Source organism: Leopardus geoffroyi, chromosome D3 (assembly GCF_018350155.1).
Source record: "Leopardus geoffroyi isolate Oge1 chromosome D3, O.geoffroyi_Oge1_pat1.0, whole genome shotgun sequence".
NCBI lineage: Eukaryota > Metazoa > Chordata > Mammalia > Carnivora > Felidae > Leopardus > Leopardus geoffroyi.
The window spans coordinates 42,203,065-42,491,422 of NC_059339.1; the positions used below are offsets into that span (position 1 = coordinate 42,203,065).

Sequence of the window (288,358 nt, forward strand, 5' to 3'; positions counted from 1 at the left end):
CCTTGTCTCTTCACTGCTCACACAAATTCATTTATTAATATTGTATTCTTTGGGGCGCCTGGGTGGCTCAGTCAGTTAAGCGTCTGATTCAGCTCAGGTCATGATCTCACAGTTTGCGGGTTCAAGCCCCGCATCAGGCTCTGTGCAAACAGCTCGGAGCCTGGAGCCTGCTTCTTCAATTCTGTGTCTCCCTCTCTCTCTGCCCTTCCCCTGCTTGTGCTCTGTCTCTCTCTGTCTCAAAAATAAACATTAAAAATTAAAAAAAATACTGTATTCTTTATGAAACAATGTTTCTAAGCCAATTTAGTTTTAATTAGAGAGAGGGAGCACTTCTGTGAAGCAAATGCCCTCTTTTCCTGCCGAAGTATATTACAGAGAAAGAGCATGAAAATATAATGTTTAACAACATAATACCTGAAACTAGATGTCAAAGCAAAGTTTTTATTTTTGATGGGAAGCCATGTCTTTGTTAAAACTCAAAACTCTTCACAGATAAATCAGATTGACGGGAATTACAGGTTACAAGACAGAAACCAAAGGCCGATTATGAAAGGAATATAACATTTGCTGTTATCAAAGACCAGATTGTATTCTCACTATTCTTTCAGCATAAAATAAAAGTATAATTGGAAGCATTATTTATTGAAACATTTAACTATTTTTCCTAATAACTAATGTAGAGGCACATGATATAGGACTGGTGAATTCATAATCTGACTGTAAATGTTAGATGCCATAGGAAATAAAAGTTAATCATGTATCTAAATCTTTCAAAGGCTTGTTCATGGCAATTCATGGAAATGTATACTTGGCAATTCACGTCATGCTAGTCTTGCATCTTCTGAGTTTCTCCTCTTTGGCTTCCTTACTAAAGTCTACAGACTTCTTGAAAGCCAGCCACTGCTACCTTTTGATTGTTACATTTAGACCACTGACATTCAAAGTGTTGACTGATACATGGTTGGATTAATGTTTACCATGTATATTACTATTTTCTATTTGCTGCTATTGTTCTTTGTTCCTAATTTTGTCTTCCACTCCTTTTCTGCCTTTTAAGTGGTTTTACTGAGCATTTTACACAATTGCATTTTCTCTCGTTTCTTAGCCTGTCAGTTATACTTCTTATTTTACTTCTTTTAGTTGTTGCCATAGACTTTGTAATATACATTTACAACTAATCCAAATCCACTTTCTAATAGCACTGCTACCTTTTTGACACTGAACCCACAAACCTCAGTCTTCTCCCACTCTCCAAGTTTTACCCTACAAAACCCTGGTACTCCTTCAGCTACACGAATTCACACCTGTCTTCAAAAAAAGGCTTATAGTGGGGCACCTGATAGTCGGTTGAGTGTCCAAGTTCAGCTCAGGTCATGACCTCATGGTTTGTGAGTTCGATCCCCGCGTGGGGATCTGTGCTGACAGCTCAGACAGAGCCTGAAGCCTGCTTCAGACTCTGTGTCTCCATCTCTCTCTCTGCCCCTCCCCCACTCATGTTCTGTCTCTCTCTCTCTCTCAAAAATAAACATTAAAAAAATTAAAAGCAAAAAAAAGGCTGATAGAAAAATTTTAGCATAAACTCTTTTCCTGATGGAGATCTAGGGTTAGAGTTCTACAGGGAATACCAAGGCCATCATTTCCTAAATACCTTTGGTGCAAGAGAAGAAACATATTGTAAAATATGGGCCCAAGAGTCCATTAAGCTTTAGAAAATCTGCAAATCATAATCTATACTGAGATTTACAAGGCCCTTTAGTATACGAAGGGCTCCTAGAAGTGCTGGAGTAATGAAATACACTGTTTACCAAACTTATCCAAACATCACATTTTTTTTTTATAACTATTTAATGACATTTGGAGACTCAACAGCCTATACAACAAATTAACCACAGAACTGGCTCTGGTGGTTCAAGGAATTATTTAGTTGTTGGAATATAAGTTTGTCTTTGAATTACCTTGTACTACTTCATCTATGCTGTGCACAAACCTGTTGTGCTTTGGAATGGTGGGCAGATGTCCTTCTTGGCTCCAGAGGTACCTGTGTGCCATAAAAGAGGATGGTTTTGCTCTGGCAGTAAGCAGTCCCAGGAGCTGGCTTATCTGAGTGGAAAATTAGCCACTTTCTTCTCTCTGCTAAAGATATTCAACTGGAGGTACCCAAGCAAAGGGCTGCTGACAGGCAAGTTACCATCTCTTTATGGAAACTTTTGTTTCTTATTTCTGGCAAAAACAAATTAAAACCTAAGGCAATGATCCCCATAGGGAATAATCATATACTCGGCAAAACATGTTTACAACTTACTGTCTTTATCTGCCTCCTACTGATTTAATAATGCTTATTATACGGCTCAAGATTTTTTTAAAAAAATGTTTTAGAAAATATAGAAATTAAATGTACCATAATTCCACACCCAGGGACAATTACTACCAACAAATTTAGTGCAGTTCCTTATTAAATGTAAGTTCTTTTAAACATTTGCCTTACACTGTATAATTTCACATTTTGCAAATTTCATTTAACATATCATTAGTACTTTCCCAGATCATTCAGTAGTTTTTGAAATTGTTGGTTTTAATGGCTATATAATATTCCATCCTAGCAAAACATCTCCCCTGTTATTAGTCATATAAGTAATTTCCATGTTTTCATTATTATTAAAACTTGAAGTGAACATACTTACAAATAAATAGTTGTATGATTTTCTTAGGATACATTCCAGCAAAGAAAAAAAATTGTGTGTCAAAGATTATGACTGGCTCTTGATATATAAATTTACAGATTTCCAAAATGATTTAAAAATAATACACACACACACACACACACACACACACACACACACACACACAAATACACATTACTTGTATAACTGCTCTGCACCCTAAATAGCATTTGCTCAGTCATCAAATACTTGCCTAGCTTGTTTAAAAACATTTTAAGTTTATTTATTTTGAGAGAGAGAGAGAGAGAGAGAGAGAGAGAGAGAGGGAGAGAGGAGAGAGAAAGCGCAAACAGGGAAAGTGCAGAGAGTGAGACAGAATTCCAAGAAGGATCCACGCCATCAGCACAGAACCCAATGTGGGGCTTGAACTTGTGAACTGTGAGATCATGACCTGAGCTGGGATCAAGTGTTGGACACCCGACAAACTGCCACCCAGGTGCCCCTACTCACCTAGCTTTGATGTCTGTCTGTGTGTTGGTTCACCATCTGGATTGGCCTGGAGCCCCCAAATAGCCTTCAGCCACCATCACTCTTGTTGCCTGGAACCTCTGCCTTGGACTGGAGCCTCCCACTACCCTTTCCTGCAGCTCAGTCTCTCTTGGTTAGGGGCCCAGAGAATTCCTGTCGATAGACCTCCCTACCTAGGACATAGGCCAGAGAGAGCTGAGGCTGGGGCTGAGAAAGCCACATTGAACAACACACTCAAGGCCTCTACCTTAACAAAGCCTAAGGTCTACCTGTGAAAGTACTTATTAAATAAAGGTGCATATTAAACAAAGAATAAATTATAATGAAGATATACTTAGGAAGTTAATGAGTTGTTATTAGTGTCATTTGCCAAATTCCCTAGACCAAAATGTCAAAACAATATTAGTTTTTCATGTGGTTTATCTTTGATTACTTTTACAGCTAATATTAAGTTTCACATATTTATTTTTTTAATCTGTCCTATGATTTTTTGTTCAGATCTTTTGACCATTTTCTATTAACAGAATTTTTATTGACTAAAAAATGTTCTTTATAAATTAATGACGATTGTTACAATTTAGCTTGCCAATTTATATTTTTTGATTATCACATTTACAACTATTTTGTGTGGCTTTTATTTTTATATATTCAAATATCTAAGTTAAATATTTCAAAATTTCTCTATTATTATCCTATGTTTAGTAAGTCCTTATTCATTTTATAATAATTTAAATGATGTTTTCACACCTATGGTTTCCCAAACAATTCTTTCTAGTCAGAAGTGTTTGTTGAAAAGTATACTAATGTTATCAATATGAAAATAGCTAATATTAATTGAGAACATCCTCTGTGCATTGTATCACTTAATTCTCTCAACAAGGTAGTATTATTATCTGCATATTACAGATAGTAAAAATGAGCACAGAGAATTTAGAGTTTGGCTCAGGATCAGATACTGAGGTTGGTTTTGAATCCTTGCAGTTTTTCTCCAGATTTAACTACAGAATGTTGTTATTGGCTATTCATATTTCCATCTGTTTAACTGTATGCCACCTTTTCTTTCTGGGATATTTTTTTGACCTGCTCATTTTTTATTTATTCTACTCATTTTCTTCTTTATTCTAAGATCTCAAGATGATGTGGTTTGATGGATGTCTTTCATTCACTGATTATAGCAAACAACCCTTTAAATCTGAATAATTCCCTCCCTCAATTATGGAACAGTTTATTAGTTATTAAATAAACAGTTCATTTAAAATTGCATGATCTTCAATTTTTGTATTCTCTCCTTATGGAACTCCTATTTTGAGGCTGCTGGACATTCTGGAGAAATATTTATTTAAAAAAATCTTTTTCTTCCTGTTATTCCTTTGTTTTTGTGCTAATTTCAGGAGACTTATTTTGAAAATCTTTTGATACTTCTATTGATTTGTTTTTCTTTTTTAATTTAGACTATCAGGACTGCCTGCATGGCTCAGTTGGTTAGGTGTCTGACTCTTGATTTGGGTTCAGGTCATGATCTGCACTGTTAGTGCACAGCCTGCTTGGTATTCTCTCTCTCTCTCTCTCTCTCTCTCTCTCTCTCTCTCTCCCCCCCCCCACTCACTCTCTCTCTGTCTCGAATTAAATAAATAAACTTTAAAAAAACTTAAAATTTGACAATCACAATTTTTAAAAAAGTTTTTTTAATGTTTATTCATTTTTGAGAGACAGAGACAGAGCACAAGCGGGGGAGGAGCAGAGAGGGAGGGAGACACAGAATCTGGAGCAGGCTCCAGGCTCTGAGCTGTCGGCACAGAGTGCAGGGTTCAAATTCGCAAGCTGTGAGATCATGACCTGAGCTGAAGTCAGGTCACTTATCTAACTGAGCCACCCAAGCACTCCTTGACTATTATAATTTTAATTTCCATGAGTGCTTTTTTGATTTCCACATTTTATTTGCACTATTCTCATTTATTCTCATTTCATAGATGCAACTATTCATTTTTATCAAAGTAAGCATATTAATAATAGTTTTATAAAGTTTGCTTTTGTCTATCTTGAGTTATCTTCTTGCTCCAAGTCAGTTTTTCTTGATTATTTTTGGCTTTGACCTTGATTTTAGAAGTTTCACGGGTTTTTTTTTTTTTTTTGAAATATTTGTAACCCTTGCCTTTAAATTCTCATTCCAGTGAGGCAGTAAAGGTCCTATGGGAGTTCCAAGTGCAAGGCGGGCAGGACTTTTTAATGGATAAACAGCATTGTAAAGTGATCTAGCAGAGAGACCTCTTCCTTAGGTGACCCCAAATGTCAGAAGATCTCAAAAGTGAGTCATCTCTTTTTCTAGAGCAGTCTCTCCAGAAACTAATCTTTTATTTTTTTTGCTTTGATGACAGGAAGGGCATATTCCTTTTGGCCTCTGTTCTTGGAGCAGGAAGGAATGAAGAATGATTGTGTGAGTCTCATGATTGCTATGCAGATTTTCACTTAATCCCTATATCTTCAGTAAGTCTGACCCCAACATCCCAAGCATCTTGAGTTCAGTTTCTAAAGAAAATAGATATCTCTTACCTGCTGGGGATGGGCAGGGAAGGAGAGTCAACTGGCTGCTTGGTTGAGGAGGAGATCTAAGGTTTCATCTCTACTATAAATAATCAACCCTCATCTGAGTTTCAGATTCAAGACTCAAACCCCATCACATGTCTGAATCCCTCTAGAGTAAATCAGGGTTTTAATATTATCTCTTTCTGAAGCACTTACATCTTATTTAGCTTTCTCTGCTTTGCTATTTAAAAAAAGTTATTAAAATATGGAGTTACTATATATTTTTTTCGAATAGTTGGAGAAAGAAGCCAAAGTTATCTTTCTAAAAATAATTTACATTCTGAACCACAGAAAAACTTTGCCCCAAGGTTCATAGGGATTTCTACTGATTGTTGTATGTGCTAGTTGCTAAGGCAACCCCACCCACTCTATTGATCACCTTTTGACCAGGTAAACTTTTTTTTTAAGTTAAATTTAGATTTTACACTCTGGCAAGAATTAGCATTCCCATAATTTTATGGTTAAAGAAGAGAAATCTGAAGAATGAAGATTGATACAGGAAAGATATAAATGATACGAAATTCTATTTTTCATGGTTCTGCACAGTGTCTTTTCATAGCTGGGTGCACAGCTGGCCCTTAACTATGCTGTGAATTGGTCAAACATTATTCAACAAGAAAATCTATTTTTTCTTTGCTTTTTTCCAGACCTACTCTTAAAGCAGGCACTAAAGACTATCAAAGCCCAGAGTTTGTCCTGACCAACATGTAAATAAATTTCTTAAGAGGCAGTCAACAAATCTATCAAGACACTGAGACCTCTTATAAGTGGGATAGTGAATTCATCTTTATATTACCATCAAAATCATTGCTACGTGTCTGTGTTGCAATGCTTTGCAGGCCAAGCATGGTATATAACAGCATGTCTTTGACAATACACTACATTAGCTTCATATCGCCTATAAAGAACATAGGTTTTGGAGGCATAAAACTGTATAAGTAACCAAATTCTATTGCCACCTAAAAGCCCTGTGATTCTGAATAAAGGAACATTTCTGGGCTTCAGCTTACCTCAACATGGTAAATGAGGATAGTAACAATTTGCCCTGTGTCCTCTAAAATTCTTCTCCATGACTAGCACATTCCCTTATATCCCCAGTCTTTTTTTCTGAAAGTTCCTTCTGCCACCTTGCTCCAACGGAATGCTGGCCATCCCCTGAGAATGCTTGCTATCAAGTAGAATGTGTTTATTTCACATATACTTTTTTTTATGTTTATTTTATTTTTTGAGAAATCGAGAGTAGGAACAGGGGAGGAACACAAAGAAGAAGAGAGAGAGAACCCCAAGCAGGCTCCATTCTGTCAGTGCAGAGCTGGATGTGGGGCTCGATCCCATGAGCCACGAGATCATGACCTGAGCTGAAATAAGAGTCAGACTCTCAACAAACTGAGCCACCCAGGCAACCGTACTTCACATACTCTTTAAACTCACACCTGCATATTGGAGTAAGCAGCTTCTTCCTTTCCAGACACACTAACATATCCTTACTTCCTTTCCTTACTCTCACAGAAGCTCTTACTACTTTGAGGTCTAATGATGCGCTTAGCATTTGAGACTTTGCTACCATCATCACTGGCTTCCACTGACCTCTTTTCCAATTCTCTTTCCTTACTGATGTCTTTTGAGGACCTGGATGACAATCTTCTCAACACACCTTTCCTGACAGGATTTTAATTGTAATATTTGTAAGAGCAGCTCTCTAAAACCCTGACTTCTCAGTTCCTTGAACACTTGGTCTTACTCCAACCTCATTTTGATTAATCTCTCAGGATACTTTTAATTGTTCTTGTGCCTCAGCCAGTAAAAAGACTAGAGCTTGGGAAAACAAGGTTGGAAGCCAATGACAGTTACTGCTTTGTGCCAAAATTTCATGTGTTAAATGCATAGGAAAAATAAAGTAACTTCCAGTCAAGATTACTTTGCTGAACTACAACTATTCTGTTTTTCATAGACCTTACAATCTGGAAGCAAGTTCAAGAACTGAATGCGCAAAAACTCTGACCTGTGAAACAGAAGCAGTGTCTTTCTGTGGGTAGAAAACATTTTGTGAAGTTTTAAATAGAGTCATATTTGTCTCTTGATATTCTCATGGAATACAACTATACAGAACATTATGGCTTTTAACCAAAAATGTGTACACTCTCTTGTGCATTTCTCAAAACAGAATTCAATTCAAGGCTGCTGTTAAATCAAATAAAGATATATAATAGAAAATAAGCACAGTATTCTCTTTTTATCTATAAAATTAATGCCTCTTCTCAAGCAACCTGCATGGTCTATGATGCATAGTAACTTGCAAGATGGGTAATGAAACCTACCTTATAGAACTGTTATCATAATTAAATGCAATTATAAATTTGAAGAGAGTTGACAAATTCAAATTTTGACCATGTAAGGCTACTGGTACAGAAGTGGTGTCTTGGGTTTGAATGAGCTGAGATCACAAAAAACCACCACTCAAACATTATTGCTCAAGAACCTAACAATTTGACATTCTACTTCCTAAATATTCCCTGAATACAACCTCTTTTGCTTACCTCTGCCATAGCTGTACTCTCACATAGGGTAGAACCTTTAACTCTTGCCTGTGTAGTACAGAAGCTTCTGAGCAGGTCTCTTCCTTTGACCACAAAAGGTCTACTTTCCAGATAGTAGCCCTAGTGATCTATTTACAAATGTAAATCTGATCATGTCTTCCCGACCCTGACACAACACATACACAAGCCTCTCAAAATCTGCCAGTGACAACCCACCACACTAAGGAAAAAAATCAAACCTTTCATTATGACTGATGAGGTCTTCTATCTGAACAGGCCTCTAGATTCCTCTCCTTCTTCAATCCCTGTCATTTGTCACACTTGCACTTCATTATATATATGTTTTGGTTTGTCATCTCTTTTATCCACTAGAATGTAAAATCTACTGGTGCAGGGAGTTTTTGTCTGTCTTGTTTACTGCTATAAACCTGTAGCATAAAACAGTACATGACACACAGGAAGCACTGAAAACATATTTGTTGAATGAATGAATAACGGGACTTTCATTGTAATATTAAAGTATCCATTTCCTTCACTGCACATCAGCCATAGTTACATCCTTGGTTTCACTCCCTCCAGAAACCATCTTAACTCAAAACACAAATGTCCTATTGTTACTGCTTGTTTTATCTAATAGTCTCATGGAAACAATGCTTCAACCTCTTTTAAACCCTCAAACCAGTGGCTTTACCAGTTACTCTAGACCTCACATCTTCTTACTCCAGCTTTAATTTAAAGATCAATCAATATAAGCACTCATTGCATCTACTTGCAAACCTTTTATTCTTCTATTACACTCATCCAGAAATTCCACAAGCTGCAATTTAAACATTTATCTTCCTTGTGTATAGACTCCTGCAGTAAAGTTTTGCAAGAAAAATCTTGAAACTGGCCAGATTGGGTTTTCTACAAATTCATGATCTTGAATTGCAAGTTGGTTCTCAATACTGGAAAACCTATGCTGTTTCTTCAAGTAAGGGTATTATCCTACTGTCAGCAAAAAAATAGTTCCACCTCTTCCTTCCTTCCTAATCTCCTGCCGTTTATAGTCCTTTTTCCATTTTTTAGTTGCATCATATTCAACTGAAATATTAAAGCCCTCATAAAGAAATACGCTATATATTCTCATGGCCAAATCTATAAACATAACCTAAATTTGCTCCCATCTTCTACCTCCTCTTCTTTCAAAGGAGAAATGCCCTGGCAAAGGTTGATGCCTTCACATGTTCCCTCTGTCATACTCTAGCTCACCTTTTTGAGGGCTTTACCCTCCTGGTTATCTCCTCTCCTGCATTACCACTCTGTCTCTATTGGACAATTGCAATAAGTGCAGAAACCTACTCTAGAATTGCCCATGTTTAAATACAGCTTCCTTGCCTCCGTATCTTTTTCCAGCTACTTCACCATTTCTCTACTTTTCTTCCTGAAGTTTTGGAATAACTTTCTACAAATGATTTTTCTACTGCCTCACAGCCCAATTACTCCCATACACACCAATGAAAAGTTAGTCCTCACCAAGCAATTAAAGTTGCTCTGGTCAATATCACATCTACCACTCTATTACTAATTCAAATGAGTGCTTTCCAGTAGTCATCGTCTTAAAAACTCTTGTTTGGTCTCTCATACTTCCCCCTAACTCTTGTATTCTGTGAGACTTTCTTTTCTCATTTTTCACCTGCTACATTTCACTTTTTCTACCTATTTTTTTAATTATGCTTCTCCCCTGTTACTAGAACTGTAAGGGTCAGACTCTTCCAGGAATTACACTGTGCCTCCATTTCTTTCCAATGTCTCCTTCAATTTACCTTTAGAATTTTAATTTCACTTTTCACTGTGACTTTCAATGTTATCTGTATGCTGACAATTAAAACTCTGTAACTCCAGCCTAGACCTCCCCATGAAGTGTTGGTTTTAACTACTACTTAGTTGATATCTGCAACTGACAGGTTTCTCAAAATTAACATGTTCAAAACAAAAGATGAATCTGTGTCTTCATGAATCCTCCTTATTTCTGTAAATGACAACACTGTCTTCCCAAATTTTTGTTTAAGCCAAAACTCCAGGAGTCATTTTTCAATTGATTTCATTCCTTACTCTCTACAAATAATCAAGTGCTGTCTACTTTGCCTTTAACATTTATCTAGGTTTTCAATGTTAGCTGGTCTCCACTACATTCACTCTAATCCGATTATAATCATCTTTTTCACATACAACTCCCCACAGCTTCTTGTGGCCCCTTCTCTGCATCATAGTCAAAGTGACCCTTCCAAAATGCAGATGGAATGATATGGCACCTCCTTTAAAAAGCCCTCTAACGGCATTCTGTTGTGCTTACAACTTTGTCCACCCAAGCTCACCACCCTCATCTTAGTTGACCTTATTCTGTGCTCACTGTGCTCTGGCCACATCTTAACTTCTTTCTGTTTTTTAATAATTATGCTCATTCCAGCCTTAGAATGTTTGCCCTTGCTATCTCTCTGCTAGGAATACTCTGACCCAAACTCTAACATGACTGCTTTGTTCTCACCATTCAGATAACAATTCAAATATCAACTTCCTTGGAGACTATTCCCTGACCACCTCAATTTCTTCAGTATGGAATCCTGAGTTTATCAGTACAACATCAGGGTCATCATTTGCTTTTTACATACATAATTTGAAGTTCAGTTACTGGCTTATAGTATAAACTTTCATCCACAACATAATAGAAACAGAAACTTGCTCAAATAGTTGAAAATTCCAGTTCTAAAATAGTTCAGGTTATAATTGCCATTTTTTGTTTTACCAGTGAAGCATAATTGAATCTTGACATGATTGTAATCAAAGAATATACGCAAGTTCACCTAATCGATGTGGCTGAGCTTCCAGATGATCTCATTCAAGAGATATTGACGGAAAAGTACACCAGGTTCCACTGCACTTCTGCCAACGTTAAGCAAGTGCAAATTAGATGTCTTTTTTGTCATTCTTTTGAGCAGCTTGGTTCCAGTTGTGTTAAGAGTGATCATTGATCACCTGAAGAGCCATGGTAGATTGGTAAATTAGTTTCAGCCTGAAGTTATTTTACATATAAACAGACTAATGTGTAAAACCTTAGGCATCATAGATTGTGCATGGTGTAGTAGACTAGCTTAATTACTTTTAACTGATCAGTGAGAAACCCAAACTAATATGAGAATATTGGGAAAATAAGAACTACAATGATAGCAATTATGAAGTAACAGTGAATTTGGCTATCCTAAGCCTGTTCAACAAACAAGAGTGGTTTAAGGGAGGATGGCAAGCAAAATAACAATACATAAAGAACAGTAGACACAATAAAAAATGTTTCACTGACTGAGGTATTAATTGCAGAAGAACTCTATATAAGCTATATAATGTGGAGTCAGGCCATAGGAAGATGCTGTGAAATATATGTGAAGACTTATTGGCCAGTGGCTTATTATTGGTAAGTTAAAAAGGGTATCGTTGAATCCCTTGCTCATCCATATTTGAATCGTCCTTCTAAAGAAGCATTAAAAAAACTTCAATGTTACTAATTCAAGAAACACATATTAAAGCTATAATAAAGTGTGACTTTACTCCTATCACATTGGGACAAAAATTGAGAATAGCAATTGAAATTGAAGATATAGTGATATGATCACTCTCCTATCTCATACAGTCTTATACACACTAAGTTGGATTGTATATTCATTAAGCCTTCAAAACTTCAGACTTCAGAATTAAAACACACATGTAAATACACACACACACGCACACACAAACAGAAACATTGCCACTTCTAAATACCCATCATTATAAATTCATTCACATGTGCACAAAGACATCTATTCATCACAGTGCTGAGGTGATAGCACAAAGCTGGAATAGAAATGTCTATCTGAAAAACAATAGTTGAAAATATGATACATACTCAGTGGAATCCTATATTCTGAATTAAAAATGACATGATTGATAAGTGGGGAAAAACAGGCACAGAATAATCCTTATAGTAATATCCAATTTATGTAAAAAATAAAGACCAAAAGAGATAAATAGGCATTTATGTACATTTGTATAAAACATAATAATTATGTAAATACACAGAACAACACAAGAAGGTTGGCCATGAATCCATTGGTGTGGTTACAACTGGGGAAAGAATGGAGAAAAGGAACTTTCACATTTTTCTCTATAATAAAATTATACACATGTATTACTTGTGTTAATTTAAAAATATTAACAAATAAAAATGTATGAACCTGTTTTCAAATTAAAATAAGACTAGGTATGCAACAAGAGATAGAATATTAAATTAGAGTAAAATCTTAGCTAGGAGTCTTGAGACATGGTTCACATAACTGGCCAGATAAACTCATGGGTCTCAGTTATTGTGGTAGGCTGAATAATGGCCACCTAAACAGGTCAAGGCTCTCATCCTGGGAACATGTAAATATGTTCCCTTATGTTCAAAAGGGATTTTGCAGATCTTGAGATGGGAATATTATTCTGTAGGCTGGATATAATCACAATGATATTTACAAGAGGAAGCAGGAAGATCAAAGACAGAGAGAGAGAGACAGAAATAGAGACAAAGACAAAGATTAAGATTGAAAGATGCTACACTTCTGGCTTTGAAGATGGAGGAAGAGACCACCAATCAAGAAATGCAATTGCCCTCCAGAAGGTAGAAAAGGCAAGGAAACTGTTTCTCCCCTAGAGCCTAAAGAAGAAACCAGCCCTGATGACACCTTAACTTTAGACCAGTCAGACTGAATTTGGACTTTTGAGCTCCAGAACTGTAAAAGAAAACAATCTGTGTTGTTATAAGGTGATTTGAGGTAATTTGTTATAGTAGTACTAGGAAATTAACACAGTAACCTAGTCTATAAACTAATAAAGTAGAATTGGATTATCAATAAAAATAATTTTATTAATAATTAAAATAGCAGACATTTATAAATATGTTCTATGTGTTAGAAACTATGCTGCGGGCTTTACATGCAATCCTCATAACAGCCCTCCGTGTAGGCACTATTCACATATTCCACTCCATACATGAGGAGCCAATGCTTAAAGAGATTTAGTAACTTCGCAATGAGTAACAGAACCCCAAAACAAATTGAGATCTGCTTGACTCCACAGCCTTCTTGTGGTAGTGACTGCAAGAGACACTGTTGCTACCCTAAATGTGGCAAGGCTATGATGCCATTCTTCTATATGGCTTTTTAGAGCCATTTTCATATAAATGTGGTAACTTTGTTACAGGTAATTAAGCTCTACGTTCCCTGTGGGATCATTCATAGACTTTGAATGCGCATATGCAGTGAGAAAAACAATGTTAAGAATCCAGCACATGCTCTGTGTCCTAACTTATTGAAACAGGCTCTTATTTTCCATGATTAGATATAAAACATGTGGATCTGTGTGATAACAGGATACATTTTAAAAAGGAATTGATCTTGGGGCGCCTGGGTGGCTTGGTCGGTTAAGCATCCGACTTCGGCTCAGGTCATGATCTCACGGTCCGTGAGTTCGAGCCCCGTGTCGGGCTCTGTGCTGACAGCTCAGAGCCTGGAGCCTGTTTCAGATTCTGTGTCTCTCTGTCTCTCTCTGCTCCTCCCCTGTTCATGCTCTGTCTCTCTGTGTCTCAAAAATAAATAAACGTTAAAAAATTAAAAAAAAAAAAGGAATTGATCTCATAGGTGGACACCAAGGTGTAGAGAGGTTAGATGGCCTTCGTCTTCGCTTGGGTCAAGGAACACAGATTATGTGGTTTGATGATACACATGGTGGCCTGATGTTTCATTGTAAGGTGTGTTAGGACAGAACACAGCTAACAAATTTCTGAAGCAGTTTTGGCTTAGTGCTGGAACATCTGGAGCAATAGGCCCAAGGATATGAGGGGGAATACTAAAGAGCTGAAGCTTCAAGACCCTTCTGAGCTACACTTCTCTGATCAGTTTTTCATGGGGTTTTGCATAGGATTTCTTTGGTAGGTGGAGGAAGGAGGAAAGTACAAGTTTTGGGATGGCTCATGTAGAGTTCTGAGAAAATACAGGAAACCTGAGATTCCAGAGCCAGCCCTAGGGGAGTCTACTTTCAAACTAATCATGTTGTCAATTCTACAATTTAACTGTATTTCAGGACTTCTGGTAAGGACTCTATACCATAGCTCAGGGATTCTAGATTGGGGCTGCTGTGGGCTAACAGGTCCCCTTCCAGCTCTACTCTATGCTGAGAGACATTCTGGGCTGCCCCTACGTTGACTCCAGGTTAAGCAGGTGAGACCAGGTGAGGTTGCCTCCTTCATTTCTGCACATTTGCCATCAGCACTGAAGAGCCATAGTTAGAGAAGTTTGTTAATGATACAGAGAAAAGAGTCAGTTGAACAGTTCTCTTAAATCACAAAAGAATGTTGGTTTTGTGTTAATTAGCTGTTATTAAGTGAGGATTATTTTGTTCAATTGGGAGTGGAAATTCTCAATAAACATGCCCAAGAGCAACCACTGCCTCTCCATGTAAAATAAGTAAACAGTCTCATCAGAAAGAGAAGTCGGTGGCATCTGGTTGCTAGGAATAAATAAAATCTCCCATCTGGTGAAAGGCTTTTGAGAATCCCACTTCTTATTCAGATTGTCACTGTAACTGCAGCTGGATGACAATACCTTGAGTATTACAAGCAACCCGCCCCGATCAGTTGAGGGAAGCCACCTCATTCAGTTTTGCTGATTAAAAATGATATTTTCTTCTATGCTAATGGAAATCTAACAATCCTTATTTCACAAAGTTATGATGGATCATAGAGAAGCTGGATAAATAAAAACAGTCTGGGTATGGACAAGGCATAATCAACTTGCCCTTTCTAAAACTTAGTCTATCTTAGTTATTCACTATTTACCCTTCCATTTAATAATAGTGGCAATTTGGGTGGTAACAAAAACTCTTCCTAAATGCTTAATACAGTGTGAAAGTGCTCTAAGATACAACTGGGTTTTTAAAGAAAAAGTGACACTTTTTCCAGGGTAGCTTCGTTAATTAATCCATTTTATCTACCTTTAGTCTAATGAATTGCCATCTCTCTGACTTCAGAGATGTTTTCCTTGGTCTAAGCACCTCCTTAGAAGATCGTGCATCCTAAGAGAGTCATTGGGAAATAGGAGCACCATTCCCCCCGTAAAAAAAATAAATGGAAACTTGCAGGTGTGTCCTTCCATTGAACCAAAGGTTAATCAAGTTTGAGGGACAGTTGCACTAATTGGTGACACACTCTATTTTACTGTTTTTCAAGAACTGACTCATTTGAGAAGTAAACAGATTTAAATGACTGAGCAATAGTGAGATTCATGCAACTACAAAAAGTTCTCCATATATATTTAATTGAATTGACCTTAAGCCATCCTGTAATGTTTATTTCAACAAATAGCTCACTGCGTGATCACTTCTGGAATATTTGTATGACTTGAAGCATCTTTTAGGTATAATCAGCATTCAAAACATCATTAAACTTTACCGTTTGTGTATCATTAGTGTCTATAAAATATATTACATTGGGCAAATGATAGCAAAGAGATACATTTCATTTATGTGGTTGCCATATCCCATTGCCAATTACCAACAGACTGCATGAATTATTTATTGTCTCATGTTGGCTTTATATCAGATATTTTGCCACTTATATATATTAAAGATAGAAAGAGTAATTCTTTTATTTTCTCCCTTTCATAGGAGAAAATATTTGGAGAATGCTGACAAACTTCTTAATTAAATACAAAGCAAAACTGAGATAGAAGGAAATCTTCCCCCAAAGGAGATTATTTGATTAGAACTATTTTATGAAATGATAGTGGGCATTTCAGTCCAAATGTTGAAGATTCCATGGTTTTATACACAATTAACTGAATAAAAATTTAGGTTTTGTGTAGTTCCAGGAAGTGCTTGTTTCACTTTAATATATAATTTGAAAAAATCAATGTAATCAAATGGGGATGAATTAGCTGGAACTAACTTTGGCTTCAGGAATTTTTAATGGAATACATGGAACTGTAATAGAAAATGGACATGACAGTATCCCATTTATTTCTTTTAACGTTTATTTATTTTTGAGAAAGAGAGACAGACAGAACATGAGCAGGGGAGGGGCAGGGAGAGGGGGAGATACAGAATCTGAAGCAGGCTCCAGGCTCCGAGCTGTCAGCACAGAGCTGGATGCAGGGCTCAAACTCACCACAAGTGTAGCTACCATCTGTCGCCATACAGTGCTATTACATCATTGACTATAATCCCTATGCTGTGCCTTTTATTCCTATTATTTATTCACTCCATAACTGGAGCCTGTACCTCCCACTCCCCTTCACCCATTTTGCCCACCTCTACCCTCTTGCAACCATCAGTTTATTCTCTATTCATAGGTCTGATTCTGATTTGTTTATCCATTTGTTTTATAAATTCCACATATAAATGAAACCATATGGTATTTTTCTTTCTCAAACTATCAGTTTTGATTAAATTTAGAAACCAGGAGATACCACATGCTCAATTATGGATTTTTGAATTTTATTCAAATTTTGTTTAAAGCAGTTTAGTGGGATCCAGATTGATACTATTGATTAAAATTTGGCATAAGGGAATATTGTAAACCCAAAAAAGCCATTAAAATCAAATTTTGTAAAAACAAAACAGAATTTACTCTACATTTTATATATGCAGTGGGCAAATTGATGTACATGCACTAAGGAAAAAATAGAGAGATAATTAGCATTCTTACATCATTTATTTGCTTTAAGAAATACACTCTCATCAAACAGTTCACTTTCCAAAATAGAGGCTCAAGGAAAAACATTTTAATTTTTATTTTTAAGACCTTGGAATCCATTATAGAAACTTACAGGAAGATTACTCATGTTTGTTATTTTCAGGAACAAAGAGATTTTTCCAAAGGTTAGTCCAAGCTAACAAATAAACAAAAACTCTCACGAATGAACTTATATGTGGACTAGGTGTTTCTAGTTAAGAAAAAAAAGACTAGAGAAAATATCCATTAAGTATTACTAGAAGATGGAAAAAGTTGTAGTCCTAAGCTTTAAGATGAATTTTCAAGTGTACCCCCAGCATCGGGAAGACATGTCAATAGGAAAGACAATCTGCAAGATGCAAATATATGGTTAACTTTCCAATTGTGCTAGAACAAACCCTGCCTGGTCTGTCATCCAATACTCCAACTTCTTCCCCTTAATTCCTGATTTCTCCTGTTATAGCCACATTACATCCTGACTTTATCTCATATGACTAACCTATAATACCCAAAGTCTTAATAACTTGCTGTAAAAAAAAAAAAAAAAGAAAAAAAAAAGAGTCAATCCAGTCATTTGGCATCAACTGAATCACAGATTAGGTCATTTTTCCTGAATGTGATTTTCTTTTTTCTGAAATCAACCAAAACATATGATCAACGTTAATACACTGGTTAATTAATTGCTTGATATCATGTGAGCTAGCTAAGTATAATAATTATTCTATTTCTCTACTGATAAAAATATCTACCATGTAAACCTTGAAATTTTCAGAAGAATATAAATAATTAAAACAATAATAAACATTTGTTTTGTACTTTTTACATGCCAGTCACTGTATTAAGCATGAGTTAATTCTAAACCTCAGAATGCCATGAAGTGAATATCATTTTTATGTCCATTTTGCAGATGAAGAGAGAAAAGCACAGATGAAGACTGTGACTTGTCCAATGTCTATTAGTACGTGGCAAAAGCAGATTTGAAAACACCTATTTTTAACTCCATCACCTATACTCTCAACTACTCTGCCCACTACTCTGGTGCAATTTCTCATGAAACAGCTCACCATGGAGTCTTCCGTCTAATAAAATCTCCTGCAAACGAGTTAAGAAGAGAAGAGACTGATAATCTACTGTTATCTGTGTCGGGAAACAATGCAGACCCAATTATGTAATTCACTAAAGCTTTGAAAATGGAAAAGTCTATGTGCTTAAAGTAAAAACTGCATAATAATCTGCAAGAGCTGTAAATAGGGCTCTTGAGGAGATTCGTTTGTGCCCTGATTTCCTGTGCTGACATTAGACTGGCACTGCTAACAGTGTCAACGCAGTCTGCACAAATGATTACACAGACTGCTTGGAAAAGAATCAAAATGAATAATTTCATAGTTACTCCAAAGCACTGTCATGGTGCCTACATCAGATACAGTGATGAAGGTGACACCTCATACATACGCATATCTGGGGTGGGCAGGGATGGATTTTGATCCAAATACATGAGTGGGAGTGGGTGGGCAGGGATAAGGGGAATTGATTCTTTTAATTACAAAATGATGCAAATTCTTTTTAATGAAAAAATATCTCAAGATAGTAATTAGACTCTGATTACATGTACATATATATGTACACATACACCAGTGTTTTTCCCCCAGAGTAAGATAAATACAAGTTAATATTCTCTTAACAATGTAAGGGTCTTGCTTAACATTAATCATTGCATCATCTATAACACAGTGATAGTCTTTGTAAGTACTAAGGCATTAATTCTTTCATTATATATGTCATATAAGACTTAGGTCTTGCTTTCAAAGAACTCACAGATATTTGGAATAGACAGAAAACTGGCTACATGTTCTAAGAACTATGTTTATTCATTCAACATACATACATTCATTAAAGAATTATTATACACTAGGCAATATAAAAGACATTAGGAAGACAAAGGTGATCCAGGCACAACCCCTGTATTCAAGTAGCTCACAAGGAAGTAGAAGGCCCAAGGGGCCCTGGGAACAGAGCAGGTAACTCAGCTTACCTGAGAACAGATTCAAAAACAATAAGCAACTTTCCAATGGGGTGAAAGAGAAGACTATTAGACAAAAAAGGATTTGATGTTTTGAAGTGTGACAGTTCTAGTAAGGATAACACAGACTCCCTGTGGCTCAGTGGCAGGACATATTACTGGAGCCGGAGCCTTAAATGTCAATGCCCTTTTAATGGTAAAGTATACAATTAATCCTTCTAACCAACAGAAACTGGTGGTCATGTCTTCTGTATGTAAAGCTACTCAGAGTGTGGTCTTCCAGCATTATTGGAAAACTGGTTAGAAATGTAGAAACACAGAATTACACAATCTCAGGCCCTACCCCAGACCTACTGAGTCAGAATTTACATGTTAACAAAAGATTCCCAGGTGCTTCCCTCACATTCAAGTTTGAATGGTACTCCTTTAAGCCAGTGATCCTAAACCTTGGCTATACCCTGGAATCATCTGTAGCACTCCAAAAAAAAAAAACCACTCATGCTCTCCCCACCCCACGGACTCTGATTTGTGTACTTTTTTCCTGGGGTCAGAACATATTCATACGTTTAAAGTTCCACAGGTGGGGTGCCTGGATGGCTCAGTTGGTTACATGTCCCACTCTTGTTTTTGGTTCAGGTCATGACCTCACGATTTGTGATTTTGAGCCCCCCATCAGGCTTTGCACTGACAGAGCCTGCTTGGGATTCTCTCTCCCTCTCTCTCTCTTGCCCCTCCCTCCCTCACTCTCTCTCTCTCTCTCTCTCAAAATAAATAAATAAAAAGCTAAAAAAATATATTTAAAGCTCCACAGGTAATTCTAATGCACAAATAGAGTTCAGAAGCACTGACCAAGAACAGTATATTCTAAAGTTGGCAAAATGTCAGAACCACCCAAGAGATGCCCTGTCCCAGACATAGTACATCACAGTTTCTGAATATGGATGTTGACAATTTCTGGGTGTATGTGAGTGTGGGTGTGGGTCCACATAAGTGAGTTTTTGTGTAAGATTTGGTTGCACAGCTATGTTTATGAACAAAAGATCAAAGAAGAAAGGCATAAACCACAACCCACTATCTACAAAATCTTGGCACGGGATGAAGACCGGGAGTTTTTAAAGCAATGATATCCTGCTCTATTTTACTTATTGAGTTGTTTGAGAATTATTGGATTATACATTTGAAAAATCTGTGTAAATTATAGAAATATAATAGAATTAACAATTTGGACCTAATAAATTACTATGGAAAGTTGCCAAATTCAATTGAATGGCCTTGTTTTTTGTTTATTGAACTTGCTTAATGGAAAATAGCAAAGATTCCTCAAGTGTTCCTCTTTCTACCACTCTGGGAGCCTCTATGTACACTCCATAGCCTGGGTAGACACCATCCACAAATATGCTGTTGGTAAGTACACATTATCACAAGGCACAGCATGAGTACAATATGCTTACTGCCTGGTGTGTTTTGGGCCATCATCGGAAGCATGTGTGGCAGAGGCAGGAGAGAGTATGTGAATGTAAATTTAGCAGGTACGGTATGTGCAAATTTTCCAAAAGAAGCTGGACATTGGTTGCATATGCGAGTATGAAATGCTATAGAAACCCTCAATAGAAAGGAGAAAGAATCAAGGCCATGCTACTGACAGTCATTCTCAGTGTTTAAGATGTTTAAGGTGATCTTATTGTGTCTTATTGTTTAAGATGATCTTATTATGTCTAAGTATAAAGGTGATGAGAGGTTTTAATCTGAGTTCAGTGGTAACACTTGAGAAGTTTGAACTATTTTTGCTTCTGAAGCATGTATGTCATCGCCAATGTTTTTTTTTTTTTATTTTTAAAGAAAGACAATGCTTGTATACACTATAAAGAGACGTCTGTCTCTGTGTTTCATATTATCTCCTTCAAAGTTAAACCCTGTGTTAACTGCATCTTTTAATTGTGTTTATCCTGAAGAAACTCATGAAGTCTCTTAAAAGAGAGGGTTTTCACTAAAATAGATTTGCCTGGAAAAGTTTGCAGTTTCTCATCCTTGTAAACAGATACATTTTCCTATAAATGCTTTAAACTTTAAATTGATTAAAGGAATTAAGGTCACTAGAGGAAGACAAAAAAAGGAACTAAAATATACTAGAACCACGTAGCCAGAAGAGAGCTCCAGGGATCTAGCCTTTTATTTATTAAAAGGATTGAAACTAAGGAGTTACCTTAACCTTAAAAGCATCTCTCAAGAAATAGCCATCCTAGGCCCATTTAGTAAGGGACTCCTGGAAGGTTATTCTAAACTAAAACCCTTCCTGCTAAAATTCTCATTGCATTTATCTCCTTTCTACTTGTATTTATGGAAATATACATGTTTGCTTACAAATGACATCTCTTCAGAGACCTGAAATCTGTTACCTCAGTTCCCCAACCCTGAATTCAATTTGGCTTCATGTCAAGTGACCCAGATTTCTTTAGCTTTTCCTTTATTCTCAATCTTTTAATCACTCACTTATACTCCTTGCACATAATAGAAAATTGATAAATACTTAACTACATCAAATTGACTCAGCTGATTTCCTCTAGATTTCTGATTAGAACACATCTTATTTCAGTTATGAAGTCCTAACATAGAGGCAGCTACACTCAAAGGAGAATATAAATAACGCTGAGTAGAATAATTTGTGGTTTTATATATATATATGTATGTATATACCCATACACCTATACACACTGTGCGTGCATGTGCGCACATACTCTCTCTCTCTCTCTCTCTCTCTCTCTCTCACACACACACACACACACACACACACACACTCCTTTCATTGCCACCCAGCTTTTCTACCAGTCCTGTTCTGTGGAATTTACTTTTGACCTGAATTAGGTTACTTTTAAGGCCGCTAATACTTTAGGAGGTCATTCCTTTCTTCAATAACCTGAGACTCTAAGAACATTGGTGTATCTGCCTGGTAAATCATTATCAAGCATGTGCTAAGCGATTGACAACTGATTATGGGCAAATATTACTGGTCTAAGAATCTGGATGAACTGTTTTCACAAACTTCTCTCTTTTAGTTATTTTATTTATCCAAGTTGAGACTATAATTTCTGAGTACATATAATGTACCGAGCACTACTGGGAATAAAATGTAAAGGAATGCAACCCCTGTTTTAAAGGAACTAAAAATCTATTTGAGGGACACATGTATACTGTAATCATAATTCAAATTTGTAAATACAAACACAGAGGTTTCAGAAGGTATTGTGAGAATACAGGGGAAGTATGTATAGTGGAAGGCTCAGCTGGGAGAACACATGTCAGGCCAGAATTGTTTAGAGAATGCACAATCACAGCAAATGGAGTTAAACATTGTCAAGGAATCCTTTCCTCTAGGCAACAACCTATGGATTTTCTCCTGGCCACTCCGGAGATATTCCTGGCACATAAGCATGACAAGAAAAGGGGTAAAAAAGGAAATAAAAGAAGGGGTAGGAGAGAAGAAGAGAAGAGGAAGAAAGCAAAGGAATGGAGAAGGAAGGGAAATGGCAAGGACCATCTTGCTTGGAAAGCTCCTGAAACAACTCGCCAGTACTCTTATTTCTAACATGTAGCTCTACAACCCCTCTCCTTCCTAGTTCTTCATGGTAATGTTATATTCACAAAAGTTTTAGGAGTTTTTACGTGATTGGATATTGGGTCTTAGTTGAAGCACTTTGTAACCAAGCAAAGTGGCAGTGGCTGACTCGTCTTCCTTTGATTCCAACAGTATTTGCCAATACTGTCCTTTGCACTAGGATTCCACTGCAAACTCACAGGAGACAGGGACAGATTCCCACTCATCCCTACAGAACCTATTACACAGCTGAGGGATCTTTAAATTGGTTGCCTCCTGAGACTGCTTCTAGAAAGAATGACCAGTTCTGATTTTAAGCCCGTATTGTAATTTTGTCATCCTCACAGACAAAATCACATTTTGGCCTTTATTTGATTTTACATTCTAATTGCTCATGTTCCACCTGGGTCTCTTTTCTTTAGACTCTGTAGAGAATAGTATTTATACATGCACTCCCCTATCTCTATTATATTTAAACCTGTTTCTAACTGCCCAATTTTCACCAAATCTCATAGCCACAGCAAATAGTCTTAACCCTGTGAAAAGCATTTCTCAAAATGTGTCCCGTAAAATAACAGTTCTTTGAGATGCTTAAAGAAGAAAGCTTATACTCAAGTAAGAAAAAATTATGCAAAGTGTCTGCACAACCATATGGTTTAGAAAAAGTTCTAACATCTCTCAAGGTTAGTATTCTAAAGATCATAGTAACCTGGATACATTTTAAAATTACAGATCCATGGGGCCCAACTTCCTTCCAATATTCCTTAATGAGAATATTTTGTAGTAAGTCTGAAAAATCTTTATTTTTTGTAACTCCCCTAAGTATCCATGATGTCACCATCCTGATCTGGATTCCAAAGCCAACATTTGAAGGTCTCTATTCTTCAAAACTCTTCAACACCCTTTTATTGATCATCTGAAAGCATTCCTTTACCACTCTATTAATCAACTAACAATTATCCACAATCCTTTCTGATAACATTCATTGCATTCTTAAGAAAAGTCTGTAACTATTTGGAATATTTATAAACATGATGCAAATAGGGAAGTAGCTATTTCAGATTTTAACTATGGAATGCTCCCACCCTTCTAATTTTTTCTTCTCTCCCAAGCCAAACTTCCCCCAACTTAATGTTGGTATGTGTCCATGATTTTCAGAACATTTACATGCTTCGTGTATTAATGGGAAATGGGTTAATCACTATGGACTTCAATGTTAGTGATCTTTGCATGTGGCAATAAATTATTATAACTTTCTTAGCAGATTCACAAAAATAGATTTTATACTACTTTAGCTAATTTTTCAAAAAATGTGGAACTTAAGTTTTTATTTTAGAACTGTTTGGAGTTTTCATCTTAATTTTCACTTACAAAAATAGTTAGAAACTGGTAAAAACTCAAGTAAGCCTAAAGTGTGCAATAAGCGATCAAATGTGAGTTATAAGTTGAGGTCTAGTGTACAATGAACAGCACAAAAATAACTGGGGACTGATTGTCTACAGTATAGAAAGTTAATGAGAAAGAACTAGTATATAATAAAGACTAATTTTTAACTGAACATAACACTTGCATTGAATCTCAAGTGTACCCTTAGAAATTATCAGATATACAAGGTGATGGAAAGGTTTTCTGAGCTATTTAAAAAATTATTTGCTTCCTCCTTTATAAATTTACCCTCAAGATTAATGAGAAACAGCATTTGATCTTATTTTTTTCTGACTCTTAACTTCCATCTTTTTAACAAAAGACATTGTATTTTGACTTGTAAAATATATGTTTTACTACCACATGAGCCAAAATTAATGTTTAAAATTCAGCATGTCAGCAATGTTAAGTAAGATATAATACCAATCAAGATATTTGATGCTATTTTTGGATCATGTCAAAATCCGATTCTGTTCTTCATCTTATTTCACAGAGGACAGACAGTAAGCACTTACAACTTTTTCCAAAATCTGGCAATACTTGCAATAAAGACTAAGACTTCATTATAGTTATATATAATTGGCATTTATTTTCTGGCAGCTATCCTCTGCCAAAAAATAGAAAACTCTGAATGATCATATTCCTCAGTTTAGGAACCAAGGATTCTTTCCGAATGAGGGAGACTTTGAGGCTAGAAATTCAGCCTTGATACATGGTTTCTTTATGACTGAAGCCTCCCCAAATCCTAATGAAAAATGACTCAGGATACAGTGGCTACAACCCATGATAGTGGCTAACACCTCTGCAACAGAACTAAAACACATGGGTGTATCGTGTAGCAGTATAAACATCATTGAAGTTAGTAATGCAGTGTGCATGCACATTCGTGTGTGTGTGTGTGTGTGTGTGTGTGTGTTCAACTTTTGCCAGACTGATAGGAGAAAAGAACACATAATTGTTTACTGGTATACTCCTGAGCTTGTAGAACTTTGTCACATATTTATTGGCTACTTGTATTTCTTCTTTCACCTAAATCATATAATGTATATACTTTTTTTATCAGTTTCTTGTTTGGTTGTTCTCTTTTTTTAATTGCCTTTCATTTGTTTCATGCAGTATTGATACTAAAAGTTGCTGTCCAATATATGCTGCAAATATTTTGTCTTTACCTCTTACAAGGAACCAATGAAAAGTATATTCTGTTTATTCATTCTAGCTCCTGAAATACCCTCTGAGTTTGCTATAATTTTTCTTTTTCTTATTATTATTTTTTATAGTAGAGAGAAACCTGTCTTCCTGCATGGAGAAAGGAAGAGAAGAGATCTATAAATCAATGTTAACTATCCGAACTACTTATATTCTTCCCACAGGTGAGCTCAATTACACGAGCAACTACTGAAGCTGAAGGGGTTTTTTTCCCCCAAGTATATCATGCTAGTAGCAATCTTCATCCAACAAGTTACCTCTTGTTTTTGACGTCTATCAGATCAGCTTCTTTATCAGTGTGTAAGGCATCATTGGGATAGGTTGGCTCCCGGTTCCCTGGAGATAATTTTGAACTAAAAATATAGTAATCTTTCCCTGAAAAGAGCTATAATAATTCTCTTTATAAGATCTTTCAAGTCAGGAACTAAATCCCACTCATCCCAAAACACAAAAAATAAGTAATATTACATGAAGAAAGTATTCGAATATTTGCTTAGAATAATTCTAGAATTATTTAAGATTTTTTTTCTTTTGGTCAAGTCCTCAAAATATAGATTTAAATATTTTCTTTTTTAACAGCTTTATTTAGATTTAATTTATATACAATAAACTGCATATATTAAAATGTGCAATTTAATACATTTTTATAAATGCAAATCTCTTGAAATCACTACTATAATTGCTAATAAACATATTCATCACCCCCAAAAGTTTCTTCTTGACTATGTATAATTTCCACACCATGCCTAGGCAACCATTGATGGTTACTAAAGGGTCTATTCAATTTTTTTACCCAGTTTTTTATAAGCTTGTATGATTTCTTATTAAGTTTTAAGAGTTCTTTACAGATTCTGAATACAAGTCCTTTATCATATATATGCTTTACAAATATTTTCTATGAGTCTGTGGCTTATCTTTTCATTCTCTTAAGAGAATCTTTTGAAAAGTAGAAACTTTTAATTTTTAATGAAATCCAACGTATCTTTTTTCTCTTATGTGTATGTTTGTCTTGCCATATATGAGAATTCTTTGCTAACCCAAAGTCACAAAAGTTTTCCTATCTTTTTTTCTATGAGTTTTATAGTTTTCACTTTGTATTTAGGCCAATGATTCATTTTGAGTTCATTATAAGATATGATGTAGATTATGAATCAATGTTTGTTTTGCTTTGGTTTGGGTTATTTTGCCTATGGTTAGTCAACTGAGCATCATTTGATGAATGCTGTTCTTTCTCCACTAAATTGACTTTGCACCTTTTCAAAAACTATTTGTTCATATATGCATGTATCTGTTTCTGGACTTTCTATCCTGTTCCTTTTACCTATTTATCTATCTTTGTCAGTACCAAAACTGTATGGTTAAAATAGCTTTATAGTGTCTTGACATTAGATAGTATTTGTTCTTCAACTTTATTCTTCTTTTTTACACATTTATTTTGTCTAATTTAGGTACTTTGCATTACCCCATTAATTTTAAGTTTGCCTGAAAATTAATTATTAATTATTAATTTTAGTTTGTCTAGTCTCACAAAGATTCCTGTTGGGATTTGATTGGAATTGTGTTAAATCTTTACATCAATTTGGGGTGAATTTACATGTCAACAATATTGAGTCTTCCAATCTGTAAATGGTACACCTCTCCATTTACTTAGATATTTACTTTCTTTAAATAGTGCTTTATATTTTTCGGTATGCGAGTCTTTAATACCTTTTGTCAGACTTAGTCATACATATTTCATATGTTTGATGCTATTATGAATAGGACTTTAAAAGTTTTTATATATGATCTGGTATAAAAATATAAGTGATTAATGTATTTTGAGTTTGTATGTTGCCCCCTTGCCAAACCTATTATTATTAGACACTACTACCCCAGATTTTGGGGGTATATTTCCTTGGGTTTTCGGTTTTTGTTTTTTTTTTAAGACAGGGAGAGACAGAGCATGAACAGGGGAGGGTCAGAGAGAGGGAGACACAGAATCTGAAACAGGCTCCAGGCTCTGAGCTGTCAGCACAGAGCCCGACACGGGGCTCGAACTCACGGACCGCAAGATGATGACCTGAGCCGAAGACAGCCGCCCAACCGACTGAGCCACCCAGGGGCCCCAATTTCCTTGGGTTTTCTACATAATCATATCATCTGTGAATAAAGACAGTGTTACCACTTTCTTTCCACTCTAAATAAACATATTGTCTCTTTTGGTTTGATTTGATTTATCCTCCAATACTTTTGTATTCTGGGAGAAAAATAATGTCATGTGAGATTTTAAAGTAAAAGACAAGATTCTGAATGCTGACTCTACAGTTTGCTGTTCATATACCTAGCCAAGTTATTTAAATGTACTAATGCATTTCTTCAGTTATGAAATGGGTTTCATAATAGTTCCTCTCTCAAAAAGTTGTTGGAAAAAACAAATGAAAGTTGAAGCTAATGCCAAAGTTAGTTATTATTATCTTCAGGAAATATGATCATGAATGAGGCAGGAGTCCCAATATTGAAGAAAAAAAAAAAGATACACAATTAAGGAGATAAATAGAACCAAAAATTAGTTCAGTCTTTATACAAAGAGAATTCAAAGCCTTGAACACTTACAGGCCAGAAGGATACAGATTAGGATAGAAAGTTGTATTTATTACCTTTATTCTCATTTTTTCCTGGGTGAGCCCAAGATGTATGATGTTTTTAGGACAATTATGCTATGTCATAGATGGACATATGTATTGCATAACAATCACAGACTACTATAGTTTATATAGAATTCAGTATTCTCAGAATTCCAAAAAAAGAGCATAAAGAAAAATAAGCAAACAAACAAAAACAAAACTGAGTAAGCATATACCAAACCACCCAAAAACCTGACCTCTGGATTGATACATGATTGTGTAGTAAGAATCAAGAGTGTCAGCAGAGGCATTGATTATGATAACAGTGATCATGTGAGTATGAATGGAGTGAGGAACCAACAAGCAGCATTATTGAAGCAGATAGTGGCTACCCTTAAAAAGAACAAATCCTTGACCTAAGGTTGAAAGATGGTGGGGTAGGAGGACACTGGGCTCACCACGTCCTGCTAATCACTTAGATTCCACCCACATCTGCCTAATTTACCCAGAAAACCACCAGAAGACAAGCAGAACAGACTCTCTGGGGCCAAGCATAGATGAGAGGCCCACGGAAGAGGGTAGGAAGGGCGGAGAAGCGGTGCATGCTACATGGACTGGCGGGAGGGAGCCAGTGCGGTGGACGGGCAGCCAGCCCACCTGGCAAGGCAGAGCCCCCAAGTCTGGCTTGCAAAAGCAGAGGGGCCAGATGGAGTGTGTTCTGACAGCCAGCGGGACTTATTATCCAGAATGTTACAAGTCAACAGCTCTGCTCCGAGAGTGGGAGGGCTAAAGGACAATGGGAGGGAGAATTATTGAGCCCTGAGGACAGAGCTCAGCTTGGCAGGGAACAAAGGCACAGGAAGCGCCATCTCCCTCACCCCATCCCCCAGCCAAAATCCCAAAGGGAACCAGTTCCCTTCACGAACTTGCTTGCACCGCACAAACACCCAATGCTGTGCTTCTGTGGTTCCATTCCTCCAAAGGGTCTGCCTCCCTCCCGGTGCCACAGGGCCCCTCCCGAAATGGACCACCAAAAGCAAAGCGAGCTGAGCCTGCCCCTCCTGCCCCTGTGCACCTTGCAGATCCACCCCAGCTAATACGCCAGACCCCATCGAAGCAGCACCACAAGCCTGGCAGTGTGCAAGTAACCCAGACAGAGGCCACACCACTCCACAGTGAGTCCTGCCCCTGGGAGAGGGGAAGATAAGCTACACACCGGTCTGACTGTGGCCCCAATGGTGGGCTGGGGGCACACATCAGGTCTGACTGTGGCCCTGCCCACCAATGCAAGTTACTCCAGACAACACAGAGGAAGAGCCCTGTAATCCCCCGCCATTCCAGGGACTATCCAAAATGACAAAATGGAAGAATTCTCCTCAAAAGAAACTCCAGGAAGTAGCAACAGCTAACTAACTGATCAAAAACGATTTAAGCAATATAGCAGAAAATGAATTTAAAATAACAGTCATAAAATTAATCGCTGGGCTTGAAAAAGTACAGACGACAGCAGAGATTCTATTACTACAGAGATCAAGGCACTAAGAAACAGGAGGAGCTAAAAAATGCTATAACTGAGCTGCAAAATAAAATGGAGGCGACCACACCTCGGATTGAAGAGGCAGAGGAGAGAATAGGTGAATTAGAAGATAAAATTATGGAAAAAGAAGCTGAGAAAAAGAGAGGTAAAAAAATTCCAGGAGTATGAGGGGAGACTTAGAGAACTAAGTGACATAATTAAACAAAATAACATATGCATAATTAGGATTCCAGAGGAGGAAGAAAGAGGGAAAGGTGCTGAAAGTATACTTGAAGAAATCATAGTTGAGAACTTTCCGGATCTGGGGAAGGAAAAGGCATTGAAATCCAAGAGACACAGAGAACCCCCTTCAGACGTAACTTGAATCAATCTTCTGCATGACATATCATAGTGAAACTGGCAAAATACAAGGATAAAGAGAGAATTCTGAAAGCAGCTAGGTATAAACATGCTCTAACATATAAAGGGAGACCAATAAGACTCATGACAGATCTGTCTACTGAAACTTGGCAGGCCAGAAAGGAGTGGCAGGAAATCGTCAATGTGATGAACAGAAAAAAATATGCAGCCGAGAATCCTTTATCCAGCAAGCCTATCATTTAGAATAGAAGGAGAGATAAAGGTCTTCCCAAACAAACAAAAACTAAAGGAATTCGTCACCACCAAACCAGCCATACAAGAGATCCTAAGGAGGATCCTGTGAGACAAAGTACCAGAGACATCGCTACAAGCATAAAACCTACGGACATCACAATGACTCTAAACCCATATCTTTCTATAATAACACTGAATGTAAATGGACTAAATGCGCCAACCAAAAGACATAGGTATCAGAATGGATAAAAAAACAAGACCCATCTATTTGCTGTCTACAAGAGACTCATTTTAGACCTGAGGATACTTTCAGATTGAAAGTGAGGGGATGGAGAACTATTTATCATGCCACTGAAAGTCAAAAGAAAGCTGGAGTAGCCATATTATATCACACAAAGTAGACTTTAAATTAAAGGCTGTAACAAGAGATGAAGAAGGGCATTATATAATAATCATAGGGTCTATCCATCAGGAAGAGCTAACAATTATAAATGTCTATGCGCCGAATACGGGAGCCCCCAAATATATAAAACAATTATGCACGAACATAAGCAACCTTATTGATAAGAATGTGGTAATTGCAGGGGACTTTAATACCCCACTTACAACATTGGATAGATCATCTAGACACACAGTCAATAAAGAACAAGGGCCCTGGATGATACATTGGATCAGATGGACTTGACAGATATATTTAGAACTCTGCATCCCAAAGCAACAGAATATACTTTCTTCTCGAGTGCACATGGAACCTTCTCCAAGATAGACCACATACTGGGTCACACAACAGCCCTTCATAAGTATACAAGAATTGAGATCATACCATGCATACTTTCAGACCGCAATGTGATAAAGCTTGAAATTGACCACAAGAAAAAGTCTGGAAAACCTCCAAAAGCATGGAGGCTAAAGAACACCCTACTAAAGAATGAATGGGTCAACCAGGCAATTAGAGAAGATATTAAGAAATATATGGAAACAAATGAAAATGTAAATACAACAATCCAAACGCTTTGGGATGCAGCGAAGGCAGTCCTGAGAGGGAAATACATTGCAATCCAGGCCTATCTCAAGAACCAAGAAACTCCCCAATACAAAATCTAACAGCACACCTAAAGGAAATAGAATCAGAGCAGCAAAGACACACGAAACCCAGCAGAAGAAGAGAAATAATAAAGATCAGAGCAGAAATAAACAATATAGAATCTAAAAAAACTGTAGAGCAGATCAATGAAACCAAGAGTTGGTTTTTTGAAAAAATAAATAAAATTGATAAATCCCTAGCCAAGCTTCTCAAAAAGAAAAGGGAGATGATCCAAATAGATAAAATCATGAATGAAAATGGAATTATTACAACCAATCCCTCAAAAATACAAGCAATTGGGGCGCCTGGGTGGTGCAGTCGGTTAAGCGTCCGACTTCAGCCAGGTCACGATCTCGCGGTCCGTGAGTTCGAGCCCCGCGTCGGGCTCTGTGCTGGCAGCTCAGAGCCTGGAGCCTGCTTCCGATTCTGTGTCTCCCTCTCTCTGACCCTCCCCTGTTCATGCTCTATCTCTCTCTGTCCCAAAAATAAATAAACGTTGAAAAAAAAATTAAAAAAAAAATACAAACAATTATCAGGGAATACTATGAAAAATTATATGCCAACAAACTGGACAACCTGGAAGAAATGGACAAATTCCTACACACCCACACACTTCCAAAACTCAAACAGGAAGAAATAGAAAGCTTGAACAGACCCATAACCAGGGAAGAAATTGAATCAGTTATCAAAAATATTCCAACAAATAAGAGTCCAGGACTACATGGCTTCCCAGGGGAATTCTACCAGACATTTAAAGCAGAGATAATACCTATCCTTCTCAAGCTATTGCAAAAAATAGAAAGGGAAGGAAAACTTCCAGACTCATTCCACAAAGCCAGCATTACTTTGATTCCTAAACCAGAGACCCAGTAAAAAAAGAGAACTACAGGCCAATATCCCTGATGAATATGGATGCAAAATTTCTCAATAAGATACTAGCAAATCGAATTCAACAACATATAAAAAGAATTATTCACCATGATCAAGTGGGATTCATTCCTGGGATGCAGGGCTGGTTCAACATTCGCGAATCAATCAACGTGATACATCACATTAATAAAAGAAAAAAAAAAAGGACCACATGATCCTGTCAATTGATGCAGAAAAAGCATTTGACAAAATTCAGCACACTTTCTTAATAAAAAGCCTCGAGAAAGTCGGGATAGAAGGAACATACTTAAACATCATGAAAGCCCTCAGCTAATATCATACTGAATGGGGAAAAACTGAGAGCTTTTTCCCTGAGATCAGGAACACGACAGAGATGTCCACTCTTACCGATGCTGTTTAACATAGTGTTGGAAGTCCTAGCATCGGCAATCAGACAACACAAGGAAATCAAAGGCATCAAAATTGGCAAAGAGGAAGTCAAGCTTTCGCTTTTTGCAGATGACATGATATTATACATGGAAAATCTGAAAGACTCCACCAAAAGTCTGCTAGAACTGATACATGAATTCAGCAAAGTTGCAGGATACAAAATCAATGTACAGAAATCAGTTGCATTCTTATACACTAATAATGAAGCAACAGAAAGACAAAGAAACTGATCCCGTTCACAATTGCACCAAGAAGCATAAAATACCTAGGAATAAACCTAACCAAAGATGTAAAAGATCTGTATGCTGAAAACTATGGAAAGCTTATGAAGGAAATTGAAGAAGATACAAAGAAATGGAAAAACATTCCGTGCTCATGGATTGGAAGAATAAATATTGTTAAAATGTCAATACTACCCAAAGCTATCTACACATTCAATTCAATCCCAATCAAAATTACATCAGCATTCTTCTCAAAGCTAGAACAAGCAATCCTAAAATTTGTATGAAACTACAAAAGGCCCCGAATAGCCAAAGGAATTTTGAAGAAGAAGACCAAAGCAGGAGGCATCACAATCCCAGACTTTAGCCTCTACTACAAAGCTGTCATCATCAAGACAGCATGGTATTGGCACAAAAACAGACACATAGACCAATGGAATAGAATAGAAACGCCAGAACTAGACCCACCAAAGTATGGCCAACTAATCTTTGACAAAGCAGGAAAGAACATCCAATGGAAAAAAGACAGTCTCTTTAACAAATAGTGCTGGGAGAACTGGACAGCAACATGCAGAAGGATGAAACTAGACCAGTTTCTTACATCAATCACAAAAATAAACTCAAAATGGATAAAGGACCTGAATGTGAGACAGGAAACCATCAAAACCCTAGAAGAGAATGCAGGAAAAAAAAAAACTCTCTGACCTCAGCCACAGCAATTTCTTACTTGACACATCCCCAAAGGCAAGGAAATTAAAAGCAAAAATGAACTATTGGGACCTCATGAAGATAAAAAGCTTCTGCACAGCAAAGGAAACAACCAACAAAACTAAAAGACAACCAACGGAATGGGAAAAGATATTTGCAAATGACATATCGGACAAAGGGCCAGTATCCAAAATCTACAAAGAGCTCACCAAACTCCACACCCGAAAAACAAATAATCCAGTGAAGAAATGGGCAGAAAACATGAATAGACACTTCTCTAAAGAAGACATCCAGGGGCGCCTGGGTGGCGCAGTCGGTTAAGCGTCCGACTTCAGCCAGGTCACGATCTCGCGGTCCGTGATTTCGAGCCCCGCGTCGGGCTATAGGCTGATGGCTCAGAGCCTGGAGCCTGTTTCTGATTCTGTGTCTCCCTCTCTCTCTGCCCCTCCCCCGTTCATGCTCTGTCTCTCTCTGTCCCAAAAATAAATAAACGTTGAAAAAAAAAATTAAAAAAAAAAAAAAAAGAAGACATCCAGATGGCCAACAGGCACATGAAAAGATGCTCAACGTCGCTCCTCATCAGGGAAATACAAATCAAAACCACACTGAGATATCACCTCATGCCAGTCAGAGTGGCCAAAATGAACAAATCAGGAGACTATAGATGCTGGAGAGGATGGGGAGAAACAGGAACCCTCTTGCACGGTTGGTGGGAATGCAAACTGGTGCAGCCGCTCTGGAAAACAGTGTGGAGGTTCCTCAAAAAATTAGAAACAGATCCACCCTATGACCCAGCAGTAGCACTGCTAGGAATTTTCCCAAGGGATACAGGAGTACTGATGCATAGGGGCACTTGTACCCCAATGTTTATAGCAGCACTCTCAACAATAGCTAAATTATGGAAAGAGTCTAAATGTCCATCAACTGACGAATGGATGAAGAAATTATGGTTTACGTACACAATGGAATACTACATGGCAATGAGAAAGAATGAAATATGGCCTTTTGTAGCAATGTGGATGGAACTGGAGAGTGTTATGCTAAGTGAAATAAGTCATACAGAGAAGGACAGATTCCATATGTTTTCACTCCTATGTGGATCCTAAGAAATTTAACAGAAGAACACGGGGGAGGGGAAGGAAAAAACAATGGTTAGAGAGGGAGGGAGCCAAAACATAAGAGACTCCTAAAAATGTACAGAGAGAACAAACTGAGGGTTTATGGGGGAAGGGTGGGAGGGAGGGGTGGGTGGGTGATGGATATTGAGGAGGGCACCTGTTGGGATGAGCACTGGGTGTTGTATGGAAACCAATTTGACAATAAATTTCAGATAAAAAAAAAACAAATCCTTGAAAGTACAGATTGTCTTAAGAACTGTGATCATGTGATATTTGGAGAGGAAAGAGAATAGTGTGTGATGCAACCAGTTTTCAATAATGGAGGCCATTTGAGTCTGTGGCCATACTCACTGAAAGGGTGATTTCAAAAAAAACTAGCATGTGAAAAAAACAAAGACTCAAATTTGCCTTAGACTAGGCTCTAAATGGAAACGATTTCCATTAAAAATTTGAAAATATAAGATACATCACCTGAATTTGGACTTCACATTTAAATTACTTATTTGGACTGAATGTGTGCCAAGAAAATAATATAGAAAATACTCCTACAAGAATATGTTCTCTGGAACACCAGCCAAATTGTGTTCTGCTACAGAACTTTTTCAGAGAAACACACTTGTTAAAAAAAATATATTAATGCTTCCCACCAGGAGAATGGTAGATAAAGGATACCCCCAAAATCCATTCCTTTATAAAAGCAATGAACAATTGTCAAAATAAACTTTTTTCTATTTCTGGAAATTAAGCAAAGGCTTGCAACAATCTGAGGTGTGTTCATACAAGAAAAATCACTTAATAACAACACAGCTTTGCAGCATTTCAACTTGTTTTGTTCCCTTCCTCTTCTCCCCACTCCACAGTAGCCTTAAAAAAACATCAGGTTTGCAAGCATGGTAGCTATAAGATCAGCAGCCTGAAGGCACTAGTGGGTCCATAACAGGATTGGACCTCCACAAAAGCCCCATTCCAGAGAATGGAGACCTGCCTGACAGTTGTCTGGAAAAATCTCCATTCCCAGGGCTTATATTTATTTGAACTCAGATTTTCCTCATTAGGAAAATCCTCATCCCCAGGTTATTTATCAAACAGTATCAGCAACAATTACTTAACACGATAGCTTCCTGCAGTGGTGATACTAGTTTTGGCAAACCTGAGACTGGCCAAGAAACTTAAAAGGAAAATCTGGAAATGAGATGCCCATACAGGACTTTGAAAAGCTCCAACATATTCCTGAGCATTTACAATTTCACATACAAACACAAAGTTGTTTTCATGTTCAGGAAAAACAAAAAACAAAAAAACAAAAGACAAAAAAACCCTACACCCTAATCTCTCAACTGAAACACTGAGGCTCTACACAAGAAGGAAGTGAAGCCTTAGGGAAAGCTTTAAACTACCAGAATATTAAAGGCACATCCAAACATAAACACAGAGTCCCTCAGAAAGGGTGGGAGACATCGGTACAAAGTATTTAGTGAAATATCTGCTCAATCATTGGCTGACCACAAGGATAATCAAGTCATGACTTCAGTAACTGCACAGATTAAAGAATACAGACTGCAGAATTACTTCAGGAAAGTTACCAAACAAACCACAGCAATAGAAGCAACAACAACATAAACAGCAGCAACAACAAAACCTGCCACATAATATTATTTAAAACTTCTAGTTTTCAGGGCGCCTGGGTGGCTGAGTCGGTTAAACGTCTGATTCTTGGTTTCGGTTCAGGTCATGATCTCAGGGTTCATGAGTTCAAGCCCCACATTAGGCTCTTCACTGACAATGTGGCATCTGCTTTGGATTCTCTGTCTCCCTCTCCCTCTTCCTGCCCCTCTCCTGCTTGCTCGCTTTCTCTCTCAAAAATAAATAGATATTTATTATGTTTTAAGTCATACTTTTTTTTTTTTGATGTTTAGTTTTGAGAGAGAGACAGAGCACAAGCAGGAGAGGGGAAGAGAGAGAGGGAGACAGAATCTGAAGGAAGCTCCAGGCTCTGAGCTGTCAGCACAGAGCCCAACATGGGGCTTGAACCCACGAATGGTGAGATCATCACCTGAGCAGAATTCAGACACTTAACTGACTGAACTATCCAGGAACCCCAAAAATAAATAGATATTTTTAAAAAAACTTTTAATGTTTATTCATTTTTGAGAGACTGAGAACAAGTGTGGGGGGGGCGGCAGAGAGAGAGGGAGACACAGAATCCAAAGCAGGCTCCAGGCTCTGAGCTGTCAGCACAGAGCCCGATGCCAGGCTTGAACGCACTGACCGTGAGATCATGACCTCAGCTGAAGTCAGAGGATTAACCAACTGAGCCATCCAGGTTCCCCTTAAAAATTTTTTTTAATTCTACTTTTCAACTATAAAATTCTAGTTTTAAAAGTATTATGAGACATGAAAGAAACACACAAGCATGACCTATACACAAAGGTTAAAAGGCAGTCATTAGAAACAGTACCCAAGGAATCCCCTACATTGTACTCATTAGAAAAACATTTTAAAGCAGTCATTATAAATACGTTTAACTAATGAAAAATTATATCTAACATATTAAAGAGAAGCATAAGAACAATTGCCAACCAAATACGAATATCAATAGAGGGAAGTTGTTAAAAAGAACCACATGGGGCACCTGGGTGGCTCAATTGGTTAAGTGTCTGACTTTTGGTTTTGGCTAAGGTCATGATCTCATGGTTTGTGATTTCAAGCCCCATGTCAGGCTCTGCTCTGGCAGCATGGAGACTGTTTGGGATTCATTCTCTCTCTCTCCCTCTCCCTCTCCCTCTCCCTCTCCCTCTCACTCTCTCTCTCTCTTTCAAGAATAAATAAATATTCTTTTTTTAAAAAACAGAAAATCCCAAGTTAAAAGGAAAATAATAATAATGAAAAATTCACCAGAGGGACTTAGCCATGATTTGAGCTGGCAAAACAAAGAATCAGAACATTTGACAATACATCAATAGAAGTCATCAACTCTGAGATGAAAGAAAAAGGAAAAAGGAAAAATGAATAGTTTCAGAAGCCTGTGGGACACCATCAAGACAATAATAAATGCATAAAGGGAGTCGCAGAGAAGACAACAGAAAGACAGAAAGTACATTTGAAGAAATAATGGTCTAAACTTCCTATATTTAATAAAAATCAATTTACACATTCAAGAAGTTCAACAAATTCCAAACAGGATAAGCTCAAAGAGATACTGAATTAGATATGTTAGAGTCTAATTCTCAAAAATCGAGAGAGATACTTGAAAGCAGAAAGATGAAAAAAAGATTCCTATAAGGGATGCTCAATAAAATGAACAACTGACTCTGAATAGAACAGAGTGGGGTGACATCTTCAAGACACTGAAAGACAAGGCTATTAACCAAGAATTCTATGCCCAGAAAAAACTATCCTTCAAAAATTTGGAAGACATGACATTCCAAACAAACAACAACAAAAAAAGCAGAGAACATTTCACTAGCATACTTTCCCTATAAGAAATAAAAAAGAGTCCTTTAGTCTGTTATGAAAGCATAGTAGAGAGTAGTTCAAATCCACATAAAGAAATGAAGAACAGTGCTAATAGAACCTACGTAGGTAAATGTAAATAACAACATAATCATTTTTGTAACACTTTCTTCTTTTGAAACACAGTGAAATGAAGTAATTATAAAAACTGTGTTGATGGGTTTATAAAGTACAAGTCTGTAATTTATATGACCATAATATTACAAAGGAGGAAAAGGAAACAGAACTATATTAGAAGAAAACTTTTGTATGCTATTGAAATGAAACTGGTATTAATCCAATCTAGATTATTTTAAACTAAAATTTTATTTTAATACCCAGAGCAACCACTAAAGAAAAAAAAATCTAAAAATATCTTTTAAAAAAGGGGGGATATAGAACCAGAAACCACATAAGATATATATATATATATATATATATATATATATATATATATGTAAAACAACTAAAACAACAGATTCAAATGCCACATTACCAGAAAGTACTTCATTTTTTTTTAATGTTTACTTATTTTTGAGGGAGAAAGAGACAGAATGCGAGCAGGGGAGGGACAGAGCGAGAGGGAGACACAGAATGTGAAGAAAGCTCCAAGCTCTGAGTGGTCAGCATAGAGCCCCATTCAGGGTTCAAACGCATGAACTGTGAGAATGTGACCTGAGCCAAAGTGAGACGCTCAATTGACTGAGCCACCCAGGTGCCCCACCAGTAAGTACGTTGAATGTAAATAGATGAAACAGTCTAATCAAAAGGCAAAAATTACCAGACTAGGTTATAAAACAAGACACAACTGTATGTTCTTTATAGGAAGATTAAAAGATACAATAGATTTAATATAATGGGATAGAAAAGATAGATAATGCAAATAAAAACCACAAGAAATCTTGAGTGATTATACTAATATCAAACAAAATATCCAAAAAAAAAAAAAGTTACTAGAGGGGTGCCTGGTGGCTCAGTTGGTTGAGCTACTGATTCTTAATTTCACCTCAGGTCATGATCAGGGTTTGTGAGTTCCAGCCCTGTGCTGGGCTCTGCTGACAGAGTGGAGCCGGCTTGGTATTCTCTCTCTCCCTTTCTCTCTATGCCCCTCCCTGACTTGCACAATCTCTCTTAAAAATAAATACACAAGAGACACCTGGGTGGCTCAGTTGGTTGAAAGCCTCACTTCAGCTCAGGTCATGATTTCATGGTTGATGAGATCGAGCCCCACATCAGACTCACTACTGTCAGCTTGTCAGCTCATAGCCCACTTCGGATCCTTTGTCCCCCTCTCTCTGCCCCTCCCCTGCTTATGCTCTCTTAAAAATAAACAAACATTAAACAAGAAAAATAAATAAATACACTTAAAAAAACCCAGTATGTTCTTGTATGCCAGACAGAAATTAAAAATTCAATGAAAATGACATCATTCAAAAAGGCAAAAAATATAAGACACAGGAATAAATCTAACAAAATATGTTGGGAGCCTATACCAAAAATATCATAGAGCCACACAAAAACGCTTTCAGTTATGAGTATTTATTGGGAGCACAGTAACAGAGAATATTGATTCACTGGTAATACACGCAGGCCACCTAGAGAATGGGGCTCTCATTCTGTGTCCCAGTAACTACAGTAATGATAGCAGTAACTCTACTGACATTCTTCCTGGTCTAGTGACTGCTATGCTATTGCAGTTCCGTTCTTCTACAACTATTTCATACTGCTGTTTCTTTCCTTACTACACATAAACTTTCTGATGAAGAATCATATTCATTCAATTCACACCTATTCGGGGTATGGTCCCTATTGGACAGAAATCTCTAAGAGATAGTAAAAATAATGATTGTTTATCATTGAATTCTTACTAAGGCCCAGATGCTTTTTGTATATTGTTTCATTTAAACTTAATAAAAACCATATGAAACAAGTACAATTCAGATCCCTTTTTACAAATAGGGAAACTGATGCTTAAAATGGCTAAGTAAATATGCCAAAGTAATCCAGCTAGTAAGTGGTGGAGTGGATGAGTACAGGGTCCATGCTCTCAAACAATGTACACATGATCTAAATTATTGCCTCACTGGTTCAGTCTCAACAGTGTTACATTTCAGTAGAGTGTAAATTCTTGTTCTAATAACTGTGGCTATATATATCATAAAGCATTACAATCTCTTCACAAAAACTTGTTGCCAATTTTTAAAAAGGCAATAGAGATGGAAAATTCTTGTGTTATTACTCAGCTATAAAAGCACACCAATTCCTGTTTAGTATTTGGTGCCATTAAATAAAACTGGTAGTATAATTTATTTTAAGAACTACTACCCTGATACAGTAGATTTAATTTGCATTTTAAAAAATACCAACATCTTATTTTTTTAAGGCACAGATTAAACACTTTTATATCCAAAGGTGATACTTATCTTTGTGCTTTTTCTCTAACTTTTGCTCTATCAGAGGAATTCCAGACCCAAGAGTGAATGGCCCTATAATTAAAATGACAATGACTCTATATGAATATACTCCAGAATTCAGTGGGAGAGGAGCAGCAAAAGGGAGGTGATCAATCTCCATGGCTAACTGCTATAATATGGACAATAAAGTATCTAACACTTTCTATTATATTTCAGATTTCTTGGCAGTAGTCACAGAACCTAGCATTATGCTTTGAATTTAATAGGTACTCAAGAAGTTTGCATGGGGAATGAAAAGTGAATATACATTTTTCTTAAGATCCATAGCCTGTTTGTATTGACTTGTTGCAAACGAAAAACAGTACAAGTAGTAAGAAATATTTTCCCTAGACTGGGAAGTGGGGTTAAATCAATATTGCAAAGTCAGTTTCACATATATTTAGGGTGAATGACAACTGCACTGAAGCATCAACAGGTCAATTCAGGGCTGCAACAAGGGAGTAGGTGAGTTGAGTAAAATTGCAGCTTTTTAAAAACTCAACTACTGAATACACAGTGCCCGTAAAATACTTCCCAGGACCCAGGAACTCCAGGCCCAGCTAACAAAGAAGAATTCAGTGTCCATAGGCATTTTACATCATCTATAAATGCAGAGTCAGTAGTAGCAGAAAGAGTGTCTAGAAAACCATATAAATTTACTAAAGCCTTTGATACAGTACAAAGAAGCAGTTCTTATAAAAAAGGTAAAAACCAGAGACCATGAATCCCTAGCAGAGGAAAAGAAAAAAACCCAAGAAAACAATATGGTACTGATGTGCCCAGCTCCAAAAAAAAGGGATCTAGACACGTGTGCAGGTGTCAACAAAATGGCGCTTTCCACTGCCCTTGAATGATGGAAAACCTCCATGAATAAAATTCCACAAAACACAGTAACCTTAGCTGTAATCCAATACATTCCAGGAACTTCTGAATCATACACACTTAAGTGAAAGAAAGATCAAGAATATAAAATTTTAAAGTATGACTGATTCAGACCCAAGTAAAGCTGTATCTTTAAAATATGGATACTATAAATTGATGTATCAATTGATCCAGATATTTAAATATTGATATTAAAATAAGTGACTTTTCATAAATAAAAATGATAGAGCTTCTCTAACAAAAAATAAGTCTGTGAATAGTATTTGACTATTTGAGAATTTCAGGAAGTGTTTCATTCTTACTACTAATATTAAAAAGAGAATACATTTATGTCAAAAATAATAGACTCATTATAACTAGGCATTAATATCTAAATCTGTACCATTATCAGAAACATGAAATAGGGATAACACAGAAAGCATGAACCACTATTTTTTAAGAACAAGGGATATATATATAAAAAAACTCAGTTGCAATTTGCTTTATGCCATTCTGTAAGGTTAACAAACTTGCTAAAAGTATACTAATCCTGTTGCTAAGCCACTAAATTTTCTGTGCACCTCCAAAACAAGAATTCCAAATTATTAAACTTTTAGAGGCTAATTCAGGAGTGGTGTATTGTTGTAAGAAAAGAGGAGAACCAAATAGTTTCATGAAAGTCACTGTCACCTTGATGTTGTCTTAAATAATCTAATCACATTACTAAAATGTATAATAGACAATGAAGAAACTGCTGCCCCTGGGATGATGACCTGGAGTTGAATAAGCTACCAACTTGGTATAAACAACACTTTGGCTGATAAATGAAAGATGTCTGAACACTTGGATTGAATGGTTGATTTTCTTTTGCATTACCTAAAACTCTATTCTAGCAACAGAAATGAAGCCATGATATTAAATAACAGTTGAAATAGACAATGTGAGAGGGAGCCAAGATGGCAGAACAGCATGAGTTTTTTGTGTGTCTCGCATCCAGGAAATACAGCCAGACCAACACTAAACCATCCCGCACACCTAGAAAACTGATCTGAGGATTAACACAACAATCTTCACAACCTAAACCATAGAATCAAGCAGGTACATGGCACAGAGAGGTGAACTTGGGGAGAAAGATGCCGTGGAGAGGAGAAAGCCGCTTTTGCTTGCAGAGAAAGGATGGGGACGCCGGGGGAGGGTGAATACAGGAAAAGCACGCCCCAAAAGCAGCTGGAGAGAAAGTGAAAAAGTGGAAACAGCCACATGAACTGAACTAAAAAGGGAGAAAGGAGAAAGGAGAGGGTTTAAATTACATTAAGACTATAAACAGGGAACTAAAAGCAAAAGTGAATTACTGGGACCTTATGAAGCTTCTGCACAGCAAAGGAAACAACCAACAAAACTAAAAGGCAACCAACGGAATGGGAAAAGATATTTGCAAATGACATATCGGACAAAGGGCTAGTATCCAAAATCTATAAAGAGCTCACCAAACTCCACACCCGAAAAACAAATAACCCAGTGAAGAAATGGGCAGAAAACATGAATAGACACTTCTCTAAAGAAGACATCCGGATGGCCAACAGGCACATGAAAAGATGTTCAGCGTCGCTCCTTATCAGGGAAATACAAATCAAAACCACACTCAGGTATCACCTCACGCCAGTCAGAGTGGCCAAAATGAACAAATCAGGAGACTATAGATGCTGGAGAGGATGTGGAGAAACGGGAACCCTCTTGCACTGTTGGTGGGAATGCAAACTGGTGCAGCCGCTCTGGAAAGCAGTGTGGAGGTTCCTCAGAAAATTAAAAATAGACCTACCCTATGACCCAGCAATAGCACTGCTAGGAATTTATCCAAGGGATACAGGAGTACTGATGCATAGGGGCACTTGTACCCCAATGTTCATAGCAGCACTCTCAACAATAGCCAAATTATGGAAAGAGCCTAAATGTCCATCAACTGATGAATGGATAAAGAAATTGTGGTTTATATACACAATGGAATACTACGTGGCAATGAGAAAAAATGAAATATGGCCTTTTGTAGCAACGTGGATGGAACTGGAGAGTGTGATGCTAAGTGAAATAAGCCATACAGAGAAAGACAGATACCATATGGTTTCACTCTTATGTGGATCCTGAGAAACTTAACAGGAACCCATGGGGGAGGGGGAGGAAAAAAGAAAAAAAAAAAAAAAAGAGTTTAGAGTGGGAGAGAGCCAAAGCATAAGAGACTGTTAAAAACTGAGAACAAACTGAGGGTTGATGGGGGGTGGGAGGGAGGTGAGGGTGGGTGATGGGTATTGAGGAGGGCACCTTTTGGGATGAGCACTGGGTGTTGTATGGAAACCAATTTGACAATAAATTTCATAAAAAAAAAAAAAAGACTATAAACAGGGGGAGTGCAGAGTCTGACCTGGCGGTGCTCTGGTGAGAAGGGTGAATCCTCAGGAGTGGAGTGGGGTCCAGGGTTCTTCAGGCCACACGGGAGAGGTGATACCCCTGCTGGGAGGGCACCTGGTAGAGGTTGTGTGACTCCCTCCCAAAGGCAAGGCTACAGTGGACCTGGGAGAACAACCACATTTGCTGGTGCTGGAACAAGGTCATTAAGGGTGAACCTGGTACCAGATGTGTATTGTGATTTTCCATAATCCCTGAAACACTGCGGCTACACGATCTCACGTACTTTTTCTGGGGCGGGCTGGCACCCGGCTGCTGTCTCTGGGCACTGGCAGAAGCATGGTCCTGCAAACATTCCTGGGTGTGGCCAGCACCTGGCCATTGCTCAGTGAGACACTCCTGCAGAGGGGCAGAAAAGGTCAAACAGCAGTGCCTCAGAAGTAAGGGGTCAGGAAAAACAGCCGCATCTGGGACAAAGTTCAGAAGGGAGGTACTGACTGGGGCTTGGTCACGGACTGTGTAAAAGCAGGGAGTGGACAGAAGTTGAAGACAAAGACCAGGTGTGCAATTGCTGATAGGGGAGAAGAGAGTTCTGATACTAGAGACTGGGTACCTGGGTGATGCCATTTTCCCCACTCCTGCACATGTGCATACACACCTACAAGTGCCACAACAATCCAAACCAGTAAACTAAGCAGAGCCATCTAATGGAAAATGGAGTCATTACAATAAGCCCCGCACAACTGGGCCAACCTTGCTCTTCAGGAACACAAGTCTCTCTGCCTGCTTAGTTTATGGACTATAAAGCACTTCATAGTTTGACTTCTAGGGGAAAACTAAGTAATTTCAGTCTATTCACCAGTCCATCTATTCAATTTTCTTTTTCTTTCTTTCTTTCTTTCTTTCTTTCTTTCTTTCTTTCTTTCTTTCTTCCTTTCCTTTCCTTTCCTTTTTCTTTTTTCTCATTTTCGTTTCTTTTCTTTTTCTTGAATACAGAGAGAAAAAATTCATGTTTATTTTCAATTTTTATGAAAAATATTTTTAACTATTTTCTGCTATATTTTTACTGTTGTGTAAATTTTTTTTCAAATTTTATTTTACTTCCATCATTTTATTTTAGTCTACTTCGGTGTATTCATTTTTTCAAAATTTCAAATGATTTTTTTTTTCTTTCCTCTTTTCTCTCTAATCTATCAATCCCCTTTCAACAACAAGACAAAAACACACCTAGGATCGAGCATCATTTATTTGATTTTGTGTATGTGTGTGTTTCCTTTTAATATTTTAATTTAAATTTTTTTTATTTTAATTTTTTTATTTTAATTTTTTTACCTCATTAATTCCTTTTCTCCCTTCAAAATGATGAAATGAAGGAATTCACCCCAAAAGAAAGAACAGGAAGAAACGACAGCCAAGGACTTAACAACACAAATACAAGCAAGATGTCTTAACCAGAATTTAGAAACGTGATAATAAGAATACTAGCTGCAGTTGAAAATAGATTAGAATGACTTTCTGCAGAGATAAAGAAGTAATGGCTAGCCAGGATGAAATAAAAAATGGTACAATTGAGCTACAATTGGAAAGGATGCCAGGGGGGCAAGGATGGATGAGGCAGAACAGAGAATCAGTGATACAGAGGACAAACTTATGGAGAATAATGAAGCATTAAAAAAGAGGGAGATTAAGGCAAAAGAATACAATTTCAGAGTTAGAGAAATCAGTGACTCATTAAAAAGGAACAACATCAGAATAATAGCAGTCCCAGAAGAGAAAGAGAGAGATATAGGAGTAGTAGGGTTATGTGAGCAAATCATAGCAGAAAACTTACCTGGGGAAAGACACAGATATCAAAACCCAGGAAGCTCAGATAACCTCCATTTGATTCAACAAAAACCGACCATCAACAAGGCATATGGTAGTCAAATTCACAAAATACTCAGGCAAGGAGAGAATCATGAAAGCAGCAAGGGAAAAAAAGTCTTTAACCTACAAGGGAAGACAGATCAGGTTTGCAGCAGACCTATCCACAGAAACTTGGCAGGCCAGAAAGGAATGACAGTCCTGAGAGGAAAATACATTCCTATTGCAATCCAGCCCTATCTCAAGAAACAAGAAAAATCCCAAACACAAAATCTAACAGCACACCTAAAGGAAATAGAAGCAGAACAGCAAAGACAGCCTAAATCCAGCAGAAGAAGAGAAATAATAAAGATCAGAGCAGAAATAAACAATATAGAATCTAAAAAAAACTGTAGAGCAGATCAACGAAACCAAGAGTTGGTTTTTTGAAAAAATAAACAACATTGGTAAACCACTAGCCAGGGTTCTCAAAAAGAAAAGGGAGATGACCCAAATAGATAAAATCATGAATGAAAATGGAATTATTACAACCAATCCCTCAGAGATAAAAGCAATTATCAGGGAATACTATGAAAAATTATATGCCAACAAACTGGACAACCTGGAAGAAATGGACAAATTCCTAAACACCCACACTCTTCCAAAACTCAATCAGGAGGAAACAGAAAGCTTGAACAGACCCATAACCAGCGAAGAAATTAATCAATCATCAAAAATCTCCCAACAAATAAGAGTTCAGGACCACATGGCTTCCCAGGGGAGTTCTACCAGATGTTTAAAGCAGAGATAATACCTATCCTTCTCAAGCTATTCCAAAAAATAGAAAGGGAGGAAAACTTCCAGACTCATTCTATGAAGCCAGTATTACTTTGATTCCTAAACCAGACAGAGACCCAGTAGAAAAAAGAGAACTACAGGCCAATATCCCTGATGAACATGGATGCAAAATTTCTCAATAAGATACTAGCAAATCGAATTCAACAGCTTATAAAAAGAATTATTCACCATGATCAAGTGGGATTCATTCCTGGGATGCAGGGCTGGTTCAACATTTGCAGATCAATCAACGTGATACATCACATTAATAAAAGAAAAGATAGGAACCATATGATTCTGTCAATTGATGCGGAAAAGCCCTCTGACAAAATTCAGCAACGTTTCTTAATAAAAACCCTCGAGAAAGTCGGGATAGAAGGAACATACTTAAAGATCATAAAAGCCATTTATGAAAAGCCCACAGCTAACATCATCCTCAATGGGGAAAAACTGAGAACTTTTTCCCTGAGATCAGGAACACGACAGGGATGTCCACTGTCACCACTGTTGTTTAACATAGTGTTGGAAGTCCTAGCATCATCAATCAGAAAACAAAAGGAAATCAAAGGCATCAAAAGTGGCAAAGATGAAGTTAACTTTCACTTTTTGCAGATGACATGATATTATACATGGAAAATCCGATAGACTCCACCAGAAGTCTGCTAGAACTGATACATAAATTCAGCAAAGTTGCAGGATACAAAATCAATATACAGAAATCAGTTGCATTCTTATACACTAATAATGAAGCAACAGAAAGACAAATAAAGAAACTGATCCCATTCACAATTCCACCAAGAAGCATAAAATACCTAGTAATAAATCTAACCAAAGATGTAAAAGATCTGTATGCTGAAAACTATAGAAAGCTCATGAAGGAAATTGAAGAAGATATAAAGAAATGGAAAAGCATTCCGTGCTCATGGATTGGAAGAATAAATATTGCCAAAATGTCAATACTACCCAAAGCTATCTACACATTCAATGCAATCCCAATCAAAATTGCACCAGCATTCTTCTCGAAACTAGAACAAGCAATCCTAAAATTCATATGGAACCACAAATGACCCTGAAGAGCCAAAGTAATTTTGAAGAAGACCAAAGCAGGAGGCATCACAATCCCAAACTTTAGCCTCTACTACTTGTCATCATCAAGACAGCATGGTATTGGCACAAAAGCAGACACATAGATCAATGGAATAGAATAGAAACCCCAGAACTAGACCCACAAATGTATGGCCAACTCATCTTTGACAAAGCAGGAAAGAACATCCAATGGAAAAAAGACAGTCTCTTTAACAAATAGTGCTGGGAGAACTGGACAGCAACATGCAGAAGAACCAACTAGACCACTTTCTCACACCATTCACAAAAATAAACTCAAAATGGATAAAGGACCTGAATGTGAGACAGGAAACCATCCAAACCCTAGAGGAGGAAGCAGGAAAAGACCTCTCTGACCTCAGCCGTAGCAATCTCTTACTTGACACATCCCCAAAGGCAAGGGAATTAAAAGCAAAAATGAACTACTGGGACCTTATGAAGATAAAAAGCTGCACAGCAAAGGAAACAACCAACAAAACTAAAAGGCAACCAACAGAATGGGAAAAGATATTTGCAAATGACATATCAGACAAAGGGCTAGTATCCAAAACCTATAAAGAGCTCACCAAACTCCACACCCCCCCAAAAAAATAATCCAGTGAAGAAATGGGCAGAAAACATGAATAGGAGAATATAGATGTTTGAGAGGATGTGGAGAAACGGGAACCCTCTTGCACTGTTGGTGGGAATGCAAATTGGTGCAGCCACTCTGGAAAACAGTGTGGAGGTTCCACACAAAATTAAAAATAGACTTACCCTATGACCCAGCAGTAGCACTGCTAGGAATTTACCCAAGGGATACAGGAGTACTGATGCATAGGGGCACTTGTACCCCAATGTTTATAGCAGCACTCTCAACAATAGCCAAATTATGGAAAGAACCTAAATGTCCATCAACTGATGAATGGATAAAAAAATTGTGGTTTATATACACAATGGAGTACTACATGGCAATGAGAAAGAGTGAAATATGGCCCTTTGTAGCAACATGGATGGAACTGGAGTGTGATGCTAAGTGAAATAAGCCATACAGAGAAAGACAGATACTATATGTTTTCACTCTTATGTGGATCCTGAGAAACTTAACAGAAACCCATGGGGCGGGGAAGGAAAAAAAAAAAAAAGAGGTTAGAGTGGAAGAGAGCCAGAGCATAAGAGACTCTTAAAAACTGAGAACAAACTGAGGGTTGATGGGGGGTGGGAGGAAGGAGAGGGAGGGGGATGGGTATTGAGGAGGGCACCTTTTGGTATGAGCACTGGGTGTTGTATGGAAACCAACTTGACAATAAATTTCATATATTGAAAAATAAATAAATAAATAAATAAATAAATGTCAATGGAATAAATGCTCCAATCAAAAGACATAGGGTAACAGAATGCATAAGGAAACAAGATCCATCTATATGCTGTTTACAGGAGACTCATTTTAGACCTAAAGACACCTTCAAATTGAAAGTAAGAGGATGGAGAACCATCTCTCATGCTAATGGTCTCCAAAAGAAAGAGTAGCCATACTTATGTCAGAAAATTTAGACTTTAAAATGAAGACTGTAACAAGAAATGAAGAAGGGCAATATATCATAATTAACGGGTCTATTCAACAAGAGGATGGAACAGTTGTAAACATTTATGCCCCCAACATAATTAAACCAAATATATGAATCAATAATCATGAACATAAAGAAACTCATTGATAATAAAATAATAATAGGGGACTTCAACACCACACTTACAACAATGAAGAGATTATCTAAGCAGAAATCAACAAGGAAACAATGACTCTGAAGGACACACTGGACCAGATGGACTTAACAGATATATTCAGGACATTTCATCCTAAAGCAATGGAATACACATTCTTCTCAAGTGCACATGTAAGATTCTCCAGAATACATCACATACTGGGACACAAATCAGCCCTAAACGAGTACAAAAAGATGGAGATCATACCGTGCATATTTTCAGACCACAATGTTATGAAACTCGAAATCAATTGCAAGAAAAATTTCTTCGTTTCTTTGTTGAAAGACAATGAATACTTGGAGATTAAAGAACATCCTACTAAAGAATGAATGGGCTAAACAAGAAGTTAAATAGCAAATTAAAAACTACATGTAAGCCAATGAAAATTATAACATGACAGCCCAAAATCTCTGGGATGCAGCAAAGGCTGTCATAAGAGGGAAGTATATAGCAATCCAGGACTTCCTAAAGAAGGAAAAAAGGTGTCAGATACATGACCTAATCTTACACCTTAAAGGGAAGGAAAAAGAACAGCAAATAACACCCCAAACCAGCAGAAGATAAGAAATAATATTAGAGCAAAAATCAACACTATTGAAAACAAAACAAAACAAACAAACAAACAAACAAAAACAGAACAGATCAATGAAATCAGAAGCTGGTTTCGAAAGAATTAAAAATATTGTTAAACCCCTAGCCAGTTTGATCAAAATGAAATAAGAAAGGACCCAAATAAATAAAATCAAGAATGAAAGAGGAGAGATCACAAGCAACGTTGCAGAAATATAAACAATAATAAGAATATTATGAGCAACTGTATGCCAATAAGTTGGGCAATCTGAAAGATATGAACAAGTTCCTAGAATATATAGGGTACCAAAACTGAAACAGGAAGAAATAGAAAATTTGAAGAAACCCCTAGCTGATAAAGAAATTGAATCAATAATCAAAAACATCCCTAAAACCAGACTCCAGGGCTAGATGGCTTTCCAGGGGAGTTCTACCAGACATTTAAAAATGAGTTAACACATATTCTTTTGAAGTTGTTCCAAAAAATAGGAATGGAAGGAAAACTTCCATACTCAGTCTACAAAGCCAGCATTACCTTGATTCCAAAACAAAATACCCCACTAAAAGGGAAACTATGGACCAATTTCGCTGATGAACATGGATACAAAAATTCTCAACAATAGCCAACCATATCCAACAATAAAGAATTATTCACCATGACCAAGTAGGACTCAGACCCTGAATGCAAGGCTGGTTCAATATCCACAAATCAATCAATATGATACATTACATTAATAAAACGAAAGACAAGAACCACATGATCCTCTCAACAGATGCAGAGAAAACATTTGACAAAATACAACATCCTTTCTTGATAAAAACCCTCAAGAAAGTAGGGATAGAAGGACCATACCTCGAGATCATAAAAGCCATATATGAAAGACTCACTGCATCCTCAATGGGGAAAAATGGAGAGCTTTCCCCCATAAGGTCAGGACTGACAGGGATACTCACTGTCACCACTATTATTCACCATAGCATTAGAAGTCCTAGCCTCAACAATCAGACAACACAAAGAAATAAAAGGCATCCAAACTGGCAACGAGGAAGTCAAACTTTCACTCTTCACAGATAACATGATAGTCTGTATGGAAAACCCAAAACATTCCACCAAAAAACTGCTAGAACTGATACGTGAATTCAGCAAAGTTGCAGTGTATAAAATCAATGCTCAGGAATTGGTTGCATTTCTATACACCGATGATGAAGCAGCAGAAAGAGAATTCAAGGAATTGATCCCATTTACAATTGTACCGAAACCCATAAAATACCTAGGAATAAACCTAACCAAAAAGGTGAAAAAAATCTATACAGTGAAAACTATAGAAACTTTATAAAAGAAATTCAAGAAGACACAAAAAATTGGAAAAATATTCCAGGTTCATGGATTGGAAGAACAAATATTGTTAGAAGGTCAATAGTACCCAAAGCAATCTACATATTCAATGCAATCTCTATGAAAATAACACCAGCATTCTTCAAAGAGCCAGAACAAACGATCCTAAAATTTTTATGGAACCAGAAAAGACCCTGAATAGCCAAAGAAATCCTGAAAAAGAAAATAAAGCTGGAGCCATCATAATTCTAGACTTCAGATGTATTAGAAATCTGTAAATCATCAATACAGTATGATACTGGTACAAAAAAACAGACACATAGATCAATGGAACAGAATAGAGAACCCAGAAATGGATCCACAAATGTATGGCCAACTAATATTCGACAAAGCAGGAATGAATATCCAATGAAATAAAAACAGTCTCTTTAGCAAATGGTTTTGGGAAAACCAGACAACGACATGCAAAAGCATGTACCTGGACCACTTTCTTATACCATTACAAAAATAAACTCAAAATGGATGAAAGACCTAAACATAAGACAAGAAGCCATCAAAATCCTAGAGAAGCAAGCAAGCAAAAGCCTCTTTGACCTTGGTCATAGCAACTTCTTACTCAACGTGTCTCTGGAGGCAAGGGAAACAAAAGCAAAAATGAACTACTGGGACTTCATCAAAATAAAAAGCTTCTGCACAGCGAAGGAAAAAAATCAGCAAAACTAAAAGGCAACCGACAGGATGGAAGATATTTGCAAACGACATATCAGATAAAGCATTACTATCCAAAATCTATAGAGCACTTTTCAAACCCAACATGCAAAAAACAAATAATCCAGTAAAAAAATGGACAAACGACATGAATAGACACTTTTCCAAAGAAGGCATCCAGATGGTTTAAAAGATACTCGACATCACATAAAAAACCAACACATAAAAAAGATGCTCGACATCACTCATCATCAGTGAAATACAAATCAAAACCACCTCAGACCTTTCAAAATTGTTAAAATTAACAACACAGGAAACAGCAGATGTTGGTGAGGATGTGGAGAAAGAGGAACGCTTTTCACTGCTGGTGGGAATGCAAATGGTGCAGCCACTCTGGAAAACAGTGTGGAGGTTCCTCAAAAAACTAAAAAAAGAACTACCCTATGACTCAGCAATTGCACTACTAGAAATTTATCCATGGGATACAGGTGTGCTGTTTTGAAGGGGCACACGCACCTTAGGTGTTTACAGCAGCACTTTCAACAATAGCCAAGGAATGAAAAGAACCCAAATGCCCATCGACAGATAAATGAATAAAGATGTGGTATGTATATACAATGGAGTACTACTTGGCAAACAAAAAGAATGAAATTTTGCCATTTGCAACCACATGAATGGAACTAGTGTGTATTATGCTAAGCAAAATTAATCAGGAAAAGACAAATATCATATGACTTCACTCATATGTGGAATTTAAGACACAAAACAGATAAACATAAAGGAAGGGAAGCAAAAATAATAGAAAAACAAGGAGGGGGACAAAGCATAAGAGACTCTTAAATATGGAGAACAAACTGAGGGTTGCTGGAGGGATTCTGGGTGGGAGGAAGTGCCAAATGGGGAAGGGGCATTAAGGAGGGCACTTTTTGGGATCAGCACTGGGTGTTATATGTAGGGGATGAATCACTGGATTCTACTCCTGAAATCATTATTGCACTGTATGCTAACTAACTTGGATATAAATTTAAAACATACATAAATAAATAAAATAAAACCAATCTATCAATCAATAACATATTTAGAGCATAATCCAACTAAAGTAAATGAAGGCATGGACTGGTCTTTTTTGCTCTATGTATACTCTATAGTACCTTCTCCATAATCAAGAAATAATATTAACTGATTGACCAAAAGATCATTCATATGCTTTTTTGTCATTATGAATGACACCATGGGTAGACTGTTCATATGGCAGATTGACATCTAGGTAGATTGTTCAGGAAAAGCAGAACACCCATATTTCCCCTCATCCTTTTTCTAAAATAGCATATCCTTGATTTTCTTTATGAATCCTTAAAAAGAGAATAGGATTTGGAATGGGAATAACCTGAATTGGAGTGCTCAGACATACTTATAAGTTTACATGGTGTGGAATTTTAAGATGGTGGAGTAGTAGGGGGACTTATTCTTGCCTCATCCCTCAAACACAGTTAGATAAATGTCAAATAATTCTGAGTATCCAAGAAACTGATCCGAGGACTGGCAGAACAAACTGCACAACTAGAGGTACAGAAGAGGCCGCCTTGTGGAAGGCAGAAGATACAGATACATGGTTTGGGGGAGAAATGGATTGTGGGTAATGCAGAAAGGAGGGAGCCCAGTAACACAGAGAGGTGAGAGAGAGATGGAGAAAGAAGAGCACACAGGGGATCATACAAGGAAAACATTACCCCAAAACCACTGACTGGGAAAAGGAGAGGGACTGATTATCGTGAATTTTTACAACCACCAAAGCCTAAAGTCTGAAGTTTTAGAGGTCTGCACTGTGGCCAGTGTGGAGCCTGGCTATAACAGTGTTCCTGCAGAGAAGGAGGGCAGAGGCCTGGGACAGACAGTGTGGCCTGAGGATCCCTTGGGTCACACAAGGAGAGACAATTCTCCCTTCTTGGAGCACATATGGAAGAGGTGCAACATGCAAAGAATGAAACTGGACCACTTTCTTACACCATACACAAAAATAAATTCAAAAGCGATGAACACCTTAAATGTGAGACAGGAAACCATCAAAATCCTAGAGGAGAACACAGGCAGCCATCTTTTTGACCTCAGCCATATCAACTTCTTTCTAGACACATCTCTGAAGGCAAAGGAAACAAAAGCAAAAATGATCTATTGGGACCTCATCAAAATAAAAAGCTTCTGCACAGCAAAGGAAACAATCAACAAAACTAAAAGCAACCTACCAAATGGGTGAAGATATTTGCAAATGACATATCAGATAAAGGGTTAGTATCCAAAATCTATAAAGAACTTATCAAACTCAACACACAAAAAACAAATAACACAGTTAAAAAATGGGCAGAAGACATGAATAGACATTTTTCCAAGAACACATCCAGATGGCTAGCAGACACATGAAAAGATGTTCAACATCACTCATCATCAGGGAAATACAAATCGAAACCACATCACACCTGTCGGAATTGTTAAAACTAACAACATAGGAAACAGTAGATGTTGGCAAGCATGTAGAGAAAGGGGAACCTTCTTACACTGTTGGTAGGAATGCAAACTGGTACAACCACTCTGGAAAACAATATGGAGGTTCCTAAAAAAGTTAAAAATAGAGCTACCCTATGATCTAGCAATTGCACTATTAGGTATTTACCCAAAAGATACAAAAATACTGACTCGAAGGCGCACATATACCTGATGTTTACAGCAGCACTATCAGCAATAGCCAAATTATGAAAAGAGCCCAAATGTCTATTGACTGAAGAATTGATAAAGAAGATGTGGGGTGTGTATGTGTATATGTATGTGTGTGTGTGTGTGTGCGTGTGCGTGTATCACTCATCCATAAAAAAGAAAGAAATCTTGCCATTTGAAATGACATGGATTGAGCTACAGTGTGCTATGCTAAGCAAAACAAATCAGTTAAAGAAAGTCAAATACCATATGATTTCACTTATTTGTGGAATTTAAGAAACAGAATGGATGGACATAGGGAAAGGAAAAAAAAAGAGAGAGAGGCAGGCAAACCATAAGAGACTTTTAACTATAGAGAATGAACTGAGGTTTGCTGGAGGGGAGGTGGGCAGGGGATGGGCTAAATGGGTGATGGGTATTAATGAGGGCACTTGTAATGAGCACTGGGTATTATATATAAGTGACAAATCACTAAATTCTACTCCTGAAACCAATATTACACTGTATGCTTACTAACTGGAGTTTAAATAAAACCTTGAAACATAAAAAATGGCATACCAAGAACATAACTAATAAAATAAAACATGTACAATTCTTTTTTAAAAAGTATGTATGGTGTTTGCTTTATTTATCTTAATTTTCTTATGTATTAAATGAAAATAATAAATGTGCCATCTTACCTTCTGTGAATCAAGGGCTATGAGACCTTTGCCTGATTCCAGAAGTGGCCACACAATTCAAGCCTATTAAATTGGAATCAGTTTTGGGTATTTTCTAGAACTATCAGGAAAGGAATTTCTATTTCCACAAAGAATACTGAATCAGTGTATTAAAAGCCTCTAAGTTGCTGGAAGACATAATTTTCATAAGGCATTGAAAAGAAAGCAGAAAGAGAGACAGAGAGATTTAAACCTCTCTGAGGTTTAGCCACGCATAAAATCCACTATAGCTGTATTCCTGAGTCTCATAAATCAGTTAAGTCCACCTAAGATTTTTTCTTTTTGTCACATACAACACAGAAAATCCTGACCAATATAATCTTTCACTTGACTGTTTTGTGGATTTAATTATTATATAATGAAACTTTCTGTCAGCAAATACCATTGAATAGATTTTAGTTCTGATTTTTTCGTTTTACTATGTTTTCCCGCCTTAAACTGGCTTTATTTTCACATTTAAACTGCCTCAGAAGTAAGGTAGATAAAGATATTATTCAGATATTATGGAAGTCAGGATACTATATTAGGACCTAACCCAATTTTCTCTCACATGAAAAATAATATAAGCCACCTGACTACTGTGATTGGTACTTTGTCAAAATAATGCTTTCCTCAAATCAAAAGGTTTCCTTAAATTATTTACAACTAAGTTTGTAGAAAGAATTTATATATTATATAAACATATATATAAATTACATATATATAAATATATATAACATATATAAATATATATGTTACATATATATATATAAATATATATTACATATATATAAATATAAATGCCTATTTTTCTAATTTTTATAAAAGAAGTTAAGAGAGGTACTAGAAAGTTAATGCATTATAATTGAGGTATTGAACACATATTGTAAAACATTATATAAATAATTCTACTGGGTTTTTAAAAAATATATGAGTGAGACAGTGAGGTCAAAGGAGGTCTAATAAGCTTAGAAGGAATGAAGCATGAAATTCTTGAAGGCTTTATACAGATTCTTTGAAATTTAAACAAAACCAGGAATATCCAAAATTTAAAATGTTAGCTCCATTGTATAGACAATAATCACCTAACAGGGGATTTAGGTACTTGGAAAAATAAAGAAAAATTATTGTTCTTTATATAATTTATCACATTATCCAGGAAGGGTGTGTTTAAAAACATTTCTGAAGAGATAATGTATCTGTGCCTATGTCTCTGAAGATTTAAAGAAAGAAAATACCTTGTCCTGCTAGCATAAAACAAAACACTATTTTTCTGAGTAACCAGTATAATTTAACACATCACAAAAATGTTATTGAACTCAATAGTGGCTACCAGTTTTATAACTTGAATTCAAGCAAAATTGATTCAGAAGTTTCTCTAGAATTTATAAATATGACTAAGGTTGAAATCAATATTTAGTCATGGACTCATTACTTATTTATTGTTTTCACAACCATCTGGTAGAGCAGTGCCAATGACACTGGACTGGAGAATCACAGAATTATTTATCTAAAATGTCCCTAGAAATCATATGGTACAAATCCTTACCTTCACAGATAAGGACACTGAAGTCTGCAGAAGTGTTAAGATGTTCCTTTGGTCCAAATGAATTAGTAGAAGGACTGTAAAGAAAAGTGGACATTTCTGCTATCCTACCCAGTTCCTCTCTATTGAGTATAGAAATATGTCACCCTAAAACATATATTTAAATCCTAACTCTAGTTACCCAGGAATGTGACCTTATTGGAAAAAGGGCCTTTGCAGATGTAATGAACTTAAAATGAGGTCATACTGGATGAGGGTGGGCCCTAAGTCAATATCTGATGTTCTTAGAAGATAGATATTTGGGCACAACAAAACACACAGAAAGAAGATGTGAAAACACACAGGGAGAACACCAAACAAAGATATAGGCATATACTGGAGTGATAGATCTACAAACCAAGGAATGCAAAGGACTTTCGGCCACCACCAGGGGCCAGGATAAAGGCAAGGTCCAGATCCTGTCTTAGAGCCTCCAAAAGAAACCAACCCTGTCGGGCTTCCAGCCACCAGACGTCTTTTAAGCCATCCAGTTTGTGGGAATTGGTAAAAGTCTATTTCTGTCTGTTCAGATTGAGGAAATTCTATTCATCTGTCACCTCATTGCTTCTAACTTCTGTCATCTCTACTTTACTATTGAGCCTATTGAACAAGTTTTCTTTTTTTTAAATTTCAGTTATTGTATTTTTCAGTTCTATAATTTCTAGTTACTTTATAACTTTTATTTCTTTGCTGAGGCTTTTTATTTTTTCATCTGTTTCAAAGGAATTTGTAATTACCCTTTGAAACAATTTTATGGTGGCTGCTTAAAATCTTTGTCCAATTGTTCCAGTATCTGATTCATCTCTGTATTGATGTCATTTGGTTTTTTCTCTTTAAAGTTAGTTTTCTTGGTTCTTGACATGACAAGTGATGTTTTATTATATCCTGAACATTTTTTTCTAGTCTAGTTTTATGGGCTGTAGTCCAATGACCATTTACTTTTCTGAGGCCTTACAATGTTTTGTTCTGCTTCATTTTTCTGGTTCTGAGTGAGCACCTGTTAGAGCCCCACTAGTACTATGCATGGAAGTGGAAAGCTTTCTTAAGCCATCCAGTTATCATTCAGTGTCAGGTGGAATATGTTCAATTTCTTGTGCCCTGATCTCTGGCCCAGTGCTCGTTGGTTTCCCATTACATCTATATTGTGTGCCAGAGAAAAGGAAAGTGCCCTATACTTCTAGGTAGAGGGTCAGAAGCACCAGGGTCTGAGTCACTGTCTGGTCCTCAGTTACTGATCTGGAGAACCTGGACTTGGTTTGCCTTCTATGACTAAATGGAGGACCTGGAGATATCAGGCTTGCTGGTGCTGCTACTTCTGACAAATTGGGTGCTGCCAGCATGTACTGGGTAGGGGGTGGGTTAGCTCACGCAGGTGGATTCCCACAATTGCAAGTGCATGGGCAGATTGAACTTGCCACTGCTTTTGGGCACAGGTGTCCCTACTAAGTTTCTCCTGGGATCTTCTTTTCCAAGCCTTTTAGCCAGAGATGGCAGATCTTGTTCTTGTTATAGTTTTCCTAAACCTCTTGGCGGTTTTGGGATGCAGACTTCTCTGCTGCCTAGTGTTGCTAAATTGATGTTCCCAGAATTCACACTTTTTTGACTGTTTTAAACTACAAATTAAAGAACACAAATAAATATGTAGATGTTTTATAAAATGTTAAGAAAGGTAATTTTGAGTTTTATGTCTAAAATGGAGAATTATTAAGAGTTTTGCGATATTATTTAGCTGCCTGGAAAAAGAAACATGTTTTGCAAAATGTTTTTCTCTGCTACTTTCCATGCCAACATATGTACAATATTAACAATTGTGTTATGTTGAAAACTAAGTGGCTGTCAGCAAATGTTTATTGTACAGATTAATGATGTAAGTCTTGTTCAGATAACCTGTAAAACCAGGTGTTTCTTGAGTTATCCCATTTCAGTTGAAGCATTCTCTATGAAACTGAGAAGTCATTCCTTTTTTACCTATACTCTGTGTCTAACTCCAGGTCCAACTGCAGTCATGTTATAATTTTTTTCTCACAATTAGTAGGTAACCAAGGTCTTTCTTACTGTTTTCACTATCTAGAGAAAATGTATTTTTCTTCTTATGTATAATCCAACACCACCCACTTTTAGAACTTCTCCAAATGCCAATGAGAATAAGAATACATCCACCAATATTTTGTCTAACACTTAGGTTATTAGGATAGTTATTCTCATGCCAATCTCTTTCTCTAAACTCCATCAGTCTACTAGAAATAAAATGTGAACCACACATGTAATTTGAAATTCTCCTATAACTACACTTAAGGTAAAATAATTTAAATAACACATTTCATTTAATATAAATCTCCAAATATCTTTTATCATTTCAATGTTATCAGTACTCAAATTATTATGGGGCGATTTTGTGTCCTTTTGATTTTTCTTACATTAAGTTCCTTCAAACCCCAGTGTGCATTTTATACTTATAACACATTTCATTTTGGACCAGTCACATTTCAGATGCTCAGTACTCTCATATGGCTACCCTATTGGAAATTACAAATCTACACTATGAATTGCTTGATTTCATGCACTGAGACTTATCTATACATTTATCTACTTTCTTATCTATGCCCTTTATCTCTTTACTTTGAAGAAAATATAAATAACTTGGACCTATCTATTCTCATCCCAGTCTTCACACTTATATTTCATACTCTTTATTTAATGGCCAAATACCATTTTCATCCTGGCTTCTCACTGAAATATATCTTCAGGGGTCTCCACTGTCAGCATTGTTATTACTGAATGAATCATTTACTGATACTTTATGTGTAAAGCACAACACTAACTTTTTATTATACAATACGTAGCAGTTAATTCTCCCAAATACTATAATTTATATGTTATAATCCCACTTTTAAGTTGAAGGTATCTCAGACTCAAGAGATTGGATAATTTCAACCCAATTATTAACTGGTCAAGCTGTGATTCAACCCCAACCCATGTTCTTCTGCAGTATACACTAGCATATCAAGGAGCAACATGTAAGACTGACTAGATCCTCTGTTGTAATATCTTCCAGAAAGTGACTATAAAAGAGTGTGGATATAAAGTTGTTTTGTAAGTGGTGACAGAGAAATAAAAAGATGATAAGAAATAGAGGCATCCAAAGTAACATTAAAAACAGCCTTTCCAGATGGGATAAAGCCACTGTTAGCTTCCAGAAAGGTTTTCTTTTCCTTTTAAAATTCTCCTTCATAATGTTAAATAATAAACTAAATTCTCCACTGAAACTCTGCATTTTTTTCTAGGCCTGGATTATTAGGTATCAAAATAACTCCATAGTTCTTTAAATAAACACAATCTAACTAGTGAAATAAACATGTTTTTGTGTGTGATCTATGTAAATTAATGAATACACATTTGCATGATCTCCGATTATATTTGAACTGAAAATGAGATCAAATGCAAACATTTGCCAAGATGTAGGTTGTTTGTTGTAGGTGTTGTTGTAGTCTGTTAGTTCATTAGTTTTTGCTAGATTTTGTCATATTAACAAGTAACTGATTTTCAACTACACTGTCAGAAAGACTAAAGGGGAATATCTATATACATCTGCTAAAAAAATTAATACCTGCCTTATAATCTTTTTCACAGAAGTTGCCATTCTAATTAAAATTAGATAATTTATTTTCATTCTCATTGCTTCCTGATGAGACTCAAAGTTGGTAATGAAAGCACATTTATGAATTTAGCCACATAGGCACAGATCAAAGATCATGAGATCATAGGTTTTCATAGGGCTGGATGTTCAAATGTTCTGTAGTAGTTTAAACTTTCTGTTATTTAAAAAAAAAACTTTGATGTATCACTAATTGGCCTTAACACTATTGAAGAGGTGCTGAAACCAGTAGGCAAGAAATTTCTAGCAGTAGGTAGAAAAATGATAACTTTGAGAATCATCATATGCTTTCAGAAATTTAAGCATTAAAACACGAGTCCAAAAAAGAAGTCAGAACTCAAATTTTCTATTATTTTTAAAGCACAACCTCATTACAAATGCTATTAACGTTATTGAAAATATGCTTGCTAATTCTAAAAAACTTAAGTTGCTACCTCACAGTTTTTATTTTCATAGATACAACTCCTTACCTGACTACTTGTTATATAAAATGCATTCTGACACCAAATGTGTAGTGAAAGATATAATAACAAATAATTTTTCTGTGATGATTTGTGCACACTTGAGTAGATATATCTGTATCAAAAACTATCATACTCATGAAATAAGGAATCAGATCAGAAAATTGTCCTAGAGGACAGAAGGTGTTGAATTGGGTTGTTTGACTTTAATACCTCAGTACATGTGTTCTAAAATCATGTTTCCTAAATTGATCAGTATAATCAACTCATAGAAAAAATACACAATTTCACTTTTCCTACTAGAAACTAGAAATAACTTTATCTACTATAATTGACCATTTTTTACTACAAGAGGTAATTCTTTTCTTGACATTCTGAGAACTTACTTGTAGTAAATAGGACATATACTTAATGCTTCCCCAGTTATAGTGACATTTTACATTCAGACAAACACATCCATTCTTACTCCACTTGGTGACTACTAGATGCATTCATATATTAAGAGTACAGCCTATTATTCTGGAACTGACCTACTGCCTCATCCTCATTCACACTATGTTCATAAAAAACTATGTTAATTGACCCATTTATGGTGTCTCATAATCAGAAATTCTACTTTAAGCACAAAATTCCCATCCCTTCCTCTTCCTCTTCCTCTGTAAGTAAGAAAATTCAAGTTCTTCATACAGGTTTAACAGGAAGGTTTTTCTATTTTCATGAAAATTCTATGTGTGGTCATATTTAATATCAGTGTATTTAGTCACCGGAGTATAGCCTTGGTAACATTCTAAATTTGGGTCCAAAATGATACCATCCGTTTCTCATCATACAAATTAGTAATATCACTGCAATCCCTTGTATACATACCCATCCAAATATTTATAATTTACCCTTTTTAATGTTTTGTTTCTTCTTTTCCATTAACATTGTTAGCATTTCAAGCCATTTCACCTAGTATCCACATCATCTCTTATAAAATGTATGCATCCACTTTCTCCTCCTAACCATTCTTCTTAACACCTGTCATTGAAGTAATCCTCCTAAACCAACGATGACTCATACATTCCTTCCTAGTACTAAATCCAGGCAGTTCTTAGGAACTATCTTATGCTCCATGTTGAGAAGAATTTCAAGAATCTTCAGGGGAAGGAGAAGAAAAGTAAGAGAAATAGAATAAAAGACAAAGCAAAAGGGGAGGTTAAAAAGATGAAAACATTTTTGAAAATATCAATAAAAATATGAGAACAGAAATTATTTTACCTAGTATGGTGGTTATATTGTTTTGAAATCATTTCCAAACCATCCTTCATAGGACATAAGGACCAATACATAATGCTAAATTGGCTTTCTTTGTTCCAAGTGCATTATTTGAGAGACTTTGGACTCTCATAACCTCAATTTGTTTATTTAATAAATATTTTTGAACACTGACAGCATTACAGGAACTTAAATATGCATCAGAAAAGATGAATTTACTTATTTTTAACTGAAATTACTCATTTAGCTCTTTCACACAGACTTTTATTTATAAAAGATATTCATTAAAATTTAAGATATGAAGAAATCCTCTTCCCAAACTATAATTCTAATACAAAGGAGGATCATGCATTCTATTTATGCTGTTGATCAACGTCTACTACTGCACTTTTGAGTAAAATTTTTCTATTTTTGAAAATAGATTTATTGATGTGTAATTCAAATATTATACAATTCACATATTTAAAGTATATCATTCAAATGTTTTCTAGCATATTTACAGAATTGTGTAACCATCACCACAGTCTAATATGAGAACATTTTAATCACACTAAAAAAAAAATCCCACATACATTAGCAGTCATTTCCTATTCCCTTCCATTTCCTACCCATCACCTCTAGGCAACCACTAATACACTTTCTATAAACTTTATTACATGTATGGCATTTCTCTTATTTTCAAAGATTTTTTAGGACAGTGAGGAAGAGAGACACACATAAATAATTGTCAATAACCCTGTGAATTTTACCCTAGATTTTCTGAATATGGCAGAAAGCAACAGGGACTGAAATAAAAGATTTATTCAATCACATAAATGAATTCTGAGGTAGAATATCAAGGGGTAGTTTGCTAAATTCATCATTTCATTACTCCACCTCTTCTGTTTTTCCTTTCTACAAGCTTTCTCTTCTATGTTTACTTTATGCTTCAACATGAAAACACCAGGGGCACCTGGGTGGCTCAGTATGACTTTGGCTCAAGTCATGATCTCCTGGTTGGTGGGTTCCAGATCCGCATTGGGCTCTGTGCTGACAGCTTGAAGTCTGGAGCCTGCTTTGGATTCTGTGCCTCCCTCTTTTTCTGCCCCTCCCCTGCTCATGCTCTTTCTCTCTCTGTCTCTCAAAAATAAATAAAAATGTTAAAAAGAGCATGAAAACACCAGAATTTGGGGAAGAAAAAGAATATATAATGTAGGAATGATAATGTGTACCTTTCTCAACTGAGTCTATTTGCTTTAGGCAATCCTCCATTTATATCTGGACAGCATTTAGTCACAAATCCAGGTGGAGAGGAAGCATTGTATGAAACATTTATGATTAGATGCATTTCAAACCTGAGTTAAAACTAGGATTCTTGACCCGAGGGGAAAAGAGAATAATTGAAGTAAATGTTTAACGTTAGAAACTGAGTACAAATAAGAGAGAATGAAAAAAAAAAAAAAAAACCTTCCATGAGAGTTCAAAAGCTAAAGATATTACTTCCAGTGAGGTTGATGAGGCAAAGACATAATGAAGGCTTGAAGACTAAGAAAGATATTCAGAGATGGGGAGGTAAAGTATCAAATCAGAAGAAGCAGCAATAACAATTGTAGCCCTAGAAGAGCTCAGACCCTACATGGGTATCAGCTCAGAAAATGTTCCAATTTCCCTGATTCTCCATGGTCTTTTGGCTTATGTAGTTTCTGACACTAAATGTACTATATATAGAAGCAACTTCTAGAATGACACAGTAAGTTGCTCAGAAAACCTCCTACCCTGAAAAACAATGATTTAACTGGTAAAAATTATTTTTAAGAAATAATTTAAAATCTCTAGAAATTTTCCTAAAAGCATATAGCAAACAGACAAATATTTATTCACAAAAATCTACTAAATCTTCACAGGCACAGTGGTCTATGCAGTGAAATGCTTACCACTCTCCCAACTCCACATTGTAAAAGCTCTGCTCTAGGACTCTGCCATCAAAAATATGGGGTCTCTCTCTTCCCAATTCCCAAACTTGTACTAGAGTTTCATTGAAGGAAAGGAAGTTGCTGCCATTTCTCACCTCTTCAGCCATGGTGTTCAGAAGCCCTATTCGAGGTATGCAGGAGAGAGGGCCATTATCTCTTCCCCCATCATTCTCCTGCTTATAGGGTGAAAACTCCAGTCCAGGCATGGGAGTCTGAGAATAGAGGGGCCCTGACAGTCCTCACCACAATATAGAGGTTTCACAGGGGGAAAAGAAAGCTGAGAAGATCAGAAGTTCCACACCTCTCCCCAGAAGACCATTTGCAAAATGAGGGTGTGAGTCCAGAAAGAGTGGGTTCCAATCCCAAGCTCTGGTACAGTGACACAGTGTTTCTTCCTAGAAGAAAAACCGTGCCATAAGAACAAAGAACTCTGACTTTATTTGGAAGAGAGACTGTAGTACTTAATGCCTAAGGATACTGTGGGAAACTATGAGGATCTTGGTAGAGATCTGGTTCTTTGTATGTCTAATAATTTTTGTTGGACCTTGGACATTATTATATTTTACTTTGTTGAATTCTGGATTTTGATGTATTCTTTTAAAGTGTAACCTTCTTTCAGGCCATTAAGTAACTTATAGATTAGTCTGATATCATTAATAGTTTTTAAAACTTTTTTTTAAAGGTTTGTGTAGAGTACTCTCTATTATAGGACTAGTTCAGCTCCCATTTCAAAGACTTAACTCTTTTGGTGTGTCTATTAAATTTCTTATGCTTTTAATGATGTCTCTCCATTCTAGTTAGAAGGAATCCAAAGAATTTCTAAATTTTGTGTGCTCAGAGAATTTTTCAGGTCATAGTTCCTCAGTAATTGTTCATTATGAGGGAGTTTTCCTTGTCCAACTTTGAGGGGTTTCACTCTCTAAATCCATAGATGGATATTTAGCCAAAACCTCATTGAGACCCCTATCCTAATTTCTGGATCTCTTTTTTTTTTAATGCAGCTCCCTCTTTGTGGTATTCTGTTTTGCAAATCCAAGACATTTTGGCCTCCCTACACTCTGATCCTATATCCTCTCTTTATCAGGTTTTGTAGGTTCTGTTTCTATTTTCCCTCTTTTATCCATTTTCCAAGATACAGAAAGCCTCAGAGATGGTAGGGCACATCAAAATTACTTCGCTTTCTTCAGGTATAGTTGTTTTTGTTTCCAGTTGTTTATTGTCTGAAAATTGCTGGTTCCTCTAGTTTATCTTTCTAGTTTATTTTATTTTATCATGGCAAAAAAAGATTATTCAACCAACTTATTCATTTAAGACTAGGAGCAGATTTCCTGATAAATTATGTAAAAAGCAGGATGATTAAAATTGTCATTTCTTTCTAATAAAAAATAGTGAAGTTCAGATGGTAATAGAATGATTTTTAAGTCAATTCAGAATTTGATACCCAGTGAAACCATTCTTCAAAGAAGAAATGTTTTCTGATACATTGAAACCTTAAGAATTAATTTCCAGCATAACACTGTTACTATTGATGCTAACATAAGTTTTTCTGGATGAATGTAAATGATATTAGATAGTAACTTGAATCTATATGACAAACTTATAGATTTAATATATATTAATGTATTTTTATTTCTTTAAAATAAATACTGCTGTCTAAGTAAAATATTTATAGCAGCATAATGTGACATTTATAAGATGCATATGTATATAATACCACAATAGAATAATTAGTAAATAGAACTAAATCATTCAAATTTTCTCATACTTTACATAAAGTGGCACAATATTAAGTTCATTTTCTAATTTAACGATGCATATTGTAAACCCTATAACAATCATTAAAAATTGCAAAGTGATATAGCTAAAAGTGATAGAATAAATAGATAAATAAATAAATAAATAGGTAGAAAACATGTTTAACAGAAAAGGAAGAGAAAAAAATTGATAATACAAATAAGAGACATATAAAAAATAATTACATTAAGTGAAAGAAGATTCAATACTCTAAAGTCAGAGATTGATCACATATATAAACAAGGCACAACTATATGTTATCTACAAAAGGAATATTTTAGTTATAAAGACACAAATAGGTTGCCAAAAAAAAAAGGATAGAAAAACTATACTATGCAAGCTTGAATAATAAAATATTGAAGAGGGTATATTAATATAAGACAAAATGTATTTCAACAAAAGATACACTATCAGATATAGACAGGGTTTTTTTCTTAATTTTTTAATGTTTTTAATTATTTTTGAGAGACAGAGTGCCCACAGGGGAGAGGCAGAGAGAGAAGGAGACACAGAATCCAAAGCAGGCTCCAGGTTCTGAGCTGTCAGCACAGAGCCCAACGCAGAGCTCGGGCCCACGGACCATGAGATCATGACCTGAGCCAAAGTCGGACACCCAACCAACTCCAACCAGGCACCCCACGCAGGGTTATTTTAATAATGATAAAATGATCAATTTGTTAAAAAGATACAACAATATAAGGTGCATATATCTCATATCTGAGCTCCAAAGCACATGAAGCAAAACTTGAAGAAACAAATAGGAGATATAACTAATGCACAGTCATTGAAAAATTAGATATTTTTCTTTGAATAATTGAAAGATTAGGAAAAATAATCAACATATAGATGATCTGAATGAACTTATAAACCACTTTGACTTCATTAACATTTATGTTTTTAAAACAAGACTTAATAACTGTTGAATAAACACTTTTTTCAAGTACACATGGAATGTTCATCAAGATAGACTATACTATGGTCTAAACTCATACATCATCATTTTCAAAGATTAAAATCTTATAGAGTATATTCTTTGGCCATACAATCACTTTGAAGAATAATTATACATTAAAATTAAAAATAATATTTAGGATAGTTCAAGAAAACAAAGAATGACAAAGAAAATAAACAACATTTTAAATGAATAATAAGGAAAAAACCAGAAACAACATGTATGAATTGAACTAAAGCAGTGCTTGGAGGCAAATTTAAAACCTTGCATGTTTATTTTGCAAAGAAAGAAAAACTACAAATAAATTATTTAACCATTTACTGCAACAAGGTAAAAGCAGAAAAACAAATAAGTTTAGAAAGAAATCAATGAACTAGGTAAACAGTAGAGAAGAACATAAACATAAAGAAATTTAGCAAAACCAAAAGTTGGTTCTTTGAAAAGATTACCAAATTAATGAATTCTTAACAAAACTAATCAAAGGAAAAGAGAAAAACAAATTATTGGTATGAGAATTTAAAGAGAATAATACTACATATTTTACAGACATCTGCAGTAAACAAGGAAGTATTTTCTACAACATTATACCAATAATCTTGACAAGTTAGAAGAAATAAATATAGGCCTTACAAAATATCATCAAAGTAGATTTAAGAAGAAAGAGGAAACTTGAATATTCTTTTATCAATTATTGAAATTAAATTCAAAATTTAACGCCCTCTCCCACCACACACACACAAAAACCCACCATAGGTCAAGATAGTTTTACTGGTAAATTCTTTCAAATATAAAAGGAAAAAATTATCAACTCATACAAAATCTTTTTAAAAATCAAGGAAAAAAGAATACTTTGAACTCTGATTTGTAAGAATTCTTACAACAAAATCTGAAAAGATATAAAAGAAGAGTGTAAATTAACACTCTAATGAACATAGAAAAAAGTGTTTACCAAATTATGATATATATAATATATACATTAAATATATTAATTATATATTTTATATAATTATGAAATTATGTATAAAATATTTCCTTTCTATCTAGATCTCTACTTATATATACATGTATACATATATCATCTATAATGCTTCATCATGTGTAACTTATCCTAGTAATATGCAGTAATATGCAGTTAAAAAATCAATCAAGAAGAAATATCCACTTGCATAACTATGAAAATAGACCATTGTTGAGGAACAAAAATTTTCCTCTGCTCTTCAAGGTTTCTCTCAGCTTGTCTAAAGATTAAATTGACATGAGACAGATTAGCAAGAGAAAATAAATTTAATCATGTGCATGTAAGGAATCCACATGAGAGACTCCAAAGATAGTCAGGAAAAATAAGGTATATATGTCATTCTGACCTAAGAAGAAGAGGGTAGGGATGTGCAGCTTCAAAGAGAAGAAAGGCAATTCACAGGAAGAATGAAAAGAGTAAATGTTTGATAAACAAATGTTTGCTGAGCCAACCAGAACCAGTGAGACACAGAGAGGACTTTGTTCAAACAGGTTAGCTAGGCTGTTCCCTGCCTACTATACCTATTTCATATTATACAATGGTTACTTATGATGATAGCTCCCTTTGCAGTCCTGTGTCTAAATTCTTTTAGGCAGTAAGAGGGGAGGCAAACAAGAACAATTTTTTGAGTCTTCTGTTTCTTAAAAATAATCAGCCTAAAATAATCCACATGTCAAAGAGACACATTTTGTGGTGACAATTTTACTCTCCTATGCCATGCAGAAAAAGTAATTAAAAATATGTCATAAACCCTAATATAGGAGTAAAAATGATAAAACTCTAAAAAAAATAGCACTGAATCTTCATGACTTTGAGTTAGGCAAAGATTCTATAAACATGATACCAAAAACAAAAGTGATGGTAGGAAAAATTTGCAAGTTGGACTTTATCAAAATTAAATACTTTGCCTTTCAGAAGATACCATTATATGAAAGACAGAACACACACTGGTAGAAAGTATTTACAAATTATATAGCTTATGAGACACTACAAAACATTGCAGGGTGAAATTTAAACCTAAATTAATGCTCATGGATAAATAATGTCAAGATGAGAATACTTCCCATACTAATTTATGGATTCAACATACCAACCTTACACTTAATAAGCTTTTTTAATGGAAATTGACAAATTTAAAAATAATGTATATAAGCATAGCCAAAACAATCTAGAGAAAGTATAACATTAGAGGACATACACTGTGAGTCTCATTATTTGGGATTATCAGAATAACTATTTGATATAACTAATTTTTAAACTATTTTAACATTACACTTCATAATAATGGTTTAGTGTGCTTTGAGATTCTAGCTAATGACATTTTTAATAAGTTGATCATATACCTCAGTTTGCCTAAAACAGTATAGATTTATGTCTGATGTTCCATCTATTTTTTTGTTTTATCTCTATTTTTTAAATAGACTCTATTATTTTTTGTACAGTTTTCAATTTATAGGAAAATTGAGAAGATAGCTTGGCGATTTACCATAAACTATGCACTTAGCTTCCCCTATTATGAACAACCTACAGTAGTATGGTGCATTTTTTAAATAATTAATTAACCAATATTGAAACATTATTATAAATTTAAGTCACCATTTGAGTTTTATTTATTTTATTTTATCTTATTTTATTAATTTTTTAAAGTTTATTCATTTATTTTGTTAGAGACACTGAAAGCGAGAGCACAAGTGGGGTAGGGGCAGAGAGAGGGAGAGAGAATTCCAAGCAGGCTTCATGCTGCAGCACAGAGTCCAATGTGGGGCTCGAACTCAAGAACCATGAGATCATGACCTGAGCTGAGATCAAGAGTTGGAGGCTTAACCAACTGAGCCACCCGGGCACCCTGAGTTTTCTTTATTTTTTACCCAATGTCCTTCTTCTGTTCCAGGAGTCCATCCACAATACCATGTTACATGTAGTTATCATGTTTCCTTAGGTACCTCTTAGCTGTGAGAGTTCCTTAGACTTTCCTTGTTTTGGAGGCCTTGACAGTTTTGAGAAGTACCAATCAGGTTATTTTGTAGGAAACCTTGTATTAGAATATGTCTGATGTTTTTCTTATCATTAGTCTAGAGGAGTGTGTTCCAGGGAGGAGATCACAGAGGCAAATTGTCACTGTCAGCACATCATATCAAGTGTAAATACAATCAACATGATTTATGACTGTTGAAGTTGACCTTGATCACCTGGCTGTGTTAGTGTTTGATAAGCTTCTCAACTGTAGACTTATTACTTTTTTTTCCCTGCATACAGTCTCTTAGGAAGGAAACAACAATGTGCTTAAGTACTGGGAGGTATGGTCTCTTCTTTGAGAAGAAAGGATCTATATAAATTATTTAGAATTATTTGGCACAGGAGATTTGTCTTTCTCCCTATTTATTAATTTATTTAGTCATTTATTTCTATCAGTATGGATATTTATGTTATATTTGGGTTATAATCCTATACTACCTTATTGATTTTTCTGCTCAAATTGTTTCAGTTGTAGACCTCGGGTAATTTTAAGTTGGTTTCTGTGCTCTTTGACATACCTTCATCATGTCATCATTTTTTTTGTTTATTTTTTAGCACTTCTTTGCTCTCTGGCACTAAAATTTGTTCCACACTCACATTGTATATTACCTGGTCCAGTCTTAGGATCAACTATTTCTCCAAGGAGTCCCCATTCCTTTTATTAAAGAAGAGCATTAAAACCCAAACTGGGTTTACTTGTCACTGAGGTGTTATTACTTTTAGGCTGGGCAGCTAACAGAGCAAGGAAATATTTATGTATACCAGTGCAGGCATACACACAAGTCTATCAATATTTCTATAGTTTTACATAGAAATTGTATCTATATTTAGCTATACTTGAGCTACTGATGTTTCTGATTCTCATCAATTACCACATAAATCATTCTAATTTCCTTCCCTTGCTTATCTGTAAAGTCCTACTCTAACAGTGAGAAAGTAGGCTCCCAACATCTGCAATCTATTTATTTAATTGTTTAATTCTGGTATACAGGTATAGCAATATCATAATAATTAAACTGATACAAGGAAAATTAATAGGAGAAAAACAAACATAAGTTTAACAAGATGTATACCTCTTATACACAGGGGAGAGATCCAGGAAAACAGAGTAACTCCCCAAAACGACCAAAGCCATCACCTTAACTACCATCTTCAGCTAAACAAAAGATGTTGGAAGTGGAAGTTGGTTATGCCTCAGCCTTTATCTGCAGTTTCTTAAAAATAACCAGCTTAAGGGGGCTCTTGGGTGGCTCAGTTGGTTAAGGGTCCAATCTTGGTTCTGGCTCAGTTCATGGTCTCCCACTTCGTGAGATCAAGCCCTGCACCAGGCTCTATGCTGACAGTGTGAAGCCTACTTGGGATTCTTTCTCTCTCCTTCTCTCTCTCTGCTCCTCTCCAGCTCATGCAAGGGCTGTGACCTCTAAACAAACAAACAAACTTAAAAATAACCAGCTTAATATAATCAACATACCAAAGGGGCACAATTTAGGGTGGCAAATTTTGCTCCCCTATAAGAGCTAATGAGGGTAATGATGAAGAAAATGTGGATTAAGGGTCTTGAAATCTGAGTAATCCTTAAATTAATAATGATTTTGCTTGGGAACAGTTGCTGAAATCAAACCTTCACCGAACTAGTTTTCTTCTTAAACACTCTTATTTAGAACAAGTTACATGGCCATTACCCATTTGGTAGAATCAACAGACAGCACCTTTTAAAGAAATTCTATTGATCTGTGACCCAGGAAAACAGACCAAGAGCTATTACATATATCTTCGAAAAGCCAGGAAGTACTCATTGCCACTTTGCCTTGACTGTACATTCTGCAAGGTCACTTGCCACCTCATCCATGGATTTCATAATGAGTAAAATAAATATGACTTCTTGCTTTTTTGCTGAGGGATGAATAAAGGAATTAGGTAAGCAGCCCACTAGGGCAGCTTTGTTATTTACATTCTATCCAGTGATTCACAGGATCATTAAGTTGCAAGGACAGAAAAAAAGCTGCAACTGAAAGCATACATCCTGGTTACTTAACATGACAATACTTAAAAATGTCCCATGAACCCAATAAACATTCCCCAGTCTTTCACATCATATATATTCTAGCCTAATATCAAGACACAGAGGACCTGAATATTGTTACCTAGTGCTATCCTGTACAATTTTTTGAAATAAGTTCAATGTATTGTGGGTATTGCAAGTTTTCATCATCCTTAGAGTCCAATAAGGAATCAAATTTTATTTTTTCAATCTGAATGCTTATCAAATTGTGTTATTAAAAAAATATGTCATAAATGTATCCACCACTGAAGTGAACTGCAAAGGACTAATAAGGTTAACAGTGTAGTATAATAATTCCTACAGGCATTTCTATTTTAACATGCCTGAAAGTCTTAAAGAACAGGAAAAATTATTTATAATATGTAGAAAGGTAGTCATCAAATCAATCATAATTCCAGAGGTATTCTTGGGCACTAATATTTTTCTGTAGTTTTTGAAACTACATATAGTTACGACTATGTTTTCACGACATTCATGAAGTACAGAGCAATGAACTAAGTGCCAGTCATGTATCAGCTATCCAATTTATTCATTACACTCACAAGCTCAAGACCTCACACTACTGCAGAACCTGGAGAGCTAAAAATAAAGTCTAGATCTCCAGTTGTAGAAGATGGCAGCATAGGAGGACGCTGGCTTACCTCATCCTGCTGATCACTTAGATTCTACCCACATCTGCCAAAATAACCCAGAAAACCACCAGAAGACTAGCAGAATGGACTCTCTGGAGCAACCATAGACAAGAGGCCCACGGAAGAGGGTAGGAAGGGCAGAGAGGTGGTGTGTGCTACACGAACTGGCGGGAGGGAGACAGGGTGGTAGAAGGGCAGCCCACCAGGCAAGGCAGAGCCCCCGAAGTCTGGCTTGCAAAAACAGAGGGGCCAAACTCTGTGAGCTCTGACAGCAAGTGGGACTTAACATCTAGAATGTTAAAAGTCAACAGTACTGCTCTCAGAGAGTGGAGAGGGCGAGAGGATACTGGGAGGGAAAGTTGGGAAGCCCTGGGAAGCCCTGGAAGGTCAGAGCTCAACAGGGGAACAAAGGCGCTGGAAAGCACCATTTCCCTCTCCCATCCCCCAGCCAAGATTCCAAAGGTAACAGTTCCCGTCACCAAACTTGCTTGCACCGTGCAAATGCCCAATGCTGTGCTTCTGTGGATGCAACCCTCCTAAGGGCCTGCTTCCCTCCTGCTGCTGCAAGGCCCCTCCTGCAGAGGACCACCAATGGCAAAGCTAGCTAAGCTGACCCCTCCCACCCCTGCGCACATTGCAGATCCACCCCATCTAATACACCCTTGGCCAGATCCTATCGAAGCAGCACCACAAGCCTGGCAGTGTGTAAGCAGCCCAGACAGGGGCCAACCACTCCTCACTGAGTCCTGCCCCTGGGAGAGGACTACCAGCTCTACAAGATATCCTAAGGGGGATTCTGTGAGTGAAATGTTGCAAGGACCACTCCACAGTGAGGCCTACCCCTGGGAGACACTCAGGTACACACCAGTCTGACTATGACCCCAAGATGGGCAGGGGCATACATCAGGTGACTGTGGGCCTGCCCACTGACATATGTTTCTCTAGACAGCACAGGGGAAGTGCCCTGCATTCTGGAGCTACCACAGGGATTACTCAAAATGATGAAACAGAAGAATTCTCCTCAAAAGAAACTCCAGGAAGTAGCAACAGCTAACGAACTGATCAAAACCGATTTAAGCAATATAAAGGAACAATAATTTAGAATAATAGTCATAAAATTAATTGCTGGGCTTGAAAAAATCATAGAGGACAGGAGAGAATCTATTGCTATAGAGATCAAGGGACTAAAAAATAGTCATGAGGGACTAAAAAATGCTATAAATGAGGTGCAAAATAAAATGGAGGTGGCCATAGCACAGAATGAAGAGGCAGAGGAGAATAGGTAAATTAGAAGATAAAATTATGGAAAAGAGGAAGCTGTGAAAAAGATTTTAAAAATCCAGGAGTATGAGGGGAGAATTAGAGAACTAATTGATGCAATCAAATGGAACAATATCCATATCATAGGAATTCCAGAAGAAGAGAGAGAGAAAGGAGCTGAAAGGGTACATGAGCAAATCATAGCTGAGAACTTCCCTGATCTGGGGAAGAAAAAAGACATTGAAATCCTAGAAGCAAAGAGAACTCCCTTCAGATGTAACTTGAATCAGTCTTCTGCATGACATATCATAGTGAAACTGGCAAAATACAAGGATAAGAGAGAATTCTGAAAGCAGCTAGGAATAAACACACTCTAACATATAAATGGAGACCCATAAGACTAGTGGCAGACTTATCTACTGAAACTTGGCAGGCCAGAAAGGAATGGCAGGAAATCATCAATGTGATGAACAGAAAAAATATGCAGCTGAGAATTCTTTATCCAGCAAGTCTGTCATTCAGAATAGAAGGAGAGATAAAGGTCTTCCCAAACAAAAACTGAAGGAATTCATCACCACTAAACCAGCCCTACAAGAGAACCTAATGGGAACTCTGTCAGTGAAATGTTTCAAGGACCACAAAGTACCAGAGACATCACTACAAGCATGAAACCTACAGACATCACAATGACTCTAAACCCCTATCTTTCCATCATAACACTGAATGTAAATGGACCAAATGCTCCAACCGAAAGACATAGTGTATCAGAATGGATAAAAAAAACAAGACCCATCTATTTGCTAACTACAAGAGACTCATTTTAGGCCTGAGGACACCTCCAGATTGAAAGTGAGGGGATGGGGAACTATCTATCATGCTACTGGAAGCCAAAAGAAAGCTGGAGTAGCCATACTTATATCAGACAAACTAGACTTTAAATTAAAGGCTGTAACAAGAGATGAAGAAGGGCATTATGTAATAATTACAGGGCCTATCCTTCAGGAAGAGCTAACAATTATAAATGTCTATGTGCCGAATATGGGAGCCCCCAAATATATAAAACAATTAATCACAAACATAAGCAACCTTATTGATAAGAATGAGGTAACTGCAGGGGACTTTAATATGCCACTTACAACAACGGATAGATCATCTAGACACAGGATCAATAAAGAAACAAGAACCCTGAATGATACATTGGATCAGATGGACTTGACAAATATATTTAGAACTCTGCATCCCAAAGCAACAGAATATACTTTCTTCTAGACGGCACAGGGAACATTCTCCAAGATAGATCACATATTGAGTCACAAAACAGCCCTTCATAAGTATACAAGAATTGAGATCATACCATGCATACTTTCAGAACACAATGCTATGAAACTTGAAATCAACCACAGGAAAAAGTCTGGAAAACCTCCAAAAGCATGGAGGTTAAAGAACACCCTACTAAAGAATGAATTGATCAACCAGGCAATTAGAGAAGAAATTTAAAAAATATATGGAAACAAATGAAAATAAAAATGAAAATGCAAGAATCCAAATGCTTTGGGATGCAGCGAAGGCAGTCCTGAGAGGAAAATACATTGCAATCCAGGCCTATCTCAAGAAACAAGAAAAATCCCAAATACAAAATCTAACAGCACACCTAAACGAAATAGAAGCAGAATAGCAAAGACACCCCAAACCCAGCAGAAGAAGAGAAATAATGAAGATCAGAGCAGAAATAAACAATATAGAATCTAAAAAAAACTATAGGGCGGATCAATGAAACCAAGAGTTGGTTTTTTGAAAAAATAAATAAAATTGATAAACCTCTACCCAGGGTTCTCAAAAAGAAAAGGAACATGACCCAAATATATTAAAATCATGAATGAAAATGGAATTATTATAACCATTCCATCAGAAATACAAGCAATTATCAGGGAATACTATGAAAAATTATATGCCAACAAACTGGACAACCTGGAAGAAATGGACAAATTCTTAAGCACCCACACACTTCCAAAACTCAAACAGGAAGAAATAGAAAACTTGAAAAGACCCATAACCAGCAAAGAAATTGAATCAGTTATCAAAAATCTCCCAACAAATAAGAGTCCAGGACCAGATGGCTTCCCTGGGGAATTCTACCAGACATTAAAGCAAAGATAATACCTCTCCTTCTCAAGCTGTTCCAAAAAATAGAAAGGGAAGGAAAACTTCCAGACTCATTCCACAAAGCCAGCATTACTTTGATTCCCAAACCAGACAGAGACCCAGCAAAAAAAAAAAAAAAAAAAAAAAAAAAAGAACCACAGGCAAATATCCCTGGTGAATATGGATGCAAAAATTCTCAACAAGTACTAGCAAATCGAATTCAACAGCATATAAAAAGAATTATTCACCATGATCAAGTGGGATTCATTCCTGGGCTGCAGCACTGGTTCAATATTCGCAAATCAATCAATGTGATACATCACATTAATAAAAGAAAAGAACCATATGATCCTGTCAATCAATGCAGAAAAAGCATTTGACAAAATTCAGCACGCTTTCTTAATAAAAACCCTCGAGAAGGCAGGATAGAAGGATCATACTTAAGCATCATAAAAAGCAGTTATGAAAAGCCCACAGCTAACATCATCTTCAATGGGGAAAAACTGAGAGCTTTCCCCCTGAGATCAGGAACATGACAGGGATGTCCACTCTCAACGAAGTTGTTTAACATAGTGTTGGAAGTCCTAGCATCAGCAATCAGACAACACAAGGAAATCAAAGGCATCAAAATTGGCAAAGAGGAAGTCAAGCTTTCACTTTTTGCAGATGACATGATATTATACATGGAGAACCCTATAGACTCCACCAAAAGTCTGCTAGAACTGATACATGAATTCAGCAAAGTTGCAGGATACAAAATCAATGTACAGAAATCAATTGCATTCTTATACACTAATAATGAAGCAACAGAAAGACAAATAAAGAAACTGATCCCATTCACAATTGCACCTAGAAGCATACAATACCTAGGAATAAACCTAACCAAAGATGTAAAAGATCTGTATGCTGAAAACTATGGAAAGCTTATGAAGGAAATTGAAGAAGATATAAAGAAATAGAAAAACATTCCGTGCTCATGGATTGGAAGAAGAAATATTGTTAAAATGTCAATACTACCCAAAGCAATCTACACATTCAATTCATCCCAATCAAAATTGCACAAGCACTCTTCTCGAAGCTAGAACAAGCAATCCTAAAATTTATATGGAACCACAAAAGACCCCGAAGTAATTTTGAAGTCAAAAGTAATTTTGAAGAAGACCAAAGCAGGAGTCATCACAATCCCAGACTTTAGCCTCTACTACAAAGCTGTCATCATCAAGACAGCATGGTATTGGCACAAAAACAGACACATAGACCAATGGAACAGAATAGAAACCCCAGAACTAGACCCACTAAAGTATGGCCAACTAATCTTTGACAAAGCAGGAAAGAATATCCAACGGAAAAAAGACAGTCTCTTTAACAAATGGTGCTGAGAGAACTGGACACCGACATGCAGAAGAACAAAACTAGACCACTTTCTTACACCATTCACAAAAATAAACTCAAAATGGATAAAGGACCTGAATGTGAGACAGGAAACCATCAAAACCCTAGAGGAGAAAGCAGGAAAAAACCTCTCTGACCTCAGCCGCAGCAATTTCTTACTTGACATATCCCTGAAGGCAAGGGAATTAAAAGCAAAAATGAACTATTGGGACCTCATGATGATAAAAACTTTCTGCACTGCAAAGGAAACAAACAACAAAACTAAAAGGCAACCAACGGAATGGGAAAAGAGATTTGCAAATGACGTATCGGACAAATGGCTAGTATCCAAAATCTATAAAGACCTCATAAAACTCCACACCCCCCCCCAAAAAATAATCCAGTCAAGAAATGGGCAGAAAACATGAATAGGAGACTATAGATGCTGGAGAGCATGGGGAGAAACGGGAACCCTCTTGCACTGCTGGTGGCAATGCAAACTGGTGCAGCCACTCTGGAAAACAGTGTGGAGGTTCCTCAAAAAATTAAAAATAGATCTCCCCTATGACCCAGCAATAGCACTGCTAGGAATTTACCCAAGGGATACAGGAGTGTTGATGCATAAGGGCACCTGTACCCCAATGTTTATAGCAGCACTTTCAACAATAGCCAAATTATGGAAAGAGCCTAAATGTCCATCAACTGATGAATGGATGAAGAAATTGTGATTTATGTACACAATGGAATACTACGTGGCAATGAGAAAGAATGAAATATGGTCTTTTGTAGCAATGTGGATGGAATAGGAGAGCATTATGCTAAGTGAAATAAGCCATAAAGAGAAAGACAGATACCATATGTTTTCACCCTTATGTGGATCCTGAGAAACTTAACAGAAGACCATGGGGGAGGGGAAGGGGAAAAAAAGAAGTTAGAGAGGGAGGGAGGCAAACCATAAGAGACTCTTAAAAACTGAGAACAAACTGAGGGTTGATGGGGGGGGTGGGTGATGGGTATTGAGGAGGGCACCTGTTGGGATATTGGGATGAGCACTATGTGTTGTATGGAAACCAATTTGACAATAAATTTCATATTTAAAAAAATGTACAAAAAAATAAAATTTAATGTTTTCACCTCAAAGAAATTTTTATCTTTTTATCTCTAAAGCACTTCAGATTATATTTACATAAAATATAAATTCTATGAATCCCAACTTATTTATATAAAATTTCAAAGACAGAGTACTACAAAAACACTGTTAAGAGTTTTTGACTTTGCTATACTCCTAAGAGTAACAAAATTGAATTCTTTAAAAAAAATTTATACCATAATGTATTAATTCTAAGCAATAGAATATGGAAGTTTCTCAATTTAATTAGAAAATCAGACTGTATTAATTCTAACTGATAGAATATGGAGATTGTTGTATGTAATACCATGATCACATGCAAACTCTAATTAACAAGTATGTATTACAGATTTACTCATACTTACTGACATTTCCTTAGCTTCTTATAGGGCATTTACACACCATTTACACATAGATCTTCCACAGACAAATATTAGAAATCTGAATTCATTTTCATTATTCCTAGGAAAACAGAGTGAGAAATTTTTTCTCAGAATAACTCAAAATATAAAATATTATTGCTTGCATATGGCAAGTAACAAATTAGGAAAATATACATGACTTCTAAGAGACACACAATGAAACTTAAGGTTAAAATCTCTGACAAGACTTCTTATTTTAGTACAAAAAGCATCATTAAAAGTGTGATTACTCATAGCAACTCTTCTCTGTGATGTATTTGAAGTCATGCATGGTGGAAAATGATATTACTGAACTTCAAGTCCTTATTCTGTTTTCCTTATTAGCTGCACAGCCAGTAGCCTTCAGATCTCTACATTCTCCCAACTGTCTTGTGAGACCTTTTATCCGCTATAAAAAACAGATAATGTAGAAGAAAAAAACATTTCTGTAGGCTTTAACTGAAAAAACCATAGTTTAAGAAGAGAAGTGAGAGTGGTTCTTTTCAATTGAACCCACTTTCTTTTTTTTTAAAGGTTTATTTTTCAGAGAGCCTGGGGAGGGGCGGGGGGTGAGGGGAAGAGGATCTGAAGCGGGCTGTGCACTGTTAGCAGCAAGCACAATGTAGGATTTGAATTCACAAACCATGAGATCATGACCTGAGTTGAAGTCAGACACTCAACCAACTGAGTCACCCAGACACACCCAATGGAATCCACTTTCTTTACTAGTTTGTAAGTAACTTTTCTTCACCAACCCTCTCCCAAAGCCATATCTGCCAACTTGAAATTTTCAATACTTTGATGTAACAATGAAAATTTACTTTTAAACAATTATCTTCATTGAAATGAAGACTCATTTACTTGTTGAATTGCATATTAACGAATCAAAAATGCATATTTTGGTTATGATACAAGAGCCAACTGAAAACTCTTCCTTGCCTGTCCTCCCTCCAGTGCCCCATGATCCTCTCCCACTTATGGTTCCAGAATGAAGTGCCTTCTGGATTTTTTTTTCCCATGGAGCAATATCCTCAAACAGTTGGTATTTCCAATTCTTAAAATGCAACAGTGTCTTATTAATTGCTCAGTGACAGCTAATTAATTTGTAAAAATAGTTGATGTTCACAAGTAACAATCAACAGTGCTTTCAAGTACACCCTTCTACAAAACAAATATAATTTTATTGCGTGGTATTTGACATAAAATTACAATCCAATGAACTGAATAATGGGAAAACTAACAAGCATTAGAGCAGATGAGCTGGCATTTCGTTTAATAGTTCTCTTAGAGTATACAACCCAGATGGCTAACTTAGCCATTTCATCACAGTACTGGTATATTAATAATCTCTTGAACAATTTTTTCTATTGTAGAATAAGCCCAATATTACTTATTCGATTTACTTACTTATGAGGACATAATTGAATCACGAATATTTGTTTGCTACAAATTTATAGGAAGAAGAAAGAACACTCCAAGGTGAAGAAAAACCATGAGCAAAGAAATCATCACTACAGGGAGAGCTTAGCATTATGAAATAATAGTAAAGTTACCTTGGTTAAAATATAGAAATATGCCAAAACTTGGCCCAGAAATGAATGCTGGGTCATGTTATAAAAAACTTTGAATGCTCTGCTAAAGATATTTAAACTGATCAAATAAGAATGTGAGAGCCATTGATGGTTTTCACACATGCAAATAACATCATCAGATTTAAATTTAGAGAGTTAACTGCAGGAGCATTAAGAAAAAAAGATTGGCTTTCTGAAAGACTATTATGGCCTCTTCACATTGATCATATGGGCAGTAAATCAATCATTCAATTAACATTTCTGTCTTGCATTCTAAAATCTAACAATTTTCATGTTTACCATTCCATTAGGACTTAATCAGATTATGTAACCTCGATATTTCTAAGTAGGGATGTCTGTAATATCATCTAATTGAATGTACATTAATTGTTTTTAAAAACTTAATCATTATAAACAAATCATTTTTGATAGTCCACATGACCTATAAGAGAGTCTTAGAAGATAAAAATGAGAATGTAAATATTGACCTAATTGGCTGGCTAACACTATTGCATACAATCATTAAACTGTACAAGTTATAGCAGGGATTGGCAAACAATATCCCATATCTTGTTTTTGTATAACTTGTGAGTCAAGAATAGTTTTTGAATTTTTAAGGAACTGTAAAAAACACTGAAAAGAATATGCAACAGAAACAGTAGTGATCATCAAACTTTAAAATGTATATTGTCTGGGGGTGCCTGGGTGACTCAGTTGGTTAAGCAACCAACTCTTGATTTTGGCTCAGGTCATGATCTCACAGTTTGTGGGTTCAAGCCCCTTATTGGGCTCTGCACTGGCAATGCGGAGCCTGCTTGGGATTCTTCTTCTCTCCCTTTCTCCCTCTCTCTCTCTGCCCCTCCTCCACTTGCACTCTTTCCCTAAATTTATTTATTTATATATTTATTTAGTCTGGCCCTTTACAGAAAAAGTCATTGACCCTTGTTACACAGTGAAAAATGTGAAAGAGAGCTTGAGGGATATTTGTTTCCACTTAATTCCTCCTTCTATAAACTGCTAAAAAGTAATGGATGGGAGTAGCCTCATTCAATTTACACTTCATACCTGAGAGAGTTTCTTAATCTAGGTGGTGAGAATATTTTACCAATTATAGTCTGGTACCACAGAGTTATGATTTGCAAGTATGATCCTCTAGATACGGTCTCAATCACACAACTAATTTTTCCAATTACATCCTGACTAAAAGGAAAGCGCCTTGTTATAGAACCTATGCAAATAATGTGTTATATGACAAGGAAGGGAACTGGATAAAATTATTTGTTTTTGAATTCTGGATCTGAGGGGAGATGTTAATGAGAATTAGATATCATTAAAATTGTTGCCTTTTATTTTGCAAAAACAGAATGTAGTAAGTTAAAGGTCAGAGATAGCTTAAGAAAGCCTTAATAAATAAATCACTGGAAGTCATAACAACACTATTCTGAACAAATAACCACAATAAAGTTACTATCTGTTCATTTAGCTCAGTTTAATTAATTCTTATTCTGCCCAATCTTGAGTCAGAAGTCTCCTTTCATTTAGCATGTCTGCTTTCGGACTGAAAAGGGCCCAGAATTTCTGACTTGATCCACTAATAACAATCAGGAAGTTGCTTAAATGATGTCAGTTGGGAGGCTGGTACTCAAGAACCATTCATACACATATGAGTAGTTCAGAGTAGTTGGCACAGTCCTGTTATGAGGCTTTTAGATTCTGTATCTTTGTTGAAGACAAAAATTCTAGCTTGTCATTTATGGAAGCCTTCAGCAAGCTTCAGAGAGAAGCAGAAACCTCTTTGAGAATGGGACTGAATGCTTGTAGATAATTTATTAATTGATCCATTGTATCAGAATGGAAGAAATTAGAATTCCTTATTGGGATTCAGGAAAGAATTATTTCCTAAGGTTTTAAGCACTAGTTTCCTAAGGGTAGATAATTACAGTCACCAAGGTCATTGACAAATGTCCATAGCCTTTCCAAAAAACCATTTATTTGTATGAATAATATTTTATATGGAGGTGGATTTAATTTTTAGCTGGTTTTCTCTCTTGATCTCTCTTGATCTCTGACAATACCTAGATATCTGACATTTTTTCTTTACCTTGGGGTAGAGTTTTAAGGTTCCAAACTCCTCCAGCAACCCCCAGAGTTAGTTTCTTTACTGATGGTTTTCAACTGGCCTGAATGGCTTGACAAACTAGCTTCACTACTTTAAAAGTCACTAAGAGTTTTTCAGTGAGCCTACTAAAACCTAGATTCCTCACACAGATCTTAGCAGTGCAAATCAGAGCCTTGGCCTGGCCCCATTTGCTCACAGAATGTGCCCCCAGGAATTTCTGAGATGTAGAATGAGGACTCTTGGACCTCTGATCGTTGCCTACATCCATTTTCTCTCACTGCACCTCTGCACCATACCTCTGTTATAAACCTCATGGGAGTATATTCATGACATATTTTCAAATATTCAGACTGGAGAAAATAATACATTCTGTGTAATACTATATCTACACAATCTTATCCTACAAAAGGTTGACTATTTCTTCTGATTTGGCTACTGTTCATATAAAAGTATTACAATAATGTTAAACTAACTACAAAATTTGAACCATACCCAGCACTCTTCATTGTTTTTAGCATCCTGCCTTTAAAAAATGAGATCAATATGATTTTCCAGGGAACCTTTAAGAAATATCAGATATTTTAGGTGTGAAAGACATTCTGAATATTTTTTTTCCAGTATTAGGGACTAATCTTGGGAATTCAAAAGAATTACCAAATGAGATTTGGTTACTTAATTACAATAAGTTCAATAGTGGTTACTTACTTAATCAAAGTGTTATTTGAAAATAAAATGTATAAGAAGGTGCCTGGTGGCTCAGTTGGTTAAGCATCTGACTTTGGCTCAGGTCATGATCTCACAGTTCATGACTTTGAGCCCCACATAAGGTTCTCTGCTGTCAGCCCAGAGCCTGCTTCAGATCCTCTGTCTCCCTTGCTCTCTTCCCCTCCCCTGCATGTGGTATCTCTCTCTCTCTAAAGAATAAACATTTTAAAATAAATAAATAAATAAATAAATAAAAATACAAATAACATGTATAATACCATTATGAGATTGTAAAGAAATTTTGCTCTTTTACAACTGAAGAACAATATTTTAAAATAATAAAAACATTTTGAACTTAATTCAAAGCAAAGAAAATTATTCTAGTGATATATGGAAACTTTTTCTATACAGATTATAAAGTGAAAGAATAATTAGTTACTACCTTTGTTAGCAGCCTTAAAACCAATTCCTCATTTCAATAAAGAGGAAAAAATTCTAGTTTTTTATCAATATTTGGTAGTAAAGGCTTCAGGAGACTCTCTCTACTAACTTAAAATGGAATAATTATCTGAGAATATGTCCATCAAACCAAAAAAAATGTTGCCAAGTTTTTAGCATATTTCTTAGTTTCCTTTTTTAATTTTGGGTATAAACCAAGGAAAATCCCATTTCCTTTCTTCATATGCTTTAAAACTTGGACCAGATAGTCACATTTTGTCCTTCACTTTGATCTTTCATATTCTAGAACAACAAACGTACTCTCTGATTCCCTGAAAAACAAAATCTCATCTGCCTATCTGAGAATGTGATCGTAATGTTCTGTTAACATTACTTTTAGTCTCAAATACCCATATGAATTATAAATTTTAACAAAGGTATTCTTTCACAAAAATTAGGAGGATGATAATTAAAAACTTTCATACATAAGAGTTTTTAGAAGACTAGCAAAACTTGTAATTTTCTAGAGCCACAGGCATTGCTTTCCAAAAATGAACACATTTGGTAACATGTTCCAATAGTTTACTTATATATTAAAAAGGAGCAAATGTATATAAGCATTATTATGCTCGGGGCGCCTGGGTGGCCCAGTCATTGAGCGTCCTACTTCGGCTCAGGTCATGATCTCATGGTCCATGGGTTCAAGCCCCACGTTGGGCTCTGTGCTGACACCTCAGAGCCTGGAGCCTGCTTTGGATTCTGTCTCTCCCTCTCTCTCTGACCCTCCCTTGCTCTCTCTCTCTCTTTCTCTCAAAAATAAATAAACATTAAAAATTTTTTTAAAAAGCATTATTATGCTCAGGAATCAGTGTTTCTATTCAGAAACATTACTTAGAAACTATCTAGGTATCAAATGATTAGTTATTAATTAACTCAATATTATTTTATGATATCTAATGGTTTTTGGAAATGATGTTCAAACTGATAAATAGAAAACATAATTACTTTTGTTATAAGAATTTGTCAAAATTATCACTCAATTTAGTTTAGCACAGATTTATATTTTTCTAGTTTTAAATATTATGTAAGATTACTGTTAACTTATTTCATCAGTAAGCCAGTGTAAGTAATTGAGGAAATTCAAATGAACTAGTTTCTTTTTTAAAAAATAAATAAAAATTTTATTTTAAATATAATAATATGTGTTTTTATTTAGCATTTTCTACTGATAAAAATCAAGGAAAAGACCTAATTATTATTTTAACTAAAATTATTAAGTTGTACTATTTATCCACAGATTTATCTTAACTTTATAAACTTGGCTTCTCATATTAAAACATTCTTGAGCTAGTAGTTTCTGTAAGAACGTTTTAAATCTAAAACTTATGAATTACTATTTTTATGGACTTTATGGGTATTAGACTTATATAAGTAACTATCACTACCAAAAACAGAACAGAGCACTTTTAATTTGAGAGGGATTTATTAATCAATATCCTCCAGAGACAGGTATATTAGTTATCCACTACTGCTTAACAAATTACTCCAAAACTAGGCATCTCAAGACAACAAATATTTATTACATCTCACAGTTTCTGAAGGTCAGGAATGCACAAACATCTGGTAGAATCTCTGATAAGATTGCAGTCGAGCTGCTACCCAGGGCCAAGTAAACTTCCACCTCAACTGAGGCTTCCAAAGCACCCATGGGGAAGCCTATGGTCCTTCCTGACTGAAACTAGCTTCAGTTTCCCACCAAATGGGTCTTTTCACAGCACTTCTTGCAACATGACAGTTTTCTTTTCCAGAGCAAATGGTTCAAGAGAAAGAGAGCAGGAATGCATGCTCAAGATGGTAGTCTGAGAACTTACTAAGTATCACATCTGCCATAAGCTCTTGGACACCCAGACCATTTGTGGCATAGTGTGGGAGAAAACTACAGAGGACTGTGCATACCAGGAGCAGGGATGATTGGGGTCACTTTGGAGGCTAGGTATTATGGAAAGAACATATACTCAGTGAGACGTCGGCATTCTTTTTAATTTTTTTTAATGTTTATTTTTTTGACAGAGAGAGAGAGAGAGTGTGTGTGTGTGTGAGAGAGAGAAAGAGTGAGCAGGGGAGGGACAGAGAGCGAGGGAGACACAGAATACGAGGCAAGCTTTAGGCTCTGAGCTGTCAGCACAGAGACCAATGGGGGGCTGAACTTGTGAACCGCGAGATCATGACCCGAGTTGAAGCCAGACACTTAACAGACTGAGCCCCACAGGCCCCCCAGGACATTCCCAATTATAAACATAGATTCATGGAAGTCTTATGCATTCAGTTCTACAACTCCAGCCATAGGGCAAAGTAAGCACAGAAACTCATTAGTCTGGATTCCAAGGGGCTGCTATGAATGAAACTCTTAACTGACTGAAGGTCACAAACAGAGAAACAAACAAAAAGACCAAGTTACCAGATTCTCTGTTATCTCTCACCAAAGGGAGAATAGATTTTTATGATCTGCCTAACAGAGTTACCTACTGATTGGGAAAAAAGCAAAATTCTGGACCACTGCTGCCAACAATGGGAAATAATACACTGGTTATGCATGAGCCAGCAGCCAAATAAAGAGTAAAATCAACAAGGAAGGGGAAAAAAACTAGAGAAACAGAGAGTTGCAAATTTAAATTTGTTTTGCTATTTGGGATTTACTCTGGGCCAAGGTTAAGCAGCTCATGAGAGCTACTTCTCAAGAAATGTAGCTTTATTAGCTCTCAAATAGATTAGTTTACTTAAACATCTCAAAAAATATCCTCCAAAGCTGCTTAAGTATAATTTTCTAAAAGTCCAAAAAACATGACTCATAAGAATATAAAGTGTACACACATCACATATTGCATTCAACTAAGCATTTATAAGAAATTTAATAAAGGAAAGTTAGGATAAAGTTGCTGCATTAGATACAAAACTGATTAATGTCTACAGGGAAATAAACTGTACCCTTGGATATAGCTACATATCTGTCTACTCCTTGTTAAGACTAACAATAGAAAATCCTGACAAAGCTATATGGAAATTTCTCTAACGTTAAATAAAAGTAACATTGTCACAGAGTAACTAAAATGACATATGGAGCAGAGCAATATTTAATCATGTTTAAGCAAGAAGTTAGAGACAACAATTGTTACTTCATAAATCTTCCTTAAACTCTAACATTCTGTGTTAATATTCTTAATATCAGAGGTACTGATTTTACTTTTAGAAAGGACAATAAAACAAAGAGAAAAGGATCATACGCATTAAAAAATGGTAGAACATCACCACTTAAAGGAGATACGTTTTTCACATCATGTAATGCTAAGTTTTCTCAACCAATGAACAAATAAAGTTTGAGAAATGGATAGGCAAGCCAATCTCAAAGAAAAAGATAGTAGAATGAGGTTATAAATAACCAGATACCATTTTCCCCTGTAAGAATGAGAAGAGTTTATGGCAAGTGCCAAAAGAAATAAAAAGCCAACCCCCAAGCTGAGAGCTAACCACTAAAGGAAACAATCTGAAAACCAAGCACATGAAAGACCCTAAGAAGTAAGAATTATGTTCTTAATTTTGGAAGCTGGATCAGGATATAAAACTGAAGAAATACTTATATAACAAGACAATTTAAAGAGAAAAGACAAAAAGGCCTAAAGTAGAGAAATAAATGCATAGTAGGCTCAAAATCAAGTTTTAATATGCAAACTCTGTTCTTTTAATAAAAAGAATCTTTCAATGGACTATGAATACATTTTTCTTCTTCCTCCAATGTCACCAGATGTATTTCTGTTCCTTTATGGCGAAAGAAAATATACAGTGAAAATCAGGCCACATAGTCTAATGGAAAAACACCTTGATTCACACAACCTCTTATTTCCATATCTGACCTTTCCTTTTAACTACAGATATCTATATTTGATACTATATTCAACATCTGTTCTTGAGTAACACAAAAGTATCAAAACGAAACCTTCATAGCTAGTCCTTTTACAGGGTTTTTCTACATCAGCTAATTTTACTACTATCCATTCCATTCTGCAAATTGAAAACCTGGAACTCATCTCTGATAATTAATTTCCTCTAATTAACCTCTGTGTTCACCCATCAACAATGTCTGGACTGAAGAACATCCTACTAAAGAATGAATGGGCTAACCAAGAAGTTAAAGAGGAAATTAAAAAGTATATGGAAACCAATGAAAAAGGTAATAGCATAAACCAAAACCTCTGGGACGAGCAAAGATGGTCTTAAGATGAAAGTATATAGCAATCCAGGCCTTACTAAAGAAGGAAGAAATTCTCATATACACAGCCTAATCTTACACCTTAAAGAGCTGGAAAAAGAACAGCAAATAAAACCCAAATCAGCACAAGACAGGAAATAATAAAGATTAGAGCAAAAATTAATGCTATGGAAACCAGAAAAACAGTACAACACATCAATGAAACCAGAAGCTGGTTCTTTGAAAGAATTAACAAAATTGATAAAACACTAGCCAGTTTGTTCAAAAAGAAAAAGAAAAAGACCCAAATAAATGAAATCAAGAATGAAAGAGGAGAGATCACAACCAACATAGCAGAAATAAAAACAATAATAAGATAATATTATGAGCAATTATATGCCAGTAAAATTGGCAATCTGGAAGAAATGGACAAATTCCTAGAAACATATATTCTGCCAAAACTAAAACAGGAAGAAATAGAAAATTTGAACAGACCCATAACCAGGAAGGAAATCGAATTAGTAATCAAAAATCTCCCAAAAAACAAGACTCCAGGGTCAGATGGCGTTCCAGGGGAATTCTATGAAACAATTAACGAAGTGTTAACACCTATTCTCTTGAAGCTGTTCCAAAAAATAAAAATGAAAGGAAAACTTCCAAACTCTTTCTATGAAGACAGTATTACCTTGATTCCAAAACCAGACAGAGACCCTGCTAAAAAGGAGAACTATAGACTAATTTCCCTCATAAACATGGATGCAAAAATTCTCAACAAGATACTAGCCAACTGGATCCAACAAAACATTAAAAAAAATTATTGACAACAACCAAGTGGGATTTATACCTGGGTTGCAGGGCTGGTTCAATATCTGCAAAAGCAATTAACGTGATTCATCACATCAATAAAAGAAAGGACAAGAACCATATGATCCTCTCAATGGATGCAGAGAAAGCATTTGACAAAAGACAGCATCCTTTCTTGATAAAAACCCTCAAGAAAGTAGGGATAAGAAAGAGCATACCTCGAGATCATAAAAGCGCTACATGAAAGACCCAACGTTAATATCATCTTCAATGGGGAAAAACTGACAGCTTTCCCCTGAATGGCAGGAACAAGACAGGGATGTCCACTCTTGCCACTGTTATCCACATAGTATTGGAAGTCTTAGCCTCTGCAATCAGACAACACAAAGAAATAAAAGGCATCCAAATCGGCCAGGAGGAGGTCAAACTTCCACTCTTCACTGGTGACATGATACTCTATATGGAAAACCCAAAAGATTCCACCAAAAAACCACTAGAACTGATTCATGAATTTAGCAAAGTTGCAAGATATAAAGTCAATGCACAGAAATCAGTTGCATCCCTATACACCAACAATGAAGCAACAGAAAGGAAATCAAGAAATCAATTTTTCATTTTTATAATTGCACAAAAACCATAAAATACCTAGGAATTAATCTAAACAAAGAGGTGAAAAATCTATACACTGTAAACTACAGAAAGCTTACGAAATAAATTGAGAAAGACACAAAAAAATGGAAAAAGACTCCATGCTCCTGGATAGGAAGAATATTGTTAAAATGTCGATACTACCCAAAGCAATCTATATATTCAATGCAATCCCTATCAAAATAACACCAGCACTCTTCACAGAGCTAGAACAAACAATCCTAAAATTTGTATGGAACTAGAAAAGATCCCGAATAGCAAAGCAATCTTGAAAAAGAAAACCAAAGCTGGAGGCATCACAATCCCGGACTTCAGGCTATACTATAAAGCTGTAATCAACAAGACAGATGGTACTGGCACAAAAACAGATACCCAGATCAATGGAACAGAATAGAGAACCCAAAAATGGACCCATAAACGTATGGCCAACAAATATTTGACAAAGTAGGAAAGAATATCCAATGGAATAAAGACAGTCTCTTCAGCAAGTGGTGCTGGGAAAACTGGACAGTGATATGCAGAACAATGAACCTGGACCACTTTCTTACACCATACACAAAAATAAACTCAAAATTAATGAAAGACCTAAATGTAAGGCAGGAAACCATCAAAATCCTTGAGGAGAATTCAGGCAAAAACCTCTGTGATCTTGGCCACAGCAACTTCTTTCTCAACACGTCTCCAGAGGCAAGGGAAACAAAAGCAAAAATGAACTACTGGGACCTCATCAAAATAAAAAGCTTCTGTCCAGGAAGGAAACAGTCAGCAAAACTAAAAGGCAACCAACAGAATGGGGGAATATATTTGCAAATGACATATCAGATAAGGGGTTAGGATCCAAAATCTAGAAAGAATTATCAAACTCAACACCCAAAAAAACAAATAATCCAGTGACGAAATGGGCAAAAGACATGAATAGACACTTCTCCAAAGAAGACATCCAGATGGCCAACCGACACATGAAAAAATGCTCAACTTCACTCATCATCAGGGAAATACAAATCAAAACCACAATGAGATACCAACTCACACCTGTCAGAATGGCTAACATTAACAACCCAAGCAACATGAGATGTTGGCGAGGATGCGGAGAAAAATAATCTCTTTTGCTTTGTTGGTGGGAATGGAAGCTGGTGCAGCCACTCTAGAAAACAGTATGGAGGTTCCTCAAAAAACTAAAAATAGAACTACACTGTGATGCAGCAATTGCACTACTAGGTATTTATCCAAGGGACACAGGTGTGTGTTTCAAAGGGACACATGCACCCCCATGTCTATAGCAGCACTATGAACAATAACCAAAGTATGGAAAGAGCCCAAATGTCCATTGATGGGGGAATGGATAAAAAAGATGTCGTATATATATACAATGGAGTATTACTTGGCAATCCAAAAGAATGAAATCTTCCCATTTGCAACTACATGGATGGAATTGGAGGGTATTATGCTAAGTGAAATTAGTCAGAGAAAGGCAAATATCATTGACTTCACTCATATGAGAACTTTAATAGACAAAACAGATGAACATATGGAAGGGAAACAAAAATAATATAAAAACAGGGAGGGACACAAAACTTAAGAGACTCATAAATATGGCGAACAAACTGAGGGTTACTGGAGGGGTTGTGGGGGGGGATGGACTAAATGGGTAATGGGCACTAAGGAATCTACTCCTGAAATCATCGTTGCACTATATGCTAACTAACTTGGATGTAAATTCTAAAAAATAAAAAATAAAATTAAAAAATAAAAGTTTCAAACTAAATTATAAGAAATATAAAATTACATAGAAGTAGAGAATTATGAAACTTATGTTCAGACAGTTGTAAGCAGACTTAGCAAAATTATTTGACAGAATATGAGAACATATTTCCCCCTAGAGGGAAAGAGTGTCCTTGGCAAAGTAGAAGGTCCAGACATTGAGCTCAATTGTGGGGGCTATATGCAGTACTTTTTAACTTTATTTAAATCCAAGTTAGTTAACATATAGTGTAGTAATTGTTTCATGAGTAGAATTTAGTGATTCATCACTTATATATAACACCCAGTGCTCATCCCAGCAAGTGCCCTCCTTAACACCCATTTAACACATCCCCCCCCCACCCAACACTTCTCCAGCAACCCTCACTTTGCTCTTGGCATTTAATAGTCTCTTACAGTTTCCCTCTCTCTCTGTTTATATCTTTTTTTCCCTTCCCTTCCCATATGTTTGTTTTGTTTCTTAAATTCCACATAGGAGTGAAGTCATTGATTTGTCTTTCTTTGACTTATTTCACTTAGCAGAATACATTCTAGTTTCATCCACGTTGTTACAAATGGCAAGATTTCATTCTTTTTGATGACTGAGTAATATTCCAGAGTGTGTGTGTGTGTGTGTGTGTGTGTGTGTGTGTGTGTGTGCGCATGCGTGCTTGCGTGTGTGTGTGTACACCATATCTTCTTTATCCATTCTTCAGTCGATGAACATTTGTGCTCTTTACATACTTTGACTATTGTTGATAGTGCTACTATAAACATTGGGGTGCATGTGCCCCTTCAAAGCAGCATTTTTATATCCGTTGGATAAATCCCTATTAGTGCAATTCTGGATTGTAGGGTAGTCATATTTTTAATTTTTTGAGGAACCTCCATACTATTCTCTAGAATAGCTGCACCAGTTTTCATCCACACCAGCAGTAATATTAGTAGTTTTAAATACTTGCTACTAAGTGTTGGTGCCAGAGTTGTTAATTTTAGCCCTTCTGACAGGTGTGAGGTGATAACTCATTGTGGTTTTGATTTGTATTTCCCTGATGATGAGTGATGTTGAGCATTTTTTCATGTGTCTGTTAGCCATCTGGATGTCTTCTTTTGAAATGTGTCTGTTTATGTCTTTTGCCCATTTCTTCACTGAATTATTTGTCTTTCAGGTGTTGACTTTGATAAGTGCTTTATAGATTTTGTATACTAACCCTTTATCAGATATGTCATTTGCAAATATCTTCTCCCATTAGGTAGGCTGCCTTTTAGTTTTGTTGGTTGTTTCCTTTGCTGTGAAGAATTTTTTATCTTGATGAAGTCCCAACAGTTCATAGTTCATTTTTGCTTTTGTTTCTCTTGCCTCCACAGACATGCCTAGTAAGAAGTTGCTGTGGCTGAGATCAAAGAGGTTGTTGCCTTTTTCTCCTCCATGATTTTGATGGTTTCCTGTCTTACATTTCAGTATTTCATCCATTTTGAGCTTATTTTTGTGTATGGTGTAAGAAAGTGGTCCAGGTTCATATTTCTGCATGCCACTCTCCAGTTTTCCCAGCACCACTTGCTGAAGAGACTGTCTTTATTCCATCAGATATTCTTTCCTGCTTGTCAAAGATTAGTTGGCCATACGTTTATGGGTCCATTTCTGGGTTCTCTATTCTGTTCCATTGATCTGTGTGTCTGTTCTTGTGCCAGTACCATACTATCTTGTTGATTACAGCTTTGTAATACAGCTTGAAGTCTGGAATTGTGATGTCTCCAGCTTTGGTTTTCTTTTTCAACATTACTTTGCCTATTTGGGGTCTTTTCTGATTCCATACAAATTTTAGCATTATTTGTTCTAGCTCTGTAAAGAATGCTGCTGTTATTTTGATAGGGATTGCACTGAATGTGTACATTGCTTTGGGCAGTATCGACATTTTAACGTTTTTTCTTCCGATCTATGAGCATGGAATGTTTTTTCATTTCTTCGTGTTTCCTTCAATTTCTTTCATAAGTTTTCTATTGTTTTCAGCATACAGATCTTTTACCTCATTGGTTAGTTTTATTCCTAGGTATTTTATGGTGTTTGGTGCAATTGTAAAAATGAAAAATCAATTCCTTGATTTCTTTTTCTGCTGCTTCATTATTGGTGTATAGAAATGCAACTGATTTCTGGACATCGATCTTATATCCTGGGACTTTCCTGAATTCATGTATCAGTTCTAGCAGTTTTGGGTTGAGTTTGCAGTATTTTAATTTAAAAAACCAAGTTTATGCAAGACAGTTTACTTATGTTACCCAAAATAACATGGAATTACAAAAATATGGGTATCTTACATACATTTCGTTGCAATTACATTTTGCATTTTGTTGGAAAATAATTCAGTAGAGCTTCAGTAATAGTCCCCCTCTGCTACCTACTCTGAGAATCAGTGCACCCTTTGTTCTTAAAAGCCCCATGAGACAAACAGCCAATATTCCTTATTATCATTCTTCTACCTCCAGGAGCCACATTTCAGGAATGAATAGATGTTAAAAATGGTAAATAGCACAGAAAGTCATTATGAATGAAGCTTAAAGTCCAACGTAAAGCAGGGATCACAATTTAATGTTTTGTGAGTTATCACATTCTGTCATGAGATTTTCTATAACATTGTAAGTTGTTTTGTATCAAAATTTCTTCTGATCTTTTGTGGCACTGAAGAAGGAAAGTGTATCTCCATGACAATATGGATATTTACAAGGCTGTATGAGAAAATTTTAGATGAAAGATAAGCTTATGGTTTAATAGTGAATAATACCCATTAAAATGCAGAAGTATAGAGTCATTTTAGGTTCACTTCCACTCATCCAGGCAGCAGATACCAGACTTTAAAGGAAAAAAGTAAAAAGATTTTGAAAAGAAAAGGAAACACAATGAGGACAATATATACAAATACAATTAAGTTTGAGAAATATTCCATGCACAAGATAAATTGAAGAAAAAAAATGTAAAATGAATTGAATTCATCTGATAGATTTGTTCTCAGTAAATTGGCAGTATTACAGAAAGCAATAAAAGAGCATTTGGAAGTAATGGTGATGTTTAAAGCTAAAACACAGAAATGCTGTCATTTTTTGTTGCATAAATGTGCATTAGACAACAATTAATTACACTTTGCCCTCTTAGTTCAAATATTCGGTTCTGCCACATTTTTGTTTTTTTATTACCTATCAATAAAAACTGAGAGTTTTTTGGAGGTCTCTTGCCATAAAAATGGAATAAATAAAAGCAAAAGAAAATGTTTTGGAGACATCAAAAGATCACCCATATTTTACTTTCTCCATGCATAAAATAGTTGATCTGTTTTCAGATTACCTATAAAATGTCATAATGCTACTTTACAGTCATCAGCAGACAGGGTGGAGAATGAATAAAGTGAAGAATGACTAATGATATGTTAGAGGGAGAAAAGTCAAAATTCACACAAGAGTTGAATAACAAAATAGTTCTGAATTACAGGGCTGAGGCAAATTATTATGCCCCATGGTCTTTGATGAATATCTTTAAGAATGTATGTGTATTATTTTGGCCTCCTTGGAAAGGGCTTTCTTATTATTTGAATATAATTAGAAAATCCAGTAATGAGAAGAGAAAACCTTAATTAAAAATTACATTTAAGGCATATAAAGTTCTAAATGTCATCCCTAGTTCAATCTGTGTCAATCTATCTGAAATATCAGAATTATAATATTCTGCTCTTAAATAGAAGTCCTATTAACTATTTTGGTTATAGAAGGATATGAACTGCAAAAGATAATTAAAGTCTGAAAGCAATAGTGATGGAATCAAATGACATACATATTAAGAAGTACAAATCTTAAGACATGTAATCATTTCAAAGTTAAATGTATGTGGAGCATTTAAGAAGTATTCACTTTAAAACAACTTTATAATAATGTTCATAATTATTTAGCATTGTTTATGCCATTAGAAGAATTCTATTATGACTCCTAAAAGCAATACATCCTCAGAAATATTCATAATCTTTCAAAGAATTTTCACACAAGGACCATTATGCAAATTTCAGGTCAAAAAATTACAAATGAATAAGAAACACACTTATATTTCATATGGAAAATAAGAAATGCCAAAATTGATATATGGTCTATCTCATCAAATAAAGAGAATTATTTTTCTTCTGGATTACAGAAGAAAAGTTCATATTCAAAAATACAATGTCTGGAATTTAAACTCCTAATAATATTATTAGAATTTCTTCCTCAGTTTTCATTTTGTTTAAACATCTACCAATCACATTTTTCAGATTTACATGAGGTCAGTATCAGTATAGCAAAAAGCTTTCACATTCTGAATTAAGGTTTGATGCACTGCCACCTTGTGATTATATGAAGAAAGTTCAAGCCTTTGGGGAAATGTATTTCTGTTGAGCTGAGAGCTCAAGATCACATTTACTTGAATGTTGGGCATGAAACTAGCACTCATTAATTTACCTTAGTAAGAAGTAAGCTGGTTAAAGGTAAGACATAATAGTACAGGGCAGTTTAAATCTCAGCTGCACTTACATTGGGGCCTGAGAATGTTACTTAGTATTTCTGAGCCTCAGTTTACATGTCTATAAAGTAGACATAATGATATGATGACTTCAAAAGGTTGTCTCAATAAATGAATATGATAAGATATATGGTTGATCATAGTCTATGGCATATCACAAACCCTGTAAGTAATCATAAAATTATTTTGAAAAGCCAATTTTCAAGTGATTTCATAACCAAGGCCAATGCTACTTTCTCTGTAACACTGCTGAAGGTATTAGTACTTCTATAGCAAAAAGAAAAATTGAATGGTTTATAGTAGGACTAGTGACATTTATAGCTGCTACTTCAAAAGTGGAAAGAATACATCAGAATTCTAGTTTTGAATTTTCTTTCCATCATTTTAGAATGCAATCATAACATAGTGCTGCGTTCAATTTCTATGTGTATTTCCCACTGAACTAGCAGCTATGGTATTGTCTAATACTCTCTTTCACACATCAAGTACATACCTCTCACATAGTACATGTTCAACAATTATTTTTGTAAGATCTGAATAGCATGTTGCCAACATGCTAGATTTAGTTTAATAAGCACTTTGTCCCTATTACAATTCAGTCATTGAAATAGTTGGTTATAAGCAAATGAATGAAACTTAGTTCCAAATTATTCAAGAACTATGAACACAACTAACAGAATAAGTTAGGAGTATATGAAAATTGCCACAGATTTATAAACAAAAGAAGAAACAAAGTGTACAGAGGAGGTAAACTAGAAAAACAAAAAATAAAGAGAAGCGTTCCATTTCTCTGCTAGACACTTTCTCCTTATAGCTACCAGCAATTTTTTTAATGTTTATTTATTTTTGAGAGAAAGCATGAACCAGGGAGGGGCAGAGGGAGGGGAACAGAGGATCTGAAACAGGCTACGCGCTGACAGCAGTGAACCCGATGCAGAGTTTGAACTCATGAATCCTGAGATCATGACCTGAGCCAAAGTCAGACACTCAACCAACTAAGCCACCCAGGTGCCCCAGCCACTGGCAATTTTTAATGGTTCATTTGGCAAAAATAGGGATGAATAAAGTGAATTTGCACAAGCAGAATTAATGACTTCTTAAAAGGTCAGTACAGATGAAATTACATTCGAGTAGATGACCATTTCCAGAACAAGCCTCTAAAGTGGAAAACTATTTGGAAAATTTTCACGGTAAAATTGTACCCCATTCCTGTACATCTTTTTAAAAAGAATTATTTAAATCTTAGGTGGTCAAGAGAAGATTCATTTTGATCAAAGAGCAGGAAACCTGCTTTTGCATCATCATGCCTAGCAACATAAAAGAAACATGCAAGAGGCAGCCTGAAAACCTCTTCTTTTTCTACCATATTTATGAAGAGTCTGGCGTCCCTGAGTCTACAGATCTAACTATAACTGGATTTTGATAGTGGGAAGAGGAAAACGGACAAGGAGACAGATGAACAAAGAGTCTAAAGACGTTGGTGAAATTCTCACCAGAGCCAAAAAATATCAAGTAGCTGTCAGAGTGCATGTTATTGATGTTATTAAAACCTAGTTGGAGCAATAAATATTGCTTCGAGGTCACAGTGTGGCTCCCACTTCTACTCTTGCACTCAGTGTGCTGTGAATCATATTTAAGTTGAACTTTACTAATTCTTCACAGACATCCTATGAAACATGGTGCAAAAGTGCTCCTGGAGGGGAGACACCAACAAGGAGCATTTTCAGCAGTGCCTGCCACAGGCAGAGGGGAGTAGGCAATAATCCATCATATACTCTAGAAAACATCCTTTTGTCAACAATTCAAATTAGTGATTAACAAAAAATGGCTAATTCAGTAGAAGATACATATAAGAAGTATCCACTATATACATATATATATATATATATATATATATATATATATATATATATATATATATATATGTGTGTGTGTGTGTGTGTGTGTGTGTGTGTGTGTGTATAATACACAAAATTGTTGTGGGAGCTAAAACATATAAAATATATTAAGTCTGCATATATCACAACTTCTGTTTACTTTCTTTAAAAAAATTTTTTAATGTTTATTTATTTTTGAGACAGGAAGAGAGACAGCATGGGAGCAGGACAGGGGCAAAGACACAGAATCCAAAGCAGGCTCCAGGCTCTGAGCTGTCAGCACAGAAGCTGACACAGGGCTCAAACCCGGGAACCATGAAATCATGACCTGAGCCAAAGTCAGATGTTTAACCACCTGAGCAACCCAGGTGCCCCTGCTTACTTTCTTGAAGAGAAAGAAAATGAAGCAGAGGACAATGGATAGTACAATAAAGGAAAAGCAAAGAGAAAGTACTAGCCAAGACTTTTCCTGCATTCTGGAGAAGATCATTCCCAAGGAGCAGCAGAATGAACAATGAAAGGAGATAAGATTCATGCTTTACACATTCATTCATTTAACAAATGAAGGAGCTTACCTTCTAAAGAGAATAAACACTAAAGAAGCATGGGAAAGATAATTTCACAAAATGAGAGGCAAGAAGAAAAAAAAGAAATGCAGTGATGTAATCAACTGTGCTGGGAGGAAGGACTACCTATACTGTAGAATCAGGGAAGTCTTTTCTAAGGTGTTGAAATTATTTGTATTGAGGCCTTGATGATAGATGGAACCAGACCTGTGAAAATCTGAGGAAAGGGTGTATCAAACAGAGAAAAGCAGCTGGTGGAAAGTCATTGCTGCAGCAACTCACTGCTTTCCAGAGCTTGATGATGGAACCGAACCATATGTGTTGTGAAATTGGGTCTGAGACAGAAGTTAGATTAGGTCATATCTTCAAAGTCATGTCAAGAACTTTGGATTTTTTTAATCTATTTTTTTGACTTATTTATTTTGTGAGATAGAGAGTGGGCAGAGGAGGGGCAGAGAGAGAGGGGGAGAGAGAATCCCAAGCAGGCTCCATGCTGTCAGCCCAGAGCCCAATGCAGGGCTTGATCCCATGGACCTTGAAATTATGACCTGAGCTGAGATCAAGAGCTGGATGCTTAACAGAATGAGCCACCCAGGTGCCCCTCAAGGACTTTGGAGTTTAGTCTACGTAAAATGAAAAACCATTAGAAGTTTTCAATAAAGGGAATGAAGTAATCAGTTAAAAAAAATTGAAGAATAATTCTGGAAATGGATTAGAGAGGGTCTAAAATGACAAGTTAAAAGATTTAGGACTTACTTTTGAATAATGAGTGTATAAGGGGAGAACAAATGGTTTTCCAACTGGAACCTTAGGAAAATGGATGGGATACAGAGATAAAGCTGGAAAACTATGTATTTTTAAAGTCCCTTATTTGGTCTATATTGTACCTCTGATAAATGAAGGCCTTCATTATTTGACTCCAGCCTAACCTTAAGTGCCATCTGTAACATTCATCCAACATCTTACCTGTATTTCTTTTTTTTTAATTTTTTTAATGTTTATTTATTTTTGAGAGACAGAGTGTGAGTGGGGGAGGGGCAGAGAGAGAGAAGGAGACACTAAACTCAAAGCAGGCTCCAGGCTCCGTGCTGTCAACACATATCCTGACGCAGGGCTGGAACTCACAAACCACGAGATCATGATCTGAACTGAAGTTGGATGCTTAACCAATTGAGCCAGCCAGGTGCCCCTTTACTCTTAACTCTTAATGAAATCCTTCCCCTAACCTCAAATCCCCATGAATGCTCTTGTTCCCATAGGGACTTTTGCTTATCTTTCAAGACTGAGCTCAAATGTGACCTGCATGTGAAATATTTACTTGTTACTTAACACTGTAGGGATTTGATGAAGTGAGAGGTTTTAGTAAAATTAAGATTAAGAAGCTCCATGACATGAGGGATCCATTGCATATTTTCCCCTCCAAAGCATCATTTGGCAAGGGACAAAATGACCTGCATTTGAAGGAATGACCTTTTTAAAATTAATTCATATTTTTATTCTTCTTGTCTTCTCACCTACCTCTCGAATTTTATTTTTCTCCTTGTTAAAAAAGAGTAAGGATTATTTCTGGACACCATGCTCATCTAGTTAACATAATTAGACACAGTAGAGTTTCTTTTCCCAGGAACATTAACTTTTTATGACTCAGATCTCTTAGGTACCCCTTCCACTAGGCAGAAGACTAGCACCTTTAGGTAAGGAGGTGAGGGTTTCCTGGAGTTCTAAATAATCTTCCTAAGTAATCCTTCTTCCCATCACAGTGAAGTTCCACATTTTCAACATGCCTTTAGTTAATTTCAAATGAACCAAGGTAACAGGTACCACACCTTACTACCTTAGTAACTGGGTATACCCTGAAGTACCTCCTCTCATTTGTTTGACCCTATTTTATTTTTTCATATTCATTACCATTAGATCTATTGTTGTACAGATTTTTAAATTCTTTCTTTGATCAAGAGAAATGTTTCAGTCTTCTTCCTATCCTCTGCTCTGTTTCTATGTGGAACAGAATAATTGCTCAATAAGTATTTGTTAAAGGAATACATAAATACTTAATAAAATATTAACACAGTTTACAGGACCCCTACAATCCCACAGTTAAGAATAGTTCTTAGCAGCAATCAATCAAGCATATTTGCCAATATGCCAAATCCTTCTCCAGAGTGACTCTTGGATATCTGGCTCTTGGATATCTGGCTAATAGTGTCCCAGACAATTACTATATGTATTTTACACCGCATAACTTCTCACTAACAACATTTGGTATAAACCAGGCAATATATTCATAGACAGGGCATTCTCTAATGGCAGTTCCATGATAATGACAGCTTAATCCACTTCTCCATTCTTTTCATATATATCTATGACTATAGATTGCTTACAGAGAATCTTCTCTGACAATAGTTAGTCCCTCATAGCTTTCCAGATCAAAAGAGATCTTCACTGGGTTTTCGCACTCTAGTTTAGGTCTCAAACATCAAGGGAAGCTCTTTTTAACACTGATTTAGAGGGCATTTCATTTAGTGCTGGTATATTCAGGAAGTTCTTTGTAGATTCCTCATCCTTGTAGCAGAATGGTACTCCAGTGATTAACTGTACTGTTTATTAAGATCAAACCCCCCACCCAATACCCTAGTTTTCACACATGAGTTCCTGATCTTGCCTTCATGATGAGATCCTAGGTGTGCATCTTACTTGCTCTGAGAATAAAATATTTGAGTCTTTTCTCTCTTTTTTATATTTGTTCTAAGAAGAGCAGATCTTTCCTAAAACCTCATTGTTAGAATTTCATTCCATGCCACATAAACATAAGCTATGAAGCCAAAGATCACATTGTAATATTAATATTAGGCTAGCATCATGAAAAAAGTAAACTGTGGCTAAGACTAACTGGAAAAATTGTGATTTTGGCTCATAATTCTGAACCTCCCCTTGCCCAACCATGTTTATGGCCATTGGTCACCAACTTGAGCCTTACCTAATGGATAGTAACTCAGCAGCAGAAATACACATTTTTAATAGGGAGTTTATTATTATGGCCCAACCCCTGGTTGTCAAGATCCAGTTAATACAGTTGGTCCACAAATACCAGAGCAGTGATGCAGACTCAGAAAATAACTGGAGAGTAAAAAAGGGAATCGAGGTAAGACCCCAGTTAAATTGACTTGGAATAAACACCCTGGGTAAGATGATAGCTTTGTGGTTGAATTACCAAGAACCTTGGGAGTTAACATAGAGTAGGCCAAGAACCAAGCTAAGGATAGCAGAGTAATCCCCTACTCACCAAAAAGTTGTGATGGGTATCCTAATAAACCACCAGATTTAGTTCTCATCAAAACATGGCCTGGAGAGTCAGAACTCAAACCCATTCTCCTGACCCACAAAGTTTTATTTTAATATGCCATATAATTAGCAGGTATAGGAAGAACACTCATTCTTTGCACATATACTGAAGATAGTTCCCTGATAGGCACTGGTTTTGAGTACCAATACACAAAGACAAGAAAAACAAACCTACACCAAAATTCACAGGCTTTTGAAAAAGACAGAAAATTAAACAATTACAATACAATGTAATAATATGTGCAAAAAGTACTGTGCAAACCCAAAGGAAAATAATACTTATATAAATGTTTGAACAAAGGAGGTAACACAAAATGACACTTGAAGCATTATTGGGAATTCAATAAAAGGACAATATAGTCATTTATTATATAAAAAGTCATAGCTCTCTCCCCGGTATCTCACCGCTGCGTCAGTGCAGTTAGGCATCAGCAAATTAATGAGAGGAGAGAGGAGGCCCCTGCTCTTGGGCACCCGCAGGAACTTACTCCAGCTCCAGACACACCGTAAACACTTTCATCTAATGGAAGATAAGCTGTGAAATCGGATTTCTGAACCACAAGACACCTGTGTAAAAACTGCATTCCATGCCAGGCCTGAAATGTTCCAAAGCTCAGTTCGAAATTATTTTGGCGAGGAGAGAGGGAAGATGGCGGCGTAGGAGGACGCTGGGCTCACCGCGCGTCCTGCTGATCACTTAGATTCCACCTACACCTGCCTAAATAACCCAGAAAACCGCCAGAGGATTAGCAGAACAGAGTCTCCGGAGCCAAGCGCAGACGAGAGGCCCACGGAAGAGGGTAGGAAGGACGGCGAGGCGGTGCGCGCTCCACGGACTGGCAGGAGGGAGCCGGGGCGGAGGGGCGGCTCGCCTGCCAAGCAGAGCCCCCGAGTCTGCCTGGCAAAAGCGGAGGGGCCTGACGGACTGTGTTCCGACAGCAAGCGCGACTTAGCATCTGGGAGGTCATAAGTTAACAGCTCTGCTCAGAAAGCGGGAAGGCTGGAGGACAAAGGGAGGGAGAGCTGCTGAGCCCCGGACGACAGAGCTCAGTTTGGTGGGGAACAAAGGCGCTCGCCAACGCCATCTCCCCCGCCCATCCCCCAGCCAAAATCCCAAAGGGAACCAGTTCCTGCCAGGGAACTTGCTCGCTCCGCGCAAACACCCAACTCTGTGCTTCTGCGGAGCCAAACCTCCGACAGCGGATCTGACTCCCTCCCGCTGCCACAGGGCCCCTCCTGAAGTGGATCACCTAAGGAGACGCGAGCTAAGCCTACCCCTCCTGCCCCCGTGCACCTTGCCTACCCACCCCAGCTAATACGCCAGATCCCCAGCATCACAAGCCTGGCAGGGTGCAAGTAGCCCAGACGGGCCACGCCACCCCACAGTGAATCCCGCCCCTAGGAGAGGGGAAGAGAAGGCACACACCAGTCTGACTGTGGCCCCAGCGGTGGGCTGGGGGCAGACATCAGGTAGGACTGCGGCCCCGCCCACCAACTCCAGTTATACACCACAGCACAGGGGAAGTGCCCTGCAGGTCTGCACCACTCCAGGGACTATCCAAAATGACCAAACGGAAGAATTCCCCTCAGAAGAATCTCCAGGAAATAACAACAGGTAATGAACTGATCAAAAAGGATTTAAATAATATAACAGAAAGTGAATTTAGAATAATAGTCATAAAATTAATCACTGGGCTTGAAAAGAGTATAGAGGACAGCAGAGAATCTCTTGCTACAGAGATCAAGGGACTAAGGAACAGTCACGAGGAGCTGAAAAGCGCTTTAAACGAAATGCAAAACAAAATGGAAACGACGACAGCTCGGATTGAAGAGGCAGAGGAGAGAATAGGTGAACTAGAAGATAAAGTTATGGAAAAAGAGGAAGCTGAGAGAAAGAGAGATAAAAAGTCATAGCTTATACTATAAAAAATTTTCTTATTTTGATAAAGAATATCTACTCAAAAACTACAGCAAGTATCATCCTTTGGTCAAACCCAGGTAGATAGGATGATCATTACTGCAAACTATATAACATTTTTCTAGAGGATATGACAAGTAAAAAAAACAAAAAAAAATAAAAAAATAAAAAAAAACATAGACTTTAAAAGGAAGAACAAAATTCTCAATATTAGATCATATAATTTTCATATCAGAAAACTGGTGGGGTGAATGAGCCAGTAAGATGGACAAAAACACATAAGTGATAAATTTACGAGTCTGACAAAGATGGATTTAAGAGTCAGGAGAAAGAAAAGAATCCAGAAAGACCCTATGTTTTCTATCGTAGAGGTGATATCAACCTACAAAAATGGTACTGGATCAAAAATACATTTGGGATGGGTGGAAGGCAGAGATAAAAGAGAATGAATCTGATTTTGAATATAATGTGTTCAAGGTGACTAAGGCATTCCAGTGGAGAATTAATGTATTAATAAGAATAAATTATGTATTACTAATTTATGTATTAATAAGAATGGATTAGGCTATAGGATAGTAATAGATATTCCCCCAAATCTTGGTATCTTGTATGAAACAAGATTTATTTCCCACTCTCACAAAATCTAGTTTAAGTTGGAAAGGTAGAAACCTATCTCATCATGCAGCTCTGCTATCTAGGAGAGCAAGGGAAGAAGAAATTGGCTGGTGGTATGACATGCTTTTAAGGACAAGGTCTGTATAGATCTCATATCACTTTCATCCACAATACATTGACCAAAACTGAGTCATATGACCCAACTTAATGGTAAGAAAAGTTAGAAAATGCACTCCTTCTGTGTTCCATGGAAGAACAACTTCTCTGACAAAAGAGAACTGAGAAATTGAAATTTGAGTTTGGGGATGAGATTTTCATTACATGTTTGCTGAGTAGTTAATGAATTTCTAAATCAGAACTCCAATTTCTTCATATGGAAAGAAAGTATAATATTTACATTATCTATTTTATAAGGCTGCTATAATAAAATCAAATTATTATGTGGAAGAACTAAATTCTAAAACAATACATAAAACAAACAATTTTATTTAATGTAATATTGACTCTAGAAATATCAGTATAACCAGAAGGGACTTTACTTACTCTCTGCTCTTACTTGACACTTACTTCTTGTGCAGTAAAGTGAAAGTGTGCATATATGTTTATATGTGTGTGGTAGTTGGTTATCTATTCACAACTGAGAGCAGCAAAGAGTACCAGATAATTTGTCTCTTCCACTCATTTAGCCCTAACATTGGCAAACTTTTTCTGTAAGAGGTTGGTAGCACATATTTTAGGCTTTGTGGGCTATGATATCATGGCATATTACCACCATGACTACTAAATTCTGCCATTGTAGCAAGCAAGCAGTCACTAACAGTCAAAAAAAAACACACCATTATCTCTAAAATATAGGTGGCATACTTAAGACCACTGATTTAGCCAAAAGAGCCTCTTCTTCATTTATAAAAAAAAAAAATACTTAGATCAAAAAGTTACAAATAGAACTACCCTATGATCAATCACTTGTACTACTTGGTATTTACCCAAATAATACAAAAATACTATTTCAAAGGGATACATGCCCCCTGATGTTTATAATAGCTTTATAGCTTTATCAACAATAGCCAAATTATGGAAACAACCCCAGTGTCCATTGGCTGATAAATGGATAAGAAAGAGGATATATATATATATATATGGCTAGACAGCATTCGGGTAAGTGAAATAAGTCAGTCAGAGAAAGACAAATACCATATGATTCCACCCATATGTGGAATTTAAGATACAAAACAAATGAGCTAAGGGGGAAAAAGAAAGGCAAACTAAGAAATAGACCCTTAAGTATAGAACAATCTGATGGTTACCAGAGGGGAGGTTGATCAGAGGATGGGTTAAATAGGTGATAGGGATTAAGGGGTCTACTTGTGATGAGCACTGGGTGTTGTATAAGTGTTGAATCACTGTATTGTACACCTGAAACTTATATTACACTGTATGTTAAATAACTGGAATTTAAATAAAAACTTTTTTAAGGTACTTAGATATTGGATAGAATTTGATATGGAAGTATGGTGCTAAAGGCATTTTTAAAACCCCTCAACATCTTTGTTTTTAGCCCCTAAAATAATCAATATCTATCAGTAGTGTTGAATGAGCAAAAAAAGTTTCTCTTGCTCCAGGATAGGCACTAGTATATATCAATAAACTTACATAGAGAATAATGAAATATTTTTAATAGAGAAATCTTCATGGATATTATTAAACAGTAAAGACAAAGTAGAAAAAGATTAAGTGTCCATAAAACGTAAACAATGGAGGCCAAGAAACTAGAAATGTCAGGCCCTTGAGTGAAGTTTGGGGAAATCAATCAATCAGTTATGATAAAATTATCCGTTCTCACTACGATTATTTTTAGTTGAGAAATCGTTATGTACTACTAGCCTTTCTTGGATAAAGAAACACATTAATTAAAATAGACAAATAAAGCAATACTATTCATAATTTGTGATGCTGAGGAACTTATAAACAGACTGGTTGCCAATAGCCTCATCTGTACTTTTCTTCATCCTGTAAAATACCCAACTATCAAAATATTTACTTATGAAGGGACTTCATAGCTACCATATCTGTTATTAATGTTTTTCTTTCCACTTTTATGTTTTACATCACACATTTACACAATCCTCTGTTGCTTTTAGAATGATATAGTAGTTTTCAAAATAGTAAATTCTCTACCAGTTACAATATGTAAGAACATAAAACTTAACCTCAGCAGGAAAGAAAAATGGATATTGTCATGAGATGCCTCTATTACCTTTACAACAGCTACTAAAAGAAGGTCTTGCTCCTAAGACATTGTTATTGGGTTGGGAAAAAAAAATCTCTGTATTCACAGTAGTATATGCTTGTACTTTCTAACAGGTTAACACAATGGAAGCCAATTATTCTGTTGGGTCAGAGGCCATTTACAGTAAAAAGACAGCCTGTTACAGAGGAGAAACCTCTTTTCACCTCTGCCCATAGGTTGCTGAATGATATCAGCTCAAACACTCTGATTATATTATGACAATTATATCAAAAAATGGCTTTCTACTTCTTTAGCATTATCAATAATACAATTGGACATAGGAGTGAAGCTTTGTATATACTTTCTCATTTTCTCACCTTTGATTATTCTCTCCTTCATGCAGCTGCTTATTGATCTTATACTCAACCCCTTGACAACTGGATGTCTAAAATCTAACTTGCTAATTACATTTGCTGTGGTTCCAAAACAGACTCATGTCAGTGAGGCACCTGCAAATTTTATTTAATGGGCATATTATGTATTTAGAAACCCCCTTATTCCTGCCTTCATTTGCAACTTTCTTACAAAATTTAAGTAGAAAATTTCCTATAACCCAGTCTATACAAACATTGCACTCTGAAATTTAATGTAAAACTATGTTATTGTGGTCTTATATTTGTTATATTTAATATGTTATTATAAATATATTTTTATAGATATAAATCCAATACTTTCAATCAGTATTTATTGATTACCATTTTGTGGAAGACATTGTTCAAAGGACAGTGGCAGATACAATGAGATGAACTATAAGTAACTATTGTGATCAGAGCTACACAATAAATCATGGATGATAAGAGTATGGCTGAGCTTTAAACAAATTCTGTGATAGTGTCAAAGAATGAAAATCAATGAGTTAATTCAATTATTAATCTGGAAAATAAATAAAACTCAAGAATATCTTTCCTAACAAATGTTCTTGCTACTGTTGTCTTACATTTTGCTATTATCATCACAATCCACTCAGTTATCCAGTTCTGAAGCTAGGAGTTGTCTTTTGCAAGGACTTAAAATGTGAAGACATGAGTTCAAACTGTGCCTTCCTAAATCACTAGCTGTGTAACGTTAGGCAAGTTGTATAATCTTTCTAAGTCTCAATTTCCTCATGAACATGGTGGATAACTACTTGTACTTCTCTCATGGGCTTATGGCTGAGGATCAAATAAGATAATATGAATCAAGGTTTGATTTATGTAAACCACCTAACTCTTGACAAATGTGAGATGTTTCTTTTTATCTTTCATTTCCCCAATATTTATACTACTTAGAGCATACAATCATTATTCTTTTAATCCCGCCAGTTTTTATAATTGAAGACCACAAAGAATGGGGACAAGTAAAGAGCAGAGTTATCATCAGTCTCTGAATCATCTATGAACAAGGCCATCACATAAAAATATTTTCCTTCAAAATTGGAACATTAGAAGAGGAGGGAGATTATAGTTGCCATCAATACAGACTTGCTCAGTGGATGGTAATAAGTGTAGGAAAGGGAGGGAGTGTGTGGGCTCTTTCACTTTTTTCAAGAATTTCAGCCAAGATTCTGTCTTATTAAAGCTCTGAAAAGTTAGATTAGTAATGTAACTCTTACTTGGGGACTCAATTATATCAAATGTTTCAATAATATTTTTATAGCAACATTTATCCCTCTAGTAAAGGATCTAGTCCAGGATCACTCAATGAATTTACAAAACTTGTCTCTTGAATTTCCTTTAATTTGGAATCATTTCTCAACTTTTATATTGTATAACATTGAAAAATTTAAAGAACACAGGCATTATAAAATGCCATTTAATTAATTTGTCTGATATCTCTCTTGATGTGGCATAATAAATGCCACAGTTCCTAACTTCACAGCCAAAATTGAATAAAGGATCAAAAGAAGGAATTAAGGAGGCATACATAGAAATTCTCAAACTTTGCCTAGTAAGCTTTTTTTTCTTAATAGCCTCAAACTGGAAACAAAAATAACAATAGTAGAAAAGATAAAACATTTTCATACAATGGAAAACTACACACCAATAAAGGAAAATAAACTCCTGATGCAAGCTACAAATATAGAAACATAATGTTGAGTGAAAGCAACCACAAATTAAAGAGCACCCAGTGAATTTCTCTATTCATACATATTTCAAGAACAAGCCAAACTAATCAATCTTACAGGTATGAAAATATGCCTAATCCTGTTGGCGGTGGGGGGAACCACAAAGAAATTTCTAGGTAGCTAGAAGTGTTTTCTCTCTTTATCTGAGAGGAATGCTTGCACTATAAAATCATAAAAAGTTACAAATTGTATACTTAAAATTTATGCATTTTTCTGTGTTAATTATAATTCAGCCATACAAATACATGCAATATATATGTATAACATATTTAAGAATAAAAATATATAAAAAGAATATATAATTTACTTAATAACTTAGCTTGCCATTGCCCTGAAGAACTGCCCTGAAAAATAACATGAGGTATTGAGGTATTGTAAGAGAGGTATTATAACATTAACTCTCATATGAGGCAGAAAAGTTTACAAATTGGTATAATTTACTATGTTTACTTTTTAAAACCCTTATGCTCTTCTATCCAGTGGATGCATGTGCAGTGGTGAGTAGACATATGTCAAACTCTCTTCATATACTGGAAGGATATTTCCCCAGTATTTGTGCTATTTTAATGTAGTAGCCAAACATACAATATATTTAAATTTAATTTGCTTTTTTAACATTTTTTCATCACTTGTTTAGACAATAAAATTAACAAAAAATAAAATAATATAGACAATAAAAATAAAATAAGTAAAAACAATAAATCAAGTACCCATTTGTTGGGTTTGCCAGTTTTCAATGTCTAAATCCTCCCACTAAGGTCAATTTCAAGCTACTGCCATGACGTCACTAAACATGGAGTTGAGAATAGGTGGGTAGTAGCAATACGATTACGTAGTACTTCCACCAGACAGGTATAGTATATCTAAATAACCTCAAGAGCATATAAATAAAATGTAGTCAAATAGCTAGGAAGTGATGGGTTGTGAGAAATTATTTTCTTTATTTCCAACATAGTTTATTTAATAGTCAGCTTATATACTTTAATGTTTAATATTGACTGTATTTAGCAAATTTGGTTCTCAAAATTCCTAAAAAAATTAACAATCAGTTCTTGCAAACCAGTTTGAGATGGTTCCAGCTAAACACTATTTCTGCCAGTCTGTAGGCTTAATACACTACAATAAAAAATCTTCTCAAATCTTATAGTCAGGTCCCCACAGTTCTTTTTATACAGCATAGTTTCCCCCTCTACAATTTGATATTGTGTATCAACACTTTTTTGTGGCAGGATATATATTCATGCACTGTTCCTTCACTAGTCTGCAAGCTCCTTGATGACAGTTACTCTGTCTCTGGAATCTACCTATAGGCTCTTAGAACACAGAATAGCAGTGGGTATAAGAAGACATTCAATAAAGGGGCGCCTGGGTGGCGCAGTCGGTTAAGCGTCCGACTTCAGCCAGGTCACGATCTCGCGGTCCGTGAGTTCGAGCCCCGCGTCGGGCTCTGGGCTGATGGCTCAGAGCCTGGAGCCTGTTTCCGATTCTGTGTCTCCCTCTCTCTCTGCCCCTCCCCCGCTCATGCTCTGTCTCTCTCTGTCCCAAAAATAAATAAACGTTGAAAAAAAAAATTAAAAAAAAAAAAAGACATTCAATAAATACAGAAATACGTTTATTCTAAACACATTAATCTTCCACTCTTAGCAATCTGTTTGACCAATACCAAATTATTAGTCATGATTACTGTCAATCCAAAGAATTGAAGTCCAACTCAAAATACCTCAAGCAAAAATGATCATTCTTGGCACATGTAATTGGGAAGGATGCTAGGTGGCTCAACTCAAAATCAAAGAAAGAAATGTAGGAAAGCTGTGAATTCAGGACAAACATTTTCATAATTTCCTTGGTCCATCTCTGATTTCTGCTTGTCTCATTATCAACAATGCATCCTCAAAAAAATTTATTTATTTATTTATTTATTTATTTACTTACTTACTTACTTACACCAGTCTTACTGACTCATTCAACAAATATTTACTATCTGCTACCTGTGTGGTACTGTGCTTGATATTGCAAATAGCATGCTGTAGAAGACAGACACATTTCTTGTTCTAATAGATAGCTCTCCAATGATGAAGAAACCAATACATAATTGTAATACAATTGGAAATGCTTTATGTAAAATGATTTCTTGAGATCTAATGGGCATATAGGAAAGACAACAAATTAGCCTTGCAAGTCAGAAAATGATTCCAGGAGAAATACTGTCCAATCTAAGATCAAAATATGATTAAGAGTTAGGTGGGTCAATTTTATAAAGACTAATTGTTTTATTGAATCCAATGTTATGTTCTTCATTCTGGAAATACATTTCTCATATTTTTAATGTTTCCTATGAAACTCCAAAAAGGAGAGAGTTAAGCTACAAATGTGACTAAAGCTAAAAATTTTTAGACTTTTATTAGCAGCAAGTCAAGGAACTGAATTCACCATTCTTTTCTAAGAATAGGGAAAATGTTTTCAACTTATCTGCCATGATGAGAAAAAATAATAATAAGCACAGTGAAAAGGTCTAAGCAAGCGCATAATATTCCTCATCCTCCTGAACATAAAATCAATTTAAAAGAGATTAAGTTGGTAACATTGAAACATAAATTAGTTTAACAGGCTCATCCTATACACCATGTTGTTGGAGAAAGCCCAATTAGTGTTAAAATACTTTCCAAAAACTAAAATATCTTATATTTTTATTTAAAATCACGTTTGAAGAAAAGGATATTTCTGAGAATCTCAACCTGTGGGGAAAACATCTTTTATTTCCTTAGGAACTAAATGCATAGATTTTTGCTCTACCAAATTAAGTAATTCATTTATTCTCTTTTCACAGCATTCCCAACTTCTAGGTCAGAAAGGGGTTGAAATGTGAGAGAAAACAATTCTCAGAGAGAGACTTGGAATTGAATAAGCACTAACTTATTCACTCCAGCCAAGGGAAGATTAGAAATTTGACAGACTTCGTTCATGACTAGAATGAAAACCCCACACAGAGGATTAACTTGATAAAACAGCAGTTTCATCAAACCAAGTATAAACCACTTGTGTGAAAAAAGCAAAAACCCAACTGCAATCTAACAAACGGAGAAAAGAAGATGGATGTTATATATTGAAACCATGAGAAACAGCCACCTTCCCTCCTAATTAATGACATTAGACCAGCACCAAGTGCATTCATTGTATAATGCAGTCTGCTAAATCTGTGAACTAATGACATAAATTGGCTACTATATGTCAAGTATGGTGCTAGCTTAGTCATTAAAATAATTATATGAGAAATATTATTATCTCCATTTTTACAATTAGATTATTAATAGTGATACAGAAATAACTTGTTTTACAAAAGAGTTAGCATCTCTGATAGGATTCAATCCCATTTCTACATCTAAAGCCTTTTTCATGTTCTCTGACATATGTGCAATAAAATAATAAAAGAGATTAACAAATACATCATGTTTTAAATAATATTTTTCTATGAAGCACCTCTTCCTAAAAGTATTTTTTGTGAATATGTATGTAATATGTTTCATGGCATTTTGACAGGTGGATGAGAGGTCCTTTCCTAACATTCCTAAGAATGCCTAAATTATATGACTCCCACTATCACAGTAAGTATATATATTTGATATAAATCAGTATATGACATATATACATAGTACAAATTACTTCTTTTGTAGACAATTATTATTCCTGGGTCACCCCACTTTGAATGAGCTGCTTACCTCATCACAATTATTAGCTAACATTCTGCACCCAATTAGTCTATATATTAACCATAAGATTACTTACCCCTTATGGTATTACCCCTCACGCATAGGGGTAATACATCTATAGATTCCCGATTGGCCTGAAATTCTACCATACTTGCACTAGACTTGTCTTTCCTCCCTCTGCAAACCCACAAATGATGCATATTCATCAGGATCTGCTGCAAACCCCTTTCTCAGAGATGCAACTCTTGCTCTAGAAAACCTCACATGTAATTTTTAATGTTGGCAGAAAACCCCCTTCAATCCAATCCTAAAAAAGCTATTATTTCTCTGACAACTTCAGGGAGATTTACTTGTTGCTAGCTGCCTAGCCTTACATCTCAACCTTAGAAAACACATTACCAAAATGTGGGTGACAGGAGAAAAGAGTTAATTTTATTTCTCTGAAATACTTGGTCTCCATATTTTATAGTTTCTTCTACCCCTCCCAGATATCATCATCCCCAAGCATTTTTTCTCCCCCATACTGTCATTTTAATCTCTTTGGAGGCTCTTTTCATTTCTTAGCCAGCCCTTCAATGCCTACCTTCTTGCTCTCCTACATGTTGACATATTATTTTTGAAAATAAAAGGAGAAAAAAAGCAGTTTTTTTCACACAAACATACCTCTACACACATTACACACAAATTTGATAAATGAGCTTAACAACATAATATCTATGACCAGAAAGACGTGGTGAACTTGAAGACAGTATAATAGAAATTATTCAATCTGAAGAACACAAAGAAAGGTTTTTTGTTTTGTTTTTTTTTTAATAAAAAAAAAGCTTTGGGAACCTAAGTGACAATATCAAGTTGTGTCATGTATGTTCAATTTAAGTTTCTGAAGGATACAAGAGAGAGAATAGTATAGAAAAACTGTTTGAAATAGAGTGGTTAAAGTATTTTCCCCAAGTATGAGGGAAAATATTAATTTGCAGAATCAAGAAAATAGTGAATTACAGGAAGTATGTGGAAAAAATATGCATAAGCACAGGACAGTAAAACAGCTGGAAAACAAAAATATATAGAAAACCTTGAAAGCAGTCAGAGAAAAACAATATGTTATATACAAATAATGATGGAAATGTACAGTGACTTCTAATCAGAAACTATGAAGTCCAGATCATGACAGAAAAATATCCTTAAAATACAATAAGAATAAAACAGACAAAAAAACAAACCCTTTAAGTCCCTAATTACGTATCAAAAAAATTACTTAAGAAAAAAATTAAAAATAAAGACATTTGCAAATAAATGAATATTAAGAAACTTTACCAGTAGATCTTGGCTAAAAAATACCTTTAAAGATTTCGTCAAGTTGAAAGAAAAATTCCTAGAAAATCATTGAAAATGCTAAATATCATGAAACTACATAGACCCATTTAAATAAAATATTATATAATTGCCTTATGAGTTATAAATAAATGTAATGCATGTGACACAATAATATAATTTATAGCACCATAAATGGATCAACATATTGCAAGATTTCCTCATTTTCTGTGAAGTATAATAATAAATCTAAGTAAACTGTTAAAATTCATGACATATATTTTATATCCCCAGGGAAGCCACTAAGTATCATTATAGAGATATAGTTAAAAACCCAATAGATAAATTTAAATTTACCTCTTTAAATACTTCAAATTATCCAAAAGATGTTAGAAAGGAAGATTCAGAGCAACAGAAAGCAGAGAGCAAAAAATAAAATGTTAGACCTAAATTATAGCATTTCAATAATTATTTTAAATAGTAATATACTAAAGAGTCAAAATAAAGGGCAGAGATTTTTCACAAGGGAAAAAAAGGGGAGCCAAATTCTATACTATCTACAAGAAACACATTTTAAATATAAAGACATAGACACCTTGAAAGTAAATTGATCAAAAAATATGTAAACCATGCAAATAGTAAACTTCAGAAGTAGTATAGACTATATTAATATCAGATAAAATAGAATCCAAAACAAAAAGTATTAAGTTTATTTATTTGTTTTTGAGAGACAAAAAGCATGACCAGGAGAGGAGAAGAGAGAGAGAGAGAGAGAGGGAGACAGAGAATCCCAAGCAGGTTCTGCGCTGTCAGCAGAGTCCAACATAGGGCTCAAAGTCTCAAATTATGAGATCATGACCTGAGCCAAAATCAAGAGTCAGCCACTTAACTAACTGAGCCACAGCTGCCCCCAAAACAAAGAGTATTAATAGAGACAAATGCAGACATTTCATAATGAAAAATGGTCAACTTATCGGTAATACATAAATATCATAAATGTATTTTCAAGAAAGAAACTGTGAAGGTGGAAGATTTTACCCTATTTCAAAGCTAGTAAGTTAGCATGTCACAGATAACAGCAGAAAAGGCAAGTCTTCTGGCTCAGAGACAAATGACACTATTTCTTACAGGAGTAGCAATAGCTGGAGTGACATTCTGTGCCATTTTCCTGAGCTCCAAGTCCCATGAAATGAGGTGATGAGGACCAAGTGTTGCCCATGCAGCTAGAATGAATTATAGGAGAGAAATCCCAATATTAGGCAACCTGGTCTATTGTGCTCATTCTCCCTTCCAGAAAATGGCACTATCTTTATTTCCATGTTATAGAAATAAATCAAGTCCAGAGAGGGGAGGGAGACATCCTATCTTTAATTTCTAATTGTAAATAAGTCTGCTCTGGGGAGGGAGACTATCTGTCTGTCTGTCTGTCTGTCTATCTATCTATCCATCTATCTATATCTTTATTCCCTGGATTGTAAGAGACATCACTATCTTTCCAATGCTGTCAGTTTACATAAACATTCTTGTAAAGACAGTCTAGAGCAAATTGGCTGTTAATGCCTATGTGTGTAGAAATGAGAGATGCTGGAAGATTGTCTCTCAACAATTTCACTTTTGGTTTCTATAGTCTTGGCCTCTAGAAAATTTTCTATTGTGCACACTTCTCTGTTGGTCACTCTGATGAATCTCACTGATAAAGACTGAGATTATATCTATACAATTTGTTTCATGCAGCATTTAATTAAAACTATTATCAACAAGATTCCAGGTAGCACCATGTGGCCAACCTGCAGTACTAACCCAAGCTAGAGACTCTAGTGTCTCAGTTCTAGATAGCTGAAGAGATCCAATAAATAATCATGATCTACCTTAGAAATCCAGGTGGATTTCTCCTTAAAATTCTCTAAAGATTCTTACATCTGCCCACTACCATTGACCATTTATTGCAGGATATATTACCAACTAAAGACTCCACACAGGCCCACAAAGGAGAAGGGAGATTTTGTCAGCAATATCAACCTTGACCAGGGAGTTGAGACTGAGTTGAATAACTTCCAGGGCCAAGATGCTGCCATTGATTACTTGAGCCGTCAAAGACAAATTCTATACTACCTTTTCTAATTAAATGACTCTTATGGGTAAAACTGACCACCAAGTGTGCATGAATAACTAATTTATTATCCCTCTGGAAATCACTCAAGTAATTTAGGATTACCTCATTTATAGACAGGTCTGTAGTCAACTCAGAGCTACATCACCTTCTAGTAATGTTTCCTTAAGTATTTGAAATTCTCTCATGATCATCCCTAAAGAACCAGTCACCATGTTTTCATAAGAATGACATGTTCATGGGGCCCTGGAGTCGCTCAGTTGGTTAAGCATCTGACTCTTGATTTTGGCTCGGGTCATGATCTCATGGTTTTTGAGTTCAAGTCCTGCATTGGGCTCTGCACTGACACACAGAGCCTGCTTGGGATTCTCTAACTCTCCCTCTCTCTCTGCCTCTCCCCACTCTCTCTCTTCCTGTCTCAAAATAAATAAATAAACATTAAAAAAAATTACATGTTTGTGTATGGTTTGCACACAAGAAGTAAAACCCCAGGGGTGTACATGGTACCCCTAAAAAATGTGGTTTACAATATTCAGGGCTCCCAAGGGAGGCATCCATTCATTGAGGGTCGCCAGTTGACAGTGCCTTCTACATAGTCTGAACATTGCCCCCTCCTGTGCATTCAAGCACAAAGAGAAAAATCAAAAGGAAAAGTTAATTCAAGCATGCTTCTATCAGAGGAGAAATGACTAGAGATAAGTATCAAATACTATTTTGAAAAAATATGAGAGAAGTAAATACAATGATAAACTCCAAAATGTGAAAAAACACTGATGCCTATAAGCCAAAATAATTTAGTATTTTAAAAATTGAATGTAAAAAAGAAAGGGGGAACAAAACACCTTAGGATTAATGTTACTATTTTAATTACTAGATTTTGATACTATATTAAATTTGTAGAAATCTAAAAAGTGAGAGGAAAAAAGCTGAGAATAGGAAGAACTACATTACTACATTAATTTTTTTCCATACGTTAGTATCACGTTAATATCTTAATCTTTATGGAACATGATTTTTGACTTAAACTATAACAAAATTCCCACTGAAATTAAAAATTGGATGTGTTGGGTTTATTTTGGAAAATTATGAGCATGAGAGTGAAAAAGTTAAAACATTTAATGGTGGGGGAAAAAAGAAAAACAATCTGTGTATTTTTCAAATCATGCAGAAGATGAAAGGTTTTGCATAAAACCTGATCTATATCACAAAAGAACAAATAGAAAAGGAACCAAAATGAATACAAAAGGAAAAAAGAAAACTACAAGACACAGAAGTCATAATAAGCACAATACTTTAAAAAATAAATGAACACAAGATTTTTTTTAATTTTAAGAGTTTTACTTTGAATTCAACATAATAAATTGATATGTATACCAAATAAAATAAAGGAAAAAAATAAAGGAAGAAAGGGGCACTTGGGTGGCTTAGTCGATTGAGTGTCCTGCTCTTGATTTCAGCTCAGGTCATGATCTCACCATTCATGGGATCAAGCCTCCTGTTGGGCTCTGTGCTGACAACGTGGAGGCTGCTCGGGATTCTCTCTCCCTCTCTCTCTCTCTCTCTCTCTCTCTCTCCCTCTCCCTCTCTCTCCCTCCCTCCCCCACTCATGCATGTTCATGCTCTCTCTCTCTCTTTCTCTCAAAATAAATAAATAAACACTTTTTAAAAAGCTGCATTGGTAATATTAAGACCAGAGCATAGAATTAAGAGAAATAAATCAGTAGAACAAGAATAGCTGTATTAACATTAAAAATGTAAAAGTTTGGGGCACGTGGGTGGCTCAGTCGGTTGTGTCTCATTCTTGATTTCAGCTCACAGAATGATCTCATGGTTAATGAGTTGAAGCCCTCCATAGGGCTTTGCATGGAGTCTGCTTGCAATTCTCTCTCTCCCTCTCTCTCTCTCTGCCCCTCCCCTGGTCGCACACTCTCTCTCTTTCAAAAAATAAATAAGTAAACTTTTAAAAAATGTTTCATTCAAGTGTACACAGAACATTCTCCAGAATGTTAGGCCATAAAACAGGTCCCAATATATACAAAATATCTAAATCAGACCATGAATCTTTTATGACCACAACACTATGAGACTAAAAATCAACCACAAGAAAAAAACCTAGAAACACCACAAATATATGGAGGTTAAATAACATCCTACTAAACACTGAATGGATCAACCAAGGGATCAAAGAAGAAATTAAAAATTACATAAAAAATAAATGAAAATCAGAACACAACCACTCAAAACCTTTGCCTACCTTTGGGAGGCAGCAAAAGTAGTTCTAAGAGTAATATAGGCCTATCTCAAAAAGCAGGAAAAATCTCAGGTAAATAAACTAACCGTACATCTAACGAAGCTAGAAAATATAGAACAAACAAAACCCAAACCAGCAAAAGGAAGGAAATAATAAAGATTAGAGCAGGAATACACGATATAGAAACTAAACAAAACAAAATCAACAATAGAACAGGTTAATGAAACAAGAAACTGGTTCTTTGAGAAGATCAACAAAATTGATATATTTCTAGAAAGACTCTAAAAAGAGAGAGAGGACAAAATTACTTATGAAAAAGGAGAAATAACAACCAACACTATAGAAATACAACCAATTGTAACAGAATATTATGTAAACCTATATGCCAACAAATTGGACAACTTAGAAGAAATAAATTCCTAGAAACATATAACCTACCAAAAATAAAGCCAGAAGAAATAGAAAATCTAAACAGACCAATAACAAGCAATGAAATTGAATCAGTAATAAAAAACCAACCAATCAAACAAACAAGAAGCCCTCCAAAAACACAAGTCCTGGGGCTCCTGAGTGGCTCAGTTAAGTGACTTCAGCTCAGGTCATGATCTCACAGTTTGTGAGTTTGAGCTTCGCGTCAGGCTCTGTGCTGACAGCTCAGAGCCTGGAGCCTGCTTCGGATTCTGTATCTCCCTCTCTCTCTCTCTGCCCCTCCCCTGCTCATGCTCTGTCTCTCTCACTCTCTCTCAAAAATAAATAAACATTACACACACACACAAGTCGAAACCAGATGGCTTCACAGGCAAATTCTACCAAACATGTAAAGAAAAGTTAATATCCATTTTTCTTAAACTATTCCAAAAAATGCAAGAGGAAAGAAAACTTAATTCATTCTGTGAGATCACCATTACCCCAATACCCAAATCAGAAAAAAACACTAAAAACAGATAAAACCACCACAAAAAAAGGGAAAAACAAGAAACTAAAAGAAAAAGACAGACCAGTGTCTCTCATGAATATAGATGCAAAATCCTCAAGAAAATATTAGCAAATTGAATCCGACAATATATTTTAAAATTCATACACTATGATCAAGTGGGGTTTATTCTCAGGATGCAAGGGTGATTTAATATTCACAAAATAATCAACATGATACATTACATCAATAAGAGAAAGAATAAGAACCATATGATCATTTCAATAGATGCAGAAAAAGCATTTGACAAAATACAACATCCATTCATGATAAAAACCCTCTGCAAAGTAGGTCTAGTGGGAACATATCTGAATATAATGAAAGCCTATATGAAAAACCCATATTTAACATCATATTCAATGATGAAAACCTGAGAACTTTTCCCCTAAGGTTAGGAACAACACAAGGGTGTTCACTCTCACCACTATTAGTTAACATAATACTGGAAGTCCTAGGCACAGCAATCAGACAAGAGGAAAGAATAAAAGGCATAAAATTTGGTAAGGAAGAAGTAAAACTTCCATTATTTGCATATGACATGATACTGTATATAGAAAATGCTAAAGACTTCACCAAAAAACTACTAGAACTGATATAGGAATTCTGTAAGTTTGCAGCATACAAAATCAACATACAGAAACCTATTGCATCTTTACACACTAATAATGAAGCAACAGAAAGAGAAATTAAGAAAACAATCCTGGGGCACCTGGGTGGTTCAGTGGTTAAGCATCCAACTCTTGGTTTTGCCCCAGGTCATGATCTTACAGTTTTGTGGTTTGGAGCCCTGCATTGGACTCTGTGCTGGTAGCATGCAACCTGCTTAGGATTCCCTCTATCTCTCTCTCTTTCTCTCTCTCTCTGTCTCTGTGTCTCTCTCTCACCATGCCCCTCCCTCACTCACATTGTCTCTGACTTTCTAAAAATAAATAAATAAACTTAAAAAAACTTAAAAAGAAAACAATCCCATTTACACTTGTACTAGAAACAATAAGATATCTAGGAATAAACTTAACTGAAGAGGTGAAAGACCTGTACTCTGAAAACTATAAAACATTGATGTAATAAATGGAAAGACATTCCATGCCCATGAGTTGGAAGAATAAATATTTTTAAATGTCCATACTACCCAAAGCAATGTACAGATATAATTCAATCCCTATGAAATATCTAAAACATTTTTCACAGAACTGGAATATGCAATCCTAAAATTTGTATGGAACCACAAAAGACCTCAAATAACCAAAGCAATCTTGAAAGGAAAAACAAAACTGAAGGTGTCGCAATTCCAGATTTCACATTATATTACAGAGTGGTAGTAATTAAAACAGTATGGTACTGGCATAAAAATAGACACATAGATCAATGAAATAAAACAGAAAACCCAGAAATAAACCCACAAACATATGGTTGATTAATTTTTGACAAAGGAGAAAAGAATGGAAAAGTCTCCTCAACAAATGGTTTTGGGAAAACTGGGCAGCAATATGCAATAGAATGAAATTGGACCACTTTCTTCCACCATACACAAAAATAAACTCAAAATGGAGTAAAGACGTAAATGTGAGACCTGAAACTATAAAAATCCTAGAAAAGAGCATAGGCAGTAATCTCTCCGACATTGGCCATAGCAACATAATTTTTAGATATGTCTCCTGAGGCAAGGGAAATAAAAGCAAAAATAAACTACTAGGTCTACATTAAAATAAAAAGCTTATGCACTGTGAAGGAAACAATCAACGAAACTAAAATGCAACCTACAGAATGGGAGAAGATATTTGCAAATGACATATTCATTAAAGGATTAGTTTCCAAAGCATACAAAGAACTGATACAACTAAATACCCAGAAAATAAATAATCCAATGAAAACATGGGCAGAAGATATGAACACTCATTTCTCCAAAGAAGACACAGATGGTCAACAGACATAAAAGGTGCTCAACATCACCCATCATCAGGGAAATGCAACTTAAAAGTACAATGTGTTATCACCTCATACCTGTCAGAATGGCTGAAATCAAAAATATAAGAAACAACAAGTGTTGGTGGATACAAAGGAACCCTCTTGCACCATTAGTGAGAATGAAAATTGGTTCAGTCATTGTGGAAAACAGTATGGATGTTCCTCAAAAAATTAAAAACAGAGATACCTTATAATCCAGTAATCACACCACTGGGTATTTACCTAAACAATACAAAAATACTAATTCAAAGGGATACATGCACTCCTATGTTTATAGCAGCATTATCTACAATAGCCAAGAGACAAAAGCAGCCCAAATGTCCACTGATAGATGAATGGATAAAGAAGACCCAGTATATATGGGGCACCTGAGTGGTTCAGTTGGTTAAGAGTCTGACTTTTCATCTTGGCTCTGGTCATGATCTCATGGTTCATGAGATTAAGTCTCGTGTTGGGCTCTGTGCTGACAGTATGGAGCCTGCTTGGGATTCTCTCTCTCCCTCTTGCTCTCTGACCCTCCCCCTATTGCTCTCTCTCTCTCTCAAAATAAACAAACAAAAAGAAGATGCAGTATATATATTCAATGGAATATTATTCAGCCATTAAAAAAGAATGAAATCTTGCCATTTGCAATGATATGGATAGAGCTAAAGAGTATACTGCTAAGCAAAATAAGTCAGTCAGAGAAAGACAAATACCATTATGATCTTACTTATGTGTGTAATTTAAAAAACAAAACAGGGGCGCCTGGGTGGCTCAGTCGGTTAAGCGTCCGACTTCGGCTCAGGTCACGATCTCACGGTCCATGAGTTGGAGCCCCGCGTTGGGCTCTGTGCCGACAGCTCAGAGCCTGGAGCCTGCTTCCGATTCTGTGTCTCCCTCTCTCTCTGACCCTCCCCCATTCATGCTCTTTCTCTCTCTGTCTCAAAAATAAATAAACATTAAAAAAAAATTTTTTTTTAAAACAAAACAAATGAGTAAATGAAGAAAATGAGAAACAAACCAAGAAATACACTCTAAACTATAGAGAACAAAATAAGTTGTTTTCAAAGAAGAGGTGGGTGGGAGGATGGGGGAAATAGGACATGGGGATTAAAGAGTACACTCATCATAATGGAAAAAAATTAAACGAAAAAAATCCCAAAAAGTTTGAAAACATAATGGCATAGAATAAGTAGATGTGTATTCAATTTTGAATACTTTCTTTATAAATTTCCTGAGAATATTTACTAAAATTGAGAATAGAAAACACCACAAAATATATTTAAGTAACACTCAATAAATTGTTCATTGCTCAAGCTACGTTTTTCTAAAAAATAAAGATTTGAAATTAACATTTTTAAAATCCCAATTATATTTAATGTTAAATAGTTTTTTTTAATAATTTTTTAGGTCAAAGAAGATTTTAAGAATTTATTTAAAAGCCAATAATAACATCAGATTGAATTCCAGGAGTAATTCATGTCTGAAAATTCTAGAAGGAAATGAAATAGAAGACTTTTGATAATATTAAAAGGACAACTCTTTTTTAATACTCTTAAAAAATCTGTCTTAAGTGCAGAGTACATAAAAGTGCACAAATCAAAATGTACAAGCCAATGAATTTCACAAAGTAAACATAAGTCAGCACCTACCAAATCAGATGATGAAGCAAAACATAATCAGCAGCCCGGATTTCCACCTCATACTCCACTGTCACTACTTATAAAAGGTAACAACTATCTCAGATATTCATTTCTATCCATCTGTTTCACTCAGCAATGTTTTTATGATTCCATGTAACATCTATGATATAACAGATATAATAACAGTAATGTGTTCATTTTTGTAGCTCTAGAGTATCCCATTCTATGAATATATCAAAAATCACTTTCCATTCTGTTAGTAGTTTCACTTCAGATTTTACTAACACAAATAATAGTACTATGAAAATTATAAATACATACAGACTCCTACACCTACACACATACACATGTTCTTTAATTCGCATATGTAGCTATTTTGGCAGAGATGGCATATCCCAGTAGCAGAATTGATGGTTCATAGGATATATGGATTGTTTAGCTTCAGTAATAATTACCAAGAGCTGACTGTGATTACTTAGACACTATTTCATTTCAAACTTTGGGGTATTTTCTTGATATTCATTTTTAGCTTTACTCCACTGAGGTCAGAGAACATATCTTGTACAATTTCACTGCTTTGAAATTTGTTGAAAGTTGACCATTGTGTAGTCAATTACAGTAAATCCTAGGTGTATTTGAAATTAATGTGTATTCTGTACTCAATAGGCACAGTATTCTATATATGCCACTTAGGTCTATTTTACTAATCATGTCCTTAAATATTTATCTTTATTTTTTGTCTACTTGTCCTGTCAGTTTTTGACAAAAGTGTGTTCAAATCTCCCACCAATGTTATTCTTTTGCTAGGTTTGTAGACAACGTTTTCACTCTTGTATTTCAGTTTCCTAATTAAAAGTTTTTGTGTCTGTTTAATTTCCTATGAGCCTTTATGACTAAACCTGTTTCTCCTTATCTTTCTATGATCAAAGAGTATCTAACAAAGAGTAGGCATCAATTAAATGATAGTCTATGGTAAATGAACAAAAAGGATGGCCATATTCTCCATCCCTGCTCCCTTTTTCCCCAGGCAACTTGACACACAGTTGCTTTTTTGGAGAACAAAGGGTATCTCAGTAGAAAATTTAAAAGTTTGTTAGAAGGTCTAGCAAGAGAAGTACGTATCTTTAGCAACTCTATAGAAATTCCACCTACATATAGTCACACAGGATTTGAATGTAGGTCATATACTGTAAGACTTAGTTTACACTTAAATTTGAGAAATTAGTATCTGATTTTTCCTTCACATCTGGTAACAATGATATTCCCACCAATCTCAGACAGAAACTAAAACCTGAGCACTCACAGAGCTCAGCTAGCTAATACATGAGAGAGAAGAAAAGCAAGCTTCCTAGTTTAAGACAGAAGCCCTAGGAATTATTTTTAATTGATCTTTTAGGAGACTAAAGTGACCTTACTTTGCTGATGGGTTACCCACACTTTAGAAAAAGGTGGGAAAATAAAAGACTTCATGTACAAACAAGGGAAAGCTCTGGTATATGCAGGTTTCTGTGATCTTTAGACCACTCAAAAATATCTCTCAGTAACTGTATCCAGGGAATACCAGATTCTGAAAATGTAATCTTTCATAAGGAAAACTCTGGGGCATGATTTTTCCCACTTTGCCAATTTTTCTATGGCCTTACCACAAGTGGGCAATTTAAACTGGTTTTCAACTATAAAGCAGTTCTCAAATTTCAACATCTCAGAACAAAGAGGTTGATTTGGGAAAGGTTAGATTTGGTAGATTTATAAACTCTGTTCAAGTTTTCAGCTCTCCCACAGTATCATGAGCTGTACATGATACAAAGACAAAAATGATTTTTTTTTTTTTACCACTGGGAACTTGGGTAATAAAAATGCCAGTGCCAAAAAAAAAAAAATCAGGTACTTGATGAGACTTAAAACTGGAGAAGATAAAAATCCCTCAGACAATCTTGAGTGGTAATAAAGGTAGGACTGACCTTATAGTTAGCTGTACATGGACCACAAAATAAATGGAGCCCAAATACACAAGCCTGACTAGAAGTGGAGGCACAATCCAAGAAGCAAGCATGAAAATGAGAAATGTAAAGATTCTGAAGTAAATACAATTCTTCAGAACCAAAAAGAGAATGATGAAGAGAAAGAGGAAGAAAATAGTGTCATATAAGGAATTAAATATACAGTAGAGAGAAATTCGGGAGACACTTTTAGAATGGCAGGGACCAGCTTTTCTTTCTCAAGGTAGCTGATTATCTCATTCAGAATAAATATATAACCTTGACCTGTTGCTTATATGGGATAGCTGAATGCTTCTTTTTGTCACATACTTAGAAAATTCTTATGTGTAAGACATTGAGCTGAGATCTTTGAGCTGGTCAATTATGCAAAGACTATTCATACATAAATCCTATCATCACCATAAATCTAATGGTAAAATGGGTTAAATAAAAGCTTTATTTTATTAATAACTTCAGAGACTAGTCTCTGACAAAAGTATTTCTCAAATACGGTTGACTAAACTCATTTTTCTAAAACTCATAATTGATTATATTATTTGTTTTTAGTTTCTCATATGGATGACATTCTTGATGGGTGACTTTTTCTCCTTGTGGGAAATCCATCATGCCTCACTAAGGACAGCATTTCGGCAGCTTCACTATCATTTTAATACAGTTGTGGAAAAATATATGAGATATAAAGGTATAATTCATTGGCAGGACACAGGAAGAAGAGATTCTTTCCCGGTAGAGGAATCAGAAAAATCTTCATGGTAGCTTAACTCATGCCTGTAGGGAGCAGGTTCAGAGCAAGCAAAGATGGACAAGAGGTGTTCAGAGCACAGAGAAGAGTGCTTCAGCCAAGAGAATGACACACATAGCAGTCCTGCAGTAGAAGAGGCATGGCCAGCATGAAGATCTGATGGAGGCCCATGTGTCTGGAATGCAGTAACAGAGCTTAGCTCACGATGAGGCTGAAGGAGTAGGCAGGTGTCACAACATGCCTGGCCTCACAGAACGATAAAAAATAGCCCCACTGTGGTCTGAGACCAGTGGGAAAACATTCATTTTTTTTAATCAAGAAATTCATGGCTTTTTAAGGAAGGGTTGGGGACCTGTCCATATTTGTGTTTTGATAATATCACGCAATGTAGAAATGTCATCGTAACATAGAAAACAGAGAGGAATTTAGAATGAACTACTGCTGGGAAAAGCAAAGTAAATTCTATGCACAATGTAATTGGGCATGAATTACTTTAATGTATACCATTATATGTATATGTATACATTATACACTCAATGCTAAGTGCTAACAGAGTTATACAGTTATAAAAGAAAGGATAAAACATTACAAACGGATAAAAGTTATAAAAGATGGGTTATATATACTTATATACATAAACGTGTATATTTGTATTTGTATACATACTTACACATATATATATAATGTAAAAACAAAGGAAATAATCTACACAAAGGAAATCTTTAAAATGATATTTTAAGAGTTAAATATCTATTTTAAATGTTAATATCAATAATATTTAAAGCTTAGATTTTAAAAATAATACAAATGCTTAAATATATCCAACATCTTTTTTTTTAACTTATTTTGAAAGAGAGAGAGGTAGAGAGTGCACGCATGCCCAGGAACACAAGCAGGGGAGTGGCAGAGGGAAAGGAAGAGAGAATCCCAAGCAGGCTCCATACTATTAGCAGGGAGCCCAGTGTGGGACTCAAACTCACAAACCATGAGATCATGACTTGAGCAGAAATCAAGCCTGTCCCTTAACCAACAGTGCCACCCAGGTGCCCTCCCAATGTCTGTTTTGGATTAAATAACATAAAGAGTAATATAGACCATAAAAGTTATGAAATAAAATAAAAGAGAACATTAGAATGTGCTGAAGTATGTGGGCAATGATTTATCAGAGAGGTGAAATCTAAGAATGAACATCAAAAGATTTGCAAATATTCCAGTTATCTATTGCTGGGTAGCAAGCCAACTTCAGAACACATAAATCATTTCTATTGCTCATGATTCTGCAATTTTAACATGGCTCAAGGAGACAGGTTTATCTTTGGAGTATCAGTGGGGGAGGGCCCACTGGGACTGGAAAATCAACCTCCATAGTTTAATCACAATGCTGGCAAGTTGGCACTCACTGTCAGCTGGGATCTCAGCTAGGATACTAACCAGCGGTTTGGTTCCTCCACTCATGGGACTACCCATGAGGTTGTTTGGGCTTCTACACAGTATGTTGACTTCAGAATATATGATCTTTTTTCATGGTGGCTCAGGAATTCAAGTTTAAGTATCTTAAGTATCCTGGTCCCTTAAGGCTGATCTAGAAATTGGTGTGCCATCATTTCTGCCATATTCTATTGATCCAGCCACAGAACCCATATCCAATCCAAAGGGTAGAAATAAATCACCACCTCTCAACAGGAGTAGCAAGGAGTTTGTAGCTAGCTATTATCCGTCACAGAAAAATACAGACAGACAAGGTGTAGTGCAAAATCTATTCAAGGACGGGCACAGAAGGTGATTGCCCTAATTAATAATAATGACAAAAACTGAGATCCACTGAACAATTAATATGTGCCAGTCACAGTAAAATTTGCTTTGTAGGAATTATACAAGTTATTACTCACAAAAATCTTATGAATTATCATACTCATTTTACAGATAGAGAAACTCAGCCTAGAGAGAAAGGTGAGCTTATCCAGTGCCACAGATCTGGTAAGGAGCATAAGCACTGTTTGAAATCAAAGTCTGATTTAGAATTTTGCTGAGTTAGCTACTACAACACACTACCAATTGGTTAAAACAGAACAAAAGTTTGAAATCTTTTGTGAGACAGGCAAATATTTTTATCTATCAATTATGCACTTATATTGAAATCATGCATTTGTCAGAATAACTCTTTTCTAAATGTAGAAAGAGCCTCTGATAATTTCCCTTTTCACTATGAAGAATCTTACTGATTTTGAATGCCCAGTTCATCAAATTGTAAATATACGTTTATAACCAGCATCGCCATCTCAATAATTCTATTATAAATCCACATTTTAATTTCATATTTGAATTAAAACAATGGACTGTTAAGCTCAACTAGAGCTAGATTTAACATTGGTTGTACATGTAGTTCTAGCTCTGTCTGATTACAAACTACACATGACACAGAAGAAATAATTGTCTTCTAACTCTTCCTCATTGATAATTTGACAAATCCAGTAGCTTCCATAAAAATAGTACATTTTCATAGGGTTTTTCAACTTAATTATGGGTAAGTATAAAAACATAAATAAAAAGAGGAATAAGAAAATATTATTAAAATACATTTTATTGTGTTTGAATTATATATTTTTAACATAATAAGCATTCTTTAATTTTTGATCAAATACGACATGGAAGTTAAAAATATTTCTATTGATGATCACAACTAACCTTTTTGTTGTGTCAACCATTCTGGCTTATCTGAGGAACCCTAAGAAATTTAATCTGCAATAGATTTATACCATTTTAGACTAAGGTCTGTATTCTATTGAATTTGTTAATACTAAAGCACCCTCTGATTCAGTTTAGAGGACAGTAATATTTTTATGGGAAATTCATTCAGCATGGTTCTTAGCCTCACTATGTACTTAATCTGCCTGGTGATATTAATATTTTGTAATAAAGAGGCATTTCTAACACTGAGAAAAATCATATTATCCAGCTAATCCTCAGAACATTAATCGGAACCATCTTGCTAAGAAGTATGAGCTTTCTATTTCTACAAGAAAAAACAGAGAATTTAAGCTATTGAACAAAGACGGTGACTAATATCTGTTCTTTTCTTAGGGCAACAAATGAACTATTCCAAGGGTTAGGAAAAGGAACCTTCAGGATGGTTTCAGGACCAAGTTTTATAAGGCAAAATTGAGACTCTATGTAGAGCCACCTTCAGGTGGCTGAAGTTGAAGCATTCATACAAAGTCCATCTTGAGGGCTCACTGCCCAAGTGAGAACCTGGAAGTTACTAGTGGTTCGGGAAGAATATTTTGACCAGCAGTCATTCTAACATATAGCCTTTGGCAAAAATGGGCTCCTTTCCATTTACTTCATTTTCTTAAAGACCCAACATTTGAACTGAAATCAAAATAAGAAAAGAAGCTCTCTTCCTATGAAACCTACAGGCTCTAACACAAAGCAGCTATCTGGGCAGCTATCACTGCAGTGGCCTTGCTGAGACTGATAGGGGCCACAATAGAGATCACAGCACAAAGTCACACCTCAAGTGAGAATAGGGACTTAGCCCTATGCCAGGCTAGAAAGTCCTTAGAAGAATTATCAATAATAATGTCTATACAAATATGAACACAGATGCAGCACTGTTGCAGCTTCATACAACCTTGATCACAGTGGAACCTTTGCACTTGCTGTTTCAGTTAGTTCAATATGAGAGGAAAGTAGTGTAATTAGCGGTAGGAACCTCTCTATTGTTGTTGGGTACTCCCCCACCTCCCCAAATCACAAAGAATATGGAGTCATCTTGGACAACCTACATTCTTCCAAATTCTTCTGTAACCCATTTACTGCTAAAGGGGAGCTAGTCTAACTGCAACTCAGATGACTTAGAAAGGGAAACAAAAGCCAGGCTGCAACCAGGAGCTGATAAACAAGATCACAAAAGAGAAACCAGATGATAACAAAACATATGGATGTTCATGCAAAGCGATGCATAGGAACAATAAATCAACCAGCCTTTTATGGAGTACTAGAAGGTATAGATGCTTTGGATTTAACCATTCATTCATTCATTCATTCATTCATTCACAATGCAAAAGCCATGGTGTGTCCTGAATTACACATGCATGACCTTTAGCTTTCATAAGTGAAAAAAAACAAGTAAAGGAACTCTTGTCCCAGGAAATGTTTGTATATTGTTGTCTGCTTAAGTTCATGTTGATCTCAGAGACTCCAGGGGAGAAAGCAGAGAAATGGAAGAAGGATAAATAACATCTGAGAAGGTCTTTGCCCTTGTGGAAGATGAGGATCCAAAGGCACTGGAGCAAAGGGGATGTGACCCTGAGTTGAAAACAAGAAGACATTATAGAGGTGGACTTTCCTATTTTTTTTTCCTTTTTCCCATCTGATAAACCTAAATTTCCAACTCTTTTACCTCTTTTGATCCTCCACAGAGCTTACCACAGTGCCACAGCCATACAGGTACAGCACTTGCAATACACACTAAGATGCGTAGGGCATTCAGTTTCATAAGAAGTCACCATTTTGTAGGTTTCAACTAAAAAAAAACACTATGTTTTAACCCTATGTCTCTTATGTCATATCTTATACTTTTATTTTATGGAGAAAAATTCTCTTCCCCAACGCTTTCTGGTTTTATGACTTAATGCAACCCATTCCCTTCGCTAAACATAGCAGCTTCCTCTCAAGTTGAAAACACATCTCTAATGGCAATGGAATATATCCTCCCAAAGCCCTTTAAATAGTAAAAAAAGAGGAGGGGGGAATCCTTCTGCCATGCTCTTGAGGAAACTGGAAATTTTTTAAAAAGTTTAGAGGAAAGTACAGCATTTATTTGGTGAACTCTGGAAAGTCTCCATTATCTGCTCTGTTTTAAGATTGAAAGAATGCTTCACCTAAAGTTCCATTACGATTAGAATTTGCCTGCCTGAAAGCACTAAAGTTTCTCTGGACTCAGCGTCCTTGTATACCAAATAGGGACAGAATGCAGAGCTGATTACAAATCCTGTATCTGAAGGACAGAGGATAATGGAACATGGTAACCATTCAATAGATTACTGTGGATGTCTTTATTTTATTTTGTATTACTTAATCACAATTTTATCAGGAAAATGGAAGAAACATAATTTTTCCTACCTGCAGCTCTGTGTTTGTTCTACTCAATGATTTTGCATGTATGTGTTTGTATGTGTGTAACAGGTCCCTCCACCATAATGAATACCACCCACCATGCCCATACACACCTCTTTTCAAAAATTAGTATTCAAAGAACAGTAGATTCATTCAACAAGAACAACAGCTCACACTCCACATAAATAGAGGAGTAAAGGACTCAGAGGAAAAGAGAAGGGATGGCTGACAATCTATCTACCATGAGTAATAAAACTTCTTATGTTAAAAAAAAACACAAAATACAACATCTACTATGTCATGTTATCAGAAAGATCTAATTATATCATTTTTGTAAATGAATGTATCTCTCATCTCTGTGGAGAAAATATCCACATTTTTATATAAAATTAAGCCATTAGTAAAGCACACTAAATATACTGCTATTGGTATTAGTCAAGATCCCTGGCCTTGGATCCTTTAAACTACTGGAAAAAAAATGTTTTTGAGTAATAGTCAAGTACTTTCCCAGATGTCTGCCAAAAGGTTTTGTATCAAATTCTCCCAATTAAGTAACTGAGATTTTTGTCTTAACTTTGCTGCTTTATTGCCCAGGCTATAAATCTGACTAAATTTATAGTATCAAATAGAATCATTTATTTCATGTTGGGAAAAGCACATGAAAAAATTATATGGTTCTTTTTTTTAAATGCTTCCACTTATTGATTTACTATATATTTGCTTTGATTTACTCTATATTTGCTTTCCATGTGTTTGTAGAAAATATTTTTTATTATGTATATGGTTTTCTGACAAAGTTCACTATCATTTTTCTTTCAGTTTAGATAGGTTGTATGATTTTTATTCCCCCATTAAGTAGACTAGTGTCCTCCCACTCAGATATCCATGATTTATTACTGACTGAAGCAGCTTAGCTTAGTACATTCACAAGCTGGTTCTCTTTAATACCCTATTGTGCATGCCATCTGGGCCTGCTGTTTTCAGTGCATCCCAGTTTTTCAAATATCCCCTCACCTTTTTTGTTTTTTTAAAGATATGCTACTATTTTGGTAAGTTCTATATTAAACTCTGATTTTTATTTTTCTATTTTCCTTTTATAATATATAAAGTATAAAATAATAACTGAGCCTAAATCAATGTCCTAGACATTATCAAGAGTACCTCGTTTCATTGGTCCATATTTTGGGGGACTATTTTATTCCCCTCCATGGAACTTTGATGAAGTATATGAAAGTTGCCTTTCTACTGTCATTCTCTAACACAATTTGAAATAACAAATACATGGTAATTCCTATATTTTATGTGTAACACAAACTACTTTTTGTTTATTGATAAGGGACACAGTATTCAGCTCTCTTTTTTTTTTTAAGTTTATTTGTTTGTTCTGAGAGAGAGAGAGAGAGTAGGGGAGGGGCAGAGAGAGAGAGGGAGAGGGAGGGAGGGATGGGGAGAGGGAGAGGGAGAGGGAGAGGGAGAGAGAGAGAGAGAGAGAGAGAGAAAGAGAGAGAGAGAGAGAGAATCCCACGCAGGCTCCACACTGTCAGTGCAGACTCCAACGTGGGGCTCGATCTCAGGATCATGAGATCATGACCTGAGCCAAAATCAAGAGTCAGACACTCAATCGTCTGAGCTACCCAGACACCTAGTATTTAGCTCTCGAGTCAAAAGATAATACTCCCATTTTCTCTCACCCTTTCTTCATTATAAACAGTGACTAGTCTGTGTTTCTCACATGAAAACTGTATTTGTTTGTAAAATGCCTCACAGCTAACTTTTCTTTCCATGGCAGCAGAACATTTTGATTCTTCTGCTGCTATTTTGTAATACCTATGAAACTTTTACCCATTTAGTGCATTCTGAGGTCAGTATCAAATTTGAAGAATCACAGGCCCCTAGAAAATTTGAGATTTATTTTTATATTACTATGTAGATGTTCCACAGAAGCTCATGTTAAAAATTACCTGACCTTTTGATTATCTATTACCTTACAGTCTGTAGAAGAATCTCACCTTGATTTCTTGAGAAGAATTGATTTCCTCAGTCATAGTATTCTGTTGCACAATTTGCATCCTTAATTTCCTCTCTCCTCTGGACTGTAGCTTCTTACCTAATAATACCCGCAAAACTTCACACTCCCTTCTCTTCTACATCAGGTGATATATCTAGTTCACCTTTAATTCTGATTAATTATTTCAGAGTTTTATAAAAACTCAGTTCCCTCTACTCTTTGTGTCATCAGACAATGGGTGAAGAGAAAGAAGCTAAAGAGACAATTCCAGAACATTCCATGTCAGGTTGGAGTATGGAAAAACTATTAAGCTTCACACATAAATAATGTTTGTTCTCTTATGTACATAAAATAATTTAAGGGCTCTCATAGGTCCCTGGACATATACCCAATTTCCTTCAAGGGCAGTCAGAAGGGGCTGTAATAGTTTTTAAGTCTACAAATATATTCATTTCATAAACACATAAGGAGAAAAATCAAAAGAAAGCATAATGTTTGATGAGTTACACTAGATCCAGAGTTTACTTACTAAACTGAATGACTGACTTATTGCCTCAAGACTTTCAGGCATCAAATAAGGGACAAAATATGTACAACACTTGGAAAAACTTGAATTGCGTGTTGACAGTCACCCATAATGTCTACCCCAGGGACCGTCTGCACATTTTCCCTTCTTCAGACACATCTGTATGTTTGGGTGTATATGATCTCAGACATTCTTTAAAGAAACAAATGGGTTATAAAAAGATAACCTAAAAGGTATGCCTGGGTGGCTCAGTAGGTTGAGCGGCTGACTTAGTTTCAGGTCATGATCTCGCGGTCCATGAGTTCAAGCCCCGTGTCAGGCTCTGTGCTGACAGCTCGGAGCCTGGAGCCTGCTGTGGATTCTGTGTCTCCCTCTCTCTCTGCTCCTATCCTGCTTGTGCTCTATCTCTCTCTGTCTCTCAAAAATAAATAAATTTTTTTAAAAAATTAAAAAAAAAGATATCCTGACAGAGGTATACTAGAACTGAAGGAGGACAACCCAATATGTTTACCTCACTAAAGGGGTAAGTTATCAGCTAACTGTATGCTCTTTTTTTTTTTTTTCCAACGTTTATTTATTTTTGGGACAGAGAGAGAGCATGAACGGGGGAGGGGCAGAGAGAGAGGGAGACACAGAATTGGAAACAGGCTCCAGGCTCTGAGCCATCGCCCAGAGCCCGACGCGGGGCTCGAACTCACGGACCGCCAGATCGTGACCTGGCTGAAGTCGGACGCTTAACCGGCTGCGCCACCCATGGTGGGGTCATCTTCTTTGTTGCAGTTTCTTACAGGTGCTTCCCTAAATCATCCCCAGATGTTAGACCACAGAGTCAAGCATGAAGTGAAGTAAACAATTCCATATACTCAAGTTCTGAGTATTTTAAGCCACTTAGTCACTAATTGAAAAGTATTTCTTGGGTGCCAACTGTGTGCCAGCTACTCTTATACATAGGCACTAGGAATATAGCAGTGAATAAAACAGACAAAGCTTCTGTGAATTGTGCTCCCTTCTCTATTTCATATATTGAAACTCTAACCTCAATGCAACTGTATTTAGAAATAGGGTCCTTAGGACATAATTAAGGTCACATGAGGTCATCAGATTAGGGCCCTAATTTGACGGAGTCTATCCTTACACAAAGAGACACCAGAGAGCTCTCTTTATGCACACACACTGAGGAACATCGTTTTCCAAACTACACTCACTACTGGTTGTTCTTCCTAACTCCTTTTTCTCAATATTTTTTCTTCATAAAATTCATAACTTCTACTATGCTATAATATAGACAATAAACAAAATAGATAAGAAGATATTATAGTATAGTAGAAGTTATGAATTTTATGAAGAAAAAATATTGAGGAAAGGAGGATAGGAAGTACCAGTGGCCAGAGTGGTTTGAAAGACCTCACGGAGAAGGTGACGTTTGATCAAAAAGCTGACACAGGTGAAGGAGAAGGCTAGGTGGCTCTCTGGAAGAAGAGTTTCCAGGTGCCTCAGCCCATGAAAAGCCATTAAGGCAGAAACATGCCTGACATATTCAAGGAAAGCAAGGAGCAGAGAAGGGAGAAGGAGGCAGGGGTTGGGGTGGGGTGGAGTGGTAGCCAGGGATAGTGGGGGGGTGGTAAGGGGGGTGAGCATCATTTCCTGATGCCCCTGTGCCTGGTGAGAAACAGAGGAGCCTTTAGCTTGGATATCAGGGCAGAGGAAGTGCAATTAGGAAGTCTGCCTTGAGGGACAGACAACCTGAAAAATAGAAACATTCTCTGATAATGAGCTTAATGAAGTGAGGCCTATAATATGTTGGTTTCTGATTTAAACTTTATTTTCAAAATTAGTAAAAAAAATTTAACAGGATACAAATCAAAATGATGTCAGAGGTTTTAGTCTTTTTTTTTTTTACCACCCATCTTCATATCCACTGCATACTAGAAAGTATCATTGTTAGTTTTCAAATTAGCCAAGAAATTTTAAATTTGTGAAGAAATTTAAACTATACTACTTAAGAGTTCTGTGTGATGTGCCAAGTTATCTGCTCCTTTTTTTCTTTTCAAGTTATCTGCTTCTAAAGTTGGGTAATGATGGTCTTTTTTTATTTTGTCAAAAAACAAATTTAAGGAATATGTCTTTCAATTAACTCCACTGATCTTTTATCCCCGAAATCTTATTTTTACGTCTCTACTATCAACAATATCTGCTCACAAGATCTAGCAGATAAAATATGAATTAATAAGTAACAAATTAACATCAATATAAATCCAGAAACAGTTTATTATGCTAAGATGCTCAATCTTTTCCTGGACATACGTACTTATGAATATGATTTAAAGTAATATACATTAAATGCAAATATAGTTATGCCATCAAATTTGTTCTGGTTCATTTATCAAAATTAAATAAATTAATAATAAAAATGAACTTGCAGAAACTCTAGTTCCATAGTTTATCCCTTAGTTTCAGCTCTCACATAGGATCAATTCTTCACTGAATCAACTTCATCACACATACTTAAGACAAAAGTAGCTCTAAATAGGATATATAGGAAGAGGCTGTTGGAAATCAGAGACCCAGACCCCAAACTGGACCCAAGGACCCCTGTCTGCATGGAATCTCTATGGGTGGCTGTGGAAACCACTCTAGATTACGGAGAGAAGATTGAAACCAACTCAATGAGACACCCTAGGCAGTAATGATAATCAGTAACCACAATGTGTTGATGCCCAATGGGACATATGACGTGAGCAAAGCTTCAGTGCTTTAGGAGCTCATTTCCCAAATAGTGAAATAGATGATCCAGAGCACCTTGGTGAAAAACCAAAGTCTAAATAATAGCAATTTGAAATCAGAGAGATGAGTTGTTTTGGCTTCCGTGCAGTCGTCAATAAGTTGGGATAATTATATCTTCTGTGCCAATATCAAAGTGTTATCATAAAGATGAAATAAACAATTAATTTGGAAATTTGTATATTAGTGTTTATCAAAGTAATATTAATATGATTACTTAATAAAGAAGAGTAATTAAACTAGAGAAGTGAGCAGGAGATGCTGTATAAGAGCATTACTAATTAATTACCTATTGAATATTCATGTTTGTGTCCCTACTCCTAAGGTTATTCTAGGAATAGCTGTCTCCGGCCTCCTGGGCTATATTTCAATGGGCAAGGGTACTTAGGAGTATGATGTGTTACCTCCACACATAACCAATAGAATTTGAAAGAAATATTTAAAGGATTTCATTTTCCTCTAATAGTAAGTAAAGGATATTTAACTCTGAAATAAGTCTGTGGGAGAAAAGAGGAGAAACAAAAATGTTTAATATGAGCAATATGAAAAATAAAAAGAAAACAGTGCTGTGTAAGAAGAGAAAAAGAGATAGTAATAATTTACTCAATTTTGTTTGGCTTAATAAAAAATGTCCAAACATCAAATCAAAGTAGTGTTTTTAAAATCCAACCTCACTTTATATGCTTAAAATAATTAATAGGCCAGGAGAGGGACATTTATGAATTGCATGGATTATTTAAAAGGCAAAATATTTCCTGTTTGCTTTCCTTTAAAAAACAAGGCCATTTTTTATCTTTAGTCAAAAGGAAAGGGAAAGAGTGGTAGATAATATTATAAGGAGCAAATTATAAAACAAAAACAAAACATTAAACTCGGTTATTACAGGATATTTATACCAACAAAAGCTCTTAAAGTGATCTAACTTCCTCTTTGCTATTATGAAAATTATGGAGCCTACCTTTGTCTGACAGCCCATCAGCTGGATAAACATATGTCTTCTGGACTAGTTTTCATAGAAGAAAATCCAGAAGTTTGTAATATGCATCTTCTGGGTCATACCCTCAGCCTACTATTCTCTTACCACAATAATACTACTTGTGGAATTTTAAAAAGAAAACAAGATCACAGTTTGTTTCAGTTGGTATGATTTTTTATCTACCAGGAAGCTGTATGTAGAAAAGAGTCTGAATTTAAACTATAATTAAACCATTTGTTATTCTCATGAACTTGGAAATTTTCTTAAAATCTCTGACCTTCATTTCCACACCTGTAAAGTTGCCATAAGACTTAGAAATTGCATATTCAAGGAGCACCTGGGTGGCTCAGTCAGTTGAGCATCTAACTCCTGATTTTGGTGCAGGTCATGATCTCATGGTCTTCAGATCAAGCCTCATGTCAGGCTCTGAACTGGGCATGGAGCCTGCTTAAGATTCTTGCCCTATCCCTCTGACCATTCCCCTCTTGCTCGTACATGTGCATTCTCTCTCTCTCTCTCTCTCAAAGAAAGAAAGAAAGAAAGAAAGAAAGAAAGAAAGAAAGAAAGAAAGAAGGCATATTTAAATTGCTTTATACAATGCCTGGCATATATTAGGTATAAAACAAATAGCACTGTTATATTTTATTGCAATTCTACAATTAAGTTAAAAACTAATAATTTGGAATTACTAAGTAAGTCTAGGTAAAATTATGAAATCTTAAAACTTTCTGCTGTAAACACACGAAAATGTTTTCACATTTATTATCTCAGTTGTTTCTCTCCCCTACAAAAAACTGTAAAGTAGATAGGACAGATATTATTTCATTTTAAGGATGAGGAGTTGGGTTCAATGAGTTGTTCAAATAGCTGCTATATAGTAGATCAAGAAGGCAAATTCATGTGTTACGGCACTGAACGTTCCCTACCATGTTATTGAGAATAACAAGCCACTGGAAGGTTTTATGGTCTTCTCTCTTAAAGTCTTATTTCAGTTGATGGCAACTTTATTCTTCCATGTAGCTGAGACCAAAAACCTTCAAGTCATTCTTTATTCCCCTCTATCATACTATCATATTTCACATTTATTCAACCAATATTTTTAAAAACTTTATCTTCAAAATATATCCAGATTTATTCCAATTCTCACTACCACCACTGGTCATCTCTCTTTTGAATTTCTCCAAAAGTTTTGCTTTTATCACCCAGCATTCCTACCTATGGTTCCTTTTCAACATGGCAGCCAGAGTTACTCGTTACTAAGTAAGATCATGTGACTGTTCTCTTAAAATCCTCTAATGACTCAATTTTGCTGAGTAAACACCAAGGTCTTTGCAATGGTCTAGAAGGCTGTATATTACCTGACCCCAGTTAATTCTTTACTTTCCCTCTCATTTTATTGCTCCAGTCCCATACCAACTAATCTTTTGCTGATGACCCAAGTGAGACCTTTCTGGAATGCTCTTTCCTCAAGTATTTTCATGGTCATTTTCTTCACCTTCTTCAAAGACCGTGTCTTTGCAAAAATATATCATCTTCTCAATGAGGCTTATCCCTGGCCTACCAGTTTAAAATTAGAACTTATCCCTCAGGCAGTTCTGATTCCCTTACCTTGATCTATTTATTTTTTTTTCCATAGTATTTATCTCCTTCTGACACACTATATAACTTATTGAGTGTATTGTTTACAGTCTGACTCCTTCTGACATTAAAATTTAGTCCCCATGAGGGTAAGGACAAGTGCACAGCAGGTAAACAAATGTTGCCTAAATGAATACTGCCTTCTGATTGCCATTTCACATTTAGAACAAGCCCAACCACCTCCCCCATAAACACACACACACACACACACACACACACACACACACACACAGTCACCACAAATGCACACCTGGTTACTTCTGACAGACCTACTCTTCCTGGACATTACACCAGTGTTTCTCAAAATATTGTTCATATATCAAAATCTTCTTAGAATCCAGTTACAAAGGATTAATGATTGAAAGAACAAATTCCTAGCTCCCCCTCCAGAAATACTAACTTAGAATTTCTCAGAGAAAGTTTTATGAATATGACCTATTTGCACACTGGAGTTTAGAACATTGACTAGATCCTCCCTCTCTTCCCCTTTTGTTTTCCCCCAACTCAACCAGTCTTTCCTGCAAAAATCTGTAAAATCAGGCATCCCTTAAAGCACTAATAATCAAAACATCTACCAAAAAAGTCCGCTCCCACCTTCTATAATTCATACTGAAAAACAAATATAGCACTGATATGGGTCAGGGTCAAGGTGCTAACATCAAAAAGTTTTTAGTTAGTGACAGAAGTTAAAAAATGTGGCAGCCATGCCACATGTCCATTTTCAGGTAATCTTTTGTATTTCTTTTGTTTTATATCCTGCTTCTTTGGACTAATTCGCTCTTATGCAACTCATAGTAATCTGTCCTCCTCCATCTCTCCCTATTACTGCTACCACTTCAGGAAAACCTACAAGGGATCCATAGGTCAGTTCAGCTCTAGATCGTGGAAAGAGGTCTGTTTTTACCCTTGGCTCTGATTCTCTTTGCCTCATCTCATACTGTACTGGTGAGACAGGATGAAAAGAGTACAAGCTGGGTCTTGATCAAGGGAACTAAGAATTATTTCAGTTCTTAGACCAGAAGCATATATGTGGTCTAATCCATCTTCTCAGTACTAGGTGTGTCGAATAGGAAAAGTGTCTTTAGCAGACCAATTGAAGAGTTTTGGGGAGTCCAAGAACTCCCTAAAATTGACTTGCAAAATGTATTTTTTATATTCCTTATTTTTATGGATCAGAGTGCAACACCTTTCCTCAAATTCTCAAAATATCCTGAAAATTAAAAAAAAAATTAAAAGATACTTCCCTTAGGATTAAGTTTCCATTATAATTAATGTCCTCATAGAAGATCCTCTTTGTACAAAGAAGTACATTCTTTGTTCATATTTGCCTTGTAAAAGTATGATAATATACTTAGTAAACATCTTTAATTATGCTCATTGTTAACATCCATTACCACCCCAAGATAATATACTTGCATTTTAACTCCTCATTTTTGAGATTCAATCCTAAGAAATGAGCAACCAGAGAAGGCCAATGTCTTTGGACAGCCCACTTTGAGCAGTGCTTTGGCTTCAAGCCCAGAATCTATCACCAAATCCTCAAACCCTATTAATCCTCAACTTTGTCTTTTAAAAATTATTTGGTAATGAGAAAAAATGAGACATACAAAATCAAAATTTAACTTAAATACATAAATTCATTCTTCAATTTCAAAAGTAAATATTTAATCTGAATATTTTACTTTCTATTTGTTTCCTACAGGCATATTAGTTATTTAAGTTATCTGGGCTTTACATGAGGAGTAAAATATTTTTATTTGAGCAGGAATTTGCATTAACTTCATTTTGTCCTTTTTAAAACTTTAAAACCAAATACAATTTTTCAACATATTTAAACATTTAGAATAAGTCCAATAATAAATTATCATTCTCTCTCCTTTCATTCATTGACAAATGTTTTTCAAGCTCCTTTATAGTTCAAGATATGGTGTGAGCTATTAAGAAACATTCTAAGCCTCATTCTAGATGGAAATGGACACTGTTGTTCATGGTGTCCAGAAATTGTTAATATAGCTACATTGAGACACAAGTTATGCTTCTATCACTGGCAGCGGTGACAATGAGACCTATAATGTTTTCTGCTAGGCTCATGGAGTAGGTGAAAGTAAGAAGACTTTTTAATATTAGAAACAACTAAAGAATAATAATTTGAGATCATTTGACAAAATATCAATCAATTTACTTTCTAGAATTTGACTTTTAGGGTCCTACGTTAAAGAAATTGGATCCCAAAGATTACAGGTGGGTAATTTCTGAAGAATGTTCATATTCAAGTGGAGGTCAAAGAAGCCTAACTGAAAGAACTCTGTCTTGACACTGACAACTGTGGATTGAATAAAACTTCTTTTTAAAAGGGCTATTTTGAAGATTATAATTCTGACTTTGGAGGATCTACAGAGATTGGCAGTGGAAGGAATCACATGTAAAATTCCTTAAGTAAAAATTTAATGACTTTAAATTTTTAAAAAATGAACATTAAAAAGCGTAAGGATGTGTACAATCTCAGTCTTGCCCCCCACATGCTCATAAAAGATGTGTGAAATGCATATGCCAATAGTTACAAAGTGAAGCATTAAAGGGTGTTATATGGACAATAGGTTGAACATAGGCTCTTTCATGAGAGCTCTTTTTGTATTGGGATGTGCTAATGGAATGCACCACCAAAAAAAGAAATGTTGCCTGATCATAATTACAGTATTCAACATGTAAATTTATCATTCAGTGTTGATCAGAATCATTTTTAAAATATGTATGAATTTGATAATATACTTTCAGAATGCATTATGTATGCCATGGTAATTACATGCCAAAAGTTTCCAGTGATGATTTAGTCAATTCATCCACCCACAGGGTTGAAACATTTACCAACCCTCTGCTTAGCTGGGAAACAAAGGAGGAAAAAGGACCAAGTATTTGACATAGATCAAGTTCAAAAGGTTCAATGTACACCTGGAAAAGGTAGTAGTTCCAAAAAAGAAGAAGGAGGAGAAGAAGAAGAAGAAAAAGAAAGGAAAGTTTCAAAATGAGTTTCAAACTCGACACAAAGTCAAAAATTATAGCTTATATTTCTTAACTGGTGCCTGCTGTGATGTAGGAATTACAGAGCCCTCGGAGTCTTCTCCAATTCAAAATGCTTATCATGAACTTTGGGTATGAGATAACTGAGTAAATGCCTTCTTCATAAATTTGGAATGTTAGAAAATTCATATATATATGTATATAATAGAAAATATGTATAGTGTATATATATAAGAAATATATATGCATATATGTGTGTATATACATAGTCACAACTTCTGTAAAAAAATAAAACAAAATAACATATTTGAATGAAAGTTGACCCCTAAGACCTCAAAATGATTATTCTTTTTAAGTTTATTTCATCTGAGAGATAAACAGTGCAGCATTATTTTGTTTAATATACATTCAGGCATCTGAATTTCTTCCACGTGTTTATCTGACACAATAATATCTACTAATTTTTTGAGAATGGAAACCATAACAGAAGACTGCATATTTCCATAAAAAATTATGCAATTATTTTGTCTTCAATTGATGCTAAAGAATGTCAGGGAGCCAGATCACCTGAGGTATCCCTTCTTTAGCATGATTAAGTTTTATCTTGATTTTATGGATAAAGAATAGGACACCTGTTCTAATTCTTTTTCGCTGAGAATTTTTGAGTTCCCCAATCTCAAAAGAATCTCAAGCGTTTTTTTTAATTGAGAGAGAGAGAGAGAGAGAGAGAGAGAGAGAGAGCATGAGTTGGAGAGAGGGGCGGAGAGAGAGAAAGAGAGAATCTCAGACAGATTCCACGCTCAGCTCAAACCTCACCTGGGGGGCAATCCCACGATTCTGGGACCACACCCTGAGCTGAATTCAAGAGTCAGATGTTCAACTGACTGAGCCATGTAGGTTCCTCAGGAAGCTCAAACTTTTAAACTGAGAGTACAACAGGTATACATATTGTTAATCAGGAACAATGGAGAATCCATTGTTACATAAATTACTCAATTTTATTCAATTCAATAAAGGTTAATCTCTTGGTTCAGAAATTTAAATTCCATGAGAAATTTACTGATGGACATTAAATAAAAGCATATGTATTTTTTTGTGAGAAATCATTTTAGTTTTCTAGGTCTTCTATTTTGAGGGAATGGGTGGAAAGAATGTTTTGTTTATTTGGAAATTATATGAGTATTATAAAATTTTAATCAACCTTACCATAAAAATAAGCAATATCTTAAATTCTAAATAAGTTCAAATTATTCATTTATTCCATTATAAAAATGTCTTCAACTCATAATAATTATAGGAATCTATAATTCTGTGTAGCAACATTCTTGAAGACAACTCCTAGTCAGTCACATACATTTACATCTTTATACATAATTTAAAAATTTTAAACTATTGATTAAATTAAATAAGAGAAATTAACAATATTCCCAAGTATATTTCAAAAAGTAAGTTTGGCTATCTATGTGCTTTTATCTAAGCTTTCAGCTATTATTTTCAAAGATGAAAAGACCATAAAAATCATTAGAAAAAAACAAATACTCCTATGATATAGCTGGTGGTGCTTGACACAACTGGCCGACTGTAAAATGTGATTCCAGAGCATTCAATCAATATGTGTACTGGTCATTAGGCAACTATCATGTTGCCCCTTTAAATTTTCAGCACTTTGATGATGAAGAATAATCAATTATTACTCTATTATAACCCTATCTGTACTGCCTGGAATTTATTGAGTGTTTTAAGGAAAGTTTCAAAAGACTCCATTTTGCTGGCTCTCCAAGCTATAATGGAACAGGTCAGTCTTTCTGGCTGCCCTACTACCCTCATTTCCTGCCCTATACCAACTCCCTTGTCTTGCTCATTCTGATCTCTTCAATAGCCTTGATCAATTCCTCATGTGACCCTTATCTACTACCACACACAGAACCTTTGGTATTTAAACCAGTGGAATAAAATCTTCTATTTCATGAACTAATGACACAAAACTCCAGAACATTGTTTTTCAGTGTTCCTCAGAACCCCATAAAACGTTAGCTGAGTTTTATTGGTTCATAATCTGCCAGGAAGTGAATAAGTGATTATGTGCATTTAACACCCTAAGACACCCATCAGATAAGAAATGTTACTGAGGGAACTGAAGGTGAAGAAAGCTAAGAACTTTACCCAAGGCCTCTAGTTAATCACGTGTGAAATCTGAACTGACGCTGCGTGACATCAGAGTCCATGCATTGAACTACCTATACTACACAGCACTCTCAATAATAGAAAAAGGTTCTGTCTGTAGTCTAACAAATTGGTTAATACTGTTTTCAACAGATTGTCAGGAGATTCAGTGTTCATTGTTATTTATCATGCATTTTAGCACTTTCTAGGCTCTGTGAAGCTCTGTGGTGGACTGTATTATGTCTACCTTTCTGCAGGAGATATCATTGTCTCTGTTCTCTTCAGATCAGGCTGGGCCATGAACTTGATTTGACTAATGAAATGTGACCAAAAATGATATGTGTCACTTCTAGACACAGGCATTAAGAGCCAAAGGGTGCTGCCTAGGCCCTTTTCTACCTCAGTGACAGCAACATGAAAGTATCCCACTGTTCCAAGGGGCTTCTCTGTCCAATTGCTTTCAAAGTAGAAACAGTGACACAGACCAGAGGCTGCATCTGACCCACAAGGAACACTTGTGAGTGATAAATAAACCTTAATTGTTTTAAACTATAAGATTTACTGGTTGTTACCTGACTTATCCTGGTGTGTTTGCATTTTTGTTTGTTTGTTTGTTTTGTCAAATTTGTTTTACTTTAGAACTTGTTTTTACAGAATACCTATTAACATCTAGCAAAATACTGGTATGACACAGAAAATGGATGGAGAGACTTTTCCCTTATGCAAAGGAATGAAAAGGAAAAATGTTTTCTTTATGAAAATATGAAAAGGAAAATGTTTTGGAGACAGTGTGAAAGCCTTGTTCTTGATAGAGCATGACTGAAGCCTGGAGAAAAGAATACTTAAACCTGACATAGTTCTTTTAACTATGTTCTCCCCAGCAATAACTTCACAAAGGTACCCCACAAGGGGCTGCTTTTTCCCTTTTCCCCAAGGGGCTGCTCACCCAAACATATTAATTCCTTCATTCAATAATTATTTTCTGAATGTTCACTAGATGCTACCAATATCAGGTACCCACTCCCAATCCAACATGTCCCCAAACTGCCCAGTGATAATGTAGAAAAATCTAGTTTCCCATTCTCATTCATAAAAGCTTTAAGTATTTTATTAATCTCATTGTAATGACTTTCTTGAGATGTCAACTTGGCTAGGACATAGTTTCCAGTGACTCAATGGAATCCCTGTCTGGATATGCTGAGATTGGATTTTGCAGATGTATTTGGAGTCTCTAATCAGTTGACTCTAAGCAAGGAGGAGAGGAGGAAATTATCCTGGATAATTGGGTGGGCCTGATTTAATTAGTCCAAAGGCTTTAAAGGTTTTCCTGAGAGAAAGAAGAAACACGCTTTGGCTTTTGTCCACAGCTCAAATGCCACACACTGTTCTACAACTAATATTTTGAAAATTTATCAATAGTAACTCTAGTTTAATTTTCTCTCTTTGAAAATCTCCCTTTATATGAACATACAAAAAATAATTTATTGTTTGTCCTGTTTATGGGCATTTATGCTTTTTGATATTATTGCCTTTACATAAAAAGCCACCATAAGCATTCTTATACATGTCTCCACATAAACATGTATAAGACATTCTGAAAAGTTCATATCTAGAGGTAGAAAGTTTCTTCAGCATTACCAGATACTTCCAAGTCACTATACAAAGTTGTTTAACAAGTCTATACTACCAACAGCAGCATGTAAGTGGTACACTTCCGTTTTTGTACACACACACACACACACACACACACACACATATATACACAGTAGACATTTAGGTTTCTTCCTTTGTGCATTGTCTTCTCATTTCCTTACATACTTTTTTATTCAGAGTTTTGTGTTTTTCATACTGATTTTTTAAATCCTTAATATAATCTAATTTATGGTCAGTTATGGTCATTGTATATATTTCTGTTGCTGAGATGTTTTTCCTACTCTTTGAAAGGTGACATTATTATGAGGAAGTTTATAATATAATGTACTCAAAATGATCACTGGTTTCTTTCATACTTTGCTTCTTCATGCCTATTCAGCCTTGTCTTCTGGTATCCCACAAATTCTGTGCTCCCTGGGTATTCTTTCAATAAATGTGCTTTAGTTAAAACTGGCTACACAGGATATATTCAATGTGATGATCAGAAAAATATGCAGCCACTAATTCTTTATCCACCATGGCTGTCATTCAAAATAGAAGGAGAAATTAAAAGTTTCCCAGACAAACAAAAATTAAAGAAGTTCATGACCACTAAATGAGCCCTGCAAGAAATTTTAAGGGAGACTCTCTGAGGGGAGAAAAGATGAAAGAAAGAAAGAAAGAAAGAAAGAAAGAAAGAAAGAAAGAAAGAAAGGCTAAATCAACAAAGACTAGAAAGGACCAGAGAACACAACCAGACTCTCCAACTCTACAAGCAACCTAATGGCAATAAATTCATATATTTCAGTACTCACTCTAAACGTCAGTGGACTAAATGCTCCAACTGAAAGACAAAGGGTAACAGAATAGATAAGAAAACAAAATTCGTCTATATACTGTTTACAAGAGACCCACTGTAGACTTAAACACACCTTTAGATTGAAAGTGAGGGGATGGAGAACCATCCATCATGCTAATGGTCAACAAAGGAAAGCCAGAGTGGCCATACTTATATCAGACAGTCTAGATTTTAAAATAAAGAATGTATCAAGAGATGCAGAAGGGCGTTATATCACAATTAAGGGGTCTATCCACCAAGAAGACCTAACAAATATAAACATTTATGCTCCAAATGTGAAAGCATCCAAATATATAAATCAATTAATCACAAAAATAAAAAAAAACTCATTGATAGTAATACCTTAATAGTAGGGGACTTCAACCCCACTTACAGCAGTGGACAGATTTTCTAAACAAAAAATCAACAAGAAAACAAGGGCTTTGAATGACACACTGGACCAGATGGACTTAACAGATATATTCAGAACATTTCACCCTAAAGCAGCAGAATATTCTTCTCCAGCGCACATGGAAGGTTCTCCAGAATAGACCACATACTGGGACACAAATCAGCCCTCAACAAATACAAAAAGTTCAAGATCATACTATGCATTTTTTCAGACCACAACAATATTAAACTTGAAATCAACCACAAGAAAAAATTTGGAAAGGTAACCAATACTTGGAGACTAAAGAATATCCTACTAAAGAATGAATGGGCTAACCAAGAAGTTAAAGAGGAAATTAAAAAGTATATGGAAGTCAATGAAAATGATAACACCACAACCCAAAACCTCTGAGACGCAGGAAAGGTGGTCATAAGAGGAAAGTATATAGCAATCCAGGCCTTCCTAAAGAAGGAAGAAAGATCTTAGGTACACAACCTAATCTTACGCCTTAAAGAGCTGAAAAAAGAACAGCAAATAAAACCCCAAACCAGCACAAGACAGGAAATAATACAGATTAGAGCAGAAATTAATGCAATCGAAACCAAAAAACAAAACAAAACAAAACAACAACAACAAAAAAACAGTAGAACACCTCAATGAAACCAGAAGCTGGTTCTTTGAAAGAACAAAATTAATAAACCACTAGCCAGTTTGATCACAAAGAAAAAGGAAAGAACTCAAATAAATGAAATCAAGAATGAAAGAGGAGAGATCACAACCAAAAAGCAGAAATAAAAACAATAATAAGAGAATATTATGAGTAATTATATGCCAATAAAATGGGCAATCTGGAAGAAATGGACAAATTCATAGAAAGATACACATTACAAAAACTGAAACAGGAAAAATAGAAATTTGAACAGATCCAAAACCAGTAAAGAAATCGAATTAGCAATCAAAAAACTCCCAAAAAACAAGAGTCCAGGGCCAGATGGCTTTCCGAGAGAATTCTACCAAACATTTAAGGAACAGTAACACCGACTCTCTTTTAGCTGTTCCCAAAGATAGAAATGGAAGGAAAACTTCCAAACTCTTTCTATGAAGCCAGCATTACCTTGATTCCACAACCAGACAGAGACCCCACTAAAAAGGAGAACTATAGACCAATTTCCCTCATGAACATGGATGCAAAAATCCTCATCAAGATTTTAGCCAACCGGATCCAGCAATACATTAAAAAATTATTCACGACCAGGATCAGAAGGAATATGGCAGCATAGGAGGATGCTGGGCTGACCACGCATCCTGCTGATCACTTAGATTCCACCTACACCTGCCTAAATAACCCAGAAAACCGCCAGAAGACTAGCAGAATGGAGTCTCCAGAGCCAAGCACAGACTAGAGGCCCACAGAAGAGGGTACGAAGGGCAGTGAGGCAGTAAGAGCTACACGGAATGGCGGGAGGGAGCGGGGGCGGAGGGGCGGCCCGCCAGCCAAGCAGAGCCCCCGAGTCTGGCTGGCAAAAGCAGAGGGTCTGGATGGAGTGTGTTCCGACAGCGAGCGGGACTTAACATCTGGAAGGTTATAAGTTAACAGCTCTTCTCGGAGAGCGGGAAGGCTGGAGGACAATGGGAGGGGGAGTTGCTGAGCCCCAGGATTACAGAGCTCAGTTTGGTGGGGAACAAAGGCGCTCACCAGCGCTATCTCCCTCGCCCATCCCCAGCCAAAATCCCAAAAGGAACCAGTTCCTGCCAGGGAACTTGCTTGCACCACGCAAACACTGAATGGTGTGCTTCTGTGGATCCATCCCTCCGGCAGCGGGTCTGACTCCCTCCCACTGCCACAAGGCCCCTCCCGAAGCGGATCACTGAAGGAGAAGTGAGCTAAGCCTACCCCTCCCGCCCCGTGCACCTTGCCTATCCACCCCAGCTAATATGCCAGATCCCCAGCACCTCAAGCCTGGCAGTGTGCAAGTAGCCCAGACGGTCCACACTACCCCACAGTGAATCCTGCCCCTAGGAGAGGGGAAGAGAAGGTACACACCAGTCTGACTGTGGCCCCAGCGGTAGGCTGGGGTCAGACATCAGGTCTGACTGCGGCCCCGGCCGCCAACTCCAGTTATTCAAGACAGCACAGGGGAAGTGCCCTGCAGGTCCGCACCACTCCAGAGACTATCCAAAATGACCAAAGGGAAGAATTCCCCTCAAAAGAATCTCCAGGAAATAACAACAGTTAACGAACTGATCAAAAAGGATTTAAACAATATAACAGAAAGTGAATTTAGAATGATAGTCATAAAATTAATCACTGGGCTTAAAAACAGTATAGAGGACAGCAGAGAATCTATTGCGAAAGAGATCAAGGGACTAAGGAATAGTCAGGAGGAGCTAAAAAATTCTATAAACGAGCTGCAAAATAAAATGGAAATGACCACGGCTTGGATTGAAGAGGCAGAGGAGAGAATAGGTGAACTAGAAGATAAAATTATGGAAAAAGAGGAAGCTGAGAAAAAGAGAGATAAAAAAATCCAGGAGTATGAGGGGAAAATTAGAGAACTAAGTGATACACTAAAGAGAAATAATATACGCATAATTAGTATTCCAGAGGAGGAAGAGAGAGGGAAATGTGCTGAAGGTGTACTTGAAGAAACAATAGCTGAGAACTTCCCTGAACTTGGGAAAGAAAAATGCACTGAAATCCAAGAGGCACAGAGAACTCCCTTCAGACGTAACTTGAATCGATCTTCTGCACGACATATCATAGTGAAACTGGCAAAATACAAGGATAAAGAGAAAATTCTGAAAGCAGCAAGGGGTAAATGTGCCCTCACATATAAAGGGAGACCTATAAGACTCGTGACTGATGTCTCTTTTGAAACTTGGCAGGCCAGAAAGAATTGGCACGAGATTTTCAGTGTGCTAGACAGAAAAAATATGCAGCCGAGAATCCTTTATCCAGCAAGTCTGTCATTTAGAATAGAAGGAGAGATAAAGGTCTTCCCAAACAAACAAAAACTGAAGGAATTTGTCACCACTAAACCAGCCCTACAAGAGATCCTAAGGGGGATCCTGTGAGACAAAGTACCAGAGACATCGCTATAAGCATAAAACATACAGACATCACAATGACGCTAAACCCATATCTTTCTATAACACTGAATGTAAATGGACTAAATGCGCCAACCAAAAGACATAGGTATCAGAATGGATAAAAAAAACAACCCATCTATTTGCTGTCTACAAGAGACTCATTTTAGACCTGAGGACACCTTCAAATTGAGACTGAGGGGATGGAGATTTATCATGCTACTGGAAGTCAAAAGAAAGCTGGAGTAGCCATACTTATATCACACAAAGTAGACTTTAAATTAAAGGCTGTAACAAAAGATGAAGAAGGGCATTATATAATAATTACAGGGTCTATCCATCAGGAAGAGCTAACAATTATAAATGTCTATGCGCCGAATACGGAAGCCCCCAAATATATAAAACAATTACTCACAAACATAAGCAAACTTATTGATAAGAATGTGGTAATTGCAGGGGACTTTAAACCTCCACTTACAGACACACAGGTAGGTAGATAGATCATCTAGACACATGGTCAATAAAGAAACAAGGGCCCTGAATGATACATTGGATCAGATGGACTTGACAGATATATTTAGAACTCTGCATCCCAAAGCAACAGAATACACTTTCTTCTCGAGTGCACATGGAACATCCTCCAAGATAGATCACATACTGGGTCACACAACAGCCCTTCATAAGTATACAAGAATTGAAATCATACCATGCATACTTTCAGACCACAATGCTATGAAGCTTGAAATCAACCACAGGAAAAAGTCTGGAAAACCTTCAAAAGCATGGAGGTTAAAGAACACCCTACTAAAGAATGAATGGGTCAACCAGGCAGTTAGAGAAGAAATTAAAAAAATTATGGAAATAAATGAAAATGAAAATACAACAATCCAAATGCTTTGGGATGTAGCGAAGGCAGTCCTAAGAGGAAAATACATTGCAATCCAGGCCTATCTCAAGAAACAAGAAAAAGCCCAAATACAAAATCTAACAGCACACCTAAAGGAAATGGAAGCAGAACAGCAAAGGCAGCCTAAACCCAGCAGAAGAAGAGAAATAATAAAGATCAGAGCAGAAATAAACAATACAGAATCTAAAAAAACTGAAGAGCAGATCAATGAAACCAAGAGTTGGTTCTTTGAAAAAATAAACAAAATTGATAAACCTCTAGCCAGGCTTCTCACAAAGAAAAGGGAGATGAACCAAATAGATAAAATCATGAATGAAAATGGAATTATTACAACCAATCCCTCAGAGATACAAACAATTATCAGGGAATACTATGAAAAATTATATGCCAACAAACTGGACAACCTGGAAGAAATGGACAAATTCCTAAACACCCACACGCTTCCAAAACTCAGGAGGAAATAAAAAGCTTAAACAGACCTATAACCAGCGAAGAAATGAATCAATCATCAAAAATCTCCCGGGACCAGATGGCTTCCCAGGGGAGTCCTACCAGACATTTAAAGCAGAGATAATACCTATCCTTCTCAAGCTATTCCAAGAAATAGAAAGGGAAGGAAAACTTCCAGACTCATTCTATGAAGCCAGTATTACTTTGATTCCTACCCCAGACAGAGACCCAGTAAAAAAAGAGAACTACAGGCCAATATCCCTGATGAATATGGATGCAAAAATTCTCAATAAGATACTAGCAAATTGAATTCAACAGCATATAAAAAGAATTATTCACCATGATCAAGTGGGATTCATTCCTGGGATGCAGGGCTGGTTCAACATTTGCAAATATATCAACGTGATACATCACATTAACAAAAAAAAAGAGAAGAACCATATGATCCTGTCAATCGATGCAGAAAAGGCCTTTGACAAAATCCAGCACCCTTTCTTAATAAAAACCCTTGAGAAAGTCGGGATAGAAGGAACATACTTAAAGATCATAAAAGCCATTTATGAAAAGCCCACAGCTAACATCATCCTCAATGGGGAAAAACTGAGAGCTTTTTCCCTGAGATCAGGACCACGATAGGGATGCCCACTCTCACCGCTGTTGTTTAACATAGTGCTGGAAGTTCTAGCATCAGCAATCAGACAACAAAAGGAAATCAAAGGCATCAAAATTGGCAAAGATGAAGTCAAGCTTTCGCTTTTTGCAGATGACATGATATTATACATGGAAAATCCGATAGACTCCACCAGAAGTCTGCTAGAACTGAGACATGAATTCAGCAAAGTTGCAGGATACAAAATCAATGTACAGAAATGAGTTGCATTCTTATACACTAACAATGAAGCAACAGAAAGACAAATAAAGAAACTGATCCCGTTCACAATTGCACCAAGAAGCATAAAATACTTAGGAATAAATCTAACCAAAGATTTAAAAAATCTGTATGCTGAAAACTATAGAAAGCTTCAGAAGGAAATTGAAGAAGATATAAATAAATGGAAAAACATTCCCTGCTCGTGGATTGGAAGAATAAATATTGTCAAAATGTCAATACTACCCAAAGCTATCTACACATTCAATGCAATCCCAATCAAAATGGGACCAGCATTCTTCTCAAAACTAGAACAAGCAATTCTAAAATTCATATGGAACCACAAAAGGCCCTGAATAGCCAAAGTAATTTTGAAGAAGAAGACCAAAGCAGGAGGCATCACAATCCCAGACTTTAGCCTCTACTACAAAGCTGTCATCATCAAGACAGCGTGGTATTGGCACAAAAACAGACACATAGACCAATGGAACAGAATAGAAACCCCAGAGCTAGACCCACAAATGTATGGCTAACTAATCTTTGACAAAGCAGGAAAGAACATCCAATGGAAAAAAGACAGCCTCTTTAACAAATGGTGCTGGGAGAACTGGACAGCAACATGTAGAAGGTTGAAACTAGACCACTTTCTCACACCATTCACAAAAATAAACTCAAAATGGATAAAGGCCCTGAATGTGAGACAGGAAACCATCAAAACCCTAGAGGAGAAAGCAGGAAAAGACCTCTCTGACCTCAGCCGTAGCAATCTCTTACTTGACACATCACCAAAGGCAAGGGAATTAAAAGCAAAAATGAACTACTGGGACCTTATGAAGATAAAAAGCTTCTGCACAGCAAAGTAAACAACCAACTAAAAGGCAACCAACGGAATGGGAAAAGATATTTGCAAATGACATATCAGACAAAGGGCCAGTATCCAAAATCTATAAAAAGCTCACCAAACTCCACACCCAAAAAACAAATAACCCAGTGAAGAAATTGGCAGAAAACATGAATAGACACTTCTCTAAAGAAGACATCCGGAAAGCCAATAGGCACATGAAAAGATGCTCAACATCGCTCCTCATCAGGGAAATACAAATCAACCACACTGAGATATCACCTCACACCAGTCAGAGTGGCCAAAATGAACAAATCAGGAGACTACAGATGCTGGAGAGGGTGTGGAGAAACAGTAACCCTCTTGCACTGTTGGTGGGAATGCAAATTGGTGCAGCCACTCTGGAAAACAGTGTGGAGGTTCCTCAGAAAATTAAAAATAGATCTACCCTATGACCCGGCAATGGCACTGCTAGGAATTTACCCAAGGGATACAGGAGTTCTGATGCAAAGGGTCACTTGTACCCCAATGTTCATAGCAGCACTCTCAACAATAGCCAAATTATGGAAAGAGCCTAAATGTCCATCAACTGATGAATGGATAAAGAAATTGTGGTTTATATACACAATGGAGTACTACATGGCAATGAGAAAGAATGAAATATGGCCCTTTGTAGCAACATGGATGGAACTGGAGAGTGTGATGCTAAGTGAAATAAGCCATACAGAGAAAGACAGATACCATATGGTTTCACTCTTATGTGGATCCTGAGAAACTTAACAGAAACCCATGGGGGATGGGAAGGAAAAAAAAAAAAAAGAGGTTAGAGTGGGAGAGAGCCAAAGCATAAGAGACTCTTAAAAACTGAGAACAAACTGAGGGTTGATGGGGGGTGGGAGGGAGAGGAGGGTGGGTGATGAGTATTGAGGAGGGCACCTGTTGGGATGAGCACTGGGTGTTGTATGGAAACCAATTTGACAATAAATTTCATATATTGAAAAAAAAATTTTTAATTAAAAAATAAAATAAATAAAATAAAATAAAATAAAATAAAATAAAATAAAATAAAAATTAAAAAGTTATTCACCACGACCAAGTGGGATTTATACCTGGGACGAAGGGCTGGTTCAATATCCACAAAATGATCAATGCGATTCACCACATCAATAAAAGAAAGGACAAGAACCATATGATCCTCTCAATGGATGCAGAGAAAGCATTTGAAAAAATACAGCATCCTTTCTTGACAAAAACCTTCAAGAAAGTAGGGATAGAAGGAGCATACCTCAAGATCATAAAAGCCATGTATGAAAGACCCAACACTAATATCATCCTCAATGGGGAAAAACTGAGAAATTTCCCCTGAGGTCAGGAAGAAGATAGGGATGTCCACTCTCGCCACTGTTATTCAACATAATATTGGAAGTCTTAGCCTCTGCAATCAGACAACACAAAGAAATAAAGGGCATCCAAATCGGTCAGGAGGGTCAAATTTTCATTCTTTGCAGATGAAATGATACTGTATATGGAAAACCCAAAAGATTCCACCAAAAAACTGCTAGAACTGATTCATGAATTCAACAAAGTTGCATGATAGAAAATCAACGCACAGAAATCAGTTTCATTCCTATACACCAACAATAAAGTGATAAAAAGAGAAATCAAGGAATCGATCCCATTTACAGTTGCAGCAAAAACCATAAAATAGCTAGGAATAAATCTAACCAAAGAGGTGAAAAATCTATACACTGAAAACTATAGAAACCTTATGAAAGTAATTGAAGAAGACACCAAAAAATGGAAAAATATTCCATGATCCTGGATAGGAAGAACAAATATTGTTAATATGTCGATACTACCCAATGCAATCTACCTATTCAATGCAATCCCTGTCAAAATAACACCAGCACTTTTCACAGAGCTAGAACAAACAATCCTAAAATTTGTATGGAACCTAAAAAGACCCTGAATAGCCAAAGCAATCTTGAAAAAAAAAAAAAAAAAACCCAAAGCAGAAGGCATCACAATCCCGGACTTCAAGCTATACTACAAAGCTGTAATCATCAAGACAGTATGGTACTGGCACAAGAACAGACACCCAGATCAATGGAACAGAATAGAGAACCCAGAAATGGACCCACAAATGTATAGTCAACTGATCTTTGACAAAGCAGGAAAGAATATCCAATGGAATAAAGACAGTGTCGTCAGCAAGTGGTGCTGGGAAAACTGGACAGCAACATGCAGAAGAATGAACCTGGACCACTTTCTTACACCATACACAAAAATAAAGTGGATGAAAGACTTAAATGTAAGACAGGAAGCCATCAAAATCCTCGAGGAAACGTCGGGCTCTGGGCTGATGGCTCAGAGCCTGGACCCTGTTTCCGATTCTGTGTCTCCCTCTATCTCTGCCCCTCCCCTGTTCATGCTCTGTCTCTCTCTGTCCCAAAAATAAATAAACGTTGAAAAAAAAAATTTAAAAAAAAAAAAAATCCTCGAGGAAAAAGCAGGCAAAAACCTCTTGAATCTTGGCCGCAGCAACTTCTTACTCAACACGTCTCCAGAGGCAAGGGAAACAAAAGCAAAAATCAACTATTGGGACCTCATCAAAATAAAAATCTTCTGCACAGCGAAGGAAACAATCAGCAAAACTAAAAGGCAACCAACAGAGGGGGGAAGATATTTGCAAATGACATATCAGATAAAGGGTTACTATCCAAAATCTATAAAGCACTTTTCAAACTCAACACCCAAAAAACAAATAATCCAGTGAAGAAATGGGCAAAAGATATGTATAGACACTTCTCCAAAGAAGACATCCAGATGGCCAACTGACACATGAAAAAATGCTCAACACCACTCTATCAGGGAAATACAAATCAAAACCACAATGATATATCACCTTACATCTGTCAGAAGGGCTAACATTAACAACTCAGGCAACAACAGACTTTGGCAAGGATGCAGAGAAAGAGGATCTCTTTTGCATTGCTGGTGAGAATGCAAGCTGGTGCAGCCACTCTGGAAAACAGTAGGGAGGTTCCTCAAAAAATTAAAAATAGAACTACCCTATCATCCAGCAGTTGCACTACTAGGTATTTATCCAAGGGATAAAGGTATTCTGTTTTGAAGGGGTACATGCACCCCAATGTTTATAGCAACACTATCAACAATAGCCAAGTAGGAAAGAGCCCAAATGTCCATCAATGGATGAATGGATAAAGAAGATGTGGTATATATACATACAATGGAGTATTACTTGGCAATCAAAAAGAATGAAATCTTACCATTTGCAACTACGTTAATGGAACTAGAGGGTATTATGCTAAGTGAAATTAGTCAGAGAAAGTATCATAAGACTTCACTCATATGAGGACTTTAAGAGCCAAAACAGATGAACACAAGTGAAGGGAAACAAAAATAATATAAAAACAGGGAGGGGGACAAAACAGGAGACTTATAAGTATGGAGAACAAACAGAGGGTTACTGGAGGGGGTATGGAAGGGGGGTGGGCTAAATGGGTAAGGGGCACTAAGAAATCTACTCCTGAAATCATTGTTGCACTATATGCTAACTAATTTGGATGTAAATTTAAAAAAAAAGAAGAAGAAAAGAAAATGATGACATTCAGGCTATTGCTATTGTTGTGGGTAATAAAGTTGCCTTGACTCTGAAAAAAAAAAAAAACTGGCCACAGACATTCTCTATTGCTTTCAAACTAACCAATAAATCCTGAAATCACATTATGACTTTATTTGAATAACAATTAAACTTTAGGGAGAAAAATCTTTGTACAATAACTCCTGCTTATGCCTTGAACAAATTTCTTATCACTTTAAAGTACTTGAGATAGCAGATATAACAACACATGGGTGAAGCTCAGAGCATTTTTATATTTCTATGGTATGTAACCTCTTACATAACCAAAAAAGACAGCTCTTGAGTACATGAAAAAAAAAAGATTAATAATGATTATTGAATATATGGTGAAATGAAGATAGTGTCACATTGTTTCTCATTAACTTGGATCTTTCTGCATATTTCTGTGAGTCCTTGCCTTTCATGAAGCTGACTTTGAGAGAGCAAGATAAGTACAATTAAACAGAATACAGTGCAAAAATTCCAGAGATATAATTCTGAAGTCACTTCTCAAAATTAGACAAACTAAAAGCATTTGCAAAATGATGAGAATAGCTACAGGAATATAAAAATTTCAGAGACTTATAACGATGAGGCTGTTTCATCTACTAGGATTTGCCCTTAGTCATCCGGCCTTAAGAATAATGGTTATTCTTGGGGCGCCTGGGTGGCGCAGTCGGTTAAGCATCCGACTTCAGCCAGGTCACGATCTCGCGGTCGGTGAGTTCGAGCCCCGCGTCAGGCTCTGGGCTGATGGCTCGGAGCCTGGAGCCTGTTTCCAATTCTGTGTCTCCCTCTCTCTCTGCCCCTCCCCCGTTCATGCTCTGTCTCTCTCTGTCCCAAGAATAAATAAACGTTGAAAAAAAAATTAAAAAAAAAAAAAAGAATAATGGTTATTCTTGGAATCTCTCAAGGGTCAAGATACGAAACCGAAACATTTTTTTCCTTCTTTTCGAGAAGGCTTAAAAACATTAAGGATACATAACCTATTAATTTAAAAAGTTCCATCCTAATGCAATGTTCATCTAGCAAACTATAGAAATGTTAGGGAAGATTTTTAAGTGGTTGTGCTAACCCTCTTGTTTTCTACTATTAAGTAATACTGAAGGTTGTTTTCTTCTTTACTGTCACAACAAAGTTGGTGGGATGGTAACTGGTTCCATTAAATGGAACTTCTGGAATCCCAATGCTAAGACATGTATATAGCATCCATACACATAGCAATTAATGTATTAATCGTGTATGTGAAAACATACATTTATCCATGACCCTAATTCAGGATTCAGTATAATATAAAACATAGCAAGAAGTCCTAAAGGATACAATTCTTACTTGGTCTTTTCACTGAGTCTCTTTCCAGATTTGTTTCTTTTGATCCACATGCCAAAGAGTCCTGATAAACATGATGGTATGAGGAAAGAATTTTAGAAACTGAGGAATAGAAGCCAACCATACCTTGGCCTGAGGTTTATTTTGCCAAGGGTTCCATAGATCAAGGGAAAGTACTTATTAAAAATTCATCAGCTTCTTTACTCATCCGTACTTTGCTGTAATATCTCTCCTAAATTGCTTATAATCCAGTTTCTGAAAAACAAACAAAAAACAAAACAAAAACAAAAGAAAACAAAAAAACACCATTGGCGTGTTTCATGCTTTAACTGGTTGTCAGAATGGGTTTTATTTGTGTATGTTTTGGAATAATCAATCCATACAGAAGACCCTTTCTCTTGTTGCTTTCATTTGCTTACCTGACAGCAAAACGTCACCTACTCTCACAAGTAGTAAGATTTCATAGGAATACTAACAGATAACACCTAAGGAATAGTACCTAATATTAATACTTTATAGCCAGTGTACTTGCTGTTCATACACATGAAAAAGAACAATATTAATAAAGATGAAAAAGGGTCCTCTTACTAATCCCCCAAATCATTTTATCTGTAATTAATCTGTAGTCGGAACAGGCAGTTGACATAAAGTAAAAGATATTGTACTAACAAGTCCTCTTAGCTGGGTAAGAGACTTTTAATTAAAATGAGACATTTCTGAGTATGTTGTTGATAAGTGGTGGTAGATTATGTTAACACACGGCCTTAACTAGGAGTTCAAAGGCAAACTGGAAAGGGATAAGAGAAACTTGTTTCAATCACTTTTTTTGGTAAATGTTCTATCTTGCTACAATATATACTACACCAAATTGTTAATCTCCACTGAGGAAAATAAAGTCATTAAAATTTTTTAAACAATTTAGTATCTGTTTTCAATGCTCACATTTTAGGGTCTTCAAAAGTAATACACAGATTATTGGTCTAGATATATTAAACAGATTTTTCATTTTTATTTTACAGTCCACATTTTGGAATTGTCTTACAAATCCCCAGTAGTACTTCAGGGCTGAGTACTTAGCAAAGTAGATATTGGTGCCTCATTACGGAAAACAAACTGGCATACGTGTAAGTCATTTCTAGCAGAGTTAGTTGCGTGTATATTTAAGAAAAGAAGGATATGTTCATTATTTCCTTCCTCTGGGTGGAGCACATCAGGCTGTACAATCAAATAAAACTGTACTGGGACAGCATAAAGTGAAATATCTTTACAATAGCTAGGAGAGTAAATATTTGCTTCTTTTCAAGGAAAGAGAAAGTACTTATCTTCATTGGCAACATGGGGCAGTTACAGTGACATATGTCATTTGTCCTGTTATCTCAGGAAAGCTTTCTCCCTATCCTGGTGAGCAGGATGGGCAGTGACAACTCAATCCCTTTGAGGTAGCATAACTGCACGCCCCAGGAAGCTGACATAACCAGAAACAAATTGGACTTTTAAGAAAAGTCTGTTAAGAGTAAGGGTGTTGCTTCTCACAACCCTAAAATTGTATGGTTTTGCCAAAAACATATGCAATGGCCAGAATGTCACTGCTGGAGAGTAGTCTGTTCTTCATGTTGCCTTAGTGGGAAGGGAGCTCGTAAGGAGTGCCACTGTCCTCACTCACCCACTCTTGTCCAAATGATAAAGCCTCCTGCTTTTGTAAGTCTTAAGAGTGTTGCATCTTGCTCCCTGTCACATGGTCAACTTAATAGATCCCTGAAGGCTGGGGCTCATCCGTGCTTGAATATCCCCTTTATTTTTTATGGAAGTGTAAAATATTCAAACTTGTTGGAGAATTAAAAGTAGGCATCTTCAGTGTTCATGGAGACATGATTTGTAAAATTTATATATAACCCACAAGTACTCATAGGAAATTGGTTGAATAAACTAAGGCATGTACGCATGATGGGATTCTTTGCAGCTCTAAAAAAGAATGAAAGAGGTCTTTATAAAACCGAGATGAGTGATTACCAGGATATATCATTAAGCAAAAAGGGGAAAACAAGTGTGTAGAGTGTACAATTTTGGTGCAAAGAAAAAAAAAACCCAAACAAATTAATAAAAAACAAAAAAAGGAACAAAGAAAGGAAGGATCGGAAATAAAAGCCATTAAACTGGTGAAAAAGATAAATTCAGGGATAAAAATGGTAAAAAGTATACCACCCCTTTATACAGCCTAAGTTTTGAACCATAGCAATATTTTATCATATTTTACACATTCAAAAATAAAATTAAATTAAAAGTGGGAAAGAATACACCCTAAATTACATATGGAGAGAAACAAATGAACCTAATTCCAAAGCAAATTGATAACATTGACTATGAAAATCATTTTTAAAAGAGCTATTGAATAGAAGACTTAATGTAATATTCTAAGGAAATAAATAAATCCAAAGAGGTCTTAAAGTTCATTTGGTAAGTTTCTTACTGGTGGAAATATTAGCAGCATAATTCTAAAACTATTGTCTATGTGTGAATGTATATAAAGTAGGCTAAAGCTAATATGCAAATATGAGTGTCATTACAGTAAAAAATGTTCACTATAAATAAGAGGAGATTCAAACATAAAACTTTAAAAACAGTGGTAAGGAAACACTGTAAGATTACATTTGACTTAGAAATATCTGTATAAACTCATGATATTTTACAAGATATATATTTCCTAAAACTCTATCCATTAAAGGGCCTAAAAGAAATGTCACTTCATTAACAATAAAAACATCACTTCCAGAGACTGTTTTCTAGATTTCATTATTCACTGAAAACTCTAGTGATCCTTGGAAAAACAACTGGTTCCAGATGTGATGCAAAAAAAAGTAGGAGAGCCTGGGACACCTTGTGGTTCCAAAGACTGCTCAGTGATTAATGTAATGGGATCATGCCAAAAGGACACAGGAGGCAGCTTGCAAGAGATACCAGCAACCAAAACAAATAAACACAAAGTTTATACACACGCACACGCACGTACACACACACACACACACACACACACATAATACACACATATATATGTGTATATATTTAATTGTATAAAATAATTTGTATGTCTATAGTGATACTTTTTTAAAGGAGAAAGGAGAAAAAAGGAAGAAGGATGCTAACAAGTGTAGGAAGACAGAATTAGAAAACTACTACTCTTCAACGTAATATCTGTGTTAGGCAAGGCTCATCAATGGGCGCTAAATCTCTGGGTAATAGAATATTAGGAAATAGGTCATCATAGTGGCAAGGTATCATAGCATAGATTATTGATTACCAAGGGGAAAAATATATTCCTGCAATTGAAACATTCAACAAACATCATTTTAATCCAAGTGGACAAATGTAAGGTCACCAATAGTAGGCTTCTATAAGTCAACTGACATGGGGTCTATAAATATCCAACATAATCAAAAGAAAGAGACAAAAGAGGCATAAAAATTAAATTCAGTTGTGAACCTTAATTGGGTCTTCAATGGAAAAGAAACAGCTTTAAAATATAGTTTAAGAAATAATTGGGAAATTTGAATATTTCTCTACATAGCTACATAGTCCAGCAATTCCTCTTTGAGAAATTTATCCTAGAGATATAGTCACATAGTAGACCAAGATATGTACAATAGTTTGTAACAGAAAAAACAAAAAAGAACCTCAGAGTCCATCAACATGAGAACTGTTTACTAGATATTGTTATGTTGCCATTTAAAAACAAAATAATTACTTGTACTGAAATGACAAACTATCCAAGATAAATATATTGTTAAGCAGGAATACAAGCAAGCTATAGGACAGTGTTATGTTTTGATATGATTTTTGTCTTCAACAAACTTCACAACTATTGAAAAAATTAAAAAGCTGTTTATATTATAAACAGTAATTTTTCTAGATTGAAGGATTTGAAGGTGATTTCACTCTCTGTAATATATACTGTAGAATTCAATCTTTCTACAAAGCATGTATTACTTTATAATAACTTCAATTTAAATTCCTCTTTCCCTGACTACCATTGTTAAGGAAATGTATGCAACACAAATGCAAAACCTAAAACCACAACATTTTTCAAAGAAAACATAGAAGAAAATCCCTATGACTTTGGTTAAGGCAACTATTTCATAGACATGACATCAAAAGCATGATCCATTAAAGAAAAGTTGATAAATAAATTTCATCAGCCTTTAAAATATCTACCCTTCAAATGGCACTGTTAATAAAATGAAAAAGGAGGTTGCATACTGGCAGAAAAATTTCAAATAACATATCTGATAAAGCACTTGTATTCTAAATATATTAACAAAAAATTCTTAAAACTTAAAAAAAAAACAAACAACCATCAAAAAATGGACAAAATTTCAACAGATATTTCAGCAAATCAGTGCATGATAATATGTCCAACATCACTAGTCACTAAAGAAATGTGAATTAAAATCATAGATATCATTATGCATCTATTAGAATGGTTTAAAAAATAATCAGTATGATATGAAGTGGGTTCAGGATTCAGAGCCACTGGAACTCTTTTATTATATAATCATGTTGACAAAAGTTTGTCAGTTTCCTACAAAGACTATACTGACCATATGACCCAACAACGTTACACCCAGGTATTTGTCCAAGTATAATCAAAATATGAAACACTACTCATGAACATTTAGAATAGCCAAAGCTTAAGGAGAAAATCTCAAGTGTCCCTCATCTAGAGAAGGGATTAACAAACTGTGATAGATTCATATGATGTCATACTGTTCAGCAATAAAAAGGAATGACCAACTGATCAACATGACAATATGAGTGAACCTAAAAGGCATTCTGGCATGTGAAAGAAGCCGGATTCAAAAAGGCACATAGTGTAGGATTCCAATTATTTGACATTCTTGCAAGTGTACAATTATAAGATAAATTCTTGAGAGGCAATGGAGATATTAGAAGGATTTGTAAAATAAAAAGCTTGGAGAATTTTTTGAATGAAGGAACTATTTTAACTCTGTTATGGGGTAGTGATTACATAACTGTTTACAATGTCAAGTGTCACAGAGCTATTCATCAAAAGTAATAAATTTTACTGCATGTAAATTGAGTAAAAATAAGGACACAATATATCAAAATTTATTCTAGCTAAAGCATTGCTTAGAGAAAATTTACAGCATTAATGCTCATATTTAAAAAAAATTTTCTAGGGGTGCCTGGGTAGCTCAGGTTGTTGAATATTTGACTCTTGATTTCCACTCAGGTCATGATCCCAGGGTCGTGGGATCAAGCTCCACATTGGCTTCCTTGCTGAGCATGGAGCCTGCTTAAGATAATCTCTCTCCTTCTGCCCCTCTCCCCAGTTCATGTATTCTCTCTCTCTAAAAAAAATTTTAAAATAAAAAATAAAAATAAATAAGAATTTTCTCTATTCAATGATCTATGCTTTTACTCTTAGAAATTAGAAAAAAGATAAGCAAATGTAATCTAAACAAAGGAAAGAATATTAGTAAGCACAAAAATCAGTGAGATACAAAACAGAAAAGGGACATAGAAAATGTGCTTAAAACCACCTTTCATATAAGGTAGGAAGAAATCTACCAAAGGTCACTAAGGTAATGTCAAAATAACTTGAGAGGCAAATTGCAGAAGTTCTCACAAAATAAGTGAGATAATTTATGCTCCAATAAGGATATTACTTGCAACAGATTGAAATAACAAATATATATAAGTCTGTGAGTCCATAATCAAATTTAAAGAAAAAACTGATTAACTTTGGAAAAATGACAGAGCCCAATTATCAATTATCTTGAAAGAATGAAACATAGCTTTCTTATAATAGCTATACCATGTTACAACAAAATAGTAAATGAAGGGAAACATCTATTTATAGAAGTATTCTACCTAATAAATAGAGCTAAAGTGATGGAATTAAAATGTCATCATTTTAGTCTCCAGTGAGGGGCACCTGGGTGGCTCAGTCTGTTGAGGGTCCAACTCTTGATTTCATGATCTCATGTTTTTTGCGAATTCTTGAGATAAAGCCCTGCAATGGGCTCTGTGCTGACAGTGTGGAGCCTGCTTGGGATTCTCTCTGTCCCTCTCTCTCTGCCCCGCCCCCTGTTGCAACTACTTTCTTTCTCCCTCTCTCTCTCTCTCTCAAAATAAGTATACATTAAAAAAAAAAAAGTAAAACTAATCCCCGGTGAATTAATGGACCCAGATATCAGACACCAATGGTTACTAACATTCCAAAAGAGAGGTACCTTCCTGATAATAGAATACACTATACCACCTATAAAGATAACTTTTAAAAAATTAAAAGAAAATTAATCAAGTCTTCAGATGTAACTACCAAGTTATAGGGAATACAGAGGGCATGGGAAATATACCATAGGTATCAAATCAGCAACACTCAAGACTATGGGAAACTACAGTTAAAACCATCTGATTTTCCAAAATAATAGATTTTAAGAGGGAAAAAGAACAAGATGAAGGAAAACTGAGACTTAACATGTGTGTGGAGAAAAACTAAATCACCGTGTTTTAGGTTGCACACTTGGGTGAAAAAAAACACTTTTATAGAAGCAAGAAAGTGATTCCCATAAAAGCCAGGAAAAGTGCTTTCTTTTACTGTAGAGTATGAAGTGGCAATTCGGAAGGGTGTGTGGGTGGGGTTCTTGAGCTGGGTAGTTCCCAAGGTTTTTGTTTTATAAGAATTTGTTAAAAAAAAAAAAGAATTTGTTAAATAAGAATTGTGTCTTATTGTACTATTCTGTATGTGTGTTATAAAAAAACTTTTTTTCCCCCAAAATGACTTTAGGCATGAAAAAGGTTTTCTCTGGGGTGCTTAAACTGCACTGTGTTAAAGCTCTAGGGAAAAAAAACAACATAATAAATCCAGTGGATTGGCTTAAAGGTCCATAGACCTCTTGAAATTAATTGCAAATTTTTATGTGCCTCCGTGACTGGGGACCATGAGCCAAGAAGGGGAATTTCATTCCAGTTATGTTTATATTGTTTCTGACTTTCTAAACTTTCCTAGCACAAGAAACTGGTGTCAAAGAGCAACTGTTGAGGAAAAGATTTGTTTCCACAAGCAGCGGAGAGTCAGGGCAGAGGGGTTGGAGGGGGCAGAAAAACATTAAAAAACAATGATAAAAAACAAAATAAAAAAAAATCCCCACAAAACCACAATAGAGCTAAGGTCATCTTATTCCCTTCCCTTCACCCCCTATTTATTAATTTTGCTTCTGGTGTATGCAGGTTTGATAGACTGGCTATTTCCTATTTGTTAATTACTTCCTAGATTATCCATCTATCGTAACATCCTTTCCCTTGGTTTTCTTTACCAAGGGAATTCTTTCTTTTATTTTCTATACCTGGCCCCTCACCAGAATCTCTCCTCTTCCCATCTGGTTTATCTCTGTCTTCTGTCAGCTGTTACCTTTACCTGTGAAATGAAGGTGTTCATGACAAGCATGAATGTTGGAATCACCTCAACTACCGGTTAGAAATTCTGATTCCGAAGTGCAAACTCCTCTATTGCCAATCACTAGGGTAAGGACCCTTTGGAGTCTATCACTTCAGAGATCCCCTAGCCCACGAGACTGAGGCACCAGAAACCCCTGCATATATGTCCGTAGGAGGACTCTCCCATTCTCCCACAGAAACAAAGTTGTTTTTAATTCTCTTTCCTTTTCTTTTTAGGACATATACCATTGCAGCTTAGCTAATTTTACCTGCCTATCTTGCAGTTGTTAATACACAAATGATATATGTCTCTTAAAATATACAAACTTTATATTATACAATATCTATTTCATAAGAACTCAATGCATATTACAGAATTCACAAATATCCTGTTATCTCTGAGGCATAGGCACGATAGCATCTACTTTAGGAATTGAGAAGAAACAACAAAAGCTGAACACTAGGTCATAAAGCATAGAACCAGAGTTTTCACAGAACTTTTGTCTTCTTTTATTTCATTTGCTAACTTTATATGTGTGATTGTTCAAAGGCTATCACTTTTATAATGAAATAAGAATGAAAAGAAACCAGTAGCACAAAATTGAGCATTATACCAACATCTTTATATTCTAATTCTATAATCTCAGACAAAAGCTCCAGACAGTCCACATGGTTAATATTTTGTCTGGACTAGAATTCCAGCTTTTAAAAGACAATAAATTATGAAAATTAAACTATGTATAGAGATAGTTTTATCCACAAAATCACAAACTCCAAAAATTAGCTTCACAGGGAATAACAGAAAACATCACACACAGTTTACTGATGTGAAGTTGTCCAAAAGTATCTTAGTGTTTAGAAATGCAGTTGTTGCCCGAAGAAGTCTGAAAAGCAATTTGAAACTCATTTGTTTTCCTTTTTCTATTACTGTCCTGAAAGGACAGGTAAAGAGGGTGTGAGGGGAGGTTCTTGAAAATGATTGTCAAATTTGACTTCCCAAATTAATTTCTTCCTATGTCTGCATCCTGTTGAAGTAGTTTTAACTCAAGCTAGATGACCACAAGGAATGTTTACTGAGTGCATAGCAAAAGAAAACAATAGCTCACGATGATGTCCTTTTTTTCCTCTCAAAGTCTAAGTGCTGGTGGATTCTGGAATAAGCACCTTATCACCTACATTAGCCATGAACAGCAGGTCGACCATTAGGTAATAATGGCACCCTCTATGACATTACTTTTTAAGATGGTAAATTTGTGTTAAAGTAGTTTTGCGATTTGAAAGCCTAGCAGTGCCTAGGGCATAACTACAAGCAGAAATATGTTCGTTGCTTTTCTATGTATTAGTGAAAGCTGTTTTGGGGGGGTACAAATTTTCATTTTTTCAGGCCAGATTATAGTTTGAATTATGTCCTTTTTACAGCAAACTATCATAAACTTATGAAAAGAACTTTGTAAATGTTAATAAAGCTCTTACCTCATGCTGGTCCACTGATGTTGCTATGTATAAACAGAAGTGGGTTTACTGGAATGTTAACACTATTAGGAATTATCAATGTTGAGAAATGACCTCTTAAATTTTGATTAGGAGGTTTCTGCTAAGACTTTACCTTATTTTGTATCAGAATGTGGTTTTCTTGTATACAGCATTCTGAATTATTTATTAATTGAAGTTGAGCCTAACCACAGCATTATTAATAATTAATTCTTCTTTAGGATCTGTGTGCATTCATGTGATTAAATGTCTGTGCCCTTGCTTATGGAACCCACAATCTGCTTTTTTGCATTGATTACAAGGAATGCACAAAGGGCAAGCACCCATTATGGAATTCCCAAAGGATAATCTCAGTAACCTTTTCCTAAGTGTATCTAACCTCTGATGCACCATTATGTGGGAAGGGTAAAACAAACTCTTCTACCCACATTTTTACTGCATTTGAAATGCTGCATTATAATTAGGTAGAGTTCACTCCCTTTTCACAGTTATTTTTATGATACCGATTTATCTCCCAGAATCAGGGAGATGAGTGTTGAATAGGAGATATAACCTACACGAAGTGTCCTCATAAACATGAAGGAAAAATTAAACTTTTTGTTAAAAAGACCCATTCTGTACAGAATTCTCAGCTTTACCCAAGGTAATTTGATAGGCCAGATCATGTTTTAGGAACAAATCACTCCCAAAGCACAGCCACTTTACATACGAAAGTTTGTTTTTCACTCAGGGCTCAAGTTGGCAGGAAGCTCTGCTCCACACTGCCTCTCAGAGATAGATCTGACAACGGGCTCTTCTCCTCTAACTGTGCTATCTGGAGCAAGAGGCATGCTCAGTCTCCACACCAGGGAAAGAGAGGCTGCAGACCACATATGGGCTTTTCACTACCTCACCATGAAGTGCTGCTTTGCCTCCACTCAGAGTTCATTGTCTATCACTAGTCACATAAGTGGAGATGAAAAGGTAAATGGGATGTTTGGTGAGCATTACTGTCTATGATCCACTTTCACCTTCCAGTTACCAAATATTCATTTTCTCTCTTCTGCCAACAGATGGACCACATTTAACAACCTCCCAAGGAGGGCTCAGGGTCTCTGGGTGATGTGCAGTCGTCTCGATGTTAGCCCAAATATAGCTCATGTAGGCCCAGAGACATATAGACTAAAAAGACCTGTTACTGCTCCCTCTAATAAGAAAACAGTAGTAGAAAACATCCATCTGTAGAGAAAAATAGGAAATGCACAGTAGTGACTTTTTTTGTACTAATTCCAAAATTCCACTGAACACACATTGTCAAGGGCACCCTGAGCCAGGATGGGAAATGATACTTGATTCCTTTATCTTTATTCCTTTATTCAGTCCACATCTGAATTGGACATTGGGTGGCATATTTTTGAGCCCAATTCCTGCCCATAGAGCATTAGTAGCCTGTAGTTGTATCTCTCAGTATTCACCCTGCATGCAAGGGAACATATGCTCCGCTCTGTTAACCTCTGGGTTTATCAGTGTTTTAACCAAGATCACACCAGAAGCGGCATGTGGCATCTGGGGTAGAGCCTGGTCCTATGCCCTCTGCCACTTAGATTTGCAATGTGCCAGACAGTGGCTGTTTCAGATGGGACCCGGGGCGAGGACAGCATGGAGCCAAGTCATAGCCCATGTGATGGTCACAGAGTGCAAAGGAGAAATAGACTCTGCCTTTGTAAGCCAATAGCACTTTGCAGTTGTTTGTTGCCCCAGCATAATTCAATCTATCCTACAGTGGATATAAGCCCTAGCTAGAGTCATTTTAAGGCTCCGTCTCATTTAGTCCAGCGGTTTCTTTGGCAATATAATTGCTTCAAAACCTTTAATAGAGTTCTTATGTACTCCACTTCAGCTAGCCCAGTGTGCCAGTAAATGCATCTAACATTCTCTCCATTAGAATTCTATAACTATAGTTCTATAGAACAACATAGTTCTACAACTATGAGACATAGTTCTCATATACAAAATATTTATTTGCTTTTTCCTCTTTTAACTTGCACTTTCCTCCTTTAACTCTATACTTAATAATGACTTCAGTCCCTTGGGCTACAGTGAAACATTTTGTCTGCTCTGCTCCATAGTGTAATTTTGCCCTTAAGCATTTTAATTAGTTGAAAAGGTACTCAGTAGGTCTCTTAAAGAGGCTTTCTCAAGCGAAAAGCCTTTGACTTTCTTAACAGCGAAAAGCCTGAATGTCCTCATTCCCTTTCATTAAGGGGCAAATTGACAATTTGCTGAAATCACCTGTTTCTTGTCATACCTGGTGAAATACAACCAAAAGGCAGCCAACACACACTATTAATGCTCTCTGTCTTCCAACTTCTTCCCAGAGAGCCAAATCAGGCGTGCTACAAGATCTGCTTCCCAAATGACCCCAGGTTCCAATTTTACAAAATATTTCACCCCTGCAAAAATAGATTGCTACTGTAAAACTAAAACAGTTCTAAAATAAAAAAGCTTATTTAAAAAATATACTGGTACCTTTCTAGCTCAATAATCATTTCCCCTGTAGACACCAAACCCACGGCCATGTACTTAAGGATTTTGGTTTTGTTTGTTACAGCACCACATCTTTGCTGGTACCAGTTTCTGTATTAGACAGGACAGGGTAGGGGATATTGGGGTAAACAATAACCCCCAAATCTCTTTAGCTTCACATACCAAAGGGTGTTTCCCATTCATAGCATATATCCCCAAATCTTCAGGAGCTCTACTCTCTAAAGCAGCCCAAAGGGGACTCATTCTCTAGGATTTGCACTAACTGGAATGGAAGCAGCCCTTTGCAAAGCCTCAGCTTGGAAGTTACACAGAGTATTCCTCCCACAATTTTTGGCCAGAACTGGTCTCCATGGCACCACCTCATTGTAAAGGGGCTGAAAATCTATCTCTACAAAAAATAATATAATACATCAAATTTAAAAAGCAAGTAACTGTAAATATGGCCACAATGACAGGAAAGAGAACAAAAAAAAAACCCTTATTATTATTATAATAATAACCAGGCACACTAATTATGGAATAAATAATCAGATTTCTCACATGCCTGTTTGCATGACAGCAAAATAACACAATCATTTCTGAAGGATTCAGAAGTTTACTGTCTAATTTGCATGTTTTATCTCTTCCTTGTTCATCCTTTCCCTCCCGGTAGTTACTATTACCTCCTGGTAGTTACTATTTAATATAAGACATGAAACTCAAAATAAGCTATTTTATACCTTACAGTTGTTTTGGCAAAAGGTACTAACAAATACTACTTATATGCATCACTTGTACAACTTGTAATCTTCATCCACTGTGTGGCTATATAATTTATTGCCCACACCAGAACATTTGAGAGTGAAAACAGGTGATATTAAGTCCACAGAGACAACTCATTTCAGTTTTATTTTCTTCTCCTTAAAGATGTGTAGAGAGGAGCTGTAGAGAGGTTTAGGAACTTACTGAGGTCACAATGTTAAAAAGCAGCATGTTTGGGGGCACCTGGGTGCCTCAGTTGGTTAAGTGTCTGACTTCAGCTCAGGTCGTGATCTCACAATTTGTGGGGTTCAAGCCCACGTTGAGCTCTCTGCTGTCAACATAGATCCCACTTCATATCCTCTGTCCCCCCTTTCTCTGCCCCTCATGCATTCACAGACACTCATGCATGCACACATGCTCTCTCAAAAATAAATAAATATTAAAAAAGAAAACCAAAAACAAAAAAATAAGCAGCATATTTAAACCCAGGCTGCCTGATTCCCACATCCAAGTTCTTACCCACAATGCTATCTAAAACATCTCCTCTCTTCCCGCTATAAGGCCCGCTACAATTATCTATTAATAGATAATTTTCTAAACTGAACCAAACGTAAAAATAATTCTGAGGAGATAGGAAAGCTTTATTTGTATCAGATTCAGTTGTAAGAATTCCTTGTTTATCAGGAAAGAGCAAGACAGTGGCAATTATAGAATAAAAAGAGCCTAGTTGGCCAAAATCTTTGCTTGAAGATGGAAGGAGACTAAAATAGGGTAAGAAGTCAGGCCAAGGTTTTCAGGGACTACAGAAGATTGGCTCAGTTCTTCATTTTTAACAATAATATATATTAAAAGTATTCAGAAAAAAGTAATAAAAAAGGTAATATCCAATTTATTTTAAATGACTAGTATATACTGATATACAACACCAACATTTCCATTTACCTCTCTGTGTCCTTCACGAGTTCTAATGATACCTGTATGTAATTAGACGTGTTGTGTTGAAATAGGCAATGGAAGTTACTAGCCAGTATAACCTGATGGAAGAAAACAGAAAATGCAAAAGAAGTGAATTCAGCGGAGAAGTTAACAGAACTCAGAAGCATTTCATTTTCATAGTATGGCCTCTGGGTTTTGATTTGCTTTTGATTTTAGCATTATACCTTTTAAGACCACAAGACCATTTGTTAATTTCCATGCCCATTGACAATCAAAATTCACAGGTAACATTTTGCATGAATCTTTTGACCTATCAAGCACAGTGCAGGAGTAATAAAAGGAGCAGATAGACATGAGGTACAAGAGAATGAATGAGTGGATGAATGAATAAATAAGTGCAGAGTAAATATAGAATCTAAAATACCCAGTTCTGTCTTTCCACAGACACTGCTTCTCAACACTATGCACTGAAAACCAAATAGACAACTCTCCTTTCATCTCCATGAACATGTGACTTTGAACCTAAACACTAATAATGCCTTTCCATAGTGGACAACTACATTACAAATAAAGTGGTTATTGGGTATTTTCAAAAATAACATTTGCCCTATAAAATTGGCAGTCTCACATTCACCAAGGCTTCCCTCAAAGAATCCTTTATTGATTAGGTATGGAATAGGTTACGCTTATTTGATAATTTACAGGGTCAATTACAGGTTTCCCACAGTCCAGATTAAATTTGAGTTTAATTTTGGATATATATTGGACATTTGATGTCCTTTAAAGAGATGGTACTACTTTTATTAACTAATTTATATACTTTTTGCTATAGACAATTGTTTTTAAATGACCCACAAACTGTCCGAAATCGATTTAGATTTTGCTTTAGTGTTTCACCCAGATAATAGTCACAATCAAATTAGTCCTTAATGGCAAGTTAAGTACACTAATATATCTTGGGTATTTTTAATCACATGTATGTAGGATGGTCATCTATGATTGTATGTAGCACTACCAGCAAGAAGAAAATTGATACTAATTGGAGATAAACTATGTGTAATCATGAAGCTACCCTTGGCATAAATCTATATATAATGAATTCATAAGGAACGCTGTAGTCAGGAAACCTTTTTGTCTAATTCAAAGATCTAGCTAATAAACTGTAGATTTTTCTTTTAAGTGACTAACCACAGATGAGTTAATAGCATTATTTTATAGTTGGAATATCAATGCCAAATGACCCCAAATCGCTAATTTTGTTAGTGTTCATTAGTGTACATTAACATTAGTGTATGTATTTATTTGATAAAAAGAGACACTCCGGATCTTAGAAAATGGTTAGGCTGTGTTATCTCTATGCTTTGAAAATAATTTGGAGATCTCTCTTCCCATACCCCAGACTCTCTTTGTCCTTTACAGCAGTTCCCATAACATACAGTTTCTTTCTCTTCTTCAAAGCTGTTACTACCAACATTCTCCCTTAGAATTCTCTGTTCCTCACAAGGCTAGTTATAGAAATAGTTTTTTTTTTTTTTCAGCTTGCCTACCCTTTCTCTTTTAAAAAAAATAAAATAAAATGTAATAGACCTACTGACAAAGGATTTTGCTGCTGTTAGAAAATAAGAGATCTGGCATACCAAAAATAACAAATATGGGAACATTAAAAAGATTGCCAAATTGTTTTACATATTTTAACAGTAATTTCAAATCTTAAAACCAATTTATAGTCCTCATTTTCTCCTAGGCTTGCAAATGGGCATTCTGATGGATTTCATCCCTCCATTTTTGTTCCTGAGCATGGCACTTAGTAACTGTCCATGTGCTTTCTGTTTCTACCTCAATGAGAGAATTAGTTCTCCATGAACACTACTCATCCCAATATGCAGAATCAAAACAAGCTATAGGTTTTCCTGTGTTTCAAGGAAATAATTCATTTTCCTAAGGTAATCTGGAATTAATAAGCCCATTCCCCCAAATTCTACCCTCATAGGAATGTCATTTCCTCACAGGGACATATTAAAATAAGTGAGAGCTTGCTTAAAAGTTGTCTTGATGATTGTTAGAGTAAGATTCTACTAGGTGCAAAATACCACCTCAGCTACACTAGCATTATATTTTTATAGCAGAATTGCAATCTTTGAGTGTATGTAATAACAAAATATTTTAACCAGACAATGCAATATATCCTTTTATAATTTTGCAACTTGATCATAAACACATGTTGAAAAGATGAAAGATTTATAGATGTAACATATAGTCATTATGTCTGAATTGTTTTACTCTATCACAATTAAAACACAAATTAGGGAACAAATATGATTTTCCCTCTAGGTGGCATCTCTTATTGAAATATAAAGTTTTCAATGCCATTGCCTGAGCATTTCTTGCAGCTGACACGTTTAAGGAGGTTCACAGACATGACAGCTACAACATCTCCTAGTTCTGGTGCTATTTATCTGAACATTTGCGTTCGCTCTTCTCTCCCCCCTGCCCCAAATCCATATGCTGAAACCTAATGCCTAATGTGATGGGATTAGGAGATAGAGCCTTTGTAAAGTGATTAGATTGTGAAGATGGAGGCATGGGAAAAGAGACCCCATAGAGCTTATAAGCCTTTTCTTCCCCCATTGAAATTACAGCTAGACAGCGCCATCTATGAGGAAGGAGGCCCTGACCATACATTGCATCTATGGGTATCATGATCTTGGATTTCCCAGCCTCTATAATTGTGAGAAATAAATCTTTGGTTCTTTTTTTTTTTTTTTTTTTTTAATTTTTTTTTTTCAACGTTTATTTATTTTTGGGACAGAGAGAGACAGAGCATGAACAGGGGAGGGGCAGAGAGAGAGGGAGACACAGAATCGGAAACAGGCTCCAGGCTCTGAGCCATCAGCCCAGAGCCCGACGCGGGGCTCCAACTTACGGACCGCAAGATCGTGACCTGGCTAAAGTCAGACGCTTAACCGACTGCGCCACCCAGGCGCCCCAATTTTGGTTCTGTATAAGCCACCCAGTCTGTGATATTTTGTTGTAATAGCCCAAATGGATGATGACAACTGGTATGCTCTGTGGTGAACACCAGTTACAAACTACAACAACCTAATTCCAGCAGGACTAGAAATGGCCCAGATTCTTTAGGAATGAAGAGGGGCTCACCCTACTAGGTAAGGAACCATGACCAGCTGAGGTGCTTACTGAGAGCAAAAGGAATATGGAATGAACAGTAGAAGAAGGTAATTAAAATAAACAGCTATGACCACAAGACCAGTTGTAGAAATTAGGACTATAATTATTATATTTTTCCTTATTTTGTTATTAATATATTTGTATATATACACACAACACACAAACACACACATATATTTACTTTCTTCTGTTTCATCCCTTTTCCATATAATATAAAGTATGTTAACTTTACATCACAGTACTTAAGTATTGTTAACTTTATGCCACAGTAACTAAGGTACAGGATGTCAAGGAGAAAAGTGAACATCACCCAAAAACTTTGTATCCTCTTCTGGGGAAAGAGTAAGAGCATTTTCAGTTGTATCCAGGAGAGTTGTATGTTTGGGCAAAAGTGTACTTCTTACTGTTGGACATTAAGTATAATTAATAAACTTACAAATTATAAATTATAATTAATTAAAATATAAATTAACTTGGAAATTACGTGTAATTTATAAAAATGTATATGGGTACCAAGTTGACTAGGATGATTAATTTTCATATGTCAACCTGGCCAGATTATAATGCCCAGTTGTCTGGTTAAACTCTAGTCTAAATATTGCTGTTCTGAAAATTAATAAAAGGAAACCTCATTTAGAATAGAGTAGGGAGGCCAAGAGGGGGAGTTCTCATGCCCAGCACCAGTCAATGAACACCCAACAGGAAGAGATAAACCATGCCACTCAATACTACTTTACTACCCCAGTAGGAAGAAAAATGATTTCTTCCTTCCCCAACAACAGCTCAGCCAGTGAGAGCTCAGGCAATGAGAAGCTAATACACTTCAAACTCCCAGTTTACTCTAACGGACTTTTAGTTCATAATAGCCCCTCAAAACTCTCCTCTTTGCTCTTTTTTACAAAAGAGGGTCCCTTTCCTTCGTTCTCCAGACTTGCCTATGGTTTTCCTGTAGCTTCTCTGTCCTGGATAGCAATGCTCAGTTATTCCCAAATAAACCCACAGGGTTCTGGTAAAATAACTGGCAGTTTTATTTTTAAGGTTAACATTGTGAAGACATTTTTAGATGTAATTAAAATTTATAATCTGTTGACTTTAAGTAAAGCCAATTATCCTCCATAATATAGATGGGCCTCATCCAATCAATTGAAAGCCTTAAAAGCAAAGACTGAAATTCCCCAAAGAAAAGAGAATTCTACTTCAAGACTATAACATAGAAATCCTGCCTAAGTTTCCATACTACTGGCCTGCCCTGCAAACTTAAACTCAAGAATGCAACATCAGTTCTTACTTGAATTTCCAGTCTGTCTGCCCTACAGATTTCAAACTTGCCAGCCCCCACAATCATCATCATGTGAGCCTATTCCTTAAATTAATCTTCCATATTCAATTTTAATAGAATAAATCTCCTATTTATCCTATTGGTTCTGTTTCTCAAGAAATCTAATACATATACCTTTGGTCCACATCATTTTTATTATAAGCCTCCAGCTGAAATAATCGTTTGAGCTGAATGCAATAAATGAAGAAACTCTTCAAGTTTTGTTCCTGAATTACAATCCAATACAGAAAAAAATTTTAATAAACTATATTAAAACATTTCTCACTCACCAATTCAAAGAGTGCTCAAAGTATAATGCATTCAACAGTGACTTTTGAAGTAAACTAGGTAAGCTGAATCTAGCCCCCTCTTCCTCCCCATAGACTAGATTCAGCCTTGGAAAAGGAACACACATAATTTCCAAACTGTTCTGGATGAAATGGTGAATTAACATTACATTAAAAATGTGTTGGTTGCATAACTCAGTTCAAACCTTTATAAAAATGCCAACTGTGGGGGAGGAGCCAAGATGGCGGAACAGCATGGAAGTTTTTTGTGTGTCTCATGTCCATGAAATACTGCCAGACCAACACTAAACCATCTTGCACACCTAGAAAACTGATCTGAGGATTAACACAAAAATCTGCACAACCTGAACCACAGAATTCAGCAGGTATGCAGTGCGGAGAGATGAACTGGGGGAGAGAGAAGCTGTGGAGGGCAGGGAGCCACTTGTGCATGTGGAGAGAGGATGGAGACTGGGGAAGAATACAGGAAAAGCACCTGGAGAGAAAGTGGAAAAGTGAAAACAGCTGCAGGGACTGAACTAAAAAGGGAGAAAGGAATGAGGAGAAAGGAGAGGGTTTAAATTCCATTAGGACTGAAAATGGGGAACACAGAGTCTGAAACTCTGCAGCTCAATACCTGGCAGTGTTCTGGTGAGAAGGGCAAATCCCCAGGAGTAGAGTGGGGTCTGGGGTTCTTCAGGCCACAAGGGAAGAGGCAGTTCCCCCGGTGGGAGGACACCTGGTACTGGCTGGGTGGGTCCCCCAAAGGCAAGGCCCCAATGGACCTGGGAGAACAACCATATTCGCTGTTGCTGGAACAAGGTCTTTAAGGGTGAAGCCTGGTACCAGATGTGTATTGTGATTTTCCATAATCCCTGAAATGCTGCTGCTACACTATCTCATGAAATTTTTCTGGGGCAGTATGGCACCCAGATGCTGTCTCTGGGCATTGGCAGCAGCATGGTGCTGAAAACATTCCTGGGTGTGGCCAGCACCTGGCCATTGCTCAGTGAGACCCTACTGCAGAGGAGCAGAATGGGTCAAAGCCACAGTCCCTCAAAAGTAAGGGGTTGGGAAAAACAGCCACATATGAGACAAAATGCAGGAGGGAGGTGCTGCCTGGGAATTGGTCACAGACTGTGTAAAGCAGGGACTGGACGGAAGCTGAAGACAAAGGACAGGTTGTGCAAATGCTGATCAGGAAGAACAGAGTTCTGATGGTAGAGACTAGGTGGCTGGGTGACGCCATTTTCACTGCTTCTGAGCATGCGCATTCGCACCTACAAGCACCACAACAATATACTCCAGTAAGCTAAGCAGAGCCATCTAGTGGAGAACAGAGCCATTACACTAAGCCCAGCCCAACTAGGTCAACCCTGCTCCTCAGGAACAAAAGTCTCTCCGTCTGCTTAGATTATGGACTATAAAGTGCTTCATAGTTTGACTTCTAGGGGAAAAGAAGTATTCAGACTCATTTCACTCTGTTCACCAATGAATCTATTCAATTTTCTTTCTTTTCTTTTTTTCATTTTCCTTTTTCCATTTATTTTTTCTTGAATACACAATGATTCGCAATTTCTTTTTTTTTTTTCTTTCCCCTTAGTTTTAGAATCATGCCCTTTAAACACGCAGACCAAAACACACCTAGGATCTAGTATCATTAATTTGATTTTTGGTGTGTATTTGTTTTTAACTTTTTAATTTTAATATTTTTAATTTTAATTTATTTTATTTTATTTTTTTACCTCATTTTTTCCTTTTCTCCCTTCACCACAGAAGAAAGAGCAGGAGGAAACAACAGACAGGGACTTAACCAACACATAAACAAGCAGGATGTATGAAACAGAATTTAGAATCATGATAATAAGAATACTAGCTGGGGTCAAAAATAGATACAATGCCTTTCTGCAGAGATAAAAGAAGTAAAAGCTAACCTGCATGAAATAAAACATGCTATAACGGAGCTGAAATCTGGAAAGGATGACATGGGGGCAAGGATGGATGAGGCATAACAGAGAACAGCGATATAGAGGATGAACATATGGAGAATAATGAAGCAGAAACAAAAGAGGGACATTAAGTCAAAAGAGCATGATTTAAGAATTAGAGAAATCAGTGATTCATTAACAAGGAACTGTAACATCAGAATCATAGGGGTCCCAGAAGAGGAAGAGAGAGAAATAGGGGTAGAAGGGTTATGTGAGCAAATCATAGCAGAAAATTTTCCTAACCAGAGAAAAGACACAGACATCAAAATCAAGGAAGCAGAGAGGACACCCATTAGAATCAACAAAAACCGAACATCAACAAGGCATATCAAAGTCAAATTTACAAAATTTGAAGGCAAGGAGAGAATCATGAAAGCAGCAAGGGAAAAAAATCCTTAACCTACAAGGAAAGACATATCAGGTTTCCAGCAGACCTACCCACAGAAACTTGGCAGGCCAGAAAGGAGTGGCAGGATATGTTCAATGTGCTGCATCAGAAAAATATGCAGCCAAGAATTCTTTATCCAGCAAGGCTGTCATTCAAAATAGAAGGAGAGATAAGTTTCCCAGACAAAACAACCAACAAAACTAAAAGGCAACAAATAGAATGGGAAAAGATATTTGCAAATGACATATCGGACAAAGGGCTAGTATCCAAAATCTATAAAGAGCTCACCAAACTCCACACCCAAAAAACAAATAACCCAGTGAAGAAATGGGCAGAAAACATGAATAGACACTTCTCTAAAGAAGACATCTGGATGGCCAACAGGCACATGAAAAGATGCTCAACGTCACTCCTCATCAGGGAAATACAAATCAAAACCACACTCAGATATCACCTCACACCAGTCAGAGTGGCCAAAATGAACAAATCAGGAGACTATAGATGCTGGAAAGGGTGTGTAGAAACAGTAACCCTCTTGCACTGTTGGTGGGAATGCAAATTGGTGCAGCCACTCTGGAAAACAGTGTGGAGGTTCCTCAGAAAATTAAAAATAGATCTACCCTATGACCCGGCAATGGCACTGCTAGGAATTTACCCAAGGGATACAGGGGTGCTGATGCATAGGGGCACTTGTACTCCAATGTTTATAGTAGCACTGTCAACAATAGCCAAATATGGAAAGAGCCTAAATGTCCATCAACTGACAAACGGATAAAGAAATTGTGGTTTATATACACAATGGAGTACTACAGGGCAATGAGAAAGAATAAATATGGCCCCTTGTAGCAACGTGGATGGAACTGGAGAGTGTGATGCTAAGTGAAATAAGTAAAAAAAGTTTCCCAGACAAACAAAAAATAAGGTGTTTGTGACCACTAAACCAGCCCTGCAAGAAATTTTAAGGGGGACTCTCTGAGGGGAGAAAAGATGGGGGGAAATATATGTGTATATATATATATATATATATATATATATATATATATATATATGTATGTATATATATGTGTATATATGTATATATATATATACACACACACATATATACACATATACATTTGTATATATATATATACATAAATACCAAAAGCAATAAAGATTAGAAAGGACCAGAGAACACCACAGAAACTCCAACTCTACAAGCATCATAATGGCAATAAATTCATATCCTTCAGTACTCACTCTAAACGTCAATGGACTCAATGCTCCAATCAAAAGACACAGGGTAACAGAATGGATAAGAAAACAAGATCCATCTACATGCTGTTTACAAGACACCCACTTTAGACCTAAAGACACCTTCAGATTGAAAGTGAGGGGATGGAGAACATTCTGCCATGCTAATGGTCAACAAAAGAAAGCTGGAGTAGCCATACTTAGACAATCTACACTTTAAAATGAAATATAGCCCTTTGTAGCAACGTGGACAGAACTGGAGAGTGTTATGCTAAGTGAAATAAGCCATACAGAGAAAAATAGATACCCTATGTTTTCACTCTTATGTGGATCCTGAGAAACCTAACAGGAAACCATGGGGGAGGGGAAGGAAAAAAAAAAAAAGAGAGAGGTTAGAGTGGGAGAGAGCCAAAGCATAAGAGACTCTTAAAAACTGAGAACTGAGGGCTGATGGGGGGTGGGAGGGAGGGGAGGGTGGGTGATGGGTATTGAAGAGGGCACCTTTTGGGATGATCACTGGGTGCTGTATGGAAACCAATTTGACAATAAATTTCATATATTTAAAAAAATAATAAAATAAAATAAAAACCACAACTTTTTGAGGAAAAAATAAATAAATAAAAATAAAATAAACACTGTATCAAGAGATGAAGAAAGACATTATATCATAGTAAGGAGTGTATCCACCAAGAAGACCTAACAATTGTAAACATTCATGCGCCAAATGTGAAAGCACCTAAATATATAAATCAATTAATCACAAACATAAACTCATTGATAATAATACCATATTATAGGGGATTTCAACACCCCACTCACAGCAATGGACAGATCATCTAATCAAAAAATCAACAAGGAAACAAGGGGCTTTGAATGACACACTGGACCAGATGGACTTAACAGATATATTCAGAACATTTCATCCTAAAGCAGCAGAATATATATTCTTCTCCAGTGCACATGGAACGTTCTCCAGAATAGACCACATACTGGGACACAAATCAGCCTTAAGTAAGTACAAAAAGATTGAGCTCATACCGTGCATATTTTCAGACGACAACGCTATGAAACTCGAAACCAACCACAGGAAAAAATTTGGAAAGGTAACCAATACTTGGAGACTGAAGAACATCCTACTAAAGAATGAATGGGCTGGGGCGCCTGGGTGGCGCAGTCGGTTAAGCGTCCGACTTCAGCCAGGTCACGATCTTGCGGTCCGTGAGTTCGAGCCCCGCGTCGGGCTCTGGGCTGATGGCTCAGAGCCTGGAGCCTGTTTCCGATTCTGTGTCTCCCTCTCTCTCTGCCCCTCCCCTGTTCATGCTCTGTCTCTCTCTGTCCCAAAAATAAATAAACGTTGAAAAAAAAAATTAAAAAAAAAAAAAGAATGAATGGGCTAACCAAGAAGTAAAGAGGAAATTAAAAAGTATATGGAAGTCAATGAAAATGATAACACCACAACCCAAAACCTCTGAGACGCAGCAAAGGCGGTCACAGGAGGAAAGTATATAGCAATCCAGGCCTTCCTAAAGAAGGAAGAAAGACCTCAGATACACAACCTAATCTTACACCTTAAAGAGCTGGAAAAAGAACAGCAAATAAAACCCCAAACCAGCAGAAGACAGGAAATAATAAAGATTAGAGCAGAAATTAATGCTATCGAAACAAACAAAAAAAAAACCAAAAAACAAAACAATGGAACACATCAATGAAACCAGAAGCTGGTTCTTTGAAAGTGTTAACAAAATTAATAAACCACTAGCCAGTCTGATCACAAAGAAAAAGGAAAGGACCCAAACAGATAAAATCAAGAATGAAAGAAGAGAGATCACAACCAACACAGCAGAAATAAAAGCAATAATAAGAGAATAGTATGAGCAATTATATGCCAATAAAATGGGCAATCTGGAAGAAATGGACAAATTCCTAGAAACATATACACTACCAAAACTGAAACAGGAAGAAATAGAAACTTGAACAGACCCATAACCAGTAAAGAAATCGAATTAGTAATCAAAACTCTCCCCAAAAGAGTCCAAGGCCAGATGGCTTTCCAAGGGAATTCTATAAAACATGTAACGAAGTGTTAACACTTATTCCCTTGAAGCTGTTCCAAAAAATAGAAATGGAAGGAAAACTTCAAACTCTTTCTATGAAGCCATCATTACCTTGATCCCAAAACCAGACAGAGACCCCACTAAAAAGGAGAACTATAGACCAATTTCCTTCATGAACCTGGATGCAAAAATCCTCAACAAGATTTTAGCCAACCAGATCCCACAATACATTAAAAAAATTATTCACCACGACCAAGTGGTGAATTTATTTTTGTACACAAAAATAAACTCAAATTGGATGAAATACCTAAATATAACACAGGAAGCCATCAAAATCCTTGAGGAAATAGCAGGCAAAAACCTTTTTGGTCTTGGCCACAGCAACTTCTTAGTCAACACGTCTCGGAAGGCAAGGGAAACAAAAGCAAAAATGAACTATTGGGACCTCATCAATATAAAATCTTCTGTTCAGCAAAGGGAACAATCAACAAAACTAAAAGGCAACCAATGGAATGGGAGAAGATATTTGCAAATGACATATCAGATAAAGGGTTAGTATCCAAAATCTATAAAGCACTTATCAAACTCAACACCCAAGAAACAAATAATCCAGTGAAGAAATGGGCAAAAGACATGAAAAGACGCTTTTCCAAAGAAGACATCCAGATGGCCAACCGACACATGAAAAAATGCTCAACATCTCTCATCATCAGGGAAATACAAATCAAAACCACAATGAGATACCAACTCACACCTGTCAGAATCGCTAGCATTAACAACTCAGGCAACAATAGTTGTTCGCAAGGATGTGGAGAAAGAGGATTGCTTTTGCATTTTTGGTGGGAATGCAAGCTGGTGCAGCCACTCTGGAAAACAGTATGGAGGCTCCTCAAAAAATTAAAAATAGGGGTTTTGTGTGTGTGTGTGTGTGTGTGTGTGTGTCTCACGTCCATGAAATACAGCAAGACCAACACTAAACCATCCTACACACCTAGAAAACTGACTGGAGGATTAACACAACAATCTGCACAACCTGACCCACAGCATTCAGCAGGTATGTGGTGTGGAGAGGTGAATTTGGGGAGCGAGAAGGCACAGGAAGGGAGGTGGTTTTGCTAGTGGAGATAGGATGGAGACTGGGGGAGAGAGGAGAATACGGGAAAAGCACCACTCCCCAAAAGCAGCTGTGGAAAGTGGAAAGTGGAAAATCGGAAACAGCTGCAGGGACTAAACTAAAAAGGGAGAAAGGAGAGGGTTTAAATTCCATTAAGACTGTAAAAAAGGGGAGTGCAGCCTGCAACTCCACAGCTCAATACCTGGTGGTGCTCTGGTTGGAAGGGCAAATCCCCAGGAACAGAGTGGGGTCCAGGAGGATCTCGGGCCACATGGGGAAAAGCGGTTCCACTGCTGGAAGGACATTTGGTAGAGACTGTTGAAGCCACCTGGTCCCAGCGGACCCCAGAAAATGGCCACATTCGCTGGTGCTGGAACAAGGTCGTTAAGGGTGAAGCCTGGTGCCAGACGGGTGTTGCGATTTTCCATAATCCCTGCAAAGCTGCTGCTCCACTATCTTGCGAACTTTTTCTGCGGCGAGCTGGCATCTGGCCGCAGTCTCGGGGCACCAGCAGCAGCAGGGCCCAGCAACCGTTCCTATATGTAGCCAGCATTCGGCCATTGCTCATTTGGCCATTGCTCGGTTAGACCCTTCTGCAGAGGGGTGGAACAGGTCAAAGCCGCAGTCCTTCAGAAGTAAAGGGCTGGGAAAACAGCCGCATCTGAGACAAAACTCGGGAGAGAGGTACTGCCGGGGCCTGGTCACGGAGAGTGAAAAAGTGGGGAGTGGACGAAAGCTGAAGACAGAGAACCGGTGCGCAATTGCTGATAGGGGAGAACAGACTGCGCAGCTGGGTGGCCCATTTTGACTGCTCCCACGCAGGCGCATTCGCACCTACAAGCGCCTCAACACTCCAGCTCAGTAGACTCGCAGCGCCACCTAGTGGAGAGCGGAGCTGTTACACTGAGCCCCTCCCAACTGGGCCAACCTCACTCTTCAAGAAAACAACTCTCACCACCGGCTTACTTTATGGACAATAAAGCGCTACATAGACTGACTTCTAGGGGAAAACGAAGTAATTTCAGTCCTACTTCAATCTGTTAGCAGGTCTATCTATTCAATTTTCTTTCTTGTTTTTTCTCTTTTAAATTTCTTTTTCATGGATACAGAAAGAGAAAAAATCCATTTTTATTTTCAATTTTTATTAAAAATATTTTTCTTTCATTTTTGCTACTACATTTTTTACTTTTGTGTAAATTTTTTCAAATTCTATTTAACTTCCATCATTTTATTTTAGTCTACTTCAGTGTATTCACCTTTGTAAATTTTCAAACAATCTCCTTTTTTTTCTTTTTCTTTTTTTCTCTTTTTCATTTCTTTTCTTTTTCTTGAAGGCAGAAAGAGAAAACCTTCATTTTTACCTTCAATTTCTATTAAAATATTTTTATTTAATTTTTTTACTATATTTTTTGCTTTTATGTAAATTTTTTTCAAATTCTATTTTACTTCCATCATTTTATTTTAGTCTACTAGAATGTATTCACTTTTTCAATTTTCAAATTATTTCCTTTTTTCTTCTTTTTTCTTTTGTCTCTTTTTTCTCTTTTTGTTTCTTTTCTTTTTCCTGAATATATAAAAAGAAAAAATTCATTTTTATTTTTAATTTTTAATAGAATATTTTTCTTTAATTTTTTCTACTATATTCTTTATTTCTGTGTATATTTTTTCCAATTCTATTTTACCTCCATCATCTCATTTTAGTCTACTTCAGTGTATTCGTTTTTTCACATTCTCAAATGATTTCCTTTTGTTCCCCCCACCTTTTCTCTAATCTGTCAAACCATTTTCAACACCCAGACCAAAACACACCTAGGATCTAGCATCATTTATTTGATTTGTGTGTGTGTGTTTAATTTTTTAATTTAATACTTTTTTAATTTTAATATTTTTTTAATTTTAATTTTTCTGCCTCATTAATTCCTTTTCTACATGCAAAATGACAAAATGAAGGAATACATCCAAAAGGAAAGAGCACGGAGAAACAAAAGTCAGGGATTTAACCAACGCAAATACAAGCAAGATGTCTGAACCAGACTTTAGAATCACAATAATAAGAATACTTCCTGGAGTCAAAAATAGATTAGAATCCCTTTCTGCAGAGACAAAAGAAGTAAGAAACAGCCAAATGAAGTTAAAAATGTTATAACTGAGCTGTAATCACGGATGGATGCAGCGGTGGCAAGGATGGGTGAGGCAGAACAGAGAATCAGCGATATAGAGGACAAACTTACAGAGAACAATAATGAAGCGGAAAAAAAAGAGGGAGATTAAGGCAAAAGAGCATGATTTAAGAATTAGAGAAATCAGTGATTCATTAAAAAGGAACAGCATCAGAATCAAAGGAGTCCCAGAAGAGGAAGAGAGAGAAATAGGGGTAGAAGGGTTATGTAAGCAAATCATAGTGGAAAATTTTCCTAACCATGGGAAAGACACAGACATCAAAATCCAGGAAGCACAGAGAACCCCCATTAGATTCAACAAAAACTGAACATCAACTAGGCATATCAAAGTCAAATTCACAAAATACTCAGGCAGGGAGAGAAACACAAAGCAGCAAGGGAAAAAATGTCCTTAACCTACAAGGGAAGACATATCAAGTTTGCAGCAGACCTATCCACAGAAACTTGGCAGGCCAGAAAGGAGTGGCATGATATGTTCAATGTGCTGAATCAGAAAAATATGCAGCCAAGAATTCTTTATCCAGCAAGGCTGTCATTCAAAATAGAAGGAGAGATAAAAAGTTTCCCAAACAAAAATTAAAGGAGTTTGTGACCACTAAATCAGCCCTGCAAGAAATTTTAAGGGGGACTCTCTGAGGGGAGAAAAGATGGGGGAATATATCGATAGATAGATAGATATAGATAGATTGAGATAGATATAATATCTATATATCTACATCTATATCTATCTATCTATATCTATCTATCTATATCTATATCTATATCTATATCTATATCTATATCTATATATACCAAAAGCAACAAAGATTAGAAAGGACCAGAGAACACCACAGAAACTCCAACTCTACAAGCATCATAATGGCAATAAATTCATATCCCTCAGTACTCACTCTAAACGTCAATGGACTCAATGCTCCAATCAAAAGACACAGGGTAACAGAATGGATAAGAAAACAAGATCCATCTACATGCTGTTTACAAGAGACCCACTTTAGACCTAAAGACACCTTCAGATTGAAAGTGAGGGGATGGAGAACATTCTTTCATGCTAATGGTCAACAAAACAAAGCTGGACTAGCCATACTTAGACAACCTACACTTTAAAATGAAATATAGCCCTTTGTAGCAACGTGGACAGAACTGGAGAGTGTTATGCTAAGTGAAATAAGCCATACAGAGAAAAATAGATACCCTGTTTTCACTCTTATGTGGATCCTGAGAAACCTAACAGGAAACCATGGGGGAGGGGAAGGAAAAAAAAAAAAAAGAGAGAGGTTAGAGTGGGAGAGAGCCAAAGCATAAGAGACTCTTAAAAACTGAGAACAAACTGAGGGCTGATGGGGGGTGGGAGGGAGGGAGGGTGGGTGATGGGTATTGAAGAGGGCATCTTTTGGGATGAGCACTGGGTGCTGTATGGAAACCAATTTGACAATAAATTTCATATATTTAAAAAAATAATAAAATAAAATAAAAACCACAACTTTTTGAGGAAAAAATAAATAAATAAAAATAAAATAAACACTGCATCAAGAGATGAAGAAAGGCATTATATCATAGTAAGGAGTGTATCCACCAAGAAGACCTAACAATTGTAAACATTCATGCGCCAAATGTGAAAGCACCTAAATATATAAATCAATTAATCACAAACATAAACTCATTGATAATAATACCATATTATAGGGGATTTCAACACCCCACTCACAGCAATGGACAGATCATCTAATCAAAAAATCAACAAGGAAACAAGGGGCTTTGAATGACACACTGGACCAGATGGACTTAACAGATATATTCAGAACATTTCATCCTAAAGCAGCAGAATATATATTCTTCTCCAGTGCACATGGAACGTTCTCCAGAATAGACCACATACTGGGACACAAATCAGCCTTAAGTAAGTACAAAAAGATTGAGCTCATACCGTGCATATTTTCAGACGACAACGCTATGAAACTCGAAACCAACCACAGGAAAAAATTTGGAAAGGTAACCAATACTTGGAGACTGAAGAACATCCTACTAAAGAATGAATGGGCTAACCAAGAAGTTAAAGAGGAAATTAAAAAGTATATGTTAGTCAATGAAAATGATAACACCACAACCCAAAACCTCTGGGACGCAGCAAAGGCGGTCATAGGAGGAAAGTATATAGCAATCCAGGCCTTCCTAAAGAAGGAAGAAAGACCTCAGATACACAACCTAATCTTACACCTTAAAGAGCTGGAAAAAGAACAGCAAATAAAACCCCAAACCAGCAGAAGACAGGAAATAATAAAGATTAGAGCAGAAATTAATGCTATCGAAACAAACAAAAAAAAAAAACCAAAAAACAAAACAGTGGAACACATCAATGAAACCAGAAGCTGGTTCTTTGAAAGAGTTAACAAAATTGATAAACCACTAGCCAGTCTGATCACAAAGAAAAAGGACCCAAACAGATAAAATCAAGAATGAAAGAAGAGAGATCACAACCAACACAGCAGAAATAAAAGCAATAATAAGAGAATAGTATGAGCAATTATATGCCAATAAAATGGGCAATCTGGAAGAAATGGACAAATTCCTAGAAACATATACACTACCAAAACTGAAACAGGAAGAAATAGAAACTTGAACAGACCCATAACCAGTAAAGAAATCGAATTAGTAATCAAAACTCTCCCCAAAAGAGTCCAAGGCCAGATGGCTTTCCAAGGGAATTCTATAAAACATGTAACGAAGTGTTAACACCTATACCCTTGAAGCTGTTCCAAAAAACAGAAATGGAAGGAAAACTTCAAACTCTTTCTATGAAGCCAGCATTACCTTGATCCCAAAACCAGACAGAGACCCCACTAAAAAGGAGAACTATAGACCAATTTCCTTCATGAACATGGATGCAAAAATCCTCAACAAGATTTTAGCCAACCAGATCCAGCAATACATTAAAAAAATTATTCACCATGACCAAGTGGGATTTATACCTTGGATGCAGGGCTGGTTCAATATCTGCAAAACAATTAACGTGATTCATCACATCAATAAAAGAGAGGACAAGAACCGTATGACCCTCTCAACAGATGCAGAGAAAGCATTTGACAAAATACAGAATCCTTTCTTGATAAAAACCCTCAAAAAAGTAGGGATAGAGGGATCATACCTTGAGGTCATAAAAGCCATATATGAACGACCCAACGCTAATATCATCCTCAACTGGGAAAAAACTGAGAGCTTCCCCCTAAGGTCAGGAACAAGACAGGGACGTCCACTCTCATCACTTTTGTTCAACATAGTATTGGAAGTCTTAGCCTCAGCAATCACACAACACAAAGAAATAAAAGGCATCCAGATCGACCAGGAGGAGGTCAAACTTTTGCTCTTCGCAGATGACATGATACTCTATATGGAAAACCCAAAAGATTCTACCAAAACACTGCTAGAACTGATTCATGAATTCAGCAAAGTTGCAGGATATAAAATCAATGCACAGAAATTGCTTGCATTCCGATACACCAATAATGAAGCGACAGGAAATCAAGGAATTGATCCCATTTACAGTTGCACCAAAAATCTTAAGATACCTAGGAATAAATCTAACCAAAGGGGTGAAAAATCTATACACTGAAAACTATAGAAAGCTCATGAAAGAAATTGAAGAAGACACCAAAAAAATCGAAAACGATTCTATGCTCCTGGATAGTAAGAAGAAATATTGTTAAAATGTCGATACTACCCAAAGCAATCTACATATTCAGTGCAATCCCTATCAACATGACACCAGCATTCTTCACTGAGCTAGAAAAAATAATCCTAAAATCTGTATGGAACCAGAAAAGAACCCGAATAGCAAAGCAATCTTGAAAAACAAAAACCAAAGCAGGAGGCATCACAATTCCAGACTTCAAGCTGTATTACAAAGCTGTAACCATCAAGAGAGTATGGTACTGGCACAAAAATAGACACTCAGATCAATGGAACCGAATAGAGAACCCAGAAATGGACCCACAAACGTATGGCCAATTAATCTTCTCAAAGCAGGAAAGAATATCCAGTGGACTAAAGACAGTCTCTTCAGCAAGTGGTGCTGGGAAAACTGGACAGCGACATGCAGAACAATGAACCTGGACCACTTTCTTACACCATATACAAAAATAAACTCAAAATGGATGAAAGACCTAAATGTAACACAGGAAGCCATCAAAATCCTCACTGAGAAAGCAGGAAAAAACCTCTTTGATCTTAGCTGCAGCAACTTCTTACTCAACACGTCTCTGAGGCAAGGGAAACAAAAGCAAAAATGAACTATTGGGACCTTATCAACATAAAATCTTCTGTACAGCAAAGGGAACAATCAACAAAACTAAAAGGCAACCGATAGAATGGGAGAAGATATTTGCAAATGACATATCAGTAAAGGGTTAGTATCCAAAATCTATAAAGCACTTATCAAACTTAACACCCAAGAAACAAATAATCCAGTGAAGAAATGGGCAAAACACATGAAAAGACACTTCTCCAAAGAAAACATCCAGATGGCCTATCGACACATGAAAAAATGCTCAATATCACTCATAATCAGGGAAATACAAATCAAAACCACAATGAGATACCACCTTACACCTGTCAGAATGGCTAACATTAACAACCCAGGCAACAATAAATGTTAGCTAGCATGTGGATAAAGAGGATCTCTTTTGCTTTGTTGGTGGGAATGCAAGCTGGTGCAGCCACTCTGGAAAACAGTATGGAGGTTCCTCAAAAAACTAAAAATAGATCTACCCAACCACGGAGCAATTGCACTACTTGACATTTATCCATGGGATACAGGTGTGCAGTTTCGAAGGGACACATGTACCCCTATGTTTATAGCAGCACTATCAACAATAGGCAAAGTATGGAAGGAGCCCAAATGTTCACCGAGGGATGAATGGTAAAGAAGATGTGGTATATATACACAATGGAATGTTACTCAGCAATCAAAAAGAATGAAATCTTGCCATTTGGAACTACATGGATGGAACTAGAGAGTATTATGCTAAGTGAAAGTAGTCAGAGAAAGATAAAAATCATATGACTCCACTCGTGAGGACTTTAAGATACAAAACAGATGAACATAAGGGAAGGGAAACAAAAATAACATAAAAACAGGGAGGGGGACAAAATAGAAGAGACTCATAAATATGGGGAACAAACTGAGGGTTACTGAAAGGGGTGTGGGGGGATGGGCTAAACAGTTAAGGGGCACTAAGGAATCTACTCCTGAAATCATTGTTGCATGATATGGTAACAAATTTGGATGTAAATTTAAAAATATATATATATATATATGTATATATATATACATACATACATACATACATACATATATAAAATAAAAATAACCACATCCAAAAATTTGGATGTAAATTTAAAATATATATATATATATGTATATATATATACATACATACATACATACATACATACATATATAAAATAAAAATAACCACTGTGATGATTCAGGTCCTTGCTGTAGAAGAATTTATAAGTATAATCCTTTGCACCAGAGTTTTTCTGCATTACAGTGAATTACTATTTTCTGCAATTGGGTTCCGTAAGCCTAAACCTAATGGCATTTGTTACCTGAGGACTTCGTGAGCTTAAGACAAAAGACACAAAGACAGTCCTGTGACTTATAGCAGGGACAGGCATGGTCCCTCCTCATTCTCATTCTTGAGTTCTATCTTCATCTTCCACTCTTAACAGTATGAGTGTGAGGTTAAGCTGGGATATCAAATTTCTTCTGTACTTTGTAAGATCCTATATCTTTTAAAGTATAAATACAAATACTTTGAGGGAAAAAGCTACTTTACATGACCCTTGTAAGTGCTTTTATAGAATAAATTCAGGTAATATCCACTAACAGTAGTCACTTTTTTTATGAAGCCACATCCATTCTGGGAATTTGTAATGATGATTTTAACTTAACTCTTATAAACACTATTACTTTATCATAATTTGTACTCTGAAAAAAATTTCTTGGCTTACTTTATACAGCACTAAATATTCTAGAAAATGATCTTAAAGAAAAAAAGGAGAAACTATTAATATAAAGTCTGCAGCCAGAATGCTTCTCCCATTCAATACCTTCTATAAATAGAACAATTAAAGAGGCAGACATAGCTACCCTCTTATCCATACTATGTTTTAAAGAAAATAAATGGGGAAGGGTGTCACTGCTGCAACACAACAGACAAAATGAAAGCTCTACTGCTTTTGCATTTGTCAAAATTATGTGGGTGAGAGCCCTTTCCTTGAGGAAAGGAAACTACTTTTTGGATTCAACCTCAAACACAACACTTGCTCAAACTTTTCCTAGGCTTTTACTTTTCTGCCTCTATCCCCTTCTCAGTCTTACCTAGTCTTTCTTCAAGCAAGTAATTCTTGTAGAATAACTAATGTGTAGTATAATATAATAGCAAAGTAAATGGGTAGGGGAGTCCCACATGGGCTGAGAAACTATACAATTATTCAATGTATGCAAGGTTAAAAGCTAGCAAAGGAAGAGACAAAATGCCTCACAAGGTGAATAGCACGTATAAGTCAGCTTTACCCACTGAAATCTCAATTTTGCGTGTTCAGAAACTCAGTGGCATCAGTTCACCTAGGAATGGTCAAATTTCAATGAATGTCCTGCCAACCCACAAAAGAAAATTAGCCAGGAGCCAGACACTGGATAAGATGCCAAAACGATGCCCCAGGGAGAACTAGACTGAAGTGGATAAAGGGTCAAGTCCAGTAAGCTTAGTGTTGAATGGGTAAGCAATAAGGAATACTGACACATGGAGACAGAGTCAAGGTAGACAAAATTGTCAACTGAAAAGTTGAGGACAAGAGTAAGTAAAATGTAAGCACCATCCATAAAACCAGACACAATGGGATTGAGGAATTTTCAAGGAAGGTTGAAACTGAAAGGGGCATTTGTAAATCACTATATAAAGTTAAATAGATAACCTATTTCTTCATCTCAGTGATTTTGAAGGCTTAAATATGGTTGCAACTCCCTTGAGGCAGCCATGTTTTATAATCATATTTATTGCTAACATAGGAGACCTGTATTCATCTCCTTTTGCTACTGTAACAAATTATCACAAATTTTGTGGCTTAAAACAGCACAAGTTCATTATCTCATGGTTTGTAGGTCAGAAGTCTAAATTAGCTTGACAGGTGTCTCTGCTCTAGGTTTCATAAGGCTGAAACCAAGGTTTTGGGCCCTGGGAAGAATCTCTCCTAAGTTCATTAAGTTGGTTGGTAGAATCCAGTTCCTTGCTGTTGTTTCCTTGTTGGCTGTTAGCTGCATCACACCCTTAGCTTCTAGAGGCTTCTCTCCAGTCCTCATACATGGTCTTTACACCTCAGAGCCAGAAACAGAGTAGAATCCTTCTCATGCTTGAAATCTCTCTGACTTCCCTTTTTCCCACATCTCTTCTGTTTCCTCTTTCACTGAATCTCTCTGACTCCAGCCAGAGAAAGTTCTATGCTAGAAGGACTCATGTAATTAGATTGGGCCCAACCAGGTAATCCAGGATTTCTCTTTATTTTGAGATACTTCACTTTAACTACATCTGCAAAGTCCTTTTGCCATATAATGTAACATCCACAGGTCCAGGACATCAGGGTATGGACATCTCAAGGGGGAAGCATTATCCTGCCTACCACAGTGCCTATATTTCTTTTGCTGGCAAGATTATTCATTTTGTAACTTTCACTATTGAATACGCCTGAGAAGCTGAGTTACTCTGAGGTATTTACTGAGCAAAAATGTATAATCAGAGTACGAGCAAAAATGCATAATCAGAGTATACATAAGAGCTGGATAGTGTTCAGTAATATTATCAGTGAGCTATGATAGTCTGAGGAAATACCTTTTTTATAATATGGGGTTCTTCCTGTGAAAGCTACTGCATACCACTATTAGTCTGTCAGGTCAGCTACATACATTTATACAGGTTGTGCCCTGCACAAATGTCCAGCTGAGGGACTGGAATCCAGCCAGCATTTCTACCTCCCAAGCTCAATGTCCTGGCAGTTGTCAGAAAAAGTAGTTACGTGGGTTTCCTGCAGCCCCGGAACTTTCTCCCCTCAATAGTTTTTGGTGACAGTTTGACACATTCTTACTCTCTAACTGTCTCTTTTCTTACACTTGGGATGCCCTGTCTTTAGTCTCGTCATTCAATTATTGCCTTTCTCATTTCACCATGCAGTCATTAAATATATCAGATCCCCCAGAGGAGAGTTTTTTTTTTTTTCATTGATTACATTTTATGTTGGCTTTTACCTGACACGATGTAAGTAGACACTGTAACTTTATCAGTAACATTTATTCACACCACACTTTAGGGTAGACTATTTCTGGTAAGAGTCTTCAAGACAGTTAATTTCTTCCATTCTGTATGAATTCCTGTAAAGTTCTATCAAAGATGGAGGACATTCTTGATCAAAGTACCTTATACTTTTCCTTTCTGGACTGTTTTCTACTGTGTGAAATAGCCCAGGTTAGTCTCTAAATTAGGTAGAGCTATTAACTGTAATTTTAGTTCTCCAGTGTTTATTCATAGGATCCAGGTGCTTGTGGGTAAATTTACCTAACATGTCTTGCTTGTTAGGACATGTCATTTTTAAATGCTTTAACTATAAATAAAATGTGCAATTCCCTTTTCAGCATTGGCAGTATTATTGTTTACATCTTGCTGATTTTAATGGTCTCTAAAAACCTTCTTGTTCAATGTTTGTGAAGTTTTTAAAGACTAAATATATTTTTTACAGACTGGGTAGGGAAGATTGACAATTTTATTTAGTACTTTTGAGATCTGGATCCTTGGATTTTGACTTGCATAAAGTTGAATTGCTTCCATTACTTTCCATACCTAAGCTGGCATTGCACCTGCACTCTGCCCATCTGTTTGCCTCATGGCTTCTTTCTAAAATGCATATCTTCCACCATTCTTCCTTACCTTTCTACTTTTCACCTCTAAAGCTATTGAAGTAATAGCTCCAGTAAATTGAAGTAAATATTTTTAAATTGAAGTAAATATTTTAAATAAATTTTAAATTTATATTTTTGATTTATTTTAAATCAAAAAATTGAAGTAAATATTTTTCAAGACCTAGCTTTGATACCACTCCTCCCAGGAAGCTTTCTTCACTCCCTCCACCTAAAAGTGAGCTCTCACACCTCTGGATTCCTTTAACATTTACAGTATGGTTCTTTCACTTTTGTAGTATTGATCTTGGAGAACCTTATATCATATTTTTTCCCTGAGAATATGGTATCTCAGCTTCTCCAAAAAATGGATTGAAATGCCTGCAATGTTTATTCATGACTGCATGAAAGGTTTAAGAGACTGTTTTGTTGATATTATTGACAGACCTTTATGAGTATATGGATTTCTGTGGCAGATTTTAATCCGACTGTACGGAAAATTGCCTTAGTTTAGGTTGCAAGTTCTAGTACTAAATCTTACTAATCATTTTCCTGTATAGTGATCAGAATATGTCATGTGTTTGATAGATGTGCAAAGAACATTAGAAAGGAAATAATAATTTAAATATTTTAAATTCATTTTTAAAACAAAATTTCAGAAGGAAGATACTGAATTTCCAACAGTATATTGCTATTAGTAGAACAGAATTAGAACTTTGTGCCACTGTCACTAAATAGCAGGGCAATACCATACTATCACTACTACTAAACATAATAGTAGCAAATGCTTTTAAGGTGCATACAATGTACCAGGCACTGTTCTGAGTGCTTTCCATATACTAACTAACTCAAACCTCACAAGATTCCAAGGATGTCATTATATTTGTTATCCTAATCTTAAGAGAAAGCCAAGACAAGAAGTTAGGTCACCTGCCAGAGATCACAGAGTACCAAATAGAGCCAGTAGTTTTTAGCCAAGCAGTCTGTCTCTAGAGACTATGCTCTTAATCTCCAGGCTAAAACTTTTTCTTTAATTTATGAAAAACCTCCAACAGTCTGGAACTATGGACTAGACCAGAATTTAACAAGGAGTTCTCAATGTTGTAAAGTAATTCTGAGTTGCTGAGAACTTCGCATACGCAAAGGATCTTGTGGTGAAATATTTTTGGAAAACGCCACAGTAAATAAATACTGTTTTCACATAACTTGTGAGGAACAGAATACACGTTGAGAAACTGATACATAGCCCAATACAGTTGTTCCCTAAACTAGCCATTCTCATTAATTTCCTAAGAAGTTATTAAAGTACACACACACACACACACACACACACACACGCACTGACACACACGTTCAGTTCCAGCCAAGAACTGCAATCAATCCCTGGTTGGGTACTATAATTCTTTTTTTTTTTAAATGTTTATTTATTTTTGAGAGAGAGAGAGACAGAGTGCAAGTAGAGGATGGGCAGAGAGAGAGGGAGACACAGAATCTGAAGCAGGCTCCAGGCTCTGAACTGTCAGCACAGAGACTGATGCGGGGCTTGACTCATGAACCGTGAGATCATGACCTGAGCCGAAATTGGACACTTAACCAACTGAGCCATCCACGTGCCCCATAACTGGCATAATTCTAAACCTTGCATAAATTCACTTCACTATGTTTATCTATAGTCTACTTTCTATGAGCAGCTTTTATAGCCTAGAAATAACAAATGTAGTTTTCCTATTGTTATCCCATTAGTTCCAGTTATTTCAAAATTCAGTTATTCTTTATATTTATTATTGATTCACTATAGTATGGAGATTTCCAATCAGGACCTTATAATACTAAATACAACTGAAACCATTTAGAAGAAAACCGAGCAAGAGTCAGTACTAAATAAAATAAAACTAGTACTTTAATGTATGTAGCCCATTTATTAATTGCTAATGTTATATATTTGCTATATGTCTAATCTCTTTAAGAAGATGTTATAATGCAATTCTAAGTCAGTCTATTTTCTTTGAGATCTGGATATTGTAAGCATGAAAGAAAGTGGGGCATTGCACACATCTATATTTTAAGTTTTTTTCTTCTAAAAGCACATAAAGCATCAGAATTGCCACATTAAAATGAACCAGAAATCCTTTTGTTTTAAGGAAATGGAAAAGTTTATTAGCAAAAGCAATCAAAATACTCTTATTGTCCTACTTGTGTGCCATTTTGCTCATACACTTGTGGTTAAATCTCATTCTCTAGACAATGAATACAATTTGTTCAGTGTTTTTCCATTGCTTCACAAGAGATTTATGAGAATATTTTATCAATAGTATTGGCAGACACATATACATATATATATATCTACATATACAGACTAACTTTGATAAATGATTGATTTTGGTTTAGAATGCTAGAGGCATTAAAATTCACAAGAAAAAAAATGTTGTAAACCAATTTAATATGGAAGTGGGCTAATGCGCTTCGTTAAATGCAGCCTTTATAAAGCTTTTATTTTTAAAAGAATATTTTACTGGAGTAAATTCCACAACATTTCGACACATTTCCTAATTCTTATTGCCTGTGGGTTTATTTTCTTTGACTGGAGTTTATTGAAAGAAAGAAATAACACTTATCTTTTTTTATCATTCAATATCATCAACTGACCATTGCTGCTACCTCACAGGTGTGTGTGTGTGTGTGTGTGTGTGTGTGTGTGTGTGTGTGTGTCTGTGTGTCTGTGTGTGTCTGCATGTGTCTGTGTGTGTATCTGTGTGCGTGTGCACAGACAGAAGCAGCTTTGATCTTTTTGTGATCCTTACAAGAAGAGGGGCAAGAAACTTCAAAAGAACCACTGGCACTCAGTGGCTGGAAAACCTGCAGTAATTCAGAGTTTATTGTTAAATCAAGAATTTGCTTTAGGCTTGAGGGTAGCTTTTGTGTTACAGAGCTCACTTGTCTAAAGAAAAAGTGTAAAGAAACCTTCAAGTCAATCATGAAACAGGCAATAAAGCAGTTGAAAAGAACTGCTAGAAATTATATATAAAGCTTGCCATCTGACAGACATTCTGTGTGAATAGTGATGCATTGTCTCAAAAGTGTGTCTCATGTCAAGAAGACTATAACAGAGAAAAATCAGTTCTTGAGCAAGACAAATGCAAAGGTCTTGATCTTTCACCCCTTCCCCCCTTCCTCCACTCCTTCCCAGCCTTAGCTCAACCAAAAAGTGTTTATTGAGCACCTATTATGTGCCAAGTCATAAACAATGAACAAAACACAGACCTTGGCCTCAAACTTTCGACATACTGTCTTATGCTATAGCCCAGCAAAGTACTTCAGGACAAAAAGCATTCCTTGTTTATTTTAACCAATCCTCAGTGCTGTACAGCACCCTATATAATATGCGATCAACATATGTTTGTCTAATTTTATGGCATCTCCAGCCACCCAGTCATCCAACCTAGGAATTTCAGTTAACTATGCCAAATCCCTTTCACATTCAATCAATAAATTAGTCCCTTCACTTTCACTTCCTAAGTAGCTCTAAGCTCTCTCCCCCATTCTATGTTTGTTCTGCCATTTTCTTTGTTCACATCAAATTATTTGTATATGGACTAATTAGCATCTGTACTCTTGTTTATCTTCAACCCATCTCCTTCATCTTTGAACCAGTTCTTCATCTAAACTATAGAAACAATGATCTTAAATCCCACTTTAAACTTCTAATAGGCCCCATAGACCGTATGATAAAATCTAAAATCTTTTCAAACATAAAATATCCTCCTTTGTCTAATTCTTTATTCTTTAGATTGAAATGTTTTAATTTTAGCTGCCATTTGAAATACAAACAAGAATAAATTAGAGATTAAAGACTGTAAAATATTATGGACAGGACCATTGTCCTTAGAAACCAATTCTTCTCCAGACAAGTCTTTATTTCCTTCTACTTCATGAAGACCATAAATGCATATGTAAGAAAACTTACCAAAACCATGCAGAATTGATTTTATGCAATTTAATTCATTTATTTATTAACCTACATGTCCATTTTGTTTGGCCTGACAGTTGCATTAGCATGATTCATAACAATGCCTAATAGTGAACTTATTCATTGTCATTGTGATTTAAAAAAAAAAAACAAGAATGTATTATCCTAAAGCAAAGAAAGCAATCTCCATGACCAGTTGTACAGATTCAGAAAAATGAATTTCTCTTCTTTGGACTAACACTTAGGAAAGCTTGATTTATACTAACTAGTTTGACACAAGCAGATTTTTTTCCAATGAACAGGAGTTCTTTACACTTCAAGTAACAGCTTTCTTTCTCAACCATGTGCAAAGCATATGCCAGGGAGAGCAAACAATGTATTCATATGGAACATTAGGTACATGGAAGGGTGTATTAGGGATAAGAAGAGTCTTGAGGAGCAAGACTGTGGGAGATCTTGAATATCCATCTCGGGAGCCTTAAATATATTGTGTAAGCACCAGCAAATCCTTTTGAATAATATAATAGAGGGTTTTTAAAAGATTACTGAATCTGGGACACCTGGGTTGCTCAGTTGGTTAAGTGTCAGATTCTTGATTTCAGCTCGGGTCATTATCTCACAGTTTGTGAGTTTGAGCCCCATGTTGGGCTCTGCACTGAGGTATTCTCTCTCTTCCTCACTCTCCACCTTTCTCTCTCTCTCTCAAAATAAAATAAATAAACTTAAATAAATAAACAAGTAAATAAATAAACAAGTAAATTAATAAATAAAAGATTACTGAATCTTGGATATAGGAAAGAATTGCCTGAAGTGGGCAGAAAAACTCAAATTAGAAAGAATACTGAAATTTAATAATAAAGGTTATTTTAGACAGTACTTAAAATGAAATTGATTCAGCACTGCCTTTTGAACAGAGTGGCTTAATGGAAATATGGACAGAGCATATGATGATCAGGCAGGAGCCTGAGAAAGATGGAAAGAAGACAGTCATGTAGGCCAAGTATAAGGTCTTCGCAGTACAACTGTTATCGCCAAGTAGGACTATGAGTTTAGCAGGTTCACTGCTCCCAGAGCTGTGTGCATCAATGTGACCCGAAGTCTGATATCCTTCATCATTTAGTCTCCATTGACTCATATATTCTCAATGAAACATTTACTTTTTGTTTGTCGTATAGTGGCTATCACATCCATCTTCAATTCAAAGAATTATCCTTTGTGATTTAGTTTTACTCACTTTCACTGCACTCAGATAAAGTCATTGCTGGTAGGTATATGACTTCAATGTGGAGGTCAATAGTACATTTCTACCATCTGAACAATTATTCAGGTAAGAACTAATTGGACTCACTGACTCAGTTTCTGTAATTCTTTTTGACACAATAACTATATCACTATAATAACTTCACATAGCTTAATACCATAACATGGCTCACTTAATAGCTTTTTCACTACAAAATACACTGTGGTTTGAGTTTCAAATACACATAAAATTTAGTTTATATTTTCTGAGGGAAAATAAAGTCACAATTTATTTGACAAAAATGACTTATACCACCTTTGTAAGATATGTAAAATACTGAAACAAACTAAGGCTAACAAAGTAGTTAAAAAATACAGAAAACCATGTCCTTAATGTTTGCTTTTAACTAACTTCTGAGAAATGTGAATATAAAAGAGAATATGGCCTTTAATATTAAAGAATTACAAACTGAAAACAAGGACATGCAAGATTTTAAAAATTATTTCTTTAGTCACTAAAAATATCAGTCAGATGGCCAGGAAGAAACCAGAAACAACTAACTCAATGTGAATCTGTTATTCAACTTTCCCAGAAATGAAAGGATACTCAATATGTGAAGATAAATATATAACTCGAACTAATATTGTTTCTGGCATATAGTAGGAATTTAATAAATGTATGTTAAGTGAATGAAGGAATGTGTAGCTATAGCAAAACAAAACAAAAGCAAAAACAGCCCAGATACCCAAGGTGACCACTGACTCAGCAAGTACCTATTATGTATCTACCATATTAATCTCTTCTATCAGGCTCTGCAGAGATATAAAATTATAATACCAAATACTTTCATTTTAATGTGTGTTAAGTCTTCATCAAATGCACACATTTTCATCTTCATAATAACAAATCTCTAAAGAAATTATTAAGAATTTCATTTTCCAGTAATATGGTGGGGAAAATGTTCACAGAATCACCTGTTGATATAGAACACTCAGGGGAAGATACATCTGTGATATATTTTATTATTTTTAAAATTTTTTTAACGTTTATTTATTTTTGAGACAGAGAGAGACAGAGCATGAACGGGGGAGGGTCAGAGTGAGGGAGACACAGAATCTGAAACAGGCTCCAGGCTCTGAGCTGTCAGCACAGAGCCGGATGCAGGGCTCGAACTCACAGACTGCGAGATCATGACCTGAGCCGAAGTCGGCCGCTTAACCGACTGAGCCACCCAGGCGCCCCTGTGATATATTTTAAAGCCTAGCTGACTATTGAGAAAAAATATAAAAGGCTACAATCAAATTGAAAGAACTTTCAAAAGAAGTAACTGGCCTCCAGAGTAAGTGATACCATTTTCCCTGAGGACATCTGTCGATCCTTACTTACGTGAAACTTTGGTGTTTTGCAAACTAACAAGCCTAGATCCAACCAGATTGGAAGGTAGGTGATGGTTAATTTTATGTGCCAACTTGACTAGGCTAAAGGATATCCAGTTAGCTGGTAAAACATTATTTGTGGGTATGTCTGTGAGGGTGTTTGTACAAGAGGTTAACATTCGAGTGGGTGAACTGAGTAAAGCAGATGACCCTCTCCAATGTGGATGGGCATCATCCAGTCTGTTGAGGATCTGAGTAGAAGAAAAAGGTGGAGAACAAGAAAATTTACTCTCTCTGCTTGAGCTGCCCTTAGACATGAAAGCTCCTGGTTCACTCAGACTCAGATCAGGACTTAAATCATTAACCCTCTGACACTCAGGCCTTCGAACTCTGAGTTACAACACTAAATTTCATGGTTCTCCAGCTTGCATGTGGCAGATCATGGTACTTCTTGGCCTTCATAACCACATAAGCCAATTCCTATAACTTATTCACACCCTACTGATTCTGTTTCTCTGGAGAGCTCTGATTAATACACATAAGAAATATCCACATAAAGTTGGGACCTTGGGAGATAAGCTAGAAAAATCATACCCTATAGAGGGAGAAAATAAATATATATTTCCCTTGGTTTTGGTTTTGTGTGGAGTTAATTAGAAAAAAAAAGTTACTCAGAATTCTCAAACACAAGCCCTCATTCATATGACCCTAAAACTTTGTGTGTTCCAAACCATCCCCACATACAGCAAATAATATTGCTTAGACTTGTTCCAGGTCTTTGTGTTCTAGGAGCCTAGCAAGACAAAAGCAAAGTCTAGAACTCTCACAGAGAACATTCAAGAGGTAGGGGTTCAAATCTGGGGACAAAATTACTAAATACATGAGGAAATAAGTGAACATGAGCAAGTCTAAAAATAGAAACCAAATGGAAAAAGGAGACTCATATCTGTAGATAATAAAGTTAATAGCAACAAAATAAAATAACTTTAAAATATATTTAAAAGATTAAATCTTTAATATATTTAAAGAAAGAGAGGATTAATTTGGTCAAAGGAATAAAAGATTCAGATTTAATGAGTCTGACTTGAAAAATAGCCAAGCAGAACTGTTAGAAATAAGAAACTAACAATATAATTGACTTAAAAGATGACTTTAACACGAAGAGAAAATTAGTGAACTGGGGTGCTCAACAACATTAGATACCAGGGCAACACCATGTAATACCTTGATGAGATACCACCACATACTCACTAGAATGGCTAAAATAACTGAGGACATCAAATATTTTGGAGTGGTTGGAACAATCATATGCTGCTGGTGGAAATGTAGAATTGTACAAAGCATTCTACTCCTAGGTATTTTTCCAAAGGAAGTGAAAATAGTCCACATAAAGACCTGCTTGTGAATTTAATATAAACTGTTTTTTGTAAAAGTCAAATACTAGAAACAAACCAAATGCCCATCGACATTAAGCGAATAGTAAACAGAATATGTGCTATCCATAAGGTGGATTACCCACTATAAAATAGGAAGTGTTTTTAAAATCCCTTTAAAATCTTTAACAAATCAAAAGATACCAAAATTCCTATTCCTATTCATTTTACTTCCACTAGAATGTTCACAATAATAAGAGAAGAGAAATGAATAAAAAGTATAAGGATTATAAAGGAAGAAACAAAACCCTGTTTTTATAAATGGTATGACTGTTTTTTAAATGTAAAAAACCCAAAATAACTCTCAGATATATTGGTGAATTTAAAGAGTGTTAGTTATTTTAGTTTGATACAAAATCTCTATACAAAATGAATCACATTTCTGCATACTAGGAAAAAAATGCTTATTTTGTTAAAAGACATCATTTACAATAAGCATAACTTTATGCCACCTAAGAGAACAAATTTCAAACTTTTTACAAGATTTTTATGGAACTAAAAACAAAACTGGGTTGGAAATCAATAAATAAGACATAAAGAATATAGAGAAACATCATGTCCATGAATAGAAAGATTCAAATTCATACATATATCAACTGCTTTCAAATATGTCTACTTATTTAATAGTTTCAAAGAAAATCTCAATTGGAGTCATAAATACGAGACTCTGATTCCAAAATTTCTATCTAAGACATTTATGCAACACATATGACTTATAAAAAGTACCCAGAATATATAAAGACTTCCTATGAATCAGTAAGACAAACACAAATGACTCAGTAGAAAAGAAAATGAGCAAAAGACATGAAAAGGCATTTCAAATTAATGGAAACATGAGTGGCCCAAAAATGTGTGAAAATGTATTATTAACTCACATTTGTTAGATTAGAAAATATTTAAAGTCTAAAAACAGCAAATGTTGGGGCACCTGGGTGGCTCAGTGGGTTAGGTGTCCAACTTCAGCTCAGGTCATGATCTCACAGTTCATGGTTTCGAGCCTCACATCAGGCTCTGTGCTGACAGCTCAGAGCCTTGAGCCTGCTTCAGATTCTATGCCTCCCTTTCTCTCTGCTCCTCCCCTGCTCACGCTCTGTCCCTCTCTTTCTCTTTCTCTCTCTCTCAAAAATAAATAAACATTAAAAAAATTAAAAAATAAAATAAAAACAGCAAATGTAGGTAAGGATGGGAAGTGATGTGAATAAGATTACAGTGCTGATAGTGATATAAAATGCCACACATAATATTTTGGGAAACCGTTTAGCAATACATTATACATTTAACTTTAATTAACTACACAACACTGTAATTCTACTCTGACCCATACACTCAAGAAAAACTCTTTTATTTAAAAAAAAATTTTATTTATTTATTTATTTTTGAGAGAGACAGAGAGAAACAGAGCACGAGTCGAGGAGGGGCAGAGAGAGAGGGAGACACAGAATCTGAAGCAAGCTCCAGGCTCTGAGCTGTCAGCACAGATGAGGGGCCTGATGAGGGGCCGGAAAACCATGAACGCTGAGATCATGAGATCATGACCTGAGCTGAAGTCAGATGCTTGACCAACTGAGCCACCCAAGCCCCTTTAGAAAAACCCTTTCATTTGTACAACCAAAAAATATGAATACAAAAGCTCCTAGTAACCTTTTCCAAAATACTTACAAATGGAAACAACCAAATATCCATCAGTAGTAGAACAGAAAACTTTTACTATAAAATAAGCACAAGACAACAAAAAATAATGAATTATGGCTAAGAGTATTAATAGGAAATTTCAGAAAGAAGGTTGAATAAAAGAAATAAGCATGTGAATAATGCACATCATATCAATTATATAAAGGTCAAAATATGGATAAATTTAACATGTTCAGGAATATTTATATATGTAGTTAAAGCTAGGTAGGTCAAGCTAGGAAACAATTGCCACAAGCATCATTTTGTATTTTTGGATAATCCAGGTTGAGAAAGAAATTGAGAGAGAATGAAGCCAGTAAATACTGATATTACATTACAAATAAAAAAGAGAATTGAGAAATCCTCAAGAAATTCATTCCACAAATGTTTTGGAGCATTGGCTATGTGTCAGGCACTGTGCTTAGCCTGGGAGACAGTTTAAGGGGAAAAAACGACAAAAAAAAAAAAAGAGAGAAAACTAGCTCACAGAACTTGACTTGATCTTTGACACATGCTCAATAAAATACCTGAGAAACAACACAGAGATGAAAAATGCTAATAGTACTGGAAACCAAAGACAGTAACATACGATCTGCCTGACCCCAGAAGCAATTTCCATTAAGCAAGAACAGAACAGCACTGAGGGGAAAAGCTGGACTCAGGAAAAAGTTAAATAATCTATTTACCCCCATTCATCTAGTACCAAAAAATAATCATAGTTGTGGATTTGAATAATATTTAATATAGAGTTGAATATTATACACTCAAATGTGTTAATACAGTACACCTAAAATAATTGATAGTATATTAAATTATGATATATTATTTTTTTCAATATATGAAGTTTATTGTCAAATTGGTTTCCATACAACACCCAGTGCTCATCCCAAAAGGTGCCCTCCTTAATATCCATCACCCACCCTCCCCTCCCTCCCACCCCCCATCAACCCTCAGTTTGTTCTCAGTTTTTAAGAGTCTCTTATGCTTTGGCTCTCTCCCCTCTAACCTCTTTTTTTTTTTTCCTTCCCGTCCCCCATGGGTTTCTGTTAAGTTTCTCAGGATCCACATAAGAGTGAAAACATATGGTATCTGTCTTTCTCTGTATGACTTATTTCACTTAGCGTAACACTCTCCAGTTCCATCCACGTTGCTACAAAAGGCCATATTTCATTCTTTCTCATTGCCACATAGTATTCCATTGTGTATATAAACCACAATTTCTGTATCCACTCATCAGTTGATGGACATTTAAGCTCTTTCCATAATTTGGCTATTGTTGAAAGTGCTGCTATAAACATTGGGGTACAAGTGCCCCTATGCATCAGCACTCCTGTATCCCTTGGGTAAATTCCTAGCAGTGCTATTGCTGGGTCATAGGGTAGATCTATTTTTAATTTTTTGAGGAACGTCCACACTGTTTTCCAGAGTGGCTACACCAGTTTGCATTCCCATCAACAGTGCAAGAGGGTTTCCGTTTCTCCACATCCTCTCCAGCATCTATAGTCTCCTGATTTGTTCATTTTAGCCACTCTGACTAGCGTGAGATGGTATCTCAGTGTGTAAAACCACAGTTTATAGTTCTGACATTAAAAGTCTGTAGGAAGAATTCCTCCAACAAATGGAAAATAGTAAAGAAATTCCAAGCAAAAATTCGAGTAAGAAAATCATTATCAACAAATGTTCCATTCACTATCACATGCATATTTAAAGAATCACTTAATACAACTTGCAATTTTTTTAAGTTTATTTTATTCATTTTGAGAGCCTGACATAGGGGCTCAAACCCACAAACCACAAGATCGTGACCTGAGCCGAAACCCAGAGTCAGATGCTTAACCGACTAAGCCACCCAGGTGCCCCTAGTACAACCTCCAATTTTTGAGGCTTCTGCAGAAATTCCTGAAGCACAACTGATAGTGCATAATAACATAGTTCAATGTGCTTTTTGATGAAACCATAGCGTTCCCATTGTTAAGGCTTCCTTTTATTTAAAAATATCTGGAACATTTGCCAGTATTTTAAATCTACATGTTTAGAAATTCATGAAGAACTGACAGTTTTGGAAGTGTTTTAGTGTTCTACCTCTTCACCATTAAACCTCATTATCATGATGTCCAAAAGATATGCATGACAATGTATATCAAAAACTCTGGCTCCTTTGCCTCAAATCTTGCTATCATGCCCCTCCGTTTTACATTTATTCCAGCAGTGCTATTTAGTGCAGTGTTTCATTAACCCAATTTTGAGCAATGAACTTATTTTAATCCTTTGTAAATTGGCCCTAAGCATCTCTTCAACATCAATGAAATTTTAAAATCCTTTTTATTAAAATAGATTTTTATTTATTCTAAAGGCATCTTTTATGAATTTCATGACCAGTTGTCTTATTATTAAGTTGAGGAAACATTGGTAACAATCACTGCATTCTGCAACACTTAAATCTTTGTTATTCCAATGATTTATTTCTGAATTTTCATACATTTATTGAAACCAACTATGACCTCAAAAATTAAAATGTGTCCTTTCACTCAGTTTCATCTCTGATTCCCAATAACATGCAAAAACTGATAGAAGCATAATCAGAGAAGTAATAAATTTATCATGCCCTCTACACTGTGACTGTATATATTCAATGATAAATTTCATATATATTCTATATCCTTCAAACTGTTTTCAGTAAACTGACAATTTTTTATTTATAATTATATCATAAATTCAACATTATCTCCAAAATTACTGACTTCAATACATGTCACATTTTCTTAATTTCCCACCCCCCCCCAGAAATTCCTTCTCTCTCAATTTTAATTTATCATTCTGTTGGCAGAAAAAATAGCATTCCTAATAGAATTTCACCTTTGCTAAAATGTTAGATCCAACTTCTATAATTTTATACATTGTCTTATTACAATTTAACTTTTTGTACCTTAAAGCTAAAGTTTAAGTTACATAATTCATCACTTCTTAGAAATATCATAATGTAGGGAGAATTTTAGTAAAAGCTGCCTTGTATGTATTATCTTGTGTGTCTCTATTGGCACCTGATGATAAATTCAGTTGTGCAACATTAAAACCTGAATTGATACAATCAGTTGACTCAATTGGTAAAGTCATAAATATGTGCAAATGATCTTAATCCTTAATTTAATATTATTTGATATTTAGTAAAGAAAAAACTCACAATAAAACACAGCTTAAATATTCAACCACTAAAGCATAATAAGAAATGTATGTATCACATGTGCACAACCTAGATACTGACATTTGGTAAAAGATCAGTGGCTAGAAGTGGCATTGTTAAAGTAACAAGATCAGTTGCACATACCATATGCCATCACTTACTTTTTGATACTTGTTAATATTTTCATCCTTGAATTTCAATTCAAAATTTCTTGATGATGTTCAATGAAAATTTATAATTTTTAAACTTTAGGTGAATAAATAGAACAATGACTTATGTCCTGCCATTTGCATATACTTTTGAAAGCTCTATTATTTTTAAGATAACATGGAACAAAAACTTTACCTTCTGAGAAGTTGAGAAAATTACGTTATGTGCTGCCATTCCCAATATCTCTATTATGCTTTACCTTTGAACCCCCCCCCCCCCCGCCAAGGAAAAATAAGGGTACTCTCTACTGTCTCTAAAATGTCAACATTGGATAAGTATATAGACAAAATAAAACCCCCTTATATTTTCACTAATTGAATTTCTATATGGCAGTCTATATATTAATTCTATAGCTATATTAATTCTGTACCTAATTTAAATATAGCTCCATGATAAAGATATTTTATATTTAGTTTTAAATCTTAACCTTATAATCATACTTTCTCTCTTGACCTAGACAAAATATATTCCAAATTTATCAGATAATAGGTGAATAAAGTAAATAATTATAAGAAATATCTGAAATCATAGAAAATAGGAGAGGCCCAGAAACAGACAAAATGTATCTAGATGGTTAAATGGGGAGAAACACAGGTGTCAAATAAATTAAAATGACAAGATTAGCAATAATTCCAGAAAAATTTATAAAACAGGTTATTTAAAGGATGCAGAGTGAGTGACTTCTGACTATTCAGGAAAAGTATTCCTAGGTGTATCATTTGCTAAATGACTTCTTAATTTGTAATATACTATTTCTATTGCATTTTTCCTAACAGGATGTCCAGGTTGAACTCTGGAATTTTGAGGTAGCTTTCTTGGAGAGCTTTGCCACACGGTCATTAGCATGTAGCTAGCTGAACCTAAGTTTTAACTTAACTAAGGACTAAACCATTTACCCTTTGAGAGATAGCTACCTGCACCAAACTCTTCCCAACATTATTGCATTAGTTCAACTATATGAGTCAATATGAATCAATCTTTTTCCTTCTGTGTATTCTCTTTTTTTTAACTTTATTTATTTAACTTTATTTATTTATTTATTTTGAGAGAGACAGAGAGAGCTCAATTGTGGGAGATGGGAGAGGGAGAATCCCAAGCAGGCTCACAGGGTCAGTGCACAAAGCCCAAAGCAGGGCTCAGCTCAATAAACCCTGAGATCATGATCTCAAGAGCCAGACCCTTAACTGACTGACTCACCCAGGCACCCTCTTCTGTAATTAACCCAACTGGGATAATTCTTTTCCTCGTTTTTAAGTGTCATTCAAGAACAAAGACATATTTTCTTATTTGTAATCTCAATATATAGGTCAAAAAGAACTCTAAAACTTTTATTTTATTTTTTTATTTTTTTTAGATACTAAACAATAATGTAGAATTTATTTTTGCTGGAATAATCCCGTGTTATTTTAATAGCAGCTTCCCACCTCTCTCAGTTATATCCATATATGTAAACATCTGTCTCTATAACAATCTCATTTGAATCTGTAGTACATTTGTATTATTACTTTCTCCCATCCTTCCATAAATTTTGGTATATTTTTGGAAATGTTCTAAAGGATTTTATCCAGGTACTTCATAATGTACAACAGAAGTCATTTACTTCTTGTCTAGTAAAAGTTTGCATTTGCTTACTTTTTTTCTTTTTCTTTTTTTTTTTTTTTTCAGTCTTTTCTAAAAATTTTGAAGGAAGAGAGGTTTGGTGCCTTTCCAAAGAGGAGAAGCTGAGGAGATAACAGTTTATGATGAGGAGCAAGAAATACAGAGAAAATGTGCTGAAAAAGGGAAGTATTAGGGAGTTTAAATAAGAATATTTACCACAATTTCTCCCCAAGTACTGTTGTAACCATTTGATAAAGTAGACAAAGAAAACAAAAGGCAATTGTTCTATTTCCCAAAGTACAGTAACCCATAGTTTGGTTAGAGGGAGAGAATTAGTTTGGACTTGACACTGAAATTGTGCTTCTTTCTCCTTTATCCAAAAAGCGAATACATTCACATTAATTGCAGGAAGAAGAGTCTGAAGAGAACAAGTCCAGATGCTACATTTTCATTTATGCATGGAGAATACAAATGACACACAAATCTTACAGATGCCCATGGTGTGCAATACAAAGAGAGAACAGGATAGTTTCTTAAGGTAGGCAGAAGGAAAGGGGGTTGGAAAGGGGCTCTATTACTGACCCCTCTCCCTATTACTGAAATCTTGGAATGATCATCCTCTCCAAAAACGTCACCTAAGGAAGATTGAAAAATAGCTCCAGTAAATATTTTAACAAACAAGGGGGAGGAGAACAAAAGAGATAGATGGAATTTATATTTCACTTCAAATTAAGCAGAAAATCTGCCACCTAAAAATCTTTGTTATGTTGCTTTCACTCACAGTTAGCAAACTAATGGCAATTACTTTGGATTTATCTGATGGATAATAGCAACCTCTCTTATCCATTCACTCTAGCATTCACAAAAGAAGCCTTTCTAAATTTTTAAAAGGGGTGCCTGGGTGGCTCAATCTGTTAAGCGTCTGACTTTGGCTCAGGTCATTATCTCACAGTTTGTGAGTTCAAGCCCTGCATTGGACTCTATGCTGACAGCTCAGAGCCTAGAGCCTGCTTTTGATTCTATGTCTCCCTCTCTCTGTCCCTCTCCCACTGGCACTCTCTCTCTCTCTCTCTCTCTCTCTCAAAAGTAAATAATAAAACATTAAAAAAATTAAAAATAAATAAAGTTTTAATAAATGTAAGAAACGCAATCTTTCTAGGGAAATACTGAAAAGTTTCTGAGACAAACACTACTTAATTTCTTTACTCCATTGGTGATTTGGAAAATCATATGTGTGTGTATGTGTATGTATATGTGTGTGTGTGTGTGTGTGTGTGTGTGTGTGTGTATAGCTTTGCTACTCAAATGTAGTCCACAGACCAGCAACATTGGTATCCTCTAGGAGTTCAACAGAAATGTATATTATTAGGCCCATCCCTAGACCAATGAATCCAAATAGGCATTTTAACAAGATAAGATCCCTTAGTGATTCACATATACATTTAAATCAAGAAGTACTGCCCTAGGATTTCAGAAATGGTTTATGAACTGTCCAAATATATCCTTTTTCCTTCATGAAAACATTTTTAAGAGTTTCCAGTGTTAAAAATAAAAATATTCAGCTTAAAAAACCCACAATACATTTTACATATCTATATTATTGTCAAGTGAATGGGTTCAGAATGCAAATCAACAAAGCAAATAATGCAAATCATTTTATTTTATATCTTCCACCATTCACTCTTATAGAAGAATTGAGTTACTAAAATTGAAGACTGGAGAATTGGCCACTGAGGAGTGCTCTCAGATTCTGTTAGGTTGGAGAATAAACCTAGATGGCTCTGCAAGTTTCTGACAACTTGCACATTTAGCTATGGCTAAGTCCTCCTAAGCTGCTCTGCACCATGGTGTTTCCACCTGGCAGAAAAATAGCACAGTATTGTCATAAGCACTTAATTAGCTGTATTAAATAGACCTATGTTGCAGATATATCCAGGACAGGGGGAAGGGAGGGAGAGGAAGTAGACCAAAATTTCAAAATGAAAGACCTAAGATTAATTTTCTCAAGAAAAGATTGATACTACAATGAGATATGAAGTAAGAAATAGAAGTCTTATTCTCAGGGCAGGTAAAATGGGATCACTGTTTAATCTGTGTCAATATATTAACTTATTTCTCTAGTTTTATATCGCCCTACTCTGTGCTGTATCTAGGATATAATTTGAGTATTTACAACTTACAGGTCATAAGAGACAGCTGCCTCCAAGTAGACTGTAATTTTATCTCAATGATAGTTCCCAAATGTTTAAAAAATGATACTACAATTCAATGTTTAGCTGGTATCGAGTTGGTCTAAGAGTAGAATATTCCAGTTTTAAGATAAATTCTGGACATCTAAGGTATAGCACAATGATTATAGTTAATAATTCTCTAGTATACATTTAAATTTTTTTTTAATTTTTTTTTCAACATTTATTTATTTTTTTTGGGACAGAGAGAGACAGAGCATGGACGGGGGAGGGGCAGAGAGAGAGGGAGACACAGAATCGGAAACAGGCTCCAGGCTCTGAGCCATCAGCCCAGAGCCTGACGCGGGGCTCGAACTCACGGACCGCGAGATCGTGACCTGGCTGAAGTCGGACGCTTAACCGACTGCGCCACCCAGGCGCCCCTACACTTAAATTTTTTAATGTTTATTTATTTTTCAGAGAGAGAGAGAGAGACAGAGTGCGAAGGGGGGAGGGACAGAGAGAGAGGGAGACCAAAGCAGGCTCCAGGCTCTGAGCTGTCAGCACAAAGCCCAACATGGGACTTGAATCCACGAACCATGAGATCATGACCTAAGCCAAAGTTGGAGGCTTCACCAACTGAGCCATCCAGGCACCCCTCTATATATAAACAGTGGCCAAGAGAGTAGGTCTTAAATGTTCTCACCACAGAACAGAAATGGTAGATACATGATGTAATGGAAGTGTTAGCTAACACTATGGAGTCATCATTTTGCAATATATAAGGTTACCAAATTAACATATTACACCAAAAAAAACATATTAACATCGTAAATATATGCAATGTTATATGTCAGTGATATCTCATTAAAGCTGGAAAAAATATCTTAAAATGGAAACAGTTTCTAGTCATCTAACAACACTTGAAACTGCCTCCCAATTGCCATTGAGGCTCTTTGACCTCTACTTTGTTAATCAGGAGCTAGAACCGCCTAGAGGTTTGGCAAGGGCAGCTGTAGGACAACTGATAGCAAATAGCATAGCCCTGATTTTCAGCATGTTGGATTCTCTTCAAATCTTGTAGCTCACATTCCATGGATAATTAATGGTCATCTCTCCAATATAAAACAGCAAACCACTGACTTTATAACTAGAATGCTCAAATGAATGAGACTGGTAATAAAGAAATCTATATTTCTATAAAAAATTACCTTGACATTCAAAGATTTTGTTGATATTGCACACTGTTATCGACTGAACATTTGTGTCCCCGAAATTCATATGTTGAAGCCTTAACCCCCAATGTGATGTTATCTGGAGGTGGGAACTTTGGGAGGTAATTAGGGTTAGGTAAAATCATGAGGAGCAGGACCTTAATCCCATCGGATTCTATCAGTTTGGTGTACTTATAAAAGGATATGTGAATTCTAGTTCCATTTCTAATTCTTCCACTTAACATTTCATATATAATAAAGTATGGAGTGTTCACCAAGTGCCCATACACAATATTTGTACTTAAGATGTTAATGGCTTTGGATAACTACAAGTCATCTAAACTTATAGGGCATCAGTGTCTCATATGGAAAATGGATTTGCCATGTTAATGCACATCTCTTTTCTGTCTTATGCAGTGTTAGGACAAATGAAAACAGATTTTAAAATATACTAATAGATTTGTTAAAGGTGATGGAAGTCTATTTATTAAAATAATGTTGTTATTATCTGAATGCTATCATTAACCTCTAGAACCTAGAGGCCAAATCAACAGCACTTTCTGTACTTCCAAGTATCAGGGCAATCATAGTGTATTTCAGCAATAACATAAGCTGAGAAGTAATTGCCAATAAAAGGTAATGTTATTTTAGATAGTCACATTAAAAAGTTTAATATGAAATAAGAATAAATACTTAGGTATTCAAGGTACCTGAGAGTTCCATTTATACTTATTATCATAGGAAATGAAGAAATTGGCTGACCAAATAAAACAAGTAAATTTTAGGGAAAAGTCAACATTACTAGTACTCTGAAAAATACAGTAAAGGCATCAATTTAACATTGCTCGTTGCCTTAAAATTTTGAAGTGAAAAAAATATATGTTCGACCACATTAAAAACATCGTTTCCAGAATTTTTACCTCTTGACAACAACCCTTTGTCTCTAAAAGTGTGCCTGTTGCTGGCTAAGGGCATTAGACTGTGAGCTCCTTGGAGGCAGGCATAGTATCTTGGTCATCATTGTATCTGATACAATGTTTAGTAAATGTCTGCAGAGTACATATGGCTCCCTTGAATGTGCTAATCTTGTATCATTATTTGAACAGGCTGCACCATTGTTTGTCATAAACCATTAAAGTATCCCAGTAATTGCTGTGTATATCCAAAGCTTGTCTTGAGGCTGCCTATCACATCCAGGAGAGGCAGAAAATCCATTGTCAGTTCAAATATCAGCAACATTACTAGGAATGTTCAATTCAATTCACTAAAGTTTTGTTAGGCTTCTGCTATGTCTTTTAGCATACTAGATTCTATAAGAAAATAAAAGCAGTAATATCATGATTCTTGCCTTTAAGAGGGACTAGTCCATATCTATTCCCACATCAATGTGCTGTTAAAATTATTTTTCAAGGAAAAATATGCCTCAATCATCCCCAGTAAGTCACTGCAGCTTTTTTTATTAGGTAACTCAAGTCCTATACAGGGGCACTTCTCATAAATGGCAGGTCTGAACAAACAAGATCTAGGGGAATTATAAGGATCTAGGGGAATTATAATAGTAGGTGAGCAAAGGAAGAAAGCAAGAAGTTAAGTACCACTGTAACTAAAATAATAGCTAAAAATGAAACTACCATAAGGAGAATACAACAATAAAAAGAAAAATACTGCCTAAGGAAAAAAAAATCATCTGGATCTTACAGGTAGTGGGCTAATTTTTTTCTTTCCACATAATCTTCTAATCTTAATTTAGAAAACAATGAATAAAAAGATTGCAATAGAAATTGTGAAGAAATGAGGTACTGCCCATGACTGATTAGCCAGGAGCTTCTACAATAAACAAGGATAAGAGGAAATATCTTGATGAAGCCAAGACATCTGCTGCCAGTTCTAATTTCACTGGATAGTTTGACTAGAGAGGGGTTTTCATCTAAATTAGTTGGTAGCATTTGCATTTTAATGGAACTTTTTGAAAGGTGTAGTAACCAAAATATTTTAGCTGTTTCCCCAGGGAGGGAAATAGAAATTAAATTCATTTCAAAATTCTAAAGCAAGTAAATAAAGAACCCATTCTCATAAGACTGAATGAAGCAAGTCTAGTGAACAATTCAATACCAAATCAATAAATATTTCTAAATAAGAGATTCTTGACATCTGAAATTATCTCACCATAATCAAGAGAAAGAAATTCAACCCAGATTTACAAACAAGTCAGGGGGTTTAAATGTCTTCAGATGAAACTCACCTACCTCCCAAATGGTGCTGACTGTCAGTCTTTTGTCTCCATCGCCAGAATTGAATTCTAAAAGAAAGGGCAGGTGATCTGCTGATGAATTTGCCTGCCTTGGACTATGCTACTGGTGTTCTCCAGTTGTCAATCTGCCACTTTACTTTTTTTTTTTAGGAATGCTCATGAAATTCTAATTTTTTTCTTGTTGACACAACTTCAGATTTATTTAATTGAAGAAATACAAAAGATTTTAAGAAGTATGTCAGTCTGAGAGTTAAGCTATTTCTCTTGAATGTTGACAAATGGCTGTTTAACAGTAATTAGCCTAACCAGTAATGTCCATAGGATGAGATTATAATAATAATAATAATAATGAAATAATTATAATTTTGATAGAAAGATCAAGTATTTTGAAAACTAGTGTTATGTGCCCTCATTGTGCTTCTTACACAGAAAATAGAAGCAAAAGGAAGGAATATATTTATCCTTTTCCCACTAATTGTGCAAACAATTCATGCAGAATTCAAACAATTCTTCCTTGTTTCCTCAGTGAGTCAGGTGCAGACTCAACTCATGGAAACTGAGGTAAGCAGAAAGGAGGTATACATATAGGATAAATTATCAGACCAAAGTGAACATGCTTTCAATATTGATGAATTTTTTTAAATCTGCATTTCTGTTGGTAGTTTCTACCTGGCCAATATAGTCTTCCTCTTGAAATTTTAATGTCAATTCAAATATATGCCAGAGAGAGAAAGAAAGGAAAAAAGTCTACTTGGATTCATATGAAACTCTGAGATCTTGGATTTATTATTTATGAAGGCATAAATCCTGGAAAGCAGGTTAATATTTGTCTCTATTTTTGCAAGTGAAAGAAATGAAATGCACACAATTCTTTAGCAATGGGAACTACAAACTCTGGAGGGAGCAAAGAGAAATCCTTTAGCCAGACATTCCATTAGGTCCTCCTGCAGGTGGTGTTCTTAGTCACCCATGCCACCTGAACTTCCTTATTGTTATCATTTCCTGAAGGTTTGAAACCAAGAGAACCCAGTCTCAGATGATTCTTAATTTGCTGGCCTGAAACCAAACCTGAAAGACAGGAAGGAAAGGGACTCATCTAATGAGCATAACAGCAAGTGAGTCACAAAAAGAGATAAAGTAGAAATGAGAGCGAAAAGTTTCCATTTTTCCTGTAACTCTTGCTTTTTTTTTCTTTCTCTCTGAATATGGTGGTGGTTTATTGCTTGTTCTCTAATAGGTTGTGGAACTCAATACATTTATCGAAGGAACATACTACATTGGCGTATCCAAGCTGGGCACCTATCTCTCCGGATGAGGTCAACAATTACCACTGGAAAAGCACAGAGGGTGGGAGGTGACAAATACAGGACTTAAAGAATAATATAGGGCATAAAAGTTTGCTACTAACATTCTACAAAGTTCCATAAGAAAGCTTGTGTGGGCACAAATGTTCTAGGACCAGGCTATGAGAAAACAGTGTCTCTGTTTTAATGGAAAAGACTACTAAAAGTGCTACCTTCTGCCTACCAACTCAGAATCAAGTTACTGTGAAGTGATTACAGACTTTTTTTTTTAATATGGATACAATTTAAGTGAAATCTAACTTCTGGGAGTCAAACAGGAAGAACATTCAGCTCAATCTGACAAGATGACAGAGGATCTGTCACTAACCCAATGGTTGTGTCTATGCACATTTCCCTGCAATGTCCTTGCAAAGGAAGCACTCTTAGTTTTGTAATAACTCAGGGGGAACAAATTGTGTCTTACCCTTCACTTAAGCAGTTGGTGCCTGGGCTAGAAAAGTAACAAGACGGGTGACATTCCACTGATTATTTTTATAGCACTCAACACCATAGCACATATGCTTGTTAGCCTAATAACCATCACAAATGCTCTGAGGACACATGGGTGGCTGACAATGTACCAAAGGTATGTACACCCTGCCATGAAGCCACAGGGAAAATGGAAGCAGGGAAAGGAAAAAGGTAACACGCAAAATAAATCTGGAGAAAGAAAGAAAGAAAGAAAGAAAGAAAGAAAGAAAGAAAGAAAGAAAAAGAAAGAGAGAGAGAGAGAGAGAGAAAGAAAGAAAGAAAGAAAGAAAGAAAGAAAGAAAGAAAGAAAGAAAGAAAAAGAAGAAAAAAAAGTTTCTAGTAGACTTGAGTAGAGGGGGTTAAAAAAGATAGGCACATACTAGAAACCTATTATAACTAGTCACTGTGAAACCAAAGACATCCTCCTCAGAGATTATACTTCGGACAAATAAATCTTTTTTTCAAGTTTATTTGTATTTATTTTGAGAGAGAGATATAGAGCAAGCAAGGGAGGGGCAGAGAGAGGAGGAGACAGAATCCCAAGCAGGTTCCAGGCTGTCAGGGCAGAGCCCAATGCAGGGTTTGAACTCATGAACCATGCGATCATGACCTGAGACAAAGTCAAGAGTCAGGCACTTAACCAACTGAGCCACCCAGGTGCCCCCAGAAAAATCTTTCAAAGTAGCATTCCAAAATAGTTGCAGTTTGTACCCAACTGTCTTCTGGCTGTCTTCAGAATCTTTACATGATCACTATGGATATTCCACCCACTCCAAATAACAGCATGTGGAAGAGAGAATAGTTTCCAGATTTCATGAAGACAATATAAAGACTAGTTGAAAATTCCTGAATTTAAATTATGGAATGAGAGGTTTATACTCACTTTCTATATAATTACCTTAGGCCCTACCACCAACTTAAGAAACTGGAGAGAGCGGTTCTTATATTAATTTTAATATCCCTTTCTCGGGGCACCTGGGTGGCTCAGTCGGTTGAGCATCCAACTTCGGCTCAGGTCATGATCTAGCGATTTGTGAGTTCGAGCCCTGCGTCAGGCTCTGTGCTGACAGCTCAGAACCTAGATCCTACTTCAGATTCTGTGTATGCCCCTCTCATGCTCATGCTCTGTCTCTCTCTGTATCTCAATAATATATAAATGTTAAGAAAAAAAAATTTTAATATCCCTTTCTCTTCTCACCAAAAAACTTATAAAAAAAACTATAAATACCAAATTATTCTAGGCCTCAAAATACAGCATGCTCATTTGTTACTCTATTATAGTATTTCCCTAAGCATTTTCCATGGAACACTTGTTTCTTCTGATACCCAAGAATAAAAGGATTTCATTTTTAAATAACTTAAGAAATGTTTGAACTTACATAAAGACTCACAATGACTGTAAGCATGTTAAAAATTCAAGAAGTCCTTCAGTGAAAGAAATCTTTTCACCAGACCAAAACCAAAACAAAACAACACCACAAGAAAAGACAAATGCAGACTACCATCTCTTATGAATATAGATGCAAAAATCCTCAACAGAATCTAGCAACATATTCAAAAGGATTCTACACCATGATGAAGTGGGATTTGTTCTAGGAATGCAAGGTAGGTTTAACATCTGAAAATCAATTAATACATCATACAATCTATTTACATGAAATGTCCCAAGTAGGAAAATCTATAAACACAGAATGTAGACAGGCAGCTCCTGAGGGATGAGACAGGATGGATGTGACTACTGCAGGGTATGGTGTTCCTTTTTTGGGTAATGAAGATGTTCTGAAATTTATTGTGGTAGTGGTTGCACAACTCTGGTGAGTATACTAGAAGCCAATAATTTGTACACTTTAAGTGAACTGCCTTAATGTGAATCATATCTCAGTAAAGGTGCGACTCAAAAAAACGTTTTCAGACATATTTTTCCTTTCTTTAGAGAGAGAATGTGAGCGGGGGAGAGGGGCAGAGAGAAACAGAGCAAGAGACAGAGAGAGAGACAAAGAGAGAGAGAGAGAGAAAGAGAATCTTAAGCAGGCTCCGTGCTCAGTGTAGAGCCTCATGCAGGGCTTAGTCCCACAATGCTGGGATCATGACCTGAGCCAGACATTTTATATACAATCTCACTAACATCCCTAGAGTCATAATTTTGGCAAGTACTATTTTTTCCTTTTCAAATGCTATTTCTTTTGCCTCCTATCTACCCTTTTTTTGTCTTAAAAACTTCTAATCCTTTATTAATAATCAGCCAAACTTTCACCACCACTGTAATGCCTTCTATGATTTCCTATCATAAAAGGCAAATATCTTTGAAACATTTTTTGGCTATGACCCACATATAAGCCCTGAATGGACAGATGGATAGATAGATGATAGATAAATTAAACCATTTTTTACAAAGCAAATACTTATCTTTACTACAGGTACTCCATCTTCTATGTATTTTATTCAGGTGTAGTGTATTTCATTTTTAATTGTTTTCATGACTTATTAATGATACCCTAATGAGTGGCAAGCTGCAATTTGAAAAATATTGTTCAAGATAAATGGATCCCATGTTTTACATTTTAAGTATCCCTTTATATGTGGGTTTCCAATAGTCAATAATCTTATCTTGAATTACTGTAATAAGATATTGTAGTCATTGTTTATATGCTTCATTCATCTTCTTTTCAAATGTTAGAGTTCTACTACTCTTTTGAGTATTCTAATCCTGGGCTACACAGGGAAGTAAATTTTTTTATGCCAGGGAAATATTGTTTTTTGCAGAAAAGCCTCAATCTCTTACTTAAAAATGATTCTTGGTTCCAAATGCCCTGTTACATTACAAAGAAAATTGTTCTTCTCTACAATACGCTCCATGAAATGATGGTTAACTGTTTTATTTAATATTCTTGTAATGGCTTCTGAGCTGTAACTCTATGTTTCCTTCTCTACTCTGAGTTTTATATGATCTAAACAAGCCACTTTGTGTCCTGCTCTGTGTTCTCCTTTTAATGTGAGCAGAATGAAAACAGAGTGAAAACAACTTCAACCTAAGCAGAGATATGGCTACAAAGTTTATTCTTACTGTATAATGGCATTAATTGCATCCTATGAATTGTACCACAAGTAATTTTATAATTGAAATAAGTCATGTCCAGCAATAAGTAGGCTTCCCAAACAACATGGTCTCTGATTTTCATTTTCCTGTTTTCATACCTATTTATGATGATAATGATGATTGTCCAAACTGTAAATAAGTAATTCATACTAGGAGAAAATAAGAAGAAGCAGATATTGAATTTGACAATCACTTCTTTTTTTGATAATAGGGCTAGAGCAATATTGGACATAGGTATTTCTAAGTTTATTCTACATATAGCAATTGAATTTATTTCGCTAAGAAACGGCTCTGCATGAGCGACAGAGACAGAGAGAGAGAGAAACAGATATACAGACAGACAGAATAGAGACAGAGAGACAGAGACAGAGTTTTAGAAGGACCAGAGCACATTTACACATTATAAGTCACATGGCCTGGGCATCAGAAATTCTCTCCTTCATGAATAATTCCAGAGAAATTGTCCATACAGAGAAACTTTGCAAAAATATTAGGCATAGGGGTTTAGAAGGGATGGCCTTTGTTTAAATCCCACTTGATCTGAATGATCATCTTCTCTCTACAAATACTAACTCCATTCTTACAACTATGTGTATGTTATATCTAAATATCATCTTGCTATATTTTCTTCAAACTAAAATTTCATGTCTCAGAGCTGCACACCCTTGTTTTTTTTAATATTTATTTATTTTTAAGAGAAAAAGTGTGTGTGGGGGGGGGGGAGGAAGGGCAGAGAGAGATGGAGACAGAATCCGAAGTAGGTTCCAGGCTCTTAGCTGTCAGCACAGAGCCCAACGCGGGTCTTGAACACAGGAGCCATGAGATCATGACCAGAGCCAAAGTCGGACACCCAACCGACTGAGCCACCCAGGCACCCCTACACACCCTTGTTTTTTAAGCAGTCCTATGCCTCCTTCATTAATTTGCATACGTTGGTAAAAGTCTGCAAAAATCCTATCTTCTTTCCACATCCTTGGACTAGTCCTGAAAACCATAAACTTAATGAGCACTTTATTGACTTTTGTGTGTGCTACAGATTCTTCATAAGGTCACTAACTTCAAGGGACATAAAATCCAGCTGCAGAGGTGAAATCATGAATATCAAAGAGTAAAGAAACAATAACAAGAATTTGTGGTGCATAGCATAAGTGCTACAGGAATTTAGAAAAGAGAAAGTGCACTAAGTCTCCTGATAGTTGAAGAAGGTCTTCTGGGATAGGGAAGAACTGTCCTGGAGGGGTACAAGGTATGTGAATAGGTAGGAAAGGAAGTATATTCCAATGAAGGAAATACATTTCAAGTCTTAATCTATCCTTTCTACTTATGTTATCCTTTATTTTTTTAAGTTTATTTATTTATTTATTTATTTATTTATTTAGAGAGTGAGAGTGTGCAGGAGAGGCAGAAAGAGAGAGAGACAGAGAGAGAGAGAGAGAGAGAGAGAGAGAGAGAGAGAGAAAACCCCAAGCAAGCTTCACATGTGCCAGTGCAGAGCCCTATGTGGGGTTCAAATTCATGAACCATGAGATCATGACCTGAGCCAAAATCAAGAGTTGGAAGTTTAACCAACTGAGCTACCCTAGGGCCCCATCTACTTACATTATCTTAAACAAGTTAATTAATATATCTGAGCCAATACTATTCTTATCTCTATAATTGAGATGAAGTACCTACAGTGCTTGGCAGTTAGTAGGCAATCGATATATGTTTATTGTCTTCTTTTTCTAAAGAGGATTAATAAAAGTATAATTGTAAATAAGAAATAATTTCTATGTTATTAATTTGGGGTAAGAAATGTTTTTTAAGAGCTCAATTCAACCATGAATCTCTTACATGTAACAGGAAACATGGTAACTAGAATGAGACCATTGTAAAATTGCAAATATCATGGACATTCATATTCAAATGAAACAACATATGGCTAGAGAGTATCTCTTGCCCATTTTGCTCCTTTTTACTCATGTCATCCTCATTACTTTTGAGGAGGAGACATGTGGGCATAATAAAGTTATCAGACTATTGCTGTGAATGACAAATGGTCTTAAAAAGTAGATGCTCCAGTCTGCAGAATGCGACAATCCATAATACACAGGAATTGACAGAAAGGTCAGACTGAGCTGCAGGGAAGAGAGAGAGAAAATAAAAGAGAGAGAAAATTCAAGGTGAATAGATCCCTGAATTGATGAGAAGGCCGTCTGGAAAGTGAATAAAGAATGCCTTCACCTTCCTAAAGACTTAGAATATATTCCTGGTTGCCAGAAGTAGTATAAGAGTCCCAGTCATTGAATCTGTGATCCTTTCCAACTGATACTGAAATTAAGGGCAGGATTTCCTAAAAATACAACCAAAGGTCAAATGGAAATAGTATAGATTATCCAGTTTGGGATTCCCATGTTACTGCTGGCCCACCCCTCCCTCCCATCTCCTGCCACAGCATCAATATGCTGACAGTTCTACCTTCTAAAGAAGAAAAGAAACACTTGTCAAGAGATTTATGTTTAAACAAAGTGTTGACATTGGATACTAAGATTCTGCTGGGATGGGCAATGTGGCTTTCACAGGATTCAGCATATGTCTCCTCTAGCATGGTTTATTTTCCTCTGTGGCCTGAACACAACAATGCTGTCATGATTTTGTGAATAAATCTTTCAATGAACTTGAATCTGAGAGTTTCCATTGATTTCATATACATCTTCTGAGGGTTTGCTATCTGCCAAGTAGGTGCCATAAGCAATATAACATATATCTAATATAGGGACAAAGAGTGACAGTGTGGAATAATAAATTAAATGTTGTAAAAGCTGAGATAAAAAAGTAACAAAATCTGAATGCTTACGAAAGTTTACATGACACTTATTCAGTAGTACATACTAGGCAATAAGAAGAGGAAAGACAAAAAAAGAATAAAAAAACATAAAAAGCAGAAAACAAGCTATCCTAAAGAATGCATAGTTGTTGAAGACTACATGGGAGATTGTTCCAGTTATAAAATAGCTCTAACCCGAACCATTTTGAATGTGTATGATGGCTCTCAGGACCACCATAAACAGAGCCCTCTCACCAGAAGGCTTTCAACCCATACTCAGGAATATCTTCCATATGTCAGCCAGAACTCTGACATCTCCCCTCTCATCTCAGCACATCACTTCTTATCTCTAAACTCATATGTTTACTTCCTGCACATGTATTTTTTTTTAATTACAGGATATATATAGAAGCATCTCTTAAAGTTATTCCACAAGCTAATCAAGAAGTTAAACTTATAAAAATTGAAACATGTGGATTTTGTGACAAAAGATTTTAGGTAATTAGAAAAAAGTGGGAAAAATAAAGATATCTGTGGGGAATAAGCTTAGGAATTCCTTGAGCCTGCACTGATGGGTTAACAAGGCATAAAGAATTAGAAAGCCATAGGATGCTCATACCCAAGTTTGGGTAAACAAGATTAGGTAAATAGATATAGAGAGGGTGGGGCCAAGGCCCCAGTTTAAAGAGGGCCGGGCAAAGGCCCGGATACAAAGGTATATGAGGTAAATAAGATTAGGCATTCAGGGCGGATATGCCCCCAATTTAGTACTATGGCAGAAAGCTGCTTTCACAGGAAGAAAGGACCAAATTAGGTAAACAGGTCAATAGGGCTGTAGACCATTGAAGGTGAAGTTGACCAGAGCAGAGCTAATTAGCAAAAGAAAGGTGCCTTTTTGACCCTGAGGTAGCAAGCTCTATTATCCTCTAGGCTAGCTAAGATAGACAAGACGCCTCATGTCTGCCTTAACCATCTGCCCGGCGCCAGGATTTTGTTTTATATTGATCTAAATCCCTAACACTGTATATCTTCAAAACCCCCTTTCCCTCAAGCCCATGAGTTAATGTTCACAGATTCATTTTCTCTTTGTGCATGTCCATCACCATGTTTGTAAGCCTTCTGATCCTAACAAAAACAGAGCAAGGACCCTTAATCAGGGCTCTTGTCTTTTCCCAGACATTAGCCATCTCTTGCATTTTAATCCTGTGTCCAGCTTTCTTGCTAGACAAGAAAGAACTTTAGACCCAGAATCTAGGATAGGTATCAATGAAAAACTTAAACGAACATAAGTATATTGACATAATGTCTCATGCTTATTGATAAGAACTTTCAGTGCCAAATCCTTCAACCTACAAGTCCAAGTGGGCTTGTGCCAATATTCAACTGATTATAACCCTAATCAGGTTGTTGACATTAGATTCAGGTGACATTAATACAGTAATAAGCAAGTACTGTTAGTGATCACCTCTAAAACATTGGGAATGAATCAAAAAATAATTCCAAACATCTTCCTTAGTTTTCACATTCTATGATTCATGATACTGCATCTGCATTCAGAATCTTCAATGAGTCTTGCTCATCTCACCCTAGTGCATTCACATTGGTCAAGAATGTTCTTTCCTTATTCTTCTTGCCCTATTTCTACTCAATTTCCACACACCCTTGAAGGATCATCGCAAATGTCCCCATTTCCAGGAAACACTTACTAAACCCCCAGATTATATCAGAACCTCTTCTTATATAGGCTCACAGATTCTTCTTCTTTAGAAGAAGCATTATCTTTAGCATTATCTTTATTGCAACTAAACAATTTCATGTGCAATTGCTGACAAAATGTATGTGTTCCCTACTGACATGTAAGTTCCATGAGCTAAGGGACATTATTTGTTTTATTCATAATGGATATCTACATCAAGAATTGTGACTGATCCATAGTAAGTCTTAGAAAATATTTGTTGAATGAATTAATGTTCCATTTAAATTCCACTTGCTGAATTGAGAAAAATAAAACCCCATGACAGGATGAAAGGAAAGGTTAGAAACTTCAAGTAACTATGATATGTTCATCACCTCAAAATCAGTCATTGTTCTCAGCCCCATAGGCAGATGATTCTAGTGCAATGAAGAGTATGATTTAAAAAAAAAAGTCAAGGATATTTCAGGTGTGAGAATTAAAATAACACAGGCAGGACATTAGAGCCCTAGCCCCTGTGAAAGGAGAAGAATCCAAATCATGCTAGGTCCTCATAATATATAGATTTATTTCCATTTGACCATTCGTGCTCATTCCCCTATTTTCTCTACCCTGCTCTATATCCTGAGAAAATGACCTCAGTGGAGTAGACCACCTTGTCCCTTGATGTGTCTGGCTTTGTGTGGAGTTCAGCCCGTGGTAGATTCCAACAGGTCAGAGGGCAGAAGAAAGACATCAGGGGCTTTATTTCCCGCATTCACTTCCTGACTGGTCACAGCTTGGCAATGTGTGGGGAGAGTGTGGTATGTGGTGAGGATGTTGGGGAATTGTGGGTTTTTTTTGTCCTCTTTAGTGTCTCTAGAGTCCAACTTCCCTACAACTAGGAGTGATAAGCAAGCTGTGTGCATATGGCCCAGGCTATTTGTAATAGTAGGCACAAAATGAGAGTACGTGTCTTCATTTCCAGAAAGTTTATGTTCTAGTAAGTACATCTACAATAAACCATGGGAATCCCATGATAAACTCATGGGAACTTCTCTAAGGGTACTTGGAAAAGTTAATTAACTCCTTTTGGTGATTAGAATCTTTCACAAATTATTATACTATGCCTTTTAATTATATATTGGTTTGAAAAATTACTTAGAAGACTTCAAGGAGGAATCCAGTTTCATTGCAGTCGTATAAGACTGATATGACATTGGAGCAAAAATCAAAAATCATGTATGGAAGGAAGAGAGCTCAGATATCATGCTAACAAGGTCAGATACAATAATGTGCATTATGTTATCCCACACTTGAAGTAGAGGCACAAATTAGACCCAAAGTCTAGATCTTCTTCTGATCTCTTTGATTATCATCAAAGGCATATGCACTTAATAAAAATACATGGCTTAAAATTTTTTTTAATTTGGCCTACAATGTAGTATATTAAAATTTCTTAATTTAATCACTAAGGAGTTTAGTAAAATGTGAGTGAATACTTGAAAATATACACAAACATCAAATAAGGAATTAATTATTTTATGACTAGTATTTGGTGTCAGAAAAATACCTTAATATTTGGTGATGATGGTGATATAATTAATAATAATAATGTCTAATATGCATGTCACTTTCTATATGTCAGAAAATCTGATATTAGTTATTTCAATTAATACTCAAATCATACTATAGAAGATGAATATTCATAGTATCGTCATGTTTTAGAATGGCTACCATACTTAAAGCAATTAAGGAACTCACCCAACATTATAGGGCTAAACCCAAGAATTTGGATTTGGTCCTATATCTGTATAATCCAGAACCTTGTTCTCTGATTTTAAAATAGCTTAAATCATCCTATGCTATATTTGCACTGTGCAAAGGAAAGAATTGATATTCCATGATAATAGCCTATCTCATAGTCCACAAGGAGAATTTCTGGAATCATGTCAACAAAACTTAGAAAGCAGATGCCATGCATGATATATTCTGGTGTTCTATTTCTGCCCTTGGCCCATCCCAATTATTCACTTTCACCTATGTATGATAAATCACTTCAATGTATTTTACAAAAATTAAATCAGTACCCACTTTAAAAAAAAAAGATTTATTTCCTATATCTCTTGCTTGTAGGAAAACTCCTTAAATAAAAAGCAATGGAAAATGACATATACAATAATACCAGAATTTTCATTAAATTTTTAATATTACTGAGTCACATAAAATGTTTCAGCACTGAATAAAAAAGTAAAAATACACTAGACTTTAAATAATTTTACAGTGACCAATTTATATAACTTTCAATTATTTGTCACAATTTGTCAGTTTTACATGAAAAATTAAAACTATTAATAATAAAATATTTATCACATTTTGTAAAATGATAGTATAGACAAATCTCAAAATACCATAGATTTTCAGAAACTTGAAAATGAAGTTAAAATATTCTAAGCAATAAAATAAGGTTCCCAAGTTGCTTTGTGTTCATTTAGTGGAAAAAAGGATCTATATACTTTTATATATTATACATAAAAGTAAATACAAAGTGTTTTTTTTTTTATTTAAAGGATAATTTTGGTTTGGTTTGGCTTTGTGCTTATAGCACATTAATTTCTAGTGATAATGATACTCCTTTTTTAGAAAGTTGTCCAGGGGCGCCTGGGTGGCGCAGTCGGTTAGGCGTCCGACTTCGGCCAGGTCACGATCTCGCGGTCCGTGAGTTCGAGCCCCGCATCAGGCTCTGGGCTGATGGCTCAGAGCCTGGAGCCTGTTTCAGATTCTGTGTCTCCCTCTCTCTCTGCCCCTCCCCCGTTCATGCTCTGTCTCTCTCTGTCCCAAAAATGAATAAACATTGAAAAAAAAAAAAAAAAAGAAAGTTGTCCAAAAGAGAACTTAAGCACTTTTGTAATGTCCTATCCAGGATTTCTGGTCTACTGCTCAGCTCTTCTCACCCTTACAGAATTGCCAATAACAGTAAAATCTACAATTTCCACTTCATTCAGTATGTATGTTATTGAGAGACAAACCAGATGGTATATGGGATAGTACCTTTCCATATGTCAATAAAATTCTGCAATTAGTAAGCTGCACCTACACTTAATGTAGAAGTGGTGGATTTAACCTCTGGAATATTCATGCTGATATGAGGTCAAGGCAGCCCGTTCTATTCCCCAATCTTCTGGCCATTTTACCTTACCTTGCTTCCTGCTGGGATTCTTGTTTCCCAGTGCCTCAAGTTTTCACTAGGAGTCTACACATCCATTTCCTTCTTAGGTTATATACCCTCTTCTCTGTCCCCACCATTTCATATCTTGATCGACTTTTCATATGCCTCACCTCAAACAGACCACTTTAATTTATTAGTTTGTTACCCACTTCACCATTCTATCCCAGACAACATGTTCACTCTCTGCTTCAACCTCTATGCTCCAACAATTTCATAGTGCCAACTGGCTCGATTTCTTGGGAGAGGGGCTAGCTCCATTATGAATTAAGTGCTGTCAACCCTCACTGTGTGCTGTCATTTGCTAACCTTCCAAATACTTGTCTGTAACTGCCAACACACCAGAAATCTTTATGATACTGTGTTGTCAGACATAGTATCTCTATGACTTTTCTCTTTCCGATGTTTATCTGCCCTGATTGCCTATCCTTAAAGAGTTCTGGAAATTCTCATACTTTTCTCTGCCTTCTTGTATTCTATTACCTGAACGTTTGGTGACTTGCCATTTCTATTAATAAAGTTTCTGCTGAACTAGAATTTCAGCAAAGGATCTCCAACTTCAATGAAGCCATGATGCCTTATTATGTATTGCCTTAGTTCCTAATTGCTTCCTTTTTAAAACATGTTTGTGAAACACTGAAATATATTTAGTTAAAATGATTAATAACTCATAGGACATATAAGATTTTAAAAGACCTTTGTTCCCATCAAAACAAGATATTACCAGTGAAACAAACAAAAATACTTTTTCCCCTAAGTTTTTATTTAAATTCCAGCTACCTAACTTAAGAGAAATACTAGTTTCAGGTGTAGAATCTAGTGATTATCATTCACATACAACACCCAGTTCTCATCACAACAGGCACCCTCCTTAATACCTATCACCTATTTAATCCTTCCCCTTCCACTCACCACCCTTCCAAAAAATACTATTTTTTTTTATTTTTAATTTTGTATTTATTTTTGAGAGAGAGAAACAGAGTGCAAGCAGGGAGGGGCAGAGAGAGAGAGGGAGACAGAATCCAAAGAAGGCTCTAGGTTCTGAGCTGTCAGCACAGAGCCCGATGTGGGACTCAAACCTTTGAACCATGAGATCATGACCTGAGCCAAAGTCAGATGTTTAACCAACTGAGCCACCCAGGTGCCCCATATTTTTTAAAAAATATTTTTATTTATTTATTTTGGGAGAGAGAAAGAGAGCAGGGGAAAGGCAGAGAGAGAGGAAGAGAGAATCCCAAGCAGGCTCCACAGGTGGGGCTCAGACTCAGGAACCATGAGAGCATGACCTGAGCCAAGATCAAGAGTTGGATGCTTAACCAACTGAACCACCCAGATGCCCCCCAAAATTCTTTTTTTAAAGCCAGTGAAAAAATCTAAGAAAATATGAAATCAAAAAGAAATGAACTTCAGAAGCATGAGCCTTTCTAAGTAGGCAAAAACAAGCAAAGTTTGAATACCTGGAGCCAGTTATTAAAACCTTGAAAAAGGGTAGCTTTTGCTCAAAGAAGGAGAAAAAGCTAAGCTTTTGACCAATTTATGAGCAAATGTCAGAATATAGAACCTAGAGGAACCCTACTGCAAAGACACGTTGAAATCTTACAGAAATGCACTCTCACAGTCTCACAGTTTCAGTGTCTCACAGGCAGGGAGTTTCCAAATCTTTTATTATCCAAGTCCTAAGCTTCACAGAACGCCATTCTGTAAAGCCTTTAAACTGTGATAAGATCTGTCACACTTGAGGTCACCCAGATTTTTTTTTGCATTTGGTCCCAAAGCCCTACTGGAAGATGAGATCTGAACCTCTGCCATTTTACCAAAAATCTACCCAATTCAAATCTTGAAAAGACAAAAGATGTTAGTATACTTTTATACTGTTGGTGGGAATATAAATTGGTAAAGCCATTATGGAAAATAGTATAGATGTTTCTCAGAAACTAAAAATAGAAATACCATATGGTCCAGAAAATGCCACTTCTGGGTATATGTCCAAAGGAAATAAAATCACTATCTCAAAAGGATATGTGCACTCCTACATTCATTACAGCCTTAGTCACAATTCCTAAAATATGGAAACAAGCTAAGTATCTGTCAACAGATACATGGATAAAGAAAATGTGGTATAGATATACAGTGGAATATTATTCAGTCATGAAAGAGAAGAAAATCCTGCCACTTATGACAACATGGATGAACCCAGAGGACATTATGCTAAATGAAATAAGCAGATACAGAAAGACAAATAGGACCTTACTATATGTGGATTCTAAAAAAGCCAAACTCAGAACCAGAGTACAATGGTCGTTGTCAGGAACTAGGGGGGCGGGAGATGTTGGTCAAAAGGTACAAGCTTTTGGGAATCTAATGTACAGCACAATTATTACAGTGAATTTTACTGTACTGTATTCTTAAAATTGGATAAGAGAATATATCTTAAGAGTTTTCATCACACACACAAAGATAACTATTTGAGATGATGAATGTGTTAAGTAGCTTGACTATGGCAATAATTTCACAGTGTATATATATAAATCTTATATATCAAATCATCACATTTTATACTTTAAAAAATCACATTGCACAACTTAAATACATACAATTTTCATTTGTTAATCATATTTCAATAAAGCTAAAGGGAAAAAGATATTGGCCCCATGATGGCACAAAAATTTCAGGACTGGACCAAGAAGCAATGACAAATCTTAATACATCTGTTGCTCAATTCCGAGGCCATGGAAGAGAAACTAAAGCCCAAATAAGTTCACACCAAATGAACTAAAATACTAATTGAATCAAAGGAATCATTTCTTACCTAAACTGCCTAAGATTATGAGTTCATTCTGACAAACAATCAAAATGAGTGAGACAAGCAAAGATGCAAGAAAATGTGACCTATAGTCAGGAGAGAAAAATAATTAAATATCAACAGATCCACAGGTTACCCAGATGTTGGAAAAACTAGAACAAGTTTTTAAATCAAGAATCTATGGTAACAGATTAATAGGGTGAAAAATTAGGAATAATTTTAAAACACATGAAAACAATAAAGATACAAAATAGAATATTCTGAATAAAAAATTTACTGAATGAGATTACTGTTAGATTGAACACATCATAAGAAAACATTGGTGAATGAAAAGATTAATTAAGAGAAATCTTCAAAACCTAAGCACAGAGAGAAAAAAAGTAAAAACTAACAAAGGAGTGATGGATGGGACAGTATCAAGATGTTCAACATTGATTCAGATGTTCAACATTGATATATATATATATATATATATATATATATATATATATATATGAATGACATTTGAATTTTCTATAGGAACAGAAGCCAGAAGAAAAGAAAAGAAATTTTTTAAAGTCCTAAAATTAAAAACCAATAATGAGGGGCACCTGGATGGCTCAGTGAGTTAGTCAGTCTTGATCTTGGCTCAGGTCATGATTTCCCAGTTCATGAGTTCCAGCCCAGCTTTGGGCTCTGAGCTGCCATGGCAGAGCCTGTTTGAGATTCTCTCTCTCCCTCTCTCTCAGCTCCTCTCTTTCTCTCTCTCCCTCTATCCCTCTCTTATAAAATAAATAAAAAATTTTTTTACAAAAAGCTTAAAAAACCTGATTAACATAGAATTCTATATCCAGTGAAAATATCTGACAAAAATGAAGGTAAAATGTGTTCACTTTGTGATGAATAAAAGTTGAGAGCATATATTTGCAGAAAACCTACAGTATAAGAAATATTAAAGGAAAGCTTTCAGCTGCAGTAGAATGATTCCAGTCAGCAACTGGGATATACTGAAAATAAAGAAGGTCACAAGAATCGATAAATATGAAAGTAAATATAAAATACCTCTTTAATATTATATACAGATATTTTGTTCTATAATTACATAAAGCAAAATGAATAACAATGCATTAAAGAGTATCACATATGCAGAAGTAAAATTAAAAAAATAAGAAGTTGGAGATTAATGAACTAATATTTTAAATGAAATTTTTATTTTGAAGTAATTATAGATTTACATGTTTTGTGAAAAATAATGCAGAGAGAATCCTATACCCTTCACCCAGTTTCTACCCAGTGGGTAATATCCTGAAACCTTTAGCACAATACCACAACTAGGGTATTGTTATTAATACAGCAAAATTACAGAATATATTCACCACCACAAAGATCCCTCGTATTTTACTTTCATAGACAACCGCCACCTCCTTCTTACCCATTCTCCTTCCTTAACCTCTGATGATTACTAATCTGTTCTCCATTTCTATGATTTTTTTCTCTTTAATATCTATTATACATGAAATCACACGTTATTTATTTTTGGCGATTGGTATTTTTCACTCAGCATAATTTTCTAGAAATTCATTCAGGTTGTTCTGTGTAGCAATAGTTTTCTATTACTGAGTATTATTACATGCTATGGATGTACCACACTTTATTTAAATCTGTTTTTATATACATGTGACAGAATGGTTTATGTAAAAATCCTAAAAAACTTAATTTTTAAAACCACTAGAATTTCTAAGTAAATTGAGCAAGGTTATAGGATACTAACTTAATATAAAACAATCATTTGAATTTCTATATACTAACAACAAACTATTGTGGATTTGTTTATGAGGTTATTATAATAATTACTATAAACTTGGGGGCTAAATTCAACAGAAACTTATTCCTTCATAGTTCTAGAAGCCAAAAGTCCAAAATCAAGGTTCAGCAGGGTCATACTCTCTCCTAAGACTAGACGAAAAGCCTTTCTGTCCCCTTTCCTATTCTGGTGGCATTCTTTGGTTTGTGGGAACATAAATCCATTCTGTTTCCATATTCACATGGCTTCTTCCCTCTGTGTCTTCTCCCCCACTACCTTTTATAAGGGCATGCTAAATCCAGGATGATCTCATCTCATGTTTACATTTGCACAGACCCTTTTTCTAAATAAATTCACCTTCACAGTTTCCAGGGATTAAGACTTAGACATATTTTTAGGGGAGCCACTATTGAACCTAAAATCATTTGTAAGTTAAATGTTTAGAATACTACAAAAACCTAAAGTATTTACAATAAATATAACCAAGTAATGATAATTTTTTTTAATTTTTTAATTTTTTAAATTTAAATCCAAGTTAGTTAACATATAGTGTAATACGGATTTCAGGAGTAGAATTTAGTGATTCATACCTTACATATAACACCGAGTGCTCATCCCAACAAGTGCCCTTCTTAATACCCATCACCCATTTAGCCCATCCCCCCACCCAACACCCCTCCAGCACCCCTCAGTTCGTTCTCTGTATTTAAGAGTGCCTTATGGTTTGCCTTCCTCTCTGTTTCTATCTTATTTTTGCTTCCTTTCCCTTATGTTCATCTGTTTTGTTTCTTAAAGTCCACATATGAGTGAAATCATATGATATTTGTCTTTCTCTGACTGACTTATTTCAATTAACATAATACACTCTAGTTCCATCCATGTTGTTGCAAGTGGCAAGATTTCGTTCTTTTTGATTGCTGAGTAATATTCCATTGTGTGTGTGTGTGTGTGTGTGTGTGTGTGTGTGTATAATACCTCTTTAATATAATATACAGATATTTTGTGTATATATGTATGTATATATGTATATATGCATATATATGTATATGTATGTGTATATATGTATGTGTGTGTATATGTATATGTATGTATGTATGTGTGTGTGTGTGTGTGTGTGTGTCTATATACATACATCTTATTTATCCATTCATCAGTCGATGGACATTTGGGTTCTTTTCATATTTTAGCTATTGTCAATAGTGCTGCTATAAATACTGAGATGTACATGCCCCTTAGATTCAGAATTTTTGTATCCTTTGGATAAATACCTAGTAGTGCAATTGCTGGGTTGTAGGGTAGTTCTATTTTTAAATTTTTTAGGAACCTTCATACTGTTTTCCAGAGTTGCTGCACCAGTTTGCATTCCCACCAGAAAGTGTTCCCCTTTCTCTACATCCTCTCCAACATCTGTTGTTTCCTGAGTTGTTAATTTTAGCCATTCTAACAGGTGTAAGGTGGTATCTCATTGTGGTTTTGATTTGTATTTCCCCGGTGATGAGTGATGTTGAGCATCTTTTCATGTGTCTGTTAGCCATCTGGATGTCTTCTTTGGAAAAGTATCTATTGTGCCTTTTTCCCATTTCTTCTCTGGATTATTTGGTTTTGGGGTGTTGAGTCTGATAAATTCTTCATAGATTTTGGATACTAACACTTTATTTGATATGTCATTTGCAAATATCTTCTCCCATTCTGCCGGTTGCCTTTTAGTTTTGTTGATTGTTTCCTTTGCTGAGCGCAGAAGTTTTTTATCTTGATGAGGTTCCAATAGTTCATTTTTGCTTTTGTTTCCCTTGCCTGTTTACACTGCAAACTAATATACACTGCTAAGACAACTTTTACAAGATACGCATGCACTCCCACACACCATATTCATAGGGATAGAATACTTGATATTATTAAAATGATAACTTTGTCTAAATTTATCTATAGACTCAACATTGCAATCAAAATCTCAACAGTATTTTTTGCAGAATTTTTAAAACTTTTTTTAATGTTTATTTATTTTTGAGACAGAGAGAGACAGAGCATGAATGGGGGAGGGTCAGAGAGAGAGGGAGACACAGAATCTGATGCAGGCTCCAGGCTCTGAGCTGACAGCACAGAGCCTGATGCAGGGCTCGAACTCATGGACCGTGAGATCATGACCCAAGCTGAAGTCAGAGGCTCAACCGACTAAGCCACCCAGGCGCCCCTTGCAGAATTTAACAGATAATCCTAACATTTATGCATTTCCTAGATTAGCCAAAAACAGTCTTCAAAGAAACCAAGTAACTTGTAAGAACTACCTTACTTGATTTCATGATTAATTAAAACACAGTTATAATCAAAACAGTAATGCATCCATACAACGAAAGATAAACAGGTCGATGGAAAGGAATAAAGAGTCCAGACCCACAGATACACAAAAATATAGAAAGAATAAATTAAAGGCAATCTGTACACACATCACTAGATTTTAGCATTTTGACACATTAGCTCAAAAATTTTTGTGATAAAACTTATAGAGATTGCTAAAAAGCCCTAAATTACCTTCACTGATTATGTTCCCCCCGCTTTTCTCTCATTATCTTGAATTTACTTATCATATGATTAAACTATAGACAATTTATGCATACATAAAAAGGGAACACAAAAAATTAGTATGAGAGATTGCTTTTTAAGTGCATGTAAATGTAACCAAACTGTATATGTTGTTTGGTAGTTTGTTTCTTTGGTATTTGATTTTTTTTTTTATATTTGTCTGTATTGATCAATATACCTCTAATTTACTCATTTTTATTGATGTATGTTATCTCACTGTATGAACACACCACAATGCACTATTCTTGTGTCCTATTGACTTGCAAGTTTTAGTATTACCAAAAAAATGTTGGAATAAACATATTTTAAATATTATACATACATGAAAAGAGTACCTTTACAGAAAACCTTTCAAATTATGGTTCAGAGGATACCTGGGGTCCTGAGACCATTTATAAGCAGCTCTAACAAGAAAAAACCATTTCCTTAACACTAAGGTATGATTTCCTTTTTGCATTTTCATCCTCTCCTGAGTGTTAGAGGGGAGTTTTCCAGACACTAAATGCTAAGGGGTGATGTCATCACTCTGACAGCTAAAGAATGTGTGCTTGTATATTCTTATGTTTTAAATTTTTTACGTATGTAACTGTCAATGCAGTAAATATCAATTGGTTATAATCCACATAAATATGGTTCCTTGCAGTCCTCACTAATTTTTTCAAGCATAAAGGAATCTTGATACCAAAATATTTGAGAATTACTGTTCTAGGTTATACAATCAGAAATGTATCTTCAGCTTTACTATATTGTCAAATTTTCTTCAAATTGGCTATCATAATAAACATCATCACAAATATTGGGTTAACAAAATTTGGCCTCCACTGATGTCTTCCTATCTACATCTTACTCAAAGGTATCTGATTAGCTGAATCTAATCAAATACAAGCTGAAAAGGAGTCTGTGGTTTGCAATTGTTATCTTTCTAGGTTTTGCAAGTCCAGAAGCACACTAGTTCCTGAGTTCCATATCCACTATGACCATCCTTCAATACATACCCTTAAGTATTAAAGTCAATTCTAAAACAGTGTGTTGGCTACCTATGACTTTCCAGATATAGTGTGGTAATTACCATTCAGTTCTAAATATCAATACTACTCATCATAATTCTTGTCCTTTGCCCATGAATTATTTGCTACTGAATTTTTAAGTTTTTAAGAATTATTAAATTTTCTGTTGATTTGCAGTTAAATTATATTATGATTAGAGATTTCAGTATGCATAACCTAGATTTTTAAAAATATGTTGAAACTTACTATGAGTTTTTTTTGTATGGTCATATGATCATTCTTATATGACTATAAAACCATATGGCTCTATTTCACATGTATAATATATTATATAAAATGTATTAATATATGAATGTGAAAATTAATAAATGAATGTGAATATTAGTATGTTCTAATTTTGGTCTATTTGTCTCTCATTTCCAAATAAAAATAGATTAAAAATCAATTTATGCCAATTTTTGCTTCTTACAGATCTAGATTATATTGTTAGGTTCATCTAAGGTCATGGTTACTAAATTATTTTGGAGAGTTATTCTTTGTAATATTGTTAGCCCTTTTTTACACATCTTAACAAGTTTTGCCTTTAATTCTGTGTTGTCTGATCTTAAGACTGCTACTGTTGTTTTTGTTTTTATTGATGGTCAATCTTCTCATTTTTTAATATTTATCCAGTGCATGTGTGTATGACAAGCATGTATGATTTGGGATATATCTTTCTTTAGAATTAACTATCTCTTTGTCTTTCATTTTCTTGGCTTCTCTCATTTATACCCTCAGTAGCACTTACTATACCTTTAATGGTAGTCATTCCCCTTTATGCATTTTCTAATATAATTTTCATTTCTAAGATAATTTTGCCTTTTTCCTCAATTTGCTTTCTGCATTTTGTCAGTCGCTGCTCCTTTTCTTTTTCTTATCTGAAATTTTGCATTTCTGTTCCCTCGTGTTAATACCTACAAATGTTTTTTAAAATTATGTATTATTCAGGGGCGCCTGGGTGGCGCAGTCGGTTAAGCGTCCGACTTCAGCCAGGTCACGATCTCGCGGCCCGTGAGTTCGAGCCCCGCGTCAGGCTCTGGGCTGATGGCTCAGAGCCTGGAGCCTGTTTCCGATTCTGTGTCTCCCTCTCTCTCTGCCCCTTCCCCGTTCATGCTCTGTCTCTCTCTGTCCCAGAAATAAATAAACGTTGAAAAAAAAAATTTTTTAATTATGTATAATTCTTTTTAATTTTCTGGTGTGATTTTTCTGGTTTGTTTCATCTGATAGAAAGTTTTGTTTCTTGTTTTCTATTCTGTGTTACTTTCTAATTTGTCCCACTCCACGCTTAATCTTTGATCCTATCTTGTTTCATTAAAGCCTTTATCATCTGAAGTGTGTTCCTTTCCTTCACCATCAGCTAGTTTTGCCAAGTGACACTGTTGCAGAGCAATGACTTCTGGAGACTGTCCCCTTTGGTCATAAACAGTGAAAGCCTTTTCTGTCATCTTTGTTGCCAGTGTTCTGATTGGCCAGGTTTCAGACCTGCTCTTAGCAGGTCCCATGCATATGATGCCTTCTCCTCCCATTCTGCTTGTTTGTTTGAACTTCTGGTGTTGTTCATTCTTCTTGGTCTTTGTTTTCTCATCATACTCCCTACACTCCTGTGGACTCTGGGTCCACCTCCAGGCTTTATTTCCCACTTACTGATTAAGGAGCATGTGGTCTTCCTGAGAATGCTGCAGATATAGGTTGTGATAAATGAATTTGCTCTCTTTTTTGCCCACATGATGTTTCTGAAGGACATGACAGGACATCCAGGCTACCTGGCTGTCTTTATGTTACCTTCTAGAGTTCCCTAGGCTTTCTTATTAAAGTTTTTATCAGAATTTCCCAAATTAATGATAAATACATATGGAGTGAGTCTGACTATGGATTTAATTGATTATTTTTCTCAACTTTAGGTTTATTTACATATTCTTGGATTTTAGCCTGTATCATCATGCATGTAAAGGGTTTTATAATTTATATGCTTGTTTCCCCTATCCCCAACAAAGCAGCATATATAGGTGTAGTTGTTTAGAATTTGCCTCTATCCAGCTGTTCCTCCAACTCCAGAACCAGATCTTTCAGTGAGTTTTTTTAGTTTCTTCTCTGTGGTGTTTTTTGGGAAACCACAGAGCCAGCAGACACTTGATGCATTTCCTGGCTGCAAGGCTGAGCTTCTGTCTTCATGCTTCCCTAAGTCCATAGCTTGCTTAAAGTTCTATCCAAGACAGGGGTCAACACATTTTGATACTCAATTTCTTTCATTTTTGAGAGAGCTTCAGCAAACACTGAACCCTGGCTTCAGTCATGGGGTTAGCTTTGGATTTGTATGAAGCATTTCCATTCTCCCTTTCCCACAGAAATAATCCACTTCTGGCTGCCCCTGTTGACGTACAGACCCAGAGCGCCAAATAGTCATGGCTTTAGGCTTGTTCACTGTGTGTGGTTCTGCTCCTCAGAGTGTTTATCTTGCTTTCATATCAAGCCACATGTCTTTTGTTTTCATTTCTCAGTTTTATCCATTATTGGTATTTCTCTGGAAGATGGAAGCATCAAACCATGATTTTATGGAGGCATTTTGGCCATAAATTTTCAGATTGAGTTAATGTAGGAGAAAGTAGAGGTCCTTAGATTTTTTTTAATTTTTAACGTTTATTCATATTTTGAGAGACGGAGTGTGAGTGGGGGAGGGGCCGAGAGAGAGAGAGAGAGAAAGAGAGACAGAATCTGAGGAAGGCTTCAGGCTGTGAACTGACAGAGTTCACAGAGCCCGACACGGGGCTTAAACTCACAGACTGTGAGATCATGACCTGAGCTCAAGTTGGATGCTCAGCCAACTAAGCCACGCAGGCGCTCCAGAGGTCCTTAGATTTTAAAGTAAATCCTTCCTGTAGAGAATAGAATGATAGGATGTCAGCATGTATCAGTGTTGGTCTTACTATGTGCCCAGAACCATAGTTGGTATTCTATATACATTATTTTTACCTGTATTTTTATGAGTGTAGAAATAAAATGGATAAGTAAATTAACCATTATCTATGAGCCAGGATATGACAAAAATAATATTAAAACCCAGTCCAGTCTTTGTCCCAAGTGCATACTCTCTCTCCAACATATCAACTATTTTTAACAGTTAGAAAAGAATTCTAGGAGAAAGCAAAATAGTCTTGTTCTTCATGGTTTAAAGTTTCTGAATTTGCATAAACAATCCCCAGAAAATTTATTTTAATGTTTCTGAAATACTTTGAGATCTTATGATGAAACTGTTATTAGCACAGATCATTTTCCTCACACAAATAGATCCAATTGTGCCAGCAGAAATTAGTTTCCAGGCAGTCTCAGTGAAGTATAATTCCAGTAATTCTGCTATTTTAACAATATCTTCTGAGCCTTTTAATTTTCTTGACTTACAGCATGATTTATCATGATTTATCCCCACTCAGTATCAGCTCCCCATCACATGCTGGGCCAATCTATTTAGAGCTTTCCCAAACACAGAGCTCCCTCTAAAGGAAAGGAAAGGAAAGGAATGAGATTCCCTCCAGCTCCCTGTCCCCACCAATCTCAATCTCTTGCTGAAACAAAGACAGAGAAAGACGATACCATATGTTTTCACTCCTAAGTGGATCCTGAGAAACTTAACAGAAGACCATGGGGGAGAGGAAGGAAAAAAAAAAAAAAGTTAGAGAGGGAGGGAGCCAAAACATAAAAGACTCTTAAAAACTGAGAACAAACTGAGGGTTGATGGGGGGTGGGAGGGGGGGAGGGTGGGTGAGGGGAATTGAGGAGGGCACCTGTTGGGATGAGCACTGGGTGTTGTATGGAAACCAATTTGACAATAAATTTCATATTAAAAAAAAAAAAACAAAACAAAGACTGGGAAAACAAGAAGACAAAGTAAGCCCCTCTAGGAATTTTCTCCTTTCTGATATGGATATTTTACTTATTTCAAATGAAGGAATTTTGCCTTATGAGCATCAGACTCTTTCCATTAGCTCTTTATCTTCCATATAAACGTGCAGAGTTATAGGATGAATTAAAAAAAAACAAAAAAAGATCCACTTATAATTTCCATTCCTACAAATGTCTACATTTTTAGCCTTTAGTCTTCAATTCCTTGAAATTAACTTTACTGAAATCATGTTACTGGCACAGTCTTTTAAAACTGCCTTCTGTTAAAGTTCAAGATCTTTCTTTGCATGCTCATTTTCCGTAAACAGATTCTGTCTCCATGATTCTCCTTCCATCCTTCTGACTTCTCCATTTCTTTAACAATTCAGTGATGTCACTTTTTCTGTAATTTTGAGCAGCCCCAAGTTCCATTGTCTCTGTCTGCTCTTCTTGCCCTCCCGTGTCTTTCTTGTAGACCTCACTAACCCTGTGAATTCAGCACTCTTCCTTCTGCAGGTGACTCAGAGATCTTATGAGTGTCTGAAGCTTGTCCACAGCATTACTGAACACTGGGTTATTTTCTTAGACATTCCAGCATTACCTCAAACCTACCTTGCCTAAAATGAAATATTGCATCTTTTATTAAATTACATTTTTATTTTAATTCCAGTATAGTTAATATATAGTGTTATATTCATTTCAGGTGTACAATATAGTGATTCAACACTTCTAGATATTACTCAGTGCTTATTATGATAAGTGTACTCTTAATCCCCGTCACCTATTTAACCCATCCTCTCACCCACATCACTTCTGGTAACCATCACTTTGTTCTCTATAGTTAAAAGTCTGTTTCTTGGTTTCTCTCTCTCTCTCTCTCTCTCTCTCTCTCTCTCTTCTTTTTCATTTCTTTCACTCATTTATTTTGTTTCTTAAATTTCACATGAGTGAAATCATTATTTGTCTTTCTCTGACTAGCCTATTTTGCTTACCATTATACTCTTTAATTCCATCCATGTTGTTGCAAATGACAAGATTTCATTCTTTTTATGGCTGAATAATATTCCACATGTACATATGCTACATCTTCTTTATCCACTCACCTAAAAATTGGCACTTGGGCTGCTTCGATAGTTTGGCTATTGTAAATAATGCTGCAACAAACATAGCGATGCATGTATCCTTTTGAATTAGTGTTTTTGTATTTCGAGGGTAAATACTCAGTAGTGCAATTATTGATTGTAGTATAGCTCTGTTTTTAACTGTTGGAGGAACCTCCATACTGTTTTCCACAGTGTCTGCACCAGTTTGCAATCCCATCAACAGTGCAAGAGGATTCCCTTTTCCTCATACCCTTGCCAACACTTGTTTCTTGTGTTTTTGATCTTAGCTATTCTGACAGGTATGAGGTGATATCTTATTGTAGTTTTGATTTGCATTTCACTGATGAGTGGTGTTGACCATCTTTTCATGTGTCTGTTGTCCATTTGGATGACTTCTTTGGAGAAATGCATGCTCATCTCTTCTGCCCATTTTTAATTGGATTATTCCTTTTTTGTGTGTCGAGTTGTATAAGTTTTTTATATACTTTGTGTACTAATCCTTTTTAAGATATGTCATTTGCAAATATCTTCTCCCATTCTGTAGGTTGCCTTTTAGTTTTATTGATTATTTCCTTTGCTGTACAGAGCTTTTTATTTTGATGTAGTCCCAGTAGTTTATTCTTGCTTTTGTTTCCCCTTGCCTCAGGAGACATATCTGGAAAAAAAAATTTCTACATCCAATGTAAGAGAAATTATTGCTTATACTCTCTTCTAGGATTTTTATAGTTCCAGGTTTCACATGTAGGTCTTTCATCCATTTTGAATTTATCTTTAGGTATACTGTAAGAAAGTGATCCAGTTTCATTTTTTTGCACATAGCTGTCCAGTTCTCCCAACACTCCTGGTTGAAGGGGCTGTCTTTTCCCCATTGCATATTCCTTCTTTGGTCAAAGATTAACTGATTATATGAACATGGGTTTATTTCTGGGCTCTATACTCTATTGCATTGATCTATATGCCTGTTTTTATGCCAGTACCATACTGTTTTCATTACTACAGCTTTGTACAATAACTTGAAATCTGGAAATGTGATACTTCCAGCTTGGTTTCTCTGTTTCGAGATTGTTTTGGCTATTCAGGGTCTTCTGTGGTTCCATTTAAATTTTAGGATTTTTTGGTCTAGTTCTGTGAAAAATGCTGGTATTTTGATAGGGATTGCATCAAATGTGTAGATTGCTTTGGATAGTAGGGATATTTTAACAATATTTGTTCTTCCAATCTATGAGCATAGAGTATCTCTCCACTTGTTTATGTCGTCTTCAGTATCTTTCATCAACATTTTATAGTTTTCAGAGTACAGGCCTTTCACCTCCTTTGTTAAGTTTATTCATCTGTATTTTATTATCTTGGTGCAATTTTAAACGGGATTGCTTTCTTAATTTCTCTTTCCATTGCTTCATTATTAGTGTATAAAAATTCCATGGATGTGGCATTGTATGTTGATTTTGTATGCTGCAGCCTTACTGAATCCATTTATCCATTCTAGTAGTTTTTTGGTGGAGTCTTTAGGGTTTTCTATATATAGTACCATGTCATCTGCAAACAGTGAGGGTTTTACATCTTTCTTACCAATTTGGATGACTTTTATTCCTCATCTTATCTGACTGCTGTGGCTAAGACTTCCAGTACTGTTAAATAATAGTAGTGAGAGTAGACATCTCTGTCTCCTGACCTAAGAGAAATGCTCTCAGTTTTTCACCACTGGGTATGTTTGGTGTGGGTTTTTCATATATTGCCTTTATTATGTAGAGGTATGCTCCCTTTAATCCCACTTTGTTGAGGGCTTTTATCATGAATGGATGTTGTACTGAAATATTGCATCTTCCTCTAAAAAAATCATAGCTTTTCCTTCACACCTGATAATTTCCTAGTCATATAAAATTGAATTTAATAGTAATCAGACTTCAAGTCCTACCTGTTCTTTATTTTTAATCTGTTGCATTTGTGCTTCTTTTTTCCTATTAACATCATCCTACTTCAGATCTATCACTACATAATATTTTTTTCCATAAGCTTTGTGTCTTATCTTTTTCCAGAGCAACATGAACTAAACTATAATACAGATATGGCTTCATATAACACTGTTTCTTCATGAGACATCTCAAAAATCTCAGTGTAATACCACTGTCTCTCTAATTAGGCTTCCTCTCTCTAATATGTTAATGAGGCCCTCCATCACAAATGTAGACTTAATCCCAATTTTATAGGCATTCATCATTCAACAAATATATGTGCCATACACTATGCTAGGTACCTGAGATAGGTCAGAGATAAAAATAAGGAGAAAAACCTCTCTGCCGCAGTGGAGTTTTCATTCTAGTGAGAGGTGATGAATAATAAACATAAAGGGAAAAAAAAAACAATGAATTACACAGAATGTTATAAGGTCAGGGTTAGGAAAAATAACGACAACATCAAGAGCAGTGGAGAATAATGGGTGGTGTAGAATGAGTTGCATTTTTGTGCAGAATGATCAGTAGAGCATTCCTTGAGAAGGTTACAATGTAAGCCAAGGTATGAAGGGGGTGGGGTTCTCAAGGAACAGGATACCAGTATGGCTAGAGAGAAGTGAGAAAGAGAGAGAGTGGTAGGCTCAGGTGAGAGGTAGCAGATCTCAGATTTAGGACCTTTTAGCCTGTGTGAGTCTTGGGGCAGCTGTTACTCTGAGGGAGATGTGTGGGTGGCTGGGGGTGACTTCCAAAAATCACTTAGACATCCAGGCAGAGATACCTAGTGGACAACTAACTGCATCCATCTAAAGTTTAAGAGTCTGTGCTTGAAATATATTTTGAGAATTGCCAGTTTTAGGAAAAACTATCACTATATGAATTTCATCAATTTTATCACAACATCCCTATGCTTACTTCCCCAATATGTATTTTCTTTTATGTATATATTTTCTGCTTTGTTTTCAAATTGTAGGAGTACTTGATTTTAGGAGGAAGCCTCTATTTATTGTTCTGTGTTTGATTCTTGTTTAATCATCTTTAAATTTATTCACAAAATATTTACTGAGCACTTGATATGTACCAAGAACTTCCAGAGATCAGGGATCCAATAACTACAAGAGAAATAAGAGTCTTGTCTTCTTGTAACTGACAGTCTAATGATGAAAAAAAATAATAATAAAATAGACACTTTTGACAAATATCACTACTTCTACCTCCTCAATACAGTTTCTTCACTTTGCCATCAGCTTTAAGTTTTCCTCTTATCTCAGCCTCTTTTTCAGTCCCCTTTGCCAGTTCCAGCTCTTCTCTCCATGCATTAGAAAGCCCGAAGGCTTGCTCTCCCTTCCTTTCCTTTCCTCCATGTACCATTACTATTTTGATTTCGTAAAGTGTCATAGCTTGAAATGCCACTTGTAAGTCTATGACTCCCATAATCATACCTCCAGGCCAGAACAATCCCCCAAATTCCAGACTCATTTCTAATAGTCAATTTGACATCTCTTCTTGGGTGGTCAAGGGACTTCTCAAACTCATTATATCCAAAATGAAACAGCTGATCCTCCCCTTCAAACTTGCTCCCTAAAATCACCTTCTCCGTTTCTGTTGATGGCAAAAATTCCTTTGCTCAGATTAAAAACACTCATTTTTTACTTGTTTCTTTAATTCATGCATCACTTCCAATTGATTGGGAAATTCTGTTGCTTGTACCTTCAAACTGTATCCAGAATCCCACTCATTCTCAGTACTTCCGCTGCTAACCACCTGTTCCAAATACTCATCCAAACCAAGTTACTACAACAGCCTCCTAACTGGGCTCAGTACTTCTCCCTGGAACTCCAACCTCTTTTTCTCAACAATTCACCACAGTGTCTCTCCTACACTGTAAGACAGATCACATCACCTCTGTGGTCAACACCTTGCAGTGGTTCCCCATTTGCTTCAAAGTAAAATCCGAAGTCCACCCAAGATCATCAAAGCCCTAAATAATCTCATAGGAAATCCCCTTTCACCTCTCATTTCATGCACTACTCTTCCCATCACTCACTTTCCTCCAGACACCCTGACCCTTGGCTCATCCTCAAACCCAGCAGGCACTCTCCTGAATCAGGATCACTGACTGGAGATTTCCTTTGCCTGGAATACTCCTCTACACAGTGGCAACCTCTTACCTCCTTCAAGTCTTCCTTGAAATGTTACTTGGAACTTTCAATTCTTTTACCCTCCTTTCTCTTTTTTAATTAAATCAAAGTTAATAACATTCTAATATCTTATATAAATTACTCATTTAGTTTTGTTTTTGTCATCTCCCCATTTCAGAATGCAAGCTTCATGAGGAATTTTACCTATTTTTTTTACTTTGACAACAATGCCTAGAGCAGTACCAGGCACATAACGGTAACCCAAAACTAATTACTGAGTGAAAAAACACAAGAAGAGTACAAATAAGTTTCAAATTGCATATTTTATAAGTGCTATGGATGAAATAAACAGGGAGCTGTGATAACCGTGGACCTATTTTAAGTAAGTTTTTTTTTTTTAGGGAAGGCCCAGTATAGAGATGGCACTTACTTACTCTACGATAAGAGGGGTGCAGTAATACCAGAAACTAGGGGTGTGGGAGGTGGGTGTGGGGACTCGTAAGTGGAGTAGAAAATAGTAAAGAAAAACAGAGGGAACAGCAAGTATTCAAAGAATTCCATCCACATGATAAACTCAAAAAGAAAATGTAGTTATTGGAAAGTGCTGAATTCTCCAACCTCTTATAAAGTTACCTTTTGTCTTCAATGATAAATGATGCTAAAGGTGAGTTGAATGTGGCACAAATTCTGTATGCTTATTCGTGTTTGTACAGGGTACTTGCTGCCAGAACTGGCTAAGTAATTTGCCAGCCTCTTGTTCAAAAAGTAAAGAATTCAGGGGCACCTGGGTGGCTCAGTTGGTTAAGCGTCCAACTTGGGCTCAGGTCATGATCTCGAGTTCAAGCCACACATGGGGCTCTGGGCAGACAGCTCAGAGCCTGGAGCCTTCTTTGAATTCCGTGTCTCCCACTCTCTCTTCCCCTTCCCCATTTTCACTCTCTCTTGTACAAAAATAAATAAACATTAAAAAAATTTTTTAATTTGGGGCGCCTGGGTGGCGCAGTCGATTAAGCGTCCGACTTCAGCCAGGTCACTATCTCGCGGTCCGTGAGTTCGAGCCCCGCGTCAGGCTCTGGGCTGATGGCTCGGAGCTTGGAGCCTGTTTCCGATTCTGTGTCTCCCTCTCTCTCTGCACCTCCCCCATTCATGCTCTGTCTCTCTCTGTCCCAAAAATAAATAAACGTTGAAAAAAAATGTTTTTTTTAATTTTTTTAATTAAAGAATTCACGAAAGTAATGGCAGATGATTTAAACCAATGCAGGACCCTTCTGATTCTACTGATCACATCCCTGTAGCTGGTCCTGCTTGGAGTCCTTTATGTTTACCTTTCATAGAAGCAACACTGTGATACACCTGACTATTGTTTAACACCACCCAGAAGAAACTCTGAGTCATATAAGTATGCCCCACGAAAATGCAACTAAATATCGCCTCAAGTCAATGTATCTGGAGTCAGATCCCTAATATATCCAGTCACTCCAGTGTCCCCTGACATGTAGGGAAGTGTGAGGAAGAGAAAGTTAGAATGAAAAGAGAAAGGAGTCTCAAACAATTTCAGTTTAAAATTCTCTTTAAATACCTTATATTTGCAAATTTACCAGAACACATGACTATATAAGACATTTCTAGAGCCTCTCCCAGAAGCTTAGTCTAGTTTAGCGTGGGCCTGGGTCATAGCCACATGCCAAGGTTGCAGTGAACACAGGTGTTTCCACAGCAGAAGGGGTTTTCTTACTGCCCGCTTCAGGTCACTACTCTTTCCATGTTGCTGCCTGGTGAACCAGTAAGTTAAGTTTCTATCCATTGTTCTTTTAGGATCCAGAAGAAAAGAAGGGAGACATCAAGTCAACATTCTGGGGCAGGCTTCCCCATCCCATCCCTTCCAGATTCTCTCTGGAAATCTGATTTGCATCCAGCCATCATGGAAATTGGCTGGATGCTAATGCCACAGTCACTTGATGAAATGCAACTGTATGGTCTGGTATAGTTGTTTAGATATCTTGCAGCCTGAAATATTTTCTGGGGCCCTCAGAATTAGAGTTCATATAAACTTTTCTTATCAGTTATAAGTTTATCATAGAACTTTTCAACATTTGACACTTAAACTCAGAGGTAACAGTGAGCATAACTCTGCAAAACTGATGGTTTGCCTCAGAAAACATCAATCATTAATTTCACTCCCATCAAGTTCAACGAAGTTTGGCATCTCTGATATCACAAGTTGGCTCAGGATAGGAAACTCCTTATGTAAGTCTTGAAAAATCCTATCTCCCCAAATTTTCCCCTCATACCCATACACCTCTTTACAATCTTCTAACTAAAAGATTGACTCAGAGGGTAAAGATTGTACAATTTGCTCTTTCCTGTAAGGGCTCCATGGTGAAGAATCATATTTGGTTTTATTTATCAAATCAGATCCGTAATACACTCCTGACATAAACATCAACAAGAACATCTTGTTCACAGAGCTACACTGCTAATAAGCAATTGATTTGTTTTGCAATCTGTTAAAAATGAAACCTATTCCTGGAAGTGCTCCAATTACCCTGTTCAATCTCCTGACATCTTTGGCAAATGGCTTCCTCTATAATTCTCATTTGAATGAGATCCCGATTTTTCATCCACACAAAATACTCAATAAGAAACCCTCATTTTAACTTCACAAGAGAAAACAATAAAACCATTGGCTACCACTTTTAAAACATATAATTAACTATCTAATATGTCTCATCAAGTTGTTGTGTTGAGCTAAGTGTAATGACTTTATTGGTTCCTAAATTGTAGGGTTCTCTCTCAGTCTGCCACTCATCATTACCCTTTGTCACCTTATTTATTCTAGCCAATTTAACTCATTGATTTTCATTGTAAAGGCTACAATACTGCCAGCAATTTGGGACTTTCACAAGTTAGGCTGATACATGTGAACCGTTATCACTGTCAGCTTTATGGTTGGGAATGTAGGTTACAACCTTTTTGTTCTGGCTATGCCTGTTGAGGCAGGGGCTTGAAGAATGAACAAAAGAAAGTTTGAGATCCATACTTTCCAAATAACTTGGCACCCTGGAAATGTGCTATTTTGCTCAAAGGGCTTGAAAACATGAATTTAATTTCAATATTAAACCAGCAGTCAACCAACATTTTCTGAGTACCTACAAACAGCCAGGTCTCTTGTCCAGAAGTAGTTTACAATTCAGTGGTGCTAATTACAAAATATGATTTAAAAAAAATAAATGCTCAAGTGATTACTTGATACAACTCACACTACTAGTTAAATCACAAACCACACAGAGATTGGGATCCTTACACTATATTCTTGCATACTGGTCATTAGTATCAGTTCACACAGCTTGAGAAATCAAGACTAAGATTCTGTAACATCAGAAGAATTCTCTGAAATCCAACACTCACCACTGCTATAATGGAACCAACTATCTACTCCAGGTACCAGAGCTCATAATAAATAAAGATGGTAGAGAAGGAAAGGAAAGGAAGGGAAAGGAAAGGAAAGGAAAGGAAAAAGGAAGGAAGGAAGGAAGGAAGGAAGGAAGGAAGGAAGGAAGGAAGGTAGGAAGGAAGGAAGGAAGGGAGGGAGGAAGGAAGGAAAAAGGGAAAGAAAGAGAGAGAAAGGAAGGGAAGGAGAAAGAAAGGAAGAGAGGGAGAGAGGGAAGAGGCGGAAAGGAGGTAAGACTCTTCTCTGCCTTAAAACTAGTCCTTTTGTGGAAAGTCACTGGATTTTCTTAACAATTCTTAATAATATATTCCTCACTATAGCTTTTAACTAACACCAAACATGTCATTCTGTTTTCCTGATTTATAAAAGTAATGTTTAAGATAAAATGCCTTGAAGGTAACCGTGGCAACTTTCTCATTTTTTTGGAAACTACAACAGAAATCTTTAGTCAGAGACTACACAAAAGAAAAATACTGATTTTTTTCTAGACTATTAACTTTTAAAATTTATTTTAGATATATTAACAGGACAGTATAATAATGGTCATCTTCCAGGATCTGGGAATGCGTATATTCCATATTTAACAGAAAAAGCCCTTGAAGTTCTTATTCAAAACTTCAGGTCTTCAGAAATTGTTATGAATGCAGAAATGACAGGAGTTGTGAGCCAAATACTGCCAAAATGCAATGGCCACTACCTCCTGTGTTGGCTAATTATTATTCTGCCACATAAATAACCCCTGAGGAGGACCACAGTTTGATCAATAGAGTTTGGAAGGAATTTGGTGAACCTAAATATTATGTGATACTAGGAAACTATTTCAGCCATCCATGCATCTCAGAAAAATAATTACATTGCTACCATCAGTAATCACCTATTAAATTTTAAGCTCCTTACAGTTTATTCATTTTTATGTTTCTAATACCTAACACGGTACTGGGCACACATTTGACACTCAAAAATTTTAAAAAACAAAAATTGACCTAAAGGGATCAATTAGACTTTGGAGAAAATATTCTTGTCTCATATGAGATGCTAAGAATTAGTAAAACGGTGAAAGCAATTTATTCAGCATATCATTACTGAATGATTTTTAGGAGTCTGGCACAGCTCTAATTACAGGGGACACAACAATGAACAAATAAAATTAAAACTCTGGCTGTTATAAAGCTTACATTCTACTGAGAAATATCTGTTCACGTTAAAGAATTGGTAGGGGCGCCTGGGTGGCTCAGTTGGTTAAATGTCCGACATCAGCTCAGGCCACGATCTTGTGGTCCATGAGCTTGAGCCCCGCATTGGGCTCTGTGTTGACAGCTCAGAGCCTGGAGCCTGTTTCAGATTCTGTGTCTCCCTCTCTATCTACCCCCTTCTCCACTCACACTCTGTCTCTCTCTCTCTCTCTCTCAAAAATGAATAAACGTTAAAAATTTTTTTAATTAAAAAAAAAAAAAAAGAATTGGTAAGATCATGAATGACTGTGATTACTTTTCTCTATTTAGCCAGTTATGCATTCATCCAGGCAAGTGTGCACTGTGACTGCCTTGTGTTAGGCACTGTGCAATGTTGCAGACACTCTAAGCTGAAAAGAGACAGACCTTATGCTTAGAAAGGTCACAGGCTGTTGGGAAAGCATTTATGGTATATGAAACAAAAAATGATTACAAGAAGGCATTTATCTGCCATAATGAAGATATACACAAGGTACTGTAGAGACATGGGAATCGAGGGAGATTTGAAGAGGTGATTTGTATTAAAGGAAGGTTTGTGGACAAAGTGGAAAGAAATGGAGCTGAGGAGTGAGTGGGGAGCCTGAAAACAAAGGGAACAGCAGATTCTAAATGCTGGAGTCATAAGAGAACTTGATAGGCTTTGTGAATGCAAAAGGGATATAAAAGACAATCAGATAAGAAAACAGCCAGCCAAACAGGCTCAAATCCTGGCACTTGCACTTATAAACAGCACAAGTTATTTTACCTGTCTAAAACACCATCCCCACCTGAAAAGCTGGGATTGTTATGCCTGCTCACAGGACTCTTGTGACAATTAAATAAAACACAACATTTTCAATTTCACACATAGTACCTAAAGTATTATAAGTGCTCAGTAAATGTCAATTCACTTATCTTTCCCTCCTAACACTAAGGAAATCATTGCAGAATTTTTATCATCATAACATGGCATCTGACTAGACAGGTAGCATTTTTGAGGATGGTCTTGAGGGAAGCAGTATTTAGGAGAGGGAGATTGTTTGCATGGAAGAAAATGAATATTTGAACTCAAACTAGAAATGGAAAGGAAGATGTGGACATTGTAGATATCAGAGAGGCAGAATGGCAAGACCCCAAATAGCAATCAACTTCTTTAGGAAAATGAAAGACCTGGGGATCTAGAAAAACCTCAAAGCTGTATGCTTAGAAAAAATGGATTAATGGTAGAAAATATAGACAGCGGGTTCAGAAGACAGACATTATGAGGTCAATCCTGGGAAAGTTGAGTCTCAGGTGCCTTTGTGACATCCATATGGATTCAATACAAATATGACCAACATATATCTGGAGTGCAAAAAAAAAAAAGATACTTAGATTTTGCAATTATTAGGTGAAAGTAAAAGACTAAAGTATAGATAGGATCATCTAGGGAAAAGGATTTGGAATTACAGTTTCAAATACAGTTGACCCTTAAGCAAAATGGGTTTGAACTACATGGGTCCACTTCTATATGGATATTTTTAATAGTACAGTATCTAACTATATTTTCTCTTTCTTATAATTTTCTTAATAACATTTTGCTTATGTAGATATGATAATACATATCATACAAAATATGTGCTAATCAACTTTATGTTATCAGTAAACTTTTACTTAACAATGGGTTATTACTAATTAAGTTTTGGGGGAGCCAAAAGCTATACATGGATTTTGGACCGCACAGGGCTCCGTGTCCAACTCCCACATTGTTCAAAGGGCAACTGTATTTTGCAACCACCACAGGTGAGACTGTATTCTTCTTATGCCTTATTATACCGAATTTATGCTATGATCCTAGTTGGATGCATTGTAAACCAGAAGCACTTATTTAATAAAATGGGTTAGATTTGTTGGTTAAAAGTCAACTCCCTACTTCCTTCATCCCCTTCCTTCCCACACCTTTGTCACCTCCAGTCTATCACCAGGGAGAAATGCTGCTGTGTATTTGCTGCCTTGAGAACATTTTATTAGCCCATGTTTTGAAAGTACAAGGAAGAAGCATGAGGTTAGCCGGCCTCCCTACCATTCAAACCACTAGCAGTGCCAGACAGCAGAGCAGTTCTTGTTCTCTGTGGTTCCTTTCTCCTCGAGTGGTTCTGTCTTCTCCCATCCAGCTGACACAGCTGAAGGCAGAGCCTTGGGAAAGGTGTATCAAATAAGAAAGGCATGGGCTGGCTGCCAAAGTTACTCCCTTACTCAGTTATGAGCTCCCTTCTGCTTTAAAGTGATGAGTGCACTTTGGATTGGTAATTCCTTGAATAAATTGTATAAGAACAAAGATTTCAGTTGGAGCTCAGGCTGGGATTAGGCAAAATAGATATTCTGACTGACTTTCTTTCTGGTGCTAGAGCCTATATAGACTAAGCAAAGAAGGAATCCATAGGTGCTGCCAAACTCCCTTGAACTGGACAATGCCCAGTAAAGAATACCACACACTTTGACTTGTTTTTTCTTCTATGGAAACAAGTTGAAGAAGGAATTCAGGTAGTCCCAAGGCTGTGAACCAGTTTCATCGTAGTATAACCCTAATTCCCACTTTCCCAATTGAATTGTGTATTATCTGAACACAAACGCCATCTAAATTGTCCATTCAGATCTCTACGTGCACAATTTCAGTGGATATTGCTTTTTATTTGGACACATGTAAGATGTATATAGTGAGAAAGTATGATATCATTCCCAAGCTCAAGATAAAATTAGTTTAAAAAGAAAGCTGCAATTGAGAGTACTATAATCAGATTGCTACTTTGGACCATGTCAATTATAGCAGCCTCGACAGGCTCATGTCACAAATCATTATCCTCAGCAAACTAGCTTTGGCTTAAAACCAGAAAGGCACGTGTTGGAATTGTTGATTTTAACATTCACACTCGGACTATAAATTGGAGTAAAATGGAATGTTCCGAATTTGGAAGCACATTTTGGCCTTAAAAAAAACTCCAAACTGGGGCACCTGGGTGCCTCAGTCAGTTAAGTGTCCAAGTCTTGATCTTGGCTCAGGTCATAATCTCACAGTTCATGAGATCAAGCTCCAAACAGACATCATGGAGCCTGCTTGGGATTCTCTCCCTCTCTCTCTCTCTCTCTCTCTCAGTCTCTCTCTCTCTGCCTCTCCACCCATCCCCACCCACACACACATGTGCTCTCTCCCTCTCTGTCTTAAGTTTCATTCTAGTCACTTAATGAATGAAAAATATTCCCCAAATTTGTACATAAGGAAAATATACAAAAATAAAATTAAACTTCTTGAGATTTCATTGTTATTTCTTTTTTTTAAGTTTTTTAAATTTTATTTATTTTGAGAGGGAGAGAGATAGTGCATAAATGGGGGAGGGGCAGAGAGAGAGGGAGAGAGAAAATCCCAAACAAACTTTGTGCTGTCAGTGCAGAGCCAGACAGAGGGGGTCGCTCAATCTCACAAACTGTAAGATCATGACCTGATCCAAAGTCAAGAAGAGTTTGATGCTTAACTGACTGAGCCACCCAGGCACCACCCCTCATTGTTATTTCTAAAATAATTAGCTTCAGGAGAAATGTTGACTGTTGATCCTAATTCTAAATTTAAGTTCTCATTCAATTTTACACAAGTGGAATGAAATAATGGTCATAGCTAATTGTTAATATTTGTGGAGTGTTACTATATGCTAAGCAGTGTTCTAGTGCCTTAAATATGCTTATCTCAATTATCTTTAACAACTATGTGATATAGCTGTAGTTATCATCTCCATTTACAGATGAGGAAATTGAGGCACAGAGAGGTGAAACAAGATACTGGTGACTTACAAAACTGGTTACTTTTGAGCAGTCTGACATTTGAAGCTACCCCCAAATTGTTTTTAATTATATATGTATAAAAAAGCCTTAGAACTCATCTAATTTCGCCTCATTAAGAATTCTTTGTTTCCTTGATAAATTTCTTAACAAGGCAGCTTTTCATTGGTTTAAATGGCAAAGCCTTGAGAGCTGAGAAAACGCGAAATAATTGATCTTGTAGATTCTAATAATAAAAGTTGCAAAGCATGAATTTCAATAACCCATATCTGAAGTTCTCAAAATGTTTAGCCCCAGGATTTCTTTATAAGTTAAAAATCATTGAAGATCCTAAAGCCACTTATTTATACAGGTTATTTTCTTTAGCATATCAGAAATCATAACTGAAGGAAGTTTAAAATTCAAGAATACACAAGCACATGTTCCATTAGTGGCAGAGCAATGGCATCATCACATCAGGCAGCCAGTAGAAAACTCCACCATGTACTTGTGAGGGAATGAGAGTAATGAGTGACAGTAACATTTTAGGATTATTTTGAAACGAATTTGATTCAATGAATCTTCTGAAAGGATAATTTGAGAACAGCTGATCAAAAAGGCATGGTTCTTATCCTAGCTATTTGCCTTAATAAATGCTTTTAACTTACTGACCAAAAAAAAAGGAAGATATTCTACAAGATTATCATGTGGGTAATGGGGCTGAAGTTGATCTTCTGATATCTTCTGGTCATTCTTCCAAGATACAAACGCCTGACCCTGACCATAGTGGTGAGTTCAGGGTGAATTTATTAGTTCACCATCAAACTACAGTGAGTGCATGGACACCTGCAGCTATATTCAAGTGACTATTAACAATGGGGTTTAACTGATCATGTTGAAGCAGTGAGGTGGCATAGAATAAATTCTGATCTCTCTCGGCATGCCCTCTGTAGACATCAGGGCTGTATTTGAGTCGGGGTTAGATTCAGAGGACCCCAAACAGGGTGTGTTCATGCCCAATCCTACCCCATGAAGTTAGGGATGGCAAGAGCCAGAGTCAAACCACAAATGACCAGAGTTGAGAACCAAATGCTATGGAAGGAGATTTGCAGTGTCTAGTCTCTTCAAGTCTAAGAGGTAATCTAGAGGCAACATTATATCTGGAGACAGAAAGCAGGGCTTTAATTATTCAGAAATAGGGTCAGAGAAGGCAGGTCTAGAACAAATAAGGAGGATCCAGAGTGATGTCTACAAATAACTGTAGTTCATCCTTGGATGACTTTTATCAGCCAATGGGTCTATGCATGGGTATGACAAACTGGCTTAAAGGGCAGGGTTTGTTGCATGATGTGGAAAGTGAGTGATTGGCCTCATTCTGCTGTTAACAAAAAAAAAAAACAAAACAAAAAAACCCTGATTCAATGAGTACTTTCTACTCTGATCAAATCATTTTGCCACTTACAATTAAAAATAACATCAAAATATTATTTTCACTTTTAAATCATACATATAGGGCTATTGCAGAACAAAAAAAAGAATGTTTCATTTTATTTATTTTTTTAATTTTTTTTTACCATTTATTCAGTTTTGAGAGAGAGAGACAGAGCATGAGCAGGGTAGGGGCAGAGAGAGAGACACGGAGAATCCAAAGCAGACTCCAGGTTCTGAGTTGTCAGCACAGAGCCCGAAATGGGGTTCAAACCCACAAACCATGAGATCATGACCCGAACTGAAGCCAGACTCTTAACTGACTGAGCCACCCAGGCGCCCCAAGAATGTTCCATTTCTTTTAAAATATGAAATTTATTGTCAAATTGGTTTCCATACAACATCCAGTGCTCATCCCAACAGGTGCCCTCCTCAACGCCCATCACCTACCCTCCCCTGCCTCCCATCCCCCATCAACCCTCAGTTTATTCTGTTTTAAAGTTGTGTTGTCCTTTTGCTCTGAATCAATTCAGATACGCACACGTGTGCACACACACACATACACATACAGAGAATGAATTGTGGCTAACATCCCCAAAACTTGGAATTTTTGCATCAGGGTAAATTCAAGAATCAGCTTAAAAGTCCATCATTTCTAAATTAGATCGCTTAATTATATTTATTTGTTTTCTGTTAAATTCAGCTTACAAAACAGTGTTGTAGCAAAGAAAAATAAAATCAATGCAACTGATGCTTTCTAAGTTTCATTTCCAACTCCCCATCAAATGCATACATCTAAATGCATCTTCCTGAAACTGTCGTATTACCTGTTATTTTTCAAGCACTCACCTTTAGGTGAATGAGCCTCTGCAGACAAGATTTATGTGACAGCATGACCTTTATGAAACAGCAGAGGCACCACTGTATTAACAATCAGAGAATCCTAAAACAGCAGCAAACATGTTGATTAGATGTCTGTCATTCCCAAATGCCCCATTTGACAGTTTCCTTTAGTTTAGAGACAAATAAGCATGTGCCATGATTTTACATTAAAGATTTTACTGAAGCGATCTTGAGGAAGCAATTCACTATGTAACAAGTTATGACTTCCCTATAGATAAAAATAGACAAATATATTTTGAGGAGGCCAAAGAGGAATGGAAACACACTCCCCAGCAATGGTCAAGTAGCTAGCAGTCTTTACTGCCAGCCAGGAATATCTGGGATTGAGGAGAAGTTTCTTCAGAACATCAACAGAAGAAACTCCCTTGGGCATGTAGCTGACTTGGTTCCTGAACCTGATCTCCTCACCAAGAACTACATCCTCATCTATCAAAACATATCGGATTATGTGTCACCTGAAAACTCTTCTAGCCAAATATCCTGAGCATTAGATAAGACTTGGTCCACTAGAGGACCCTCTGCATTTGACAGTTCTTTGAGCTCTGGACCCTGATATGCAAATTGTGACCTTACTTTAACTCCTATTCCAAGTGGAAGCTCTCAGAACACTAATTATTGAAGGAAAAAAAAAAGGCAAATTCACCCTTTTAGTCCTGAGTTCAGAGAATTTCAAACGGCAAGGAATGTTTTTTTTTTTTATTTAAAAAATGTTTTAATGTTTATTTATTTTTGAGAGAGAGAGACAGAGTGCAAGCAGGAGAAGGGCAGAGAGAAAGGAGATACAGAATTGAAATCAGGCTCCAGGCTCTGAGCTGTCAGCACAGAGCCCAAAGCAGGGCTTGAACTCATGAGCTGTGAGATCATGACCTGAGCTGAAGTTGGACACTTAACTGACTGAGCCACCCAGGCGCCCAAAGGCAAGGAATGTTTTTAAAAGTTTCTACCCTACAACTCTGTTGTCATGTCCATTGGTAAAGGCAACATAATATGCAGAATACCAGAACAACAGATGCCCTAGATGTCTTTTCCTCTTTGGAAAGGCTTAACCACACCAGTGGAAACTCTGCTCTGAGACTGTCACAGAAGGTACATGTGGTGGATGATGAGGCCCTTGGCCAAGACCTCTCAGAAAAGAGAGTCTGTGAACATAGATCTTTCCAACCACTCTTGTCCTGGTGTTGAAATGTCTAAGAACTGCAGAGTTCTGTTTGTTACCCAGGTAGAAGCTGATTTTATATTTGAGTTTGCCTCTTGCTTTAACAAGGCAATCTTAAAATGACTTGAAAAGGCAGAGGCAACAATGATGTTAAAGGCTCCAAAAGCATCCTTATAAACACTAGCAAAAGAGAAAGACAAGCTGAAATTTATGTGGCAAAAAATATTCCATTTCTGTTGCAGCTGGAGCCATTGAATTGGCATTACAGTCTTTTTTTAAAAAAATTGCTACTCACAAAGGTCACCTTCAGAAAAAAGATGTGTTCCCGCTCTCTATGATTGTTCCAGACATCATAACCATATAAAATAGGAAGCTATTTCAAACTAGCTGTTCACTGAATCATTATTGTCAGTAACATAATTTTATAATCAGGTATGAAGTGATAAGGAAAGATAGGTGACGGCTTATATCAATAAAGATATTTGACTACTACTCAACTAGCAGTTAAATTCTAACTATTTCTTGAAATTCTTTGTTCTTACGAAATGTCCTACAATGTATGAATTCAAGTGCTTCATGTTTTTAAAATATCAGGATGGGGTGTCTGGGTGGCTCAGTCGGTTGAGCGTCCGACTCCGGCTCAGGTCATGATCTCGCAGTTGACGAGTTCGAGCCCCAAGTCGGGCTCTATGCTGACAGCTCAGAGCCTGGAGCCTGCTTCAGATTCTGTGTCTCCCTCTCTCTCTGCCCCTCCCCCATTCATGCTCTGTCTCTCTCTGTCTCAAAAACAAATAAACATTATAAATAAATAAATAAATAAATAAATAAATAAATAAAATATCAGGATAGTTTTCATTAACTGCAAATAAACTTCCCTTGGCTCCTATATTCCACATCAGCTTCCATCTTATATATCTACTTCCCTGTACAAAAAAAAAATTTTTCTTTAATTAAAAGAATTATCCACACACTGTGTCTCCTCTTCATCTGGCTTTCACTTTTCAGCACATATTTACCTGGGTTGCATCCCCACAACTCCACTGACACATTTCTTCCTAAGATTATCAACGGACCAAGTTTGCTAAATTGGAGAACACATTTGTCCTCATACTATTTGACTTAGCAGCATTTGGCAAAGATGGACATTTATTACTCCTTGGAAGATTCTTTGTTCTTGGAGTCAGTGGTACCATACTTCCTGGCTTTCTCCCTATCCCCCTGACAACTCTTTTCCTGGCTTTCCCTCTGGCTACTCCTTTCCAGGTTCCTTGGTTGGCTTCTCTCCCTTTATTACAGCTCCAGAGAGGAATGTCTTAGCAGCTTCCAGAATCATCTATACATTGACTTCCAGATTATATCTCTACTCTACACTTGTCCTTGAGTCCCACACTCATACATAGATATATAGGCAGGCAAATGATAGATAGATAGATAGATAGATAGATAGATAGATAGATAGATGATAGATAGATAGATACAGAGGAATTCACATCTCCACTTAGATGTGTAACAGACAACCTCCAATCTAAAGTCCAAAGTAGCAAGTCCAAAATGGAACTTGCTCACATCATCCAAATCTCCAAACCTGTTTGCCTCTCAGTAAATGGCAATGACAATCACATAGTAAATCCAGAAAACTGTCATTTTTATTTATGTCTTTTCCTTTATTTTTTGTATCTCATCAACAATGAATCCTATCATATCATCTCCAAAAATCTCTCTCTACTTCATACACTTCTTTTTCCATTGCTACCACCCTAACCAAGCCATCAACATGTCTGGCTATAACTTAAAAGAAAAATACATAAGAGTTACCCCTGCTTCTAGGTATTATTCCCATCAGTTCATTTTTTCTACAGACAAATATAAAACCCTAAAATAATATATCTGATCATGTCACTCCTCTGTTTGAAAACTCTTCATTTTTTTCCATTACACCTAGAATAAAATCCCAACTCTTCCTCATAGACCAAGAATCTGCATGGTTGAGACTCTGCCTCATCCCATGCCATTTCCCCCTACTTGTTATCTTCTAACCTTACTGGCCTTCTTTTTTTATTTCTAGAATATGCCCCCAAGATTTTTCCTAAATCACAGCCTTTGCCTCTGATGCTGGCTTTCCCTGGAATACTCTATCTACCACCATTCTATAAGATATATATTAATGTATAGTTATTTCATCACATATCTATTTATGAATTAAAAATGGACAGTAAGTTCCACAAAGGAAGTAATCATGTCTATCTTGTCTTCGTGGTATGTTCACAGCAGGCCTTCAGTGCCTGGCACTGCGCAGACAATCAATGTTTACTTAATTCTTGAATAATTCAATTCATGTATCATAAATCATTAAAATTTTATACTAAATTGAATGTACTTCTCCCATTATTCTTCTTCCTTCTCTCATTACTGATTTAATATGCCATATGCTGAAAAGTATATCAATTCAGCTTTACTAGATACTGTGACACAATCATATGATAAACAGATACAACAGCATCACAGATCCTTACATTTAACTTCCCTATGGCTTCTGGAAAATAGAAGAACTGAAGATAAATTGGCTTAATATCATATAGATAATCAACACTGAATCAACAATCATTAAGGATAGTTACAATATACATGGAGTACTTATGTATTTGTCATATTATAATGCATCATCTGATACACCTGATATATTAAACTCTCCAAAATTCAGGCTAAAGAAAGAACACGCCATTTGAAGAGTTTAAAATAAAACCATATATATATATATATATATATATATATATATATATATAGAGAGAGAGAGAGAGAGAGAGAGGGAGAGAGAGAGAGAGAGAGACTCAGAATATAAAACAGATAATAGAATGAAGGTGTTTAATTTAATGAAATAAGCGAATGAGGAGACTAGGGGGGAGAGTGTTAATTCTCCTAATTTTGTTTTTAAGAAAGATCAAGAATTTCAGATGCTAAATGATAATGAAAGAGGTAAGTTTTCTTGAGAAGAATAAAACATTGTAGGAATAGAATGTAACAATCCAGAAGGCTTTAGCAGGGGAATTATTAGACATTGTAGTTAAATAACTACTACTAGAAAAATAACAAGGAGGTCAACACTAAAGAGTAAATAGTTCAGTAAGGCCAGATATAGGTCCAAAGGGTCAAAATCTTTCTCTGATCTATGCAGCACAATAATCTTTTGTACAGTTAATAGTTTGAAAGATGTTTCCATTAGCCTGGGGTTCTCTCTCTCTGGTATTAAGACATAGTGATATTTCCTGTGTCAGGAACATGGCTTTAATCCACCAGATTAATGTCAGGTATATATATACATAAAACTTACAAATCTAGTGATACTGTTGTCAAACCATAATTTTAGATAGTTTCAATACCAGTGCCTACTAGTCTATTCAGAGCCCTTCTCCATACTTGCTTTGATGTGATTTTATTCACCTCAAGTTAAAACATATAACAAAATAGGCAAAAGCCTTAAGACATCAAAAGAAAAACACAGAAACAATTAGGATAATTAGTCCTGGATTACTACAAACACTAAATTATTACTAACCTCAAACTACCATTACATTGGCTATTGTCACATTATGCTGCTGATTTGCCAAACCGCATGTCTAATACCATGACAATAATACATAGTACTTCTAGTACCTTCAAATTAAAAACAAAAACAAAACTATAAAAGCTCCATGAAAAAATATTGTAAGTTTGTTTCCACTGAAGTGATAGAAATTTCAATAAACTTATGACTTATATATTGAAAGTACCAGAAAAAAAAAAAAGATACAGGTTTAATAAATATTGTTTCTTATTGTCTCCTGGAAAATGGTCATTTTTTTTTTATTTATTTGTTTATTTGTTTATTTATTTATTTATTTATTTAAAAATTGTTAAGTTTTTTTGTTTATTTTGAGAGAGACAGAGACAGCATAAGTGGGGGAGGGGCAGAGAGAGAGAGAGGGAAGGAGAGAATCCCAAGCAGGCTCTGTGCTGCCAGCACAAAACCCAATGCAGGGTTTCAAACCCACGAAAACCTCTAGATCATGACCTGAGCTGAAACCAAGAGTCAGACACTTAACTGACTGAGCCATCCAGGAGCCCCAAAACAGTCATATTTTTAAAAAGAAAATTTTAAAACTGGCTAGTCTCTTTATGGGACAGCTATAACATCCTATAACATCTACTGAATGGCTCTGCATTTTTCATTTATCTTAAAAAATATAAATAGAATGTATCTGTTCTCAGTGAGAAGCCAGTGGAGACTGAAATTGTTTTTTAAAAGAAAACATAAGCTATTCTAGGAAAATGTAGCATTTGGATGATTGGAACAGATTTTAATTTTAACAGATTTTAAGTTTCTAACATTCAAATAAGCATTCCTGTGTACAAGGTAATCTAAAATATTCAGGTATCTTTTTATTTAATAACTCAACAAAGATTGAGCATCAATTAATGGCACTTTGCTAGAACAAGAATGCAAAAATAAATAGTATGTACTCTTAAGAAGCTCACAGATAAGTTTCTTTTTCAATGTGGCAATTATTTACTCAAATAAATAATTTCATCTAACAGAAAATATAATTTATGTTTCATCAAAACTTGCATACTTTGGGCAGTAGTATTTTTTAAATTATTCTACATGACCTACCAGAAGAAAATTTTAGTTCAAAGATTCCTAATAAATGTCCTATGGAATACCCACTCTTTGGCATGGCAACAGGTATGGCAAGTGGAAAAAATGCTGTATTTAACAAAATTAAACATAGTAAAAAGAGCTTCTTGATTATGTGACATCCCAGTGGTTCTACCATGTAAATATGCATTCTAAATTTCTCAGGAAAATGTATCATCTGGCATGAAATTTTATTTCATGAGAAAAATCTACAAAAATCAAGTCTAATAGATTATATTTTTAAGTTCTAGATAAGATACAATTTAATTGGTTCAGAATGGGTCAATAAGTAGTCATATGTAATTTACCCTATCAACCAATCTACACTTCTATCAATTTATCTTAGAATTTTACATAGAAAATTTTAAGTTCAATTTACATTTAAAAATGACCCTTTACATATAATTTGAGTTTGCAAGAGAAACAACATCAGTTTAAATAGATGTCCTCCTACTTTCCTCTTCTTTTACGAATCTTTGTGCCAGGCTCCCACCATTGAAGATAAAATGTGATGTGTAGAAAAAAAAAAAAAGGTCAGTGAATGGGGAAAGAGGTCTGCTTTGACAAATGTTATACAGAGATGATTTCAATTTCTTCTTTTACATTCTTAGGAGGAGAATGGAAAACCCACAAGAAAGGGCTAAAATACTCTTCTCAATGAATAATCATTTTATAAGAATAAATATCATATGAATGTCATATGTGAAAATAAAGTGATTTACAGACTTCACTGCTTAAAGAATATAAGAATAGAGACCCTGAGGTCCAGGAGTTTCAGTGTCAGGTTTTCTTCCCTAGAATCTTCGTTTTCCTGTGCCTAGATCTCTGCACTACAGAAAAGCATAGACCTTCTCACATTGAAACTGGATGGGTAAGACAAAGTAGAAGTGTTTGAAGCCCTAGGTGTTATTATTTCCACAGACATTTTTACTAAAAACCAACTGTAAAAGTGAATAACCTGCTCAAGATAAGTGGAAAATTTTACCCTTCAAGAAATCCAATAGATCCAAACCAAATGTTATTTTTTCCCAGAAAGTCAACTTTTATTACTAAACACTACTGCAAAATTAGTTTAGGACTTTAGTGTGAGCTAAACACTATACCTAACGTATATTCTGGAAAGATAATCCAAATGAATTTTATTCTTGACCAGGATAGTAAATTCTCAGAGTGTTTAACTGACTGAAATATTACAATGACATCATACAACTACATTCTGCTTTTATTCAGACTCTTGGCAATACCTTTATCACATCAAGTTTTGAAAATAAGATAAGAGGGGGAAAAAATGACTTCTGCTCAAACACAACCAGACAAAAAGCAGATGGAAAGGAGACATAGTACAGAGCATGACAGCACATTCTTTTGAACAGCACAATTATGGAGGCATCTGTTCTGAAAGCACAGGTTTCCACTGTATCTTTGTTTTACCTGATGGATGAAAGAACAGAAGCATTTTAAACCATGAGGATGACAAAGCTATAATATGTTACTTATATGCAGGAGCTGGTAATTCAATGATGTCATGGACAGGGTTGATCAACAGTTCCTATCCTGACGGGTGTATCTATAGCCAGAAAAGTCATCCTGCAACCAGATGACTTACTGCCCCAGCTCCAGGCAGAAGGGCAGTTCTCAACAGCATCATGATATCCTAGTCCTCAGGAAAGGGTGAGGGGGGGCCCACAGAGCACAATTTTTCTTAGGCCCTGGCATATTTCTGCCAGTGGCAGAGTGATTTTACTGGCATGAGTCAGAAAGCATGTGAGTCATCTGTATAATAAATGAGACAACTTTATTTCATTCAGCTTATGCTCACTTCATTATAGCAAGAGAAAGTAAGAAAAATTTCTGTTCTCTGTCAGATTTTCCCAAAATGATCAGTCACTGATGGCTCACATGTCCCCATCAGAACTGTATGAGACTATGGAGCCATGCACGGCTTGTACTGCCAGCAACCCAGGCAGGAATGTGGTTGCCAACCACACGGGCTCCTGCAATGATTTCCCACTTCCAAATGTTACGTTTGACAACAAATCTAAGAAGCTCAGCCTTCTCAGCAAGAAGCTTCCCAAGTTAGATCTTGTGTCACCGCTCCTTGGCTTTGGTCTCTACATGAAGGCCCAGTCAGTTTCAGGCATCTCTGTTTGCCAAAGCTGGATCCCATGATTTGGACGCTGTGCTCCAGATTGCCTTCATCTTTCCTGTTCAACTAAAAGGCCCAGTCAAATCCCAGATCTCAATGGATTAACGGGTTAACTGGCACCTCAATTCAATCAGAAGAGGATAAGGGAGACGAAATTAAACAGTGTATTTGTTGAGTATGGATGGGACTAAAGTGAAAACCACATCTTTGAGGATAGGCAGTGCAACACAAGCAGAATATCACAGGAGAATCCCTGCGATTTTGTATCTGCTATATAGGAGGAGAATGTGAATGATTGTCACAAAGCCCAGCTGGGAACCAAATCATAACTTACAAATTGATGGTTAAGATAAAAATTTGTAATATTTGAGAGTGATAAATGAGCTTAGCAACTACCTAATCCCCTCATCCAAGTGATCAGAAATAGCCTCTACAATAGCTTCACAGGCATCCATGAAGTCTCTGAATCATCTCAGTCACTGAGAACTCACTAACTAATAAGATAGCCTATCTTTCTAACAGTCAACCTTTTGATGACTAAAAGCTTTCATGGAATGAGCAGAAATCTGTCTCTCTGAAACTTCCACCCACTAATTCTCATTCTGGCCATTTCACAGAACTGGCTGAGAGTTTATCTAAGAAATTTGTTTCGTAGTTTACACCCCAGCCCACTCTTATTCTTGTCCTTTGAATTATTTTGATTTGTTTGTGACTCTGATCAGCAACCATATGGTCTGAATATTGCTGTTTTGGGCTGTGTTCCTGACTCTGCTTTGCTCAGCTGCAGGTCTCTGTCCAGGAAGTTCAGTCAGCTAGCCCACCGACTTGACCATAGTCTTTGTTTAGATAATGAACCCTGAGCAGGGCTTTAATACTTGGCTCTGATATCCATCTTCTCTTCCTAGGTTCTGCCCTGCCCTATTTCTAGTCTCTCCAGAGTCCTCCAATCCACTCTGTCAATTGTGCATTCCAGTTTGTTTCTTCCTAACTGCTCTGTCTTGAAAGATCTCCCTCATTTCCTTCTGACTCTCACTGTGGATAATGAGTTAAGGAAGACTATACTCAATTATGGCAGAGCAGCTAGTAAGCAAAGCTTTAAAAGCCAGGCAAAAATCTGATGACAGCCTGAATTTAGGCAGTGAAAAATAGCTGACAGATATGAAAGATATTAAAAGCTAGAAATTATAGAATTTGGTAACTGGGTTGATGATATTCACTGAGGAGTGCATATGTGAAAATAAAGACCATGAAATTACAAGGCAAAGAGTATTACCATTCACCAAGACAGATGATACAGAAGGAGTTTGGTGGAAACTAATGATTAATTTTTCAAAGTGATTGATTCATGGAGCCTGTGGGCTTCCAAACTGAAATGTTTATCAGGCCCTTGGAAATATGGGTCTGCAATTTAGCAGAAATCTTGATTACATTTTAAGAATAACCAAAATGTAAATACAACAAACATTGGGATAATCTTTTTTTTTAAGGTATTGTAGGAATTACACAAGGAATATAGTCAATGATATTGTAAAATCATTGTATGTTGACGGGTGGTAGCTGCACTTGTAGTGAGCATAGCATAATGTATAAATTTGTTGAATCACTATGCTGCACACTTGAAACAAATATAACATTATGTGTCAACTACACTAAAAAAATTAATTAAAACTTTTTAAAGAGATATTATAGGAATTATATTTAAAGTAAAAGCTCAGAAAGATGACAATAGATTCCTTTGGAATTATGACTTGAACTTTTGAATACTGAGCAGAGAAAGGACAGTTCTGAAAAAGGATCAAAAAGAATGGCTAATAAGAGTAGAGGGGATTATTTTGTTTTTTGGGGTGTTGAATTTTATAAATTCTTCATATATTTTGGATATTAACCCTTTATCAGATATGTCATTTACAAATATATTCTCTTATTTCATAGGTTGCCTTTAGGTTTTGTGGCTTGTTTCCTTTGCTGTGCAGAAGCTTTTTATTTTAATGAAGTCCCAATAGTTTATTTTTGCTTTTGTTTCCATTAATGGCACTATCTACAATAGCCAAAATATGGAAAGAGCCCAAATGTCCATCAACTGATAAATGGATAAAGAAGATATGGTGGTGTGATATTACTCAGCCATTAAAAAAGAATGAAATTTTGTCATTTGCAACAACATGGATGGAACGAGAGAGTATTATGCTAAGCAAAGTCATTCAGTTAGAGAAAGACAAATATTGCATGATTTAATTCATTTGTAGAATTTAAGAAACAAAACAAATGATCATGGAGGGAAGAAAGAGAAAGGCAAACCAGAAACAGACTCTTAACTAATGGTTACCAGAGGGGAGGTGGGTGGGAAGATGGGTTAAACAGGTGATAGGGATTAGAGAGTGCCATTGTTGTGTTGAGTACCAGATGTTGTATGTAATTCATGAATCACTAAATTTTACATTTGAAACTAATATTACACTGTATGTTAACTAATTGGAATTTAAATAAAAACTTAAAAAAAAAGAGTAGGAGGGAGAAAAAATGAAAATTTAGATCATGAAAATCAAAGAGGAGACAGTTTCAAGAAATGGTTAATAACAAATGTCTATCAGAGTTTTCGATGTTATAATAAAATAAAAATTCTATCTCTTTGGTACTATAAAGACAATTCCATTAACAGAAACTGGTTAGCTGCTCAGCAAACTTGCTTTCTCCTTCTCTTGGGCACACAGGCAGACAGTTTTCTGCATCACTTGCCATTAGGTACTGTCATCTCAATGAGCTCTGGCCAAGAGTGTGGGCAGATATGATGAATGCCATGTCCTGTCTGAACCATAAAAAGCGGTATGTGTAAGCCTTACTCCCTTTCTCTGACACTAACATTCAAAAGATCTAGTGAGGACTCTAAGATCCTAGAAAAGAATGAGATGTAAGGAGTCCATGTCCTTAAATCACTTGTGGAACAGCATAATGCCCCTTCAACCCTCTCTATTCTCCCCTCCCCCACAAGCCACCATTTGGACTCTATGAGAACAAAATGAATTTCTGTTAAACCACTGAGATTTGGGAATCATAAATTACAACCACTAGATTACCTTCAATGGTACAAAGAGCTTCAAAAGGCATTTTCAGTGTACCAATAGAGTCAGGAAAAGTGAAGCAGAGATAAACACGTGCACTGGAGATTCCATGACAAATATTGTTATTATTTTTTGTCCCCATGAAAAAGACAAAAGGAGCCACAGTGATGTTTAGCATTCAGGTAGTACATTTGGGTTTTAAATGCTCAGTGGGTCAAAATTAACTTGACTGACCATAAAAAGAGAACTCCCAAATCTTGTTTCCCTAGCAATAGTTAGAAGCTGGACTGACAAAAGGAAGTTGTTGTCAGTGCAGCTTCTGATTTCATAATCTTGGGGACTGTCAGAAAGTTAGAACTGCTTCATAGAAGGGAGTGGAGTACAAACAATTTATTGACTTAACAATTTTTATTGAGCGCCTACTATGTGCTATTCTAACCAATGGGCATACAAGTTCATATGTAGGAGCACACTAGCATACATGTAAATCTCACAATACCAAGAGCAGTAATTCTCTAGTATAGAAAGGTCACTCTTTTTCGCAGACAGACAGTAGATAACGGTGGGTGGGTGGATGGATGGATGGATTTATGCATCTGTATATGTGTATGTATGTATGTCTATTCACATATGCTTTCTTTATAGAGTTCCATGTGCACTTCCTTCTTCCTAATCCCTCATAAATCAGCCCTGCTCAAATTTAAATAGCTTCCTTAATGACAAATTTACAAGAAAAATAATACAGTAAGTATCCCACTGTTTAACACAATTAACTGGTCTCCAAATTACAGAGTTAAGATTTTTAAAAAAGGAGCTATAGAACACAGTGCCATCAATCACTTCCACAGCTACCATCTCAACTCCTATAAATGTACTGCTTGTTTGGTGATCTGGGAAAGATAGTGCCCTTGAGCCAGGTGCTCTGAGGTTTCTTGTTTTAAAGACTTGAATGTTTGTTTTCCAGCACAAAAGTGATTTTTGCTACAAATGCATCTGCATATTTTCCTAATGGGAAAAAATTCAAAACTTTTCCATTAAATCATGAAATAAGTTGATTAATAAAAAATGTACTTTCCCCAATTGGGAATTTGGGCTTAATATTGTCTAATGAGGTTTGTTTTGAAATAATTACACAAAATGATGATGCCAAACCCAGCAGAAACACAATTTGGATAATAAACAAAGATTAAAGATCAGACAAGTATATGGTATTATCGAATGACTAGTGAACAAAAGCTAAAATGAGAAGATTACATAAGAGCCTGCAATTGTAATATAAAGCTTTACCAGTTTAGGAAAGCATATCTGAAAAAAAGAACTTCATCATATATTCAAAGTCTATACTATTTTATCACCTATTCCAAAATATTCTGTGTATGATTAAATATTATTGGATTCTTTCTTTCTCTTTCTCCTCTAAAAATCTAGCCCATCTGAGTAAGTTGAGCATTAACATCACCACCAAAGGCCTTCTCACATCACAGTTCTCCCTAAGATAACCACTACTCTGACTCTTAGACTATACTTTAATTTTGCTTTTTATTAATCTCTAAGTAAGTGGAATCATAGTTTGTACTCTTTTCTTTCTGGCTGCTTTGATTCAGCATTATGTTTCTAAGTTTCATTCATGTTGTTGGATATAATTATAGTTTGTACATTCTTATTTCTGTATAGCATTCCATTATGTGAATATACAAATATCATTTATCCATTCTATTATATTTGGATATTTGTGCTGTTATCAGTTTGGGATTATTATGAATAAAGCTCTTATCTACATTCTTATACACATTTTGGTAATTATATGTAGGTGTTTCTGTTGAGGACTACCTGGGAGTGGGATTCTTCAATACGTATCAGTAAATGGTTTCCCAAAGTGATGATACAATTTACATTCCCATCTGGCTTTATACAAGAGTTTTGGATGTTCCACATCCTCTCCAACACGTGGTATTCTCTCTCTCTTTCTTAGTCATTCTGGTGTCTGTTTAGGCCAATGTGGTTTCAATTTAAATTTACCTGATAACTAATGTTTTCTGTACCTATTACGTGTGTATCAACCGTCTGGATATCTACTTTTCGTGAAGCTCTTCTTCAAGACTATTACAATAGACTTTTTTTTTTGCTTGTTTGTCTACTATTACTGATTTGCAGCAGTTCTTCGCCTTTTTTGCGGTTTATAGTTTCACATTCCCAATTACGTATGTGATGAATAGAAGTTCTTAATCGTAAAATAGTCTAAATTCTCATTTTCAATGATGATGAGCATGTTTAGTGCCTTGCTGAATATTATCTGTCTGCTCCTAAAGTATAAAGATGTTTTCAAATGTGTCTTTCAAAGAGTTATTGTTTATCTTTTTCATTTATACCTGCAGTCTAGGATCAGTTTTCTTTTTTTTAATATAAATATTCAATTGACCCAGAACAATGTACTGAAAAGACTGTTTCCATGCTGCCTTGCACATCAACTTTATCAGAAATGAGGTGATGTGAATCCTTGTACCAATAATATACTACCTTAATTACCACATTCTATAATAGTTCCTTTTTTTTTGTTAGTGTAGGTCTCCAGCTTGGTTCCTTTTTTTCCAAGATCACCTTGACTATTGTTAACCATTTACATTTCTAAATGAATTTTAGAATCAGCTTGTCAATTTATACACACACACACACACACACACACAGGATTTTTATTGGGATGCAGTAAAGTTATAAACAATTTGGAAAGAACAAACACCTGTTATAGAAAAAAAGTGTGCACAATTTTCCAACCTTATCTATAGTCATTATTTTGCAATGAAAATGTGCAACTCATATTATCAAAATATAAAGTCTATTTGCCCAACCCCTGAATCTGGGCAAGGCATAGGACTTGTTTTAGATGAAAAAAATAGAATGGAAATGACATTGCGTAGTGTCATGGTCAGGTTTTAAGAAGCCTTGTGTTTATTCTCTATTGGAAGCTGCCAATATGATGATGAACAAACTTAGCATAGTGTGCTTAATTATGGGAGACAAATGTCCCTATAACACCTTTGCCCATGTTAAAGCCAGACATCTCCCAGTATGTGAGTGAAGTTATTCAGGACCACCTAGACTCAGATTGATCTGCCAGATAATCACAGATGCATTGTGAGACAGGTCAAGATCTGCTGAGCATGACCTAGATCAACAGACCTGTGCTGTGACCAGTAGATTCATTAGTAATAAGAAACTGATTGTTATTTTAAGTCACTAAATGTTGGCAGTTTGTTACACTTTCTAACTTAAAAAAGACATATTTTATAATGTTGTGTCTTTCAATCCATGAACATACTGTATTGCTTAATTTATTTTATCATCTTAAATTTCTGTCAATAGTTTTGTAATGTTTACTATAGAGGTCCTTTGACTTTCCTTGGTAATTTTTAATATAATTGATAATCATATTAATTTAAAATTAATTTTCTATTCATTTGTTTCTAGTTTAAATTATTAAATTGGTCTTTGCATAGTGAATTCTATAATTATGTTAATTCCACTTTATTAATTTTAGTAATTTATCTGTAGAGTCTGCAATTTTTTAATTCACAGACTTATTTCTGAGTTTAGTTCCTACCTTTCCAACCATTAATCTTTTCTGTTCTTTCATTTGCTTTCTTGCATTATGTAAAGTATTCAGAAAAAAAGTTGAAAAGAACTAGTGGAATAGGCATTTTTGTCACATTTGCAATCTCAGAGAGAAATCTTTTTTTTTTTTAATGTTTATTTATTTTTGAGAGACAGAGACACAGAGTGAGAGCAGGAGAGGGGCACAGAGAGGAGGACACACAAAATTTGAAGCAGGCTCCAGACTGTCAGCACAGAGCCCAACATGGGGCTCAAACCCACAAACTGTGAGATCATGACCTGAGCCAAAGTTGGACGCTTAACCGACTGAGCCACCCAGTGGCTCTCAGAAACAGAGAAATCTTTCAATATTTCACTATTAAATATGATGTCTCTTTTAATTCATTACTTAAGAAAATTCTCCATTCTACCTTGCTAAGTTTTTATTTTTTTATGAATGCTGTCTTTATTTATCAAGTGCAGTAACTAAATCTATCAATATAATCATACAATTTTTCTTCCTTTTCATGTTAATGTGATGAATTGGGCTGACTACTTTGCAAATGGTTAAGTCACTCTGGCAGGCCTCAAATACATTCCTCTTTTTTTTACCAAGTTGAGGAAGTTCCCTTCCATTCCTGAATTACTAAGAGTGTTTACCTCAAACAGCGGTGTTGAATTTTTTTAAGTGATTTTTCTGCCTCTATTGATATGATCGTGTGATTTTTCTTTTTTAGCCTGTTGATATAATGGATTACATTGATTGATTTTTGACTGTTAACTAGCTTTTCATACTTAAGATAAACCCTACTTGGCTCTGGCTTATAATACTTTTATATACATTGTTAAATTCAATTTACTACTATTCTGTTGAGAATTTTTGTGTCTATGTTTATGAGAGATATTGGTCTGCAGTTTTCTTGTAATTTATTTGTCTGCTTTTAGAGTTAAGGTAATGTTGGCCTCATAAAATTAGTTAGGAAGTATTCACTGCTTCTATTTTCTACAAGAGATTGTAGAGAATGGGTATAATTACTTCCTTAACTGGTAGAATTCACCAGTGAATCTATCTGGGCCTAGTGCTTTCTGTTTTGAAAGGTTATTAATTACTTATTCAATTTCTTTAATGGATATATGCTTGTTCAGATTGTCTATTTGAACTTTTATGAATTCTGGAAGATTATGTCTTCAAGAAATTGATCCATTTCTTTAGGTTATGAAATTTATGGTCATAAAGTTGTTCATAGTATTCCTTTATTATCTTTTTAATGTCTATAGCATCTGTAGTGATGTTCTTTTTCATTTCTGGTAGTAATTTTGTGTGCCTTCTCTCTTCTCTTCTTAGTAGCCTTGCTAGAGGCTTATCAATTTTATCAATCTTTTCAAAGAACCAGTTTTTTGTTTCCTCCATTATTTTCTTGTTTCTAATGTCAGTGATTTCTGCTCCAATTTTTATAATCTCTTTTCTTCTTCTCACTTCGGATTTATGTGCTCTTATTTTTCTAGTTTCCTAAGGTGGAAGCTTAGATTGTTAATTTTAGATCTTTCCTCTTTTCTTATATGTTTGTTCAATGTTATAATTTTTTTCTCTAGGCACTGCTTTTGCTGCATCCCACAAATTTTGATAATTTACGTTTTAATTTTCATTTAGTTCAAAAGATTTTTAAACTTTTGAGATTTTTTATTTGACCTCTGTGTTATTTAAGCATATATTGTTTACCCTCCATGTCTTTGGGAATTTTTCAGCTTTTTTTCTGTTATTGATTTCTAGTTGAATTCCACAGTAGTCTTAGAGCAAACATTGTATGATTTCTCTTCTTTTAAATTTGTTAAGGTGTATTTTGTGGCCCAGATGTGGTCTATCTTGGCAAATGTTTCATGTGAGCTTGAGAAGAATGTATATTCTGCTGTTGTTGGATGAAGTAGCCCATAGATATCAATCATATCCAGTTGATTGATGGTGTTACTGAGTTGAACTGTGTCCTTATTGATTTACTGTGGGCTGTATCTGTCCATTTCTGATACAAGGGCATTGAATTTGCCAAATATAATAGTGAATTAATGTACTTTTCCCAGTAGTTCTATCAACTTTTGTGTCACATATTTTGATACTCTGTTGTTAGACGCATACATGTTAAAGATTATTATGTATACTTGGAGAATTTATCCCTTTATCATTATGTAATGCTCTCTTTATCTCTGATAACTTTCCTTAGTCTGAAGTCATCTCTGTCTAAAATTAGTATAGCTACTTCTGCTTTCTTTTGGTCAAGTTAGCATGGTATATCTTACTTTATCCATTCACTTTTAGTATATATGTTCCTTTATATTTAAAACGGGTTTCTTGTAGACAAGATACAGTTGTGTACATCTTGGAATTATAATTTTCATATATAGCTATCAGTTTGGTCTCTTTTAAATCTTCTATGTCTCTGCTTAATATTCTTTTTTCTAGTTTTTTAAACATGAAACACAATTATAATAACTGTTGTATATCCTTGTCTACTAATTCTATCATATGTATCATTTCTAGGTTAGTTTCAAGTGAGTAATTTTTCTTCTAATATTTTTAAAAATTTTTCTTCTACTTATGAGTAGTATTTTCTTGCTCCATTGTCTGACTAGAACTTTTAATTGGATGCTAAATATTATGAATGTTAACTTGTTGGTTTCTGTATATTTTTGTAGGCCTACAAATATTCTTGAGGTTTGTTCTGGGATGAGTAAAAATTATTTAGAAACTGCATGATGTTTTTGGTTCTTGCTTTTAAGCTTTGTTAGGCAAACCATACCAGCATTTAGTCAAGGACTAGTTTTTCCCACTACTGAAGCAAAATACTGTACCAAATGCTCAGTGAATTTTGAGGTTTTCCATTCTTATTATTTGGAGCAAGCACACTATTTCTGGCTTTATGTCAGCAGTAAGCACTGTTTCCTCTTTTCTCACAGTTGAACAGTTTCCTCAGCACATGCACCATTTGGGACTAAGCTGAATCTTTGAGGGCACTCTCTGAAGATATACAAAGTTCTCTCTCTGTGCATCTTTTGCCCCTCCATTGTTCTGCCAGGAAATTTCCAAACTCTTGGCTCTGTCTTTTCAACTGGGCTATACCTAATTTCATCCTCTTCATGAAATGAACTTAAAAAGTTTCTCCTAAATAAATAAATAATATTAAAAAAAAAAAAAGTTTCTCCAGCCAGTAGTTCAGGCAATTTTATCTCTCACTTCATTTGTCTCCTTTATTTCCAGGATCACTTAATATTGTTGGTACATTTCCAATATAATGAAAGACATTGTTTCATATATTTGGTTTCTTCTCCAATTTTTTTTTAGGCAAGAGGTAAATCCAGTCCTTGCTATCTGTCTTTCCTAGTGTAATTATATAATTCAGTTTTTAGGCTACACAATTTAGTCACAAGTAAAATTGTTATTAAAAAGAAGACTTAACAAAATCAGATATTACTTTAGTGACTGATGGGACTTTGTGTCTGCTCCACTTTTATAGACACTGTGACCACTGTTTTTCAATAAGAAGAATGGTTGCAACTAAGACACAAATGTCAGGAGCAAAATATAAAAGAATAGCTGTAGATGCTCTTAATATCAAATGGAAAATGGGATCAGACTTGAAAATTCCCTGAGTGAACAAAACCATATAAGCCACATAAGCGAAACTAAATCTAGCTCATTTCATGAACATAAGTGAAATTTACTTAGATTATTTTTTATAAATACCTCTGATAATCATAAAAGAAATTCAAGTCATCTTCTTAAAAATGGCATAAGATAATCACTTTTAGCCAATCCCCCTGCTACATAGAAACCTCCACTGTACTAACCAACCATTGTAAGTGTTACACATTTCTTCATTTTCAGTTTATAACCCATCCTGCAATGTCAATACCCTCAGCTTCATATCAGTTTGGGATTTGAAAGCTCCCAGCTTGCAAACTGTTCTTATATGCACAATAAAATCTTACTAAATACTATCTTACTGACCTGGTAATTTTTATTTTGCTATTTCTGGATTTTTGATAATGCTAAACAACCAGGGATTAATTGATCAATTGTGTTAGATATTGCCCATTTTAATACCTAGCACCACCCCTCCTTTCTAATCTTTTCCTTACATTTCATGTGCTAGGAGACTAAAGGTGCTATTGTTAGCAAATTCCCAGTATAGGGTCAGCCAATGAAGCACTTTCATGAGATTAGAAGGGAGATGGAACTAGATATCATTATTTTTCTTCAGACTCTAGCAGTAGTCTAGTGTGCATGCATGAAGCATGTGGTAATGCAGGAGAAGGGAAGCATGGCCAGGCATTGAGAGGCTTCTCTGTAGCTGTGCAGCAATAGGAGGCACATGCCAACAGGAGGCTCCATTGGGTACAAGAGCTCCATTTCAGTTCCTGACCTTTCAGTAATGCCATTTTCCTCCCATTTGTGCCTCCAGTATTTCTAACAAATTTCCAGCCTAAAAATCTATATTAAATACTTCTCTTATCAAATATCTACAGTGGTTTCTGTTTGATGACTGAATTATACCCACCATAGAATTCCATTAATGTATGAAGAATTGATGAATAACTGAGAAATAAATAAATATATGCATTCATGAGAAAAAAAAAGGAAAAAAGAGAATGGAAGGAGTGGAAATGTTATGGGAATGATTAGGAAAAAATAATATGAAGGAATTTGTCTTATATCATTGATTTTCAAAGTATTTTTCAATTATCTTTTCTGATAATTCTTATTTTGGCATGAACTGTCACAACAAAATATTGACAATTATATAATAGTGTAAATTTCTCTCTTCTATGTTAAGCCTATTAGTTTAAAAAAAATGGTTGTTTCTGGATTTGGTAACTCCCTGAAAGTCAAACTAAGCATGAAAAATGGCAATTTCACAAATGAAAACAAAATGCTATCTTATTAAAGTCGCTGATATATTTTAGAACCTCTATGATTATACTATATATTTTTGTTTGCTTCCTCCAATTATTCCACTGCTTTTCAAAGTTATCTCCAGTAACTAATACATACAAAATACCACATGCATCAAAAATAACACAGAGATATTTCTATTTGTCATTTAAACCTTTGATTTCTTCATGTAGAGAAAGTGTCTTGTTAACAGTCATAAATGTTAGTTACCGAGTGTTTCAGTATTCTTTCCTGCTGGCTTTTGTTTGATGTCCTATGTTCACTCCATTGGTCTTTACAAGCCACAATTTTCATGTGATTTCAAAGGATTTTGACTTTTACAGTTTTTTTTTTTTAATTAGCAATCAAACGTGCATATTTACAGACATGATTAAATGTTAAGTTTTCAGCAATAGTGATGGCCACCATCTAGTATGGCCAACCTTATTTGCCAAAGGCATCTTTCATTTGTACCTGAGATTATCATTTAAGTAAAATAAAGTCTCCTCTTTCCTTTCCCTTTTCTCCTCTTCCTTTCTCTTCATTTGCTTTGCAATATAATTTTTAGATAAATTAAAAATATGTATATTGCCAAAAATTTAAATCTTACTTTGCCAGATAGACAAATGGAAGGATGGTAGGCAGATAAATGGATGGACACACTACATAGATGATAGATAGATAGATAGATAGATAGATAGATAGAAAAATTAAAAACTCTCTCTACTGTACAACAATGGATACTATTGTATGTCTACAAAGCCATTTTTTAAGACTGAGGCAATCATTCCTCCAGTTGTTGGAGTTTTGGATGCTGAGAGCTCACAACTGAGTTCTTCCCAGGAACTGCCCTGGACAAAGAGAATTTTCTTGCCAAATTTTAACCCCTATCCAAGGGCAGTCCATGTCCAATGGCTGCTTAATCTGGCTAGAGGGTAAGAAGGCCCAGAGGTTCTTATCTCAGTCCATTATCTCTGAATGGCCATCCCACCTACAGAGCATTCTGGGAGAACATCTGAAGTCTGTTGCAAATGGATCACAGTTCAACTTTGCCCTTTGCCTAAGCTTGGTTCACTCTTTTACCAGTGTCGTTTCTGAGAGAACATCCACAGTAAATCACAAGCATGTAAATTTTCATTTTCAATCTGTTCCCTAGGGAAACAAAATTACAAAGACTAATACTTGAAGTGAGCCACAGAAAGAGACTCTAAAGTGGAATTCTGGAAAGGGTCATTTATTGGCTAGCAATGAAGACATCATTGGTGAAAAGCGAAGTCTTGACAGCTCCTGGCTTCCTGAGGTAAGTAGTCAACTGATATAATCAGTAGTGAGTAAGTTCCAGCAATGGTGAACTGAGATGAAGCACTGGTAGAAAGAAGTGTATCTGGGGGACTTTGAGATGCTGGGAGGCATTAATAATTATAAGGACTATGGGATTGGAATCATCTTATTGTAAGCTATGGAAATTTAAGATTAGTCACCAATTTAGGCAAAGTATGAAAGCCAAAGGGCTTTCTAGGCAACATCTAAAGGTTTTCCTATCCTGGAGGCAGAGGGCAGGGAAAGGCTGAGTATCAGAAAAATTACATAATTACAAGGATGAAAGAGAAGAGTGAATTCTCAACTTCTGCAAATCTACTACTCCAAGATAAGAGCCCTGATTGAAACCTGGGTGGTCTAGATATTCTGGAGAATATCTCATTGATCCACTATATCAACAGCATTATGTTAATTAGACCAGATAATAAAGAGAGGCAACTAAGTTAACATTGGGAAATAAACCACTTGTGCTGCTCAGGAAATCATTGAAGCTTTTAGGAGTCCAGTGGCATGGAGCATGCTGGGACCGTCCCTCTAACATAGACCAATTATTGCAACTTGCACTGCCTGTCACTAAAATTGAAGAAGACTGGTAGGCCTCTTCAGGTTCTGAAAGCAGCATTTTCCACACTGGAGAATACCGTTCCCATTCAAGAGTATCAGAGAAGGCCAGGTTTGAGTGGGTCCTAGACCACAAAAGGTCATTAAGCAGGTCCAAGATGCAGTACAAGCAATCATGCCACTTAGGCGATATAATCCAATAGACCTAATGGTATCAGAGGTCAATGTGATGGAAGACTCTATGTAAAGACTATGGATGGGGCGCCTGGGTGGCGCAGTCGGTTGAGCGTCCGACTTCAGCCAGGTCACGATCTCGCGGTCCGTGAGTTCGAGCCCCGCGTCGGGCTCTGGGCTGATGGCTCAGAGCCTGGAGCCTGTTTCCGATTCTGTGTCTCCCTCTCTCTCTGCCCCTCCCCCGTTCATGCTCTGTCTCTCTCTGTCCCAAAAATAAATAAACGTTGAAAAAAAGAAATTAAAAAAAAAAAAAAAAAAAAAGACTATGGCAAGTCCCAGGAAATGTATCACAGTATACAAAAATATATATTCCTAGTATAGCTGAAGCACAGATTCATAGTAATGAGTCAGTAGGTCAATATACATATGCTTTACCATTTTCGTATCAACTGTAAAGTATTTAATAAGAGAATTTATAAAGTATAATAAAATGAAACCCTAAACCCATGCCTGCCTAATAAACTCCTTCAATAACGCTTGCATCCCCCTCTACATAAGAGAGAAAATCAGTATGTTTTATGTCATTTCAATACACGTCATATTTTCACTGCATGGCACTAAAAATAAATATTATTTTTATGGTTTTACATTTTATATAAATGGTGTCAGCTGGCATTGATTCTTCATCAACTTCTATTTTTGCACAAAATGTTGTGTTTAAAATTCAATCATGTTGACCTACAATCCCAATTGTTTCATTTTTATCAGTTTGTAATATTCCATTGTACTAAAAATGCCATAATTTGTTTATCCATTCTATTGATGGAAATATGAGTTGTGTACATCTTTTTCCTGTTGTATAAAGTGCTTTTATTAATATTCTTAATGTATGCATATCTTCATCTTTTATAGGCAGTATACAACGACCTCCAAAGTCAGATAAATTCTGCTCCTACAAAATGCTGGGAATACAATTCTAGATTAATGTTTTTTTTTTCTTCTTTAAGTTTTTATTTTAATTCCAGTTAACATACAGGGTTATTTTAGTTTCAGGTGTACAATATGGTGATTCAACACTTCCATACATCACCCGATGCTCATCATGACAAGTACACTCCTTAATACCCATCACCTATTTAATCCACCCCTCCCCACCCCATCCCCTCTGGCTATCATCAGATTACTCTCTGTACTGAAGAGTCTGTTTCTTGTTTTGTCTCTCTCATTTTTCTCCTTTGCTTGTTTGGTTTCTTAAATTCCACATATGCGTGAAATCATATGGTATTTGTCTCTCTCTGACTTATTCTCTGACTTTGCATTTTACTCTCTAGTTCCCTCCATGTGCAAATGGAAAGATTTCATTTTTTATGACAGTATAGTATTCCATTGTATATATAAACCACGTCTTTATCCATTTGTCAATCAATGGACACTTGGGCTGCTTCCATAATTGGCTATTATAAATAATTCTACAAACTTAGGGTGCATGTACACCTTTGAATTACTGTTTTTATATTCTTTAGGTAAATACCCAGTAGTGAGACTGCTGTATCATAGAGCAGTTCTATTTTTAACTTTTTGAGAAACTTCATACTGTTTTTAACAGTTGCTGCATCAGTTTTCATTCCCACCAAGAGTCCATGAGGATTCCTTTCTCTCCACATCCTCATCAACACCTGTTGTTTCTTGGGTTGTTGTGTTTTTTTTTTTTTATGTTAGTCATTCTGACAGGTGTGAGGTAATATCTCATTGCAGTTCTGATTTGCATTTCCCTAATGATGAGTGATGTTGAACATCCTTTTTTTCTTTTCTTTATTTCTTCCTTTTTTTTATGTTGAACATCTTTTCGTGTATCTGTTGGCCATCTGGATGTCTTCTCTGGAGAAATATCTGCTCATGTCTTCTATTGTATAATTACATTATTTGGTTTGGGGTGTTGAGTTTCAGAAGTTCTTTGCATATTTTGGATATTAACCCCTTATCTGATATATCATTTGCCAATATCTTCTCCCATTCCATGGGTTGCCTTTTAGCTTTTCTCCTAAAAAAAAAATCCTTTAGATTGTTTCCTTCACTATGCAGAAGGTTTTATTTTGATGTATACCCAATAGTTTATTTTTGCTTTTGTTTCTCTTGCCTCAGGAAACATACCTTGAAAGAAGTTGGTACAGCCAACGTCAAAGAAGTTACTACCTGTGTTCTCTTCTAGGATTTTTATGGTTTCACATCTCACATTTGGGTCTTTAATCCATTTTGAATTTATTTTTATGTATGGTATAAGAAAGCAGTCCAGTTTATTCTTTTTCATTTTCCTGTCCAGTTTTCCCAAACTATTTGTTGAAAAGACTGACTTTTTTGCACTAGATATTCCTTCCTGTTTTGTCCAAGATAAATTGCCCAAATAACTGCAGGTTTATTTCTCATTTTTCTATTCTGTTCTATTGATCTGTGTCTATTTTTATGCCGACCATACTATTTTGATTACTATGGCTTTGAAATGTAACTTGAAGTCTGGAATCATGATGCCTCCAGCTTTGCTTTTCTTTTTCAAAATTGCTTTGGCTATTCAGGGTCTTCTGTGGTTCCCTACAAATTTTAGGATTGTTTGTACTAGTTCTGTGAAAAATGCTGTTGGTATTTTTTAAATGTTTTTTAACATTTATTTATTTTTTAGAGTGAGAGAATGAGCAGGGGAGGAGCAGACATAAAGAGAAACAGAGGATCCAAAGCAGGCTCTGTTCTGACAGCAGAGAGCCCGATGCAGGGCTTGAATCCATGAACTGTGAGATCATGACCTGAGTCAAAGTCAGACAGTCAACCAACTAAGCCACCCAGGTGTCTTAATGCTGTTAGTATTTTGATAGGGATTGAATTAAATGTGTAGATTGCTTTTGGTAGTATAGACATTTTAACAATATTTGTTCTTCCAATCAATGAGCATGGAATGTCTTTCCATTTCTTTATGTTGAACAGTTGTTTGTTGTTTTGTTCTTTTTTTTCCCCACAAGACTTTGAAGACATTGCTCCACCAGTCAGGGTCCTATCATTGTTATTCAGAAGTTGGGGTTCTTTCTTCTTCCCTTCTTTCTTCTTCCTCTTTCTTCTTTTCTTTGTAGTAAACTAATTTTTTAATTGTCTCTTCTCTCTGGCTACTTTTAAGTCTCCTCTTTCTCTCTGAGTTTCCAAAGTTTCACTGCAGTGTATTTAAAAATTAATTTCATTTTATTTTTCTGCTTGTGTTTTATTGTGTTTCCTAAATCTGAAAACGTGTGTCTTTCATCAGTTCCAAAAAATTCTCTAGTATTACTTCTTCAAATAGCCATTCTTCCTTACTCTTTAAATTATCTTCTTCTGAAATACCAAGAGAGGTAGGTTAGATAGTCTCACTTTAATTCCAAGTTGCCTCACCTCTCTCATATATCTATTCCTTATCTCTCTGTATTATATTTTGCTTCACTTTACAAATCTATGCTTCAGCTTACAAATTATCTTCAATTTTGTGTATTCTGATTTTAATATTCTTTCAGTATTTACAGCACTGTCTGTATTGTTTATATCTAGAAACTATATTTAGTTTTCCTCAAATCCTTATTTAAAAACCCTATCTCATTTTGTGTTTTTTATTCTTTTCTGTTTTTAAACATATTAAGCAAATTTGTTTTATGTCTTTATTCAATAATTCTTTTATCTGGTGCCCTTGGGGGTCTAATTCTTCAGGGGTTTTTTTTGTTTTTTTTTTGTTTTTTTTTTGCTCTTATCATTTATGTAGTTTGTGTCTTATCATTTTAAATTATAGGGGGCTCCTGGGTGGCTCAGTCGGTTGAGCATCCGACTTCGGCTCAGGTCATGATCTCATGGTCTGTGAGTTTGAGCCCGCGCTGGGCTCTGTGCTGACAGCTTCGGATTCTGTGTCTCCCTCTCTCTCTGCCCCCCCCCCCCACTCATGTTCTATCTCTCTCTCCCTGTCAAAAATAAACATTAAAAAAATTTTTTTAAATAAATTATAATATCAACTTCATGTGGAATTTACATATGGGAGGTTTCTTTGTACCTCTGTTGGAAAGAGATTTTCTTTTGCTATAGCCAGGTGCCCAAAGGTACTACCAAACAAAGGCCACTTTAAGGTAAATTCTTATATTAAGATTTTCTGGATCACCCAACTTGTACACATCTGGATCCTCAAACTATGTGAGCACAGGCTTGTCAATACAGATTCTTAGAGGAGAGTTTTTTGTTCTGTTTATTTTGTTATCACTGAAAGTTCAGGGTAAGATTATCAAATTCCCTTGTCTTCTTTTTTTGCTGGTACATGGAATTTTTCTAATCTGCCCTTTCATCAACTTTGTAGATTTCCAAGGTTCTAGTTTAAACAGAAGCCTCACTCCCCATCCATCTGCTTCTAAAGACCCCTACATGGCCATCAAACACAAAGCTCTAGGGTACTGAAATTGACAGATACCCCCAGGACAGCTTTGACAGCAACACTTGCTTACCACACTGGCTTTCTGTTTCTCTGTATATATGGTCCCTGAGCATTTCCACTTCACTCTTCTTATTCCAGCTGTTCACTTTAAAAGACAGTTGTTATAGTTTATCCAGCAGGTCTAAATGTTTTGCAGTGGGACAGTTTTTATATGTAAAATGCCATATTGATAAATAGAGGTAGGCATATAAATTTTAGATTGGGGGATGAAAATAATTTTTTTAAGTGGATGATCCCAATGATGGTCTTCCAATGAAAAATCAATTGACATACAATATACTTCTCATTTCAAAAGTGTACAATTTAATGTTTTAACATACATATACACCCCTGAGGCCATTATCACATTCATGATAATGACTATTTCCAATACCCCCATAAGTTTGACTGTTCTGCATTTTGTAATTTTCTCCAGGTCATCATGTAGAAGATTTGTCTTGCTCTTTTACCTTAGATTATTGTCCTTCTTGCTTTAAAGAATTTCCCATTTCTCTGCAGCTAAATTTGTCAATAGTTTACTGCTTCTTTTTATTTTTAATGCCATGCTAATAAAGACCAATTTAAGGACTATTTATAAGCTCATCCACATTTTTTTCTTCTAATTTTTTTATGATTTCATTTTTATACATTTACAGGTTTTTTTTAATTTTTTTTAACGTTTATTTATTTTTGAAACAGAGAGAGACAGAGCGTGAACGGAGGAGGGTCAGAGAGAGAGGGAGACACAGAATCTGAAACAGGCTCCAGGCCCTGAGCCATCAGCACAGAGCCCGATGCGGGGTTTGAACTCACGAACCGCGAGATCATGACCTGAGCCGAAGTCAGATGCTTAACCGACTGAGCCACCCAGGCGCCCCTATACATTTACAGTTTTAAGATTACTTCCTTTTTGGCAGCAGACCAAAACATTTCACATAGCAAGAAACCAGATTTTTAAGCAAAGATACCAGAATGAACAGTCTCATTTAACACAAATTACTGAATTAATTCCAAATTAAATGAATTGCCTCTTCTGTAGTATTGACTGTCAAACTATAGAAGAGGTTATAGAGGGTCCCAATTCGCTAGCAACTTTGTGAGGAATAGATTATTTTAATTCTGATTTGAGATCCATGTTCGGAAGTCTTTTTTTCAATATACCATTCATAAAGTTTGACATCATATCTTATTTTAATTAATTGATTATTATTTTATTTATTAACTGAAAGCTTACAGAAAGATTACAGAAAGTCAAACAAAGAGAACAAAGTAATAAAAAAAACTTAAGAGCTTATCACTATTTAAAATATATCAACTAAGTAGCAACATATGAAAAAAAATGCGCCACTTAGTTTCTAGTTTTTTATTTGAAGGCAATTATTTCCAAAGTGATTTCTTCCAAGCATTTCTTTACATCTCTTTTGAGCCCTGAGTATTACCTACTCCAGCACAGGTAGGGACTTTACCACTTGAGTGTGTTTCATTTTGACAGAAGTGGCATACAAACTTAAATTTTAAATGGGTAGTAGATCTGGCCCAGTTACTGTTCTCACCTTTAGTTAATGAGTCTGTTAGTAAATTCAGAATGCTATTTAATGTACCCAGACACATTTTGGTGTTTTGTTTCTTTCATTGAAGAGGAGGGAGTGGGCATGGTGGGGCAAGTTATGTAGAACTAGTGAAATGTTACACCCAATAAGAAGATATGTTCACAGTTGCAAACCTCAATCACACTAGGGCAGAGGGCTATTAACTTGTGGAAAGAAATGTTTTTATTCCTACTATTCAGTGCAGAAAGTGGGAGACAGAGGCACCAAGGGAGGCGGAACAGTGAAAAACTTAATGGAGGAAGAACTGATGAGACTCGGTAGGAAGTGAAATAAAATATAAAACAAAATTAGGAGGGGATATTTTCAAACAAGAAAAATTAAGAACAGAAGATACATGGGAAATGTAAAGGGATGAGGAGTCAAGAGGTGAGTTGAAAGCCTAAAAATCTAAAAGCAAATACAGAAAAAGATAAAAAGAATCAGGAGAGAAAGGAAAAAGAATTGAAAGAAAAAGCAGTATGGAAAAGAGGATAAGAAAGCTGAAAGGGTAAAAAGAGAGTATGTGTAGGGACTGGTGGTGCAAAGGAAACAGATTTACAGCACATCTGTATAATTCTCTCTAGTCTGTGTGTTTCACCTTTGTTCACAGAAAAATGTGATTTAGATTGTAACATAATGAACATCCTAACCACTTCATTAACAGAGCACCCACAGGTAGTATCTTTAAGGAAAGAATGCTACAAGATGGTCTTTAAGAAGTAATTTCTTTCTTTCTTTTTTAAATGTTTATTTATTGGGGCGCCTGGGTGGCGCAGTCGGTTAAGCGTCCGACTTCAGCCAGGTCACGATCTCGCGGTCCGGGAGTTCGAGCCCCGCGTCGGGCTCTGGGCTGATGGCTCAGAGCCTGGAGCCTGTTTCCGATTCTGTGTCTCCCTCTCTCTCTGCCCCTCCCCCGTTCATACTCTGTCTCTCTCTGTCCCAAAAATAAATAAACGTTGAAAAAAAAATTAAAAAAAATGTTTATTTATTTTGAGAGAGAGAGAGAGAGAGAGAGAGAGAGAGAATGTATACATGCATGTAAGTGGGAGAAGGTCAGAGAGAGGGGGAGAGAGAGAATCCCAAGCAGGGTCTGTGCTGTCAGTGCAGAGCCCAATGTGGGGCTCAATCCCATTACCAGGAGATCATGACCTGAGCTGAAATCCAGAGTTAAACACTTAGAGAACTGAACCACCCAGGAGCTCTTGAAGTAATTTTCTTTTAATCATAGGAAGTAAATACTGATTTCTTTTGGTTTTGCTTGACCATGGGAACACTATTTCATGATAAAAGGAATTTTTAACTCAATTCAAATCCTGAGCTCTACAGAGAAAGTTTCTTTCTTAAAAAAATGTACTTTTTAATTTAAAGTACATAATTTTGTTTAGTTTGGCTACTGTGCTGATATAAATAAAATAAAAACCTGTTTTTTTTTTTCTTTCTGTGAATCACTTATTCAAATCCTTGGTATGTTTTATCCACTGATAGAGGAGAAAAATGTATGTTTCTAACATGAGAGTAAATGTTAAAGTAACTCATAGGAAACATGGGTGATTTTTTTCCATCAGACTTCTGGCACAAACAGACTTGCTTTTTGCTCCAGCAAATATCTTTTATTGAGAAGACATATGTAGGAAGCCACATCCCTGTTGCCTTTGCACTCTCTACATGTGCTCAATTCACAAAGTAGGTATATGTATACATTGTAAGTAAAAATCGCCAAAAATCAGCTCTATTTCCTCATAAATTTCATCAAAGGCATCAGAAATATGTTCTCTTCAGGGAAGGATAGAAAACTAAGTTCTAAATTTGGGTAGCACATAGATACAGGGATATTTTGCCTCATTGCCTGCATTATTGAGTTTTAAGCCATATGTTCCTGGCTTTAGTTCATAATATTTACACCACTGGTGAGATGATAAAATCTGAGCACAGTGTGTCCTATTCAGACTTCATCCAGTAACTCGTTTTTATTTCAGAATATATTCATCACACTAAGTCATATGATTTAAAGAAACTTTTTTTAAGCCTGGCAGAAATACCCTTCTGAGCTAAGATTATAGAAGCAAAGTTTTCCTCTTCTATTTGTATAGAAATGAATTAAAATGATAGTATCAAGAATAGAAGCAACATTTATGTATTAATATATTTTTATCTTTCCTAAAGTGTAGGATTTGAATATATTTCCTATTCTGGGCTCTGGCATCTGAATTATTTCCTCCCCTACGCATTTCCATATCCCACACACATCCTCTAGCCCTCATGTTCCACTTAATTGGAAGGGAGAATGTAGGAAAACCAAATGATGTTCTTGTATCAGTGTTCTCTTCTACTACTAACTCCAGAAAGAGACGCAGATGCCCTGACAGCAGTTTGGCCCAGAGTCTTCTCCATTCATCCACTGCAATATGGTGCATGAGCAAATGCTCTGTTTCAGAACACAGAAACTGAATTATCTTTGGAAGTAACAATTAGCCTCACCTCCACCACCACTTTTTTTCACCCATTACCTAACTTGAAAACTTTTAAGATTGAAGCCTATGGATAAATTTAGTCAGCAACAACATGAAATCTACAATTTCAATCCCTTCACTGCATAGTCTGCCGTTTAAAGACTTCAATTAATGTTATGGATAGTCTAATTTGATTTTTAAGTATCATTACATATTATATATCATGTTACATATATACGATTACATATGAAATTACACTGGTCCCTCTGAGAAGCTCTAATTTGTCAGACTGGTTGTTAGCTAAAATGAATTCAAACCCAAGACTTCTGATTCTTATTCCAGTGCTCTTTCCATTCTACCACGTGTCCTTTTTCTACCATCTAGAAGGCAAATTGCTTGAAATATGAATCATTACCTCCTGTTGATTTTATTTGACTCAATGCAAGACAGGCTTTTAAATCTAATTAGTAAGTCTTAATAAATCATTATTAATATTAATAAGTTATCTTATTAGACAGTAACTTAAAATTACCTTGTGTGTCATATTTAGAACTATCACTTAGTTCATCAGGCTTCTGACCAAGGAATTTTTATCACTATTCTAGTATCTACTAGCAAATGATAGCAATAAAAAAGAAAAACAAAACAGAGCTGAAGATGAAAGATAAAGAGTTGAAGATAACTGGGAAGAACATATGATAATGTTATTCATCAAAATCATAAATCATCAGGTCAAACCAAATCTGAATTCTAAACCTGGTTCCCCCATTTACTGGTTGTACCAACCTAGCTTAATCACTGAGCATCTTGGAACCTCAGTTTCCTCATATCTGACTGGGGCAGTAACAGTACCCTCCTCGGAGAGCTGTTGTGAGTACTGAGAAAAAGAATACAATACTTCCTATCACCTAGAACTTAATGAATAATCAAGATGGCCAAATCTGAATATCCCCATGGAGAATAATAATTTTTAAAAAGGTTATACCTGGAAAGGAATAAGGAATCCCTTCACCCAGGTGTGTTCCAAAGACAAGCCTTTTGTATAGTAGCCATAAGGACTTTTATTGGGAGTCTTCATCAGTCATCCATCCCAAAGTTCATCAGCTCCAAGTGAATGAATCATCTTTGCTTAGTTCAATGAAGAAGAACCTTGGAAAGAGCATTTTCTTCCCCCCTGCAAGCCTGGAAGCAGATTGTCATGTACCCCACAGCTAGCAAAAGAAGCCAAGATGGGAAAGTGCTCATTTTGATTAAGCTTATTTACTGACTCATCCCTGAACAGTTGTGCTTATATTAAAATTTTATATATCTGAAATATACATACAAATGCACCCAGATGGGGTGAGCATATGTACGCACAGGCTCACAGACACACATGTAAACACAGTGTCGACCTCTTTGAATGACAACAGAGAAAATTTATAGATATCCCTAGAGAAAAACAAGTTCCCTTTGCTTTCTGGAATTCATTTTCAGATTTGGGGAGAAAGATTTACTTTCCAGATTGTTTTGCTTGCACAAATATTTGCTTTCCCCAGGCACGGAACTAACAAAATAGTGCAATCAGGCTGGACAGCAAGAAGACCATTTAGATTAAATATTTAAGACTGGCTCTGTACTCTAGCATGGCAGAGACAAGCTATTGTCTTTGCTGTATCTATCTCCTACACCTAGCACAGTTACATGTGCATAATATGTCATTACTAAATATTTTAGTAAGTGATAAGTTCCCAAGTGATAAGTTCCCAAAAGATAAGTTCCCAAGTGAACCTTAACAGATACTAATTTTGAGCAAAAAAAAAAGTACTATCCTCTCTATTATCTAGAGTCCACATTAAAAATTCTTCTATCCATGGCTTATTTCGCTTAATATAATGACCTCCCAGTCTATCCATGTTGTTACAAATATCAGGATTTCCTTCTTTTTCATGGCTAAAAAAAATTACATATATATGTATGTGTGTGTCTATATATGTACATATGTATATATATATAAACACACACATACATATATATGTATATAATATCATATATCACATTTTCTTTATCCACTTACCCATTGATGGACTCTTAGGTTGATCCCATATCTCAGCTATTGTAAATAATGTTGCAATGAATGTGGAAGTGCAGATATCTCTTCAAGATAATGATTTTATTTCTTTTGGATATATACCTAGAAGTGAGATTGCTGGATCCTATGATAGTTCTATTTTTAATTTTTTAAGCTCCCTTTTCTTCACACCCTCAACAGTATTTGTTATCTCTTGTCTCTCTCTCTCTCTCTCTCTCTCTCTCTCTCTATATATATATATATATATATATATATATATATGCCATTCTAACAGATTTGAGGAGATATCTCATTATGGTTGTAATTTGCATTTGCCTGTTGATTAGTGATGTTGAGTATCTCTTCTGATACCTGCTGACTGTTTTTATATCGTCTTTAAAAACTATCTCCTCAGGCCGTTTACGTATCTTTTAATGGAGTTATTTGGTTTTTTTCACTGAATTGTGTAAGTTTCTTGTCTATTTTAGATGTTAACCTCTTATAAGATATATGAGTTGAAAATGTTTTCTCCATTCCATAGGTTGCCTTTTCATTTGTTGATTGTTTCCTTTGCTATGCAGAATCTTTTTAGTTTGATGTAGCTCCACTTATTTAGTTTTGCCTTTGTTTTCTGTGATTTTGTTATCATATCCAAAGATTTATTGCCAAAAACACTACCAAGCAGCTTTCCCCCTCTTCCAGGAGTTTTTGGAGTTTCAGGTCTTACCTTTAAGTCTTTGATCCATTCTAGGTTGATTTTTATGTATCTATTTCATTGTTTTATGAAAAATTATTTTTATTTTTTCTGTCCTGTTAATATTAAGGAATTATCTCCATCCTTACTCTTCTGACATTTCACCAGGTTGCATCCAGGTAAAAATCATTCATTCAACCAATATTTACTGAGCACCTATATAGGGTTACTGGGGATTCAGCTGGGAAAAATATAGATCCAACCCATGCTCTCATTATATTTGAACTAGAGAAAAGGGATTTTTAAATAATCACATAAAGATGTAAGTTCATTTCAAACAGTGATAAATTCTATGAATAAAACAAAACAATACAGAAAGAAAATGTTTAGGAAAAGACTATTGTGGCCAGAATGATAATTGAAGGCCTCTCTGGGAACTGACATTTTATCAAAAGTCCCATTGATGGGGTGAAGACATGGGATTGCAGCAGTTTAGGAAAAGGCCAAGGCTAGAGTATTGTGAATAAGGGGAGAGTGATATTAGAGTTAAGGGCTCTAGTAAAGAATTTGTATTTTATTCTAGGGGGTGCCTGGGTGGCTCAGTTGGTTAAGCGTCAGACTCTTGATTTCAGCTCAGGTCATGATCTCATGGGTCCTGGGTTCCAGCCTTGCACTGGGCTCTGTTCTGGCAGTGTGGAGCCTGCTTGGGATTCTCTGTCTCCCCCTCTCTCTGCCCCTCCCTCACTCTTTCTCTCTCTCAAAAAAAATACATAAATAAACATTTAAAAAAGAGTTTGTATTTTATTCTAAAAAAAGAATTTGGATTTTATTCATTGGTATTCAATGGGTAAACCATTGAAGGATTTTAAGAGGTAGTTCACCTCTTACAATGATCAGAATTATGATCATAATTATGTTTTAAAATGATCAGAATGATCACAATTATGCTTTAAAAACATATCTTTTAATACTCTTCCAGATGAACATAACTAGGAGAAAACACAACCATACTAGAGCTTTGATCTTAAATTCATAGTCATAAACTTAATGCTGCCCACAAGTTATATATTTCCTTTATCCATTATCTCCCACACTCTTTGAGATAAATTCCTCCTCTATCATGAAATCAATAACCCCACCTCATTCCCACTCTTAGTTGATGATCTATCTATTTCACCAAGAAAACTGAAGCCATCAGAGGAATGCTTCCACAGATTTTCTCAACCCCATCTATTTAGCTATCAGCATCAGTGCTCTTTCCACTACCTTCTTTCCTATTTAGAAACACTGCCCATACACCTTCATAAAACTATTTATATG

At 36.0% G+C, this 288,358-nt stretch overlaps 1 non-coding gene across 1 annotated transcript; it reads left to right on the top strand.

Annotated features, from left to right (window-relative positions):
• Positions 1–140,149: 140,149 nt before the first annotated feature.
• LOC123588634 lies at positions 140,150–140,274 on the top strand. Its single transcript, XR_006707948.1, has one exon. It is a non-coding gene; the product is annotated as a small nucleolar RNA SNORA1 (small nucleolar RNA).
• The last annotated feature ends 148,084 nt before the right edge of the window (positions 140,275–288,358 follow it).